This window comes from Arvicola amphibius, chromosome 4 (genome assembly GCF_903992535.2).
Source record: "Arvicola amphibius chromosome 4, mArvAmp1.2, whole genome shotgun sequence".
Lineage (NCBI taxonomy): Eukaryota > Metazoa > Chordata > Mammalia > Rodentia > Cricetidae > Arvicola > Arvicola amphibius.
Genome location: NC_052050.1, coordinates 87,779,519 through 88,067,876, shown reverse-complemented (window position 1 = coordinate 88,067,876; position 288,358 = coordinate 87,779,519). Strand labels below are relative to the sequence as shown.

The 288,358-nt window shown below is 46.7% G+C and overlaps 5 protein-coding genes, 1 long non-coding RNA gene and 1 pseudogene across 9 annotated transcripts; all 7 read right to left on the bottom strand.

The window, feature by feature from the left end:
- Positions 1-17,269: 17,269 nt before the first annotated feature.
- On the bottom strand, positions 17,270-29,666 carry Bnip1 (BCL2 interacting protein 1). The gene is made up of 6 exons (XM_038328979.1): positions 29,434-29,666; positions 27,008-27,100; positions 23,125-23,216; positions 20,128-20,229; positions 18,944-19,062; positions 17,270-18,021 (listed from the first exon to the last, which is right to left on the bottom strand). Exons 1-6 carry the CDS (start codon positions 29,515-29,517, stop codon positions 17,825-17,827), a joined length of 687 nt encoding a protein of 228 aa, XP_038184907.1. The 5' UTR covers positions 29,518-29,666; the 3' UTR covers positions 17,270-17,824.
- A 4,379-nt stretch (positions 29,667-34,045) lies between these two features.
- On the bottom strand, positions 34,046-98,246 carry Crebrf (CREB3 regulatory factor). Of its 3 annotated transcripts, none has more exons than XM_038326819.1 (9): positions 98,132-98,246; positions 74,065-74,259; positions 71,700-71,825; positions 68,293-69,388; positions 53,806-54,003; positions 51,648-51,837; positions 49,691-49,764; positions 48,578-48,700; positions 34,046-39,392 (listed from the first exon to the last, which is right to left on the bottom strand). In XM_038326819.1, exons 2-9 carry the CDS (start codon positions 74,071-74,073, stop codon positions 39,277-39,279), a joined length of 1,932 nt encoding a protein of 643 aa, XP_038182747.1. In that variant the 5' UTR covers positions 74,074-74,259; positions 98,132-98,246; the 3' UTR covers positions 34,046-39,276. The 3 variants fall into 3 exon arrangements, with proteins under 3 accessions (XP_038182747.1, XP_038182748.1, XP_038182749.1); XM_038326820.1 differs by having other exon boundaries at positions 74,065-74,311; positions 98,132-98,225; XM_038326821.1 differs by lacking the exons at positions 74,065-74,259; positions 98,132-98,246 and having other exon boundaries at positions 68,293-69,457; positions 71,700-71,827.
- Positions 98,247-115,252: 17,006 nt separating this feature from the next.
- Atp6v0e1 (ATPase H+ transporting V0 subunit e1) lies at positions 115,253-139,627 on the bottom strand. The gene is made up of 4 exons (XM_038327289.1): positions 139,450-139,627; positions 132,580-132,627; positions 119,793-119,920; positions 115,253-115,709 (listed from the first exon to the last, which is right to left on the bottom strand). Exons 1-3 carry the CDS (start codon positions 139,551-139,553, stop codon positions 119,827-119,829), a joined length of 246 nt encoding a protein of 81 aa, XP_038183217.1. The 5' UTR covers positions 139,554-139,627; the 3' UTR covers positions 115,253-115,709; positions 119,793-119,826.
- A 4,246-nt stretch (positions 139,628-143,873) lies between these two features.
- LOC119812949 lies at positions 143,874-148,942 on the bottom strand. The gene is made up of 3 exons (XR_005285135.1): positions 148,682-148,942; positions 147,014-147,155; positions 143,874-143,976 (listed from the first exon to the last, which is right to left on the bottom strand). It is a non-coding gene; the product is annotated as an uncharacterized LOC119812949 (long non-coding RNA).
- Positions 148,943-154,784: 5,842 nt separating this feature from the next.
- Ergic1 (endoplasmic reticulum-golgi intermediate compartment 1) lies at positions 154,785-259,060 on the bottom strand. 2 transcript variants are annotated; one of them, XM_038324961.2, is made up of 10 exons: positions 258,915-259,060; positions 206,738-206,799; positions 200,951-201,023; positions 190,112-190,206; positions 185,452-185,576; positions 179,802-179,906; positions 177,659-177,719; positions 174,756-174,856; positions 171,155-171,277; positions 154,785-156,679 (listed from the first exon to the last, which is right to left on the bottom strand). In XM_038324961.2, the coding sequence occupies exons 1-10, from the start codon at positions 258,932-258,934 to the stop codon at positions 156,572-156,574; spliced, it is 873 nt and encodes a 290-aa protein (XP_038180889.1). In that variant the 5' UTR covers positions 258,935-259,060; the 3' UTR covers positions 154,785-156,571. The 2 variants fall into 2 exon arrangements, with proteins under 2 accessions (XP_038180889.1, XP_038180888.2); XM_038324960.2 differs by lacking the exon at positions 258,915-259,060 and adding an exon at positions 234,881-235,005.
- On the bottom strand, positions 247,106-247,224 carry LOC119813885 (annotated as a pseudogene).
- Positions 259,061-264,803: 5,743 nt separating the features above from the next.
- LOC119811522 (60S ribosomal protein L37a-like) lies at positions 264,804-271,721 on the bottom strand. Its single transcript, XM_042054897.1, is given in 2 exon segments — positions 264,804-265,081; positions 271,553-271,721. Coding segments are annotated over 2 exon segments (447 nt in total).
- Positions 271,722-288,358: the final 16,637 nt, after the last annotated feature.

The following is a 288,358-nucleotide window of genomic DNA, read 5'->3' as shown; positions in this document are numbered from 1 at the left end:
TCACAATGGATGCTCACCACATGAAGAGGACACACGCCTGCTCCACACAGATGCACACGGCACACTCACTGCATGCCTCACACACGCCATGCTCCACACAGATGCACACGGCACACTCACTGCATGCCTCACACACGCCATGCTCCACACAGATGCACACGGCACACTCACTGCATGCCTCACACACGCCGTGCTCCACACAGATGCACACGGAACACTCACTGCATGCCTCACACATGCCTGCTCCACACAGATGCACACGGCACACTCACTGCATGCCTCACAGGCACCATGGATCTTAACTCATGCTCTGCATGTATGGTAGACACTCACCATGTGCTCTACACATCAGAGACTTTTGTTCTGCCATAAAGAAAAAGAATGGACCTGCAACCACCCAGGCCTGGAACCAGGGTTAAGTGTTGGCCCACCCCAGCATCCACCACATCTGTGATTTGCTGGGACACAGGTGAGGAGGGGGTCGGTCCTGGGGACCCATGGCTACAGGATCTCCATGACAGCAATGGGATGTTCAGGAAGAGTCCCAGGGAGGGCCCAGTGTCAACAGTGCAGCAGAGACCAGGGGTCTTGAACTAAACCCGTGATTCTTCGCATGTAAAGATGTTATGGATAAAGGGGTTACTGTGTGACTCACTGTGTCACACTGTAACTTCTATGACGAGATTTCCCCTTTCTTCCTCCTTTCCCCCCTTTTTTAGTCTTAAATTTTATTTTGATTTATTGGGGGGTCTCAGGGGCAGAGGGCAGATGCGAGGGGATAAAAGATGGGTGGAATTGGGATGCATGATGTGAAAGACACAAAGACTAAATAAAAAAGTTTTAAAAAGAATGTTGACTTAGGCCACATCATGGGCAAGTCTTGAAGGCCTTTTGCTTACTGAAATAAGGCCGGCCACCTAGAATACTCTTAGTTCATGCCTGATCCCAGCATTTGGGAGGTGGATGCAGGAGGATCTGGTTTTCAAGGCCAGCCTTGGTGCATAGGACCATCTCAAAGTCCTGTGTCTAACTGAATTTCAGGACAGCAGGAGGGTCATCAACCAGCCCTCATCTCTTGCTGATGGAAGGTTTGGGGGTGCTGACATGTGAGGGGTCAAAGTGGACCCAACAGCAGCAGGGAAGAAAAATAGTGTTTTGGGTGTGCCCCACGAATTTGCACGGAACTTACAGAGAGGGTCATCCCAGCACTGAACGGGTGGCCCGACAACAGGCCAGACACAGACATCTCAGATGCCTGCTTATATGTCACCCATTTCTGGCGTGCTTGGCCTTTCGATCATAAGGGACCCTGTGGGCAGGCGCAGGTACGCGGAAGCAGAGACATGCTGAGCACCAGAACATTCTGCAGTGAAGGGAACTCCTGATCCCTGGACAGCCTTTGAAGTTCGCAAAGCAACTTGACTGGGTACCAGAAGATGAGAAGATTGTCGTGATCAAAAGGGGGGAACAAAGGGATTGTGCACTGGACCACACATCCAGGCGGCGGGTGTGGGGGAGAGCATGCATTGGACCACACACCTGAGTATCACCCCCACAGATCCCCAGAACAGTCTGCCAAGCTCTCCCATCAGTCAGACCAGGCCTGGTCCAGAATGGACCCCGCATACATCACCTTGTCCCTAACAACCACTTGTTACCTTGGAGTAGGATCCTGGCCAATCAGGTCCCCACCCTTCAGCATCTCATTCTTAGATGGATAGAAAGACTTCTTGGGCAAGGCTGCATGTGACTTGGTGAGTGAAAACCACCATGCTAGTCTCCAGCATCACAGGCAACCCGGAATAAATAACACATCAATAGTTGAACGGGACTCACCCAGTTTATGGCTCTAACACTTGGCTTTGAACTAGGCAGCGGGGCAGCTTCCTGGGTCTGAAACAGTTCTTTTAAGTAGGGAGGTGTGGGTTAGCTGGGGACCCTGCTCATGAACTCATTTCTGGATAGAAGGGCCCCTGGGCACCTCCCCCAAACTCAACCAAGTACAACCCAGCAGGAGCCAGTCCACTCCATGTAGCTGTTGTCTGCATCCTGGCCTAAGCTTCACCTTAGATGTGAGCTGTGTGCTCACATCTGTTGGTCAGTACCACAGTCAGTCCATGACACCCCACCACTGGGACACCAGCCCTTCCTCTTCCCTTGTGGTAGTTTGGATGGAATTGGCCTCCAAAATCTCACAGGGAGTGGCACTATTGGGAGGTGTGGCTTTGTTGGAGGAAGTGTGTCGCCTTGGGAGTGGGCTTTGAGGTTTCCTTTGTTCAAGAGATGCCCAGTGTCTCAGTTCACTTCCTGTTGCCTTTGGATCGAGATGCAGGACTCTCAGCTCCTTCTCCAGCACCATGTCTGCCTGCATGCCACTATGTCCCGCCATGATGGTAATCGACTGAACCTCTGAAACTGTAAGCCAGCCCAATTAAATGTTTTCCTTTATAAGAGTTGCCATGGTCATGGTGCTCTTCACAGCAAAAGAAACCCTAAGACACCCCTCTAGCCCTATTTTGAAAACATAGTTCCCATGATGGTCTCATTCAAATTGTCATGGCTTCAGGTCACTAGAGCCAAGGCTACACACTTTGGCATGCACCTGTGCATGTGGCCTGTCTGGGTGCTCATGTAACACTGCCCACAGTCTTCCTGGAATACAGGAAGTAGACCATTGCTAATACCAGTGACACTCAGCTCAGGGAGGTGGCTCTGCCAGCCAGACTGGCTCCCCTTCTTCCACCGTGTTGCTTCTCATAGCCTAGCATGCCAGGGACACACTGTGCCATCGCGGATGCTGCAGGCTAGCGGGTAGGCCTGGGCTCTGAGCTCTACTAGGAGCCTTTGTGTTTCCTGTGTACAAAAGCTTGCTGAATATAAAATCAGATTTGGGGCCAGCGAGATGGTTCAGCGGGTAGGGAAACTTGCCTACAGGCCTGATGAGTTTGAATCCCAGATCCCTTAAGGTGGTAGTTTAGAACTGACTCCCAAGAGCAGTCCTTTGACCTCCACACACAAGTCCAGGATTTGAGAACTGAAAACCTAGGACACCAGGCCAAGGAAGGTGACCTTGTAAACACAAGCCGAGGATGACACACAACGAGGACTAGAGGAGCCGAGCAGTGGCTTGACTGGGGTACCCACCCTCGAAGTCGCCGCAGTCACTGCCATCCCCTAGTGTTTGCTTAGGTAGTTTGGATCCTAAGTGTTCCACAGCACAGCACGGTGTTGTTGGGAGGTGCTGGGGGGTCTTTAAGAGGTGACACCTAGTAGGAAGCTTCCTGTCACCAGAGTTTCTCTGCCTCTTGGTCACTTTCCAGCGTGCACTCAGTAGTTTTGCTCTGCCACGTGCTACCGCCACCATGCAATGCTCTGCCTTGCCCATAGCAACAGCATCAGCGACCACAGTCTGCAGGTCTACATTGCTGGCTGAAGCAAGGCCTGGGTTGCCCCACGTGTGGCAGTCACAGAACTGACCCAGTTCCCAACAATCGGCTGCTGCTTCTGTGGTCCTGCTGAGAACAGAAAAATTTCTGACGGTCGTGTCCCATGAGGCTGGGGAAATTATGTAACCACCTGATGCTGTGGGACAATAATCTTTTATCCTGTCACTTGTGTTATTTTTAATAAAATGCTGATTGGCCAGTAGCCAGGCAGGAAGTATAGGTAGGGCAACCAAGCAGGAAGTAGAGGTGGGGCAATGAGAACAGGAGAATTCTGGGAAAAGGATTCTGCAGTCTGCAGTCGTGACCCAGATGCAGAGGATGGATGATGTGACTGCCTCACCAAAAAAGGTACCAAGCCACGTGGCTAACACAGACAAGAATTATGGGCTAATATAAGTTATAAGAGTTAATAAGAAGGCTGAGATACTAGGCCAATCAGTTTATAATTAATGTAGACCTCTGTGTGATTTCTTTGGGACTTAATGACTGCGGGAACTGGGCAGGACAGAAAACTCAACCAACAATTTGATTTCTTTCTTATTATTACTGATTAAATTTATTCATTTATTTTACATCCTGACCAAAGTTTATCCTCCCTCCTCTCCTTCCTCCTCCTCCCCCCACCTCCAAGGAATATATTTTTTTGGTGAGAACAATATACCCAATCGGCTTTCTTCATTCACATGGTTGTCTTTGTACCCAGGCCTGGAGATGTCTGGCACTCCATTAGAGTAAAGTACAGTCTCGGCGGCACGACACAGCCATGTGATGCAGTGGTCAGGACGAAGGCAGCGTGCTACAGCAACAACGGTCACAGAGCAGAATCTGCGGTTCCCGCATCAAGCTTGTATTTTTCTCTTATTGTTTGTTTTTGTGGTGTTAGGAATGAAACCCAAGGTCACGTGCTTGCACGGGAAGTGCTCTACCACTGAGCTACACCATCAGCCCTGGAGTTTGCTATGACTTATGGCCTGGTGGGAATCAGGGCCTTCACATTTTGCTCTGAAATCCATTGTCAGTGTGCAGCAGCGGAATCACGGTCTGAGATGCTCCAGCATCACCACATTCCAGCCGGTAGGGCGGTGAAAACAGGTGCTCTGTTCCTTTAAGAACACAACCCCAAATTCTCATTCGTGTTCTGTCATCTGAATGTGGTCACTACATTGTAACTAGTTAGCTGCAAAAAGACACCCCCAAAATGTAAGCTTAGTCCGATAGCCATGTCCGGGCCTGCACTCATCTACTTTTTGTTACTATAACAAAACACCCGTGGCTGGTTACTTTTGAAAGATTTATTTGATCTCATTTTAGAGGCTGAAAGTCCAAACAGCATAGTGCAAGTCCTGGTGAGGAGGCCTCTGCCGTGGATGTGTCACCTCACGGTGGGAGTCACGAGGGTTGCTGTGAACTGCTGCTCTCTATAGTGACCAGCTCCTGCACATACGAACTCATAGCAACTGTGGTCACCTGCATAGCATCAAGTCCGGGTGGCAGCAACTCTACCTGATGGGTCATTTTGCCACCCTCCTCCTCAACTTCCATGGGCATAAAACACATCACCGGTTGTGGTAGTGTGAATGTAACTGGCCCCCATAAGCTCATAGGGAGTGACACTATTAGGAGGTGTGGCCTCGTTGAAGTAGGTGTGGCCTTGTTGGAGGAAGTATGTCACTGTGGGGGTGGGCCTTGTGGTCTCCTATGCTCAAGCTCTGCCCAGTTCAGACCACTTCCTGTTGCCTGCTGGATTAAGATTTAGTGCCTTTTCCGCTCCCAGCTCCTTCTCCAGCACCATGTCTGTCTGCATGCCACCATGACCTGCTGTGATAATGGATTAGACCTCTGAAAATGTAAGCTACCCAATTAAATGTTTTCCTTTATAAGAGTTCTACATCTTGATCTGCAGGCAACAGGAAGCAACTCTATACCACTCTGAGCATAGCTGGAGCACAGGAGAACTTAAAGTCTGCCCCCCTCCAACAGTGGCACACTTTCTCCAGCCAGGCCACTCCTATGGCAGGTGCATTTTCTTTCAGACCACCACAGAGATGGCAGAGTGATTGCTGCCCATGCCGGGCAGCCCTCATCCCTGCTTCTTAGATGTGTGATCTTGATCAAGGCCCTTTACGAGTAAGCTCCCCACCCCCTCCACAGGACTGCTAGTGGTCACCCGGGGCCCAGAAGCATGTCCATAGTGGCTGTTCAAGTTCTGGAAAACCACAAAATGGGTCCGGATTACAGCTGATCAGAACGATGAGGTCAAAGACAAAACCACTGCTTCTGGCCATCAATTGGCAGTGTGATCAATTCTTACAGCGAGATCTGCCTTCCTGTTCACTCTTCTGTCGATGTCCCTGGGTACCTTGGCCACCTTTAATACACCAGAAACGAAAGGTGGAGTGGACCTGTGTGGGCTGGAAGGAGTGGGTGGCAGTCCCAGGTCTGTCATATGACTGCCACACGCTGGAAGGGGGCTGGGGCCTCACTGTGGCTTTTATGTTCTATATTTACCACTACTGGTCCATCTGATCCCTGTCCAGCGCCTGACTGGCTCCCGGGGCATGGTTATCACAGGGCTGGATGCCTTATCTCCCAGCGAGGCTCAGGCGGCATTCTGCTTTCACTTTGGGACCTCCACAAATCAGACTTCAAATGCTTTCGACGTGACAGCCTATACCCGGCAGTCTTCCTGGACCTCGGACTTCTCACCTTGGTCTCAGCCCCTCCACAGTGGTCTGCTAATGTTAGTCTCTGCTTCTCCACTGTGGTCTCCTCACCTTGGTCTCAGCCTCTCCACAGTGGTCTCCTAATGTTGGTCTCAGCCCCTCCACTGTGGCCCCCTCACCTTGGTCTCAGCTCCCCCACAGTGGTCTCCTCATCTTGGTCTCTCCCACTCCTCTGTGGCCCCCTCACCTTGGTATCAGCCCCTCCACAGGGGTCTCCTCATCTTGGTCTCTGTCCCTCCACAGTGTCTCAGAGGGGGTTTCCCACTCAAGACACTCTCAGTCCATTCCCTGACTCTCTGAACTTTCCCCCCAAAGTGATCAAATACGGTCAAAAGGTGTTATTATAGTCCCATGATGAGCCATTCTTCTGAAAGCTCATACCTCTCCTGAGAGCCACTGCAGACCCTCCCCAAGTTGAAGGATGCCCCCTTGTCCTCTGCAGACCCTCCCCAAGCTGATGGGTACCCTCTGATCTTCTGCAGATCCTCCCCAAGCTGGAGGATGTCCCCTGGTCCACTAAAGACCTTTCTCAAACTGAAAGATGCACCCTTGTTTAATGCAGACATTTCCCAAGCTGAAGGATGCTCCCTGGCCCTCTGCAGACTACTCCACCATCTGCCATCCCTCCTAGAATGCTGCTCACCAGGTGCCTCTTGTTTGTGCAAGGTGACAAAACTCACCAGGACAAGCAGTAAGCCCTCTTAACCACTGAGCAGTCGTTCCACCCCTTGAAAAGCCATTCTACCTAAGAATGACTGTAGACTCATAGGCGTTTGTGTGTCCTTTACCTGGATTCCCTCAACGGTATTACATATAGTCATTGTCGTAGTTACTGTTCCGTTGCTACTGTGAGGAGCCACCATGAGCAAGCAAGGCAACTCCTGTAAAAGAAAGCATTTAATAGGGGGCTGGCTTACAGATTCAGAGGGTTAATCCATGACCACCACGGAAGGAAGCAGGCAGGTGTGGCACTGGAGCAGTAGTTGAGAGTTTTACCACCTGATCTGCAAGCAACAGAGAGAGAGAGAGAGACAGAGAGACAGAGACAGACAGAGAGATGGAGGAGGGGAGAGAGAGACACGGGGAGAGAGAGAGAGAGAAAGAGAGGAAGGCAAGCAGTAGAGAGAGAGAGAGAGACAGAGACAGAGACAGACAGAGAGATGGAGGAGGGGAGAGAGAGACACGGGGAGAGAGAGAGAGAGAAAGAGAGGAAGGCAAGCAGTAGAGAGAGAGAGAGAGAGAGAGAGAGAGAGAAGGAGGGAAGGAGGGAGGGAGGGAGGGAGGGAGAGAGATGGAGGAGGGGAGAGAGAGACACGGAGGGAGAGAGAAAGAGAGAGACAGAGAGATAGAGACAGACAGAGAATGGAGGAGGGGAGAGAGACACAGAGGGAGAGAGAGAGAGAGGAAGGCAAGCAGTAGGGAGAGAGAAAGAGGGGGAGGGAGAGAGAGAGGGAGGGAGGGAGGGAGGGAGAGAGATGGAGGAGGGGAGAGAGAGACATGGAGGGAGAGAGAGAGGAAGCAAGCAGTAGGGAGAGGGGGGGGGAGGGAGGGAGAGAGGGAGGGAGGGAGAGAGGGAGAGAGATGGAGGAGGGGAGAGAGAGACACGGAGGGAGAGAAAGGGAGAGAGAGAGAGAGAGAGAGAGCGAGAGAGAGAGAGAGAGAGAGAGGAAAAGAAAAAGACTGGGCCTGATGTGGGCTTTTGAAACCTCAAAGCCCATCCCTTGAGACCATACCACCTCCAACAAGGTCACACCTCCTAATCCTTCCCAAATATTTCTACTCTCTGGTGACTAAGCATTCAAATATATGAGCCTGTTGGGGCCATTCTCTCACAGTGCCCTCTCCAGCTTTATGCCCCATACCCCCACACATATATACACTCATATAAAAGTTAAAATCTAGGACTTGCATATGAGAGAAAGCATGCAGTATCTGTCTGAGTGGTTTATTTTGTTTAACACATTAACTTCTGGCTCTGTCCACTTTCTTTCTATTTACCTTTCCGTGTGGCTAAATAAAATTCCTTATGTTTTCTTATCTAGTCATCTCACTGGACATAATGGTTAGTTCCCTATACTGGCTGATGTGAACACTGTAGAAATTAACAAGCCATCTCTGTGTCAGGATTTAACATCCTTTGGGTGCATATCCAGAAGTATAGCAGGATGATATGGCTGTTCTTTTATTTATTTTTATGCTCATGCATGTGTGTCTGTGTGAATGTATACCACATGTCAGGTGCCAAGGGAAGCCAAAGTAGGGGGCCAGATCCATTGGAGCTGGGGTTCAGGCTGTTGTGAGCCACTTAATACAGATGCTAGGAATTAGGTTGAGGCCTCTGCAAAAGCAGCAAGTGCTTCGAATCACCCAGCAATCTCTCCAGTTCCAGGTCATTCCATTTTTAGTATTTATTTATTTATTTATTTTAGTTCTTTGAGACAGGGTTTCTCTGTGTAGTAACTCCCTCTGTAGACCAGACCTTGAACTCTGAGATCCGCCTGCCTCTGCCTGGGACCTGCTGGAATTAAAGGCGTGCGCTATCACCACCATCAGTATATGTTTAGTTTTTTTTTTTGAGAGACATCCACATTGATTTGTTCCGTGATGTTCACACTCCCCCAGAAATAAGAACTCCTCTTTCTCCGCATCTTCACCAACTTTAGTTTTATTTTTGTTGTCGTTTTTCCTTTCTCTCCTTTTTAAATTTAAATTTTAGGGCTGGAAAGATGGCTCAGTGGTTAAGAGCACTGCCTGCTCTTCCAGAGGTCCTGAGTTCAATTCCCAGCAACCACATGGTGGCTCACAGCCATCTGGAATTAGATCTAGTGCCCTCTTCTGTCATGCAGGCATATATACAGGCAGAACACTGTATACATAATAAGTTAATAAATCTTTAAAAAAATAAAATAAATAAATTTAAATTTTATGTGGTTGGGTGTTGTGTATGGTGTTTATGTATTGACTGCATGTGTCCGGTGCCCATGGAGGCCAGAAAATGGAGTTAGATTTACAGATGTTTGTTTGTGAGTGGCTGTGTGCCGGCAATTGTGCAGGTCTTCTGGAAGAGCAGCCAGTGCCCTTAACTCCTGAGCCATCTATGTCTCCAGCTCTCCTTTGTTTTCTTGATGCCAGCCATTCTGATTTTTATCTGCATTTCTCTGATGGCTAAGGATGTTGGGCACCTTAAAGAACCTTTACTGACCATCTGTGGAAGTTCAAATGTAATTGGCCCCCATAAGCTCATAGAGAGTAACAATATTAGGAGGTGTAACCTTGTTGGAGTAGCCACGGCCTTGCTGGAGGAAGTGTCTCACTGTGAGGGCGGGCTCCTCCTCTTCTCTAGCTTTGTGCAGTGTAGAGTCAGACCACTTCCTGTTGCCTATCAGTCAGGATGTAGGATGCTGATATTGCACCATTATGATAATGGACTAAATATCTGAAAATGTAAGTCACCCAAATTAAATGCTTTCCTTTATAAGAGTTGTTGTGGTCATGGTGTCTCTTCACAGCAACAGAAACCCTAACAAAGACACCATCTATGATTCTCTTTCGAGAATCGTCCATTCAGGTTATTAGATTTTATACTGACTAGATGATTTGGTTTTTTTTTCTGATGTTTAGTTTTTGAAGCTCTGTACATATTCTAGCAATTCACCCCCGTGTAGAGCAGAATCGCCAAAGGCTTTTCTGTGGCTCTGCAGGCTGTCTCTTTGCTCAGGCAATTGTTCCCTTAGCTGCACATAAGTTCTCTGTGCTCTCACCTGCCAGTTCTGGGAGTCAGTTCCCATGCTGCCGGGGTCCTCCAGAAAGTTCCTGCCTGTGTCTTGAAGTTTTGGCATTTGAAGCCTTTATTAATGGCTCTGGTCCATTTTTAATTGTTTTTTGTAGTGGGTGAGAGATACGAACTCAGTCTCTACTGTTTTGGCTATTTGGGGTGTCTTTTGTGTTTCCATATGAATTTTAGGGTTTTTTTTTCTAGCTCTGTGAAAAACGTCCCTGGAATTCTGGTGGGGTTTGTTGATTCAGTAGACCACTTTCAGTAATATAGATAATTTCATAATTTTCTGCCAACCCATGGCTGCTCATTCGTTTTGACTGCCACTTACAATTTCTAAGTGGAACAAAGATATCCCTTTGAACTCACTAGAGTCCTGAGACCCTGTAGGGCACTTCCTACCTTCTAATGTATTTGTCTGTCTAAAAAGTCATCGAGCCTGTTGGTCCTAAAAAGCAAGTGTGACTGTCCTCTTCTGCCTTCAGGACCCAGCAGTGTCCCCCAGCTGCACATCCGTCAAGAGCAGGATGGAATGAGAGGAGTCCCGTAGGAGCCCAGTGGGTCAGCAATCACACTTGGTCTCTAACCAACCCACCACAGCGGCAATGCTGATGACTACAGACTGTGTGCTTAGCCACGACAGACATGGCTGACACCTTTAAGTACTCTTTTGTTTGTTTTTTGGAGACAGGGTTTCTCTGTGTAGCCCTGGATGTCCTGGAACATGCTCTGTAGACCAGGCTGGCCTCAAATTCAGAGATCTGCTTGCTTCTGCCTCCCAAGTGCTGGGATTAAAGTCATGCACCACTGCTCAGCTGAGAAGATATTCTTTTTTTTGGGTGGGGGGGCTTTGTAGATAGGCTGGCCTCAAACTCATAGAGATTCACCTGTCTATGCCTCCCAAGCACTAGGATTAAAGGGGTGTGTCACCAATACCTGAAAGGTTATTCTTGGTTATCAACTTGACTCTATCTGAAATTAATTAAAACCCTAAACAGGAGCATACCTGTGAGAGGTTTTTGCTTAATTTGAAGGGGGAAGATCCACTTCTAATTCAGATCTTTGAGGTGGAATAACACACCTTTAATCCAGATCCTTTGAGGTGGGAAGACTCGCCTCTAATCTGGCCCACGCCTCCTGCTGGAAGTTTATGTAAGGATATGGAAGAAGGAAGTTTCTGCTCTTTGCCTACTAGCTTTCCCCTCAGTGATGTAGTAAGGAAGGCGCTTGTTTGTCCCGGCCGCCCAGACCCGAAATAATCACACAGAAAGCTATATTAATTAAATCACTGCTTGGCCCATTAGCTCTAGCTTCTTATTGGCTAACTCTTACATATAAATTTAACCCATTTTTATTAATCTGTGTATCACTACGAGGCTGTGGCTTACCGGGAAAAGTTCCAGCATCTATCTCCAGTAGGGCTATATGGATTCTCTCTGACTCTGCCATTCTTTCTCTGAGCATTCAGTTCCATCTTCCCTGTCTACCTAAATTCTGCCGTTATAGGTCCAAAGCAGTTTCTTTATTCATAAATAGCAATCATAGCATAAAGAAGGACATCAAATCCCACATCACAGTAGCAAGTCCACTCTTGTTATCTAGGGATACCCTGGCAGCAGGAGAGATCACCGGGGAAGGAGTTATAAATTTTACCCTTCCCCTCCCATACAACAAAAAGGCTGGCATACATTGGGCTGCTCTGCTTGGGCCCCTTCCTACCCTACCCAGGGGTATCAGTCACGGTCTCCAGAGGAACACAAGCAGTAGGTCGAATACATATTCTAAAGGGCCTTTATCAGACTGGATTCTATAATACAGGCTGTGTAGTAATGGCTACTTGCACACTGGAGAGGCTGAGAATTTGGTAGTGGCTCAGTCCACAAGGCTGGGAGCTTTAGCCATGCGTACCTGGTGCTGAAGGCGGGAGGATTCCCAGAGAGTCACTGGTCTTCAGTGCATGTTGGAAACTAATGGAACTGGGTTCTGATGCCAGTGATGGAATGCAGCAGCGGCAGCAACAGGGTAGATGCACTCACCAGCAAGCAGGACAGGGGGTAGGCAAAAGAGCACGGCATTTCTCTGGTATTTCTTCAAATCTGAGCAACCTTTAAAAGGTTCTGCCCACATTGTGCCCCCCACCTCAGTTAATCCTTCCCCAGGAATTTCCCTGACAGACTTACCCAGAGGTGTCTTAGTTGATCTCAGATCCAGTTGACAGCCAAGATTAACCATCACAACTGGTCCTGAGTCCTCTCCAATTCCAGAATCTTCCTCTGTATGTAAGCACACTTTCCCCCAGTTGAGAAAGCAGAATGAAGCCATTTGCTTTTGCTTGGTGGCACAGAGTAACGCGAGCAGCTGGCATGTGAGCGGCTGCTGTGGTTTTTCTGTGGTCCTCCCCGGCTCCCTGAGAAACTATACTGTGCAGAGGTGCTCTAGTCATAGATAAGGAAACCACAGCACAGAGGGTAATGCCTGTGACCCCTGGGGACACAGGTCAGGGAGAGCACACATAGTCTCTCTGACCATGTTACCATGCCCATTTAAAGAGCCAAATGCATAAACATTATGTATGCCCAGCACTCTGGGCCCCTGGATGCCTTGTGTAGCCTGAGCCCACTGCTGGAGGCTGAAGGACAATGGGGTGATAACACCCCCCAGCCCCAGGCTGCAGCCCTTCATCCCTGACAGCACCGCCAGACCGTCTATCTCTTAGATAGCTACAGCTATTTTTATTCTGTCCTTGTTCAAGCACAGCTTGGGCAAAGCTGTGAGGAGAGGCCCAGGGAAGACCACCATTGGCCCAGGGAAGACCACTGTAAACCTAGGAAGAAAAAAAATTATATTGCTGTCTCAAAAAAAAAACACAAAAACAACAAAACTTTAAGCCGGGGGTGATGGTACACAATGCCAGCACTCAGAAGGCAGAGGCAGGTGGATTTCTGAGCTTGAGGTCAGCCTGGTCTAAGGAGTGAGTTCCAGGGTAGTCAGCGCTACACAGAAACCTTGACTCAAAAAATCCCCCCCCAAAATCCTTTAAAAGTATTTTTGTGCCTTCTTCAGTCACCTCTAAATTGAATTCTACTGTAGAATCCCCCTCTGGGTATTTGAGATCTTCTACACCCAGCAACACAATGGATCCAGAATGGCTGAATCAGTAGCAATAGAACAGTCTTGCTTCCTGGTTTGCAATAATGAGGCTTGGAGAAGACGGGGTAGGTCAAGGGAAAAGAGTCAGTGATGAAGGAGTGCATGGCTGTCCTCCATGCTTCCAGGATCTCGGGCCAGGCTGTAAATTAAATTAGAATAGGTTCAGAGGAGAAAAACCACACCGACTTACGTACATGTACGTGGAAGTCCTGAAGAATGAGACGGCCATCGGCATTTCTCCACCACCTGAAGAGGTCAGGGAGTGTGAGGGTGGAAACGAACGGGGATTTTTGGTTGTTTTGCACAGAGTGCCATTCAGGGAGTCAGGTGTCTGGAGCGGCCTTCTGCCACACAGATACAGACTGAGGTCCTTTTCCTTTATCGAGGTGGATGTCTTGTGAAGAGCAGTCTTCAGGTCCTCCCAAGTCAGTGGCTTCTCAGCATAATCAGCTCAAAATATGCAGAAAAGTCAATCTTTATGTTTTTTTAAAAGAATGGTTAGCACACGCCTTTAATCCCAGCACTCAGGAGGCAGAGGTAGGTAGATCTCTGAGTTTAAAGCCGACCTGGTCTACAAGTTCCAGGACAGTTAGCGCTATGTAGAAACACCCCTGTCTCAAACCAAACAAAGAAAAATATTATAAAGATTTATGTGTACGAATGTCTGGTTTGTGTGTATGTCTGTGCCTGAGCCCACAGCGGTCAGAAGAGGACTTCGGACTCCTTGGAACTGGAGTTCCCGATAGCTTGAGGAGTCTGCAAGAGCAACCTTGAGGCTTCAGCCTCCAGGAGTCTGTCTTGAGCAGCACTGGTGTCAGACTCGGATTTTAGGGTGGCATATCCTTAGCCCTAACCAGATCCAGGAAGAAGTGTTAGGGAGGACAGAGCTGGGAAATGGGCTAAATATGGGGCAGGGGGTGGGGGTGTGGACACAGGCACAGGTGCCTGCGGGTTCTGAGCTCCTGCGAAGGCTGCCTTGCCCTAGAACTCAGGGACTGTTGATGCTCTTCCTATAAACTACTAAGGCTGCGGGTCCATGCATCATGGCTTTGAGGCAGTACAGGACAAAACAGAGGCAGCGAGATCTAAGTGGGCATTTAGGGTGTTCAGAAAATGAACAACGAAAGAAGTGAGAGCCGCCAGAGAAGTGGGAAAAAACCGAGACGGTGTGCCATCTGGGGTTTGGTCTGGCTTCCCCAGGCCTGCTGGGCTGCTGGCCCTCTTCTCTCAGATGCATACTTCTTTCCTTTTTTATTCTTTTTAAAACAGACTTTCACCATGGAGCGCTGCCTGGCAGGGCACTCGGCATGTAGACCAGGCTGACCTGCCTCTGCCTCCTGAGCGCCAAGACTAAAAGTGTGTGCCACCACACTCGGGCCTGACCACTGCACACCTGGCCTCTCTCCTCCACCCTAGACACTTAGGCTGAGCCACTTTCCCCTGTACACTCAGTTCTTCCTTGCTATCCTGAGCAGTGTAATTGCTAGAAAAATATGTGTTACGTTGCACCATCCAGGGGATAATGGCAAGTAAAGTCTATATATATAATTTTTCTTTTTTAAATGTGAAATTGATTAAACCTTCAGATGGGGAACCCAAGGATACAGAAAGCCTGCTTTGTTTTCTGACATAATAAATGACATAATTAGTATAGACATCATTTATCATCTGTTCACCCTCGCCACACACAACAGCTCCATAACACATTATGGGTATATAATAGGAGCTCGGCAAATGCCTCTTGAATGAGTATTCACTTGAATATTTCTGCTCTGGATTTTTAACACCATTACCATCTGTCAATCAAAATATAGTATATGGACTTGCCTTATTGTTTAAATATTAAAGGAACTTATGGAACATATCTCAAACTAATCACAGGGAGGTCTTACATATTTAGTTTTTTTCACCCCCCCCCCCCCAGTTTAAAGGAGGGGTATTGGAGTATTCCAGTCTGTGGAAATTATCACTACGCCTACAGGAGTGCAGAGTAAGTGTGGACACTGCCCCCTCCTGGCTGGGTGTAGAAGGCCACTTTCTGCACAGCTAAGCGGGTGAGGTCTAAGACTCAGGCTGCTGATGGGGTTCAAGATACATTTCTGATGACCCCCTAAACAGGTCAAACCAGACTGTCTTCCGGAGGCAAGTAAAAGGCATAAAGTGTAGAAGTGAGGATTTCTAGGGAGTGCGGAGCCCACACGTTTCCACATCGTGAGGATGTTGACAATTAGTGGGAAGAGTAAAGAGCAATGTTCAGGCAAGAAAGCCCTTGATTACATCCATCTGCGGCACTACAGCGGAATCTGAATGGGAGCTGCCCCTCAGTGCTGCGTGCTTAGCTGCATCTGACTATAACTTGCACTAAGTGCCTTTGGAGGCCAAGAATTGTGTGTGTGTGTGTGTGTGAGAGAGGGAGGGAGAGAGAGAGAGAGAGAGAGAGAGAGAGAGAGAGAGAGAGAGAGAGAGAGATTCCTCCAATGCATACCTTATCTATGATTTTGCTTTTCATGACTTTAGCTTTCTACGGCCAACCACAGATGAAAATATAAAATGGAAAATTCCAGAACTGAGCAGTTCATGGGTTTTTAGTTGCACACCATCCTTAATAGAAATCTCACTGCTCTGCTCCACATTGCCTATGATGGAACCAGCAGTCTACCCAGCCTGTGCTCTCTGTATAGGCGACCAAGCCACTACTCCCTTAGGAGCCTTCCCAGTGCTCGTGTGTAGGAGTCGGTACTACTGGGGTGGCAGTTCCCATCACTCTCTGTAACTGACACAAACACCCCTCCATTTACAGTGGACTCAGTACGTCAGTCTAGTGTACACAGCCAGTGGCACATACTCGGTCCCAAGATGATCTGTCCCTCCGCAGCAGCTTTAACGCTGGTACCTGCTGCTCAAATGGGTCTAAACAGATCTGCCTTTCCCTGGCAGCTCCTCGAGAAAGGCTTTCTGCTGCGGCTGTAGGATCCTCAGGGTTCAGAGTCCCCAGCGTTTGTGAGCTGGATGAGGGCACAGTAATGAGGGAGCCACACCCACTACTTTGCCTCTTCTTTCATTCAGACTGGCCCTATGTGGACTACCACTTCCACTGTGTGGGTGTGGAAACTGACAGCAACATAAGGCAGTCTTCTTGGGCCATGTGGTTTACACGTTTGAGCGCCAGTTCCAGGCCCGTGTGCCTCAGATACTCTCTGCCTCCAGGTCCTCCAGGGTTGTGAGCAGTGCAGGAAAAACTTCAAGAACACTGGCATCTGCAGGGCAGGTCTAGCTGGGAACATGTATCTGGCATGGACAGAATTGGGCACAGCTGGGCATCAGCAGTACTAGCTTCTCACTCTGCCACATTTAGTCTGAACCCCAAAGAGAAGGGAGCCAGCAAGCCCCTCAGTCATGATGCCCCAGGCCCTGCCATGCTGGTGGGCTGCTCCAACGGCGGCCGGTGGCTGTTTGTAGTCCCCCATGCTGACATCTCCCTTCTGTTGCTGCTGGAGGGAGCGTGTCAGCTTTACAAGTGTGTGTGCGATGTCTGGCACTGTCGAGGAATCAGCCTGCGGCAGCTGTTCCACACTCCTTTAATTTTCTTCTTTTATTTGTATGTATGCGGGAACACACACACACACACACACACACACACACGCCACAGCTGCACAGCTTCCTGCAGCTGGTTTTCTCCTTCTACCTGTGGGGCCTGTGGATGGAGCGTGAGGACGGAAGCCAGGTCATCAGACTTTTTGGCAAGTGACTCTACCAGTTGCGCTATCTCACTCACCCTCAATAAATAAATAAATAAAGTTAATGCCTCTGCGTATTTGCTTATATGTTTGTAAACACACTATGTGATGCCTGGGGCCTATAAGGAGCATCAGATACCCTGGAATTGGAGTTAGAGGTGGTCATGAATTCCCAAGAGGGTACTGGGAATTCGACACTGGTCTTCTAAAAGAGCAGCAAGTGTTCTTTCTGGCCTCAGCAATTCCTTGTTGAATGAATAATCTAAGCTCATGTCCTAGGAAGCGGGACACGATGAAGTATAGGCATTCCCAGAGAGATACCTTGTAAAGTTAAACTGTATTAAAATGTAAAAAGAAATGTAAAATGTAAAAAGAATTTATCACTTCATTAAATAAATGAGATTTATTCAGGGAACAGCCATGAGCTCTCATCACCTTCCCTCCCACAGGCTCCTCATTCTTCTCTCCACCAAATCTAGCATTTAGGCCTTAGGACGCGGAGGGAGGAGGTGCATCAAATCCCAGAGTTGAGATACTCCCTGTGGCAGCCACCATGCTTGGGAGCTGATTAACGTGGAGTGCCTCGGCCCCAAAGGCTTCCTTTTCCTCTAGTCCATTCGCCCTTTCCAAGCAGCTTCTTTTTTTAAAAAAATATTTATTTATTTATTTATTTATTTATTTATTTATTTATTTATTATGTATACAATATTCTGTCTGTGCGTATGCCTGCAGATGGTTGTGAACCACCATGTGGTTGCTGGAAATTAAACTCAGGACCTTTGGAAGAGCAGGCAATGCTCTTAACCTCTGAGCCATCTCTCCAGCCCTCCAAGCAGCTTCTTGCAGGAAACTGGAAACTGCTGGGCTTCCTCCGCTGGGTGTACTTAGCACAAGGGAAAACCGCAGGGAAGGAGCAGCCCAGTTAGGCGGCCAGTCCTTGAGAGCCCCGACCTGCAACCAGGAGTATAAAGGACCATGGCTGCCAGCCCTCCCTTACAAAAATGGAAAGAGGCGCTTCTTCAAAATATAGAGCACTGTAGCAAGGAACAGGGCCAGGGCAAGGAAGATGAGAAGTTTGTCCGTCAGTTCACGGCGGTTGTATTTTGTGATGAGCTTCCGGCCCAGCTGGATGGTCCCCGACATGGATTTAAACTCTTCATTTGCATCTAGGAGAGTCCGTGAAGAGCTGACTGCAACAGAAGGAAAGGGGCCTGATTCAGACTGTGCCACCCGGACAAAGAGGAGCTCAATATGCCGGCTGGCTGGCTGTCAACAAGGCCAGCCCCTGAGTCAGGTAGTGAGATTTATTTTTATTATTGCTAGTTATGTGCATATCTGTGTGGGTATAGGTGCATGACAGTTGACAGCTGCCTGATGTGGGTGCTGGCTGGGTCCTCTTCAGGAGCAGTGCTTGCTTTCAACCACTGAGCCATCTCTCCAGCCCCTTCTCATTAGCTTTCAGATGTGCTGAGCTATGCTCACGGGTGACGTCTCGACTAGAGGATGAAGCAAGGCGGCTGTGGCAGCCGTGATGAAAGCAGGGTGGTTAGGCTCGAGGATTTACCAGACCTCGCTGTCTGCTTCAGCTGACATGTGAAATCTTACAAAGAGTAAACTCCTTTCCTGTTTTCGACGACTGAAGGGCCCTAGAAGGACAAATTCTCTACAAAGGAGCCAAGGTGGGAAGACAGTTGGCAAGAATGTGCAGGTCTTCAATAGACTTCTCTGTGGCTTCTGGCTGGTACATTTAAAAGAAACTCACAATAATGGTCTTTCCAGTGGTCCTAATTCCCAAACCTGCCTGGCAATACTAAGCCCATGAGCCCATGCTAAAAACCAGATTCCCAGACCTCTTGTGAGCACTGCTGACAGACACCATCTCCAGAGAGGCCGGCCATTTCTGCTTTTCACGTGAGCCTAGCAATGCTTCCTCAGGGAGGAATGATGGCACAGGGCGTGTCTAGCACAGCTGAAGGAGAGGAAGAGTAGCATCCCCACCCCCACCCCAAGACCAGACTGTCTCGTCATGTCCTAAGGCACAGTGAGGTGGGGGAGCCAGAGGGCTGCGCAGAGGTGCCAGGCGTGCGTTCTGGAGCAACGTCTACTCCTTACCTAGAGTCTGCATGGCCTCCTCACTCTGCTGCACCTGCTGCGACATCATCCTGCTGATCCCCATGAGGCTCTCTGTGATGGTGCTGGATGTCTGCGCCAAACTCTCTTTGGTAGTTTTCCTGGAAGTCCAGAGGAAGGAGCAATAGCAACAAAAGTCGAGCTTGTGAAAAGCACCATTTTCAACCTACCACATTAGAACTTTTTCTGTTTGTGCTTTGAAACAGGGTCTCAAAATGTAGCTCAGCTTGGCCCAGAGGGCAGACTGTCACTGCCTCAGTCCACCCCCCACCCGTGAGTACTAGGATTACAGATATGTACCACATGGACAGTTAGCATACATTTCTTCCTTCTTTTTTGGTTTTTCAAGAGAAGGTCTCACTATGAAGCCCTGGTTGTCCTGGAACTGGCTCTGTAGACCAGGCTGGACTTGACTCACAGAGATCCACCTGCCTCTGATTCCCAAGTGCTGGGATTAAAGGCGTGCACCACCACCAAGTGGTTTGCACGTTTCTGAAACATCAGTCAGTGTGGCTAAGGCTGTATCCTGAGGCCACATTCTTGAGCCCTGCTGGGAGGAATGGAAACCGCGCTGCTGTCTGTAAGCCAATTCGCACTATGTACCAAGAGACTCAGAAATGCTCATTCATTCCCAGAGAACTTGCTTAAAGGACAAATACCTGCCTTGACGCATCATATGATACTGAAAAGGTGGAAATGCAAACACACCAACAGGACTGGTTAATAACGGACACTATGCATGTGCAGTTAAAAGAAGATATTAAAAATTGTCAGGTAGGACTGGGAGTTAGCTCAGTGGTAGAGTATTTGCCCTTCATGCATGAGGCCCTAGGTTCAAACCCATTACGACAAACAAACAAACAAAATCCCCAAACCAAAAACCAATTTTATTCAAATTTATTTGGGACTGGGGATATACTTGGCTGGTGCTTGCCTAGTATGCACGAAGCCTTGGCTGGGTCTCCAGAACCGCATAAACTTGGTGTGGAGGTCACACCCGTGAGATCCGAAGTTCAAGGCTATCCTCAGCTACACACAAAGTTTGAGACCAGACTGGGATGTATGAGACCCAGTTCTACATAAAGTACAAATGTTATGAAAACAAAAGCTACCTCACGTGGTGCTTAGATGTTATGTTATCTGAGCCAAGGGACAAAAGAAGATACCTTTGCCTTAAGGAGTCTCCTCCCTGCAGAAGTTCTGCTTTCTCCAGGTTGTCGATGGCAATTTTGCAGGTGAGATTGGCTTTCCGCCATGAGGTCTGGTTGCTGGAAGAAGAAGGGTCACACATGAGGTCCTGGTGGCTCCACCAGGCTGCCCAGCCTAAACAGTGTGACTCAGAGTTCAACCTCACCTCCCTCCACTTCCTCTTCTTGGAAGCCCTGGTAGGCTTGGCACAGGTCTTAACATCTTTCCTCTGAACCTTCAAAAGATGTTTCCAGAACATTCTGCCGCTATCCCTCTCCTGCTAGGCAGCTGGGAGACCAGGGACAAGGTACTCTACTAGCCACAGACCCACAGTGGCTTTACTGCCTGACAAGTATCTGGGTGTTGTCCCCGAGAGCCATGACCTAGCATTCCTCCTTCATCCCTAGTACTGGAATCACCATTTATCCGCCCGAAGCGGCTGTTAGAGGGGGAGCCAACATTCCTCCAAGGCCTGCTAACTCTTGTCTATCTGAACCAGTTGCAGGCACTACATATATCACAGGGCACCCTGGCTGACATGATCTATTCACATTCTTTACTTGGCAAGTGATGGCTCAAAGGTGAGCAGCCCTTGAGATTAGCAATCCACTCTTCACTGACAAAGAGAAAAGGCCAACCACAGCCCTCTGACAACCAAAGCCATGTGCTGGACCTCTCACACAGCCAGTTCAAATCAACTGTGCTAAGCCCTGGACAGAGCCCTTAACTAACAGGGTGGCTTTCTTTAAATTAAAACAAAAATTTAGGGGCTGGTGAGATGGCTCAGTGGTTAAGAGCACTGACTGCTCCTCCAGAGGACCTGGGTTCACTTCCCAGCACCCACATGGCAGCTTGCAGCTGTCTGTAGCTCCAATTCAAGAGAATCTGACATCATTATACTAATGCGCATGAAATAAAGTTAATAAAGTTTTTTTAAAACAAATTTACGTGCATATGATTGGGGTGGAGAGGCATGCCACAGTGCACGTGTGGAGGTCACAGGACAATCTGTGGAGTTGATGTTCTCTCTCTCTCTCTCTCTCTCTCTCTCTCTCTCTCTCTCTCTCTCTCTCTCTCTCTCTCTCTCTGTAAGACAGGGTTTCTCTGTGTAGCCCTGGCTGTCCTGGAACTCACCAGGCTGGCCTAAACTCACAGAGATCCGCCTGCTTCTGCCTCCCAAGTGCTGGGACTACAGGCAATCTTCAGATGGGTTCTCAGATACTGCACACCTACCAGCCCATTCCACACCTGCCATTTCAAACAATCAATTACATCTGCAAACTGTTCACAACGGTGGTCTGCAAGGCCCAGGGGTGCAGAGCTGAGAGCCTGTCTTCAAGGAGCTCACATTTATTAGGGAGGGAAGAAAGCAAGTACTGAACAGAATGACAAACCTGATAACCTGAGAAACGTAACTGCTGCTGAACAGTAATTCTGTGCTTTCTTTCCTCAAACCTTTAACGTCACGCCAGGAACAGTCAAGCTTTAAGACTCCACTAAGCTGACGGTGTTTGGTGCAGCTTACTACAGTGCACACACACACTCCTCGTGAGTTCATGCTTACAATCTGAGAACCCTTGTGGCATAAAAAGCCACTGAAGCCACTGCCGATGTGCCAGGTGCACTTGCACCACTCACTCCCATGTCTTGGTCAGTCTCTCTTGCCCGCTGAGCGTTCACACAGCTGCCGCCGGAGAGGAAACAGCGAGCATACAGCTGTGACAAAGGAAGACCTACGGGAATTCTGATGCAGCAAAGACTATGAGTGGGCTTTGAACACCACGGGGCTGGGAAAAGTGTGTTTGCAGTAACAATGCCCTTTGGGTTATAGCACAAGTCCAACCTGAGGGAGAAACAGTGATTCATGTTCCCAGACATTGTTAAAAAAAGTTATAGTCCCTGACTGAGAGACTAAGAAATGGCACATACAGCTTTATGATCAAAGATCAGCACACAGCTGCAATGTCACTAAAATCTCAATTCTAACATAAATTCACATTTCTGTGCATCATTCATTTCAATAATGCCACACTGGAAGCTATATTTTAGTCTATCTTGAGTAGGTTCACTTTCAGTGAGCTTTCCTAATACCAATTATTCTTGAATAAAATTTAACCTGCATTACAAAAATAATCAAGTTTTTTAAAGTTTAATTTTTATTATTTTAATCATGTGTGTGTGAGCACATAACTGTCTATTGAGGTGAGGGGCATCAGAACCCACTGGAGTTGGAGTTACAGGCAGTTGGAAGCCATCTGACGTGGGTGCTAGGAATTGAACTTGGGTCCTCTAGAAGAACAGTACAAATTTGAAACTGCTGAGCCATCTCCCTAGCCTCCAAAAGTAATTACATTTTTGTTTTCAAATATTCAAAAGGTGGGTTTGGGGTGTAGTTCCACTGTGCATGCACAAAACCCTGACTCTGATTCTCAGCACCACATAAATATGTGGTGAGCCATGCCTGTAGCCCCAGCACCTGGGAAGTAGGAACAGGGGGATCAGACATCCAAGGTCATCCTTAGCTACATATTGAGTTTGAGGACAACTTGTATACAAGAGACCCTGTCTCAAAAAATAAAAGACAGAACCAGGGCCATCAAGATGGCTTGGAGGGCAGAGGTGCGTGTCTGCAGGCCTGACAAATGGCAGGAAAGAATCGACTCCACACACGGCTCCCAAACCTACAGTATTTTAAAATACATGAATATATACAGTGCAGTGTGAGGCCAACTCTGCAAACATATCAACACTGTGAGCACTATACACACACAGCTCCAAATGTCCCTGCAGACTCCACGTATCCCCCTTAGCGCCTCAGACTCTCAGTTTGAGGCTGACTGATCTGGAGAACTTTCAGCCTGTATGTGTAACGATACCACTACACACCATTAAGCAGGGCTTATTAGATAACACATGGACAAGCCTCATGGTCAGCAGGCGAGCCAGCAGAGGTGGTGGTAGGCTACCCCGCCTACCTGAGCATCTGCTTTTTGTGGTTCTCCACCTCCTGAAGTAGAAGCTGCTTCTCCGACTCCTTGTCTTGCTCCCTTGCTGCCTGCTCAAGCTCCTTGGAGGGGAAAACAGCTGTTAGCCAGAGCGCTTCTGTTTCCAAGAGAGACACACAAAAACAACTACATATCTTCTACAACAGACTCTTGAGAGTGGGAGGGAGCATGTCCAAAACAATCAAATATCCTTTTAAACATATAGGCAAATCTTCAAGGAAGAGAAGGAAAACTTGGCAGCTCAAAGGTGAACAGGAAGCAGGGTGCTGGTGTGGTCAACTCTAGAAAAGCTGCCCTAGGTGGAGCAGGGGTTGCCACTCCTACAACCTTGACATTGCCTGAACTAAAGGAAAAAACAGACACAACAAAACAAGAGGCCACTGATCCCAACGCAATACCAGAAGGATACCACACTATTATGTGTTCCCAAACATTGCCCATTTCTGTACCTACTCCAACAGAGTTTTGAGGATTTCAACTTATTTGTGAACATAACACTAATGCCTAAGGCCACCTGAGGCTGAAGCTGAACTGAAACTGTCACAAACCCAGGACCCACAGAAGCTTCCAGCAGCTGTAAAACAGTCTGGGACGTCTACTCATCAGTAGAGCTGGTGGACACTTGTCTGGTTTATTTTATTTTGGTTGGAAGTGAATGGCAGGGGGTACATTATGGACTTTGGGTAGGGGGATTATTTATCTTTCCTGAGTGATTTGAGAACTGCACAGAAGAGAAATTAACATAAACAGTATCCCCAGACTTGTGATAATCCCTGGAGACTGAGAGATACGCCCTTGAGCAGGATGCAGAGGCTCCAGGAAAGGCATGCAGAAGATGCATACACATGATTCAGAATACCAAATACCAAGGAAAGAGTCTGGTGTGGGAAGTCCTTTTGTATATGTATTGCTTTTATTAGTTAATGAATAAAGAAGCTGCTTTTGGCCAATGGCTTAACAGAATATAGCCAGGCTGGAAAAGATATACAGAGAGTAAGCAGAGTCAGGGAGGTGCCACGTAGCCGCCAGTGGAGGAGACAGATGCCAAAACTTTGCTGGTAGGCCACAACCTCGTGGTGATGCACAGCTTAATGGAGATAGTTTAGGATATAAGAGCTAGCTAAAAATACGCATAAGCTTTGGCCAAACAGTACTGCAAATAATATAGTTTCTGTGTGATCATTCTGGGTTTAAGTGGCTGGGAATGAACGAGCAGCCTCCCCCAACAAGAGTCTATCACAAGCAAGGGAGAGTAGACATGACCAACAGCATCAGACCAAGAACTTGAGCTACAGGAGCCATCACACACACTGTAAAGAAGCCTCAAGTCCTAGCTTTAATTTACAAATCACAAGTTCCACTTTCAAGCAAGCCATAGGGCTAAAACATCAACATATTAGTTTATCTAGAGAACAATCTACTCATTCTATATAAATTTGCATGTGCTGGTTTAGAACAAGCATGTGTATCTCTGTATCATTTCAACAGCTCAGAAAGTATTTCTGAAAGTTTATTCTCTTCCCCCCTCATCCTGCTAAAGAAGAAAAAAGAATAACTGACTGTGATTTGAAAAAAGTATAACTGGGCATGGTGGTGCACACCTTTAATCCCAATACTTGAGGCAGAGGCAGCTGGATTTCTGTGAGTTTGAGGCCAGGCTGGTCTTCATAGTGACTTTCAGTACAGCCAGAGCTTCATAGCGAGACACTGTCTCAAGGGGAAAAAATGGGGAGGAGTGCAAATGTGACCAGTAATAAGACATATTTTTTTTTTTGTCTAGAATTCTCATTCCTGACAATGCAGTCACTGCCCAAAGAGTCCTGTGTTCTAGTTTTTGCTACACTGATCTCAGTGAAGAATGGGTGAACAGGAAGAAGGGAGACAGAGAGAAGGAGAGATGCACAATTTCCTTAGAAGAGGCTGCTTGGAAGTTGTCACAGAGAACTGATATCTCCGGAGAGATGAAAGGTACACTGTTATTCTCCAGTTCCAGCTGAAGAAACACACATGCACAGATGGACATTTGCACACAGCCACGCCAATACCACCTGTGTAGGAACTAGCATATTCAGAAGATACAGGCCAGTTCTCCTCTACTCACACGCACCCTTGTTGAAATACACAAGAGGGACACTCACTCAAGTGCTTTTTGTGTTTTCAGGTCTATCCAGAGCATGCAAATACTGTGGAAATGCAGATGAAAGCTAGCATGGGGCTAGTCACTCGCTGGCCTACCACCTTGCTAGATGCCATCTATGCTTAAGGAGAGGCTATAACCAGCAGCAAGGGCATAACAAATATGTAAATGTATTGGTGAGGATAATTACTTAAAATTGGAGGAGATAAACGCCAGGTAAACATGCAGGTACTTAATACAACGGTAGTAGTTAAGAGTTGGAGAGTTGAAGAAAGACATTAAGAAAACAAATTAGCGCTAAGAATCAAAACATGGAAGCGGTTCAAATGAATGCCTGTTGGTAGAGAAATGGTTAGAAGAGAATTACAACTATAGAAGAAGGCTGGGGGGCTGTTTAAGAGAAGGTCGGTCATCCAGACACAGGTAGGCTTGGAGGCTCAATGCTGTGGCATGTCCATTCCCAGAGGGGAAACAATGCAAAAAATATCTGTAATCTTGGGGAAGACAAACTCTGAGAAGACATGAAAGTAATGAATCAGTGCTATTTGAAAGAGGCACATAGAACAGAGGATATTAGCAAGACACATAACAGAGACTAACAGCTGTGGATACACACACGTACGCACACACAAATATAACACACAAGAAGCAGTATTTTTCAAAAGTTCAGATGGAGGAAGCAGTGCTGGAGATGGTGATCACCTAGGTACAGCCACAGTGCTGAAATTCTAAAGTCATCTCCAAAGGCAGAAATCACCTATATTTGAAACTGCCCTGGAAAGCCCTTCAGGAAGGGAACAAGAAGCCCTCTCAAGCTGTCAACCTGCTGACTTCCAGTGACTCTGCAAGAGACTTCTATTTGCTAAGCAACTCAAGAGTTGAAGGATAGCTTTGGGACAAGGTCATTTACCACATGCAGCAAAACCAGGTGGTCCTCAAACTAGGCCCTCTGAATGTAGTTGTGTGGCTTAGGCAGTCTGTGGGACCACTGGCAGTGAGACCAGGATTTATCCCTAGTGTATGAGTTGGCTTTTTGGAGCCTATTCTCTATGGTGGAATACCTTGCTCAGCCTAGATATAGTAGGGGAAGGCCTTGGTCCTGCCTCAAAGTGATGTGCCAGACTTTATTGACTCCCCATGGGAAGCCTTACCCTCTCTAAGGACTGGCTGGGAGGTAGAGTGAGGGAGAGGAGGTGAGGGGAGCGGGAGGAGGGGAAGTAGTGGAAACTGGGATTGGTATGTAAAATGAGCAAAGATTGTTTTTAAAAATATACATAAACAGAAAAAAAAAAAAAACAAAAACCAGGTGGTCCTAGCCCCACCCAGTGATGGGCAGATTCCTAGCAGCCTTCCCGAGGGCGCAGCAGTGGACAGCTCTGCTACTCGCTGGTCCCTTCCCACCCTCTTGTGTTCTGAGACAGCACGTGCACCATAGGGAAAGTTAGGTGTGATGAGCACAAGATGGAAGCTGTGACGCCAGAAACTGTAAGGCAGTGACTGCGAAAATGACAGCATAGAGAACACCCAGGACATGTTGGTGACGGACTCAGGAAGAGAACAAGTGCATAGGCTCTAATCTTCGATAGTCCAGTCACCCTAACGTAATAATGTTTACTACTATCGCCATGTGGCATGGGAGGAACCTGGTCAACTCGAGGTCTGGGCTCTCACCCCACTACCCGCCCTTAGTGAACAGCGGTGTGGGGCCTCACTTACCTGTATCCTGTGTCGTAGCTGTTGAAACTTTTCCTTCACCTTAGTATTCAGTTCAGTGAGCTTGCTTAAGGGTCCAGGACAATCTCGAATATCCTAGAAGACAACGGAGAGATGAGGGGCCTTTCTCCGGGAATGACACACACAGGGGAAAGCTGATTTAGCCCACAGCTAAGGTGGCCTAGCTCCACCTTGTCTTGCTCACTGCTGCTCTCCTCTGCACAGGAGCAAAAACATCACTTTCAGTTTCCTCATCCCTCTTAAGATTAACACTGAACAGAATACATAAAAGCAGGCTGGACATGCAGTTCAGTGGTACAGCATTTGCGTAACATGCTTGAGGCCCTGGGTTCCACCGCCAGCAACACACACACACACACACACACACACACACAAGATGTATTATGTGTGTCGATAAGTAAGTAGCTAGATAAACTCAACCTTGACTTAAAAGTTTAGCAAAGTGCTATCTAGCCACCATGAAAGTCTTAAGCAGCTTACATGTTCAACAAGAGTGGGCATCTAAGAGATACTGTGACTTCAGATCCTTCAACTCTAAAAGTCAAGGGCCGAAATCCCTGGTAACAGGTAACAAAATTAACTTAGTCTGATTTTACAAACCTTCTATCTGTTACAAGTTATATGACATACACAGAGGATTTAACATACTGAGGATTTGCTTCTGGAAAGAAATCCAGAATCGTCAGAGCCAAGATTTAGAGCAGGCTCTAGACTTAGGCTACTGTATTCAAATCCTGCAACGTATTAGTGCAATCTTGAAAGACCAAAAGCCTCCAATTTTTCATCTAACCTACCTCAAAGTCATATTTCTCAGCATAAAACGCTTAGCAGAAGAGCTGGGAGACTATAAGAATGTAATGTATGGGGTTAAGCTTACTCCATAGTAACCACAAAACCCAAAAAAGACCTAGCGAACCAGAGACTATGAAAACATAACTTTTTTTAAAACTTTGGATGTAGTCTGCTTTTTGTTTTTGAGACAGGATCACTCTATGTAACCCAGGTTAGCCTCAAATGCATGTTTTTCCTACCTCTGCTTTCCAAGTGCTGGCACCAACACACTAGCCAATTTGTTTCCTGCATGTATGTGAACTTATCGTTGTGTTCTGAGGACTGAAACCAGGGCCCTGAGCATGGCTAAACTTTAACTCTACACTGAGCTACGCTACCCTGGCCCCTAGTAATTTCATTTGTATAAACCCAATCTTGTTTATTTTTCTAGAACTGGGCCAGACATTTTGCGGTTTACACATCCCAGGAGTGAAGTTGGAGACTTTAAAGTTTGTGTCAAGTTTCTTCACTTACTCTCCAGTTTACTCTACAACCACACTTCCACGCGGCATAGGATAAACAACCACTGTGGTCCGGTGTGCATCTGGCTTGTCAGAGAGCACTACTCCCCCGCCCCTTTTCCACAGGGGCTCATGTATCCCTGCAACCACACCCCATTTATGCAGCACTGGGGATGGAAAGCAGACAAGCTAGGCAAGCATTCACCAGCAGAGCCACACCCCATCCTCTCTTCCTTTGTTGTCACAGATTGTGTTCTGAGTCTCTTGAGGTTTTTGGTTTTGTTTGTTTTCTAAACTCAGGAGCCATTTCTACATTCCCTACTCTTGCCTATGTTAACTTTCTTTTTTTCTTTGTTGTTGATGTGAGGGGTTTTTTTGTTGTTGTTGTTGTTTGTTTGTTTGTTTTCAAGACAGAGCTTCTCTGTAGCTTTGGAGCCTATCCTGGAACTCTAGATCAGGTTGGCCTCGAACAGAGATCCGCTTGTCTCTGCCTCCCGAGTGATGGGATTAAAGCCTTGTGCCACCATCGCCCGGCTCCCATGTAAACTTTCTTGCACTTCTGTCTTTACTTACACCTGCTTCTAGACAAGCACCTCACTTCCCCATCGGCTGAACCGGGTATGGAAGCTCTAAAATGCCTTTCCCAGGCTGGTTTTCCCTCTCCAATCCTAGTATCGGTACCGCCTGCCTTCTGACCCAGGCCTTGGCACTCTCTTTGATTTTTTTCATTCAAAAAAATACCCAGGGTCCAGGTTCCCTGAGCTTCGTTCGGTGACTACCGTGTCAGGTAGCCCTGGGTACCCTCCGGGCTCCTAAAACAGGTAAGTAGGTGTGCGAGGCGGTAGGGGAGGTGGCAGGGCGGGGCTACAGAAGCGACAGGAACAGGCTAGGCCCAACCTTGGCTGTAAAGGCAGGGGGCAGGAGAGGGGCGTGGGGATAGCTGAGAGGCGGGTGAACCAACTGCGTGCACAAGAAAAGCGCTTAAGGTCAGCGATCCCGGAGACCCGACCGAATGGCGCCCAAGGACCGCCTGCCTGGGAAGCTGGGCGGACGAGAAGATTTTGGAAAACGCCAAGGCGGCTAGCGAGAGCCCGGCGGGGGCCTAAGAATCTGTACCTGGATAAGCGCCTTCACTTCCAGGTCGAATTTGACAATCTCCTGGTTACAGATCCGGACGTGGACATCCTGGGGAGCCGCCATGTTGGAAACCTGGCTATGGCGAGCGGCGGCGGCCAAACTTGAGCGCGCTCGCGTAGCGCCGGCCCGCCTTCCGTTCTTCTGAATGTGGCGCCTGGAGACCCGGTACAGAGCCAACAAGCTTGCCAGCCCAGACCTGGGATTTTCCTTGACACGCGGAACACTCACTGCCTCTCTCGTCGGCTCCTACTAAACGGAAAAGTGAAAGTGACTATGAAGAACCATTAGGGTTGGAGGACACAGCTCATTTGGTGATGGGCTTGTCTGGCATACCACATGGCCTTGGGTTCTGACCCCACTACTAGAGAAACAACAAAACATCCGCTCAACAATGGTCACTTTCCATCTTTCAGGCACCAGCTATTTTAGTGACTTTTTGCATAGGAACAAAAAAGTACCGAATAGGATGCCACCGAAGCTGCATTTCTTCTTTAAAATTTAAAACAAAATTTCTCCATTAAGTATGAATTATGGAGTAAGACTCAAAAAAAATTGTAAAGAGGTAGAATTCAATGCAGGTCACTGGGGCACCTCCATCAGTACAAACAAGATCCCAGGGCTTTCTCTTATACAGAACTACATTGCCTTACATGTTTCTATGGCTCTGATGTTGCCCTTTGTGTAGAATTAGATTACAAGTATCGTAGGAATGGTTCTGATTGTGTCGTGTGGTTTTGATAGAAACAATATCAGTGCTACTCATAGAAGGGTAGCGCTTTTTAGAAGTATTATTATTATTATTATTATTATTTGTTAGTAATAATACTTTTCCTTCCCTTTTCCCAGCCCGCAGGGATTCTCCAGGCCCTGTAGCCTTGGGATATGGGGGTTCCCTCTTTTTAAAATGCTTTTCTCAAACTTCATACATAGCCCCTTAGTCTCCACAGTTGCCTACATTCCTAGGGCAGTTTGCACCACTTCCGAAAAGGTGCACCTCACTGCAAGTAACAAAGGCCTGGATTCCAGGCGTGCACATCACCAACCCCGCTCCAGTTTTCTCAGAGGCTAACGTGATCATCAGTAACTTCATTCCTAAGGTTGCCTAGAGGGTGAAATGAGGTAATGAAGCCTTAGGTTATGTGGTATTGAACCCAATGCCTAGTTGCTATTCCTGTATTCCCAAACAACATTCTGGAGTACGGAAGAGCTGGCATTTTCTACTCGGTGCTTCACCTGCATAATCACACTAATTAGTTTGGCAACAGGAAATGGGAAGAGGAGGACAGAACAAATGGAATAGGTGAATATATGTGTTTTATCTTGGCTTTTCAGAGGCAGGGTCTCAGGCCACGCTGGTTTCCGACTGCCTGTGTAGACAAGGACAATCTTGAACTCCTGGTCTTCTTGCCTCAAACTCCCAAGTGCTAGAATTACAGGTGTTCAACATGAAGCTGTCAGACACGCATTTTAACTTCACACAGCTTTCATAATTCTTTTCTCTCTGGGTATGGTGGCAGACGCCTTTATTCCAGCACTCAAGAGGCAGAGGCAGGCAGAACTCTGTGAGTTCAATACTAGCCTGGTCTATATAGTCAGTTCCAGGCTAGCCAGGACTAAACAAAATAGGGAAAAAAAATCTCTTCATAGTGGTTTTATCAGCTTAAGTTGCTCCAGCAAAATAAAAGAAATGCCCATTTCCTTTAGCCCACCAGCATATGGTGAGCTGACATTGGGAATCTTACCATTCAGTGTTTCTTTTTTATTTTTTAGTTTTTCAAAACAAGGTTTCTCTGTAGCGTTGGTGCCTGTCCTGGAACTAGCTCTTGTAGACCAGGCTGGCCTCGAACTCACAGAGATCCGCCTGCCTTTTGTGCACTTTTCTACTGTATTTGTTTCCAGGAGCCCTTTCTGTTATTAGTATCCTCACTGTAAAATTGGCAGAATTCTGACTTTGTCTACGGTACCTTTTTATCTCAAAGATGATTTAAAATTTCAGTTTCACATTGGTGGATCTTTATGACTCCTGAACTTGGGTCTATGTTAAAAAAATCCTTCCCACTCCCCTAGGATTTAAGATTGTACATATTTCCTTCTGGTGCTTATGGGGTTTTGTTTTTGCTTTAAAAAAAACTATCTTTGCCCATTTTGAAGTACATATTGGCTCATAGTGTGAGATGCAGAACCAACTTGACATTTTTTAGATTTCTCGGTGGCTCCAATACTAAAGAAGGGCCCAACTTATTTTACCTTGGTTCTGGATGCCACATTGACCATGCTACTGTTTTCATCTATTTGTGTCTATTTCTAAATTCACTATTCTAATCTCCTTGCCTGTCCATTCATGCACTCAATGGCAGTTTTATAGTCTTCTACAATAGGATTAAAATACTTGATTTATCATCTCCTCACCCCAAAGTTTCAGCTATTTTCTTCTCACAATTTAACATCCCCTTGGTTTATTTTGTTAAGATGGTATCACATTTTTAGCGTGACTCAGCACCAGTAGCTTTCAGCTGACAGGTCCTGTTCTGGAGCCTGGTGTGTATTCTCATTCATTCAAGTTTCTTCTGCGCTTTTCACTGTAAACTCTTCTTTCAATTTTTATATTTCTGTTTTTTATTCTAAGCACCATTTTAGGATTAAAAATGTTTAAAGAAACAGACTGACATTCAAATCACTGTAATGTTCCAAGTAAAGTTCTCCATGCAGGACACTGGAGAACCCCAAAGGCAGTACTGGACCGATTTTTAGCCTTTGGACCCTCACGTATCATCCTTACTGGAAATTCCTACACAACAGGCAGTCTGCAGCAACTAGAGCAGGCAGTTTCCCACGTCTACTCTCCAATAAGACAACCCAACCCTGCCCCCTGGCTAGAGGCTAGCTTGAAGGGGCAGGTACACAGCCTGGGACCCACAGGCCCTCATGATTCTTCCTGTTTCGCTCCTTTCGTTTAGGAACTGCCTTTGCTGGCTGCACTGAGTGGGCTTTGGATCTTTTGGACCTTCTGATTCTAAGCACCTTACTTCCCTCTGATGTGGACATTCTTCTAAATATTGCTCAAGGTCCGGCCTGATTATCTGAGTAGGAATTGTCCTCAGAGTGTATCAAGCAGTCTAGAGTGTGAACTGAACCTCTACTACAATAGGCTGGATGTAGTTCTTCATCTGAGTGCTGCTGCAGAAAGACAAGACCACAAACCTCACTGGGCCTGACAGTAGCAGGCCGGTGTTCTTAACAGGACAACTAGATGGCTTACAGGGTGCTGTCTCCACACCTAAGGACATCTACTACCTTCGAATGCTCTGTCTTTTAGCTGAATTAGGACAACACTTTCTAATTAATTAGGAATTAATTAAAATTTAATGTTTTCTTTTTTAAAGATTTATTTATTATGTAATACAGTGTTCTGTCTGTCTGTATGCTTGCTGGCCAGAAGAGGGCACCAGATCTCACTACAGATAGCTGTGAGCCACCATTTCAATTGCTGGGAATTAAACTCAGGACCTCTGGAAGAGCAGTTAGTGCTCTTAACCTCTGAGTCATCTCTCCAGCCCAATGTTTTTCTTTCAAATGCTTCATTGCACTATAGCTTAAGAATCACCAACTGATATATCCCTAAGGACTGCACTGGCCCTGCTCCCCTGACTCCTCAGAGTTACAAACACTGTGAGAGGTTAAGTCTTGAATAACCATCAGCCCATGAGAAAGCACATCTACTTTGCCTTTTTAAAAAATGGCCTCAGTATCACTCAAATAGAGAGAAAAAGAGTCAAGTTTTATGTGTCTATATGTAGACCAGAGGTCAACTTCAGTTGTCATCCCTTATGTGCTCTCCTGTTTGGGGAATGGGGTCTCTCATTACTTTCCAGGTAGGCCATGCTGGGCTGTGCATCCCTGCTGCAGACACAAGTGCCCACACCACATATTGCTGTTCATCTGAGTGCTGGGGATTGATACTTGCTTGGCACTTTAACCTTTATCTCCCTGGCCCTCATCCTTTCTTTAGCATCCCCCCAGGACGTCATACCTTCAACTGCTCTTATGTTTTCTGCCATCCTGCCCATATGCCACTCCCCTTGGTAGACTGATTTTGTGGCAATCTCTTCAATCCCTCTGTAACCCAGCACCTACCCACACATTCTGGCAGAGTAGATTCTCAACAGACACTTGCTGCAGAAAAGCACCCACTCCTATGTCCCCTTCACCTAGTGCGGTCCCCTTGGCAGAGACCTTAGGTACACAGCTCCCCTAGCCTGAAGACTGTTTTGATACTTTGTTTTCCTTGAAGAAATTTCTTGTCCAAATTATCAAAGGATAAATTAAGTATAAACTATTGTTTACAAACAAAGCAAATGTTTTTATCAAATAATTTTATGGTATAGCTAAATTTCATTGAAATACTAGAAGCCCAGCTTACAATGTCAATAATCCTTAGCACTCTGTACGCCCAAAGAGGCAGTACAGTTGGCTCCCTTGCTCTGTGAAGATGGAGACTTCTTAGGAACAGTTTGTCTTGAGGAATGGATGGCTGCCGTGTTGCAGGCAACAGAAAGGAGAAAAGACAAAATATGAGGCAAACGATTCAAAACCTTTTCTTTTCATATTTTTATTTTAAATTACAATGGGTGCTGCATACACTGATGATTCTGTGTCTGACTACAGTGCTGACAGGTTAGAGGGTGACAGAAAACAAAGCAACCTGTGCATGGCCTTCTCCTGAAAGAAAAACTGCACGACTATTTACCAACGTTGAATCATTTTTAAACAGCTCATGCATGAACAAGATACAATTCTTTCTAGACAAGAGACAAGACTGAATCCAATAAAGTGTCACAGCTCCAGCTGGAGGTGAGGGAATAAACGAAACTACAGAGTATTTATGATCATATCACAGACAGGATCCTAAGCACAACTATTTGAAGAGGCTGCCAAACCACAGGAACAAACACTTTGTATTCTTGTCCTTCTGTGTTGGCAGCTCCGGAGTCACTGAACCACAAATACTATGCTAAAGGATAGACTCTAGGGCAAGAAGACAATAGCAGGCAGTGAAGTACAGTGTCGTAAAACGTGGTGGAAAGGCCGATACAGTACACATGCACAGTTTTGTTATTTAGTTTGAAAAAAACAAAGGGCAAAGGGCAAGACACAGAATCAGTCCCACTCCTGGCACCCGGAACTGAGTCAACTACACCAGATGTTTACATTGTTATGGAAGAGGCAAGCCTTGTTCCCACTTGGCACGCGGAGCTATAAACCTGGGTGCTCTTCACTAGCCACTGAGTCTTCAACTCCAAAATACTATCTGGAAGCAGCAGTGAGGTTGTTACCTTTACCTCCTCCAAAAGTCTCTTCAAAACAAAACAGCAATTTGGCATAGTGCAGTTCCTGGGTGTCCTTTCTATTTCAGTTTACTAAGCACGGGGGACTATGCTTCAACACACAATCCCACTTGCCTATGGAAGTGTGTATGGAACTCTCAGTAGTACATTTGCATCACATTCCCCCAACATGCTTATTCCTTAGAACGAAACCACCATCTCTACAGCTGACATTCAGTGTTACATCCCACTGTTTGAAATGTTAAAAAAAGACAAAAACAAAAACCATGAAGTCATCTTCTCATAATGCCCTCATAAGATGACAAAGATCACGAAAGAATCCACAAGTATTACAGCACTGTGTGAGACTCATTTGTCACAATCCAGGGAAGAACAAGACTGCAGTTCTGTGCAAAGTTGTGCAAGTGGTTGCAGTTCCATGGGAAATGGCATTCCACAAAAGACTCCACTAGAAACATAGTTGAGACCTTTTCCATTAACACTGAAATTCAATGCATTCTCAAAATTCAAGTTTCAAGATTTGGAGAGATGCTAACATTCTGTCACATAATTAATTAGAAAGTAGTTAAACAGAATTTTAGGAAGACTAAAGAAAGGGAACATGAGTTTTGTTAATTCTTGCTGAAGGCAACTTGAATTCATGTCTTAGGAAATTAACTAAATCTTAGCAGCTAAAGTATTATTTAAATGTGTGGAATAAAGAAGAGCACGCCCATTCTCGACATTTTGGTGAGTAAACTAACAGCTTTATTAATGAAGGCAAACATCAGATAATTGTATGAATATTATATAAAAGAAAAATTCATACCAATAGCATTGTATTTCAAAAGTACTGTACTTCTGTTTCATTTAAAGAGACTTGTCATCTGTTGTAAAAAAAAAATGGGTACTCTTCTCCTAAAAAGTTCTGGAAAACAAAACAGTCACATTCAAGCAGATGAAATGAACGCACCTTTCTATAATGCAGACTCTTGCTAAGAAGCAAATGAAGTCAAGCATCAGAGAGACACATGACAACTTCACAAAAGCCAGAGAAGGGATGTGCAGCAAGATTACTCAAAGATCATTCAAAAGTGGTCTCTCATACATGTATAAAATAACTACAAAGAGAGGGAACTATGGAACCACACCCATCTGAAATCCTTCATGATGCTTCTGGAATAGTTCTGATTCTCTTACAAAAAGGACAAGGTTAAGGTTTGGGAAGCAGGAGGGAATGAAGATGTTTCATTTAAGTGTACAAGTAAGGCACAAGATCAAGCCACACCCAAATCTCTCATGAAGGACATGGAAAGGACAAGAACCCATACATGGTACAGCACAGCAAGCAACCACACTGACAGAAAAACTCACACACGACCTTAACAGGAGCAGCCTGGCAGCGTGCTCTCATGTGGGCACAGACTAAAGAATCCAGTGTATCTGAAACCAGGAAGTAGAAGGTTCATTGTTACTTTTTTACTGTAGTAGTACTAGAGTCAGTTTATGGTTGCTTTTGGAACAATGGGTTTATGCGAGGAGAATTCACAATACATTCACTTAAGGGAAGGTTCTGGACTTCATGAGCTATCTGTTTACCATGTATGAACGCAGAAAAACTTTAGACAGTTCTCACTCTAATGATTTCCACCCAAAAATACATGCCACCATTTTAAAAAAACAGAACATATACAACTGTTGGGGTTTTTACGTACTCGTGAGAACTGTCTGTGATACACTAGGTGTAGGTATTTTAACAACAATAAAGGAAGCAGATCATTACTGGCATTAAAAGTACAACCATTTCTAGACGGTTTTAAATGCCACAGAGTCCCCTGGTTAAAATGTAAAGCTGCACAGCTTGCCTATGTCATCTTAAACAGCAAGAGGATTTAACTTGCACTCTACATTTTACTGCCAGGTTTTTATTTAGATCAAGTATCGCTGCAGCGTTCTGACCAGCCCAGGTTTAGCAGCAAATGGCAGGAATCATATAAAATGCAATTTTATAACAAAGTGCTTTTCTAAGATATACATACATATATAAATAGGTACAAAATAAAGTGTCAACATTAAAAAGCTCAACTATTTAAAGGCTTTCAACTATTTAACTTAAGTAGTACATATAAAACACTGAAATGCATGGGTATGGAATCTACTAAACAGATTCAAAGTCTTTTGAAATGCAAGACCAAAAAATCAAATTCTGGTTTGCAGACAAGAAAAGGGTATCAAAAAACCAGAATTCCTAACAGGGCAGCTATAAATGGGGAATTTTATAAACTTTACCAAATGAATCGCTACCATGAAGCGATGTTCACTTGACTACAAAACTGCCATATTCTGGAACACTAACAATTTATCAGATATACACTGCCAAGCCTTCATATACTTCCATTTGTGAACCTATGCTTTCTTTCTCCCAGCTAAGAGTAAACACCCGCATTCTACTAAGCATGAGATGTGAGCTCACTGTCTGCTGGGGTGAGCGCACCAACAAGTACATTTCCACCAAACACATAGGAGCCTTGTCACAGTGTAGCTAACATGTCAAGACAGTTCTTCGTTTATGTTTCAGGATGTCAAAGAGGCAAGTAAGACACATTTTTGGATTGTTACTGTGTTCTAGAATTGAACCTTCATGTGCTGTAGCTTACAAAGAGGGAGGAGGAAGAGAAAGGAAAAGAAACTACTGCAAGGCCCAAGGACAACTAGTTTAGTTCTATCAATGGGTAATGGAGAAACGGGAACTGTCTGAAATTTCAGGTTTTTCTTCTAGATATGCTTGCTTTTACTTTTTAAGCTACCAGTTTTCATAGTTCCAAACACAAGATTTGAGATAAAACCATCAAGAAAGACAGATGGCAGGACCTGTGAAGGTTATAACACTGCCGTGACACAGGAGTTTCTCATCAGAGGGAAAGCCTGAGCACAGTTAAACTGACTAATACAGCCGCTTACAAAAGCAAAGAAGAGCACCTAAAAACTACGTGTTCATGTTCTCAATTCTAGAAACTACAGAAAATAAGTCACATGTAAGTTTGAAGAAAATACCTGTACAAAAATATAAAAATTTATAAATTTTAAGCTTGTGTTGATCTTTGAAAATATTACATGCACAATAATACATCAATTGAAAAAGTGGCAACTAAAGTATTAGATATTTTTAGCTTTTTTCTTTTTTATATATATATATAATACAATAAAAATAATCTTTATTTTGGTTGTTTGGTGGAAGTATACTACAATAAGCTAAATAAACTTTAATTTTCAAAGTCAAAAACTATTTTATCAATAGCTTACTAATACGAAATATATTAAAATTTCCTACAATAAGTGCAGAAATAAAAGACACCTAAATGGCCACCAACTTATCTACTATGGAAGCAAACTAGAGGAACAGCAAAATAATATTTGTATGTATGGATGCTCCTTCTGTAGATAATTGGACCCAAACAGAAATAAAATTCACAGTTGAGTAAGATCCCTAACCCTGACCTTTTAATTTTTTTCTCTTTTTTTCATACATTCATACAGTATCATGTAAGCTGTGCAAAACTTTACTTAGACTGGCAGTCTGCCATACCAGTTGCATTTGTCTTTGGTAGAAAAAATAAAACAATCGCAATAATGTGCAAGTATTTTCTTCCGGTCAAGTACCGAAATAGGAGTTTTCTAGAGCCATCTTTGTTGTTTGTTTTTTGTTTCTTTTTTTTTATACAATACACAGACTCTGTGGCATATATCTACATTTCAACATAGTCCTATATACATTCAAAAAATTTGAAAAAGAGTTGGAACAAAAAGACATTTAAACCCCATAATTTTCTCATCTATATATCTTGTTTTTCCTCATTAGGGTTTTCATCATACAAAATATTACCAGTTTTAGAGTTTCCCCAAAATACAAGGCACAAAGAATATGCTTTTTCTTTCTTGCACAGACAATTTTATATATATATATATATATATATATTTGTATATTTATATATATCATATTGAGCTCTAAAAATAAAACATCTAAACATGGTACACGATGAGTGCTAGGTGCACCACATACAAGTGAGATTAATGGCTGTGAAAAATTAGAACAAAAAAGCAGTCATTCTAAAAACAATCTAAATAGATTTGGAAAAAATGCTTCCTCGGTATTTCTGTGTGGTTCAGAGCATAAACCCGCCTTAATACTTAGCATTATATTAATATATTCACTCCTCCAAAATGCTTTGCTTGAACAGATGTTTACAATCTGTACTTCACATTTACTTAACGTGAGCTTCCTTTCTAATGCCAGCAGCAGGGTCGCTGGTTTATGCTCTGAATATGCAATAATCAAGTATTTTGGATCATGCTTCACTTATGCTACAAGTTCTTAAAACAATGTAACCTAATTATAAATGTTTACATAATGCTAATTGACATGCAAAACAGAATGAAAATTTACAATGGATAACGTGACAAAAACAGACATTTCTGACCAGTGGTCCAATGAGGCTGATTACACTTTTGATGCTGGTATCCTTAGTCCTACAAGGCCTCCAGTGGGGTTGCCTTCAGCAGTCTTCCCTAACACTTGGTTAACAAATTCTGAGGTTTGCCCAGCGACTGGGAGACCTGAAGAGAATAAAAGGTACACTTTAAAATACAAATATGGAGAGGGCATAAAGGGCAGGGAAGAAATCTGAAACACTGATACTGGGCTCCACTTCTTGCTGATGCAGCCCAGAAAACCATCCTACATGGCAGACTATGTCTCCTAAGGAGACCCACACCAAGAGTCATGAAGCATTTTAAAGTGGTAGATGACATGCAGCAATACCCAAAGGAAGCCAAGGCCCAGTGGCAGGCACTGTTTCCTAAGTCTATGAGTTTGCTTCCTGTGTCCTTCAACTGTTTGGACCTCATTGTGTTCTGTTGTGGATACACACAACTACAACTGTAAGTACAAAAGATACGCCTAATAATTTCTAAAATTACTTGTATAATTTAAATTCCTCTTTCTTTACTTAAAAGTGAATGATTAAGAAAAGGTAGAATACTAGAGGTAGAGAAATTAGGAACAGCAAAAGTATGCTGACTTCCTCATCCTATTATTCATCTTAGATAGCCAGAAATATTTAATGCTAATACTTAAACAGGTGTAAGAATTTTTTTAAGTATTAAGGGAAATGAAACTAGGAATGGTGGCACATGATGGTAATCCCAGAACTCGAGTGGTTAAGGCAGGAAGATCATGAGTTTGAGGCTAGCCTGGGCTACAAAGTGAGCCCTTGTCTGACAGTGAAATGGAGGAGGGGTAACCCACACAAGAAAAAGAAAGCAGAGTAGAAATAGAAAACACTTATTTAATCGCTGATTACAATACATACAACAAGTTGTAAAGATATCAATGGCAGCTCAACTATTCAGTCAAGCTCAGGATGACCACTAATAGGATAAACTCATACCATGCTCTTGACTAACAGAATGAGATATGTAAATTCTTGCCAAAAATTTAACTCTTGGGTTCAGTCAGTGAATCGCTTACTGCACAACCATGAGGACCTGAGTTAGATTGCAACCATGTAAAAAGTTGAGTGGGCTTGGTGGCATGTGTTTGTATATCCCAGAGCTGCAGAGTGGAGACAGGGTGATTCCTGTAGTTTGTTAGCCACCCAGCTTAGCCTAATTCGTGAAACCAGACCCCAGTTAGAAAAAAACAAGGTGGATGACTCCTAAGGAAAGATATCTGAGGTTGACCTTTGGCTTCCACACAGGCCCCTACAACATATGCATGTGTACTTGCATATGTATACAACACACACACACACACACACACACACACACACACACACACACACACACACACACACACACACACACACACTTCACTTCACCTTATAAGAAGAAACAGATAAATCCAAATGTTAGGACACTTAAGAGAACCAATTACTTAGAATTTTCATTTAAAAAGAAAAAGATCTGAGAAATTATAGACAAAAGGAGATTAATTAAATCCAATAATATACTCCCAAACAGAACACACACACACGATGTAAAGGGTGTAACTAAGCAGGCAGAGGCATGTAAGCTTGGGGACCATATTGGAGATCACAGCAGTGCTTGCTCATACATCTAGATATACTTCTGGTACTGTGGCTAATAAGTCATACTTGCTGGATGTAGTGGCACACACGTTTAATCTCACCACCTATCAATCAGAGGCCAGCCTGGTCTACATAACAAGTTCCAGGACAATCAGGGATACATGAAAAGAAAGACCTGTCTCAAAACAAACTAAAACAAAACTCCTTGTTTTTTTCTTAAAGAGATACATGCTGAAACAGAAATAAAGAATCATGATACTTACAAGTTAGCTCCAAATATTCCCCCAAATACACATGTATACAGGAGCAGAAATAAAACAAATAGAGTAAAATATCACCTATTGGTAAAATGAGATCAGTAAAATACAGGCACACACTGTACTATTTTTTTGCTACTCTTCTACTGTAGGATTCAAATCCTAAATGCAAATGAAGATCTAGTAGTACTAACTCCTATTCAAAAATCCAACATTTAAAAGCAAAAACAACACAGGAGATGAAACTCAAAACACATTATGAGAGCGTTTCTCAGTTTTATTCAGAATATACACAGACCCACAGGCAAAGAGAAAGACAACATAAAAGGGGGACAGTGACCTGAATAGATGCCTACAAAATATCAAATTGTAGTAATATATTTGGCAGTTAAGAAAATCTCAACAAGTAATAATACTAGCAATAAACCAGAAGATCTAGTAAATCCAAAGTATTTCCTATCTCTGGGGGAATTTTACTTTACTCTATTCTGAGACAAGGTCTTGTGTAGCACAGGCTGCCCTGAACTCTTAGAGTAGCTAAGGATGACCTTGAACTTTCTCATCATCTTGGCTCCACCTTTCTATTTGTGATGCAGCCTCCAGGAGGTAAATACCTTGATGGGGTGGAATTCTGTGATGGTAACAGTTGCTTAGAGGTAACCAATGTTCCTGCAAGTAACCCCTAACTTGCCCTCTCTAAGCCAGATAAACTTATTGGTTACCAAGATGGATGGATGTGTGGGGAATCATTACTTTGTTCTGTTGTTGGTGCCCTTCTAGCATAAACAGATGTTAGTTCACATCTCTCCAGGGAAAATGTACACAATATATAACCAACTGATTTAAGAAATAATGAACAGCACAGCACAACACAGACACACACAGACACCTACATATGTGCACATGAACAAAAAGGAAGCACCTACCATGGGGAGACTACTACTTTTGCTCAAATTTAGTAAATTTAAGGTCATGGAAGAAGAGAATTTTTTTAGGACTATATAAATGATCAAACTGACTCAGAAGGGGTTGCAATGCACAGCTTTCCATAAAAGAGGTACAAGATTTCTAGAAGAAAGTGTTATTAGCAGAACAGCTTCTCCAAGTGTTCTAAGCAAAGGATTAATTAATACAAAGATAATTACAAGTAACAAACAATAACAATTAATACAAGGAAGTAATAACAAAGTAATTATTACAAAGAAACCCCAAATGCATCTAACCTGATAGAGATTCTGGGATGAATTTTCCTTGTGTTTGGCCAGGATGGTCTTGAACACATGAACTCAAGTAATTGTGACTTCCACATTTGTGGTAGCAGAGATTTATTTCCAATTCTCCACATAAAACAACAAGTATCTAGGCATGACGCATACCTGAAATTTAGCCCTCCATGGCTACATAGCAAGATCCTGTCTCAAAAAACAAAATAAAACTCCACAAAAGTCTAGCCTCTGGAAAGCTGAGCTACTCAAGTTGAGAAAAGAGGATCATTTTGGCTCAGGAGTTAGAAGCCACTGGTGGAGATACCTCTGTCAACTTTTTTTTCTCTTTTTGAGAAGAGGTCTCCTTATGAAGATCTAGTTGGTTCAAAATTCCATAGGCTAGTTATTTCTTTAAAACCTTAAGAAATAAGTAAACAAGTAAAAAGGGATCTCCATGAGATCTGGACTCTTCTGCATTCTTAACGTTCAAGAGGGTGTGAACAAACTACCCAGATCTGTAAGACCCACATGGTGTCAGCATCAACAGTTTACATGGGAGACAAACCAAAAGAAACCAATAGACTTGAGAACAAAAATTCTAAAGTAGCTAGCAGGTAATTACATGGAAAGCACGGTAGGTCAACAGGTCAAAGCAGTAAGCATTAAATAAAAGAAAGATGCAAGGAAAAATTTTTAAAAACTGCCAGGTCGCTGATAGTAGCAGGAAGCACTGGTACTACAAGGACTGAAAATGAAACTGACAAGAGATGGAGGAAGTGTGTGAAAGAACAAGGTGGACCAAACAAAACAGCACAAGAAACTGTAGAAAGCAAGCTGCCATGAACTAAGAAGGGAGGCCTCCATGAAGTCAGAAAAGCTAGTCTGAACCAAGTCAAATGGACACTGAAAAGTCTTTGCCTGTACACAATAAAATTTATCCAGTTATAAAGAAAACTGAAATCATGATAACCGTAGAAAAATGAATGTTAAACAAGGTTATTTAGAAAGCCCAAGTCTCATGATCTAATGTCAATCCTAGTTTTTATGTCTCTATGGATGTATGGGAGTGGAGGTGAGTGGAGGTTCAGGTTATGAAATGGAGAGAAGGAAAAGAAGGGTTCAGGATGTGAGGGAGGACAACAGGACACAAATAACATGAAAATGGAAAAGTAGCCATGAACAGCAAATAAAAGGGGAATGGGAAAGAAGAGGGGAGAAGAATCAAGAAGAACAAATTTGTTAGAAAATGCCCGTTCGCACTGCTTTCAAAGGAGGAGAACATGAGGGAATGGGATGCTCAAGAAAGGGGAAGGACAGAGAGGGAGAGCAAGGAAAAAGGTATCTTGACTGAGGGAGCCATCAAAGGGCTAGTGTGAAACATGGCACTAGGGAAATTCCCAAGAACCCACAATGATGGCTCCAGTTAAGACACTAAGCAACAATGGAGAGGACGTCTAAACTGGCCTTGCCCTGTAATCAAATTGATGGCTACCTTAACTATCATCATAGCTCCTTCAACCAGCAACCGATGGAAGCAGATAAATAGAACTATAGCGAAGCACTGGGCCAAGGTACCAGAGACCAGTACAAGAGAGGGAGGAGCAATAATATGAGCAAAGGGGTCATGACAACGATGGTGATAGGCACAGAAACAGCTGACTTGAGCTAGTGAGAGCTCACTGACTCTGGACTGATAGCAGGGAAACCTACAAAGGACCAAACTAGGCCCACTGAATGTGGGGAACAGTTGTGAGGCTTGAGCAGTCTGTGGGGCCACTGTCAGTGGGACCAGGATTTATCTCTAGTGCTTGAACTAGCATCTTGGAGTACATTCTCTTTGGAGGGACACCTTGCTCAGCCTAGATATATGGGGAGAGGGCCTTGGTCTTGCTTCAAATTGAAGTGTCAGACTTGGTTGACTCCCCATAGGAAGCCTTACCCTTTCTAAGGAATGGATGGGGGAGAGGGGTGGAGGAATAAGAGTGGGGTGGGGAGAGGGGAGGTAATGGGAACGGGAATAGCTATGTAAAATGAGAAAAGATTGCATTAAAAAAAATTCTTAATAAAAAATACCCATACACATAAAAATAAAATAGAAAGCAAATTGAAAAAAAAATGGCCTAACAAAACCTAGTATGTTTTTTGTGCTAATTAATTTTTAAATAAATTTTCAGGAAAAAAAAGGTAACAGAATAGTACCAAGAATAAAATGCCATTGTCTCAGGACAGTAGGCACCAAGATTAGTGTATGAGTGCTGGAGAAACGGCTCAGCAGTTAAGTGTACTGACTGCTCTTCTGTAGGACCTCCGATTTAGGTCCTAGGATCACAAGGCAGTTCACCCCATCTGTAACCCCAATTCCAGGGGGCCTCTTCTGAAGGCAACAGGTACACATGTAGTAAACAGATATACATACAGGCAAAATACTCATATATACAAACAAATCTTTTAAAAAGATTAGCATATGAAAGAAAACAACGGCAGAGAAAAAGATTGGAATGCCACCCCCATCACCACTACCCCATGGGCTACATGTGAGAGAAAAACTCATGTCACGCAAATGTGGTACACAGTGGGCACTACATAAGTGACCCATAAAAGGCTACATCTATAAAATCAATAAAACGAAAAAAAGAAAGGCTACATCTATCCTCAAAAGTGACTTAAACTTTTCTTCTGTCCACATCTCTGTTCTGGACCTAAGAACCTACCAAGACTAGAGGGTGCCTAAAATACCATGAAAGAGTTGTTTTAAGAAAAGAGGAAGCAGGGTGGTGGCGGCGCACACCTTTAATCCCAGTACTTGGGAGACAGAGGCAGGCAGATCTCTGTGAGTTTGAGGCCCACTGGTCTACAAAGCGAGTTCTAGAACAGCCAGGGCTATACTGAGAAACCCTGTCTCAAAGAAAGAGAGAAACAGAGAGACAGACAGACAGAGAGACAGAAGAAGAAGAAGAAGAAGAAGAAGAAGAAGAAGAAGAAGAAGAAGAAGAAGAAGAAGAAGAAGAAGAAGAAGAAGTAGTAGTAGTAGTAGTAGTAGTAGAGAGAGAGAGAGAAAGAGAGAGAGAAAGAAAGAAAGATCAGATGATATCTACAAACAATGAAAGGCATACCTAAAGACTGGATCATGAATGTCATAACCTAGCTCACTGTTATTTCAAAATAAACTAAACAAAGTGAAGAAAATGCCATAAGACATGAAAGAGGAAGAAGGCTCAGTGTATATAAAGGCACTTGCCAACAAGACTGATAACCTGAGTTCCATCTATGGAACCTACATGATGTAAGTCCTCTGACCTCCATATTCATGACATAAGAAGGGAGGATTGCCTGAGTTTGAGGTCAGTTTGAACTACATAGAAAGACCATCAAAAAGTGGAAGGGAGATGGTAAGATGGTTCAGTGGGTAGAGGTGTTTGCTGCCAAGCCTGATAACTTGAGTTTTTGCCCTAGGACCCACATGGTAGGAGAGAACCTGATATAGATATAATTTGGATTGATAAGAATCTTGGTTTACTGATACTAATTTAAGGTCAATCTTGTTATATGTATATTTCTGATCTTGATTAAGGTATTGTGATTGTGTAGTTCATTTTAAAAATGTAACGTATAATAAGGAAATATAGGTTGTTAATGAATAATCATCGATAGTAGTCAAGCTTGTAGTCGTGTTAGATTTTCTAGACATATAGAGATATATTTCAGTTAGACAGGCATTCCTAATATCTTTCTAAGACTACAGAATATGGCATTTAAATGTTTTAATAATTTAGGGCTATTTATGACAATGAGACATGTCTGCTTCTGGCAGCACCAATCTACTTCAAGAGGAAGATGGGCATCGAAGAGGCTCCTTATGGAGTTTGTTAGCCATTTGGGCAAGAAACTGTTCTTGCCTGGACTGTTGCATAAGCTGGACACAAAGAACCCGCAGAAAGAGGACTGCTGAATTTGCCTAAAGGTGAGATGATCTTTCGGGGTTCCTGATTCATGAGAGTCTGCAAGACATTCTGCAGGACACAGCAGGTAGTGACTGAACTGCCTTTGAAATTTCCTGCTTCATGGAAATGTCTCCTCGAAACTATGGGCCTGTAGGCTGAAGATGGATGCCCCAACGATACAGAGGAACTTTGGGTGACTGTCCAGGCAGCGAGTTGTCTCTGTCATTTCTAGAGTTTGGAAGTTGCTTACTTCTTGTTTGCTTATGTAATATTATATCCTTCTGGAGTCTTTGATGGAGTTGAAGAATAGATAGATAGTTATAGTTGCTTTCCTTTGTTATGATAAAGATAAAATAGATATAAATATTATAACTGTAATTCTTATTTGATAACTTTTGTTATATGTAATTTTACTATATTAAAGTAAAAGCCTTTCTTTTTTGTTTAAACAGAAAAAGGGGAAATGATGTAGGTGTGTCTTCTATCTGATGATTTCATTGGTTAATTATAAAGAAACTGCTTGGCCTGATAAGTGAGAACATAGGTGGGTGGAGTAGACAGAACAGAATGCTGGGAAGAAGGGAAGTGAGGCAGATGCCTCAAGCAGTCGCCATAGGCAATTGTCATGCCTCTCCTCTCTGAGACAGATGCGATGGAGCCAGCCACCAGATCAGACATGCTGAATCTTTCACCACTCGTGGTGTTACACAGATTATTAGATATGGGTTAGTCAAGATGTGAGTAAGAGGCTGAAACTAATGGGCCAGGCAGTGTTTAAATGAATACAGTTTGTGTGTTGTTATTTCGGGGCATAAGCTAGCCAGGCGGCCAGGATCCGGGTTGCAGGAACGCAGCCCGCCACTCATCACTACAAGAGCCACTCCTCCAAGTTGTCCTCTGACCTGGTAAACAATGAAAATAAAAGGAAAATTCCTTAAGCTAACAAACAAACAAACAAACAAAAGCAACAAGAAAAGGTGAGGCTATGGCTCATGGGTAGTAGTATTGTTGAGTGTATTTGAGACCCTGACTTCCATGACCCCCACACCCCACAACATGAGCACTAAGAGAAAGTGAAAATGAAAAAAAAAAAAAAAAGAAATGAAGAGATAAAAGTGGTTCAAAAAGAAGTAACAAAGAGCAGAGATGAGCATGGCAGATCTGACATACAGGTGCTCAGGTGTCCTCAGGAGAAGCAGAAGCAGCCCAGTAACAGAAAAACCTCAAAGCACACTGAGAGAAACAGGGGAGCAGGAATCTTATGTATCTAAGCAAGGGTAACAAACAACCTACCAAGAAACACTAATTCAGGGATCAGTTCTTTAACAAAAATACTTTATGCCAGAAGAGAGGGAGAAACACCCTCAGGACATTCAAGGACAGAAAATACATGCCAAGCATTTTGTAACAGGTCAAACTGTCAGTCTAGTATAAGGGAACACATACTTAATGGGTATGCAAAGCTTTTAAATAAAAAAACCAAAAAGGTAAAAAGTAATTTTATGATATTAAGTTCTCCCTCAAACTAACACATGAAAACTGGGATGCTTTTAAAGAATACTGGAAGTTCTTTGAAAGAATACATAAAATCAGCTGGGGTGGTGGTGGCACACACCTTTAATCCCAGCACTTGGGAAGCAGAGGCAGGCAGATCTCTGTGAGTTTGAGGCTAACCTGGTCTAAAAGAGCTAGTTCCAGGACAGGCTCCAAAGCTATGGAGAAACCCTGTCTCGAAAAAAAACCAAAAAAAAAAAAAGATGGCTGCCATAAAATCATCCATCTACTTAGGTCAAACAAACTGCCTTACTGCTTTCTGTGTGCAATTTCACAGGCAAACAGTGACTGTCTAGGAAAGTACTTGTTTTTGGACCTATTTCTCATCTGAGACTGTTTTTGATTATACTTAAGATGAACACTAGCCTTTTACTGTGACATGTCTGGGGCTTTCTGGGACAGCAATAAGCTGTGCAGCCCTCATGAGTCACTCTTAGTGCATCTGAGCTCCTGGCCCTGCAGTATCTCATATGTCCTAGTCATTCCTCCCACAAGCCACCAATCAGCCTGGCCTCTCTAGTCCTTTCCACTGTGTACAACCTGGTCAGGGATGAGAATCCAGAGGCACAAGTTTGTTAGGCTCTCATAAAAATAGTAACAGAGATAAATCCCGGGGCCAGGGGTGGTGGTGGTGATGATGAGGCAGGAATGAAGTGGGGAGAGCACTGAGAACATGCGTTTCTTTAAAATGAAAGAACTCGTTGACTCTGGCACCACACAGTGCAAGCGGTTGTTATCTAATAATGTTCTCCTTACCGAGTGTGTCCTTAATGAGGATTTCAAGTTTCTGCCCCATGCTGGGTCCTTTCTCTTCTCTTGGATTCTGAACTCGGTTTACAATGTCTTGTTTGATGGAGTTGATTACAAACAATAAATTGTCTAGAAGACAGAAGCAAACACTTAGAATATGTCACTAACAAGGGGGAGTTTGCTTTTAATTATGTAACAAACTATATTCGATAAAAAGGAAGGGCTATGCACACGGCTCAGGGGTTGAACACTCACCTCACTAGCATGCACAAGCCCAGGTTGGATTTTTAACTATGTAAAAAATAAATAAGAAAGCAACAAAATAACCTAGAATATGAGGTGTGTCAAAAATATGAATTCTGTTGGATATGATCTTTAACTCAATACTCAGAAAACAGAAGCACAAGGATGGATGTCTGTAAGTGTGTGGCTAGCCTGGTCTATAACAGCAAATTCTAGGCTAGCTAAGCCTACAACGTTGAGATACTCAACAATGGCAAAATAAAAAAAAATTAAAAAAGAAGGAAGGAGAGAAAGAAAAGAAAAAGAGGAGTCTTAAGTTCTCATGCAATTCATAAGATCTAAGAAATCCCAGATATCTGTATTTTAATATAGAGGGATTTCAATGTGTAACCAATGTGAACAACACAGACCTACAAAAATCCACACAACTGAAGTGAAGGGAAATAGTAAAAATCAATAGGCCACACTCGCTAACCTAGAAATACAAGCACAACAAGGAAAACTGGACCATGAATTAGCATATGTCAACAGTAGTGTCATCTGTCTAAGGAACCACAAATCTTGTCACTCTTGAAGACAAGAATGAATTGACAGTGGGCATGTGACTTTCTAAATAGATAAATGCAAATGAGGAGAGCCAACCTGGACGGTGATGGCACACACCTTTAATCCCAGCACTTGGGAGGCAGAGGCAGGTGAATCTCTGTGAGTTTCAGGCCAGCCTGGTTTACACAGTGAGTTCCAGGACAACTGTGGCTGTGCTGTCTCAAACCCTCTTCTCTCACAAAAGAACAAAAGAGGAGAGCCAAATAGTATGCTCAAGAAGGAGAATATGCAAACCAAGGAGAAAGAGTGAAGCTAAAGACTGGGGCTTACCATATTCAGTGTTGAGGCCCCACAACTTCACTTTATTAGCTTCATATTGGGCTTTCTTCTTTAGTCTACAAGCTCTGTGAAAGGAAGAGCTACTATCAGTTTATTTTTCATTTTAAGAGCTGTCAAAATATATTTCCACAAATAGAAGATTTTTTTTAAAAAAAGAATGATAGCTATTATTGAACACCTTTCTTTGAAATTGCCTTCTTTTTCTTCTTGTATGTGTGTGCATGCATTAGAGAGTGTGCATGAGTATGTGGGTGTGTGTGTGTACATGCATATTAGAGAGCAAGAGAGTGTATGTGAAGGTGTGCATGCGTGGAGGTCAGAGGACAGTTTTAGAAGTTGGTTCTCTTATTCTACTGTGGGATCTGGGGACCACACCTGCTTCATGAAGTTTGTTCAGCAAGTACTTATACTTGCTGAAGTCACCTCTCTAGCATCAATAAGGCGTTTTTTAAAAATTTATTTTTATTTACATGTATGTCGATATTGAGTAAAAAGCCTTATGGATCCTTGTGGAGCTGGAGTTATAGGCAGTTTTGAGCACCATGTGGGTGCTGGGAACAGAATTTAGGTGTTCCCTGGAAGAGCAAATATTCTTATCCTCTAACCCATTTCTCCAGTCCCTAAATGTTTCTAATAGTAACTCTAAGTCACTTGTTTAATGATATCTATCAAAGAACTGAATTATAAAGCACACATCGCCATTTATCCAAATCAACATTTAAAAATTAAGCACACATTCAAAAACTAGAGCTGTTATGTAGATACTTATTAAAGTGACTTTAACAAAATAAGCAAATAACAACAGACAACACTCCAATTGTTGTACAAGATTTGAAGAAAGTAAAGCCACATCTGTCGTGGTGGATGTAAAACACTTCTCAGTTACTCTGGAAAGCAGCATGGTTGATAGCTTTTTTTTTTACAAAGATAAAGCATACGATATAGACCTGGGCATTTATCCAAAAGGAATGTAACTCATACCCACACAAACACCTGTAAGTCAATGTTTACAGCAGCTTTATTCAAACATGCCAAAAACTGGAAGGAACTCAAAGGTCCTTCACAGCAGGTAAGTAGATAAACTGTGTGATATTCCTATAAAGACTGACTATACAGTAATAAAAGAAATCAGTAGCCCACCATTAGAGACGCCATGGTTGCATCACATTAAGCTAAAGACAGACAGACTCTGACTACTACAGTACATTATCCCTGTGACATTCTGGAAAAGGATAGATCACTATGAGATATTGTTAATTTAAAAAGAAGAGGAAGAGGAAGAGGAGGAAGAAGAAAAATCAACAGGATCTTGAGAGATGGCTCAGCAGTTCAAAGCACTGGCTGTTCTTCTAGAGCTCCCTGCGTTCAATTCCCAGCACCCATCCAGTGTCACACAATCATCTGTGGATCTAACACTCTCTTCGGGCTTCTGTGGACACCAGGCCTGCAAGTGGTATGTGGACAAACATACAGGCAAAACACCCATAAATAAATAGATCAATGAATAAAATAGATCAATGGTTGTGAAAGGCCTAGGGTGAGGAATTTGTTTTTTATCATTTTCTAAGGTGATAAAATGTTAATGTATCTCATCTTGACCATGTTGGTGATTATATAGTTATTATGTTCCTCAAGATCATAATATCATACCTAAATGGATGAATTTTACTTTTAACTATCTTCAATCAACCTCACTTACCAAAAAAGCAAACCTGAGTTTTAAGGCTTTTACGTTATACCATAATACAATGCACTGACTCTGTCTGCCTCATCCCCAATACTTTTACCTAAGAGCATAAATGCCATCTTCACTTAAAGCATCAACAAACCTTGCTATAGTAGCTATTTAGCAAATAATTTCTGAAAGTCACCTGTTCTACAAAATCTCAAGGTCTAATCTTACCTAGAGACTAATCACATGGGTGAGGTGAACATCATTAGAATTTACCTGGAAGCCAGTTTATTTTTTTCCTTCCTTGACCTTGGCCGGGCTGTTAAGGGAAGCTCACTGACTGGAGTCAGGTCACTAATCACCTTATTCAGCTTTCGCAGTTCATTACCAATCTGGAGCAGTTTTTTAGGGTTTGGAGTCAGGTCTTCCACATCAGTTCTCCGTGACTTCTTAACTGCATATTTCCCTACAGGTCATTTGAAGGGAGTTTAAGTTAGATCATTTTAGTGAACAAGGCATGCAATTTCTATAGTCACCACCAGTCACTTTTCATTTTAGATGCCCTGGCACATTTCAGGAGATACAGAATGTTTAACTTCCTAACTTAGATGGGCTAGTCTCTCCCTGTCTAGTCCTGCTGCTAGAGAAATGGAAGTACCCTAGGGATACATCTCAGTGAGTGGCAGAATTACTGACTGGATGCATGAAGCCCTGGACTAAACACTGTATCCGTGCTGCTCTCCTCTAGGTTTGAATCCCAGTATAACAGAGTCCTAACTCTCTACATAGAAGGACTAAGTATCTGACATCTCAGACTGGAAAAGGAGTTCAACAGTACACAAAAATCCAGGTAAGTTTACCTAAACCAAGTCATGATTCTAAGAATAAATTAGGTGTTAGACAAAATAAAGGGAGGGGGTCACCTTGTTTTAAAAGCTCTTCTTCAGCTTCCTCCTTCACTTCCCTCTCTTCTCTCCATCTCTTAAATGCCCAACCCAGTGAACCCCAGGGCCTCACACATACTAGGTAAGCATGACCACTGAGCCAAACCCCAGCCCCAGTTCATTCTGCTCAAGTATTACCGTATGCCCAACAGTTTTCTTAAGACTCATCACAAGCTACCTGGAATTATTGACTGGACTTTATTTTTTCATTTCTGTTTTTTTAAAAGTCTGGATATAAAAATTCACTGGAAGGTAGTATAGATCTGGGACTAGAAAAACAAGGCCCCAGTATCAGAGAGACTGGGGGTCAATTCTTGTCTTCCAAAATGCTCAGCCAGTGAAGTTTGCGGCATGAGTGTGCACTCTTTACTGATCTCATTCATACCGTCTCTCTGTCTTTTTGGCAGACTATCTGGAGCTACTGTGAAAACAATAGAAGAAATTCTGTTTAATCACAGCTTTCTGGATTCATAATTCCAGTCCTGATCTACTGTACTAGGTAGTTTTGTATGTCAACTTGACAGAAGTTAGAGTCATTAGAGAAGCAGCAGCCTCGGCTGAGAAAATGTCTCCATGAGATCCAGCTGTAAGGTGTGTACTTAGTGATCAATGGAGGAGGGCCCAGCCCAGTGTGGGTGGGGTCATCCCTGAGCTGCGGTTCCTGGGTTCTGTAAGAAAGGTTGAGTAAACCATATAGAGCAAGTAGGCAGCACTCCTCCATAGCCTCTGCATCAGCTCCTACCTCCAGAATCCTACCCTGTTTGAGTTCCTGTCCTGATTTCCTTCAGTGATGATTAGCAATGCTAAAATGCAACCCTTTCCTCCACAACTTGCCTTTTGGTCATGGTGTTTCCTCACAGCAATAGAAACCCTAACTAAGATATCTACTGAAACCATTAACTTCTCCTGATTTCTATAAACTCCCCTTCTCCACTTTCCCCTTTTATTTTCTTTCCATCACCTTTTACAGTTCAACCTCCCCATTAAATTAAGTCTGCGGTAGAAGAAAATGAAAGAGAGTGATGAGGAAGTTCTGCTTTCTCCCTAGTGTGCTGCTTGTTTTTAGACAGGTCAAGAAGCAGCAGTCTCTTGGCCATTTCTTGGAGTAAGTGGAGGAACAGGGGACCAGAAATGATGGCTCTCCACCCCGACGGAAGCTTTGTGTAAGAAGGAGCAATTGTGACTAAAAAGCTCTCTTCAATGCCCTCTCTAGCTGGCTGTGAAGGGCTGAAAACCCAAGCACACTAAGCATTACGGTACATTATCTCTGTTTACAGTGACACCAGACAAGTATGGTGGCATATACCTATAGTCCTACAATCTGGAAGAAAGAGGCAGAGGGATTCAAAGCTCAAGGCCACACTGGGTTACAGAATTAAGAGGTCAGACTAGATTACATACCAAGACCCCATCTCAAAGGCTCAAAATAAAAATACCTCCACCCCCCAAAAGTGAGAAATGGGCACTAAATATTTCTGAACCCCTCTTACCAGGATGTAAACCATTTCTCTGGTATATATTACTTGGCAAGGTGTCTCGGTTCCACTCAGATGGCCTCAGAATGCTCTCTTGTTGTGATTGTGTAAGTTGTTCACTGTATTCCCAGAAGTATCTTCTCTTCCCTCTCTTCCGAGAAGTTGCGGAGGAAGCCATCTCCTTTAAGTCCTCTACAGAGTCGTTTTCAAAGCCTTAAAAAAAATGATCCCACAACATCAAGCTCCATACATTCACTAAGTCTCTCAGAACAAATGAAAAGATCCTTCTATTGGTAACTTGAGACATTGTCTTTCATCTGAAGCACAACTAACATGTTAAAAACACTAAATCAAGTTTGTACAGTCCAGTATGTAAATCTCAAACTCATAAACATACAGAAATTAATAAACATTAATATAACATATATTAATAAACTACACAGCTCTCTGACACGTGCTTCCCTTTGGTTTCGGAATTTAGCATGAGATACTGTGATGGAGGAGAGTTATCTGTCTATGTGTTACTTTCATTAGTCAATAAAGAAATTGCCTTGGCCCTTTAATAGGACAGGAAATTAGGTAGGTGGAGTAGACAGAACAGAATTCTGGGAGAGAGAAGGCAGACGCTTCAGGCAGTCGCCATAGTCAGTCACCATGCTTCTCCTCTCCAAGACAGATGCAGGTTAAGATCTCTCCTGGTAAGCGACCACCTCGTGGTGCTACAGATTACTAAATATGGGTTAAAGCAAGATGTGAGAATTAGCCAATAAGAGGCTGAAACTAATGGGCCAGGCAGTGTTTAAAAGAATACAGTTTCTGTGTAATTATTTAAGGGCATAAGCTAGCCAGGCGGCTGGGAACGGGGTGGCGGGAACACAGCCCGCTGCTCCTTCTATAATACTGCAGTATCATCACATGATTAAGAAGATAATTAAATACAACTGTAGGACTCAAAGTGCCTTTATACTAAGAAACTCATAAAAGATGGACCAGGCACCACAACAGAAACATAACTTTGCTGATGTCTGGCTTTTTAAAAACCAAGTATGGTCTACAAGAGCTAGTTCCAGGACAGGCTCTAAGAAAGCTGCAGAGAAACCCTGTCTCGAAAAACCAAAAAAAGAAAAAAGAAAAAAAAAAAAAAAAAAAAAGAAAAAAAAAAAAAAAAACCAAGTATGCTGGATGTCTCTCTAACTCTGTTCAGATGATGCAAAGCTTGGAAGAGAAGCCACCACTGGTGCTACACACTGGCCCTTCCACGGAAGTACTCACACACGTGTATAACTTGAATTGCTGGAAAGTTTAATGCTGTTGTCAAATATGGAAAAAATTATCCCATTTTACCATGTTGGTTTGGGGTTAGAAAGAACTGGTATAGAAGAGTTCAAGAACATTTATTCCATGTGTACAAGAGTACTGCACTGTACTAATTATGTAAGGTCTTATCTACATAAGGTTGGTTAAAGAAACTAATAGTCTATAAGTTAAAAAAAGGAGCCATTATAAAATGGTACTTAAGTACTGCACTGTGATTTCTACATGTCTGCTCACAAAGAGCTGTGCACACGGCTACAGTGCCATCCTAGCTTCATAAGCAGCCCTGATTTTCCTCTACATTTTATTCTACTCCTTTTGAAAAAGTACAAAATGACTAGCAAATAATGTACAGGTCCATTCTAGGTCATTCTTTAGTGGACTTGGTACTTCCTATACACTGAAGGGTTTATTTCCCTTACTAATGAGAAGTTCCTTAAAATACTTAATTCTGAGCTGCTGGGACCAAAATCAGTATAGGATGCCTAGTAACCTAAAATACCTTTAGAGAATGATCATTAATAGATAAACTCCACAAGGCAGTGGAAGTAGGGGGTGGGTACATGCCAAGTAAAATGACCACATTTTCCTTCTGAAACATGACTCTGGAACTATCCCTAGAAAGTGATAACACCTTTTTATTGGGGAAAAACTTTGAACATTAGAATTTTATCAAGGTTTCTTCAGAGTCACAATCAGGAGAGTATGATTCTATTTACATAAAATCTAGAAAAGACGGAAGGAGATCCAGTAGCTCTTGGGGGTTCAGGTGGAGTAAGAGTATGACTATAAGGGAATACAAAGGAATTTAGGGATAATCAAAGCAGTTTCTTTACCGACTGCGGAGGTTGTTACACAAATGACTACATGTATTTGTCAAAACTCATACAAACAAGGTCCTCTTACAGGGCACACTACAAGCAGAGTCGGTTTTATTGTGTGACAATTATACTTCAACAAACAGAATTTTAAAAAGAAATCTGGATTGTAACTCAGTGGTTGGGTACTTGCTTGGCATGTGTAAAGCTGAGGGTCTGTACTAAAAAAAAGATAAATATTTAAAAAAAGATGAATTCAAAGATTAAAAAAGATAAAGTCAAAGAGCAGGATGTCTCTGAGCAATGGTTCAGATAAACCTTGCACTTCATTCCGCATATTTACAGTACATTCCTGTGTGGTTAACAACAATAAATGCAATGTTAGGTTTCCTCCTTTTCCGACCCTCAAAAAGCGTATACCTACACAGAAATAAGGTCCATGCTACTGCTTATGCTGCATGTGCTTCACCTCACCACTAACCAAAGATGTCACAACCATCATACAGTTTCACAGTGCAGAACACACTGTGACAATGAAGCTTAGGTTCTTCTCTTAAAAAAAGAAGTGCATGGGCAAGTGAGATGATCACTTGCTATCCAACTTGAGCCTGACCCCAAGACCCACACGGTGTATAGAGAGAACTGACTGCTACAAATTGTCCTCTGACCTCTACATATTACTGTGGCATCTCCACATACACAATAAACAAATATAATGAAAATTTTTAAAACGGTGCACAAGATAAGTGTGTTGGGTACACAAATAATAGCTCTGACCTATTTATTTGTGCATATATTTTATTTTCAATTAAAGGATTTTACCTGTTGTAGTTTTCAACCCACCTTTAGAAAAGAGGCAAGGGCCACATTGTGCTACCAACAGACGCATTTTTAACTGGCGCTTGCTTCACAGTGGCTACACAAAAAAATTACTGGCTTATAGAGATCTCTCACCCTAAAACAGATGGATAACCAAAAACAATCCTGTCTCCCTACTAGCACCATTCATAACCAGTGTTTTACACATTTAATTTTACTCTAGTCCAAAGCAGAGGAACAGACTTTATTCCACTTCCTCAAGCAATTCCCTTTTCCCTCCATATTTCCATATGTTCCCTTAGACGGCATCTACCTCTGCCATCTAATCTTGCAGGTCGCAAGACACTTTTATTCACTCAATACTTGGGCAATTTATTTGACATTTCTAAGACTCCGGGAGGAAGAGATTGCCTCAGCTGCACAAGTTAACATGATGAGAGGGGCCTGGCATGATTAGCAGACCTGAGATGAGTCAGGTTTTATGACTCAAGGAGCCTTGCTCTGAGTCCACATCTTACTCCCCTGCCTAACTGGTTGAATGATCTAAAAGTCTTGCTAACTTTTAGATCATAGTCACGACAACATTTATTTCTTCATCCCATCTAAACCAAGTATTAGATTTACTTATGTGTTCAATCTTTTCTCAAGGAGCAATTAAGATGACAGCTTTCTGGCCCAGCCTTTGCTAGTAACATGTCCCATAAATTTATCACCACCCCACCACCAACTCACAGAGTGTCTCTAGCCATATGCTTTTCAATATAAAGAGCACGGTGACCAGGTAGAATGCAGAAAGATGACATGCTCACATCACTGATCTAACATTCTGGGCCATTCATTTGTCTCTCAAAATATGCCCTAAGAAAAACATTCCTATAACAGAAGTCTCACTACCACCACCACCCAAAAGAGTCTGTGGCTAAGTTAAGTTTTACAAAACTATGACCCTGTTTCTCTGGCTGGCCAAGCCACACGGCGCATAAGCATATGAAGAGACTTTGACAAAGACTAATGTAGTGGCGCACACCTTTAATCCCAGTACTCAAGCAAGCAGATCGCTGTGGGCTTGAGGACAGTCTGGTCTGCTATACAGAGGCCCTGTCTCAAAAAAGAAAGATAATAAAAGAGAGAGACCCTGAGAGGATCTGGGGAGGCTGCTCCATGGTAGTGTTAGCTACAGCGTACCATGCAGAAGGCCCAAGGTTCCATTCCCAGCACTGCAATGGTAGGGAGGTATTACTAAGAAATTCTAAGAGCAAATAAATCTGTACAACTTTAAATTCCATTAAGGTAAGGATTGTGTTAATCTCCATATAACTAATACCTAAAATACACAATGTCAAACATAAAACAGACACTAAAACATGTTTTGATAAATGATTTTTTTTTTCAACACAAGGTTTCTCTGTAGCTTTAGAGCCTGTCCTGGAACTCATCCTGTCGACCAGGCTGGTCTCGAACTCAGAGATCCGCCTGTCTCTGCCTCCCGAATGCTGGGATTAAAGCTGACAAATGATTTCTTGAGTCCCTTCTCCATCCCCCTTTTTTTTTCTGATCTATCACCACAATGATGTAACTCACTCCTTGCTGATATGATAAAAAGGAAGTTAAGGTTGGAGTGGTGGTGTTCACTTTATCATGGTACTTGGGAAGTGGAGGTGAGAGGATCAGGAGTTCAAAGTCAGTTATATACGAAGTCATAGGCTAGCCTGGACTATAGTAAATCATGTCTAAAAAACAAAACGATGACAACAAAAAGGAAGTTAAAAACGCCGTATTTACAAAATCCAAACCACACAGCTCTAGTTTGTGCAGACTACAGGTACAGTCGACTGTGAAAAATGCTTGGTGAGAATTACAAAATTTTAGGAGAGTGAGTTCTTGTTCTTGCCCATGTAATTTACAGCCCGAACAGTGGTAGCCAGTCTACAGCACAGATTCTATCAGCATTAGGCAGTCCAGAAGAGGGGCTGAAACTCTATTTTTGCTCCTCTCCTGGAACTTTGCAGGCTCATAAACTGCACGACCATTTGCCAAAAAAAAAAAAAAAAAAAAAAAAAACAGCCTCTGGGAGCTACTCATCACAAAAACTTTGAAAACCAATCACCCAACCCCAGACTAGTGCTCTGACAGGAATGTAACTAGCCTTGCTTTATTAAGTGAAAAATGCCTTCCTATTTCTCACCCACAATTTACTTTTTCAACTCTGAAGTTACTGTTCAAATCTTTCCTTCAAGAAAAGAAGTAATTTGCACACCAGAAAAAAATTAAAACCCAAATAACTTCTACAAAATTGTGTTAATTTTATGGTTCAAGTATGTCATTCACTGACATCTAGTGCTATGCCCAAGCACTAACCAAGAGTCACTTCAAGGCAACTGAAAATGAATGTATTTAAATGTCATATTCATCCAGACACTTATCAGGGTTATTACTTAGATTCAAGAAGAGAACACGTCTGCTAAGTGCCAGCTAATGCATAAAGTGACTGCCTACCTGCTTAAGAGGAGCAATCTCACAACCAGGGTTATGCTATGTGACCAGACAAACTACAAAACTTGTATTCTCTGTATCAATCAAAATTCTGAGAAAATGGAAATGATGATGTGAGGATTGAGAATAATTAGTTCATCCATATGATCTCAAAAATTTAAAATGCAAATCTAATTTGGTGAGCATGCCAGCATGGTCTATTAGAATCTCAAGGGAATAAACTGGAAAAAGGTAGAAGACAGCTATCTAAAGCTTCAGATAGTGGCTGCTGCAAATCTGTAACCTAAAAGGGAAGTAACACAGAAGAGGTCATTTCTCATCTTCCAGCTATGGTGGAACCAGTGTTAAGATGCAGCCTTCTATAAAGATCCTGATGGGGAAAGCCATCAACTCTGACGCTGTGGAAACCATAAAGGCCAAAGTCCCACACCTACACATTCAGGGCCAGCTCTACTGTGCTGCCCAGTTGAGGTGTAGGGCTACTCTCCTGTACAGGCTACTGTAGCTGATCAGGAGCAAGGACAGCCCTAATGCATGACCTCAGGGCCAGTTCTCCCATCTCAAGTGGGGGAATTCCCCCCTACACTACTACATGAAAGATTAAGTAATGTGGACAGCTCTCTTGCCTGTCTCAGGCATTGATGGGTGGGAGAAGATATGATTTTTAAAAGGCCCTTGTGGAGTCAAAAGCTTTCCCAGCCGGTGCACTGGCCCACACCTTTAATCCCGGCACTGAGACAGAGGCAGGTGGATCTCTGTGAGTTCAAGGACACCCTGGGTCTATATAGTGAGATTCAGAACAGCCAGAATTTTGTAGTGAGACCTTGTGTCAAGGGAAAAAAAAAAGTTTGCCCACCCAAGACCTTTGGTGAGCCGTACTCTCATAAAACACAGGACAAGAGTTACCAAGACTATATCCTAAAATCCAACAAGCACACTGACTAAAAACGTGAGAAAGTCTGCATCAGAACCAAAGAGTACTCAACAAGAAACGTATATGGAGTCAGAGTTGGCAAAAGCACACAGACATAGGTTCCAAGCAGTCTCAGACACTAGAAGAACCATCCAAAGACAGACCAATGACCTGTGAACCCTATCTGTGAGGGACCACATATCTGAGAGAGCAGGAAGGACCACTGAGAGTTGAGACTGCAACCTGCAATCAGGGCAGACTCCACACCCCACCAAGCTCTCCCCTTTACATTTAATACTTCTTTATTCAATACCCAGTGTCAATAGCAAAGTCAGTTCTGTCCTTCTGTTCTCTTACTCCTATTCCTTCAATTCTCTTCCCATTTTCTCCCCCCCCACCACCAAGTCTATATTCTTTGCCTTTTTATTTTCCATTTGATAGGTTTTCCCAAAGAATATAGGTTAGCCTGATTTGCCTCAATACCCTGATGTAACATGAGGCGGCTAGGCCTGCTTGTTTGGGTTTCTGTCCCAGCCGGTACCCCACAACTGTTTAGCCCCAAAGAAAATCTCACAAAGATCTCTATAAGTTATAAAGCTGATTGGTCCATTAGCTGTAGCCTCTCACTAACTCTCACATCTTGATTAACCCATTTTTCTGATCTATGTTAACCATGTGGCTCAGTACCTTTTTTGCAGTGGTGCAGATCACATCCTGCTGCTTTGGTGATCTGGGCAGGAGTGGGAGGAATCAACTTCCTCCTTCCCAGAATTTTCCTGTTCTCATTACATCATTTTTACTTCCTGTCTGGTTTTCCCACCTTTACCTCCTGCCTGGCCAATCAGCCTTTATTTAAAACATGAATGACAGAATACAGATAATTCTCCTGCACCACCCTGAGACCTGGGAATCTTTTAGATTATTTGATTGCATTTCTTTTTTTTTTCCTTCCTTCTTTTCTTTCTATTTTGTTTTTGTTTTTTAATTTCTGTTTTTTGAGACAAGGTTTCTCTGTATAGCCTTGGCTGTCCTGAAACTCGCTCTGTAGATCAGGCTGGCCTCAAACTCAGAGATCTGCCTGCCTCTGCCTCCAGAGTGCTAGGATTAAAAATGTGTGCCACCACTGCCTGGCCCTGACTGCATTTCTTTTTATTTATTTATACTGTATTTATTAGTGTTCCACATATATACCTGCATGCCAGAAGAGGGCATCAGATCCTATTACAGATGGTTATGAGCCACCATATGGTTGCTGGGAATTAAAACTCAGGACCTCTAGAAGAGCCGCCAGTGCTCTTAACTGCTGAGCCATCTCTCCAGCCCCCTGATTGCATTGCTTTACATCGTTCTTTTTCATTCTGCTTTAGGTAAACTGCCCCACTGTATTTACTTTTTTTATTTTACCTTCTCTATTTACTTTTCATTCTTCTATTTTTTCTTTATCAACCCAATACTAACTACTAACTCTTCTTTTCCCATTCTTACTCATCTGATAGAAACTAACATCTTCATTTGTCATGCTGTCAGTGTTCCCTATCTCCTAAAACAATAAGAGCTTAAGGGAAATTGTTACTTGGCTATTCCTATGAATTCACAGTGGGACTGTATTTTGCTCGTGACTTTTTCTGTAGACAGTATTTTATTTTCAGAAGTGCACCAAACAACAGTATAGCAGAGCAAAATGACATCTCAATCCTATCACAACCTAATCTCTTTCAAATGTTTTAAACACTCCTACTGAAAGAACCAGTGATTTTAAAAAGAAAAAAAAAAACAAAGATAAGCAACAACCTAATCCCTAGGCATATATCCCAATGCAAAAATATGAAAACAAACAAAAAGGGACACATGACCCCCTACAAAATTTACCATTCCCACAGTAATGCCCTCCAATGACATTGAATTAGATAAAATCCCAAAGAATTCCAGAGAACAATTATAAGTATGTTAAAGAGACAAAGAGGATTTAAAAAATTTCTGAATGAATTCTAAAAGAACACAAACTGCTAAGTGAAGAAGTCAACACAGGATTGTTTTTAAGTGATAAAAACATACTAAAGTAATTTATGACCACCAAACTAGCTCTACAGAAGGTATCTGGAGGAATGCTCTGAACTAAAGAGAAAGATAAATCCCATGGAGGGATCAGCCAGTCCTAGAAAGACACATATCGTATTTTCTCTCATTTGGGGTGCCTAGATTTTACACAAATACATAAACTATGTATGTATCTATAACATGAAAATACAAGTGACACTAGGAGAATAAGGGGAACTAAAAAGGAAGGGGAAGACTGGAAGTAAGGGACAGTAGTCAGGCAGTGGTTTTCAACTGATGCTGCCACCCTTTAATAAGTTCCTCATGATATGGAAATCCCAGATCATAAAATTATTTTTGTTGCTACTTCATAACTGTTATTCTGATACTGTTATGAATCATATTATCAATACTGGATATGTAGGACATCAGATATGCTATCCCCAAAGGGGTTACAACTCACAGGTTGAGAACTGCTGAGGTAAGGTATGAAGAGAATATATTCAGTATATATTCTTGTGTGTAGATGTGGGAGAGAGAGGGAGAATATGAATAAGAATATCAAAGAACTACAAACAAGGATTGGGAGTGTATTGCAGTGGTAGACCATTTCTCTAGCATATGTAAGTTCCTAGAGGTTTGTTCCCAGAACCTCAAAACTACATTCAGACAGTCAGACAACAAATTAAGTAGATCCTTACCTATCAACACTCGACAAAATTACAAAGTTAAGTGTGGTATGAAAATGCCTCTAATCCAGAACTTGGGAGAGTGAGACAGGAGGACACAAGTTCAATGCCAGACTGATGTACAAAGTAAACTTTAGGCAAAAAAGACCCTGATGTCCAAGTGAGATGGGAAGGTGGTCTATGACACTGTGGGTGCTAGACTTGGAAGATGAGAAGGTGGTTCATGGACTTGGAGCAGACTTTAAGCAACAAACTATCACTAAAGATAAAGACGAGCTGTGCATATTGATAAAAGGCAATTCATCAAGAAGATATAAAACTTATAAATGTACCCACATCAAAACACCTAACTATAAAAAGCAAATAGTAACATTACTGACAAGAAAAATGCGTGATTTAGTGGTGATGCACTTTAGTACTCCCATCTTTGCTAAGGGATAGATCAAAAAGATCAATAAGGGTACAGCAGACTTGAACAACATTAAAGCAAAATGGACATACACAGAAGCTTCCATCCCACAGCAGTGAACTACACATTCATTTAGAGAATAAAGAGCATTCTATAGGACAAACTGGAGCATTCTACAAGACAAAATGTCATGCTACAAAACTAGTATGAAAAACTTATGAAGAATGAAACATTTCTTTTTTATTTCTGACAATACACACACAAAAAACCAAGACAATAACAAAAACCAAAAGTATTTTAAGAATTTAATGGCAGGTATGATTTTTTTTGTCTGTAATCCCAGAATTCAACTGGCTGTGGCAGGAGAACTGAAAAACCTGTGCTACATAGCAAGTACCAGGCCAGTCAGGACAACACAGCAAGACCTTGCAGAAAGAGGGAAAACAGGAGGAGAGCAGATATGTACTACAGAACAACAGCAAGGACCAACTGAAGATCTTTTTCCTTTTAATTCTTTTTACACAAGTGTAGAGCACTGCATATTTAATGCACAAAAGTTGTTTGGTTTAGGAAGAGTTTAAGTAAAAAGTACCTTAAGTTTAATGTGAAGAAAAATAACAGAGGAAGAAGAGGAGGTGGTACAGAGAAGGAAATAAGAGAAGGTAGAAGAGAGAGGAGGGGGAGGAAGGAGAAAACGAGGAAGAGACTGAAGCAGAAGGAGAAGGCCATAGATCCACCTCAAATAAAAAAACTGATAGAAGAAAACATGGGGGAAGCTTCTTGATATTGATCTGGTTGATGAAGATCTTAGGGGTAAGACTCCACAAGCATAGGTGATGAACTAGAAACAGAGGAATGGGGTTTTAACAAACCAAAGAGCTTGAGAACAACAAAACCAACCAAAACAGTGAAGAGACAGCCTATAAAACAGAGTATGTATTAACAGAATATCCAACAGAGTTACTATCCAAATAAAAACCAAACTTAAAAATAGGATAAAGGACTTAAGTAGGTTATTTCCCCCAAAATATACAAATGATCAGCAAGTATATGAAAACTTTCTCAAGACTACTAATTATCAACAAAAATCAGAGAGGTACTATGCCACACTGGTCACAATGATTCATTTGAAGTTGGACAGCAACTGTTGACAAGGAGATGGGGAAGAGAAAACCCTTGTTTCATTGTCAGTAAAAGTGTAAGCTGGTATAGTCATTTTGGAAGTTCTTCAAAAAAAATTAAAATAACCTAGCATGTCAGCATAAACCTGTATTCCCAGGGCTCAGGAGGCTGTGCGGAAAGAGGACTCCAAGTCAGAGACCAGTCAAGATTATTACATACTTCAGTGCCAATCTAAAGTAGATAGCCAGACTGTAGCTCAAGAAAAGGCAGGCCAGAGCCTGTGGGATGTGGCTCAGTGGTACAGAACTTGCCTAGTACATGCAATGGCCAGGGTTTGATGTCCAGTATAGAAAAACAAAAGAAAAACAACAAGGAAACTTAAGGGCTACAGATATAGCTCAGCGGCAGAGTATAGTTGCCCAGCATAGAATATACAAGGCCTCGAGTTTGAGCACCAGCATCTAAAATAGCTAAATAAAAGTAAAAATACCAAATGATCCAACAACCCTACTTCTCTGAAAGATGGCTGGAGAAATGGCTCAGTTCTCAAGAGCACTTTCTGCTCTTTCTGAAGACCCAAGTTTGATTCCCAGTATCCAGGTCAGGAGGCTCACAACTGCCTGTAACTCCAAGTCCAGGGAATCTGACACCTCTGGCATCTGAAAGCACCTGATGTCAGGTGAACATACCCACATGCAGACACACCCCACATAACTAAAATTTTTTAAATTTATTTTGCGTGTATGAGTATTCTGCCTGCGTGTACACATGCATACCACATGTGTACCTGGTGTTCAAAGAGGTCAGAGGAGGGCACTGGACATCCTAAACTGGAGTTACAAATGGTTATGAGCCACTGCTTGGGTGCTGAGAGCTAAGTCCAGGTCCTCTGCAAGAGCAACAAAAATGCTCCTAATCCTTAAGCCATCTTTCTAGCCTCTCGCAAACATAATTTAAAATAATAAAAATAAATCTCTTTTCTGGTTTGTTTTAAAAGACCATGTGTGTACCTTTAACCTCAGCACTCAGGAGGCAGAAACATGGAGATCTCCTGTGAGGTGAAGGCAAGGCTGGTTTGCACAGAGAGTTCAGATCAGTCAGGGATACATACTAAGATCATGTCTCAAAAAAAAAAAAAAAAAGAGAAAGCTCTTAAAATCTACATGCACTCCTATATTCACCACACTCCCTAACATCCGAGGCGAAGGTAGAGATACAAAACTTTATGTATGCAAATATATACAATATTACTATTTTTTTAAAAAAGATTTATTTATTTTTAATTGATTTATTATGTATATAGTGTTTTGGGCACCAGATCTCATTATAGATGGGTGTGAGCTATCATGTGTTTGCTGGGACTTGAACTCAGGACCTCCAGAACAGCAGTCAGTTCTTTTAACCTCTGAGCCATCTCTCCAGCCCAAGACTGATTGATTGATTGATTGATTGATTGATTCAGTGTTCTGCCTACATGTGTCCCTGAAGGCCAGAAGAGGGCACCAACTCTCATTACAGATGGTTGTGAGCATATGTGGTTGCCAGGAATTGAACTCAGGACCTTTGGAAGAGCAGGCAAAGCTCTTAACCACTGAACCATCTCTCCAGCCCCTATATTACTTATCCTTTAAGGCTTACATTTATGATAAGATGAATTTACTTGTGATGCCAAGTAAAGTAGCACAGGCAGAGAAAGACAACTGCAAAGTCTTCACATGTGGAATCTAAAGTCAAGCATAGAGAAGTAGAGAGCACGTTTGCCAGGTGCTAGAGACCTGTGGCCTGTGAAGTGTTGGTCAAAGAGCAATTTCTGTTTTGCAGAGTAAGTCTAGAGATCTAATTTACAGACAGCATAGAACATGTAATTAATACTATACTGCTGGGCTGGAGAGATGGCTCAGAGGTTAGGAGCACTGGCTGCTCTTCCAGAGGTTCTGAGTTTAATTCCCAGTAACCACATGGTGGCTCACAACCATCTATAATGAGATCTGGTGCCCTCTTACGACATGCAGGCAGAATACTGTATACATAATAAACAAATAAAAGCTGGGCAGTGGTGGCGCACGCCTTTAAAAAAAATACTATACTGCTAACAGAGTAGGTCTCAAAAAAAGAAAATTAAGTCAAGTGGTAGGTGTTAATTAGTATGTGATAACCACAATATAATAAATACATATCCGCCGGGCGGTGGTGGCGCACACCTTTAATCCTAGCACTCAGGAGACAGAGGCAGGCAGATCTCTGTGAATTCAGTCAGTCTGGTCTACATAGTGAGTTCCAGGACAGGTTCCAAAACTACACAGAGAAACCCTGTCTTGAAACACCTTCCCCCCCAAAAATGAAGAAGAAAACCTACCCAAATCAAACAACTTGTGGTATCAAATAAATCTAAGCACCCGAATTTTAAAAAAAAAATTCTAAACAGGGAAAAACTTTCATAAATAAAAGTGCTTTGGAAGGATATAGCTCAGTGGTAGGCTTACCTAGCATGTGTGAAGGCCAAGGTTTAACCCAACACTGCAGCAGCCATACCCACCCACTCGTGCATGCATAGTGCTGCACTAGCTATGACATAGTTACTGTCCATAGTTTCAGAATAATGTCAACATTTAGAGTGCCTGAAATGCCAGCAATCACCATTTTAAACAAAGGGGCTCGTTGATAATTTATGAAGTTTCATTTTTATCTGGTTTTATGCAGAATTGTTAGTATCAAAACTAATTTTGAATAGGGTGGTAGTGGCACATGCCTTTAATCCCAGCACTTGGGAAGCAGAGGCAGGAGGATCTCTGTGAGTTCAAGGCCAGCCTGGTCTATAAGAGCTAGTTCCACGACAGGCTCCGAAGCTACAGAGAAACCCTAAACTAATTTTGAAGCAAGTAACTTTTGCTTAAACTTTACTTCTTTGTGCATTTTTAACTGTGTGTCACTTGGCCATAAGATTTTTATAAATAGTGTCAGACAATAGTAGCTACAGTCCAAACATGTAGATGTTAAGGTGAAGCAGCTCCCCACGGAGTCTGTTTCTTTTTCTCTTTCATTTATATGTACTGTACACTGAATGAAGCATCCTCCTTCATGTTCTTCAAGCTGTATTTTTTCTATTTGTTGTTTTTATTTAATTTTTTATAATTCATTTATTTGTATTTTATGTACATTGGTGTTCTGCCTGCATGTCTATCTGTGTAAGGGTGCTGGATGCCCTGGTACAGGAGTTATAGACAGTTATGAGCTGCCATGTGGGTGCTGGGAATTGAACCCATGTCCAGCTCCCAACCACTAAGCCATCTCTTCAGCTCCTATTGGTTGCTTTTTAGAAGCAGGCTCTCATTATGTAGTCTGACTGACCTGGAACCAACTACATAGACCAGCCTGACCTCAAACTTCTGGTGATCCTCCTGCCCCTATCTCCAAGTGTTGGGGTTATAGGCATGCACCACATCTGGTATAGTATGAATTTTCTTACTAAAATACAGCAGACACAAAGAAAAGGCTTGCCTTCAAACTGTTCACTAAGGTTTTTGCTAGTATGAGTGATAAGAGCTGACATCACTTGGTTCACTATTCTACATGCACCTTAGTCACAGGAGGAGGACAAGCAAAACAGAGCAATGTATTTTAAATCTTCACTTAAGTGTTCAAGAGGGAGGCAAAGTAGGTCACTTAACAAAAAATGATTAAAAGTACTCAAAGAATCAAGACACAAATTATGACACAGGCACAAATGATCGTAAGCATAAATAATGGTTTTAGAACTATGTAACAAAGATACTTTTGATCTAAACAAAGACACAGTTAATCTACCAAATAAACAAATAAACCATCCAAAAAGCCTTCCATCTCAAACAGTAAATAGAAAGGTCAATTTAATAAGCTGCAGAGTTATACCTGGTTCAGAGAATGTGTCGCTAATATCATCGTCTCTGTCATCCTCATAATCCTCTTCCTCCTCCTCCTCCTCCTCCTCCTCTTCATTTTCAGAAAGCTCATGCTCACTGCCAAACCCTTCATCATGGTCTTCATCATCAATATCATCTTCATCATCCTCATCATCTTCAGGACTGCATTTGGTTGGGTATTCTCTCATGTCGTCAGAGACAAAAAGAGAATAATTGTGCTCTTCTTTTTTCTGGGATGACTCTGAAATATAAGTGCTGGCAGAAAGGCTGCCACTCTCTGCTGTGGCAACTGACCCAGGACCACTCTGGGGCAGAGGACTAAGTAATAGCTCCTGGGATTCTCTGAAAGGCAAAGCAGGAGTGCCATGACCCCGATGAGGCTCCATTCCCCTTTTCTCCTGTCTCTTAGCCACAGCTCCACAATAGCAGGTGTTCTCCTTGGTTGCATCTGTGTGTGCCTGGCTCAGCAAAGGCCAGCCCTGTTGTACAGGGTTGATCTTGACCTTTGCTTTTTTTACATAGTCTTTACATTCAACATGAAAATTTACCTTTTCATTACGATACAAGTTGGTCTTCACCATGATCTGTGTGCTTGAAGTAGGTTTACTTGCTTTTTGGACACAGTCTGACAATGGGACCTCAGCCTGAAGTGTCTTTGAAGAACACACAGGGGCAGCTGCTCTACTTGTGATCTTTTTACTAGGGAATGATGGGGGCAAGGGATTTTGTTTGACACTGAAGAGTGAATCGGGATAATAAAGGGAATCAGAAACAGACTGAGAGTCCTCACTATTAAGCTGGGCCAAGGTTGGAGTTTTACTTATGACCTCTTCATCTTGGTAAGGGCTAGAAAAGTCATCAAGACCCAGGTAGTCCACTTCTTTTGTCCCCCAGATGTCACAGCTGGTTAGTTTGGTGTACTTAGTTAAGTCTTCACAGTATGTATCCCACTGTTCCCAGTTTGAGGTTAAAGCATCCTCATTATCCAGGACATCTGTGAAAGACTCCAGATTTTCAATGTCTTTGCAGTCTTCCAAAGAAAGAAAGTTGTCTCTAGGATTCTGTTGATAATTCATCTCTCTATCCTAAGGAAGGTTTAAAATGGGAAATCACATACCATGCTTTAGGAAGAAAATATTCACCTCCATCCATACCTGCAAATATCAAAACAAATACTCTACCTCTGGTCTGTTTTAAGATAAAAGCTACTGACATGATACCTTCCCCTTACATCTATCTAAACACCTTCATTTCACTGGACAAGAAAAAGTGGGAAAATACACTCGTTGAAAAACTAAAGTACTAAAGTATGGGTCCAAACATCAAAGCCTCTTGTGATCTTAGAAGTTCTCTTTAGAAATTAAGTTCAAGTAAGAAGCAAATATTGAAGACCTAATCTTCATTACAGAATACCTCAACTTAAGTAAATATGGAGGCAAAGAGCCCAGAGACTGCCAAAATTTGACTGTAAAATTGTAAAACCTAGGTATTAATTCTTGGCATGGGAAGTTAGATATCCCTCACGCACTGCAAAGATGTGACTTTACAATGTAGCAAAAACATTCATAGAGTGGTAGCACACACCATTAATGCACTCAGAAGGGAGAAACTGGACTGTCTCTGGGAGTTTGGGGCCAGGCTGGTTTACATAGTAAGTTCCAGGCTAGCCAGAGTTAAATGGTAAAACTGTCTCAAAGATAAATAAAATAAAACGTAGTTACATCTACAGTCATGGAAAAAGAAGTTGAGCCCTAATGCACTAACACAAAAGGCTATCCATCATACATTTTTATGTTTAGAAAAGCAAACTCCAGCTAAAAGAAGGCTCAGTGGGTAAAGGCTTGATGCCAAGTCTGACCACCTCAATCAAAGCCCTGGGATCCACGTGATGCAAGGAGAGAACCATCACCTAAACACATACACACAGACTAAACAGATTGGGGGTGGGGAGAGCAAACTAAAGTATACAAGTATATTATCCATTCAAAGTAAAAAATAAATTCAAATGTGTACATATTCATCCTATCTGCTGGCATTAGTTACCTTTGGGGGAAAATCTGAAGAGTGGAGGCTCAGAAAGGGAATGGATTTTCAGTGTTCCAGTTTACTTTGTTCCATTTAATTTATAGTTTGTATTTATTTTATGTTGGGTTGTGTGTGTATGTCTTTATGTGTGAGTAGTTTCACTTAAGTAGTTTATATATACCATACCCCAGTTTTATTAGGCATAAAATTCAACTGTTTTTAATGAATTCACAGATGTGCACTCAAATTCACATTTTTTCAGCATTTTGTGTTGTTTAAATTACATATAATTAAAATTATATTGGGGCTAGAAAAAATGGCACAGCAGTTAAGAGCACTTACTGCTCTTCTAAAGGAACCAAACCAGTTTCCCAGGATGTTGTCTGGAAGCTCACAACCACATTTAACTCTCAGCTCCAGGGGAGATTTGACACCTCTGGCATCTTTGGGCACCTTCACTCATGTGCACTGTTAAAATATAAATTATTTTCCCCCTTTGGGCTAGGCATGGTGGCATAAGACTTTAATCTCAGCACTCATGAGGCCAAAGTATGCAGGTTATCTGTGAGGTTTGAGGCCAGCCAGTCTACATAGAAAGCTCCAGGCCAGCCAAAGCTACAAAGTGAGATCCTGCCTTACAAAAAGAAAAGAAAAGAAAAGAAAAGAAAAGAAAAGAAAAGAAAAGAAAAGAAAAGAAAAGAAAAGAAAAGAAAAGAAAAGGTGGGGTTGCAGAGATGGCTACAGTTAAGAGCACTTGCTGCTCTTGAAAAATACCTCGGTTCCATTCCTAGCATCCACGTGGTGGCTCACAAATGTCCAGTTCCACAGAATCAGACAGCCTCTTCTGACCTCTATGGACACTGAGTACATGTAGTGTGCATAGTACCCCATACACAAAATAAATTATTTTTCCCCATGGGAATTTTGTATCTACCTCAAAAACCTGGAGAAGCTTGGAGCTGCTAATTTGTCTTACCATCTCTACCACACATCTTATGTATGCATCAGTCCTTAGTCTGTGAGCTAAAAAGCCCTTTAACACACAGCTTACTTTCCTCATGAACAACTAGACTTGAGGACAGATAACCTCTTCGCATGCTACTTTAATCAATTTGGGTATCTTTCAGAAATTACTAGACTTAGTCACAAGAATCAGCCTGACTCCTAGTTATATCCTTTTCCTTTTCTTAAAATCTACTCTGTATGGTCCCTGCAATCCTTCTTCCTCAGCCTCTCAGGTAATGGTTTTACCTGTGTGAGCCTCCATATCATGTACATTATTTTCTCTTTTCAGACATTTATAAATAAAAACTCTATGACATCATTTTGATCTCAAATCAATTAAAACTAAAACCAAGAAAAGTTGCTTACCAGCTCATACATGAAATCTGGATCAGAACTGTTGGCTAAGAGATCTGTGCTCATCAAAGTCTGTTCTGAAAAGGTGTGGCTTCGAAAGGCATCCCCAAAAGGCGGGTCCATTCCGCTTACGCTGGGCTACAACAAAACCATTTTCACTTTAGGAGGTTAAAGACAGCTTCAAGTCCAACTTACTACACACGCCTGTCCTTATCCCAGCACATAATTTATTTCAGGAAATAATTCTCTCTCTTCTATAGGGCACACCAAGAGTTTTAACTAGCACTGAGCATGGACCTGTCTGTGAGGAAAACAGCCAAGATGTATAGAAAAAAAGTCAGAACAGCGATTCTTAAAAACAACTCCTAAAAACTGTAGCTGGGTCACTAGAGATGGCATTTGTTTGTTTGTTTGTTTATTTATTTGGCTACTTATTTAAGTATTATAAACATTTCTTAAAATCCTTCTCTAACAAGACTGTTCTAATTTCTCGGGCTGAAGCAGTAGTAAGTCAGATTTAACTATATTCCTGAATTCAATATCTTACTTTCCCAAAAAAAGATAATCCTGGACATCTTTTTATAATTTTAATTTGAGGGGTGGGAAAAGATGTGGAGGTCAGAGGACAAGTTGCAGAAGTCAGTTCTCTCTTTTCATCATGTGGGATAGGATACTGAACTCAAGCCAATCAGGCTCTGTGGCAAGAGCCTTTAACCCACTGAGCCATCTTGCCAGCCCAATTTAGGTATCTTCAGTCCAACCAATATGAACAACACAATAGCCTCCTAAGTCTCCAAGACACAGCTAGAAAAGTGGGCTTGATTTTCAGATTTCTCTCTTCTTTTTACATTTCATCACCTATCCAAACCACCTCAGCTGTACACCCTGGCGCAAATAAAAGCCACATTCTGAAATGTAACTCCAATAAAGATTGAGGCCAGGTGGGGGTGACGCACGCCTTTAATCCCAGCACTCGGGAGTCAGAGGCAAGCAGATCTCTGTGAGTTTGAGGCCAGCCTGATCTACAGAGCATCTCAGCTCCAAGACAGGCTCCAAAGCTACAGAGAAACCTTGTCTCGAAAAACCAAAAAATAAAGAAAAGAAAAAAGAACAGTAAAGAAAAAGAAAAGAAAGGAAGAAGAAAGCAAGAAACACTACAAACATTGCTCTTACTCTCCCACAAGGTGGTGCAGCAAAGAGTTCTATAAGGCATTAGTGGTCTATGCACCTATGTTCTCCTCCTACACTGCTCATCTACCCTAACCTGCCTTCTCACTGCTCTCCTAGCTACTCCCACATCAGCTGCTTTGTTTTGTTATAGTTTCCCCAGACCTTCTAAAACTCTGGGGTCATTCTTCCTAGAAAAATTTTGTTAAGAACAAGTTTTAGAGTCCTAATTCAAGTAGTCAATAAACAGCAAACCATACCTTGTTTATTTAGACAAAAACTCTTAAAAAGGGACATGTGGTCCTTTTGTCACAGATTTTGGGATGGACACCAGCCTCTGGTCTTTTAAGTGTCAGTTACCAAGTCCTCTTCCTTATACTGTGCTGCAAAGTCACTAAACCATCCTAACAATTAGTTTATCCCTGTGCTCAGGGGACAGTCCTACACAGTCCCTCCTAGGTGTCCCTAACTGTTCATTATTTCTAGATTTCTTTCCAGCACTCACTCTGGGAGTGGGGGTGAAAATTAACCATGAGAAAGGAAAGGGGGAAAGTATGAATAAGAAGAATGGGGACAAATAAGCTTCCAGTTCTTATTTCAGTGATGCACCAAACCCAAAGAAACCAATTAAAAGGAGTTGTCTCAGCTTGGTGTGGTACTGTATGTCTATAATTTAGGCAGTTTCAAGGCCAAAGCAGTAAGACTGCTATATTGAAGCCAGTTTCACCTACACAGCAAGACCAGGTCAAGAAAGAGAGAGAGAATGAGAAGAATATGAATATGAATGAGAACATATACCACTCTTAGACATGTTTACAGAACATATAGATTTGTGTGCTTCCATGTGTAAAACAGAATCACCATTTCTGAACTGTAAAAGGAAAGGAAGAGTTGGGAAGCAAAATACCAGAATCAAAAACAGGATTTGGGTGGCAGATTAAATTTCTGGGTAATTCATTCTGTCCTCATAAACAGAGATGTAGTAACTAACCTACTTACTCACCATGCTCCTTGTGTCAAGCTCATTGAAATAGTCAAGGCTACAGCAAATGAGGAACAAGAGAGCATGTACTCACATCTAGGTGAGGGCAGAAATAAGCTGTTTTTGAAGCTAGTGTGTCAAGCTGTGTTAAGATGCAGAAAGGGCAACACTGTGCCCTTTCTACCAGCACAGAGAATCAAACTGTATACTCCTCCACATATGGTTTACCTGAGGCATTTCCAAGCCCAGATCCTGTGAGTCCAATTCCAAACTTCTTCTTTGTCTTGTTTGTAAATTCCTTTCCAGCTTTACTTTTAATTCCAAGATCAAAGATGATTCTCACAATAAACAGCACGTTTTCCCAGAATGCCTTCAGTTCAATTGCTTGGGACACCACTTTTTTAAAAAAATAATTTTGTAGTTCTGTCAAGTAACAGAAAGTAATTTCACTGAGCTCCATTGAAAACAAGTTGACCTTTCAAAAGAACATTAATAAAGAACACTGTGCTTTAAATAAGTCTTATAGTTGAATTTTCAAGAATTTTTTTCATTTTTTAGTATCTACTATTCTGAAGTATACCCTTTAACATTGTTTATTTCTAAAATAAGGTTGGTCAATAATCAATTAGCAGCTGAAAGCAATGACATACACCTATAATCCCAGCACTCTGGAGATGAGAAAAAAAGATCACAAGGTTGGGCTACCCTGAGCTACAGAAGGTTTTAAGCCAGTCCAGGCTGCTCAGAAAGACTCCGTATCAAGTAAGCAAGCAAGTAAGTAAATAAATCTGTAACAGTCTTTAAAAACACTTTGATATATCCTTATCCTTTCTGTGATTTGAAAACTATTTTAGAGTCAAGCTCTCATTCCCTCCATCATCTTGTGAAAACCCATCATAACATTTACTATATACGGACTATGAAAGTGAACTCCAGTTTCATCTCTTGTAACTCTACACCTGTCATACAAACAGGAAGAGAATTTAACATACCTTCTACATTAAACATAACATCTGTAAGTTCATGAACATTATCCTTTGATTTATACATAAAAGCTGTCCTTTAAAAGTTACTATTTTAGGATACAAGGCGCTCTCTAGTTACTGCCTAGCCCAGTATGGCCCCCAAAGAAAGAAGAAAATTGCTCCATTTTTAATGGCCTTCATGTGGTAAACGGGACAAGAACTACCTTGCACAGTATTTCCAAGGGGTGGGCTAAGCTGACTGCAATCACCGGGCATGAGATCTTTAAGAAGTGGAGGCTTTCTTCCCTTGTTTATGAAAACCTTAATGGAGAGAAACTGAAAAGCTACACCCAACTGCATCCTTTCTGGAAAGCGATTCTCAGAGTATGATCCCAGAACCATCAACATCCATCCGGATGCATTAGAAATGAAGAATCACAGGCCTTTCTAATGTTGTGACCATTAATACAGTTCCTCATGTTGTGGTGACCCCTTTCATAAAATTATTTTTGTTGATACTTCATAGCTATAAAGTATCTTACCAGCAGAACATAAACTGAAGGTGTGGCACTCAGCAGTGCACTTTAATAGATCCTCCTGATCTCCCTAGGGGCTAAGAACCAGTGACCTGCTCTTGCTTTCATTCAGTCCAGATACAATGTCACTTCTTAAAAAAAGAAAGAAAGAAAGAAAGAAAGAAAGAAAGAAAAGAAAAGCCATCACTCCTTAAATTGAACTGTCTTCTTAGGTTCTCACATTCAGGAGATTAGAGGACAAGAGAGGAACACTGTTCAAGACTGACTGCTTGAACAAATGAGAGAAGAGACTAATTGTTCTACTTAATTAGGCTAATGAACTAATGTCATTTGTATTTGCTGGATGTCTGTTGGCATCCAGCAACAGACTTCCACAGCTGGTTCTCAAATCTACTTATACTGGTCCAGCTGAGAAAACACTGGCAAATGTAGTAGGCCCAGGAACAGAGTCCACAATGCTTTTCAGTCCAGTCAACAGTCTAAGACAGCAGTTTTCAATCTGTGGGCTGCGACTCCTTTGGCCTTTGACAAATCTCTATCTCCATAAATACTGACATTACGATTCATAAGAGTAGCAAAATTATAGCTATGAAGTATCAACAAAAATAATTTTATGAAAGGGGTCACCACAACATGAGGAACTGTATTAATGGTCACAACATTAGAAAGGTTGAGAACTGCTGGTCTAAGGAGATAAAATATTATGCAGAACCCTGACAGACAAGCTTTTTTTTTTTTTTTTTTGCTCAGGTAACCTGATGGGGCCCTGCAAGTATATAGCTTACTACTACTCTCCCTCTGATTACTGTGGGAAGAAAGTCATGTCATCTTTTCTAGACCTATTATTTAGTTCCAAGAAGGCAATTTCTTCATGTTACACCTCTCAACTAAATTGACTAGCAATATCCTGGCAATCTACATAACCTGACTATGGGGCTGTTACTTACTAAAATCTGAAACTTACCATTACAAGCACCAAGGTTTGAAACCGTGGGAAGAATGAAGTCCTAGTCAACATATACTTATTGGTGTCTACTAATGATGCTACCCTAATAGCCTGATCTAGCAGAGAAGCCAAAAAAGGGCAGACTTTGTTAGTCACAGTTTTCACTTGGATATTACACAGCACTGGGTGATAATAACAATTTTAGGACTCAGTTTTGTCATCTCTAAAAAGGGGGAAAAGGAAAGGAGAAGGGAAGGGGAAAGGAAGGAAAAGGAAGGAAAACACGTAATTGGTATGATGTCATGTTAGTAATGCCAGCTACCCAGAAAGCCCAAAGCAGAGGGTAGTAAATTCGAGGCCAGCTTGGGAAGCATACATAGCAAGAGACTCTAGCTCAGAGAAAGGGAGGGAGGGAAAGAAAGAGGGAGGAAGAAAAGACAATAGATTATATGACACGAAAGCAGAAGGGGGGATTATTTAGAAAATGAATAGAACACTGGGAGAAATGGATAAGAATGAAGTATAATTACACATATATACAAAAGTGGTTTAATAAAACACATTACTTTGTAAGCAAAGGCTGATCAGATAGTTTAGTTGGCAAAGGCACTTGCTTCTCAAGCCTGAGTTTCATCCACAGATTAAGTGGAAGGAGAGAAGTAACTTCAAAAAGTTGTCCTCCCAACATCCACATGTACTCGTTGGAGCATGTATGTGAGAGTGCAAACACACACACACAGAGTGAGAGAAAGAAATTTTTTTAAAAATTGAAAGCCAAGGATAGGGCATGGTGCACAAAGTTTTAATACCAGCTCTTAGGAGATAGAAGCAGGCAGATCTCTTTGAGTTCAGCCAGCCTGTCTACATAGAAAGTTCCAGGTCTGCCAAGGCTACACAATGAAACCTTGCCTTAAAATAAAATTTTATCTTATCTCTTACATCTGCAGTACAGGCTATTTTTCCTTAATTATGTAACAAGAGTGGAAGATACAGGTATCTTCTCTAAGAATTACCATCACATAGCATCTCCCATGAGACATTACTCTAAAACTGTATCATCTAATCCTTTTCCAGATAAAAGGCAAACAAGGAAGTGGTTGCAGTTTCCCAGTCACTCCTCCTTTTGCTCACAGCATTGGCTTTCCAGTTCTCAGGGAAGTTATGTGCATTTTTCAGGGGAGACAAAACTGGACCATCAGCATATCTGTCAAAAGAGGTTCTGGACCTGGGTTTTTAAAAAAAATTTTCAGCAACCTTTTCTAGGTATCATAATCAATTCTGCACTGGAGCCCAGCTCTGTTGAGACAGGGAGGTGGGGTCAGTAAATGTTGAGCAGCAATGGTACCTGAAGAAAAGATAGTTCCAATCTCTTTTACAGCCCTGCCAGGTCCAGCTCTCGGGTCTTTGGTTCTCTAGACACAGGCTAAGGCTTACTATGCACGTCAGATAGGGCAACAGCTAAAGTAAGATAGTACACACAGTCAAAAGACAGCTTACAGAAGTTCATCCCTAGCTCCATGCAAACAATTCATCATAAATGACTTCAAAAACAAAACCCAAGAGTTGGCTGGTGAGCTCCAGGCCCCTCTGCCCCTGAAAGTTTTGGCTAATCCCTAGTCACATCAAGAAACACAGGAAGCCTCTTTATAGACTAATTGAAATGTGGTGGCTCATGCCAATAATCTCAGCACTTGGGTAACTGAGGCAAGGGGACCATTGCTCAAATTCCAGGCTAATCTGGACTACATAACAAGTCAGTGTCAGTCTGTCTCCCAGCATAAAAAAGGAAAGAATCATACACATAAACTCTCTCTCTCTCTCTCTCTCTCTCTCTCTCTCTCTCTCTCTCTCTCTCTCATTCTCTCTCTCTCTCTCTCTCTCTCTCTCTCTCTCTCTCTCTCTCTCTCTCTCTCTCTCATGAGTAAGCAGATCTACACATGACAGAATCCCTTTTTACTACAGTAGTTTAGGCCACTCACTCCTTTTAGTAACTCGAAAATAGCTCCCCTCAGTAGTAAACTGCCTTCTGAGTCATCCAACATCACCAGAACAATGTTTAAAATTGTTGACACACCCAATTGTATAGCTATTATCTAAAAAATGGAAAACAACAAGTGTTGAAAAGGACAGAAATAATCAGAACCCTCATGAACTGCTAGTAGAGATGTAAAATGGTACAGATGGTAAGGGAGAGTCTGGTAGTTTCTCAGTAAGTTAAAGGATTATCACACGATCCAGAAAACTCTATTCTTGACTTAAACAGCAAACACCCACATTCATAGCAGCATTAAACATAATATCCAAGAGGTAAAAACAATTGAAATAGCCATCCATGTATACACAACAGAACAAGGACGAATGCAATTCTAACAGACATTACAACAAACCTTTAAAACACTATATTAAGTAAATTAAGTCTGATATAAAAGGACAGTTATAGTTTCACTTACATCAAGTGCCTAGAACAGAAAATTCATAAAGACAGGAAGAAGAGCAGAGGGACTGAAGCTGTGATTTAAAGGACAGAGTTTCTGTTTGAGATAGTTAAATGTTCGGAAACAGTGGTGATGACTACACAACAAGTTAAAATACATACTTAAAAATGGTAAACTGGTACCAAGAATGTTGGGTTATGCCTGTAGCCCCAGCACTCATGAGGCTGAGGCAGAAAGACTGCCACAAGTTTGAAGTGAGCCTTGACTACACAGCAAGTAACACACCAGCCAGAATCACACAGTGAGAACGCGTAACAAACATGAAACGCTTTTATGTGTATTTTACATTTTTAAATTATTGCTTTTTAATAAAAATTTTATTGTAAAGAACTTGCAAATAAAAGGTACCACACAGCAAGTCAGGCAGTGGTAGTGCACATCTTTAATCCCAGCTCTCAAGAGGCAGAAGCAGGTGGTTCTCTATGAGTTCAAGGCCAGCTTGGTCTACAAGAACTAATTTCAGGACAGGCACCAACGCTACACAGAAAAACCCTGCCTTGGGCTGGAGAGATAGCTCAGAGGTTAAGAGCACTGGCTGCTCTTCCAAAGGTCCTGTGTTCAATTCCCGGCAACCACATGGTGGCTCACAACCATCTGTAATGGGGTCTGGTGCCCTCTTCTGGACTGCAGAATAGACATAGACACATACACATAGACAGAATATTGTATACAGAATAAATATTTAAAAAAAGAAAAAGAAAAAGCCTGCCTTGAAAAACCAAAAAAATAGAAAATAAAAAATAAAAAGATATCACATAGCAAGATTAGACAGATTCAAAGTCTATCCATTCAGTGAACTAAAGTTATTTAGAGTATAGCCACACCGAAGCTATGAGGTTCACTTTGGATTTACATTTTCACAATCCATTATATTTTTACGCGCTTACCCATCACACAGAAACAAAAAAAAAAACTTCATGACAAAGCTAAAACTAGGAAATTAGTTTTATATCTTTTTTCCTAACTCATGTTCCATTACTTAAATTCCATTCTTTCTCACCACCTCATTACATATTTGTCCTTTCTTGATCTCCTTTCTACATGTTTTATTACACCCATATGTACATAATGTGTATATGCACACACATGCATATTATAGGAACTACATGAGAAACATGTGGATTCCTTCTGATAGTGTGTGGTCTTGATTAATATTATACATAGTAATCCACTTTCTCCATTTTTCACTATCCATCTACCTGTTGATGGTGTAGTGATTTGAATAGGTATGGCCACCACAGACTCATGTTTTGAAGGCTTGACCTACAGGGAGTTGGCACTATTAGGAGATGCGGCCTTGTTGGAGTAGGAGTGGCCTTGTTGGAAGAAGTCTGTCACTAAGGAGGTGGGCTTTGAGATCTCACATATGCTCAAGCCACGCCCAGTATGACAGTTCACTTCACGCTGCCTGTGGATCTATATGTAGACCTCTCAGCTACCTCTCCAGCACCATATGTCTGCCTGCATGCTGTCTTGCTTCTTCCCACCCTGACATAATGGACTAAATCTCTGAAACTGCAAGCCTGCTCAAAATAAATGTTTTTCTTTATTAAGAGATGCCATGGTCTCTTCACAGCAATAGAAACACTAAGACAGATTGACAACTAGGTTGCTTCCAATTCCTTGCTATAGTGAATAAAGCAATAAACACGGGGTTACAAATTTCCAAGTTATTTTAGGCAAGAAATATCAATGCATTATATACTATTATGTAATCCATAGGACATTGTTAATTTGTTCTGTCCTAATCTTTACTAGTCTGTACTCCAGATTTTTTTAAATGTCTTTAAACTATAGAGACAAACTATTCTAAAATATGGAGACTGACACTGGGCACATTGGCTCACATCTGCTATAGCAGCTTTCAGTAGGCAGAGGTAAGAAGATCTCTGAATCTGAGGCCAGCATGGTCGACACAGCAAGTTCTGAAGCAGCCAAGGTATGGATAGAGATTCATAAAAACAAACAAAAAAAAACAGGTGGAACTGTCCCAAAAACTAATTTAAATAATGGGTTTCTCCAGAAGCTTAGAGGAAGAAAGAAAGCAAACAAAGGAAGGATGGACAGGAGACAGATGTGAGGAAAGGAGAGAGAAGACAGGGGAGGGGAGGAAGATAGGAGACACTAACGCTAAACTACTGATTTAGTCACATATAAAGCTTACACAGTGGGTGCACCCAAGGAGACCTCTCTTGTTTGGCAAGAAAGGCAGCTTACCAACCACCTAAGAACCTTAGCCAACCAGAACCCATCTGTCACACATGGTTCACTTCACTCACTCTCTTCAAAAGTTCTTTCCCCTTTGAAAACCACTCTACTCTGGTCAAAATAATCCTTTCAACATTAATCAAGTCACTACTTGCTAGTACAGCAAAGCTAAGAGGTCCTAAGACCTTCACACCATTGAGGAAGCAAAAGCTTCTGCAAGAATGCACTGGGGGAAGTCCCCTCACAATGCAGTCCTGCTCTTGTATAAGAACTTCAGGAAAATCACACTTTATACTTCAATAGCATACTTTAGATTTAAAAATTTACAGGTATATAAATTCCAAAATATACTATTACAGTTTGAGCCAAGGAACCCCCCGCTCCGACCCAACACACTGGGCTTCTCTGTGTAACAGCTCTGGCTGTCCTGAAACTATTTTCTGTAGACCAGGCTGGCCTTGAACTCACAGAGCTCTCTGCCTGCCACTACCTTCAAGTGCTGGGATTAAAGACATGCACCGCCCAGCAAAAATTATTAGTGTAAGACTCTTATTATTTCTCAAGTCTTGAGGTCCCACTGCTAACAGCTCTTAAAGATGGAAGACAGACATGAAAAGATGAGACTAAGAAGACAGATTAGATTTTGTTCTTAAAGATCAAGGGAGTGAATTGGAGAGCTGAGGTGATTATGAACAAATGCAGTATATACATGTATTAAATTCTCAAAGAATAAATATTATTAAATATAAAGATCAAAAGGTCATTTGAGTGGCCCAAACAGCACTGAGCCAGTGATCCTTCTGCACTCCTACCCTGAAAAACCCCTTTATTGAACAGCCAATTCAAGTCTTCTATTAGCTTCACAAGAGTTTTAAAAATATAAGGGCTGAGCCGGGCGATGGTGGCGCACGCCTTTAATCCCAGCACTCGGGAGGCAGAGGCAGGTGGATCTCTGTGAGTTCGAGACCAGCCTGGTCTACAGAGCTAGTTCCAGGACAGGCTCCAAAGCCACAGAGAAACCCTGTCTCGAAAAACCAAAAAAAAAATAAATAAATAAAATAAAAATATAAGGGCTGAATGAGGTTTGCAACCAAAAAATAAATAAAAAGAATGAAAGTCACATTCTGCTGATATTCCTGAAGACCTGGGAGTATCTAAATCTCAAAACTGCTCTCTCAGGGCTGGAGAGATGGATCACTGGTTAAGGGCACTTGTTATTGCACAGGTTCAATTCTCATCATGGTAGCACACAGTCATCTGTAACTCCAGTTCCAGGGGATCTAAAGCCCTCATCTGACATCTGTGCATATATACTGTGCACCAACATACATGTAGTCAAAACACTCACACACATAAGATAGTATTTTTAAAAAAAGTGATCTTTCTCCTTGAACTGAGGTCTTGAAGACACAAGATTTCTCATACATTTGTTCAATTTCTTTGGAAGACTGGGTGGGGGGGAGTCCTTTTAACCAGTAGAGAAGATATCAACACACCTTTCTGGAATAATCTGTTAGAAGGAAGAGCTACTTTTTTGAATATTTGAAATTTTTATTTAGTCATTTTAACAAAAAGGAATTTTTAAACATACACCCTGCTATTACACTATGGCAAAACAGTCTACAGTATAAAAAAGTCCAGATGATCCCTTAACTAAACCCCAATTGTCTTAGTCAGGGCTACTATTGTTGTAATAAAACCCCATGATCAAAGCAACTTGAGAAGGAAAGTACTTATTTGGCTGATACATCCACATCACTATTCAGCATGAAAGAAGTCATCAGAAAAGGAACTCAAGCAGGGTAGGAACCTAGAGGCAGGACCTGATGCAGAGGCCATGGAGGAGCACTGCATACTGGCCTGCTCAACCTGCTTTCTTTCTCAACCAGCCCAATGGGTTGAGCCGGAAGGGCTACTTCTTATTTCTCAAAACCACTGACTAGAAGACATTAGGGGTATTCTGTAGCCTGGGCTTAATGCATTTCAATTGTTCCAGAGCATAGGACCACTGAAAAAATCTTGACAGAAGCAGAGACTGCCTTTCCAACCCAGAGACTTTTAGTGATCACTATGGACAAAATATTCAGCTTATATTTGTGCTGTTTACAGATTCAAAGCACAAGACAGAATCTGGAGAAGTAACAGGAGTCAGCATTTTGGTAAAATTATTCTGGTCAAAGTACATCATTGTCTCATGTTGTCTATTTTACACTAATTAAAAAAAACACTTCAGCAAGAGTAAGAGATCTGCCTAAGGTCATTAACTAATGATGCCTCTCAACAAACCTACCACCACAGACATTCTTCTCTCAATCCTAAATTTCCCTCAGCTTCCAAATATGCATGCATGTGCCCTATCATCTTCAGCTAGGGTATCTGTGCTAATACCCCACCACCTCATAGACACTATGCCAGCAACTCCATCCAAGTGCTCCTGCTCCAAATTAGAACCATCTCTCTCTGACAGTCAGATGTGGAGGATTCAATTCTTCCTTAACCATTTCACTAATTTATGCTGCACATTTTTATTAATAAAGATATACTGAACACTTACCTAACAATGCACACAAATACATCTAAGTTTAACCTTTATTGGCTCTCACTATCCTGAATCATTCCAACATTTGCCTATAACAATTCTCCTCTCTCTAGGTCTTAGGCTTCACTTTTTTTTCCTTTTTCCTCCCCTCCCCCAGTTATTTTAAGACACAGTTTCATTGTGTAGTCCTGACTGGCCTGGAACTCACTATGTTCATCAGGCTAGACAACTCAGAGATCCTCCTGCCTCTGGCCACTGTACCCAGCCCTATTTTCCTAAAGAAAATCAGGCTGCCCTCCAACTCAACCCTTTGGTCTGTGCCAGCTGAATGTAGAATCACAGGTATATGCTACCACACCTGGCATGAGGCCGTTTTGAAGTTATTCTCTCCCTTGCCTGCCAGATCTTAGTACTGTACTCCTAAGTCTGTAATGTCTAAAATATTCAAGATAACAAGTGAAACCATCTTCCCAACCCTATGTTCCACTTTAAATAAGCATGACTATTAGACTGACCTTACCAGCTCCCTGGCACCCTTCAGATGTTTACAATCCGACCTCACCCCCTGAAGTCTCTCCAACAGCGACCTGGCTTGTGTATGTTTGTTCACATCTTTCTTCTTCCTTGCTTTCACTAACAGTGACATCTCTGACTAACCATCATATCCCTATTTCATTATAGTTCCAAAACTAATGCCTTTTGTGAGACAGAAATTGGGCAGCTTGGCTTACAATGAATGAAAAATCTCCGAAGACCACAGATCCTTGGGGACAATGAGTCAGAAGTAAAGCACTCTTCATACACAATGAGGTCATTAGAAAGAAGTCTGACATTCAATACTTACTTATTGAGCTCAGCACTCCACGTGTGCCAAGTATCTTACAATAGCTTCCTAATTTGTCTTAAAAACACTAATATCAGATAATAAAAATATCAAAAGTTGAATTCTTTATTTCCCAGAAAACTCTGTATGAGAGGCCTACAATAATTGTTTAGGGAGAAGAGGATGAAGGAATATAATTTAAAACATAAATAAAGTAGGCAAAGGTCCACAGCTTTAATCCTAGCATTCAGGAGGCAGAGGCAGATGGGTCTTTGTGAATTAAAGGTCAGCCTGGTCTACAGAGTAAGTTCCAGGACAGTCAGGACTACACAGTGAAACCCTGTCTCAGGAGAAAAAAAAAGGAACAAACCAACTCAGTCCAGGCTTTGAACTGACATAAAATTCATTTATTCAAATTGTTTAACAGAATCCATCTCCCTCAACAGATGATTTTCTCAATTGTTCCACAGAAATCTATAAAACACAAGAGGAGGATTAAGAGCAGCAGCTTGAAAACCCACACTGGTGCAAGCTTCAATAAATACAGAGTATACACCAAGACCAGGAAATTCCTGAAGGTAGCCTCCCAACTCTAGCACCCCTGTCTTCAGGACTCTAGCTGCTCTTCAAAACTTACTATGCCCTTCTTTTTGGATTTCACCCCTTTTCAATAATGAAACTGGCTGTATCATAAGCATGACACTAAGGCGCAGGCTTACAGCATGTTATAAACACAGGGCTAGAGAAACTACTGAGAGAAATTTGCAGTTGCCTCTTTTCAAGTCAAACACAAAAGCTAAGTGTCACTTTAGTTTGTCCAGAAAGACTTTTACAAAATTTTATGAGATTTTAGATTAAATACTCTGCTTAAGATGGACACAATGGCTTAAACTTGCCATTCCAGCACCAGGGAGAGGCAGAGGTATTAGCATGATGATTTGAAGCCATCTTAGATGACCACTGAGTTTCACAGTCTGGGCTACATTAAGACCTTGTCTCAGAAACTAACACTAGGAGCTGGAGAAATGGCTCAACAAAACAGGCTGGGCCTCTTCCAGAGGCCTGGAGTTTGGGTTCCAGAACCCACTTTGAGTGGCTCAAAACTGCCTATAACTTCAGCTCAAGGGGATCCAAGAACCTTTTTTGTCCTCCATCAAAACCCATACACATGTGGCATACACAGGTAAAAATAAAACTTCAGAAAAAAAAAAAAACTGGCCTAGTGAGATTGCTCCGTGGTCATTTGTTCTTATAGAGGACCTGAGTTTGGTTCCTAGAACCATATCAGAAACCTTATAACCACTTCTAACTCCTGCTCCAGAGGTTCCTATCCCCTCTTCTGGCCTCTGTGGGCACATGGCACATGTATGATACAGATCCTTTCTCTCTCTCTCTCCCTCTCCCCTCTCCCTCCCTCCCTCCCTCCCTCCCTCCCTCCCTCCCTCCCTCCTTCCCTCTCTTTCTCTCTCTGTTTGTTTTCAAAACTGGGTTTCTCTGTATCTCTGAAGCCTGTCATGGAACTAGCTCTTGTAGACCAGGCTGGCCCTGAATTCACAGAGATCCGCCTGCCTCTGCCTCTGCCTCCCGAGTGCTGGGATTAAAGGCCTAGTGATGCATCACCACTGCCCAGCTACATTTTTTTCATCTTTACATGGCTTTATTTTAACCTCTATTTTTTTGTTTTGTTTTGAGACAGGGTTTCTCTGTAGCTTTAGAGCCTGTCCTGGAACTAGCTCTTGTAGACCAGGCTGGTCTCAAACTCACAGAGATCCACCTGCCTCTGCCTCCCAAATGCTGGGATTAAAGGCGTGCGCCACCGCCGCTCGGCTTAACCTTTATTTCTTTTATTTTTACTTTTAATTTTTGGCTTTTTGAGACAGGTTCTCTGTGTATTTTTGGCTGTCCTGGAACTCCCTCTGTAGACCAGGCTGTCCTTGAACTCACAGAGATCTGCCCCAGCTACATTTTTAGATCTTTAAACAATAGCAACAATAAAATCTAGAAGCAGTGGCTCAAGCCTATATTCCAAAGCTCAAGAGGCTGAGACAGCAACAGTTCAAAGTTGAAGGCTGATCTTACATAGTACTTACTCACTTTTTAGTTTTTTTTTAAACATAATCTCACTATTACATAGCCTAGTCTGGCCTCAAACTAATGACCCTTCTGCTTGCGATTATAGACAAGCACCACCATGTCAGGAAAAGGTTCTATTTCTTCAGTAAATATTGGGAATATCTTTCCAGACACTTAATTGCCTTTTTATGTAAGGATTGCTCTCTCATTGCAGGGATATTTGTGATCCTGTGACTAAAGTGTATAGCCAGAACACAAAATAGACAATCAATAAATGTCTATTTCCTCAGGTTCCTTCTTTGATATTCAATCAAATTTCTGGGATTCTGCTGTTATAAAGGTAAAAACCTAAACCGAAGACAGAATCTAATTCCCAAACTTCTCACAAAAATTCAGCTTCCTGGAATTAAAGTTAGTAAGGGATACTCAAGAGTTGAGACTAGAGGCACAGACCTACAATCCCATCTTCTAGGGCAGAGGTTCTAAACCTATGGGTCATGAGCCCTTTGGAGGTCTTAAGGGCCCTTTTGCAGGGGCTGAATAGCAGACAGTCTGTATATCAGATATTTTCATTATGATTCATAACAATAGCAGAACTACAGTTATGAAGTAGCAGTGAAATAATTTTATGGTTGTGAGTCATCACAACATGAGAAAATGTATTAAAGGGTTGAAGCATTAGGAAGATTGAGAAACACTATTCTAGGGAATAGGTAGAGGAAAATTTCAAGTTCAAGACACAGTTCAGGCACTCAAACCAGATCTCTCTCAAGAAGTTTAAAAAGGAGGATTGGGGTATATCTCAGTAGTAGAGCACTTACTAGCATGTAGAAGACACAAAGTGCAATCCCAGTTCTCAAAAATAAAATACTTTTACTCAGGCCATTCAAGGTTATTTAACACCCTTGTCTGTTTTCTGAGGGCCACTGAATTATGCTGGTAAATCAGCAAAACGATCTTAGAACTCACAAAACAGTTCACGAACCTGCCAGCTAATCATCTCTGTAACATGAAAGAATTAGCAGACAGATTAGCAGGGAAAAGAGCCTCTTCACTGCTCTTATTACTCCAACAATTGCACATGTGGCCTAACTTTTTTTTTAATAGTTATACTGCCTTCACCACAGATTCTTGGCAACTCACATCTTCTTAATATAGATTCTAATAAACGGAAAGTTTGATCTATACCATACTTATCTCCAAAGGTGTTCAAATAAACTAAACAAGTGAAACACACTATTCCAACCGTCAACAAAACATAGCAATCTGAATAGAATCAGCAGTTATCCAAGGAGAAAAAGCACAGAATAACCAGAACCTGGTGTCAACAGTCCTTCAGGCAGGTACTCAATACTCTTAATAGCTCTACAACCAGAAGGCTAAAATCTCTTTTTAGTAATTTGCTAGTTCTAACCTTGAAGATCTGTGATCAGCATGATAGCTCAGCAGGTAAAGGCATCTATCACCAAACCTGACCACCAGACTTAAACCCCTAGAACCCACATTTTGTCCTCTTACCTCTAGACATGCCACTATGAGCTCATGCAAATAAAATAAATAAAATGTTAATTTGGGGATCTGGACAATAAGCAAGTTATATGCTCAGCTATTTAAAAAGGGGAGGGAAGAACAACCTAACTAATACATTCTACCAGAAGAAAGTACATTTCAAAGCAGAAGACTGGGCTGAGAATGTAGCTCAGTGGGAATGTAGCTCTGCTGGCAGACTGAGTACTAGTAGAGCATACACAAAACCCAAATAAACCAGATATGGCAGTGCATGCCTGCAATCCCAACACAGGAAGGAGGAGTTCCAAAATCAGCCTCAACTACACAGTAAGTTCAAGGACAGCCTAAGATATGTGAGAGATTGTCTGGAAAAGAAGCAAAACTGAAAGCGAAGACTCAAAATGTCAGATGCCATAGTTTTGGATTTTTTTTAACATTTTAAAATTTAATTGGTGGGGGAAGGGAAAGGCAGGGAGGGGAGCAGAGAAAAATGTAGAGCTCAATGAAAATCAATTTTAAAAAGTGAGTAAACCTGTGAGGGTGCCAAAAAATTTAATTGGCAGCACTTAATTTGAAAATTTTAATCACATTTCTAATTCCTATTATCATTCTCTTGCAGGGGGGGGGGGCAGACCTAACCACACTGGGTACATACACCCAAGAGGATAACTACTGAACCCTGGTGAGACTTCCTCTAAACTATGCTCCCTAGTTTGCTCTACTCTCTCCCAGACCATTCATACATAGGCATCTAAGCTGACAGATGCTCCAACTATTGATCTTACACACAGTTAATTTATGAAGGTAGCCAACTTTAGAAATTTTCTCACAATAGTTTTTTGCAGGGATGTCAAGTAAAAGGTGGCTAATATTAGAAAAGTTATTTAAAAGACTAGCACGTGGCAGTGGCGCATGTCTTTAATCAATCCCTGCACTTGGGAAGTAGAGGCTGGTGGATCTCTGTGAGTTTGAGGACAGCCTGGTCTACAAATCAAGTTCCAGGATAGCCAGGGCTACACAGAGAAACCCTGTTTCGAAAAACTAAAAAGACTAGTACAAAAATGTTTTCACCCACGCTGGAGAGATAGATGGCTCACTGGTTAAGAGCACTGACTGCTCTTCTAGAGGACCTGGGTTCAATTCCCAGCACCCACATGGCCGCTCACAACTGTCTATAATTCCAGTTCCAGGGAACCCAACACCCATGGCAAAACACCAATGCACACAAAATAAGTAAGTTAAAAAATATTTTCACCCACCATTCACAATGGCCTAAAACCTGGATCAACTTAACCACCAAAACCTGGTGAGCAGAAAAATCACTGGTATGGCCACAGGATAACTTAGGAGGACCAAACTGACACACAGGGAGGGCCTCTCAAATGCATGAGCAGCCAAAGTCTGTAGTGCATGACTTCATTTATATGACATTCCATTGCTGACCATAACCATAATATGACAAAGCAATTTCATGCCTGGGGTCTGGGGCCTGTGGTGAGGAAGGAGGGCTAACCTCAAAGGAGGCACTGTACAATGACAGGAATATTACAGATTTAATCACAGCAGTGGCTAGATAGTAGCATTTATTAAAACTCAAAATTCTGTTAACTTTTTTCCCCCATTTCCATTTTTTGGGGGGGAATGGGAAGTATTGAATCTGAATGAAATTTCATTTATGTGACCTTCTTTAATACTGATTTAAAAGAGGTATCTATCTGGGCATAGTAGCCCATGCCTGTAACCTCAGCACTCAAAGAGACTTAAGCACACGGATTACCACGAGTTAAAGGCCAGCTTGGGCTACAGAGTGTTTCTCACCAGCCTGGGCCACATTATGAGACCCTGTGTCAAAAAGCAAAATAAGGTGGATGTGGTGGCAAACTTTTTTAGTCCCAGTACTCAGAAGACAGGTGGATCTCTGGGAGTTCTAGGCCAGTCTGATTTACATAGTGAACGCAAAGCTAGCTAAGACCCTGTCTCAAAAATAAAAAAGTTAAAAAACAAAACAAAACAAACAAAAAAATGAAGGCTGGATAGACAGCTCACTTGCCACCAGGCTTGATGATCTGAGTTTAATTACTGCAGACCCACATGGCAGGAAAAGAGAACTGACTCCTAAGACTTTCCTCCATAAACACGCCATTGCATATATGCACACAGGTACACATTCATAAATAAATGCAAGAGAAATAAAAGTAAATTTAGAAAGGGTAAAAAATATAAGTGCAACAGAAAAAATGAAAAAGCAAAATAAAATGAAAGGGTAAAAGTAAAACCTAAAAGTAGAAGAAATGAGGATAAGGGTTAAAAATCACAGGTATTTGGGTACCTATAAATAAGAAAGAAGCAAAAGGTGGGTGGGTCAGATACTAGCCAGAGACTAAAAGAAAAACTAAAAACTAGGGAAGAAACTAAATGTGCTGGAACATGCCTAAAATCCTAGCACCTGAGAGGCTGATGGACAAATGGCACAAGTTTGTGGCCCTTCTGAGGTCACTGTCTCAAAAAAAAAAATCACGTACACACACACACACACACACACACACACACACACACACACCCTCCCTCCCAAAAGAAAGCATTGTGAAAAGAGAACAACTAATCAAGGTTAGAGTGTGTCGGGGTGAGATGACAGAGAAAAGAGAGAGACAAACCAAGAACTTAACTATTCAGAGCAGACCTCAAGAAAATTAGAGGACTCCATGAAAGCAAAAGTTCTTTACTCCTAAATCTCCCATATCTGCTCCCATGCCACAGCCCCAGTGTCTACACATCTTGTATACTTTCTCAATGAGACCAGAATGCTTCCCTTATCATTCCTTAGAACTTAGGTCAGTCCCACCCACCATTTCTGTGAAGAATCTCCAACTTCAACAGAGTTAAACGCTAAGTTCTAAAATGCTGCTTTAACACTGGCTGCAGCAGTCACCGTCTCCCCTACTCTATGGGCAACTTGTTTCCAAGAGTAAGAGCAAAAACTTCACTGAAAATAAGTCTAAAAACCTGTTAAATGGGCCTGGCAATGTATTCCCAGCACTTGGGAGGCAAAAGTAGGTACATCTCTGTGAGTTAAGGGCCAGCTTGGTCTACAGAATGAGTTCCAGGACAGCCATGGCTACACAATGAAAACCTGACTCGAAAAGCCAAAAACCAACCACCCAAACAAACAAAAAAACCCTCTAAAAGTTGGGTTCAAAAAATGGCTCAGTGGATAAAGTGTCTGCTGCATAAGCACAAAGACCTGAGTTCATATCCCTAGTGCTCATGTAAAAGCAGGTGTGGGTGCTGTATCTGTAACCGCAGCCCTGCGACTATGTCTGGCTGGGGGAAACAGTAGTTTCCTGGAATTCACTAGCCAGCCAGTTAGCCAGCTCTAGGTTCAGTGATAAGTTCTGTCTTAAAGTAGTCTACTTTGTGAAATCCCTACAATCATACACACTCTTGGGAATTCTTTCTTTCCTTTCCTTAATAAATCTGTTCACTCTACTACCAAAAAAAAAAAAAAAAAAAAAAAAAGGAAAGTGAGAGGGTACTCAGTTACTCTGAGGTCAATCCCTGAAACCCATGTAAACTTCACAAATTTGTCACTCCAGAATACACATAGCCACCCACAAACATCATGCACGTCAAGGGCATAAATCATGTGAGAGTGACTGAGGAAGACACTTCATCAACATCTGACTCCACAACCACCTACACATACACTACAAATACACACACACCACACAAAATAGCAGCATTGTAAAAGTCCACCTAATTTTTTTTGTTTGTTTTGTTTCGTTTTTCAAAACAGGGTATCTCTGTGTAGCTTGCAGTACGACCTGAAACTCACTCTGTGGACCAGGCTGGCCTTGAACTCACAGAGATCCGTCAGCCTCTGCCTCCCGAGCGCTGGGATTAAAGGCATGTGTCACCACCACCTGGGTGACATTTATAATTTCTTATAACATTTGTGTGTGTGAATGCACAAATAAGTCAGAGAATCTTGTAGGAATCTATTCTCTTCCCACCAGTAAACTGAACTCAGGTTATCAAGTTTGGTGGTAAGCACCTTTACCCACTAAGCCAGCTCCTCATTGCCCCCCATTTGACAACATTGATAGACAGCTAGAAGCCTTGCTGTTTTAAGGTATTGAGTCTCTGTCAAAAAGATTAATTATTTTTATGTGTACGAGTGTTTTGCCTGGATGCATGCCTGTACCCACATGCAGGAAGTGGCTGCAGCAGTCAGAAGAGAGTATAGGAATCTGCTGGAACTGGAGTTACAGATACTTGTGAGCTGCCATATGGGTGCTGGGAACTATACAGAGTTCCTCAGCAAGCACAACCAGTGCTCTTAGCCACTGAGCCACCTCTCCAGCCCCTCTATATGAATCTTATGAAAAGAAGTACATCCACCCTCTAATTCTTCCCTATCATCATAAGAACTTCTAAAAAATATTTATTCTTGTAGTGTTTCAAAGTCCTCAGTGAATGGCAAAGTCTGTGATAGAGAAGGTTGCAGGTTCATTAGGAAGAGCAAGCAGCAGCAAATGAGGTTTATTTAGAGCAGCACCTCAGACCCCCAGACACAATATTATACTCAAGGCACATGGAAACACCCAAGAAACCCAAGGGTAAAATCAGCAAGCTTGACGGATGTGGTGGTGCATACCCACCACTCAGGCAGGTAAAACTCTTTGAGTTCAAGGCCAGCGTGGTCTACAGAATGAGTTCTAGGACAGCGAGGAGAGAAAGAGAAAGAGAGAGACAGAGACATACAGAGAGAGATACCCTGTCTAGAAAAAGATAAAGAAATAGCAAGTTTAGCCAAGCATCCTGACACACACCTTTAGTCAGGAGGCGGGGACAGGTGGAGCTTTTTGAGTTCAAGGCCAGGCACCATTACATAATTAGATCCTATTTTAAGAAAGAAAAGATAGCCAGGCAGTGGTGGCGCACGCCTTTAATCCCAGCACTCGGGAGGCAGAGGCAGGTCTACAAGAGCTAGTTCCAGGACAGGCTCTAAAGCTGCAGAGAAACCCTGTCTCGAAAAACCAAAAAAAAAAGAAGAAGAAAGAAAAGATAATTAAGTGAAAATACAATCCTGAAACAAAAGGTATCAAAGCACTGTTGGTGTTAAAAGGACAAAATAATTGGACATTGGTGTCTCATGTCTGTAATCACAGCACCTGAGAGGTGGAGGCAGGAATATCAGGAATTCGAGGCCAGTTTTAGCTACACAGAGAGTGCAAGCCTAGCCTGAGACTGTCTCAAAAGAGAGACATGGGAAGAAGATAACTAGAATTAGTAAATCAATAGCAGTTTAGAGAACGGCTTACAGATTTTGGAGGGAAAGGTCAGAATCTGTTAAAAAGCAGACACGATGTGGCTAGTGACGGAACAGAGGAGTACTACAGTCAGGAAGTAACATGGAAGTCCTTTGCATCTCTCCTAGTCTACTTTGTCTCACAAGTACGAATCAGAGTAGCCAGCAAGAATGATTTTACAGGCCAAACAAGATGGCTCAGTGAATAAAGGCACTTACCACCAAACATGAAAACCTTTGAAAGGACACACAGTGAATAGAAAGGAAAGACTCCTGAAAGCTGGTATCTCATCTTCATGTGCATGCTGTAGCACACTTGTGCCTGTACACACAAATGCAATACAAATTTTTGGAAAAAAGAATTTTTGTATTTCTCTCCCCCACAAAAGGGACCTTGTTATAAAAATTATTACAAACGAGATGTGGTATGGTGGTGCATTCCTTTAATCCCAACAATTAGGAGACAGAAGAAAGCAGATCTCTGTGAGTTCAAGGCCAGCCTAGTCTACATAGTATGTTCCAAGACAGCCAGAGTTATATAGAGACCCTGTCTCAACCCCCACTTTCCCCCACAAAAATCCCAATTATGACAAACCAATAAAATACAAGGCTCTTGCCAGCATGGTAGTAAATGCTTATAATTTCCTATTGGGAAAGGAAGGTGGGAGAATTAGGAACTCAAGGTCATATTTCTGGCCATGTAATGAGTTTGAGGTCAGCCTGGCCAACAAGAGACCCTATCTCAACAAACAAACAAAAATCATACAACAACAACAAAACAAGTTGTAGCCCAGGCGGGGCAACATAGTGGCGTTCAAGACCAGCTTGGCTAAATACCAAGGCGTAAGTCTCAAAAAGAAAGAAAGGAAAAAAACAGTACCTTTAAAACAAACAGAACTAAACCAATAGCTACTTAAAACAGTTTCAAAACATCTACAGGGCTGTAAAATTCTAAAATAGGATGATGCCCTGTGTTCCTATAGTGAAACTTTTTCAAGGCAGGAGATACTAACATTAGACTATTGAGCCAATACTATCTGAAGTGTTTATTTACATCTCCTGCAATTCCTTACCACCTGAGCATTTCAAGCTCAGCCAGTGTCTTCAAACAGAGGTTATCAATGGCCATGGGCTACCAGTAGGCACAGCTTGCTCTTATAAACAAAGTTTCATTGGAATATAGCTAAAATGCATTCTCTATTGTGTCTTCTTATCAATCATCACCATGCAGAGCTGAACAATCATTATAGAAATTAGTAAATATTTACTATTTAATTCTATGTAATAAGAAGTTCAGTTACTCCTGTCCTGGGATAATTAGAACCAACAACTAGGCACTGTGGCATATCCCTATGATTCCAGGAATGCAGGAGGCTGAGGCAGGAAGACCAAGGCATTCAAAGCCAATCTGGGCAACATGGAAAGAGCATACCTCACAGGACCAAACAGTGTGACAAATTTTGAGCAGGAATGTTTCCCTTGGAATGAGACATTACTGAATGTCAAGTGAGACCTTTCCCCAAACAGCCAGGTACAAACCTAACTGAAAATAAAACTACTAATGAATCTCAAAATACCATTGTTAATCTTGACTAAAAATTACATTTTAAAAGCTAACAATGAACTTTATTTACTGTTTTAAAAGCCACTACTCTGCCAAGTGTGGTGGCTCGCACCTTTAATCCCAGCACTCAGGAGGAAGAGACACTTAGTGCTCTGTGAGCGCAAGACCATCCTGATTTACACACAGTGAGTTCCAGGACAGTCAGGGCTTCATAACAGAGCGACCCTGTCTTAAAAATAAACAAAGAAACAGAAATGAAAGTCACTACACCAACTCAATAAAGATACAATGTCTCTGGACTCCCACTATCCCTTGTTCTAGTCCCCAATATCACCACCAGGGTCTTTTATCAATTATCCTTTTGCTCTGGAACTCAGACCAACCAAATTGGTTATTTTCTTCATAAAAGTTGGTTTTCACTTTGTTATAAAACATTCAGAATAACAAGATAAATGGAGAACCCAAAATTGGTATTCTTACTATACTAAAAACTCCAGAGCTAGGCACAAGGTACTTGTCTGTAGTCCCAGAATGAAGAAATACTTGATGCCCTGGAGTTCAAAACTAACTGGGCCACAAAGTGAAAAACCTTGTCTCAACAATGATTCTTTAAACCCCAACGCTTACTAATTTACTTACTTACAATCTATTTATCTATCTATTTATTTATTTAGTATACAATATTCTGTGTGTATGCCTGCAGGCCAGAAGAGGGCACCAGACCCCATTACAGATGGTTGTGAGCCACCATGTGGTTGCTGGGAATTGAACTCAGGACCTTTGGAAGACCAGGCAATGCTCTTTAACCTCTGAGCCATCTCTCCAGCCCCTTACTTACAATTTCTTAAACCCCAAAGTATACTAAGCATATAAAAGATTTTAATCAAAATAAGTTCTGGTGTAAATATTTGTCATTCTTAAGAAATTACTACATAAGCAATGAAAACTGTCTTGAATACAAGTATTCTAGGTATCAGTGAAACAATTAGTTATATCCTTTTATAACTGATCATGGCGCCGGGCGGCGGTGGCGCACGCCTTTAATCCCAGCACTCGGGAGGCAGAGGCAGGCGGATCTCTGTGAGTTCGAGACCAGCCTGGTCTACAAGAGCTAGTTCCAGGACAGGCTCCAAAGCTACAGAGAAACCCTGTCTCGAAAAACCAAAAAAAAAAAAAAAAAAAAAACTGATCATGGCATTATGGCAGACTGGAACTTAGCAATACAATATTAAGTCATAGAATATAGGGCTAATATTTCATCTACTAGAAAAATTATACTTAGTGGGGCAGTGGTGGCACATGACTTAATCCCAACACTTGGGAGATAGAGACAGGCAAATCTCTGAGTTTGAGGCAGCCTGGTCTACAGAGTGAGTTCCAGGACAGCCAGGGCTACATAAAGAAACCCTGTTTCCAAAAAAAAAAAAAAAAAACCTAAAATAAATAAATAAATAAATAGGCTCAATTTTTAAAATATATCAAATAATCTAGGGTTATATTTTTACAGTGTTTTAACAAAACCGAGGGTCAGTCACATAAAACTAATACTAAAGTTGATGAATAATTTATTTCCCATTTGTTAAGATTTTTCTTCAGCTCAACTCTTGAAGAGCATCCCAGGATAATATATCTGCAGTGTGTTCCTACTCCTAATTGCTCAAAGACGCATCAGTAGTCTGATACCTTTGACAATACAAATGTGGTCGCAGGTTGTAAGCTCACGTTAATAGAAACTTAAATAAGCATTTAACAAGGTTAGCATGGCACCAAACAATCCCAACACAAGTAAGTGATTTTCTAATTCCATAAGCACACCATTTTCTCCTTGTGCATCTCTCAGTTACTTTAGATAACACTGAAATGCTATTTTAAAGTACAATGAAGTGGCAGTCGTTTATTTTACCATAGATCACGAGAATTACAAAAACCAAAAACCTCTTCTTTTTAAAAATTTAGACTTTGATCCTCTTTCTCACCTGCTGATACTGGAAAGACAAAAGTCCTAAAGATCTTTCAAACCTAAATATTTTTCTCGCGGATCAGTTTTATCATGAAGTTGATGTATGTCAGCTTCCAATGTATTTGAGCAAGAAAGGAGACGCACAGGGGCCTGATCTTTGGAAGGCGTCCACATGAAAAAAAAAAAAAAAAATGGAAACCCCGCCCAGCCCTCAACTTTCTCTGCTTTTCCAGTCCCCGGTTTTCTCTTTGCAAAACCCAGAGATGCCGAAGTTCCTCTGATTGACTTGCCTCTACCCGAGGCCTGGTAGAGAAACAGACCGCTAGTTACCCAAATACCTCCTTAAGGTAGTCATAAGACTCAAGCCTGCTCAGAAACAGCAGAAAGGTTTGCTTTCTTGGGTTAAAGGAGGGCGATTACAGGGTTTGGCGGCAGGATTTGTCAAGCAGCGGAGGGCCGAGCAAGAGAGAGAAGCCAGAGACTAAGCTCCACCAAGCCCCAGGAACCGCCCCCTGGGAGGCTAGACTGCCCTCGGTACTTCCCGGCCACCTCCACTCGGGAGCAGCAGAGCCGGGTCGGGCTCCTCCGGGCGGTTTCCGGGTCCGCTGGCACTCCAGCCGAAACCAGGCCCGCCCCCGGCCCGGCTCCCTGCCCTTAGCCCCGTCTCCGCCCCGCCCGCTCTCCCCCCCCATCCCCGTCCCCTCCCATCTAATATGGCCGCCCCGCCCGCCCCACCCCCAGCACAGCCTAACGAACTGGGGGCCCGCGGCACCGCCCCCCTGCGCCCATTGGATGCAGGGCCCCAGCTCGCCTCCTCCATTGGACAGCACCGGCCGCCACTCGCCTGCGAGGGCTCCGCCTCCGGGATATTCAAGCTGCTTAGAGAGGACATATAAACAAATCCCGAGAGGGAGGCCCCCGTCGCCCGCCGCCCCCGGGGAGGAGCGGGGGGAGGAAGCCGTGGCCCTAGGACGCCCCTGCCCGGAGTTCGCCAGGCCCGCGCCTGTCCCCAGCCCTCCGAGCGCCAGCCTTGCCGGCCTCCCTCACACGCCCCTCTCCTTCCCTCCCTCCCGGCCCCTCCCACCCGCTCGCCGCTCTGACAGGCCGGCTGCCGGCAGCCGCGGCCCCCCGCTCCCGGGCGCGCAAAGGGCCGGGCCCCGGAGGGGACGGACCCCCGTCCGCGCGCCCGCCTTTTATGTAACCGTCGGCCGGGGCAGCAGCCTGGCCCGGCTCGCACCGACGGCCCCGTCCCGCGCGCCCTCGGCCCGGCGGCCCCCGCCCCGCTCGGCCGGAGCCGGACACCCGCGCCCCACGCTCATAGCTCTCCGCCGCCGCATCCCGCCCGCCCGTGCGGACGCTCGGCGCTCACCTGAGGCTGAGGGTGGCTCAGGCGCTGAGTTCGGCCGCGCTGCCGCAGCCACGGCCCCTCTCCATGCTGCCTCGGGTTTGTTTTGTTTATGTCCTTCCTGACGGGTTCCCGGAAATCGCGTGACTCGCCCCCCTCACGTGGGCCGCGGCGAGGAGGAGGAGGGAGGCGGGGGCCCGCCGCCCCGGGCCAATCGCGAGGCGTCCTGAAGCCCGGCCAATCGGGGGCTCAGTCTGGCCGGCGCCCTGTCACGTGACTCCAGAGGGGCGGGTTGCCGGGGAAAACCAGGAAGAGAGGGCGGAGCGGGGGCTCCGAGACTGCTGCTGAGCGTGGGCGTGGGCCGTCGGGAATGGCGAGCTGCAAGCTTGCGTGCGCGTATGATGTTCTTTTCAGAGGCTTCCATATTCAGCCTGTAGGCTCAGAACTAAGATGAGGCCCGAATGCTCACTTTACAGCTAAATGAACCACAGTGGACTAAAGGAATAAGTTAGTAGGTGGCTGCATAGATCTTGTTTCGTAAATGACATCCCGTTTCCCCGATAGAATTGGCCTTATTCTTCGAGTAATATTTATTAAGTCTGGATCCCAAGACCCTGGATCAGCTGCGTGCACCTTTGAGATAGGACCTGTATTCAGCTGAACAAACTGTTACTCGATGCTCTCCAGACAAGCCTATCTCACTAGCGATCCTGTAATTTGCTTACGACTCTTAATCCTGTTGACAGTTTACTGGATGTGTATTACGTGGTAGATTCATTATCTCAATAGTTCTCCCAACAGGCATGCAATAAGAGAACCATTTTTCAAAAGGAAAAAAAAAAAACCTCAGAGGAATCGTTTGAGGAAATAACCTACCTAGTTATTACAGCTGTTTCCAGAATTCTCTTTATACTCAGGATCCTCCTTTCTTAGTCTTCTGAGTGTGGGGTTACAGGTCTGCACAGCGCGCGCGCACGCACACACACACACACACACACACACACACACACACGAACACAGAAAACGTATTTTCTTAAACAGGAAAGATTAAAGGTCAGAGAAACTTCATAAGATTCCCTCCTAATATCAGTACCCACCCCTGAAAATGTGGCTTCAAAGCTGGAGATAGTGGTTGACCCTGGTCATTCCAGCACTCAGGAGGCAGAGGCAGGAGGATGTGACGTTTATACTTAGCTATCCTGAGTTGCATGACAGTTTGACAGTCAAGTCTTCATGAGACCAGGTTTCAACCCACCCTTACACCTCCCCCTCAAAAGAACCCCCCACCCACGGAGGCATGCCCAGGTACGTTGTAGAGTATCAGTGTCACAGTCATGTACTGGGATGGGATGTGGTGACATGCATCTGTGACACCAGTACTGGCAAGCCTGGGGCAGGTGGATCTTCAAAGCAAGCCCGAGCTATATTGTAATGGACTCCCTGATTCAAAAGCAAACAGCCATGGATTTGGGAATAAAAACGATTTGCCTAGATCATGATCCTGAAGAAGGCGGAGTGGGACTAGCAATGTCATTCGTCCTCTGCCCCCATGCCAGACACACAGCCGGTCACTATGCTACTGACTTAGGAACAACTTGGATCCGAACCCTTGTTTCACCACCTCTGGACCAGTACAAATGATAGAAGTTTGATGAAGCTGAATTCTACCTTTGTAAAACTGGAATTGGTGTGAGAACTGAGTGAAATAATTGGCATAGGGTTGGTAAAATGCCTCAGTGGGTAAAGCACTTGTCACAAATGTGAGGACCTGAATTTGAATGCCCAAAACCTATGTAAAATCTGGCTGTGTATCAGGAACATCTGTAATCCCATCACTCTTGCAGGGAGATGGGAGTCTGAGATAGGAGAATCTCCAGAGACTCACAGGCCAGCCAGTGATAATGAGACCCTATCTCAAACAGGGTAGAAAGCAAGAGTGAACATCAAGGCTGGACACCATGACACGTGTGCATGCCCACATTCACACACATGAGTGTAAGCATGCATGCACATATACTGTATACACACATGCATATATAAAATAAAAAGATTGTTTAAAAAATAAGTCATATAAAGCACCTACCAGAATGCCTGGCATATAGCTAGTACACAATGCACAGTAGTATTATTAGACTGTTTTAAGAGCATCACTTAGAAGGCCAGCTGTAAACTAAATAGCAAGTAAGGATAACTCTAGACAACTCAGCAATTTAACAGCCACTAGACCAGGCCAACCTTAAACTCATGGCACTCCTGCCTCTGCCTCCTGAATACATGTTTTACAAGCATGAACCACCATATTAGGCTAAAACAAATTTTGGACACCAGATTAATAGGTAACTGTAGATGCATAGGAAAAAAGTAAAACAGTATGTCTCTCTCCCAGAATGCCAAGCACACAGTAGGACCCCAATACCCAATGATGCAATGAGTATTTACTACACGGGACCTTAGCAAATTATAATTATCTTGGTAAGTCTGACCATAGCTCTTTTGAACTTCCCCCATTAGGTGGAATGGGAAATTGAAAATCCAATAGAAAAACATTGGCTTCAGAAGTTGGAGCCACATCCCTGGGCTTGTTTATGTGACGTTCATGCTTTAAATCTCCAGAAGTTTGGAAGCTTTCCAGCAGATGGCTTGCCCTTCTGTTTTTACACTACCTTTCAGACATAGGCATTTGCATATCTATCAGGCAGCAGGTTCATATCCTATCACAAGGCTCTGCCATCAGTGGCACCTGCTGGTCAGTAAGACTTGTGCCTTTGTGTTTTCTGTTGTCTAGGAAGGCACAGAGTTCTGTGCAGTGGAGACTTTCCATCAAGGTTTGTTACTGACTATGTCCTGCTCTGAGCTGAATGAAATCACAGGCTCCTGATTGATCTGTGTTTCTTTGGGCTTTATGCAGCCAGATTCTACCACAAAGTTGGCAGGCAGATTCAGGGATAGTGTTGACTTTAGGGTTGGAAGGCTTGTATTCTAGCCACAATGTGGTGGCCAGCTGGCATTATCACTTTCAAAGTGTGAACAGTGCTTGCTCCCCAGAAAAATGTATGTAGTAGAACAGCTTGAATCATAAAAACAAGACTTTGCACAAAGATGAGACAACGGTACAGAAAACAAAACAAAACAAAACAAAAAAAACCCAAAAGATACATAGGATGCCAGTAGCAATCAAAAAGATCCAGGCATAGTGGCATGGACCTCCGTTCCAGTAGGTCAGTCTGGGCTACACAGTGAGTATGTACCTTGTCTCAAGAAACAAAAGTGCAAAACTGTTCCTGGTGACTATCAAGTTGTTCGGGCTCTGTGGAGACTTCCCTATAGCCCCCTCACTTTAAACCTTAATGTGCAGGAAGCTGAAGCGAGCGAGTTGCTTGACTCCAAGGCTTTGAGGCCAGCCTGGGTAACACGGAGTGTCCCTCTTTCAAAAATAAAATGATTTGGGGAATGGAGGTGCATGCCTTTAACCCCAGCACACAGGAGGCAGAGGCAGGTGGATCTCTGTGAGTTCAAGGCCAGCCAGGACTACACAGTGAGATACTGTCTCAAAAACAAACAAACTCTGGCCAAGACCCTAATTTAAGCTACGATACCCAAGGTGACCAGGGTTCCAGATTGTTCCCCACAAGAAATTTGGACAGGGCTGGAGAGATGGCTCAGCAGTTAAGAGCACTGACTGCTCTTCCAGAGGACCCGGGTTCAATTCCCAGCACCCACATGGCAGCTCACAACTGTCTGAAAATGCAGTTCCACGAGATCTGACACCTTCACACCAATGAACATAAAGTTAAATAAATCATTAAAATATTTATAAAAAAAAAAGAAATTTGGACAGAGCGGATCATGCTTTAAGATCCTGTTTGCTATAACAGAGCACCTAGCTATGCACAGCCATGCTGGCAAGTGCAACCGAAATTCAAATGACAAGAAAAACAGAGAAGTTGTCAAAAGCCTTGCCTTTTCTTACTATTTCTGTTTGTTTGGAGACAGGGTCTTATGTGGTTAAGTCTAGCCTTGAACTCCTGATCCTCCTGCTTTTGCATCCCAAGTGCTGGGATTATAGATGGGCACCCCCACACCCAGTGCTACATTGCCCCATGACCTGAAGTTTGCACTCTGTGTGAATCCTCCTTAGAGCAGACTGGGTCCTGCTTGCTGATTCCGCACACATCTTAGGTGTCAACCTTTTGGGAATAAGTGCTTTTTCTCTGGACAGCTCTAGGCTGTGGGATACAGTCTGGAGTCGCAGCTTCAAAAGTGAGAATAATTAACTCAAAGCTGGAAGATCTCCAGGAAAAGCTGTGTCCCTCTGACACTAGGCACTGACTTTTTCCTGAGAAGATGACAGTATTGCTGAGTAGTCTAAAAGAGACCCATTGATGCTGGTGACTGGATCGCATCCCTCATTTATCTCATCTAAAAAGCATTCTTTGGAGGGAGATGTTATTCCCTCCGTCATACAGGGCAGTGTCCTTATGTGATAGCTCTAAGCCTCAGTTTCTTATTTATCCCTGAAAGCACTAAGTTCAGCCCCCAAATACCCCATTACTTATCTATCCTGATTTCCCAGCCTATCCCATACTCAGCACCAGGCCTGCCAAGGTAGAGGGCGGACTTTTAGACCTGATGAGCAGATTGAAACCCCATCCCGTCTTCCCAGGTTCAAGACCCCTTCCTCCTCTGTGCAGTCCACTTTCCCCCACTCCTCCCCTTTCCTCAGCTACCCATTTAAGCACAGTAAATACTTAACTGCCTTGGATTATTCATGCCATGTGTATCAGTGTTATTTCTTCAGTGAACTAACTGGGCATACATACACTCTTGCATGCCACCAAGCCTATCTTGATTCAGCACGAGTTGCACATCCCAGCCTGTCTTTACTGACAGAAGAGGGAGAGGAAAGAAATCGATATTTGGAAAGTCCTGAGTGTATACACGAGACAACGTCCTCGTCCTGCAGGACCTCAGAACCTGGTGCGGAGAATGAGCGAACTCATGAGCCAGGACCCCCGTGCTGGTGCGAAGAGCAGGACACAGACCTCAGCGCCCCTCTGTGTTAGCTTACTTGGACAAACTACTAACCCATCTGACACTTCATTCCTCTTCTCACCTGCCTCACAGGTTAGTCTGAAGGGCCCAGTGGAGGACTTCAGTGCATGCGCAGGTCCCCATCTCTCCCTGCCTAGGAGGAATGTGACTCGGGAAGCTGTTAGAAGAAAGGCAGTAGAAAAGAAAAATGTCTCCTGGTGGGGAGGCGGCAGCAAGCAGCTGGGATTGTTCTCTTATCTTCCAGGGCAGCATTCTCGACAAAACTGTTTCATCTCTCTTGCTGACTGAACACTTCTGGGACAATGCATTGAGTCTTTAATTTTGTTTTATCAGGACCGAGCTGAACATACACTGGTCGGATCAGTGGCTGTAAGTGATAGCAAACCAGGAGGCCAGGGAGCGAGAACAATCTAGCATTTGTTGAAGAATGACTCCCTACACGCAGGTATAATAAGACATTCTGTTGGCGAGGCCAGAGTGGGAGGATGAAAGCCGAAAGCGGGAGGGACAGATGATGAGACGCAGGAACCCAGACCCAAAGCCACAATGGCTTGTTGAACTAGGAGAGGAGGTGTGTTCCAAAACAACCCCAAACTGGTATAACACTGCAAGGCTGGCTTCTCAAGGGCAGGAAGTAAACAATTCAGAAGGTTTCTAAGGGAAAGAAGTGAGATGGAGCTAGGAGAGGGGAGGGTGGAGCCAGGGTCCTCTGCAACCAGAGGTTTGATTTAATGCAAATTTACAAAGTCACAAATTTCCCTGAGCTATGGAAAAACTCAGGACATGCCCATCCGCTTGTTTTTTAGGTTTCAGTTTTCATTTTGTTTCCACAAAGCCTAGGCTCATGGCGGTGTGATTAATGGGTCTGGCATTCCACAACTGCAGCAGCAGGTCACAAAGCTCGATTAGCAGACTCAGTAACAGACCCAGATTTTGTCAAGAGAGGCAATGCGAGGAGGAAGGGCCAAGGTCCCTTCTCAGTGCTTAGCCAGCCCCCTAGGGTATCTCTCTAGGTCCCTAAAGGGTAGCCCGCCTTTCTGAACAGATCCGAAATGCACGAAATGCACCTGCTAGTGCCGCAACTAGCACCTGTTTGCCAGAGGGCGTCCCCTCTTCCCAGCCTGGCTAAGGAGGAAGCCACGGCTGGGAAAGTAGTACTGATGGGACTGAAGTGGGAATAAGAGCAAGTATACAGTGGCTAACCCTCCTCTAAACAAAGGCAGTAGGGACAGGGTTTAGGCTCCTGCAAACACCACAGGAGAAGGGAGGGTCCAGCGGTGGGTTTCTCCTCTTCTGAGGTCAGTAGCTAAAAGATTGGGAATACTAGGAAGGAAGCAAAATGCTCTGCTCCAATCCAGTGAGCCTAGCAACATATACAACAGGCCTGGCACATGGCAACACTGCCTAAATGTTAGCTACTAATACTGTAATTATTATTTTGAGGTACAAAGACTTGAACCCCATCCCAGGGCTCTGCCATGCTGGGCAAATCCCCCAGATCCTTTCTAGTTTTAATTTGGAACAGGGGCTCACTAAGTCGCACAAGCCAGCCTCAAACTTGTATTCTTTCTGCCACAGCCTTCTGAGAAGCTTGGAGTAAGGCGTGTTATTATTATTATTACAACTGGTTATTATTACTAATAAAAATGGTTTTGGCCGGGCGGTGGTGGCTCACGCCTTTAATCCCAGCACTTGGGAGGCAGAGGCAGGCGGATCTCTGAGTTCGAGGCCAGCCTGGTCTACAAGAGCGAGTTCCAGGACAGGCTCTAGAAACTACAGGGAAACCCTGTCTCGAAAAACCAAAAAAATAAAAATAAAAAAAAAATTTAAAAAATGGTTTTGAACATTTCTGGGGGAACTAAAGAAAGCCATAGACATAGGGATTTGTGGATCTCAGATCGGAACCTTGAATATGAGTTCCAGGCCAGCCTGGTCTACAGAGTGAATGCCAGTGCAGCCAGGGCTACAGAGAGAAACCCTGTCTTGAAAAACAACAAAACAAAGCAAGCAAACAAACAAGAGAATCCTTGCTCAAAACTGATCAAGAGATTGCAACTGTCCCAGCTGATGCACACCTGTGGTCTTGATACTAGAGGTGCTGGGGTAGGAGGAGTACCAGTTCAAGGCCAGGCAGAGGAGGGAGGGTGGGGAGTACAGCTCAGTGGCTAAGCAGCTGCCTCACAAAACACATGCACAAAGTTCCAGTTCCCTACTCAGCACCATAAAAACGAAAGAAAAAAAAAGGAATCATCACAAGTTTCAACACAGGGAAGAGCACTGGAGAGTCTTTGTAACTTTAGACATTTGTGGCATTGTGTTATATAAACTAAATTCCCAAAGATTGGAATTCACTAAAAAAAAAAAAAAAGAAAAGAAAAAAGAAATCATCTCCCTTGGGATTCTTTTTTCCCATACTAACTCTAAGTAAACGAGCATCACTAAATACCTCCTTCATCAAGATTGAGGGGATCAAATCCCTGAACAGGTAGCTGTGGTGGCTTACTCCTGGAATCCAGGCAGGATTTCTAAGTGTTCAAGGCCAGAGTTCTACACCTCGTGTTCTAGGACAGCTGGGGCTAGACCTCGTCTCAAAACAACCAAACCAAACAAACAAGTGTATTGACAGAGATAAGCAAAGATTGCTTGAGAATCCAGAGGGACCAAGTACCAGGGCTCTACAGAGCTAAGCTGAGAGGAGGGAGGTGTTCCCGCCCAGGAAGGCGATGCTTTTGCCGACTCTAAGGGCACATGCAGGTTCCATCCTGATTTTGCCTTTCAGGATTGACTGCAGACAGGTCAACACTGCCTTGTACTTGGATGTGCAGGTTCAGGGTGGCTGTGGCTACACTGTGGGATTTCATAGACATTCACCGGGGTCTGTGGAAACAACTTGCAGCATAGCTGACTGGGGGGGGGGATGCAGGGCACCCCTTTACTTGCCTGAGGTCATGGAAAAGTCACAAAAAGAAAAAAAACTGCTTTGAGGCCCATAATTGGTCTCAAGGTCAAGAAGGGAGCAGAGGGCATGGGATGTCCGGGTTAACAGGAAACCCACTCAGAAGCTATCTAGAATAAGAACCTGCCCATCCCAGGCTGGGTTTCCTAACAGTGCCCAGCCTTTGCAGAGATCTATTGGCTTTTCCCACCCACACTCCTGCCCTACAACCTTCTCTGGCACTGGGCTATATGCCAAGGCCTCATGCTAAGTTCCGTAGCTCTACCACTGAGTCACACCACTCAGCCCTGTTGGCTTGTTTTAATTTTTGAGACAGGGTGTCGCTGTGTAGCCCATGCTGGCCTAGAACTCCCTCCTCCTAGACCCTCCTCCTTAACCCTCCTTTAGTAGCTGGGATTACAGGCATGTGCTACTATGTTCAGCCCCTGAAACAGGCTTCCAAAAGGAGGTATTGCCTATGTTTAGGTTCAGAGAGTCTGTCTGAGCCAGGGGAAGCTGTAAGCACCAAGTCTTTGAGAGAAGGAGGAGTTTGACCCTGGAAGAATGACAAGGACACACAATGGCAACTCCGGACCCTACGATCAGGCTCTCCTGGGTTTTGATTTATTTCTGTTTCAACTATTATGTGTGTGTCTATATGTAGGTGTGTGAACATGAGTGTGGGGGTCCACGGAGACCAGAATAGGGCATTGGATCCTGTGAAGCTGGAGCCGCAGGTAGTTATAAGCCGCCTGAGGTGGGCGTCAGGAACTAAGCGCAAGCTTTCTGCAAGAGCACATAGTGCTCTTAACTATCAAGCCATCTCTCCAGCCCTTTCCTCAGCTGCTGCTGCACCGAAGCCCAAGCACTGGCAAAGGGAACTGCTGTATTGCTACCACCCAGACAAACAACAAGGAGCAACGGCAACCACAAAACCAGCTCTGAAAGAGGCCAAGAGCCCAGAAATGAGAGCAGACACAGCATGTGGGGCAAGTTGCGCAGGAGCTGGTTGGAAGCCTTGTGTTTATTTATGGTTTAAATGTTCCCTAAAACTTTTTTTGTATCACTACTAGTATTCATTTCAATTGGAGGGTATTAAGAAGGTAGGGACTCAATTGCAGTGTTGAGATGCCTTTGGGAAGTGATGGGGATTCAAACGTGTAGGGTGCAGCGTCTAGACTGAGTCTCCTAGGAGTTTTGTGGGAAGGATATGTCTTAGCTCTTGTCACAGGATGCACTCTGCTGCTTTTGTTATCAACAGATGCAAGTCCTACACATTCAACCTCCTAGGAGTGTAAGCTAAATTAACCCCCTTTCTTTATAAAGTAGCCTGCCTTGGGTATTTCATTACAGCCCCCCCAAATGGACTAATATACTTTCTATAACTTATATGAACTAGTGGCAGCAAGGCCTCTGATTGAGAACTCGATGTGCCATTGACTTGTTTTTCTAGCTACACTAAGAGTCTGTTCTATTTACTGCATAGGATAATGTATATAAAATTTCTGGTAAGGTGGAGGGGAGGGTGGTCCTCTCAGATGGCTCTTCCTTACAGACTCCTTCCTTGGCCTTCCTCTTGGGGCTCGGTGCCTGAAAGTGAGGGCCTCTAGAACAGTGCCTTTCCCTACACAGTTGTGAATACCGGGACCCCAGCTGTCCATGTCAGCTGCTTACATTCTCATCTCCAGCCAGTCCTCCCTGCCCTCCAGACACCTGGGATCTGTCAGCAGGAATGATGCAGCGCTGAACTTGACTGTGCAAGGGATCCAGATCACTGTGTCCTGCCCTCCATCGAAATGGTGTGGGTTCTACACCAGGTGGTTCCTAGCACCTCCTGTGTTTTCCATCCCTGCAGCCCTGCATCCAAGCCATCACCACAGTTGATCTGCCAGCCATGACCAAGGTAGCAGCTTCTTAGCTCCCATTTCTTTCAGTTTACCACAGCCTTAATGTTTGCCTCTTCTGGGCCCTGCAACTTCTTCCCCAGTCTGCCTGGAGGCCTTCAAGCTTCCTCCTTCTGTGAGTTCACCACTAAAGGCCATTTTTTTTCCTTCAAAATACTTTCCCTGAACATTAGTTTAGTGGTTTTGGTGCCCTTACTTAGTAAATGCATTTTTGTGAAATTGGGTGTGAATACGTAAAGTAAAAAGCTTTAAAATTTTCAATTATGTGTACATGTATGTGTCTGATATGTATGGGTGCCAGCAGAGGTCAGAAGTGGGTGTCAGATCTCCCGCAGTTAGGAGTTACAGGCAGTTTTGAGCCACCCAATGTGGGTGCTGGGAACTGAACTTGGGTCCTCTGGAAGAGCAGGAAATACTCGTAACTGCTGCGCTATCTCTAGCCACTTCCCATTCCCAACACCTTCCCCCAAAAAAATCTTAAAAAAAAAAAAAAGACTGATGGGGAACAAACTAAGTCTAAGCTTGCTAGGCAAGCTCTCTATCACTGAAATGCCCCTCCAGCCCTAAAAACAATGCTTTATTATTTGTCTTTCTTACAGCAAAGCACAGGGGCAGTATCTTGTTTACAAGACACAGTTTGCAAGCAAGCTCCTTCTGTACAAACAGGTGCTGGAACTACTTGTTGAAAAGCACTGGGGGTGGGCTGGAGAGATGGCTCAGAGGTTAACAGCACTGGCTGCTCTTCCAGAGGTCCTGAGTTCAATTCCCAGCAACCACATGGTGGCTCATAATCATCTGATGCCCTCTTTTGGCATACAGGTTACATGCAGGTAGAACACTGTGTACATAATAAATAAATCTTAAAAAAAGAAAAGCAAAGCACTGGGGGCTTAGAGTTATTCTCAGCTTCGTAAGTCATACCTCCTCAAACACCTTTTACAAAAGTCTACCCTGCTTGTTCCATTTTGGGGTGGTAGCCCATGGTAGTGGCGTTCTTGGATCAGTGTGAAGACACTTTGAAAACCATGCCAAAATCCTGATGATAGTCTCTAAAGAGACTCTTGTTTGGAAGGAAGAACACTGGGGCTGTCTTTAGCCCGTGTGTGACCCCGGCACATTCATGGCCGTCCACTTCCACTTTCTACGTGGGCAGAATCCACATCAATGCTCCCCTTTCGTCGTCCCACATGGCCACTGTGAGCACCTACACAAAAGGAAGCCAGAGAGAGGCCTCACACCCTGAAGGGGCTGAACTGCCCAGCCAATGCTGTTCACACGTTCTCTGTGAATCGACTGCTTTCTCCTGACTCAGAATAGTTGCTGTGTCTCTGTAAACCTGATCCTGAATGCTTTGGGGTGGAAGATGGGGGACGGGATGTGCTTATACAGCTTGAAGGAAGTGCTAACTTCTGACAACAGTCCGTAAGAAACACAACCCCCTCCCCAAACATGAGAGTAATGCTCTGTGACAACCTGAAAACTATACGAAACCATGAAAGAAATGATCGCAGCAATACTGGGGACAACTTCCTATCACGCAGTTTTCTGTGGTCAGACACTGACGATATGGAAAGGCTGTCTTTTAATATTCTGTTATCTTTAGTTGGTAAAGTAATTGTCATTGTTTCTTTTTATTAAGTTGTTACATTTGTGTTTGTTGAGACAGGGTTTTGCTATGTAGTACAGGCTGGTCTGGAATTCACTCTGCATCCCAGAATGGTCCCAAATTTGAGACCCTCATATTTCCAAAGGGCTTACAGGCATGTATTATATTTCCATATATATATATATATATGTATGTATATATATGTATGTATATATATATAATTTTTTTAGGGGCTGCAATGATGACTTAGTGGTTAAGAGCATTACTGCACTTCCAGGAGACTTGGGCTTGGTTCCTAGCACCCACATGGTAATTCGCAACCATCTGCAACTCCAGTTCCAGGGGATCTGATGCCATCTTCTGGCCACTGAGGGCATTGCACAAACACGGTACCCAGAAATACATGGAAGCAAAACATCCATACATATAATTTTTTAAAAAGTTTTAAAAAGTTAAAAATAAAACTTATTTTTATGTATATTTGTCCATATGTCTACACACCACAGGTATGCAGGTGCCTGAAAGGTCAAAAGAGGGTATCAGATCTCCTTACTGGGTTATGAGCAGTGAACTGACTGATGTGGGTTCTGAGAATGAACTTGTGTCCTCTGGAAGAGCAAGAAGCACTTTTAATCTCCAAGTCACCTCTCTAGTTCCCCACACAAGCCTTTTAATAGATTACATCTTTGCTGGAGAATGTGCTGAAAAAGTAAAAAAAAAAAAAAAAATGAAAATCACTTGAAGTCATTTAAAGGTACAGCGGTTTTGATGAGAAAGGCTCTGTAGGCTTGTGTCTGAATACTTGGTTCCAGTTTGTAGAGCTGTTTGGGAAGGGAGTAGAGAGAGGTTGGCCTTGCTGGAGGCAGTGTGCCGTGTCACGGCTAGGCTTTGAAACTTTCAAAGCTTATCACCATCCCAAGGAGCCACTTCCTTTCTGTTTGTGGGTAAGATGTAAGCTCTCAGCTGCTGCTCTGGCAACATGCCCACCTGCCCACTACACGCTCCCTGCGGTGATGGTGATGGACTCTGGACTGTGGGTTCCCAGTACACGGGTCCTTCCATAAGTTGGCTTGGTCATGGTGTCATGAACGCAATAGGAAAGTAACTAATACTAATGCTAGCTTTGTTGTTTTTTCCTTTCCAATCTCTTCCAGAGATGCGGTTCTAAACAGAACTGATCTTCTGGTCTTAAATGTAATGGTGGGAGTGACAGCTTCTGTTTATCTATCCTCTTGCTTCATCTGTAAGAACTGTGTACCACCACACATCCCGGATAAGCCTTTGGTCTCGGACAGCAATGCTGTTTCCAGCTGGGCCAAGATATAAATACTCTTTATGTAGTATTTTGTGTTTTTTTAAGCCAGGCGGTTTAAAATTACGGGTTTTCTACAACTTTATCCACTGAAGCAGAAAGCTCTAGAAGGGATGCAGCATGGGAAATAACACGTACTCGCTGCTTACGTTTTCGTTTACACTGTAAATACATCTGTTCTCCAAACAGTGTGGGGTATAATCACTCCAAAGTGTTTAGATCTAACAAAGCATTGACTTTTATTTTATGTGCATGAATGTTTGCCTTACATGCACGTCTGTGTACCGTGTGGTACCTGGTGCCTGCAGAGTGACAAGAGGACATCAGACCCCTAGAGCTGGAGTTACAGGTGGCTGTGAGGCACCAAGTGGGTGTGAGGCACCAAGTGGGTGCTGGGAATCAAACTTGGGTGCTCTGCAGAGCAGCGAATGCTCTTAACCACTGAGCTGTTTCTCCAGCCCACTGCTGATGCTCATGCTTTGGAAGATAAAATCCAGCAATTCATTGACTCAGCAATAATTTCAAAGCTAGGTGTGGTAGTCATGCAGGTAATCTCAGCACTCACAGGGCTAAGACTGAAGAAATCCATCAAGTTAGAGGCCAACCTGGGGCTACATAGGAAGAGCCTATCTCAAGGGGTGGGTTAATTTCTAAATTCCAAATTTGCTTTGCTATGACCAAAATGCCTTCCTTTGCTAAAAGCCTAGAGAGACACATAAAAGAGTTATGTTTGAAGCCACATTAAAAAAATATAAAATATCAAGTTGGCCAGTGACAAAGCTACAAAAAAGGGCTGGGGGCAGGTGTAGTGTGGGGATAAATACTTGCTAAGCATGTGCAAGGCCCTGGGGTCCATCCATAGCAACTGGTGGGCTCTTCCAGAGTATACTAGAACTACTTCCTCCCTGGGGTGATATGTAGTAGAGTATGCAAGGCAGGAAGGGTGAGATCCAACCACTCCTGCTATGATTACAGGGCTCAGGCCCGGCACAGGTGCCTTTTATTGATTTTTCTGGAACCCTCTGAGTCAAATGACCTATCAAAAGTGAAACCCAGGTAGGAAGAACAAAACCAAAACAGTCAGCTGTCCCTCTGGGTCTTATTTTAATAGGAAACGCTGCCAGCATGCCCAGAGGGTTTGGTCATTTACTGGGCAAATGTTCTGTGTGTATTGTTCTAATTTACCAATCAGCCTCCCCAGCACTTGGTCACAGCTTTGTGTAACAGAAAAAGGCAGGTAGAAGCTGGCTGTGTTGGCTCACACCTGTAATCCCACCTCTCAGAACACCGAAGCCTTTCTCAGATACCGAGTTCAATGTCAGCTCAATCTCAAAACAGCAACAGCAAACAGCAACAGCGTGAGGTGAGCAGAGGGCATCCCGGGCACCACTAAACAGACAGCAAAATTCAAGTTTCTGTCTTGAATAACAGGGGCTCAAGATTAAACTGATCTCCTCAGCAAACAGAACTCAGCAAGCTTCCCCTCGATCTGAACCTATTTCATTATCCCTTTATCGCCAAGCCACTGACACAGCTAAGTGATGGCGCAGGACCTTTACAGGCTTGCAAGCACTCTGTCTGAACAGTCTGCCATCTCAGGCTCTGCCAGGAGGAATTCCTTCTCCTCCAGGTATCTCAGTGCTCTGTTTCGCACAGGTGCTATGCGGCCTCAGTGGGGGTAGGTCACAGGAGGGCTGAGAGACGACAAAGCTGTAGGTCCAGGCCCCTCCAGTCCCCTGGCTGGCCCGGCAGAGCCCTGGAGCCTCCCCCAAGCACATCTGTCCTTCTCAGTGTTGTCGCACGAGTAACACACCAACCATCCTTACTGCAGGAAATGACCCCACCCAACTGAAAACAAGATCACAAGCAAATCAGCAGTATGATTCAGGCCACTTCCTGATGGGTAATTTGATTAGAACAAGGGAGAAGCATAAAAGTGGATCAGTAAAAACAATCCACAGACACCAGTCAGCCCGGCTTGTGAGTGCCTTCAACAAACGTTACCATTGAGCTACCATTAAGCCACCAACACTGATGAAAAGCACCTCAAAGCTGCCCTCCGCATTCACTGCATGGCATGCCACAGCTAATGTTTTCCTCCACCCGACCAAGTGCAGCTACCCTGACAGGGTTAAATGTGATGCAGCTTGAATCCCCACCCCCATCCCCCCAATCCCCCCATCCCGCAGCAATGACACTGAAGCCGACTCAGTGGTGACACAGGAGGCCCTGTCTTTTGCAGTAATCGATTAAGCAGAAACTTCAGTCTGCTGGGGGGGGGGGTGGTGGTGGTTAGAAACCAGTGGGAAACAGGTTTCTGGTGATTATCAGTGACAGTAGGCTGCAAGGCTTTGCAGGGAACCCCTGGGCATGGCTGCAGCAGAGGAACACTTCTCAACACTTAGAGCTGGAAGACTGCGGGATCCTGCATGCCGGCTATAACCACCAGCGTGGCCTTCTTAGACGACACAGTCATTAAAGGTCACACAAGTTGCTCTGGAGGAAGGCAGTGTGGTTATCTGTAATGGCAGATTCATTTCCTAACGAGATATCCAGGGCCAGTCTGAGTGAGGCAGGACGGCTAGGGATAACATGCTTTTGGGTGGAAATTCTAAAGCATAGATCCTGGAGCTGGAGAGATGGCTCAGCAGTGAAGAGCACTTGGCTGCTCTTCTAGAGGACCCTGGTTTGGTTCCCAGCATCCATATGGCTGCTCATAACTATCTGTAACTCCAGTCAAATGCCCTCTTCTGACCGCCAAGGGAACTAGGCACACATGGTGTAGACATACATGGAGACAAATCACTCATATGCATTACCATGGTAACCAGCTTCAAATCTTTAGTATTTTATAGAGTCCATGAAATTAACTAAAGAGGTTCTTTGGGGGCCACTGAGGTGACTCAGTAGGTAAAGGGGTATGGGCTGCTAAGCCTGACAACCTGAGTTCAATCCCCACGACTGACGCAGTAGAAAGAGAGAAAGCAACTTTTGCTAGTGACCTCCACATGCATACCCAGGCAGATACAGCCACTCCCCCCACCCCCCACCCCCAAAAACCAAATTTAGTCTTGGCTGGGAATATAAAGTGTGGAGGTACCTAATTCTAAAACGATCCCGTCTAGGGGTGGGGACAGGACAAGAGCATGGTTAAAGGGAACCCAGGGCACATGCTAGGCCATCTACACTGAGCTACACTCCCAGCTAAACTTTTAGAATAACTTTTAAGTTATTCTAACTGGTGAGAGGCAAAAGGATCATAAATTCAAGGTCAGCCTGAAAACTTCAACTTTGAAAGAAAGACAGTAGGAGAGATGCTTCAATGCGAAACTCTCCGTGGTCTTAAGGACAGAAGCGAACAGTCCAGACAGCCCGGGACGACTAGAAAAGCGCAAACTGCAAAACAGGAAATAGCTCTTGGCTGGCTGTCAGAGAACCGTGAACTGCCGAAAACTCAATCTATTTTAATTTTGAGTTTCTTTCTTAAAACTCACAGAATCTGGGTAAGACCCTAGTTCAATCCAGTGCCGCAAAACAGCCCCTAATTTAGCAATTAGATGTCCGCTACTAAAACAACCCCTGGCTCAAGCCTTAATCACCCGAGATCTCTTTTGTCCTATTTCTGGGAATGTGATAGTGCTACCCACGGCCACATTTACTGTCTTGTCCATGTGACTGGACATTGTCCTCAACTTGCATACCATCAATAATCTTTTTTTTTTTTTTTTTTTGGTTGTTCGAGACAGGGTTTCTCTGTGGCTTTGGAGCCTGTCCTGGAACTAGCTCTTGTAGACCAGGCTGGTCTCGAACTCACAGAGATCCGCCTGCCTCTGCCTCCCGAGTGCTGGGATTAAAGGCGTGCGCCACCACCGCCCGGCCATCAATAATCTTTTTAATTTTAAAAAGAGACACAGTCTTGCTGTGTTGCCTGGGCTGGCTGCCAAGTCCTGATCTCACGTGACCCTCTTATCTCAGCTCGAGGAGCAGGAACCAAGCAGTCTGTACCTGCGTCTCACCGCCACTTCCAAAGGTCAACATGACATTATGTAACAGCTCCATGCATAGGGACCACCTCTCTTCACACAGCCTGTGAGTTCTTGAGCATGCAAGGACCCCGGTTCCAGTATTTTCGCTTCCTCCAATACCTTGCCTGCAGTAAGCTCTCAAATGGTTACTGAATGATCAAGAAAAGTACTTACCAGTCTTCAGGCGTCTCACACTACAAGGCCCGGATTATATATCCAACCTAAGGCCAGACAACAACCTCATTTTTAAAAGGCATTATCTAGAGACAGAAGAGCTTAGAAAATCAAGCTTTTTAAACACCGGAGCCAGGTTTCCATAGAAAGAAGAAAAATAATTTATTCCAAAGATGTAGAAGTAAGAAATTCATCCTGAAAATAGAGCTTGGTGTACATCTGCTGGGGTAGAGCTTCTCTTGAGTGGCACGCCTGACTGCCCCACTGAGTCTTATTTGTCTTGCGGCAATATTGAACACATCGCTGACTCTCATGTTGTGAGCTGGCAGGAGCCATATTCAAAGCCACAGGCTCCAAGACAAGAGTAACAGATTTCTCAGAATAGCATCTTTTCTCTCAGCGGAGTGCAGACACATCTCAGAGTCAGCTAAGTAGGCACATAATTCATCAGAGTGTAAAAAAGGCGAAGGAAAAAACACTGTCTTGCAGAGGAAGGTCTTCAAGTGTAAGGCAGGTAACACCCAAGCAGGCTACTGGAGAAGATGGTCTGGGTGTGGAGGTGATTTTGCATCTAGAAGGCATTCTCTCTGTGACCTGCAAAACAAAACAGCTCTAGTAACTTAAGATCTTCTAACATCTAGCTCCTTCACCCTTCTTCAAAAGGGTGGAAAGGTTGCTGGAGAGATGCCTTGGCAGTTAAGAGCACTGGCTGCTCTTCCAGAGGACATGGGTTCAATTTCCAGCAAACACAGGGTGGCTTACAACCATGTGTAACTCCAGTCCTAGGGGACCTGATGCCCTCTTCTGGCCATCAAGGGCATTACACACACAAGCAGGCAAAATGCACACACATAAAATTAAAAAATAGGGGAACTAAAAGTAACCAGGCCTGCAACCCCGGCTGCCTAAGCAATTTAGTGAGGTCCTTTCTCAAAATAAAAAGTGAGCAGAGTGTGGTGGCTCACACCCTTAATCCCAGCACTCAGGAGGCAGAGGCAGGTGGATCTCTGTGAGTTGGAGGCCAGCCTGGTCTACAGAGTGAGTTCCAGGTGAACCAGAATACACAGTGAGACCCTGTCTCAACAACAACAAAAAGTAAAAAGAAATATTAGGGATTTAGTCAGTGTCAAAAAAAATTAAGCAAAGTCAGGCATGGTGCACATAATGCTAGCACCCAGGAGGCTAGTGGAGGGTAGTGAGTGTGAGTCCAGTCTGGGCAATGCAGTGAGACTGCCCTGTCTCCTCCCCTAGCACGGTTAACCAGTCAGTACTTCAACCAAACCTCAGGTGAAGCCCAGGCTTACTCATCACACAGGTTTGGGCAGCTTCTAGAGAGGTCCAATTTCCAGGGGCATCACTATCATGTAACTACACAAACAGCAACGTCACTTACCGAAAGCAGGAAGCAAGAAGCTGGCTAACACAGGAGCTGGAGCTTAGCGAGCTCCTGTGCTTTTCGCTTCCCCTTTCAGAGCAGGCAGCTGGTTGCCAATAAGGGCACTCTCCGTTCTGCCTTTGTTGGCCCACTGACTAGCAAGCTTCTTATCTTACCCTCAGCACTCTAGGCTGCCTGTCAGGCTGTTCCTCATTCTGACACCAGGCACAGGTGACAACGACAACACCACCCATGTAAAGATGGCAAATGTTTAGTGTCAGTGTCTCCACACACTGGGCTGCTCGGTAGTAGGAGGGTGTTCTTACAGTAGGCAGCTCTGGGACTACACAGATGGCTCAGCAGCTGAGAGTGCCTGCTGCCAGGCTGGAGAGCTGGCAAGGCCAGGCTCACAACCAGAAAAACAAGAGTGCCCAGAGTTCAGTTCCTGACAACTCCATTAGGAGGCTCCCCAACTGCCTCTGGAGCCCTGTTAAGACCCACTGCAGGATACTGCAAGCAACATGCATTCAACTCAGCATTTGATTAGAGGCAGATATGGAACCGTGGCTCCCTGACAGAGGGCAGACTGGGCACGCCCTGGACTCCGTCCAATCCCCAACACAGAAAAACGAAAGAGGAAGTGGGATAACCCAAGGACTGTTTTTGCAGTGCACCAGGAGAGCAGCACCAGGTCAAGGTGGCCACTGCCAGAATAAGACTGTCCCTTGCGGTCTCCAGTCACTTCCTGAGCCTGCCTGGCCTGGCAGAACAGCTGCTCTGCAGAGGCTGTCCTGAGAGTGCTGACATTTCTGCGCAAGTCTTCTATGGAGATCACACCGAGAGACCTCCTCACCCTTTGGACTTTTTTTTTTTTTTTTTTAAAAAAAAAACAGACTTATTGTCCTTTATTTTTGTTGTTGCTGTTATTTTTCAAGACAGGATTTCTTTCTGTAGCCCTGGCTGTCCTGGAACTCACAGAGATCCTCCTGACTCTGCCTCCCGAGTGGGCCTTCACTTTAACAAGCACACACAACTGAGAGCTACTTTTCATTCAGCCCCAATGGCAACTGTTGAACTCCAGCTACGCGCAGCACTACAAGGCATAGCACCGTGGTGGATGAGTCTACCAGGAAGCAGAGTCTTCCCCACGATGTGTAAATGACTAGCAGCTGAAGTCACTGCAGAATCCACAGCCCTGTTCTGTAAAACAAATGAATCACTAAGATATGATGGGATAGATATGTGTGGGGGGGGGGGGGGGGGGGGGACTGAGAAAGTAGCTTAAAAATTCCAAGGTCAGAATGAAGAAACCCATTCAAAAAAGGGTATGTGAATGAATGTGTCTGTCTTTTGTTTCTAAATCTTTTCTAAAAGTGTAGATAAATTTTCAAACTAATTCTTTATTATAATAGGCAAAGGTAGTCTTATTCAACCACAAAAAAGCTAAATGTCTCGAAAAACCAAAAAAAAGAAAAAAAAAAAGAAAAAAAAAGAAAAAAAAGAAAAAAAAAAGCTAAGTCAGTCGAAGGGACAGGTATTTAACTATTCAAGGCAATGTACCAAATGAGTGGCTAAAAATTAGAAAGTTAAATGCATCTAGAAATGAAAGAGCTCACTCAGACACAGTGGCCAGGGATAGGCTGTGGTAGTAAACACCTTTAATCTCAGCACTTGGGAGGCAGAGGCAGGAGGATCTCTGTGAGTTCAATGCCAGCCAAGTCCACAGATTGAGTTCTAGGATAGCCAGGTTTCTTTATGTAGAGAAACCCTGTATGGGAGAAAAGAAAGAGAAAAAGAGCTAAGTATGAGGTAAGAACAGGAAAACAGCAGGCTTGGAACCACCAGGTCAGGAGCAGAGGATCGGAAGAAAGGAGGCACAGGAGGTCCCAGGGCAGCTTGGGGCCATGGTGGAGAGCTGCCCGGAGCCTGAAGACCAATGCTCTTATTTTTCACTTTACTGCTTCTGTACTCAAGGGATCTTTGACAAAAGCTACAGACTTACTCCTCACAGTACATCTCAAGGGGAGAACACTGCTGCTTTCACAGAGGACCTAAGTTCAGCTCCCAGCACCCACATGGCAGCTCACGAGTGCCTGTAACACCAGTTCCAGGGGATCTGATGCCCTCTTCTGGCCTCAGGCACTACACAGATGTGATGCAGATACACACACACACACACACACACACACACACACACACACACACCACAAGCAGGTGGAGAATACGGCTCAGCTCTGTTCTGAACACTTGACACTTTCATTTAATGAAGTAACAGAGAAAGGATCAAATCAAATGACAAGTGCCCTGCCACTCAGTCATTAAATTTTTGCACCCTGCCACTTGGATTCTCAGAATTAAATAAAAGCTACAGTTTTGAAGCCAGCTTTCTCTTTGTTCTGTGCTGTCTGAGATAAGGTCTCACTCTGTATGTAGCCTAGGCTGGTCTGGAACTTGCTATATAGACCAGGCTGGCTTTGAACTTATTATCCTCCTGCCTCTGAAATAAGTGCTGGGATTATGGGCATGTACTACCATTCCCAACCTTTGGAAGGTGCTTATTTCCCTATCTCCAAAGAATTCTAAGACATTTTAAAATATTTTAGATACTTCTTCCAGTTGCTGAGTGTTACAAGGTTAAGAAACTCACTTTCTTTTTTCTTTTCCTTTTTTTTTTTTTTTTTTTTTTTTTTTTGGTTTGGTTTTTTTTTGAGACAGGGTTTCTCCTCTGTGGCTTTGGGGCCTGCCCTGGAATTAGACCAGGCTGGCCTTGGACTCACAAAGATCCACTGATCCACCTGCCTCTGCCTCCTCAGTACTGAGATTAAGGTGTGGGCCACCACCACCTGACAGAATATTCACTTTCAATCTGTGTCAGAAGCCTGTGTGCAAGTTTAATGTCATGAAGGACACACACCCCAAGAAAGAGAGATAGGGGAACAGATCAGAGAAAATGTGTAGGACTTGGTTTTCTCTTCCGGCAGTTGGGTCCCAGGATTTGAACTCAAGTCTTCAGGCTTGGCAGCAAGTGCTTTTACCCACTGTGCCAATTCACCACCCTAAATTATGTTTTAAAAAGGCAGGGTAATCATGGACTTTGAAAGAATCTTATGGGTAAATCCCTAAAATACACGCCAAGAGAATAGTTTGTTCTACTCATGCCCCTGTTCTTCAGATAATACTTTCAAACTACAGTCTGTTTTTCAGTTGTCTTCAAGTGGCCATGAAGTTCTAAGGAAAAAGTCATAGCAAGCACTCTAGCGGATGGCTGACATGTTCACGTGAAAGGGCAAGGGCATAGTCACCTCAGTGCCTTGCACTGTGGAGCTGTCTTCATCCTCAAGGCCAGTGGTACTTCAGATACCAGATGGTTTCATTTTTCAACTGTGGTCCAAAGAGAGGGTTGAGCTGGGCCAGAATTGCAATCAGCCAACTAAAATTCGGTGGGGAGGAACAAGAGCAAAAGTGGTGAAATTGGCTAGAACATAACCATTTTCATACACGATGGAAAGCAATTTAGTGTACTCCATTCTGACCCAGCCTTCACTGCACACTGCTCCTGGGAGATAGCTGACCAGGGAACAAATCCCAGGTTGCACTGGGTCTGCATCTGAGACGATCCACAAAGCAGGGAGGCTGAGTCGCTGCCATTCTCTGATGACATCATCACTGTGCTAAGTACCTGGGCTTTCCCCAATCATGACATCCTTACCGCCAAGGCTGGTCACCTCCTCACCGTTTGTCACACCTCAGCTTCCTTTTATCTTCCTAGCGTGCAGACGCTAAGGCACTATTTAAGAGGTACAGCTAAGATCCAATTTCAGCCCTCCAGGTTCCTAATCAATGGCCAAGCATTTCATGGACCCCACCACACAGAACCAAATGGGCATTTACTGCAGCACTCTAATCACAGCTGTGTCTCTGTTGTACACAAATTACAGAGGACATACCAACAGAAACTAAAGCACCATGGTTAGTTTTAAATTTTTCACGTTGTTCACAGAGTTCCGATGAGGTATTTCATGGGACCAACGAAATTTGAGAATCACTGAGTATGGATGAAAGCAAAAAATAAAAAGAAAAGCAGCCTGCAGGTGTCTGGCTAGTTAACCATTCTGTTTTTCTTACTGAACAAATATTTAATGAGCAGTTTCTAAGTCCCAGGCATCAGGGACACAGAAAAGATGACATGTCCCTCTCCAGAGATCTTATGTAATATCGGACGGTGACTGCTGCACAGAGAAGAGAAGCAGAGGCAGTGGGGCTGCAGGTGTGGCCAGGAGTGAGGACCTGACTTTCCAAACTCCACTTTAAAGAAGGGGCTTCATCTTAAACCATAAAATGAGCTGGGGGTGGGCAGATCTCATTTCTCCAGAAATGTGCTGTGGTAGCACAAATTTGAACACATACCCTAAAAATGGCCAATTAAGATGGGCGGCGGTGGCGCATGCCTTTAATCCCAGTACTCGGGAGGCAGAGGCAGGCAGATCTTTGTGAGTTCGAGACCAGCCTGGTCTACGAGAGCTAGTTCCAGGACAGGCTCCAAAGCTACAGAGAAACCCTGTCTCGAAAAATTTAAAAAAAAAAAAAGGCCAATTAAGAAGATAGGGAGCAGGGCCATAAAATTTAACGAGGTCCAGATGTTCTTGGGATGCATCCTGTCCTTGAAGATACCTTGTCAGTTATTAATGGCTCTTGGTTAGGTTTTTGCTCCCAAAAACTGACCAATGGCTTCAGAAACTATCTTATTCTATGTACTCTTTACCCAATCCCAAGACGACAGGACATGAACTGCCCTGACTACAGTGTTTCCCCTTTAAAAGATCTTCCCTCCCAGGGCTCCCTGTCACACTTTCTGCAGCCACCTTGCTGGGGTGCTGGAGAGGTGTTGGTCCAAACTTGAGTAATTTGCATCGGAAATCCGGCTCTGTGGATTCATTTGGGGACCAGAAACTTGGGCATAGCACAGGAAAGGAGGAAAGGTCTGAACAGACCAGAATGATGACGAATTTATGCTGTCTTTACTTCCTATTCTGGACTCGGGAGTCCGTTGGACCGTGGCTTTGGTGGGTGGGTGGGGGGATAAATGTGGGAGTGTGAGCACTGATAAAAGGAAGGGTGAGTTTTGGGGGCATCCCCCATGCTATCGACCCCCTCGCACATACATTAGGGTGCTGCTTTCTGGGAAAAAGGAGACAGCCAGCCATTGTGGCCTCTTTCTAAACTCCCCTCAAGGACAAGGGCCAGCCAAACCCAAGGAGGGCCATTATCAATTGGGTCTCTCCTCCTTTGGCTGCCATTTTTTGGAACCCTTCCAATCACAAGACCAAACGGCCGGTTCTGACTGGCAATGCAGAGAAGCACAGTGCAGCACAGGGAGCTGGTGCCCACAGACACACGGCGTCTGCCTTCTCAGCCCACAAAAGGTTGCTTTGTGCCGAGAAATGGGATCCAGGGGGAAACCAGGCCAGAACAGATCCTTAGGCTGACTCACTTTACAAACAAAGTTAACTCAGATGAGACACTGCCTGATCACCCTTAGAACTAGGGGATTAAACATAAACACAACACCAAGTCTTCTTACACACACACACACACACACACACACACACACACACACACGCACACACACAGAGTGGAGGTGTGGACAACACAGACAGATACTGCACTGCAGAAGAGCTCTGAGACCAGAGAGTCATGGAAAATTCCACACGAGTCCAGGGTTTCCCCAAGGCCAGCAGGAGATACAAACTGCCCTCAAGGAACAGTCCTGTGCTTCATAAGAGACTGACCTCACTGACAACACTTAGAAACAACAAATTAAAAAGATACACTAACCCCCACACTGTCCCCACAGCCTTTCCTCCCCACAAGTGTATAGTAAGCAATAAAGACATCATCCAGGGGCTGGACACATGGTTAAGTGGTTAAGGGCTCTTAGGGGTTAAACGCAGCTCTTGCGGAGGACCCAGGCTTTGTTCCCAGCATCCACACAGGGCTCACCACTGCCTGTAACTTCGAATACAGATATGATGGCCTTCTTCTGGGCTCTGCAACACACACACACACACACACACACACACACACGCACGCACGCATGCACGCACGCACGCACGCACGCACACATACACACGCACACACGCGCGCGCACACACATGCACACACACCAGCACTTAAGAAGTGTGGAGGGGCCTTTCCAGCTGCATAGCCATCTTGGAGCTTTTCTGAAAATCCTTGGGCAGGGCAGAAAGGGAAGATTAGAGCGCTGTGGTAAGGGAAAGGCTAGTTGGAATCTCTCACCAGTAGACAGTTAACAAAAGGTGCAGTGAAGACTGCCTACAGAAAGGCAATACTCCTTTTTTTACAGCGATATTTTAAATAAGAACATTAAGATAGAAATGAACTATGCTTAAGGCCAAAGCATATTTGACCTTTGCTTTTAATCTTATCCGTTTCTTAGCTGTAATCTGTGACTTCCTGTGGCTCTCAGCAACAAGATTTTTAGGTTTGTTGTTAGTCAAAACAAATGTCTTAACTTCCCGGTGCCGAGAGCCACTTCTACCCTTGTGACCTACAGCTTAAGGGCCAACCTATGGTCTCACTTACTCCAAGAATCCTTTAAAAATGGTGCCTCAAAATCTATCAATATCACATAATCACATAGATAGTTACTGTTAAGACGCTATCATGAGATAGGGTCTCATGTAACCCAGGCTGGCCTTAAACTCCTTTATGTAGCCAGAGCTGACTCACACCTCTCAGGTGCTGGAACCACAGGTGTTCTGCACTATCACATCCACCAGACACTGCTGCTCCCCCAAAACCCTACACCCATGAGCACCATCCCTTGCCTAGAGGTCTCTCTCAATGCCCTTGCTGAGAGCTATGTCAAAGCCTGTTTCTTGATGAACACCGCTGTTTCTTCACATGGATTCATTCCAAAGTTTCTCTGTGTAGCTTTTATTGTCCTAGAACTCACTCTGTAGTTCAGGTTGGTCTGGAATTCAACGAAATCCTCCTGCCTCTGTTTCCTGAGTGCTGGAAATTAAAAGTATGCGCCCTGGGATTAGGATCTGCCGAGTGATCCTAAAATTCTCGACAGGAGCCTGGCTAGGAATGACACGTGGTGGGAGGTCTCTGAAGGAACTCTTCGGCACCTGTAGCAGGTGGTGTGTAGCGATGTCTGTCTCCTGCACATGTTGTCACCATGCAGCTCTCATGCAGTTAAGGAGCCTGAGGTGGAGGCAAGTTAAGTGATTCATGGGTGTTCACAATACTAAGCAGGCAGATGAAGGCAGCAGGTGACCAGCAACCAGGCCAACCTAATGCTGCTCTGTGAACTGCTAGCCTTTGCGGTGCTTTAGGTGAGGGCGGGAGTTTAGCTAGGTCTAAATTGTGAATTATGGAAGTAAGAATCCACAGCCTTTGGTGCCTGCCCATGGAAAAGACTAAGTATCAGACCCTGCAAGAATGAATAGACCGCTTTGCTCTCTCAGATCAGTCTTTGGAAGTGTCTAGATTTACATACCCTCCCCATCCTGCATTTTTTGAGGGGGTGGGTCTCATTATGTTACCCAGGCTGGTTTCAAAGTCGTAGACTCAAGGAATCCTCCTGAGTAAAAACTAAGACACCACAGACCATCCATTCAGCTTGTAGTGATGAGATAATTTGGTTCGTTTTGTTTTTCAAACAGTTTGAAAGATAGACAGAGCCCAGGGCCTTGAACATGGTAAACAAGCACTCAAATACTGAGCCCCAGCCCCAGCCCTCGACACTATTGCCAATGTTTCAAATCAAGAAAGAAAAAAGTCAATCTCAATGCCCATCCCAACACACACACACACACACACACACACACACACACACACCGTTAGGAAAATGACTTGAGAAATAGAACAGGCTATTTCATTTGAAATTTTAGCGGAATTTTTCCTCTAGCCAGCTGAATGAACTCAGCGCCTGTCCTTCTGACTACCCACAGACCTAAAATTTCCCTTTAGCTGATAAACACACAGCGCATTGGAAGGAAGAAGCCTGCTGTGACCCTGATGGAAGCGAGTGGAGGAAGGGCCTGCGCTCTGGCGGATCCCTGACTTGTTGTGTAACCAGAAGGAACGGACTGTACCCTTCTGCTTGCCCAAACTGTTCCACATGGCTCCACGGCCCAAAGGCCTAATAACCATCAGCTGAGCGGCTTCTGTAGGACAGGGGTGATACAGCAGCAGTGAGGGGAGCTGTAGAACTGGGGTGCACACAGGGCAAACTCAAGTTCCTCTTTTGGGGGGGGTTACTGGATTGCAAGTAGACTCTGCAGATGCTAGGCAAGCATCATTGAGGTACATTCCCAGTCTGCTATCACTATTATTATTGTTGTTGTTTATTATTTTGAAATAAGGTCTTGCTAAATTATCCAGGTTACTCTCGAATTCACTGTGTAGCCCAGCTGTCTAAAGGTGCCACAGCTAGTCCACAATCACTCTCAGGGGTCACTGCCATGTTGGGCTCTAAGGATGCCAAGTTGCTGGCTGAAAGGCTGAGCTACCAGGGATGGCAAAGGACTGTGCTTTCATGGGCAGGGCAGTGGCCCCCAGTCCAACTGAAAGGGCTCTCTAAGCACAAACTACATTGCTCTGCCTTGAAGCAGTACCCAGCTCTCAAATCCTGCTCAGTGGTTTTATTCACACGTAGAAGGAAGGACAGAAACAAGGGTGTGGCCTGGTTCCTGGTGAAGCACGTGATGGACTTCCTTGTTGGAATGGGGAAGTCCAGCCAGGGATGGCTCCTCTGTCCATAGTCGTCCTAGCGCAGGCCATGACAGGAGTGACCTCTGCCGGCATATGCCTTATGCGACAGCAAAAACATACGCAAGTGCCTTGCCGGGCTCCTTTCGTGACTACATACAAACCTTTCTCAACCCAATGACACAAACACTTCAGAAGTCAGGGACACAACATCGAAGCTACTAGAAAATAAGGAGACTTGGTACCAAAGTTGGATTTTAACCCTAAGCATCCCAAATGCTGGTGGAATGTTCTAGGTGAGTGACTTTCCAACCAAAGTGTGGTTCCATTTGTAAATACTTGCCTCAGAGTGTCAGGAATTAAAGAGATAATGGGGGACCTTGTAGCAGCTGGTAAGCAGAAGTTCAAAATAACCCCATGCTCCTTGCCTTCCTTTGTCTGTGAGACAGCTAAAAATGTAGGCAAGCCACAGAAGGAAGGAGGCACAAGAGATTTCCTCTGGAGTTTTTCAGAGTATGTGGCACTGGGCCATTACCACCACTACCCCTGCTCACACCCACCACTCCAGGGTTCTAAGGCATCACCCGTGTCTGCCAGATCTTCTCTAACACACACCCCCTACAGTTAATGTGACAGACGCTCCTGTAGACTGCATCACACCATAGAGCAGGCTCAATGAAAGGGAGATGTATGTTCCTGAGTAGAGCTGAGGTAGTCAAGGACATCTGAAAAGGAACAGGCCTGCCTGTCAAAGACATGAACAGGCAACCACCTCGGTTAGAAACTCACTGTCAGTGTGCGTCAAGGATACGCTATGCTATTCCCGTACGCCCCTTAAAATGAGCTCCACTTTTTGCTTTCTCAGAAGACAGAGCTGAGGGGACACTGTAGGTCACTGAGCAGGTGTGAGAACACTGTGAGAAGCTCCAAGGGGCTCTCTGGTCTAGAAGTCCTTGGCCTGGCAGTAGCATGGAACCACAGTCCCTGTGGAATATGTGCTCCAGACACCAGCAGCACAGGGGCTGCCCTCCTACTGCCACACAGACCATGGCTTCCTGATTGCCCTACAGCTTTAAATCAACTCAGGCCTGGCATGACCAATGAACATTGCTCCTCTCTCACAGGGTGAGCCATCCCTTCCTCAGGGACATCTGAATCCCATCTAAGGTTCTTCTTTCTTGGCTATTCTCCCTACTTCAAAGCTGTTTCCCCTGGTGCTGGGGGTGGAACCCATAGCTCCTGGCATGCAAGGCCATGCTCTATCACTTTGGCCAATTCTAACTACTAAAGGGATCAACAGGGGGACAGAAAGATGGTTCAGGTGAAGGTGCTTGCTGCCAAGCTTGACAATCTGAGTTTGATCCACAGGACCAGAGACAACTCCAACAAGTTGTCAGATTGCCCCCTGACTCCATGCATTAGATAGATAGATAGATAGATAGATAGATAGATAGATAGATAGATAGATAGATAGATAGGCAGACAGACGGATGGATGGATGGATGTGGGAGAGCCCTAAAGGGTGAAAAGAATTCCACACAAAGGAGATGTTGCTGCTGGCCGAATGGAATGTGAGTGACCTCTATAGAGGGACAGGGTGGTGGCTAACTAACAGCCAGTGAGGAAATAGGGACTTCAGTCTTATTACCACAAAGAACTAAATTTTGGCCCAGCCTGAGGACTTGGCAGAAGACACTAAGCTCCAGATGAGAAGACGCAAACATGTTTTTTATTAACTGGCTGCCAACCTTACCACTGTGGCCCCTTTTACCACAGGAATACGCCCTAATTTTTGCCAATTTTAAACTCGAAATTTCTTCCCTTTCTTCCCCTAGGACTTCAAGACGAATCATTTTCTAAATTAGGTCTTTCAAACCAAAGTACCTACCGAGCCCTTTGTATGTGCAAGGGACTGAAAATGAGGCCTCACAATACCACTGGGCACAATCCCTGTCCCATAATCCTCTTATCTGCTATACTACAGTAGAGAAACTCTAATATATGTCTCCATGAAGCAGGTAATGATAACATGCTAGGCCAGGCACTGTGGCTCTCTCCTCGCCTATATATAGACATCATAAATGCACCTCTGAGAGAAATTAAGCAATTCTCAGATGGAAAATTAAATGATGGCAATTATCCAGGGAGGGGAGTGAGGTGGCTGTAAGCGCTCTCCACAGCTGGGAGTAGACAGACAGACACCAAACCAGACGAGTCTGGACTTTCACCTGCAGACTTCCGGGATGAGAAACACCAAAGTCGGGTTCTCCCAGAGCAGACAATCTGAAAAACCACAGATATCATTCAAGAAAGCTGGGACCCCTACAGCTTTTATTTTGAGTCCTGAACTAATGAGACAGAGGGACTGGTGAGGTGGCCACGGGCAGAGAGGCTTGCTGCCAAGCCTGATGAGTTGATTGCCCATGACTCATAAGGTCGAAGGAAAAGAACTAACCCCCGAAGACTGTCTTCTGACCTCCACACACCTGCCCCATCCCAAATCAATACGTTTAACACGTATTAAGAAAGAGTGGTGGGGGTGTGTGGGTGGTCACTGAGAGACTGTTTAGCAGTTAAAAGACTTTTCTGCTCTCCCAAAGGACTCTAATTCAGTTCCCAGCAACCATACTGGGTGGCTCACAACCTCCCATAACTCCAGCTCCAGTAAACTCATTGGGCTCAGGGGATCCAATGCTCTTTGCTGTTCTCCACAGGCAATGCCCTCAATACACAAATATATATATACACAATTAATTTCTTTTTGAGACAGGGTTTCTCTGTAGCGTTGGAGCCTGTCCTGGAACTAGCTCTTGTAGACCAGGCTGGCCTCGAACTCACAGAGATCCACCTGCCTCTGCCTCCTGAGTGCTGGTATTAAAGGCGTGCACCACCACCGCCTGGCCCACAATTAAATTTTTTTAAATTAAAAAAGTGGAGTTAATATGGTCTTAAGAAAAATTAAAAATCACTAACATTCAGTTGATTTAAAAAAAAAGACATGACAGGAAAAGAATAAAGAACAAAAATCTGATGAGATAATCAAAACAATAAAATAGCCTAAAGTTATCATGTTAGTAATTATATTAAGTTTATATATTTAAAAGACAAAGACTGCTGGTTACAGAGAGCCACATGCCTGCAATGCTAATACTTGGGAGGCTGAAGCTGTTAGTTCAAGGCAGCCTGAACTATGCAGGCAGACTTGTCTCAACAAACCCAAACTAAATTAAACTAAAAGGCAAAACTCTCAGCGCTGACTAGGTCTGCAGAGAGCTTCAGGCCAGTCAGGCTACATAATGAGACCCTGTCTCTAAAGGAAAAGGAAAAAGGCAGGTGAGGGGGGACACAACAACTCCATGACAGATGAGACAGTCAGGAAAGAAACTCGTACACCTATAGCAAAACTATTTCGAATAAAAAAGCTGAAACTATTGAACGAGGCAAAGAAGTTCTGAAAACTTTGTAAAGCACAGGGTGGAGGCGCACGCCTGTAACCCCAGCACTCAGAAGGCAGGGGCAGGAGGAGCAGGAGCTCACAGCCAGCCTGCGCTACCCACTGAGACCCTCTCAAAACAGGCGCAGCAAGGAAAAGGCCCAAGTGCTGGGAGTGGAGCTGAGCAGTGGAGGGGAAGGCTCTGGACTGAGTCCCTAGCGCTAAATGAGAAGAGAAAAATGAAGCCTGGGCAGCAGTGGCCGCCTGTCTTCATGGGAAAACATGGCCAGCCCTGACCTCAGTGCCAGCAGCCTAGGACAGCAACAGTGCCTAAACGTGCCCACCCATGACACTGCCCAGAACTGTGGAGAATGCAGATCCAAGGCTGCCCAGCAGGCCTAGAGTTCAATGAGTCTCCTACCTTTGCTTATGCCAATTTTTCCAGAAATCCAAACCTCCCAGGCTCATCCATTACAACCCAAACCCCATTCCCTGGTATTTTCCACTGCTTCCAGGTGATGCTGGCTCCTCCCCATTCCTCCAAGCTCTCTCAAGCAGAAAGCAGACTCTTGGGCAATGAGGGCAGAGGCATTTTTCCTTCCTCTGCTATTGTCAGACAGTTCCCCTCTATCTGCAAAGGGACTTCTCTGGGGAGCATGCAGCTGGTTTTTTACCTATCAATCTTTCAGCTTTCCCAGTCCAACCTCCTGTCACCAGGGCTGCTCGAGGGAGCCCTTCTCTGCCACATTTCCATCTAAACGGTAATCCCACCTCACCTACGTAGGTCTTGTTCCAAGACATCCAGTAGACCTTGGATGGCAGATACCCAATGCTAACCACACAGCTTCCTATGCATACACATCTATGGGAACAGTGAAGTCGTACGTCAGGTACACAAAGACATCAGCAGGACAGAACACATCACAACGAAAGTTATGTGATCTCTCTCACAAGAATCAAGGCAAATACCAATATTTGTGAACTGCAGTTGATCTTGAGTGACTGGCAAGGCAGAAATGTCCTGGACAGAAAAATATTTGTCTATCAGAGCCCTTGGTTTTCACCCAAGGATGGATGCCAATGGGCATGCCAACACGGCACTTCCTCAAGAGCATGCCCACCAATTACAAAGTGCAGTGCTTATGTGGCTCATTACCCACACACCCTATAAGATAAACAAGACAATCAGGGGAGTAAAATGTAATAGGCTACTTGGTTAAAGGAGTCAATTTTAGAGCATGGTAGCCATATTGTGATTAGATCTGAAATGGTCATTATCTCTAAGACACAGGATGAACTAAATTTGCCTCAAAATAATCCAAGGGAGAGGAGAGCATGAGGGGTGAGAGAAGCTCGTCTATGAGGTGGCAATTTTTAAAGATGGGAAAATAAGAGAGAGAATATAGAAGGTTTAGAAAGTCAAAATTAGGCTGGGCATGGCTTTTGATCACAGTGCTTGGAAGGTAGAGGCAGGTGAGCCTCTGTGAGTCGAGGCTAGCCTGTTCTACAAGCCAGACAGGGAGAACCTATCTCAAATAAACTTGACGGTGACACATGAACTGCTCTTTGCTCCTCAGCCACCGAAAGATATCATTCCACTTGGTCCTTGTCACTCTGCCACCACAGAGACTAAGTCCTCAGCGGAGACAGGCTCTTCTTCTACTCTCTAGTCAAAACACACAGAAAGTCAAAGAAGTGAGTTTCAGCCAATTCCATCACCAAGCTCAGTGCTGGTGATCACTCAGCACCTGTGAGACCAACTGAGCGCCTCACTTAGATATAGGCAGAAAGCTAAGCATCTCGGAGAAAACTCCTAAATTTACACAAACGTATTAAACCTTAGTCACTCCACACTCACGAGTGCCAAGGCATGAGGTCCTGGCCTTTTATCTCAGGATGGACTGGAATTGCTGTTTCTTGCTCATGCGGCACTAAACAATACTGTGGCCAGCACCGTTTTCACCATTGCCCCTCACACAGCAGCTGAGACTTGGGGAACGAGACAGTGCTCTGTGAGAAGAGAACGACTGGCTCCACACTCCGGCTGGACGTGGTGGCTCAGGCCTGGAACCAGCGTTTGGGAACACCCTAGTGTCACCTCTGTTGCTATGTGACAAGAAGCACATAGGAGAAAGGGTTCCACGTTAACGCACAATTCCAGGCTGAAGTCTATCACAGCAGGAAGTCATGGCATTGAGAACTGAAGGCAGCTGGAATGGCCCAACGGTCAGGAGCAGAACAAGCGACTGTGTGCTTCCTATTCGGCTCACCTTCTCCACTCCATCTAGTGCAGAGCCCAAGCCCAAGCTCTGTGTATGCAGCCCGCATTCAGGGTGGGTCTCCCTACCTTAACGAACCCAACATGTTCCACATGTCCCACAGGCGTGCCCATTGGCCAACCCAATCCAAACTATTCCTCATTGAGGCTCTAGATTATGTCAAGTTAACAGAATAGCGAGGCCAAGGCAGGAGGATTGCTGTGAATGCGAGGACAGCCTGGGTTACATAGTAAACTCCAGACTACCTAGGCAAGAAAGCAAGCCAGCCCGGGACTCCCTAAGGGGTAATTTTCTGGTATGTGCCCTGTTTCAGCTGTTTGATAGCAAAGAAATCGGACGCCCTTCATGCACTTTGTGGTGGTTATTTGCTCTCAGAATTGACTGAAACTCAGTTTTGGTGTTTCCCTTTGTAATCTGGTTTGTTCCATGTTATTCAGGAAAGGGGAGAGAACAGTGTGGACAACTTTCGGCAGCATCTTTAAAACAGTTCAACGCTGTTCTGCCATTTCTGCATTCGCAATGACTGAGGAACAGCAGTCCAGATGGGTTGAGGGGAAAAGTTAGCCTACATATGCCAAGTCAGCTTCCCTTCAATAGTTTATACAGTCCATTCAAACAGATGCAAACTGTTATACTCTGATATAGTTTATGATTTTTACAAAAACAATCCTTATTCTACCTGATTATAGTTCCAGTTTCACTTCATCAGATAAACAAAAGTCTTTAGAAGGAATGATTGGCAATGCCCATACCTTTAATCCCAGCAGTTGGTGGGCAGAGGCAGCTGGATCTCTGTGAGTTTGAGGCCAGCCTGGTTTATAAGAGCTAGTTCCAGAACAGCAAGGACTATACAGAGAAACCCTGTCTTGAAAAGTCACAACAACAAAAAGAAAACAAACATAAAAAGAGAACTTGCGGGGGCTGGAGAGATGGCTCAGTGGTTAAGAGCACTGGCTGCTCTTCCAGAGGTCCTGAGTTCAATTCCCAGCAACCACATGGAGGCTCATAACCATCTATAATGAGATCTGGCGCCCTCCTCTGGCATATGGGCATACACGAAGGCAGAATGTTGTATACATAATAAATAAATAAATCTTAAAGAAGAAAGAGAGAGAGAGAACTTGCTGCTTTTCTATAGGACCCAGGTTCAATTCCCAGCACCCACGCAGTGGCTTAAAGACCAGATCCTCCTGGTCCTGAGGATCTGAAGCCCTTTTCTGGGCCTTTGTGGGCACTGGGCTCATAGGGTGCACAGACACAAGCAGGCAAAGCACCCACGTGTGTAAAATAAATGACAATAATAAGAGATAACTTTAATTTAAAAAAGACATTACACTCAAGTGAAATACGTAAGTGAAATGAGTAGATTTAAATACATATGTCACAATAGTAAGATATAAAGCAGTAATTATAAGTTCCAGATAATTAAATTACATTTGTAGTCCCATCTGCCAGCTCTTACCTAACACACTGAGCACTTAAAATGTGAAATTCTGAGCATATTCAATCTGAGGACACTATTTGTAGATATTAAGCAAATACAAGTGCCAATGACCCATAATGTGTCAATTAACACATTATAAATACCAAGAATAAATGTTTTTAAGACAAATTGTGGTTAAGAGACAAGATACTTACAAGAGATAGCAGCAAACTGAACAGGTCACCAACATGGTGATAATAACTCTAAAAAAAGAAGGAAAAAGCCATTATTAGACATCAGTGAACATGCAGACTTTGCAGAACGGTTTAATCCCAGCACTTCCCTTCCCACTATCCTGGACTGCAGGAGTGCGCGCCAAGACAATGGACCTGCACTCATCCAACATCCAACATACTGCAGCATGCACTGAGTAGAAGTTTAAGTACAAAATCAAACATCTGTCTTTAAAGGAACGTACTGGTGCCACAGTTTGTTCGAAACTGAGACATCTCTACTGACAGTTCTTTTTGACAGAACTACTGTATTTGACAGTGCTCCTGGCAATGAATTAGCCCTGCAAACCTATGCTTACTACCAGGACCTCTCCCCATCTGCTTATTTATGAAAAGTTAAAGCTGGGTCTCCAACCAGCAGAATTTCAGCATTTCTAAAACAGAACTCATGTGTAGCACATCTTGCTCTTACAGAGAACCTGAGTTCAGTCCCCAGTGCTCACGACTGCCCTTAACTACAGCTCCAGGGGCTCTGATGCCTCTGGCTTCTATGGGTACCCACAAACATGTGCGCACACACACAAAATTTAAAAATAAAACAAATCTTTAAAAATATTAATTTAAAAACACTAACACTAGAATTCATTATCCTCTCTCTAAGCACTCCTGTCGTTCTGAATCTTAGTCCCCAAGGCTTGGGAGTGGCTCAGTGGTACAGCAAGAATGAGGGATGCTGTGGGCTCAATCCACACACAGTACTCATCAGCACTGCCATTTCCCCTAATCTACTTTTAACTCTGTCATCTGCTCACACTTCCTCTGCATGCCCACCCACCCATGCTGTGGATTTGTCCTTTAAATCATCTCCCCTCTTTAAAAAAAAAGATTTATTTATTTATTCTGTATACAGTGTTCTACCTGCATGCATGCCTACACACTAGAAGAGAGCACCAGATCTCATTACAGATGGTGTGAGCCACTATGTAGTTGCTGGGAACTGAACTCAGGCCCTCTGAAAGAGCAGCCTGTGGTCTTACACAACTCTGAGCCATCTCTCCAGCCCTTCGGTGGGTTTCTTTTATTCCATTTACTTGTCAGTAACAAAATCCATTGGTTTGGTTTGGCTAACTTATTTCTGGCAGATTCAGAACTTTCAGGAATCTGGCAGATTCAGAACTTTCCACTGCACTCTTTAGTGAAGCCCGTTTCCCACAGGGTGATTGCCACACCCCCAAAACAAACAGGACAAATGCCAGAAGGCCAGCTTATCTTTGCTATGCTTTTAGAAGTTCTGTGCATACATTTCCTGTGGATAATACATTCCTTCATTCCAAATTCTACCTGAGTGCCCAGGGTGTATCAGGTTCTAGAGAAGTCGCAAGCAATGAATAAAGTTGATTTAAGATGTCTATGCTGGTAGCTGGAGAGACAGCTCAGAGGTTAAGAGTACTAGTTGCTCTTCCAGGACCTAGATTTGGTTCCTGGCACTTATATAGTAGTTAACTGTCTATAACTCCAGTTCTAAGAGAACTGATGCCCTCTTCTGGCATTTCTGGGAACTACATGCATGTGTTGCAAAGACAGAACATCCACACACATGCAATAAAAGAAATAAATGTTTTTAAAAAGGTCTATCCTGCCTTTCCCTGAGAATTTTTCAGGCTGGAGGAGAGCAGACAACACATAAGTTGAACAACAGATAGACAATAATCTATCATTAGTATATTGTGGATCAGCAAGTGCTGACCTGAGAAAATAAAGCAGGGACGGAAGACGGATGTGCAGGGGTGAGAAGGCCTGGGCGAGTGACGAGCATGACTGCGGATTTGGGCGAGTGAGGGTTCCCAGCGGTGGGACAGTAAACTCGGGCATGAGCTGAGTGGGGACGTGGAGGTTCAGGGGAAGGTCAGGGTGGCCGAAACAGATCAGCAAGGCCAGTTTGGGAGGCAGGAGAGGTTTATCTCAGAGCCTGTGCGAGGCCTCTGCCTAAAACGTTATCAGATGGGATCCGAAGGAAACTGACAAAATCTGGCATGACTTCTCCCATGATCTCTCGTCTGGGTTGAACCAGGCTGGGGAAAGAGAGGCAGAGTGAAAAGGCAGACTGAGCAGGAGTGTGTGCACGGTGCCGGGAGCTTCAGAGGAGTGGAGAAGGCTTGGAGCAGTGTGGGTAGCAAGTGTTGGTCAGATCTGAGTGTGGGATGGCAGAGTTCATGCGAGTGCAAATGCTCACGGAGGCAGAGTTTGGACCTCCTGAAGATGGCACTGTAGGTGGTTAGGTACTGCCTGGGTGAGTCCTGGGAACCAAACTCTGGTCCTCTCCAAGACAGCAAAAGCTCTTAGCTGCTGAGCCATCTCCCCAGCACCTCTAAACACATTTTAAAGACAAAAAGGTGACAGTTGTACAATAAAGGGAGGGCCTACAGAGCCACGTGTAATCTAAGCCCTTCATCCAACTGGCTATGGTAGTGCACACCTGTAATTCTAGCACTTGTAAGGCCAAGGCAGGAGGATGGCAAGTTTGAAGTCAACCTAGGCTACATAAAGATGGCCAGACAGAAGGCCAGCCTTCCAACTTCCAACTCTTCAACCCTTTACTCCTGAAGGCAGGCAGGTGCCTTCACCGCCACCCCACTCTACCCCCACCACACGTAGATGAATGTCAGCTCCAAGTTTCTGCTCATCTTGTCCTTTCCTTGAGCCTTAGACTTAGAATTTCTTCTGTCTTCTCTCTTCCCCCAAAGACAGCTCAGAGAATGGAAGCAGCTGAGAAGCCTCTGTACTACATACCTAACATTAACTGCCACAGAATGCTCCCCTTCAAACAGCTGTTCTGCAGGAGCTGCATGCAATCATGCATGCCTGGAGTCATAAACTTATTTATTTGCAAATGTCTTGGCAGAACTTTACACATCTATATATACACATTCATATGCATTCATAAAGCAAACATGTATAAATCCATTGTGGTATACGGCTTCGGCATGTAGCCTTTTGTTTGTTTGTTTGTTTTTGTTTTGTTTTTCGAGACAGGGTTTCTCTGTGCTGCTTTGGAGTCTGTCCTGGAACTAGCTCTGTAGACCAGGCTGGCCTCGAACTCACAGAGACCCACCTGCCTCTGTGTCCCGAGTGCTGGGATTAAAGGTGTGCACCACCACTGCCCAGCCAGATCTCTGTGAGTTGGAGGCCAGCCTGGTCTACAGAGCTAGTTCCAAGACAGGCTCCAAAGCAACACAGAGAAACCCTGTCTCGAAAAACAAACAAAAAAAACCCTTTATTTTTAAATTTTGTGTGTGTGTGTGTGCACGTGTCCACAGACAGCAGAAGCCCAAGTTGGATTCCCTAGAGCTGGAGTTACAGTTTTGTTTTGTTTTTTGCTTGGTTTTTTGTTTTTCTTTTGTTTTGTTTTAGTTTTTTGAGACAGGGTTTCTCTGTGTAGTCCTATCTGTCCTGAAACTAGCACTATAAACCAGGCTGGCCTCAAATTCATAGAGACCCGCCTGCCTCTGCCTCCTGAGTGCTGGGATTAAAGGCGTGCACCAGCACCACTGGGCTTTCCTAATAGTTTTGAGCCACCTCACATGGGGGCTGGAAATTGAACTCAGGTCCTCTGGAAGAGCACTAAATGCTCTTAACATGTCATGGTGTACAGGGAGAAATCAGACCAATTTGTGGGGTTGTCAGCTATGGCAGCAAATACCTTTACCCACTGAGGCCACGAGCCAGACCTTGATATGTGACCTGCTATATTCTGCATGCTCCAGTGTGTTGATGAAACAAACTGGAGTGGACATAACCCATGATGCACTACCCCTGTGCGCTCTTCCACATCTGGAGTGGACATAACCCCTGGTGGACTACCCCTGTGCACTCCTCCACATCTGGAGTGGACATAACCCCTGGTGCACTACCCCTGTGCACTCCTCCATATCTGGAGTAGACATAACCCCTGGTGCACTACCCCTGTGCGCTCCTCCACATCTGGAGTGGACATAACCCCTGGTGCACTACCCCTGTGCGCTCCTCCACATCTGGAGTGGACATAACCCCTGGTGCACTACCCCTGTGCACTCCTCCACATCTGGCAAGGAGAACACTGAGAAAAGCTTGCTGCTTCTGGAGAATCTGTGGTTTCCTACGGAGAAAAGAGGGAGATCACGAAGGACAGGCATGATCAGGACAGGTAACAGCAGGCACAGACAGGATTTTGTTCTGATCATATCCCACTGCAGGAAAAATTCAAAGAACAAGGGGCTGGCTCCCTGCTACCCACACTTTCCAAGGGGCCTTGTCCCTCCAGCCACCTTCCTGCTGTCTCATCAGGTCCTGATAACCTCCTGACCACACCATTTTCAGAGGTGCAAGGGTCTCTCAGGGAAAGCATCTAACACAGACGTCCTCTTTGCTTCACACTCCTCTCTTACACATCTTATTTCCTTAATCAAAGTCTCCCTAATCCATCAAATCAGAAATGCCTTTCTGTGTTAAACATTCAGCATGGTGGTGGCTGGGGATGCACTCAGTGGTAAAGTGCTCACCTAGAAGATGGGAGGCTCTGGGTTCACTCCCCAGCAACCCTCCCTCTTCCCCAGCAGCACACACACAGGAAAAAAAAATCATCAGAGTCCATGAACCAGGCCAGTTCTAGGATAAAAACTTCAAAAGGTATTTTGATTTGCAAATTTTTCTGGGGGTAAAAGGTATATAGAAAGTCATATACCAAGGGTTGGCTGGTGGTCTCAGTGCCACGTCTGAAAACCCCACAGATTATTCTTCGATTTCTCTCTGCGCAACACAGTATGTGCAGTTATTTTTTTTTTCAGTCAAAAAAAAAAAATAGGAAAGTGGGAAAGCTAACTAAATCTTCCAAGGTCACAGAGCTCAATTACCCTGGAACAGTGTTTCTCAAAATGTAAAGATCTAAGTCCTAGGAGACACCATTTCAAGACCTGCTCAATCCTGCCAAGAGCAGGAAACACAGGGCTGCAGATCAAACAGAGCCTGACTATACACACAGGGGTTTCATTACTCTACATAACAGGGTGGCACCTGATCCTAAGGGTGGGGACAGTTTTAAGAAAGGCGGGGTTCCAATTCCAAATGTTAGTAAGGGGATGAGAGCCAGAAGTGGTGGGATGAAACAGGGTTGGTATAAAAACAGCAGAGGTATTTGTTGTCCTTAGCTCCAGGAGGAAAAAAAAAAAAAAAAGGTCGAACTGAACTCAGTTAATACAAGTTACTACTTTAATAACTCCAGAATTCTAATACCACATTGACTGCTATAAACTGAGGATGGTCCTGTGGAACTGTTAGTGAGAGGTGGTGCTTGTTCTTACAGATGATGGAAACTGACTACCATTTCCCTTTCAAAAGTGGTTTATTTGGGGGCTGGAAAGATGGCTTTTTGTTAAAAGTCCTGGCTCTTCTAGAATCCTGGGTTGGAATCTCAGCACCCACATGGAAGTTCGTAACCCTCCAATTTCAAGGGATCCAAAGTCCTATGTGGGCACTGCATGCACATGGTGTCATTACATACCTGCAGGCAAACATCTATACACATAAAATAATAAATAAATCTTTAAAAGTGGTTGGTTTTTTTTTTTAGGCTAATGGAAAGAACTGTATTTTTTTTTTTTTTTTTTTTCGAGACAGGGTTTCTCTGTGGCTTTGGAGCCTGTCCTGGAACTAGCTCTTGTAGACCAGGCTGGTCTCGAACTCACAGAGATCCGCCTGCCTCTGCCTCCCGAGTGCTGGGATTAAAGGCGTGCGCCACCACCGCCCGGCAAGAACTGTATTTTTTTATTTTATTTTATTTTTTTTTTTTTGGTTTTTTCGATACAGGGTTTCTCTGTAGCTTTGGAGCCTGTCCTGGAAAAAAGTCAGTATTTTCCAGACTGTAATAGAGGTCAATGACACAAAGCACAGTAAAATTTCTTTAATCAAGACATCCCACTCAATCCACATTGTCTGCTCTGGGATGTGCTGTGGAGCTAAGTACCTTGCAGCCACCACTTAGTGTCTGACCCATTAAAGCAAAGGGCGTTTCCGACAGACTAAGGCTTCATTTTAAGAGTCACCTCCATATGATCTTGAGTTGAAATGGAAAAAAAAATGACTGAAATTCAAAGGGGAACTAGAAAGAGGGTGTCCCCATGCTACTCTGAAGAGGTATGTTTTATACTATAATACAGAAGTTTATTTCCAAACAAAGAAAGCGATATTTTTAACAAAACCTTGGGTGGGGGGAATGCAAATCTATCTTGGCCAACCACCGTTTACAAGCAAGGGCAGGAGGCGCTCTGGTAGGTATGACGCAGAGGTTTCTAAACAATACCTTCGGCTCTGGGTGATTTAACCTCGGTTAGGTCAGGCTCACCCGCTGCGGGGTTGGGCCCACTAGAAGCAAAGGCTGACTGGGCTCAACATAATCTAGCAAGCTTGTCAGAGTCCGCAGCTGCGACTGCATCGGGCGGGGACAGGGAGGGCCATTTCTGTTCTCCCAGACCCCTTTCTTTCAAGTTTGGGCAAAAGGCCTCCAGGGCGTGACAGGCAGGACCAAGGCGGCGAGACTGGCTCGGGAGGCACCCAAACTTCTCCGCAGCAGACGTGTACGCCCTCGGCCCAACAAGACAAAAAGCATTCCCTAAAAATCACTTCCGGGAGGGGCTGCCAGAGGTGACCTCACGTTCCGGCCAGGGACACTGACAGGCTCCCAAAGAGCGCATGCGGTCTTCCTCTCCGTGGTCCACCCCGCCTCATCCTCCCGCTGTGGTCCTCCACGCGCGATCCTTCCCTCCGTGATCCTCCCGCCGCGCTCCTCCGCTCCCACCGCCTCGGGCCTGAAGTACTTACCCCCGGTTAGGACCCTTGGGGATAAACCAGGGCACGAGGATGCCCACAAAGCCCCAGAAAACGCTCATCACGATCAGAGGCACAGTGAGGCCGTAGTACGCCATGCTTGTACCCCAGCAGACGAACCAGCCGGCTGCCTCACTCTAGCCTCACCCGGAAGTGTCAACAGCGGCTCACGTGACCTGCGCACGAACGTCCCGCCCCCTGCGCTCAGCGTGACTCGCCCGTCAGACTCCGCCCCTTGGACCGGAGCCCCGCCCTCACCTGTCCTGTCTCAAGGCTGCAGATTCTTGGAGCTTGTCAGAGGTGGGGTGGCAGTCACCAGGGCATCAGCAAGGTTTTCTGGCAAGAATTTAGATCCATTTCGGCGGTGCGTTATTTACAATTTTATCTATATTTTAAGCGCAGACGTAAAGAGCTTAACAATAGTAGGTTAAGCCCGTGTGGCAGGCTGACTGTAAGCTGCATTCTTCTACAGTCCATGAATTACTCGGAATTGTCATCCCTGCTGCAGGTGAAGAATTTGACCAGTTACATAGTAAGTGAGAAGGGCCAGAATTCAACCTCTGACGATGACTTTTCAAGACCCAGGCTCTTGACTGTTGTCGCTACCATATACCTTGTACAGTATGCCAGGGTCTGAGTTACAGAAGTACATGAGATAGCCCTCTGAGATATCACATCCTGGGAAGGAGGTAAACCTGCATATAGGCCTCAGGACAGACTGACAGCTGAGGATAACCATGCCCTACTTTGCATTCCTGCCTGTTGTCACAACAAATTCAAGAAGAGTAGGAATGCACACTTTTAATCCCAGCACTTGGGAGGCAGAGGCAGGCAGATCTCAGTGAGTTTGAGGCCAGCCTGATCTACAGAGAGAGTTCCAGGAAAGGCACCAAAGCTACACAGAGAAACCCTGTCTAAAAAAACAAAACAAAGTCCAGCGGTGGTGGCACACACCTTTAATCCCAGCACTTGGGAGGCAGAGGCAGGCAGATCTCTGTGTGTTTGAGGCCAGCCTGGTCTACAAGAGCTAGTTCCAGGACAGGCTCCAAAACCAGAGAGAAACCCTGTCTCAAAAAAAAAAAAATACAAAAAAAGAAGAAAAGTAGGAATTAGCTAGAAACATTAAAGTTGTGCTTGCTAGCACTGTGAGCTCATCATACTATGCACTTTGTCAGGCACAGAGGAGGGAAACAATTCTTGGAGGGTTGTTTTGTTTTGTTTTCATTGGGTCAGGGTCTCATTATGCGAAACAGACTGGCCTCCAGCTCAAAATCCTCCTGCCTCTGCTTCCCAAATGCTGGGATTATGGGTGAACTTTATGTTTTGCTGAGGTTGATATTGAAGAATCTCTCAGACTGAATAAGATGCAGAGGAGATCTGTCAGCTGACTCTAGTGTGTTGGGCTATGGACCAGGTTCCTGGAAATAGCCACCATCCCCTTGTTTCTTCATTAAGTAGAATAGATTCCTGAATCAACTGGAACCTTCAACAGCTGTACCAGCTTTTCAATTGATGTTAAGACTTTACCTGTCTAGCATACTTGGCAGATACAACTAGTTGGCCTTCTTAGAAACAGAATGATTTATTCTTTGAGAATTTCACACTAGGTATTTTTCTTCTTTGGTTAAGGAGGAAGCATTTATTTTGAATCATTTGGTATTCTTTGTGCTTACACTGCTTTCATGCATAACTTGGCTCAGCAGAAATGATGTTTTAAGTCCCAGGCGAAGCACCGCCAATGCCCATTGCCTGCCTACTGTTAGCACATCTGTGTCTGTCTACGACTTTGTTCAAATCTTTCAGGGTGTGCAGTCTATTCCCGAAGAGAGCTATGAATGTGGCTCAACACAGAATCATAAGCATATTTAAGACCTTATGAAATTTTTGTTGTGTTTTTTTGGGGGGGTGTTACTAATTGTGTGTCTCAGATGTGAACTTTGCAGATGACAATGTCACATTGCAATGTCATAAGTTTGGACATGCCTACAAGTTGCTTCTGGAGAACAGGCACTGTTCAGCTGCTTGTTGTTTCTAGGAGGTGTTCACTAAACTACTGTGCATGCTAGACACGGACTGGGCTTACTGAACCACTGTGCAGCTGAACTGAATAGGCCAGGCAGGGTGAGCGCACCAGAAAGGGGAGAAAGCAGCTTTTTCCTGGCTCCCTCATATACCTTAAAATCTGCTATGATGCACGTAGCATCCAGTTTATCCTAAGACCATTTTGAAGCAATTGTTTACATTGTTGTTCAAACGATCTCTAGGTCTCACACTAGAGCCCAGGATAGACTCGACCAGTGACCCCCCTTGCCGTGGCCTCTCCAGTGGTAGATTACAGGCTCTCTAGATGTTTCTCCTATCTGCTAAACAAGTCTCCCCTCAGCCCTCCCACCAGCCTGACAATCACCGTCCTACTTCCTGCCTCAGCGTGTTTGGCATAGTATCTTCAAGGCCTCTCTCTCTCTCTCTCTCTCTCTCTCTCTCTCTCTCTCTCTCTCTCTCTCTCTCTCTCTCTCTCTCTCTCTCTGTGTGTGTGTGTGTGTGTGTGTGTATGTGTGTGTGAGAGAGAGAGAGAGAGAGAGAGAGAGAGAGAGAGGAGAGAGAGAGAGAGAGAGCGGTTTAACTATATAGGCTAGGCTGTCTTAGAACTGGCTATGTAACACAGAGTGTTCTCCAACTTGTGTCTCTCCCGACTCCAGCTCCTGAATGCTGGGATTACAAACAGTTTTATTTTTAAGGCTAAAATTGCATTGAATGAACATTGTTAGAGCAGTCTGCTTGACTAGGCCGTGGTGGCTCATGCCTTTAATCCCAGTACTCTGGAGGCAGAGGCAGGTGGATCTCGTGAGTTCAAGGCCAGCCTGGTCTACAAAGTGAGTTCCAGGACAGCCAGTTTCAAAACAAAACAAAGATTTAGTGTATGTATATGTGTGCTTTGCCTATGTTTATGTCTGTGCAACACATGTGTGCCTGATGCCCACAGAAATCAGAAGAGGATATTGGATACCCTGGAACTAGGGTTATGGATGGCTGTGAGCTGCTATGGGGGTGCTGGTAACCAAACCTGGGTCCTCTGCAAGAGGAACAAATGCTCTCAACCACGGAACCATATCTTAGCCCCTTCCTTATGTGATGGGTATTTTAGCCATATTTTAGGTAACCAAACCTAATAAAATGGGGAGGGGGGATCAGGCTTACAAAACATGTCCAAAAGGCAACATAGGAGATAAGCCACAAAAGCACAAAACCAAAGTGCAAATGCCCCTTGTCTACTTTAGCCCCCAAAGGTGGGCCACACTGGGGCCTGAAGGGGGCACTAGTCTCCAGTCACTTCAAGATCACATATTTTGGGTTTCTTTTTTTGTTTGTTTGTTTTGGGACAGGGTTTCTCTGTGTGGCTTTGGCTGCCCTGGAACTCACGGCCAAGCTGGCCTCGAACTCACAGATATCCACCTGCCTCTGCCTCTAGAGTACCTGGGATTAAAGGCTTGGGCCACCACCACCAAGCTTGTTGTCTTTTTTAAAATAATTTTTAAAGACTTTTTAAAACGTATGTGTATGTATATGTACCAATGTGAGAGTTATGTATACCTCTGCAGTGGCCAGAGATCTTCATAACCAGTATGGGGGCAGGGTCCTCTGCAAGAGCCTTAACTTGAACGCTTAAGAGCCTTGAGTTCTTAACTGCTGAACTAATTCTCCACCACCCTTCTACTTTCTTTTTTTAACAATGAAGCCCAGGAGTCCTGCCTGTATCTTGCTCCTGCATCCCTTGGCAGGAACTGTAGATTGTGGCTCTCCCCCCTCACTCCTGTGTTTCTTAGCACATGCGGTGACATACAGCCAAAGACCATACATCACACTAATAAGTTAGCCCAAGTGTCTCCCAGGAAGCTTGTGGTGGTTTGAATAAGAATGGCTTTCATAGGCTTATATATTTGGATGCTTAGTTACCAGGGACTGGCATTATTTGGAAGGATTAGGAGATGTGGCCTTGTTGGAGTAGGTGTATCACTGGAGGTGGGCTTTGAGGTTTCAGAAGCCCAAGCTGGGCCCAGTGTCCCTCTCTCTTCCTGCTGCCTGTGGATCCGATCTAGAACTCCCAGCTACCTCTCCAGCACCATGCCTGTCTGCATCCTGCCAGGCTTCCCGCCATGATAATGATACTAAACTTCTGACACTGTAAGCAAGCCCCAATTAAATGCTTTCATTTATAAGAGTTACCATGGTCGCCCTGTGGTGGTGGTGGTGTATGCCTTTAATCCCAGCACTTGGAAGGCAGAGGCAGGCAGATCTCTGAGTTCAAGGCCAGCTTGGTCTATAGAGTGAGTTCCAGGACAGCTAGAGCTACAAAAATAAATAAATAAATAAATAAATAAATAGTTGCCATGGTGACTCTTCACAGCAGTACTCACTGAGACAAAGTCATGGTGCCTGTTGACCTTCTGATACCCAATCGGAGTCAACTGCAGATGCATGTCCATAGAGGATCTAAATCCCATTCTGGCTTCCATGTGTCACCTGGCCAGAAAACCATTTGGCCAGGTTAGGGTGGGGGATATATAACAGGCTGGGTTCCGTGTGTGTGTGTGTGTGTGTGTGTGTGTGTGTGTGTGTAAATCAGTGATGGAGGAGCAGAGCCTCGTGTTACTCCAGCCACCATGCCCTCAGCAGCCACAGCTGCAAACACTACTGCTTTCTAAGCTTGCAGGCTGTGTGATGGTTCACACCGGTTGTCAGCCTGCCTGATCTGGAATTAACTAAAAGACAGTTGGACACACCAGAGAGGGATTTTTCTGGATCAGATCATTTGAAGAGGGAAGACCCAGCATAAAAGAGGGTGTCAGTCCAGATATGAGCTCTAAGGCTTGTGGACTGAGCAGCTACTGGGGTCTTTGCTTCTCCAGTGAAGACAGCTGCTGATGGATGACCTAGGCCATACTGTGTAAGCAGTCTAATAAATGCCCCTTTTGTCTATATTTATTTTATAGGTGCTGTTCCTCTAGGGAACTCTTGCATATCTGTAAACTTAGTTTAGAATGACATCTAACTTTTATTGAACTTTTGGACTCCTAAAGCTGATCAAGAATGAAGACAAAATTCAATAGAAAATACCAACAGCATGAGGCTGGAGAGACGGCTCGGCAGTTAAGAGCACTGGCTGCTCTTCTAGAGGATTCAATTTGATTCTCAGCATGCACACAAGTGGCTCACGACCCTTTTGGGTTTTGTGATGCCCTCTTCTGTTCTTCTCAGGCACTACATGCACACAGTGCGCAGATATATATGCAAGCAAAACACTTATACTAACATAAAGATAAATCTCAAAATACCGAAAATAACAAAAACCACAAACACAGAACTTCCTAGTTAAGTTGTTCATTATCCTCACTTGACGTCACTCAGCAGGTTACACCTCTGACGTGGTGGGCGACCACGCTGTATGCTGGGTATATATGCTACAGACACAACCAAATTTGTGTGGATTTAAGAATTACCCAAGTTAGCCGGGCAGCAGTGGCACATGCCTTTAGACCCAGTACTTGGGAGGTGCATCTCAGTGAGTTCGAGACCAGCCTGGTCTACAAAGCAAGTTCCAGGACAGTCAGGACTGTTAACACAAAAAAACCCTGTCTCAGCCAAAGGGGAACAAAAAGGGAGAGGGGATCGGGAAAACAACAGTCAGGAAGCCTGAGGACCCTCTATCAGGCCCGGTGTGCAGGTGAACAGCATTGTGAACCCAGTGGTTCTGAGGGTGCCAGTTGGTATCCTGATGCCAACCAGACAACTCCCTGCCTCAGAAACCAGAGCCCCACCCTTCCCCCTCCACTGGCACAGAGCAAGGCCTAGTTATCACTGTTGCTGGGTTGCTCCACATATAAATGTCTGAGACCAACAGATAGGTGGATTTCGTTATAAAATGTGCAAATGCCACCTGATATTAGGAAATGGTTCCAATTTTTATTCATAAATTATCAAAACTACAAAAGGAGATTGACAGAGGGACAGGTCAGTAGAGAGCAGGTGGGCGATGAAGCAGACAATGAAACACATCAGACGCTCTGTCAAGTTTCAAACACGCCGCACAAGAGCAGGCCTCTGCAGTTGGCTCTGGCTGCGTGAGAGCTCATCTCACTCCTGTGTCCTCCTGAGCTCCCTACATTGGACTTTCTCTTTCCCAACTTGACCAGACGTGGCTTTGCATAGAAGATTTGTTTCCTGTCTATCTGGTTCCAGCCTGGTGATAAGTACCTCTTAGGAGACAGAGTTTTAAGCCAAAGAAGTTTATAAGCTCCACGACCCCAACGGTGGAGCCTCCCTTGGGTTCCTCCCGCCAGCCAACCTCAAGAACTCAGATTCCCTGAGGTTCTCATGAGACCATTTACACAGCTCAGTGATGTGTTGATTATGGATGGACATTTTTCTTATGTGTCTGACTGACAAGGTACACTGCTTAGGAAACATCTGGATTCTCACTAGCTACTGGAACCCTGCCTTACTGGGGTGGATGTCCATGCAGACAGTTGTGCCCTTAGCCTCCTCATGCTGTACCTGCTTGATGTGGCTGACATACTGATTTCTGTACACTTGGACTACCTTGCTGATCTGCTGACCTTTGTAGTGTCCTCAAACCTCCTAGGACAGCACAACACATGGAGGAAGCTGTCAGGAACACATGGGCTAAACATACAAACTTCTGAATGGAAATAGACGTGGCAGTCAGAGCTGGCTACTTTTGTGCTAGGTACCTGTCTTATGGTTGGCTGTGCAGAAATTCTTCACCTTTATTTATTTACTTTAGGAAGAAGGGGACTCTTCCTCAGCCAGGGATAGTCATTACAGAAGTAGTTTTGAGACTGAAAAAATACAGGACAAGCAAGATGGCTCATCAAGTAAAGACCACTACCACCAGACCTGAGGACCTAAGTTCAATCACTGGGAGCCACACAGTAGAAGAACTCCCCCAAGTTGTCCTCTGACCTCCATATGTGCCCTGTGGCATATATGTGTTCATATACATGGTACAAATAAACAACTGTTATTTATTTATTTATTTATTTATTTAATAGGAGAATATAATCACTTTTCAAGTGTCGAGGCAGAAGCCAGGGTTTTGCACATTAGGCCAAGTTCTACCACTGAGCCACATTCTAGCTTTCAACATCTAAACAGAAAATGTTGTTAAGGAAAATTCATAGCTGGGCGGTGGTGGCACATGCCTTTAATCCCAGCATTCAGGAGGCAGAGGCAGGAGGATCTTTGAGTACGAGGTCAGCTGGATCTACACAGAGAGATTTCCAGGACAGCCACGGCTACATGAAGAAAGCCTGTCTTGGGGGATGGGGTAGAAAATTTCCAAAGACTATCATGCAACGATTTGAAATCCCACAATTGTAAAACCGTATCATGGGCCTGGGGATGCAAGAGCACTTGCCTAGTATGTATAAGGCCCTGGGTTCAAACCCTAGCACCGCAAACACAAAATTAACCTGTGGCTGGGAGCAGAGTCAGTGGTGGAGAATATGCGTAGTATGCACATGCCTGGCACTGCACTTACCTAGTACAGGAGCACGTGCCTGGCACTGTGTACGTCTAGTACAGGAGCACGTGCCTGTGTTCTCAGGCCGGCATTCAGGAAGATCAGAGGTTCAAGGTCATCCTCAGCTCACTATTTAGCTTGAGTTTCAGTTTCTTCATATCTAAAAGAAAACACAATTCACACCTCATATACACTTTTTAAAACTCCTTTACCACACCTTTCATATTCATCTGCTTAATAAATGATTTTCCTAGTCAACAAGTATTGACTGAGTCCTGCTAGGAGTCTGGTTCTGTACTGAGACCTGGTGACAAACATGACACTCTCTGGCACATGGACCTTACATGGGATGGGCAATAAGCAGTTAACAAGTAAATATGCAAATGTAGTCACTGATCAGAAAAGGAGACACCAGAAGTGACTGATACAAATGGCTTGGATGACAACAGGGCAGTTTGTGTTGGCATTACAGGGAGATGACCCTACTCCGTGCGGGTCATTAAGGAAAATGTAAAGACTCATGACATCCTGCGAGACATGTCACCTAATGACATATAGAAGCTGAGAGGAAAATCAGATTTTAGAAGCAGAGAAGGTGTTAAGACAAAGACTGCTCTAGAGGCCTGAGCTTGCGTCTCAGTAGCAGAGCGCTAGCCTAGCAGGCTTGAGCCCCAGGTTTGCTCCCTATCACCACAATTAACAAACTCAACTAAACAGTGACATCCTGTCACAAATGAATTTCAAAAAGTGGGGAGCTGCTATCACAGAACATACATTTAAAGCTTGGAGAGACTACTAAACAAGGAGGAATGTTAGGCCAGACCCAGGCCTTGATGAACTCTAGGAGTTCGGTAGGGATCCGAGAGGGGAAAACGACCAGAAAAGGAGTCTGAGAAGCTGCAGGCAACTGCAAGCATGAACTACGGTGGTGGCACCTATAATAAATACAGCCACTGGATTTAGCCACAGAGGGATCTCAGCTCATAGTAGATTTTACAAGGCAGCAGGGACAGGGATGAGACTGGAGGGTGTTCACAAGTGACCGGGAAAACCGTGTAGGCACCTTTTCTTTTCTTTTTCATTTGAGAGAAGTCTTACTATGTAGTCCAGGCTTCCTCAGTCCTGTTCACAGCTAATGACCAGATCAATGACTGCCTGCTAAGTGCATAGTCCTCTTCCAGCCACCAACCCAACCTCTGCCTATTTCACCCCCCACCCCCACAGCCCTGTCGTAGCCTATGCTCCTGGGAACACATGGTCTTTGATAGTTCTGCACCCGATTTGCTGCTACCAACTCATTTCTGTCGCATCTAGTATGGCTGCAGGGCCAATTCTCTCAGATCCATCCCTGTCTACCAATTCTGCTAAACTCAAGTGATACTCCAGCATTTTGTCCTTCAAAGACCGGCTCAATGGGCCATCGTGAGCTATATACTTGGCAAACTAAAGGCCGGTGGGCTAAATTGAGAAAGCAGATGTTTGTAGTTTTGATATATTATTTTATCACTATTACCGGGAAACTGAATGCTTTGAAGCAGCACAGGCATGGTAGTGGCTCTGGTCTAGCAAGCCCGCTGTCGCCTTGCTGAGGTCTTGGGGTATGTGACTACTCCGGGATTTCACGCTAAGGGGGTTACTGAACCATATATCCCTGGGTAACTACAACCCGAGGACTTCTGGATGTACCTGGACCTCGTCGTCCTTGCGGATGGGAACGGAGCGGACGTTGTACTTCCGCCGCAGTTCTTTGGACAGCCGGGAAGACATGGTCTTTCCGAGCATGTGAGAGGGGACACTGAAATGGTTTTTGAGACTTTGCTGAGGTCCGAGGTCACCACGGGGTGGACCTTCCCTGTGATCGCCTATAAAAAGCACCGCAGGAGGTAGGGAAGAGCCAGGTCTCCAGCCAAAAAGGAGTCCTGTGAAAACCACCACCACTCGCGCACCAGTTCCGGCTCCGGTGCAGAGCGCGCAGGGTCGGATATGACGTTTCCCCGTGGCGCAATCGCAGAAGAGATGCGAGTCTCCGCTTTCTGCCGCAGGAAAGCGGGACAGCGCCCCCGACGGCTACAGTCGAGTCTCGGCGCTGGTCTCTTCCCGTAGTGGAGTGGGCGGGGAGGCCCGCTGGAACCCCTTAGTCTTAGGGCTTGAGAGGAGGTACTGCTTTGTAAGGCCTGCAATAGAAGCCCGTGGGTGCTTTTCAGGCTTCAGTTTCCGGTTTGATATTGGGGACCCAATCCAGGCTTTTGGGACATTTTCTAACCTGGTCTGGTGTCTCATTCCTGTCACTGCAGTCCTGGAGTGGAGGAACCCAGGGGATCGAAAGTTCAAAGCTGACTAGACTATGTAATACCCTCTCTCAAAAGCCAAACAAATAGCTAGGACCTATTCTGTCGGGTAGTTAGGCGACTCGGAGGCTGCTGAGGATGGACTTTCCCTTCAGATCAGCTCGGCCTCCCACCTCTTGTTTTCTTTATAACACACCAACTTTAAGAAAGGGAAGCACCACAAATTGTCCCTCCTTAAGGTTTAAAATACCAGAGGAAAGAGAGGAGGCTTGTAACCCGCTAAAATGCCGACCTTGCTTGTCGTGACACCTGGGGCATTATCCCCTGAAGACAGACAGACAGACAGACACACAGACACACACACACACACACACACACACACACACCACAAGCTGTTTTCAGACCTCCACTGTCCAGCCTGCGTGCATTCTCGGTCCCTTTCTTGGACTCTCCTAGCGACTCCTGGGAGCAGCCTGCCTTGTTGGTTTCTCTAAAATTCCCATGAGATGGTTCACAAAACTTAATTCTGAGTCCAGTTTTTAAAAATTATTTTTGTCAGTAAGACTAAAACCCATTCCCTATTTCCTAAAAGCACTTCGGTCACTGAGCTGTATGCAGTCCCATTTCCTTGCTGCTGTCCGTTTATCTTCTCACCATTCCCAAACACTTCACCCCCCACCGCCATTGCCTCAACAGAGTGGTCTGGAGAAGGCACGTGGGCGGGTACTGCTCAGTTGTTCCCAGCCTCCTGGTTACAGAACCTCCATCCTTGGACATTCAAGTCCATCCCATCACAATGCTTGCATATCACTATAACCCATGCATGTTCTGCATACTTAACGATGTTTAGATATAACATCTAGTACAATGTAGAGGCTATATGAATTCCTATACTGTATTGCTTAGGGAATGAAAAGAAAATCTGCACATGTTCAATATAGAGAAACAATTAGTTTTTTATCTAAATATTTTCCACCTGTCTCTGGGTTCAATGTGTGTGAAATCTGTCCATGTGGCAGACTGATTGTACATTGTCCAAATTCCTCGAACACCATGACATACCATTCAAAAGTCATATGACTGGTTTCTTCAGGATTACTAAGCTCAAAATGCAAAAATTTGGGCCCTACTACAATTCTATAAAGACACATGGTGGGGGCTGGAGAGATGGCTCAGCTGTAAAGAGCACTGGCTGCTCTTCTAGAGGTCCTGAGTTCAATTCCAAGCAATTCAATTTGAGCCACATGGTGGCTCACAACGATCTATAATAGGATCCGATGCTCTCTTCTGGCATGCAGGTGTCCACATAGAGCACTTATACATAAAAAATATAAATAAATTTTAAAAATTTAAAAAGTCGCATGGTGGGCCAGGCAGTGGTGCTGAACACCTTTAATTCCAATACTCAGGAGACAGAATCAAGCAGAAGCCAAATACGAGGTCAGACAGATCTACAAAGGGAGTTCCAGGACAGCCAGGGCTACACAGAGAAACCCTGCCTCAAAAACCAAAACCAAAACAAAACAAAAGAAATACACAAAAATCACCACATGGTGGAAGGCCAGAGATATATCTGGATTAATTTAAATTAAAATAAAATTTAATTTATTGGTGCTGGGGGCTGAATCCAGTAACTCAATGCATTAAACACACACTCTACCACTGACTTACATTTTCCTGTTCCTCAAATCTAAACTTTTAAAAAGCATTCTTTCAATGTTTGGTTTTTTTTTTTATATATATACACACCCCTCTGGTTGTTTGTTTAGCCCTTGGATCATAAAGTCATACCTGGTTCCAACTGTGTCCTTCTTGCTGGATCTGGGAACTGCCTGCTTTATAGTCTTGATTTCCTGATCTGTAGAATGGGAATGCTCTTAGTAGGTTGTCGTGAGAATTAAATGAGTTTCCTAAAGTGTTCAGAACAGTCCCTGGTACAAACCAGGTATCAGTCTTCCTGATACCTGGAAGAAGAACAGGTGTGTGGGGCTCACGCAGGGTAATCCAAAAGACAGACTTTGCTTTTGTTGCAGTCTTCACATTAGACGTTTTATGCTGGGACTAGCGCTCTAATACTGAGGTATATATCCTCAGTGCTCAGAGCCCTATAATTAATCTCAGTGATGGAAATGGTTAGCTTTCTGTGTGAATGGAAACGTGTGTTGCACCACACTGGCGAGAGTGTGAAGTGTGCTCTCTTTAGTTTTGTTTTGGTTTTTTTTTTTTTTTAACTGCTTGACAGAGCTTTGGGAAAAATGCAGCTCACCATCCTGAGAGTCCGCGGCTGCCCCCGCCCACCTTCGAGTCCCAGACCGGGTCCCACCCCGGCCTAAGGAAGGAGCTTTGCTTTGCGGGTAGGAAGATTGCTGGTAGCGCGGTCGCCACCTGCAGGTTTTTCCGATTAAGACACGCTGCACATCCTCTGGGCGTGAAGTCTTGGTCCTGGCGATGCCATATGCTGTGAAGAAGGCACCTGCCTTGTGAAGGCTCCTCCCTGAGCATTGTAGCGGCGAGGATGGAGGAAAAAGGCTTCCAACTCCCGCTGTTTTCATGTTAAAAGCCCGAAGTGCTTATTCTGTGGGAAGTATTATTCATTCAGCATCTCTAGCCCTCCCATTCATCCATTCACGGTCCATCTGCTGAACACCTACTTTGTCCCAGATGCTGGCTATGAGGCTGTAATGTTCACTTAACAGATGGGGGTACTAAGATGCAGAAAGAATGTCGTGCCCAATGTCGAAACACCACCTTCAGCTGGTCCTTCCTGTGCGCATTCCTAGCTTATTAGAGTTGGTAATAGGGAAGTCCAACGCTGGTATTACTGGAGCTCCGACTAGTACAGTTCTGTTTTGGACTTTATTTTATTGGATTATTGGACATTTTTGGAGGAAGCCTATATTTGAGCAATGTATGCTACCGCAGTTAAAGCCATAGAGACCACAGTGACTTCACTGCCATCCACTGTCAGTGTGTCTAGGTTGCAAAGGTTTGGGGAAAGGGTCATCAGTGAACTCAAATGAGTACGTGATTAAAGGTGTGTGCCACCATGCCCAGTGTCTGCCAGTCACTTTCATTGGAAACACAGGGGCAGGTGCCAGCATGGCTGTGCCCAGGAAGGGTCTTCATAGGAGTCATTGTGGAAGTTAGTTCACTCATTCACTGGCGGGCTCTCCTGCTGCTCAGTCAAGTCAGTCCCTACACACTTCCTCAAGTGTTCACCCACTCATTGATCTATTGGGCCCCTACACGAAACCATGTGCAGAGTGTGAGGGGAGATGTGGAAAGCATTTTAACTCCCCTACTCTCCGTCCCTCACAGGTTCATCTAAAGCAGCGATTCTCAACCTGTGAGTCGTGGCCCCTTTGGCATTTCTCTCTCAAAAGCATTTATGATTCATAGCAGTATCAAAATTGCAGTTAAGAAGTAGCAATGAAAATAGTTTCATGGTTGGAGGTCACCACAATATGAGGAACGGTATTACAGGGTTGCAGCTTTAGGAAAGTCGAGAACCATTTTTGTTTTGTTTTTGTTTGTTTCATTTTTTTTCCCAGATAGGGTTTCTCTGTGGCTTTGGAGCCTGTCCTGGAACTAGCTCTTGTAGACCAGGCTGGCCTCGAACTCAGAGATCCACCTGTCTCTGCCTCCTGAGTGCTGGGATTAAAGGCGTGCACCACCACAGCCCAAGAGAACCACTGGGGGGGGAGAGACAAAAAAAGTACACACACACACACACACACACACACACACACAAAGGTTCTCTTGTTCTGACCCTCCTCCCCCCACTTCCAGTTTTTCCTTTTGACGTGGCTCTGATGATCTTGGGGCTGAGGCAGAACCCTGTGTTTTTTCAGAACCCTGCACTCAAGCAGCACTCAAGCAGGTCTGAGTTAGAATTCCAACTGTACCCCCTGCTAGCTGTGTGACCAGGATGCAATTATGCCTGCCTCTTCCTGGCATGCTGAGAATGCCCAAACCTCCCAATGATGGGTTAGAATAAAATGCATGACCTCATCAGCCAAGAACTGGCAGGAAACAGCTGTGGGGAGGAAAAGGGTCTTCAGAGAATGTTCTTTTACATATGTCCCCTCCCACATTTGTCCACTCCCATATCTGTCCTCAGATAGTGAACCTTCTAGAAGCACACACCTGGTTTCTTTGACTGTTGTTTTGGTGCTGGGGGAGTAAGCCTGGGGCCTCTAATACTGAGCTCCACCTCCAGTTCCAACAGCAGTTTTAAAATTATGTAAATTTCATTTATTATTGTGTACGTGTGGGGGGTGTACTGTGGAGGGGTCATGTGCCATGGCATGCATATGGAGGCCAGAGGACACCCTTTGTGAAGACCACTCTCTCCTTCCACCTTTACATAGTTTCTGGGATTGAACTCAGGTCACCAGGTACTCACTGAGCCACCTTGCTGGCTCTTAAAATATTTTCTTAAATTACATTTACTTGTGTGTGTGTCTACATTCACACATGATGTTCCGTGACATATGTGGGAGCTAATTCTCCTTCCATCCTGTTGGTCACTGGGTTTCGCTCCTTTACCCGCTGGGCTATCTTCCTACCCCTAAAGGTTTTTCTTAAAAAGCGATTCGAAACTCTAATGGCCTGTCATTGCTTCTAGCAAAAACAAAACAAACAAAACAAAAAATAAAATAAAACCTAACTGCCCCTTCTTATCTTGTGCCTCATTGCTGCTACATTTCGCTTTCTCCCAGGCTTCCTGTGATGTGGCATCCATTTCTCAAGCACTTGAATTTTTCCCCCTTGAGATGCGCCTCCACCACCGCCTCCTAGGCACCTTTGCGCCCACCCAGGGACGCGAGCCTATGATTCAGCTCTCTATGGGTGTGCTCTACATCCCGCATCCACACTTGGTTGGAGATCATCAAAAAGGAGAAACCATAAAAATAGCAACTTATTGTTCAATGTTGCACATCAACTTCACACACATCTGTCAATCTATTAACCCTGTAATCAGGAGTCCATGGAGAGAGAGACAGTCCACTCAATTCTCTGCTTTCCAGACACATGGCACCCCCAGGTGGATCTCCCAAAATTCTGGTAACGCCAGTCAGTGCTTAAGGAAAAACAGAAAATGACTCATTTTTAATAGACACATTAGCAAAACTAGGGTCCTTATGGGGGAGTGGACAGACGATCTGCATGACCTGTGGCCTTCAGTGACATCAGAATCCCCTCTTCCCAGGATGATCCCTGATCCAGCATTTCCTTCTTCTTTTTATTTTTGCCTTTCGAGACAGTGTTTTTCTGTGTAGCCCTGGCTATCCTGGAACTCGCTCTGTAGACCAGGCTGGCCTCGAACTCACAGAGATCCACCTGCCTCTGTCTCCCAAGTGCTGGGATTAAAAGTGTGAACCACCACTGCCTATCTCTCTTTAGCATTTTCAACCTCGGTCCTGTAGAATTAGATTTCACTCCCAGTCCCACCCTGGCCTCTAGGCCACTCAGTCACAACCAAACCAGAGTCACAGCAATTATTTCTGAAAAGCAGCTTTTTAATAATCTATTTGAACCCAGTGAGTGGGAAAGAATCGAAACGTACATCCTTTGAGAATACCTTTACAAGAATAACAAGCCAGAGGCGCCTCTTCCACGGGAAACCGACATCCCTGTGCCCTCACAAATGTGGGATTTCAACTCATATGCATGCCACGTATTTCCCACCCTGTCCACCCACCCTACCCCACCCTTCACAGGTGACAGATTTACACACCAAAGGGTACTGTTTTCTGTAACTGGGGAACAGAATGTTTAAAAAAAGAAAAGAAATCCATCCAAGTGGCCAGATACCAGAAATAAATCAGGGCCGGTTACATACACAACATTCAACTTACACAAAAACAGAAGTTTTGCTAATTGGAATTCAGAGGCAAAAATCACAAAGAGCAGAGAATCCAGCTACCCATAAGAGATTACTTAAGAAAAACAAAACAAAAAATAAAAAAAAAACTTCCTACTGGAGACTCCCCTTCATTACAAAAGTATGCAAGCAGTCTCATAAAAATGAAGCCCAGGCATGCGGCTCTCTCTCTGGACACGAGAGCATAGCTAAAATTCTCAGCATGGAATTCATGCCTGGACCACTGCCCCTCCCTTTAGGACAAAAAGGGAAGGATGGGGGGGAGGGAGGGCGGAAGCAGGGAAGGAATCCACCTCAGGGGTGACATTAGAGCCCCCCTGGGGTTGGGAATGAGTTGATGTGTGCTCAGCTAATTGGGGATCTCAATGGCAAGTGGGTCCCAAATGCTGGACACCCTCGGGAGCCTACAAGGTAGAGGTGCAAAGAGAAGAAGCTGGTCTGCTTCGTTCCCCCAGCTAAGGCCTTGGGACCAAAGGTGGATGTCATGACGAGCTCGGGGTGGTTTTCTGGGAAGGGGGCTTCTGGATTAAACAGAAGTGCACAGACTGTGCATTATGTGTTCCTCTAAGGATAACCCTCCCAGTCACATGGCCCTAACCCTTGGCACTGCAGAATGTAACAGTGGATGTCGAGGGAACTTCTCAGTGGGAACCAGCCCCTTCACCAAGAAATGCTATTGCCACATAGCACAGCGGCTGAGGCACATTGGTGGGGGATTCAGAAGAGCAAAGAGAGGAAGGGGCACCTGTAAGCTGCCTCAGAACTGGTGGGCAAATCTGAGTCTCCACCATTCTGCCAAACAACTGGGCATCCGCTTCCTAGAACGAGGCAGGGATGGAGCACGGGAGAAGACCTGGGCTCTAGGTTGGGCAAGAAGCACTGGGGCAGAAGCAAGTTACAGCTACAGTGCCGTATCTCAAGGCTTGCCTGCCAAGTACCATTCCATGTTGAAAGTGCCAGGCAGCTAGTTGTACCTTTGGGCAGCCTGGTCTCAAGGCTGAGAGCTCAGGTTGGCTGCTGGGGGACAAATCGAGTTGTGTATCCAAATGGTGGGGGCTTAAAGATTGTCAAAGCCTGGCTGGGAGCTGCTCTGTGGGGACTCAGGGCTATTCCCTACCAGAGAAAAGACCACAGCCTTCCCACGAGGGGTCACCAGCATCCTTGGGTACCTTCCCATGCCTCACTCTGATCTTGGGGCTCTGTAGGGAAAGGAACACCACGACTCCAGGCAGTGTTAATTTATCTAAAATATGGGGAAAGAGGTAGCTGTGGAACCTTGTGCCACCCAGTACCACCCCCCTCCTCCCACACACACTGTGCCAAAGAAGGCAGAAGGAGATAGGGCTTTGGAAACAGGCTAGCGGGGTCCCCTGGTCCTCAGTCACTGGGCTGGGCAGGATGTCAGTGAATTTTGCCTAGCTGGATCTTCTTCCATGCTTCTGAGGCTGTGAAGATGCAGGAGTCCAGAATGCCAGCGACAGTGAAGGTCCCACCAATGATGGCACAGATCTGTGAGAGGGGAGAAAAGGGAGTGTGTCAGAGATCAGTGCCGAAGAGGCATCAGACTGCCCTGCCCATGCACCACAAGAGGGTGAGCTCACTCATGAAGAGACAGTGCCCTTGATGCCCATTTTGTTTGCCATATTGTCACCAGCGGTGTTCAGGGCTCAAAGAAAACACTATCACCCGTGCCAGCTCCTGTAGTTCCCAGATGAACTCTCTGAATGAGAAAGGGGTTTATTAACCCATTTCACAGATGAGGAAAGTGAGCTTTGGCTGGGTCACCTCCAAAAGCTCACCAAATAAGCAGCTGTGATTTGAACTCAGGTCTGTCTGGACCGTAGTGTTAACCTACTCCAGGTTTCTCAACTACTTAGACTCCTATTTTCAGGTAAATGATGGAGGATTAGAATGTTGATAATTCTGACCCAAGGTCATATAATATGCAGGTCACCTGGGACTGCAGCCTGGGTTTCACAGATCCACACTGTCTGCCTGTGACTGAATAGGTCCAACGGCGGGTAAGCTTAGGACTGGAAACACTCCTACTTTCTTGGAGCTGGCATTCCTCCTGCAGACAGGAAGTGAGCAAACAGACTCCAAACAGCAAGATCACAGCTGCAGAAAGGACCACCAAAGAAGCTTCTATGGCATTCCTGACATTTGAGTCCAGACAGTTCTTCATCATAGCAGGTTGTCCCGAGCACTGACGGGTGCCCTCAGAGGTCTGGAATCATTTGGCTGATGACACAGTAAATGGCTGAACTGGGGTCCAAAATGTTAGAGCTTGTGCTATTTATTTATTTACTTATTTTTGTTTTGAGACAGGGAACTCATGTAGCCCAGGCCAACTTTGAACTCATATAGCCAAGGATGACCTTGAACTTCTGATTCTCCTGTCTCTGCCTCCCAAGTGCTGGGATTAGAGGCATGTGCCACACCACCACAGGACTGAGTCTTGGCTCTTAACTTGACAGCTTCCTGCTTCTTCAACAAGAAATGCCCCCAGTTAAATGGACAGCGTACAACCTTGGATTTGAGTTGTGGTGCAAAAGTTCTTGTGCCCACAGAATACCAGGGAACCAGAGATGTGAAATGCACAGAGCCCTCTTCTCAATGGAGGAGGCAAATCACCTGCTTTCCTCTCACAAGGCTGCGAGTGGATATTGGTAATGACCTGGTAATCTTTTTGCTATCAGTGGCTGCAGACCTCACCCAAACCCCCAGAATGCTTTTTCCCAGACTCTCCATCCCTAGGCTGTTGCACCCGGAATGGAAATAATTGTTGCCTGAAAATCTTTCTCCCAACTGCATTGTTTTAAATATGGTGACAATAAACCAACCGCCTGGCATCATACTCCCCGAAGTCAGTCTGCACTGGGTTTTCACTCTCATCTCTTTGTGAGTTCGCTTCCCTGCATGACGCCTGCAGGGTCCCCCTCAGATTTGGATGGATTTAGGGTTGGCCAGTGTCACTGGGGTGCAAAGGCATGTCCACAACCACCTTTTCTCACCTCTTCTCAGGTGACTTTGATCTGCTACAGGTGTGATGGCTACTCTTGGTTGTCAATTTGACTGCATCTGGAATTAATTTAAAGGCCAACCAGCTGGGTATACCTCTGAGGGATTTTGTTTTCTTAACTAAATCATTTAGAGTGAGAAGACTCAATTTTGATCTGGACCTTTTTTGAGGTGGGAAGATCACCTTTAACCTAGGCCACACCTTCTCCTGGAAGTCTAAACAAAGGACAAGGAAGAAGGAAATGCTCTCTGCCTGCTTGCTCTCACTCTTGCTGGCAAGTCCACTCGTTCACTGGCATTGACATCTGTTTCTCTAGGATTCTGGCATCTACCGAAGACCAGCTAAGACATCCAGCTCTGTGGACTGAACAACTGCTGGACCCTTGGACTTTCTGAAGTGGCAGCCATGGTTGGCCCAGCTCAGTGATTCTCAACCTTCCTAATGCTGCAACCCTTTCTTTGTGTTGTGGTGACTGCCAACCATAAAATTATTTATTTATTTATTTATTTATTTATTTATTTATTTATTTATTTATTTATTTATTTTGGTTTTTCGAGACAGGGTTTCTCTGCCCTGGAACTAGCTCTTGTAGACCAGGCTGGCCTCGAACTCACAGAGATCTGCCTGCCTCTGCCTCCCGAGTGCTGGGATTAAAGGCGTGCGCCACCACTGCCTGGCCATAAAATTATTTTGTTGCTACTTCATATCTGTAGTTTTGCTACTGTTATAAATAGTAATGTAAATATATGATATCCAGGATATCTTCTGATATGTAATCCCCAAAGGGGTTGTGACTCACAGGTTGAGAATCACTGCCCTAGCTGCTGGACCATAGACCGTAGGCCATTCTAATAGATAAATTAGATATAGATGTCATATTTGTTATAAATATATATATATTCATTTTATTAGTTTTGTTCCTCTAGAGAACCCTAATAGGCTAATGTAAGTGGGCTTAACCATGGTACTGGGTAGGTCAACTGCATTAAATCTGTATTTTTAAAGATCATGAAAAGGTCAGAGGACAACCTTGGGCGTCGGTTCTCTTGTTTGACACAGAATCTGGGCCCAAGAGCTTCCAGTGGTTCTCCTGGCTCTGCTTCCCATTTCAGTACAGGAGCACTAAGATCACAGATGTGTGAACTGAGCCCAGCTTTGCATGGGTTCCGGGATTCGAACTCAAGGCCTCTCATTTGCAAGACAATCACTTTATCTCGTTGGTCATATCTGAAGCCCAGAAATACACACACACACATACACACACACACACACACACACATTGGAGACAGGGTCTCTCTACATAGTCCTGAATGTCCTAGAACTATGTGGACCAGACTGGCCTCAAACTCACAGAAATTCCCCTGTTTCTGTTTCCCAAGTGTTGAGATTAAAGGCATGAGCCACCATGCCCAGTCCCCTAAGTATATTTTTGATTTTACTATTTTCAACTTATGATGGGACTATGGAAGTCAACCCCAACATACATGGAGGAGCATCTGTACTAACAAGCTGTCAAAACTTGCAACTTAACCTAACTTATGCTTTACATATACACACACATATACATATATATTAAATTTATTTAGTTATATATATATATATATTTTTTTTTTTTTGAGACATGGTTTTTCTGCATAGCCCTGGCTGTCCTGAAACTCAGTATGTAGACTAAGCTGGCTTCAGAATCACAGAGATCTGCCTGCTTCTGCCACCCAAGTTCTGGGATTAAAGGTACATACACTTTTTTTTTTTTTAAATGTCGATTCCTATTCTTACACGTATTGCACAGCTCTGGATTCCTATCTGTGAACAGACGTCTACCGACATGCAACTGCCACAGGACTCTGGGTGGCAGTGGTGCACTCAGGGATCATTTGGTGCTGAGGGGTAGGAAGCCAGGAGACAGTGGCGGTGAGAAGAGGGCATGCCACACTGGCGTTTCTCTTTCATGTGGTGCTTTCCTGCGATGAGCTAAGCAGAGGCGTGCAAGGTCTAAGACAGAGCAGGTCTGTGTGGATGCTTCTAAGTAGAGCAGCTGGCATTCCAGCAATAACAGCCCGAGAAACCCGAGCAGCCCCCCCAGGGAGCGGAGAGGATGGGGCCCCAGCTCTGAGGATTATGATGAAGAGTTCTAAACAGGCCAGGCCTCGCCCCACCAGTCAGCGCATGACGCAGGGGCACTTTTCAGGGAAGATGACGGCAGGGGACCTGGTTTATTTCGGTAGAGTGGATCAGATGACGGCAGATTTTATACCACAAAATGCTTTTAGAGCTTGGAGCGGAGGGTAGGAAAATGTGACTTAAGCGCAATGGAGCAGAAAGAGAAAAAATAGCCCCTCCGTCTGCCTTCGTCCGCACATGCCGTGGAGCCTGAACTCCTATGACTCACACACACCTGGCACCCGGCTGAGGTCTCTTTGCATTGGGCTGGCCCTGGGGTAGAGGGAGCCGACAACATGCACGGAGGCCCACGAGAAGCAGCCGCCTCTGGGGAAACTGAGGGAGCACGCAAGCTAAGCAACAGGCCCGATCACAGTGTCAGTCACCGTCAGCCTGAAGGCTAAGGGGGCTGCAGTGAGCTTCCATGGGGATCTATTGACGTCACTCAGCCCACATGTACATTATGTCTACTGAAGAAGGGAATTCTGATACATTTTGGGGGCTTCCTCAGGGCTGAGGAGATTCTAATGGTCCACCCTTGCTTTCACTTCAGTGGTCCCTCATCCTCAGGAGATACATCCTAAGATCCCAGAGGTACCTGTAACCAGATAGTATCAAACTTAATACCTAATGTACACTTAAAAAAAAAAAAACCAAACCAAACAGTACCTACTAATTTTTTAGCTTACAAATTAGGCACAATGAAAGACTAATGATGATAAAAATAAAAATGCCACATTTAGTAATATTATTTAAAATCTATGAACCACTTGTTTCTGAAAAAATGCCTTTCAGTATTTCCACACTGTGGCTGACTAGGAAAAGCCACAGGACACCGTAGTAGCCCCACCCACCGCCATCCTCGGTACCCACTCGAATGAGGTGGACTAGGGGTAGGAGGCGCGAAGCACGGAGGTCCTGGAGTTGACATACAAAGGGACATGGCAGCCACCAGCACCAGGGTGATACCATACTGGGACTCACCGGGGAAATTATGGTCATCCCTTGTCCTGAAAAGGTCAGGGTTCTTACCTGGGAAATGAAGCCACCAGCTGTGGGAGGGTGTGATGGCCCTTAAAGGTGAGTTCCTTAATGGTGAGGGTGGCAGGAGCATAGGTTTCACCACTGATACGTCTTGAGAAATATGGGGATCAATAAATGGACCAGCTGTGAGATGCAGCTAGAGGTGATGCAGGAGGGATGTTAAGAATGGCCTGGACAGAGGGCGTGGCACTGGACACTCGGCGCCACCCTGACCTGCAGGGCGGGGCCCAAGGTCAATGGAGAGGAATAAATGTGTAGACAAAGCAGACGGCACCACAGACACTGAGCTCCCAGCCTGTTGCTGGCCATCTCTCTGGGGGTGCAAAGGTGCGGAGGGGGGCATGTGCTTCCTCACTGCACGTGACCAGGGCAGGCAGGGGGTGAGGACTGGGGAATCTATGGGGGCCTTCCCTGCTCGGAGAGCAGAGAGAACCCATCCCTCTGGGGCTTGAGCAGTGGCTGCCATATGTCTTTCCGGGTCTCGGTTTCTCCATCTATAAAATCAGAAAAGCAGCCCCACCTTACTGACAGCCATTCTGGAGAGACCCTGGAGTTCAGTGAGTGTTCAGTAAACCACACCTAACCTCATCTCTCAGTACCCAACTTTGTTGCTAAATGTGTAATCTCTATACTTGAGAGACTCATTTTAATCAGAAAAAAATAAGTAAAATACTACCAATTAGTTATTATATTTATTATTTATTTTGGTTTTTTGAGACAGGGTTTCTCTATAGCTTTGGAGCCTGTCCTGGAACTAGCTCTTGTAGCCCAGGCTGGCCTTGAACTCACAGAGATCCAGCTGCCTCTGCCTCCCAAATGCTGAGATTAAAGGCATGTACCATCACTGCTTGGCTAATTATTATTATTATTTGGTTTTTTGAGACAGGGTTTCTCTGTGTAGCTTTGGAGCCAGTCTTGGAACTCGGTCTGTAGACCAGACTGGCCTCAAACTCACAGAGATCCGGCTGCCTCCCAAGTGCTGGGATTAAAGGCATGCGCCACCACTGCCCAGTTATTTATTTATTTTTATTTTATGTGCATTGTGTTTCTGTCTGCATGTATGTCTATATGAAGGTATCAGATCCCCTGGGACTGGAGTTACAGACAGTTGCGAGCTGCAATATGGGTGCTAGGAATGAACCCTGGTCCTCTGGAAGAGCAGCAAGTGCTCTTAATCACTGAGCCATCTCTCCAGCACCCCAATTATTTCTTAGAGGTTTTCTGTCTCAATTCCTTCTCTTCCTGGTGCTTTCATGAAGACAAGTCAATCATGGAAGAACAGGACGGCAAGATTCCCTAAAGACTTGGCAACTGCCCAAGACCCATGGCCATGGGGCTTGGTAGTCAGCGTGAGCCTTACCAGAGGGGGCTGCTGCCCAGGAGGGCATAGCTTAGGGGTGTGTCTGGGAGTATTCATGAGGAAGAGTCTCCCTCTGGGCCAGGCTCCTTAGATCAGATCCCTTTCACTTCCCTAGTCAGGGAGCCCCTGATGTCTGGTCTTCGTCAACCCTATCATTTGCTCTCTTGTCTTCATGGCCAAGGGAGAGAAGGCAGAAGTCATTGGTACAGAGCAGGCGCTCAAAACACATTTGCTAAATAAGTAGACAGCAAGGGGATGCCAAGAATGAACAAGGAGTAGCTGAATGGGGTTGAGAGTGAGCAAAGGAACGACAGGCTCCCCATTCTGCTCTTAGCAGGTCTCTGGGAGCTGGTGCAAAGGTGGGTGCAAAGGTGGGGTGAAGGTGAAGGCTTGTGAAGCAGGGTCAGGCAACAGCCTCACCCATCCCATGCGGCTCCTTTAATCTCTAAGCCTGGGTGGTGCAGCCTGGGGCCGCGAGGTACTCAGCCTGAGGACACCCTGGTCTTGGGAGTCTATAGAACCAGGCTCCTAGTGTCTATGCCTCAGTTTCTATGCTTTTAAAACCAGGAAGACCATTTCTCAAGACTAGTGTATCATAGAATGACCATCTGAGGCATGCACACACCCCAATGCCGCTGACCTTGGCCCTTGTCTCCCCCAGGCCTCAGGACAGAGGAACACCTGGGGTGAGGGAGCCTCCCTGTGGAGGGGTGGTCAGGGAGGAGAGCCGCTGAGTCAGGAAGGGACACTATGGCTAGTGCCTGCCTCCCTACCCTGGTCAGCAGCCCCAGTCCCAGGAACAAGAGCAGGACAACTGACTCACCTAGGCCCCAGGGTGCCCAAGAGAAGCAAATAATGGCATCCTCTTCTCTGACCCAGCCCCTTCCTTCCCAGACCCTACAGCTTCCCAACCTTCTGTGGAGACCAGAATGAAGCCAGCTTACTTGAACATTTCATTTTGCAATTAATTTTTAAATTGCATCTACTTACAAACACAGGGCTACGGTGCCCACACAGAGATCCAAAGACAACTTGCAGGAGTCAGTTCTGTCTACCACATGGGACCAAACTCAGGTCATCAGCCTCATGGTAGGGGCCTTTACACAGTGAGCTACCATTTTGTCAAACCTAGGTTGTTTTCTTCTTCTTAGCAGCACTTGGGCCTCGAGCGTGCCAGGTAAGTGTCCTGTCCTGGAGTTCACGCCCTAGCATAACTTTAAAAGATGTATTTCTTTATGTCTTAACTCTGGCTTTTAGTTCCTTATGCTAGGGAAGGCCTGGGCTAGACAGCTGAATTCTTGTTCCACCGGGACTAACATCTTCCTGCCCCTCCTGGGCCTATGTTTACTGCTTAGTGGCTTTCTGTGACAAAGCCTGCATCCCTGCCACTCCGCAGAGGGAAGGAAAGGAAGTGCTGGGGCAAACATTCCTGGATGGAAGCCAGCTCTGTGATTTTGGCCAGGAAGGCCAGTTTAATTCTCTGGGCCTCAGTTTCTCTCACCTACGCCTGGGGTGGCTATGAGACCTCTGTGACCACAAATGCCAGGAACTGCTCATCCTTCCTCATCCAGGCAGTGCGGTTTCAAAGCTTGTGGAAAAGGCACAGTCAGAGGAAATAAATAATGAACAAAGTCTCATCATATGCTGCCGGAGGCAGACAGGCTGGAGCCGCAGATGAGAACACCCAAGTCGCAGAGGCAAGGGCCCAGAGGGGTGGGGGCAGCATCAGGAACTGAAGCTAATGATTGGGCTCTGGAGGGCTTGGGATGGGAGGAAGGAAGAGACAGTGACCTCCACTTTGCATGTCATGTCTTCTGGACCCCTTACCCTCAGGCCGTAAAAGTCTGAGGGAAAGCTGAAACCTCTCATTTCTGCCCTACCCTAAAGCTCTTCCTTGGTTGAGTACCTATGTCCTGCCCTGGGACCATGTTCTCTTCTGTCTTCCCATTCAGTTCTTGTAATTGTGCCACAGAAGAGAAGGCTTGTCCAAGGTCACACAGCAACCAAGAAAGGAAGCATCACCAATTCAGGTGTGGGAGGCTGCAGGTGTTTCTCCTATTGGTCTACCTTGGCCCCACCTCTCAAAGCATCTCCTCTTGCTTTCTCAGTTCTCCTACAGAGATCTGCACAGCAAATATCCTGAGATCAGGACATTCGAAAGCCCTGCTTGCAGAGGTTGGGAAGTGAGAAACTACACATCATAGGGACTAAACCTCCTTGGACCATGATGCCCAGTGTCTTTCCTCCTCTATCCCTCCACCCATGTTAGAGACATGAGTACGAGAAGTTCTGCCTCATCCGGGCTCTTCCCCTCTATCTGCCCTTATACGCAGCTCAGTTGCTCCAGATGTATAGGATCCCAGGGCTTTTGTACACTCCAGCCCTCAGCCCTGAATCACAGGCTCTGGGCTTTGTTCTAGTCTGCATATCACAGTGGTGGTGGCAGAGGGGAGCAAGGTGGGCACAAACCTGTAGTTCTTGGTTCAGGGGAGAGAAGCAGGCAGAGGAGGGCAAGACATCCACAGGGTCTGTGAAGGCTGCCCCCTGCCCAAGTGGCAAAGTGGTCCTTTCTTAACCCACATTACCTTAGAGGAGGGTAAAACTCTGTGTGTGTGTGTGTGTGTGTGTGCGCGCACACACGCATGTGCATGTGATATACATGTCTATAAATGCCAGAGGTCAACTCCAGGTGCCATTCACCTTGGTCTTGGAGACAGGGTCTCTCCCTGGTCTGGAACTTGCCAAGCATGCTAAGCTGGCTGCCCAGTGAGCCTGGAGGAGCCAGCTGTTTGTACCAGCTACGGTATTACAAGTGCACAGTGCTATGCCCCAGCTTTGACACATGGATCCTAGGATGGAACACAGGTCTTCATGCTTGTGGATAAAACACTTTCCAACTAAACTAAAGCCTCAGACAAAAATCAACCAACCAAATAATGCCTCCCCTCAAACCACAGTGTTAGGGATCAAACACCCAGCTTCTAGCATGCTAAGCATGTGGCTCTACCACTGACCTATGCCCCCGTTCCTGTAGGTCTGAAGGTTGTCTCTAATCAACTTCCTCACATCTGCTACAAAAGGCAGCTGGAAACCAAACAGGTCTGGGCAGGGGAACTTGGAAACTGTTAGCCATGCAGCCTCAGGGAGACACTGTGTGTGTGCGTGCTTGCATGGTGGTAATGCCAGTTTATTTTCTACTGTGGTGTCTCAGTGCCAAGGTAAAAGTGACCGTCAAACAACGTTAGCGTCCTAGACCAAGGACTTTATGACTTCTGGGACCTCTGTTGTTGGAGCATGCATGAGAGCCCTTGTTTGGGAAGGAGATGTTGCAAAGGGGACAAGGCATGGGGGTTGAGTCCCAGCTTCGTCATTCACTAGCTGTATGATCTTGGAAGAGTTTCCTTACCTCTCCAAGCCTTTGTTGAATTCCTATCTAAAACAGAAACAGGAGAATCTCTACTGAGGTTCCTGGAAGGGTTAAGGGAGTAATTACCAAACTGCCTGTAGTAGGTGCTGAGTAAAGGCAGCTGCCATCACTTCTTGCAGCAGCTGTCCTTTACACACCTGTGGACACCCGAGTCCAGGCAAGGCACCGTGCTGGACGCTGGGCCACCATGGTAGATGAGTCATGACACCTGGAGGCTATAGCTGGCCCTGACAACTGTGGAGTGCAATCTAAAGCATGGAACGTTATTTTCCTGGTAAGGAAAGTGTGGGGGAGGACAACGGAAAGAACATGGGGGGCGTGGGACTTACTCCAGCCAAACGCCCTCATCCCGAGTCCCCTAAGTGTCTTTTCGGTTGAAAGGGCTGCATGATCATGTTCAATGGGAGCATACCACCAGCCTTTGGTCATGCCAAACCCAATCTGGCACTTAATAGCTTCTGGGTATTCCCGCTCTCAAAATAAACCATACAAAGAAAGAGATCTGACACCTCAAGTTATTCAATTTGTTACCACAGCCCCCTTAAAACTCAAAAGATGGGCTTTAGCAAAACGCAGGGAGCAGATATGGAGGGGTAGGGGAGATCCAGGCATGTGCACACAGCCAAATGCAATGCTTATTCTTCTGGCAGAAGAATGCACTGGTAGAGCAGGAGGGGTAGGTTTGATGTGGTTTTGTGAGGACCCAGAGAGAGGTGCCTTAGGCAGCCTGGTACTGGATACTACCAGGCATGTTCCCTGAAGACCTGACCCTGAGGAGAGCCCACAATCAGCCAGGTACCAGGTATGTGAAAAAGCTTCATTTGTTAGCTCTGCCCCTCGCTCCAGCCCAGCCACAGTTGTTCTCCTCTGAAGCCGTCACATGACAACATCTCAGCCTAAGCCTTTCTCCAACGGCCCCCTCTGAGGAGCTATTTCCAGAGGACATCCACTTGGAGCGTGGCGCTTCACACACAAGTGTTTGACTTTAAAAGGAGGGGATGAACAGCCCATGGCAGGTGCCTCCACTCGGCCCCAGCCCCACCCACCCTCTGCAGGCTCCAGGGGTCTTTGTGCAGCGTGTCTGAGGTCTAGCCTCACCCTCACATCTGCTGCCCCGTGACAAAGGGCTTTGAAGCTCCATAATGACGCCATCTGCCGGGAGCCAGCTGGCTCATGAGCTGATCTTACAGTTGCCATGGCAACCAAGATGGTAGCCTTGGGCATGCGGCAAACAAACCAAGCTAATGTCACGAGGTTCCATGGAGCAGTGTGGTTAGCAAGTCGGGGAGGATCTATGGGGTCTTACTTCAGGAGAGGTGGGCCTGGCAGAGACAAACTGGGGGCCAAAGGGAGAAGAATAAAGGGAGGGGTCACACTGGGTGAAGAAGGCCGTTCCTGTGGCCTTGTGGAACCTTCAGTTCTTGGAAAGTCAATGGTTCATCTTGACCTAGCAGGGAGTTCATCCCAAGGAGAGAGCTGGTTGGCCATCAAAAGACTGCTGGACTGGTGTCTCTACACACACAAGGCTCTTCTCAAGGCAACCTTCTCTCCTTCATGTCCAGGCCTTGCTGAACAGGTACGAGGGCCTCCTCTCTGCCACTGTGGAACCCGGGAGCAAGGTTCTCGTGACACAGCAGTGTTGGACATGAGTGTTCCACACCACCGGGAAGCTCCTGGAAGGCCAGGCTCCCTCAGGCCTGGCACGACAAATTCTAGCAAACCATAGGCAAATAACCAAAGCCGTTTCATCTCTCAGCCACTTGCCAAGGGATTTTTGATGCTCAGAGGTTCAGCTGCTTCCCAGGAACAAATGGGAACTGGGGGATGGGGCCCATGGAGGGGCCTTCTCAGCCTAGCAGTGCGGTGTGTCAGCGGTAGTACAGCCCCCAGGGCCTCTGAGGAGTAGGCCACACCTGCCTGGAAGCATGGAGGACATCTGCTCCTATCTAAGTGTCTGGCTTATTCACGGGTTGCGGTGGAAACAGACTGGGACATGCCAACACCCACATGGACTTAGCATGTGCTCGCCTGGGGGGAATCTTGGGTAAAGGCGTTTTGTTCGCAAATCCCTTGATGTGGAGTTGAAAAGTTTTATAAATCTCCTCCTATGTGTGGGTCCGTAGTTTGATCTCTTCTCCATCTTTGTGGTGAGTGGCAGGCTTTGACTATCACTGGGCAGGTAGGATAGGTCTTACCATTTGAGTCTCTCTTTTTTTTTCTTCAAGTCCAAGTGAAAGGAGCAGGATTTGCCGGTCTGCTCAGGGAAGAGTGGTTCTTAGCCCTCTCCTGGCTCCTTTGGCCACTTGCTGGCATGGAGGTCTTTCTATACAGAGGCTGACGACCATTCCTCCTAACATGGGTGGCAAGCCCTTTCCAGCCTGTGTGTGGTGTTTGAGCTCTATGCAGGCACTATATGTTCAACAGAAGCTTTGGCTTCCTACGTGCTCAGAAGATGGCAAATGGCTGTTCTGATGCTTACCCAAGCCCTAGGCTTATGACACACATTGTATCCACCTGTAGAGTTTCCCCTTCCAGGATGCTCTCCGAGCCTCAGAGGCCCAGGAGGTAGCAAGAACAAAGATCATTATTCTTATGTCACCGGTTAGAAGCAATGGCCATGTCACAGACACCTCCCTGACCACGTACGTGCCTTGCAGCACACATTCGTCCCTCTCCCAGTAACTAGCCTTGATTTTCGTCTTGATGAATGCCATCCCTGACAATCTTTTTTTTTTTTTTTTTTGTTTTTATTTTTTTGTTTTTTTGTTTTTTCGAGACAGGGTTTCTCTGTAGCTTTGGAGCCTGTCCTGGAACTAGCTCTTGTAGACTAGGCTGGTCTCGAACTCACAGAGATCCGCCTGCCTCTGCCTCCCGAGTGCTGGGATTAAAGGCATGCGCCACCACCGCCCGGCTCCCTGACAATCTTTGATTCCAGAGAGGGCAAGAGACCTAGCTCAGGGCAAGCAGAGAATTCCTTCCTCCAAGTCAGAAGAACAGAAAAACATCATGGGACCTCTCAGCTGAGACAAGGAGAGCACTGTCCTTTCTAGGGTTTGGCATGGAATTACTGAGAAATAGAGAGCTTCTATGGGTAAATTCAGTCCGCGAACAAAGCCAGGCAGGACAGAGAGAGATGAAAAGACCGAAAAGGATGGAGAGGGACACTTCTCACCAAGTGTGTCACTGGAGATAGCCAGGCCTGATGCGATGCACCACCCAGTCAGCTGCACAGATCCTGTCTGTTCTGTAAGTCCTGACTAACACAGCAGGAAATGAACCAGCCAGGATTCACACCCCAGATCTCAAACTATCATTCAAAGTATGAAGTTGGGCCAAGTGGCAGTTGGAAGCTCATGTGGAGGTTTCCTGAGCCCAGGAGGATTCCTACAAGTTCCAGGCCAGCCTGGGCGACACAGTAATGTAGTGGAGGGGCTGCGGGCCGGCTTCCCGCCGCCCTGCTTTCGGCCTCCTGACTAGCTTATGCCCCAAAATAATTACACAGAAACTGTATTCTTTTAAATACTGCCTGGCCCATTATTTTCTGCCTCTTACTCACATCTTGATTAACCCATATCTAATAATCTGTGTAGCACCACAAAGTGGTGCCTTACCGGGAAGTTTCTAGCGTACATCCATCTTGGGCTGGAGCTTCATTGCGTCTGGCCTCTCTCTCTGAGGAGAGGCACGACAGTCTGCCTCACTTAGGAGAGGCGTGGCAATTTACTGATCCTTCTACCTCACTTCCTCTTCCTGTTTTGTCTACTCCACCCACCTAAGGGGCGGTCTATCAAATGGGCCAGGCAGTTTCTTTATTAATTATCCAATGAAATCATCAGATAGATAGAAGACACACCTACATCACAGTAAGACTCTTAACTCACCCCGCGCAAGGCCTTCTGATAGTACATACATCGTTAGGCCTCAGTAGCCAAATCTGACAGGTAGAGAGAGCAGTCCTGTCTGTCACCTCTGCTGACCCTGGCTTACCCCAGGGCGCTGGAGTTTCTTGGGTGGAGCAGGCGCTGTGACCCGCCTGCTCCATACAAGGGTGGTGAGTTGAAGGCCAGGAAACTGTTCACACGACAGAAACAATCAGTGTAAAACTAAACTGATATCCTAATGCTGTCCAGAGCAGAAGAGAAGGTGGAGAGAAAGAAAAACAAAAGAAGACAAGTAAGCAGGAAGAAAGGACATGCTGGAGCCAGGACGGCCATACTGTGAAAGAAGACGTGATGAGAAGTTAGGCACACCATCGAGGCATGCCTTTAATGATGGCGCACACCTTTAGTCCCAGTACTCAAGACAGAGGCAGAGGCAGGCAGATCACTGTGAGTTTGAGGCCAGCCTGGTCTATAGAGTTTGCTTCGGGACAGCCAGGACTGCAAACCCAATAAAACAAAACCCAACAAAAAATAACAACAAAAACAAATGCTGGAAATAATTTCCATGAAACAACACCAAAAAAAGAGAAAATCACCAAGACCCTGGAGGCTGTAGAGATTTCCCTTAGGACATCTTAGGCTGAGTTCTGAAAACACTGCTTCATCAGACAGCGATCTCATGAAGTAACTACGGGGGACATATTATAAACAAGTAAACAGGAATGGGGACTGGGCTGGGACCAGGCAGTGTGGTCCAGAGTGCCCCCCCCCCCCATGTTTCCTGCTCAGATGTGGCGGCACTGTGGGGTTACAGTGAGTATAACGGTTTAAATACACCCCGCCCCCTCAGAGCCATACGATTTGTTCATCAGATGTGCTAGGTGGTGTCTCCCAGCACATATCAGCCAGGAGAAATGCCAGTAGTTCCAGCGTGCTTCTGGGGACACTTTCCCCAGTCTGGTAGTCAAAACCACCTGAGTTCAACTGGGGCCTAGCAGGCCCTGTCTGGTTCCAGCAAGAACAGGTGTGGGCTGCCCAGACAGGGAGCCCACAGCAGGAGCACGGCTGGCCCCGCCCCCGAGCGACTTACTGTGGTGATGAACCTGTAGAGCGGTTGCCTCCTTTCTGTGTACTTGACCGTGATGGGGCTGAGGTCATAGCGGAACCAGATGGCGGGGATAATGCGGCCCGTGTGGCTGTAGGCAACATACTCCTATAGGAGAGAAGAGGAGGGTGATGGGAGAATTACAAGCAGAGCCAGCCTCAGGTGGGTGGGGGTGGGGACCGCATGAGGGTGTCCAGGCAGCTTCCTCTCATTCCTTCTCCTAAGGCCTCAGGACAGGCAGCACAGTGAGGCATTCTGGATCCCTTCAGCTGTAGGAAATGGACCAAGTTAACCTAGAAATGGCACCAGAACTGAGCGCACATCTGAAGGGTAAGACCGGGAAAGCTTTGGGCCCAGTCTGAGCATCTTCTCCTTGGGTTACCTGGTCACATAAAATCTAGTCATTTATTCTGTTGAGTATCTTGGCTGTTCTGGGATTCCTGGGGTGATGAAGCCCCTCCCCTAGCGGCATCAAGGCCGCCAGGCTTGGGGAGACAGACGTCACTGTACTACTAACTTCCAACCGTGTTTGTGTGTGTGTGTGGGGGGGGGGGGACCTCAAGTGCTCAGGGGGCCATAAATGAACTGTCAGTTCTCCCAAGGTGAATCTGGAAGGCTCACCGAGGGGACATTCTAGTGATGGAGGCAGGTAGCTGGGGGGGGGGGGTGTCTTGTTCCTAAGTACTTGATACATGATAGTGCTCACCCCAATCATGATTATAGTCAATTGAGCTAAACACCCGTCATTTACTTAGGGGTTGGGTAGCCCTGCAACAGCAAACAGGAAACCCACCCACTGGGCTGGGGCAAGGATTTCCCCCTACTCCAAGGGCTTAAGTTACATTGGCAGTGCTGTTTCTGGAGAGGCCCAAGCCACACCTGATGGCTCAGAAGACATCCCGCTTGATGCGTGCATGCAAAGGGTACAAAGGCCACGTGGGCTTGAGCTTACAAAGCGGGGCCAGCACAGAGAACTGGAAAGTGAAGTGGTCAGCTCGCCATGGCATCTAAGAAAACACAGCAATGACTAAATGGCCACCACAGAGCGAAAGTGACAGGCTATCTTTGGACCAGTCTCACCCCCTCCTGAAGGGCTTGATTATTCCCATCGCAGCCTTGGGATCCAAGAGTTGAAGATCCACAGGATCTCTTGTCTGGGCCCTTGAGGGCATGAGTTCTGAGCACGCCTCTCTTGTTCATAACAAATGGAGATGGATGATGGTTACCCCAAGCCCCACCTGTGTCCCCTGAGCTGGTCTTGAGCAGCTGGGCTGATGATCCCATGGACCCCACTGTGTCCTAACCTCCCCCTGGACAGCCACTTCCATTCATAGGACAGGCTGGGGCCAAAGCAACGGAGAATGCGAGCTGTTCCAGCCATCGGCCCCTTGAGGGCAGCAGCTCGGGGGCAGAGAAAACTCTGCCTTCCCAGGGGCGAGCTGAGAGAGCAGGGCGATTGTCTGGGTTGCAGCTCAGAGCTGAGGGGTGAGAAACGGAATGAAAAATAGCAGCAGTTGGCACCAATGACCCAAGTCGCCTTTGCAGGCAGAGTTCTGAAAATACTGCCTCATCTGACAGCGATCTTGTGAAGTAACTACTGGGGACATATTATAAACAAGTAAACAGGAATGACTGGGCTGGGACGGGGCAGTGTGGTCCAGAGCCCCGCCCCCCATGCTCCCTGCTCAGATGGGGCAGCAACTGGGGGGTTACAGTGAGTATAACGATTTAAACACTCCCCACCCCCTCAGAGCCGTACGATTTGTTTGTTGCCATGCTGGGGGCTGAACCCAGAGCCTGTGCATGCTGAGCACGTACACCACTGCTCTTCCACATCTGAGTTTACATCAGCCTTCTTTTGTAGTTCAGTGGATAAGCATAGTAGTTCAACCCACAGGTACACAGTGGTGGGAACTGGAGGTGAGGCCTTTGGAAGGTGATTGAGTTAGATGAGGCCACAGGGGTGGGGTGTCAATGGCATCATTAGTGCCTCTGTGAGAAGAGGAAGATGCTCTCTCCTAAACTAGTGTGCCTGTGTCTCTCCGTGCCCTGCCCACTACTGTGTGATGATACAGCAAAAGCTGGGGACAATAGCTTTGACTTTTCTTCTCCGGTTCCATGAGATAAATCCACTTCTATTCTTTATATTATTACCTAGTCTTCGGGTTTGGTTACATCGCCAGGGAAGAGAGTAGGCTAGACGCCATCTGTGACATCATGAACGAAAGAAAAAAGCCTCCCCAGAGAGAGCTATGGATCAGAGCAAACCAGAGCAAAGGGACAAGCTTCCCAAGCGGGTGAGCCTGGACAGCCCCATGACAGACAGACAGACTGGACCGATGGAGTGGATGAGCAGGCAGGCCTCTGGAGCCCCAGAGAACCTTGTCCTAATCTCAATGTGGCAGCTATACAACTTTGTGACTACCTCTCAGTTGCTTGGTGATCAAATCTGTAAAATGGGGACAACAGCTCCCATTATCAGGCATGGTGACTGAAAATGGTGACGGAAGCAAGGAGGTGGCGGCACAACTTTAATCCAAGCACTCGGGAAATAGAGGCAGGCAGATCTCTGTGAGTTCAAAGCCAGCCTCGTCTACTGACTGAGTTCTAGGACAGCCAGGGCTACACAGAGAAACCCTGTCTTGGAAAGAAAGAAAAAGAGAGAGAGAGAGAGAGAGAGAGAGAGAGAGAGAGAGAGAGAGAGAGAGAGAGAGAGAGAGAGAGAGAGAGAGAGAGAGAGAGAGAGAGGAAGGAGGAGGAGGAAGAAGAGGAAGAGGAGGAGGAGGAAGAGGAGGAGGAGGAGGAGGAGGAGGAGGAGGAGGAGGAGGAGGAGGAGGAGGAGGAGAGAAAACACACACAAAGAAATTGGTGATGGAGGCTGGGAGCTGGGGGATGTCTAGTTCCTAAGTACTTGATACATGATAGTGCTCACCCCAATCATGATTATAGTCAATTGAGCTAAACATCTGTCATTTACTTAGAGGTTGGGTAGCCTTGCAACAGCGGGAACAGGAGAGTACTGGTGGCAAACAGGAAACCCATCCATTGGGCTGGGGCAGGGATTTCCCCCTACTCCAAGTGCTTAAGTTACACTGGCAGTACTGTTTCTGGAGAGGCACAACCCACTAACTGTAGGGTCATCTCATTTCCTTGACTCTGATGTCCCTCTGCTTCCCATAAGATCTGTCTGTCTCCTATAGTGTTAGGGTCCTGGAACATCACAGCCACCTAGATATGGTTCCCTGGCTGAGCCAGAGCATCTGCCATGTGCTGATCAACAGGCACCTGCAAAAACCAGGACCAGAAAATGCCAGACTTGGGACATGGAGGGACAGTCCTCTGCCTGCTGTTTCAAACACATCACTTCTTATCGCCTTGTTAGAGTTTCTCCCCTGGACACTGAGGCCACCACAAAGGCAAGGACTAAGTATTTCATCTTTACCTAGACTAGAGAATGAGCCTGGTAGGACTATCTATCCCCCAACCCCACAAGACTCCTTTCAGCAGAACGCACGGGGGCATTGCCTCTTCTTTCAGCCAGCAGAGGGCGCAATTGCAATGCTCAGTCCATTTACAGCCCACTAACCTTGTTGGCCACTGTGTACTGGTAGGAGTAACGTTGCTTGCCGCTCTTGTCCTCATATACTGTGGGCACAATCTTCAAGATGTAGTCATGGGAGGCCAGGGCTGCAGGGAGTACAAAACAAGATGAAACGGGCTGGGCACTGCCAGGCAGGTGGTCCCGCATGCCATCCTAAGCTCAAATCCTGCTGGCGTTGCAGAGAGCTCTTCCCTCTTCTCTGGAATGCCACGGCCTGAGCATTTAATTCCATTTGCTGGGAATCTTTGCATCTGCATTACATAACATATAATATTCAGAAATGGGGCAACCATTAAAGAAGGGTGCTGAGAAGGCATTATCTCCAAGAGCCAAGCCGTGAATCAGCATGGGGCCACGGGACACGTTCTCTTTAACGTGTGACCACACAGAATTATCTAGAAAGAGCTCCAGGAAACGGAGTAGCTTCAAATATCCCTTTACCTAGACTAGAGAGAGACCAGCAGGACAGCACTCCTCACCACTCCCAACCCCCACGAAACTCTCCAGGGGGAAAGGTGGGGTTCGAGAAAGACCCCATTTCATTATGGGCACTGTCTGCTTGCTTTTGTTCTGAAAATAAATTGGGCTCTGGGTTTCAGAAAGAAAAACAAAAAGAATCCTCCAGAAAGAACTATGTAAGAACTGATCAATCCCTGATGATGGGGGATGGGCTCAGTACACATGCATTGGCTGTAGTCCCAGCATTGCAAAAATAAAAAAAAATCTGATCAGTTTCTCGTTTCTTTATCAATAAACATCTGACCATCCAGCCCTGCAATATTTCAACATAACCCTTCACCCAGCTCCCTCCTCTCCTCTAGCCTGGATTGGGGGGATGCTGAGGATAGACCCTTTTAACCAGCTTCTCCTCTCCTCCAGCCTGGATTGGGGAGATGCTGAGGACAGACCTGAGCCTGATATCCCTGCCCCCGAAATCCTGCACAGAGCCTGGTACTGAGTGGACAGCGGTAAATCTTGCTGAATGAATGAATGGACAGAAGGATGACTGGACAAAGGCATGAATGGAGAATGGATCAATCAGCTGCTGATAAGCATGAGGTAACTGGAACCAGAGCTGCCTCCCCGGGCATGAGGTAACCGGAACAAGAGCTGCCACAGCCTTCCCGGGCAAGGACTGAGCCCTGCAGACCTTGGGACGCCAATAGAGGCCCAATGTCTCTCCTTCTTATTCCTTCTAGAATGTTGGGCTGGGAACCACGGAGCTAAAATTACATGGAAACTGAGTCTCCTGGGCTCTAATGCTGGTCCCACTCCCCACAAGTCAGTCCTATCTTCAGATTCATGTGTAAGGGTGGTGGGCATGGAGAACCTTCCAGAGCTGACAAGCTCACTCCCTGTCTCCTCCTGACCCTGACATCTCCCCAGGAAAGGGCAGCACTTCTGGAATCAAGTTGATACCCCAGAAAAGTTGGAGGAAAGTTCTCTAGCCTTTAAGCTCTTTTTCAATGCCTGCAATGGCTCTCAGGGTTGTGAGCTAGGGAACCTGGTGTCAAAGGCAGACCTTAGTTCACACCCTCAGAGATGCTCATGTGATGGGCTCAGTATCTATAATTAAACCAGGAGGCCAAAGACCACCTTGAAGTACATGTCTCAAATTTCAAATTTCCATTACCCAGGAATAAAGCCTGAAGGAATGAATGCCTTAGCAAAATACACAACTGAAATATTTTGTTAATTATATAAAACAAAGGCAGTCTCTCACACACACGCACATACACACACGCGCACACACAAATGAAAACTACCCTTATGTCTACTGTATACAGAAGACCAGTTCACAGTCCCACTGAAGTATAACATGCCAGATGTCATGGAATCACACTGGGGCTTTGCCTCAAGGACCAGGTATCACGAACATCTTTCCAAGTCAACAACACAGAATGGAAGCCGATGGAGACTGTTTGTTTCACCCGTTCACCTCCTGGTCTCTAGAACTTGGTACTGTGCCTGAGCAACATGCATCTGATGTCTGACTGCCAAACAGTCGTGAGGCATCATGGCCAGCAGCTGCCACATTCCAGGATGCAGGTCCCTATCACACACTAGGAGTAATACTAATATGGTTCTTTAAAAAAATATTTATTTACTTATTTACTTATTTACTTACTTATTTATTTATTTATTTAGTACACAGTTAGCCAGAAGAGGGCACCAGACCTCATTACAGATGGTTGTGAGCCACCATGTAGTTGCTGGGAATTGAACTCAGGACCTTTGGAAGAGCAGGCAATGCTCTTAACCGCTGAGCCATCTCTCTAGCCCCCTAATATGGTTCTTCAAAGTGACCCAGGGGACATTACTTTTCTTAGCTTACTGTGTGTGTGCATGCACACAGGTACACATGGGCATGTATAAAAATGGACACATATGTATGTATGTGTGTGCACTCTGTGGCCCTGAGTTGGGATACAGTGCTCTCTAAAACTCTGGAAGAAGCCAATGGTTGATAGGAGGGGTTTGATCAGGAGATGAAGAAGGGAATGGGAGGGGAGGAGCCAGCTTGTTTCCCTATTGGCCCCCTCTGGAGCTGGTTCCCTTAGAGTAGATTCTGGTTCTGCTATCACTCTATGGGAGCCAGGTGACTACCTCCACTCAGGACAATGGCAAAGCAGTGATTAACAACAGTGACAGCAGCTGGTGTCAGAGCTTGGGGATATTCCAGGGCCGCAATCTTCCTTCCCTAGGGACAGGCTACCCTCTTCCCTCTTCCCTCCCGTAAGACAGGGCAGCTGTGGGAAAGGAACGGTTCGAGGATATGACTTTGGATTGCAGCAAGCACCTGACTAGCCCTCCTGCCCCTCTGGCTACTGTGTTCCCGCTGTGAGAGGGCTCCTGGGGAGAGGGTTGCTCTATGCTGGGATACTTACGGTTGGAGGTGAGTCTGTCTGCTCCACCAAGAGCATTGAAAGCTCCATGAACATTCTGGACCTGCAGAGAAGCAGGGAGAGTGAGAGACAGTCCCTAAAGACTGCCACCTCCAAGCCTCAGCTTGTCGGTGGGGATTGGCCAGGGACCATCTGGTCACGAAGGACAGTGTAGGCAGGGACTGGCTCATACAAAGGTCTGGGGAGCAAGAGACAGTGCAGGCCACATAATCTGCTTGCCACTTTAAACACCTATTCTGTCCTGGCCACTTTGTGTCAACTCATTTATTGTCACTTAAAAATAGACCTCTTAGCCCACTCTACAGACTAGCAAAGCAAGGCTTGGAGCAGCTCCCCAACTTGTCAAACAGCTGAGCTGGCAATTGAGCCAAAATGAACTCAGTCTATGTCCCTAAGAATCTGCAGAGGAAACCCAGATAAAGGGTCATTTTGTGTCATACTCCTTCCATGACCCTCCCAGCCCTCTGAAAGGTCCCGAGAAGAACCAGTTTAGGGGTGCAGAGTTGTGGTCTCCCACTGTCAGCTGTAGGGGACATACAAGAGTTACGAAGAGACACCCCCACACGTCCACATGGGTATGTATAACAATGGACAATTAATCAGTAATCAGTAATCAGATTGTCCCCAGGCAGGGGCTGCTGGAGAAGTGGGGTAAGACCCACATTCCCCTTCTCCTTCAAGGATGACACCAGGCCTACTGCAGAACAAGTGTGCCCGGTATGTGGAGCGCGCCACTGGGTCCAGTGAATGAGGGCCGAGCAAGCAGGTCCTGTAAAGGTCTAAGCCTGGAGACTGGGCCTGACAGGCCTGTGGGACCCCAGGAAAGAGGGAAGGGAGGGAGAGCAGGGCAGTAGGAGGATCAGCTCCTGCAGAGAATGCTTTGGGAGCAGAAGGCGGGTGACATGACCCTCAGGCTGACCCCACGAGGCTGATGCTTGCTGACAGTCAGCAGAAATACACTCTCTGCACATGGTCAGGGCAGGGTAGGGCAGCAGTACGTCCATCTGCTGCCTCGGGACCCCAAATGTGAAGACTTGGTTCCTGAACCCCGAGGATGGAGGTGTTGTGGGGTGCCCTCCAGCCTGGAAGAGTCACACCAGCAGGGACCACCTTCGGCCTGATCAACATGTGCAAGACTTGGCACACAGTTAGGTGGCTGACAGATGTTTCTGAGTGAACAGAAGACACAGATTGGCTCTAATTCCTGTAGAGCAGAGGGTAGCTGGGGTCCTTTGGTTATGTGCCCACATGCAGCCCCAATCTGCCCTCTTGCCTTCTCCCCTGCCTTAGCCTGGGTCCCTGTCGTCTTTGCCCAGGTTTATCCCTTCCCTTGCCTCCTTGCCTACAGTCTTGCTTCATGGATCCTTCTTTCTCATAAAGGATGTATGTTTGGTGTGGCAGTGGCCTCAAACCATCAGCAAACCCTTCACCAACCTAGCATAGGCCTTCCCCACACAAACCCAGTTCCCTGGTCCCCTCCTTCAGACAGATTCCTTTGGGCTTTTAGCCAGCTGAGAGGAGTCATCTTGGGTGACACAGGCCTTTGGCATCTCATGTCTATATGTATCATTCTGGGGTCACATGCTGATTAATTTTTCTGAAAAGTCCACTTGAGAGTTTGTTCATATAAAAACAAAGGGCTGGGTATGGCATAGACTGGCCCTTCAAACAGAGGGCAGCGTGTCTGATGCTCCCTTACTTGGGCCTCGTGTCAATGAACATCATGGGCCTTGGTCATGTCTGCATGTAACAAGAAGGACGTCTTCTCCATACTACCATGTTGGCAGGATGCTTTTGATTTCAGAGACTCCAGAGCTGTGAATAAACTTCTGTTCATTAAAGAGAATAAACTTCTGTTCAATAAACACCGCCCAGTCTGGGCTGCTCAGTGATAACAACAGAAAATGGAATGGGACAGCTATGAGGGGAGTGAGCTGAACCCTGGAGTCCACCTCCCTCCTAGTCCCAGTTCTGAGTCTGAGCATCTCGGTCTGCTGTGTGGTTGGTGGCACCCCAGAAGACAGGACAAAGAGGAGCCGAGTGAACAGAACCTTGTGTAGGTGACCCTTAGGGAGGAACCCCAGTACACTAGCTCACAGCCATATCACCCTGCCCCCCTGCTCACCTGTAGTGTATCCCCAAAGGAAAGTTTGTGGATGATATGTGTCATGTCCGGGTTCTGTGGCTGGGCTGTGGCACTGTGCGTGGACACGTGGAAGTTGCCAGGGACCTAGAGGGAGAAAGGCGGGTTTCATGTATCTGGGTGGCTGTCCAAGGGGATTGGCTGCGAAGGCCAACGATCTCCATGGACTGGGACACAGGAGTAGGACATTGGGACTGGGACTCTGACTTGTAGCATTTCCAACTGTGTGACCTTGAAGAAGACTGATACACTCATAGAAGCTACCGGAAGAGGCATCAGGGACAACCCAGGACAAGAGTCCGTGTGAGGTATCCAGGTGGGTGATCAGCAGAGCTGGGACTCAAAATGACAGCAGTGCCCACCCACCTCTGTGGATTCAAGGTTTGCTAGCTCAGCAGTTGGTGGGGGTGTACTCGGAACCAGCAAGTGACTTCCTCGAACTCTTAACCAAGCTCACGTCTACTTAGGTCGACTTCATCACCACAGACAGGGAATCCCTAGAGACTGATTTCAGTGGTCTAGACAGCCTTCCTCTTCCTTACCCAAGATCCCCTCAGAGGATCTCAGAGTAGCTTCTATCTTGGTTCCCAGTGTCTGCTCACCCTTGCCTCTCCCTACACTGACCCTTCCTCGGGGCAGTGAGAGAAAGTTTGTTAAATCTTACCTTTGATCTTGCTGCACCTCAGCCCTAAACCCACCCGGGCTTCTAACAGTGAGCCTGCTCTTTAAGGTGGTTTGTTACACGAGAGTTCATGTGCTGGGGATGTGGCCCCACGGCGGTCATGAGCATCGAGGCAGGACCTCTATGATGTGGGGCCCAGTTGGAGTGGTGATCCTTAGGCTGCTAAGGGACACTGAGCTCAGAAGGCTTCTCGTGGCACCTACGTTGGTCCTCTCTCGGGCTTCCTGTCCTACCACAGCATCCTTCCTTTAGGATCCTTCCTGTCACGTGTCCATCACTGTGGCATCCACTGAGAGGACTTCATCACAGGTCAACTGATGGGCTCCTGAGCTTTCATCCTCTAGGGCTGAATAAACATTTCTTTATCCATTATTGCCTCAGTAGTTCACTACGGCAATGCACAAACTGAGTGACCCAGTTGAGCCCAGGTGCTCCAGGGACGTATCTGGTCACACACTCAGGCCTACCTCTATGGCTCATCAGTACCACTTTCTCCTCTGCTCACCACCCCTCAGCCACCTCCCGATGGCACTGGGAACAGTGTCCTGTACAGCCCACCCTGGGGCCTTTGCATCTGCCACTTCTTCCCGGAATGCTTGTCTACTAAGCTGCCCCACCTCCCTTAGCCCAGTGCTCAGGCTGAGGAGAGCCCCCAGCTCTGTTTTGGTTATATGTTCAGGGAGGGCTTTCCAGGGGGAAGGACTCCCTTGTGCAGAGGCCCTAAAGCCTGCATTTCTCACAGCAGAGACAGCAGGAGCAAGCAGCAGGTACGCCTGATAGGAAATCCTTGAACAGAACAGGGTCAGAGAGGGCAGCTGCAGGCAGAGAAGGCAGGGGATATCAGGCCATTTAGCTAAAATCCCAACTGCCACACTGAAGACCCAGGGTCTTTCTTAGTCCAGCTGCCAGGGCGTGAGAAACATGGCTATTTCCTGGCATGTGACTGCCTGCCAGGGAGCTTTTGTTAGTGTCCTGTTTCAGGCACTGGGCTGAGGACCTTCCACCATGACAGCCTGTCTTCAGCTGTAGCCGAAACTCATAGATCTTATGAGCCATGGCTGAAGTGGGCAGCCCGGGGAGCCGGGGGGTGGCCCAGGAATGGCAGCTCAGGAAGGTCTCTAGAACGAGCAGAGCATGAGAGTGGCCTCCCTCAAAGGCATAGGAGAAGCAGCTCTCCACCCATGGCACTTGGGCTCTTGGCAATTGTCACTCTGTGCCTCAGTTTCCCTATCAGAAAGTAGGACGATGACCACAGAGGTTTTGCGAACGACAGAAGTGCACGGGCACGTGGGATGAATATGCTTCAGGACTCACAGCCTTGGGGCCCTGGAAGGGTGAGCAACAGGGTGAGGAAAAGCCGCTGCTCCTGAGGACAATGTCACGCTTCCTTTCACAGCGTTAAGTAATACCTGGGTTTATTTCCATCACAAAACCTGCACAGGGCAAGGGCAAAGCTCAGGAGAGATGTGGCTAGGTGTCTACGTCAGGAAGAGCACCTTCCCTCATATACACGAGGCCTTGGGATCCATTCCAGCACCAGGAAATGAAAAAGCCCTTTTACGTGATATCATCAGAACTCCTGAGACTGACAGTGTCCCGTCAGATTCTCTGGGCAGTGGGCCAGGCCAGGCGAGGCCCAGACAGACAGCCTCGGGTTTGGGGTCTCTGCCCCCAGGGTTAAGAGAGTGGAGAACTCTGGCTCCTGGGTATCTGCCACCCGCTGCCAGCCCTTCCAGGCTGTGACTCAGTAACCCGCTCCACTCCACACCAAATCCATCACAGGGGTCTGAGTCACACAAGCACACACTGAGCCGAAGAAACAGAAAACGACGCTTTTAGAACCTGTGACTTGGGCACCTGCGTCACTGTCTCAGATGGATTTTAAAAATATATAGCTGGAGTCCTCCCCCCCCCCCCGCCCTTCCCGGGGCAGCCATGATTAGCAGAGCTATCGGGCAGGCTCGCCTGAGTTGATGGGGGCTGCCAGGGCACCTGCAGGTGAACTCTGGCATCTGACTGTTGGTGGACTTGCTGATGGGTAGATAAAGAGGCCATGTCTACAGAGGGTCTATAAAGGGGACAAGTCTCTGTCTAACAATGGGAGACCAGGGAGGGACAGCGACTCTGCTTGTCCTCACGGCAGGCTGTCACACTAGCCATCTTTTATTTATTTTATTTTTTTGGGGGGGGGGTAAGGGGAGGTTTTGAGATAGTTTCTCTGCGTAGCCCTGGTTGGCCGGAAACTCGTTATGTAGATCAGGCTGGCCTCAAACTCAGAGATCCCCTTGCCTCTGCCTCCTGAATGCTGGTGGCACTGCCTGGCTTATACTGACTGTCTTAATCACAGCTCCAGAGAACAAGACCCCAGAAAGGGAGAGTGGGCAGGGTCATGAGAGCCTACATTCAACAAAGGGCTGGGTGGACAGTGGTCTAGGCTGTGCCCGAAGAACATGGCCACTCTGGACATAGCATGTATAATACAGATGTTAAAAGCAGTAGCCACAGGCAGGGCTCAGGGCCCAGTGGCCAGAGTGCCTGGGCTCAGACCTAGCTGCGGTCCCTCAAGTGCTACTTGACTCCTAGGCTTTAGTTAAGGGCCAGGTAAGAATCAATTGGACAGTGGCCACAGTACAAAGGCTGGTTAGTGCTTTCACAGATGCCCTGGCCAACACATTCTCTTTCTCTGGCTCAGAGAGGCCCAGTTTCTCGCATGTCTGCTGTTCATAAAAGTGTGTACAAACACACTTACACTAAAGTGATGTCTGGTGTAGGAGGGTCTTCTGTCTATGTGTTACTTTCATTGGTCAAATAAAGAGACTGCCTTGGCCTTTGATAGGACAGCAGCTTAGACAGGTGGAGTAGACAGAATGCTGGGAAAAAGAAGCAGAGTCAGGCAGACGCCATTGAGACAGCCGCCAGGTCAGTCACGCTGAATCTTTCCCGCTAAGCCACGACATCGTGGTGATACACAGATTACTAGAATGGGTTAAACGAGTATGTAAGAGTTAGCCAATAAGAGGCTAGATATAATGGGCCAGGCAGTGTTTAAATGAATACAGTTTCTGTGTTATTATTTCCGGGGCTAAGCTAGCAGTGTGGGAGCCGGGTGGGATGAAAAGCAGACCTGCTCGCCTCATCACTACAGATGTCAACCATAGGCTGACAAGGGCAGGGCAACAGCCTACTGATGGGTTACAAGGTAGGGGAGGAAACGACGCCTGTGCCCGACCAGTCATATCGTGAAACATTTATACATCTGATTTGGTCATGTGAGGTAGATAATAACCCTGCTCCCTTAAGAAGAGGGAACCAGAGTTTGATACACTAAAACACCCACATTCCTTAGCCAGGACACCAGTCAGGCTTTTTTTAAACAAAGGTGGTTGGTCTGATTTGAGAGGCAAATTCTGATCTACTCGGAGCCAGCTGGGATCCATGACGCAGCTCACGCAAGGAAGCAGAGGATGTGTCTGCCAAGAGGTAGGTAGTGTGACATCGGAGTTGTCAGGAGTGTGCATGGTCAAATGCAGGTGACCACATGTCACAACTGGGAAGTGAGTACATGTGCACATAAGCCTGGGAATCTTCAACATCCCACAGCCCCACCACAGGGGGATCACCCATTCCCCAACGCAGCCCCTGCTTCATTGACTAGATATCAAAGTGATGTGGTTTTTGTCAAGGAGTTTCCTGAGTGTCGGCTGCTGTCATTCTCAGAGTGGCAGTGTGTGTACAGGACCTTGAAGTTCTTTACAGCTGTATAGAATGTGAATGGCAGCAGCTTTGGGTAACAAAGACACGGGTATAACTAACACTGCCTTGGTTTTTTGGATTGTATTAACAGTAGTAGGAAATGCTAAATTAGCTTAGTAAAAAGAGAGATGGGACTTAATCGACAGTCTTTGGGATGTCTGCAGATAAATCTGTACTCTTTCAGGTTTCTGTGGACCCTGGGTTTATAACAAGGCTTTACACTCTACTCTCTTCTTGGAGGCCTTATGGTCCTTAGAGCTTGGTGGCAGGAGTCCTGGGATTCAGGAGGTTGGATGTAGAACCTACAGTTCTGCCTCCCTCATACTCCCAAGGCAATGCTGTTGGGGGTGCCCGCTCAGTGTCCCCAACCTAAACCTATGACTTCCCACATCACAGTTCATTGCTGATGCTGACTCCCACAGGAAGGCCTGTTGCCCAAAACTCTCTCTTTCAACCCCAGAAACATGTCTCCAAATTCCGGCTTAACATTTCCCTAGAGATACTCGCGGGGAATCAACCATATCAGAATTGAGGAACAGAGTCCCAGCCCCTCCCACAGAACCCCTTTCCCAAGCTTTCTCAGCTGCGAAATAGCTGTGGAAGAGGGAACTTAGCAGGGTCTTTGGGGCGATGGGTGCTCTTTCTGTGCTACCCCCAGGTCACAGCTTCAGCTCTTGGCTTCCCCCATCCCCAGGTAGCCCACACCAAGGGAACTATCTACTGGGCTGACCGGCAGGTGTCGGGCAGTGGTGGACATGTCCTGGCTGTCTATCACCACCTGCCCTGGCACCTCATCTGTTATGTCTCCAATATAATTTGCACGTTACAAACCTGGAATGAACGAACGGTGGGTGTTTACTCATTTACCCAACGTGAGCTTTGTGACACGGGTGATGAAGCCACTGTGACATCACTGCCATCACAGTTGTACCCTCAGGTGGCATGTGGGCCACTGCTTGCTGGAGAGGAGCACGAACTGGGACTTGAAGGCAGGTCTTCTCGCCTCCCTCCATTTCCTCCACTCCAGCAAGGTGCAGCCCTTTCACCATCGGGGACCTGAAATCCCAGGGAGTCCAAAGCCTACCCAGTCCTAGAGAGATTATCAGGCAGTCGTGTGCTGATTCTCAGCTTGCTAGGGGTTCTGTTGGGGTCTAGTGGGTAGGGAGCAGGAAGAGGACCCAGGCGCTGTCTCCATACCTTGTTGATGCTGAACTGGCCCTCGAAGCGGCAGCCTGCTCCATTGTTCAGCGGGATCTTCATGGAGTTGTCGATGTGGCCCACTTCATGCCTGCCCATCTCATCTTGGATGTCAAGCCCGACCACTGTGGGGGCCAAAGAGAGCAGTCACCCACCCCCACATAGAGCGGGGACCAGCCTATTTCTGCAGAAGCCCCGGTTAGCCTCCATGAACACAACGCCCAGGTAACCCAAGGCTACACAGAAAGGCAGCCAGCAGAGGAGAAAGTGGCTGTTTGGCTCAGAGGGAGCAGCATCCAAACAGCCCCCACTCCAAGTCACAGCGTCCCTACCTCTGCCTGAAGCTAGCGATGAGGGAGGAAGAGCTAGGAGGAAGCAGGGCTAGAACAGCCAAGGATGCAGGGTTCTGGGTGACTGGGCTACATGCAAGGCCAAAGGAATGCTGTGGGGTAAGAGGCACCACAGGGGTCTGCCACTCGGTCCGCCCCCTGGATCCTTACTGGGTCCTTACTGTGACATGACTCAGGAGCTCTTTAACCTCAATGCCTCAGTTTATCTCTGTGAAGTATGAGGTGATAAAAAAATGAACTTTCAACTGGGCAGTGGTGGCACAAGCCTTTAATTCCAACACTTGGGAGACAGAGACAGGTGGAACTCTGGGAGGTCAAGGTCAGCCTGGTCTACAGAGCGAGTTCCAGGATAGGCTCCAAAGCTACAGAGAAACCCTGTCTCGAGAAAACCCAAAAACAAAAAAAAATAATAAAATGACCTTTCCGTGGAAGGGTATGTGGACCAGAGTTAACAGGCATGGCAGACACTCAGCACAGGGTCCGAGTGGCAGCTGGGGTTTTCTCTCTCTCTCTCCTCTCCCTCTCCCTCTCTCTTTCATGCCTTCCTTTACTCAGTGTCTATAGCTACCAAGTCCCAGCACCAGAGTGACATCATGGGAAGAGTCAGCTATACCCTCCAGGTATATGAGGTTCTTTAGTCTACCCATGGGAGGTCTGTGACCCCCCAATGGCAGTCTTGACTCCAGCATGGCTCTGTAGCCTCACTGTGGCTCAGCTTTGCACTCTAACAATGAGCAGGCTTCTCTACTGTGGTCCCTGACACGGTCCCAGTGTGCATAGGGAGAGAGGCTTTTGTCCACCTTGGGAATGTAGCGAGCTTCCTGGCAGGCACACCAAAGGAAAAGAGAAAGAATAGATCTCTTAAAGTAAGCTATTTTAAAGGCAACCAGGCCTAGAGAGAAAATGGGAACAGCTGCGTTCCTCAGTGGGCGTAGGGGAAGTATTGCCAGCCAGTGTGGAAGGGCACGTGACATGGCCATCAGAGATGATGCCACTGGTCTGTAATGGAGAAAGCTAAAGAAACGCAAGCAATCCCTGCCTGACTCAACAGTTCCACTTGAAGCCAGCTTGCAGAGACACTCGTGCTCAGACATGTGCACGAGGCCACTCTGGCCAGTCTTGGTGGAAACTGTGACAATTAGAAGCCACCGAAGTGCCTGTGAAAATGATGGTGGCTGATGGGTCAGGTCTGCTCTGTGATGCAAAGCAGCAGGTAGAGAAGGCACTGCCTGGGTCCCCGGAAGGCAGGCTACCTAAGCTTCCTGTGACTCAGTTATCACAGGCTTACTCTGGAGACCGGGAGACTCACGACAGCACCTGCGAGGTGCTGGGCACGCTGCTAAAGAGTTTTATGTAAGAATGCAAGACCTGAGGATTCCTGTGTGGAAGATGATGTTACAACTGTCCAGCCAATGTCAGGGGAAACTGAGGCACAAAGAGCTCACAACTGAGAAGCTACAGAGCTTGCATGGGAGTCAGGGCGCCTTGCTCTGAGCCTGTCCCCAGGCAATTGGCCAGAACTAATAGTATAAGAATCTTAAGAAAAGCAGCTCTCTCTCTCTCTCTCTCTCTCTCTCTCTCTCTCTCTCTCTCCCTCTCTCTCTCTCTCTCTCTCTCTCTCTCTCTCTCTGTGTGTGTGTGTGTGTGTGTGTGTGTGTGTGTGTGAATTTCACAAAAGTCTTACAACATCTAGGGTTCTAGCTATTCGAGAAGAAAACAGAAAATAAACAGGATACAATACCCTGGTACCGAGGTCTTGGGATGCTTAAATTCCCCCTGTAAAATGGAGGGGTGTTTGCATTCCTGGTCTCGCATCCTCTGGGTTACTCACACAGCCCAGTGCAATGTGAACGCCATGTAAGTAGCTGCCATCCTTTGGACCAGTTCTTCTCAAAGGCCCATATGATGGAGGCGTGGACTTTAGCCTCTGGTGCTTCAGAAAGTGGTAAACCTTTAAGAGTAGGACCTAGTGGGGTGTCCTTACTGTTACTAGGCTGTACCCCCGAAGGGGACAGTGAAATCACTGCCCTTTGCCCTTTCTTGTTTGCTTCTTTGACTTGAGGGGAACGGATCTACCCACTACATGTTCTCAACACACATATGACAATGCTCCAGCCAATCACAGACTGACACATGCAACACCCGGTCCCTGCACGCCTTTCTCTTCATGCGCTGTGCTCTCTGGCATTTTACAATATGATACAGTGACTTCCTGTGTCACACTGTTTAGGAAATAACAATGAGGAAAAAAGTCTGTACGTTTTAGGGCAGATGCAATGTATTTCTTCTCTGAAAGCTTTCGTCCTGTGGCTGTTGAATCTATGGGTGCGAAACTGCACACACAGAGTGACCGTGTTCATAGACACACGCACTAAGAGGGAAAAGAGTCCTCCACTGTCACCACAGGCTGCTTAGGGGACAATGACATACTTGGGACAGCAAAAGAAACACTGAATGGGTACTTTCGGATTTCTAAAAATGTAGCTATATTTCCCTCTGTGCCAAAATTCTACCTTATGCTAAGTAAGCGCTCTACCACTAAGCTACAGTTCTGTATTTTGAAGGTGGGCCTGTATTAGCTGCATAATGAACAGTAGTGTCATTGCCACGACACATTTACAGTGCTGGGAATGGAACCTGGGGCCCTCACGTGCCAGGCAAGTGCTCTTAAGCCCCTCTGCCCCAGACAAAGAACATTGTTTTTGAAAGCAGGGATATGAGAGGATACCTGTAGTATGACCTCAGCCATGTTTGAAATGCACAGAAGGAAAGCCAGCGGGACAGAATGATGTCAGAATGTCCACAGAGCCTGTCATCGGGTGGTGGAATTATGGGTGATTTTGTGTATAACAAAGTCTTTTTGTGTGTGTGAGCGGTACCAGAACCCAGGGTCCCAAATACGCTGGGCAAACCACTGAGCTACACCCCTCCCTGAAAGTCTTTGAAAGGAAAGCCATTGTGCTGGGCTCTGGCGGGTTAAGTCATAGCCCTGCAGAGCCGGCAGGACTCATGGGGAGCAGATCACAAAGACTGGCACGGGCAGCAGCCAGGGACGCCTGTCCTGTCCGAAGTCACACTGTCTGGATCTGGGACTGAGCCTAGAGTCACATCCCCTTGCTCTGCCGGTCTAGTCCTGTGCCCTGACTAAGAATTTCCTTGCTTCACAGATACAGCCAGCCCCTAAAGGAGAGGCTGCCAGATAAATTATTTTTCTGAGAGAAGAAAAAAAAAAATAAAAACATAAAAATAAATAAAAGTGACCTATTTCAACAGGTCCCCTGGCCCTGGGCCCAGTGTGGGCTCAAAGCTGTGATGTCAGTCTCACCAAAAGCAGGGACAGAGCTGAATGTCTCCCTGTCTTCGTCTGGGTCCACCCAATGTTCTGTCCTTGTGGGCTATGCTCCTGAGCCATGTCCTGTGATCGGAAGGGAGGGGTGGGAGGAGGCTGAGAAGGCTACATCAGGCTATGGACCTGGTGGGGCTGAGGGATGGCTAGACCCATCACCGTGGAGAAGACAGCGCACCACCAGTATGGCTAGATACCATCTCACGGGAACCTCTCGTGCTCAAGGGAAACTGAGATGATCACAGCCAGGCTTCGTCTGGTAAAGGAGATGGGGTCTACCTCCAAACCAGGCTTTCATTGTGTTGTGTTTTATAGAAATGACTTCGTCTTGATTAAAACAGCAAACAGAAGAGACCTGAAGTTAAGAGGGGAGATGCCAGGAAACCCTCGGTGACGGTGTCCCACCGGCGTCTGCAGCCGTGAGCTGTACAGCCTGGGGCTTGGGGTCAACTGGCATCTCACCTCAACTGCTCAGGAGGCCGTGTAACTCCCACAGGAACCATCCTGTGGCCATCAGCCACCGGTAGGGATAACAACAGCCCTGGTCCACGGCTAACAGATGAGGCATCTATGGTTGCATGCAGGATGCCAGCCTCAGACCGCACCTCAGCTGCACACACATCTGACCTCATCCCCTTGGCTGGTCTGGTCCCATCCCTTTCTCCCTTATGGCTTCCTCCTCTCCATAAGCCACATAAGATCCTTAGGCTTAACAAACTAGAGAGACCGCCCCACCCTGCTGCTCTACAGAGGTGCATGAGATATCTTTGGTTCCAGGAAACCTCCAGGAACGTAATTATATTCAGCTCAAAAAAAAAAAAAATTAAAAAAGTGGGGGCTGTCATAGTCCACGTGTGAGTTGCAGCTGGCGGCATGCACTTAGGGCGCCCCAGATGGCTCACCGTGTCAGCATACAGATCACCTGGGTGGCTAGCTGAAACAGAAGGCTATTTGTAATACTCACATTCACAATGCAAATTGGGTAAACTGATGTTGAGACTGACGTCAATTTTGCCTCCGCTGTCCTTGTCTGGGTCATCGACGTAGAGCTCATTCACCCTGAGGGATAGACAAGTACAGAAGCCCAGACTGAGACAGAAACACTAATCCTGCCCATAGGGGCTGGACAGCCAGGAGCCACCTCACTTGGTGGCCAGTACTCAATGGTCCAGATACCCATGTGGGTACAACAGCATGCACGTGTCCAGGCCCCAGGAGGCAAGGCTCCAGGTTCAAATCCACCCTCCAGCACAGCTTTACCAGGAAGAAGGAGGGGTCTGGTAAGAACATCTACCTCTGTCCAGATTCAAGTTCAGATCCCGGCTCCAGCACTTCTTACAAGCCCCTCTAGAAACCCATCTGTCAAGTGGGGACAACACTGCTCCTTCCCGATGGGGTGGCTGAACCACAAAGTGAGAAACAGAGTCTCACGATGGCTCAGGGACTGGCACTAATGGTACACAGTGCCTACTGCCTGCTCTTGGGGGGCAGTCATGCTCTGGAGGGGGGCGCTGTCATCAAGTGTCACGAAGCCAGAGGCTTGGGCAAAGCTCACCATATCCCTTACACAGCGCTTCCTCTCCTCTCCACCTCTTCCACCCTCAGACAGGACCCCCGTGGTTTCATCTGGCCCGGCTGGCTAACCTAGTTGTTCCCATCTCAAGATCCTTCATGCGACCACAACTGTCATGTTCACTGTGGCATTGTAGGACGGCACAGCCATAGGCTGCAGGGGCGAGCAATGAGACTACTCCATTGCCAGAGTTACAGGGCGGGTGGCCCCTGACAGCCGCACCATCTTGAGGCTAGCGACAGTAGCAACGCACATGCATTCAACAGTTTGGGAGACATCTGCTGCCTGTCGGGTTCTAGAAATGGCGTGAAGACATATAGTCTCTGTGTTCATCAGGCTCACCGGAAGAACTAGGCCTCGCTTACCTCCTAGATAAGTGCCACAAGGAGACCTGCAGGTCTCTAAGAGGAGGAGGAGGCATGGTCTCAGCAGGGGGAAGGAGGCCCCACAGCCTGTGCTAAGGCCTGAAGCAGAGGGGGACTGGGCTGACAGATGGACCGAAAGAGGGTCGCGGCACATGCAGTGTGAGAGCCCAGGTGTGGTGACAGGACACAGCTCAGGCAGCTAACTTGACACTGAGCACAGCCACATGGTCAAGCTTGTGCCTCGGCAGGTTCGAGGCCTGGAAGAGCCACCATGTACCAAGGAGACCAGAGAGTAGGCCACTGTGGTCCAGAAACCCTGGTTGCTGGGAGCAGGCAGGGCATGCTGATGGACACACCTGGGGGATGGGCCAAGGGAGGCTCGTAAATGGATGGTTCCAGTTTCTCCTTTCCTCCTTGAGTGCGCAGCAGAAGCAGTAAGGAGGGAGATAGGTTGTGTCTAGAGGCCAGCTGCCCAGATAACTCCCTATGGGAAGGGGTAACCCCATCTTTAGGCCCAGCCTCAAAGACTGCTCAACTGAGCAGTGCGGGAGAAGGTGGGTGGGCTGCGCTACAGTCATGGGTGGGGACCAGGGATGCGGTCAATAGATAGAAGTCACAGATGATAGGAGTCCTGCTGTTCTCCTGTGCAAGCTTCGTGACTGCAGTAACAACACATTGAGGGTTTGGTTTTGTTTTTTTGAGACAGGGTTCCTCTGTGTAGCCCTGGCTGCCCACCTTGCCCCTCTAGTGCTTGGATTAAAGGTGTGCACCACCACCTCCGGGCAAGAGAACATTTTGAAATGTTCTCTCACAAAAGCATAAATGTTAGCAGGCAGTGGTGGCACACGTCTTTAATCCCAGCATTTGGGAGGGAGGCAGAGGCAGGTGGATCTCAGTGAGTTCGAGGCCAGTCTGGTCTATAGAGTGAGTTCCAGGACAGCCAACACTACTACACAGAAACCCTGCCTCGAAAAATAAAAAAACAAAACAACAACAACAAAAGCATAAATGATTAAGGTAATGGGAGTACTAACTAGATGAACTGACCATTTGGCAATTTATCAAAATGTCACCTCATAGCCCATTTTGGCAATTAAAATAGGGATGAAGAGGTAGCTCAGTGGTTAACAGCACGTAGGGTCCCAGGGACCCAAGTTTGGTTCCCAGCAACCATGTTAGGCAGCTCACAATGCCTGATCACAATGCCAGCTCACAAGAGGGAGCTAATGCCCTCTTCTGACCTCTATAAGCACCTGCACTCACATGCACATACCCATATGCATGCATGTACGTGCACACACACACACACACACATACACACTTTAAAATGATAAATTTTTTTTTTAAAAAAAAGCCATAAAACAAGCATTTGAAATAACCCACAGTTAGATCCCTTGGGTCAGGTTGTACTAGAAGAGGACTCCCAGGTAGCCCTGTGAATGGCTGGCTATCTTGTTAGGGAAGAACAGACCAGGTCCAGCACGTGAATTTTGTTTTTACTAAGACCTCATCCAATGTGATACAGCCAGTGCTTAAGTAACAAGAACTGTGGCTCAGGGACACAGTCACGGTCACTGAACACCCAGCTCATTTTGCTGGGCAGAAGGGAAGAGGGGTACCCCTAATCAAGGAAGCCAAATCGCATTCATGCCATCCTCTCTGCTCCCTGCAAAGTCCTCATTCCCACATTAAAACCAGGGAACTAGGGCTCAGAGGAGGCGCCGTTCAGCCCAAGAGCACACAGCAGAATGACCGAGTTGGAATCTCAGCCGAAGTCTGCCTCATGCCCAAGCCCCAAGTTTTCCAGGGCTACCCAGCTTCCTCTTCTCCTCAGTCTCTAGGGTCAAGGACAGGGCACGGGATGTGGATAGCGACTCGGAGGCTTATCCAGGTAGCACTCAGGGTTCTGGCAAGGATTGTGCAGAACCAGTGGGCAAGGAGTGAAGAGGCCAAGTGAGATTCAGTCAGAGGAGGATCCATTTCTGCCCACTTTGTTCCTTCCCGACTCTTCAGCACCTGCTTCTACCTTGGCCTTCATTCCAAAGGACTAGCAATCAGTCTAGCAAGAACACTACTGTGCGATTAACTGTACAGCGGCCAGGGCATGGGCGTCCCTTCTCAGCGAGGCACCTCCAGGAGTACTCGCCTTTCCCACCTGGTAAGACCTAGACCTCTGTGCATTGCTGAGGGATTATGGGGTGAGGTCATTCCCTGGCAATCCTGGGAGATGACCTCAGTAGAGTGAGGCAAATCCCAGGTGTTGCTCAGGTGATCTCATTGCCTCTGGGGAGGCTTCTCCCAGACAGGGATCCTGGTCTCCTAGCCAGGAGAACTGGAGTGGTCAGCTGCCAGGGCTGAAGGGCCACACAGGGGCTGAGGTACCTGAGGGGAGGATAAATGCATGGCCTGTGGCAATCTGGGCTGGTGGTTATGTAAGGCTGGAGCCGGCCCGCTTCCCCTAACTGTAGTATGTATATGGTTCAGTGGCTTGTACCGCCTACTGATGAGGTCAGCAAGGCTGCCTTCTGTGTCCAAGGCAAATGTTCCAGGCCGGCTAGTTTCCTGCCACCCCAGGTGCAGCCTCACCCACAGCTGCCCGTGCAGGGCTGCCAAGGCTGCCAGGCTCTACAAATCAGCTCGCCTCAAAGAGAAGAAACGTTCTGTGGGTACACTACGGTTTAGGGACTCTGTCTGGCCCAACACCCCACAACCAGCTCAGGACATGAGAAGGCCTGTGGGCTAGCCTCGGGCCTCGGTAATTTTAGGAAGTGGAGGGACCCAGGCTTCACTTCTCTAAAGCTCAATTTCCCCATCACAGTCAATGGACAAGTCGCAGGTGAAGTTTAAAATAAGGAACTTAATCTATGACAACAGAAATCTGAAGAATGGTGTTGGGGGGGTGCAGGTGCAAAGGAACCTTCTAGATGGCAGAAATCTATCATGGCTCAACTAAGACGATGCCTATGAGGGTGAGATTCCCTGATGCCACTTTTGGATTTGTGCTATAAAGTCACACATGGTTCAATAAGAGGAAACCAACGAGGGAAGGAGGTGGAAGAGAGGAAGAGAAGGAGAAAGGAAACGAGCAAGAATTTGCAGCAGCTCTCAGGGCTACTGGAGGACAGGCTGAAGCTTCAGGCATGGGGGTGGGGTGGGGAGGGGAACAAGTACGTGTCTCATTTTCTCCCCAGGGCTGACCACAGGCTCTGCTTGGCAGAGAAAACACAATGTCAAGGAGTGCCCAAGCTGTCAAGATTGACCTCCTGGCTGCAGTACCTCCTGGTTGACTGACCTTGGACAATGAACTTGTCTTCCACAGCCTCAGTTTCCCTAGAAATAAAATGGGGCTTTCACAACAATTGATCTTCCATTTCTATGGGGTTTCTATCTTTGGGTTCAACCAGTTGAAGAACCCCCTCACTGACAAAAAAGCCCCCTCAGAAACAGAAACTATATGAGTCTATATGGGACACACACGACTTCCTTCCTTGCTCCTTAAGTAATATGGAGATACAACCATATGCACAGCATGCACTGTGGGGTAACATAAATCATCTTGGGGGGATCTAAAGTAAACGAGGAGGACATGACATGAGAATCCCACACTCTCTGCGGTCCCAGCAGGCCTCAATGATTCTGATACATCAATAATGGGGCTGCTACGGTGGCCAATGAGAACAAGAGGAGTGCTGAGCACATTCTTACTACGGACCGGATGCGCAGTCTCTAGCTGTTATCTTTATCATGAATATCAACATTTCATGAGCTGAAATAACGGGGACACTGATCATCTTAATTGTAAAGTGTGGGGGTGAAGGCCGAATGCACAAAGCATGTAAGAAGGGTAGCACAGCCCTGCCTAATGTACTCTGCCACACAAAAAGCCGGAAGATGCTCCAGCACTGAGCCCCACCGGGGACAACACCGGTGGCATCTCCTGTAACACAGCAAGTCAGTACTGGACAGGATTACCGTGTCTTCAGTAAGGAGCACAAATGGCTGGCTGAGATCGCACAGCCTGCAGGAGGCAGAGGAGGATGCTACCAAGGGACTCAGTGTCCTGCGTTTGTCACTGGGTTACACTGTCTGGAGAGGATGGAGTCCCTGGAAAGCAGGGCATTCCTCCCAGAAGGCTAGTGATACAGGTGCCACTGCCTTTTCTGATAACCTTCAGATGGGCCACCTTAGGGCCTCAGGGCCTATGGGATATGGGGGTCCTTGAGTCTTCTAGTCAAGAATTTTCCCTTTCTTTCTTTCCTTCCTTTTTTTCTTTCTTTCTTTCTTTCTTTCTTTCTTTCTTTCTCTCTCTCTCTCTCTCTCTCTCTCTCTTTCCTTCCTTCCTTCCTTCCTTCTTTTTCTTTCTTTCTTTCTTTCTATCTTTTGAGACAGGGTTTCTCTGTAGTTTTGTATAGCAAGCAAAGGCTTTCTGCTCTACAAACCTCTCTCTATTACCCACCCCCTCATATTGGAGTAAGCAATAGTGTCTGAACTCCCCCACCAGAATGAGGACTTCTGAGCGAGTTCTGTGGAGTGAAACAAACATGGGGGGGGTGCACAGGAGAGTGTGGGTGTAGGTTCTCAGGAGTCCCAGGAAGGGGAAGGGTGTGTGCTGGTGCAGGAGTGGGGGCACATTCCAGGTGGGGGACACCAGCCGGAGCAGCACTGTATGGCCTGAGCGCATGGGGAGGAGGTGGGTGAGAATTCGCCTTGTAGGGCGTGAGGATGAAAGGGTTGGGAGGTATTGGGGAGATGGGGGATGTAGGTGGAATGCAGGCGAAGGCCTTGAGAGTCTAGGCTGAGGCGCAAGTCTGATGACATCCATGGAAACAATTTTATTTGCTTTTAGAAGAGCACTTGAATAGTTGGGATTCCTGCCCAAGGTTGCTGGCCTCTGTGTCTAACAATCTGATCAAATGGAAACTTCCATGCAGTGGGGAGGCCGCAGTAAGAGGTAGGGAGCGAGCAGAAGGGGGAGCGGGGTAGGTTGACCAGGAAGCCTCAGAACCTTGGCTTTTAAATCCCGATTTCTGTAGTGCAGACGAAATGACTGCCTACCAGAAGGATGCCCTCCCCAGCTAGCTGCCCAGCAGCCTCCTTCTCTTCCTCTTGGGAATCATCCTACTCAGCCTGCCGCTCACAGTCTCTCTCCCCAAACCCACTTTTCAGGGGTGATCTTTCCAAACAATGGATCTGTCACTCTGTGCCCAGGAGCCTTCAAGTCTCCCATTGCTAAGGACGAGGCCTGGATGCTCTACAATGTGACATCTTAATTCCACCAGTCCTGGCCACAATCAAGACTCAGTTCAGGGGTGGTGGGCAGGAGGGAGCCACCCACTCTTCCCCATGGCTAAGCTTCTAGTCTCCTCAATGTTGGCCTGGTATAGGAGCATGTTAGAACCCCGTTCAAGGTAACCTCCAAGCTCCTACTTCCTGAGTGGTCTTTTCCAGCTTGCTACCTAAATCTACAGAGAGCCTTGAGTCTTCTAGGCAAGAGGTTTCCCTCCCTCCCTTCCTTCCTTCCTTCCTTCCTTCCTTCTTTCTTTCTTTCTTTCTTTCGTTCTTTTTATCTTTTGAGACAGGGTTTCTCTGTAGCTTTTATAGCAAGCAAGCCTCAAACTCACAGAGATCTCTGCCTCCCAAGTGCTGGGATTAAAGGCATGCACCATCACTGTCTGGCTTAGTCAACAGGTTTTCAATTTAATATTAATTTATTATCGTTATTGTGGTTGTGTATGATGTGGGGGGGGCACACACATGGAGGTCAGGGGACAAGTCTGTTGAGTGGAGTAGGAACCCAACTCGGGTTGTGATATTTGCATAAGCACGTCCTTCTGCCCACTGACGCATCTGGCCATAACCTTCAATAATTCTGACCAAAACGCTGTAGCTTTCATATACTTGAGGCTCTAAAACATAGCGTGCAGAGATGGGTGGGATTATGGGGTGGGGTGCCCAGGCTGTGGATGTCTACAGGACTTAGATTCTGCATCCCCTGCCCCCACCCCCTTTTACTAACCTTTTGGATTTTTAGCCTTTTGGTGCCTTAGTTTCCCTCAGAAACTTCAAGGGGTCTTGTGACAAATTTTAAGGCAATCATTGTAACATGCTAACCTGGGCATATGAGCCTAGCATTTGGCCACTTATAATACCTAGAAAGTACCATAAGGTATATTATGTTAAAAACAACGAGTGGAGGGGCTGAGCAGCTATACTTTATTACCATAAACTTACCTACCAGGTGGGTAACTATTAAAGTCTTTAGGAACTTGGCAGTCATGGACTGGAACATTCCACAGCCACTTTCTGAGAGGCGGATACACCCCTGGATAGACTGAACCTCTGAATATCCCATGGGACACCTGTTTTCATTCTGGTCAACAGCCTGGCCCAAGCCCAAGTCGGAAGCCAAGCACCCACACAGTCCTGCCTCCCTGTCACGCAGCAGGGGCAGAATGAGCATCTCACGCCAAAGAGCATCTCACGCCACTTAGAACCACAGGCCAGGGCTGCAGTGCTGACCCAGTTGGTGGTGACCTCATTTCCACAGAGGGATCTGCTGACCCACTGTGGTCACAAAGCCACCAGACAGGACCAGTGGACACCCTAAAAGAGAATGAATTCGCCTTCAGTTTTTCCCCAACTATGCTTCCTGGGCCAGACTGCTTCTGTAAAGAAGGAGCCCAGTGTGAACAACACAGTCATTTCTAGGTTGCTGTGTTAAGTCTTAGGCCTCTGGACCCCTGACATGTTGGTACCACAGTGAGGAAGGTCAGAGAGGGAGGTAGCAGGGAGAAGCCAGTGGGCCAGGTTCAAGCCTTTGCAGCCCTCTTCCTTCCTCTTGGGACCACAGCATCCAGGAGGCAGGAAGAGGAAGTCCCTGAGCAAGGGAGGGGATGGTGTGGGGAACACACTGTGCTCTGCCACTGACAGCCCTGCCCTAGGTAAACAGTAGACAAAGTCCACTGTCAGGGCTTGCTTGAGCAGTCCAGCCTGCTACTCAGCTTTCACAGACTTAAGCTCTGACATTAAAAGCCACTTGTGTGTGGCCATATTTCAGCAGCACAGGCACGCCTTTTCTGGGCTGAGCTAACTGAAGCTTCCTCAGGTGTTACAGGGCACACCAACACACCAAGAGGCAGGGTCTGGCTGATGGGAAAGTCCATAGGCCCCGGGCTAAGTACCCTTTAGCCAGGCCATCTTGCTTGGTCTTCAGAAAACACCAGGTCCAGTCCATCTATCTGCCCTACCCCGCTACGCCCCTCACTAACTAGCTCCACCCTGCACCATTCTTTCCTCAGAGCCCTTCCCACAATTCACTTACGTTAAGCAATGCTTTGCAGCATTTATATTGTATGATATATTCAAGTAACATGAAGACAATTTAAAGTCAGCAGGAGGGCTGGGCATGGTGGCGTGTAATTGTGATCCCAGAACTCAGGAGGACTCTCTGGGCTACACAGTAAGACCTTGTAAGACCCTCCTCTTAGGAAACAAAACAAAACAAATCAAAAACAAAAGCAAGGGGCTGGAGAGATGGCTCCCTCGTTAAGAGAACTGGCTGGTCTAGCAGAGGACCCAGGTTCAGTTCCCAGCATCCCATGGTGGCCCACAGCCCTCTGTCCCCCACTTCCATGAGATCTGATGCCCTCTTCTAGCCCCTGAGGGCACCATGCACAGATGCACATGCAGACAAACACTCACACACACAAAATAAAAATAAATCTTTTTTTTTTTTTTTTTTTTTTTTTTTAAGACAGGGTTTCTCTGCAGCTTTAGAGCCTGTCCTGGAGCTAGCTCTTGTAGACCAGGCTGGTCTTGAACTCAGAGAGATCCGCCTGCCTCTGCCTCCCGAGTGCTGGGATTAAAGGCGTGCGCCACCACCGCCCAGCTAAAAATAAATCTTAAAAAAAAGAAAAAAATATACACATGAGGATTACAGGTAGTTTTATGCAAATGAATGCAGATTTTATGTAAATTGTGCAGAAGAGACTGAAAGGTTGGGCTTCTGTGGTGAGGGTCCCAGAGGCACACATCCAGGACACCAAAGGAACAACTACAGTCTAGTTGTTCTGCTTTGTCCCCAGCCAGCAGGCATGGACACTCAGTAGCCCACAGTCAAAGCAGAAATACTGCTAACTAAGCAATTCCAGGGCTGTGGTTCGACCCACCCTGACCTCTATGCGACTGCTTGCTCACTTTGCTACAGTTAGGCCAGCTGCTCCATTCTTCACAGACACCAAGCCATTCCTGCCTCAGGGCCTGAGCACTGCTGTCAATAACACTGGAGCCACCTGCCTGCGCACTGCACCTCGCTGCTGTCACAGGTGCACGGCTAGACACGACACTGCAGCCACCTGCCTGAGCATTGCACCTCGCTGCTGTCACAGGTGCACTGCTAGATACAACACTGCAGCCACCTGCCTGAGCACTCGCCTTGCTGCTTTCACAGGTGCACTGCTGTCCCCAACACTGAAGCTACCTGCCTGCGCACTGCACCTCACTGCTGTCACAGGTGCACAGCTGTCCACAACACTGGAGCCACCTGCCTGAGCACTGCACCTCACCGCTGTCACAGGTGCACGGCTAGACACAACACTGGAGCCACCTGCCTGCACACTGCACCTCGCTGCTGTCACAGGTGCACGGCTAGACACGACACTGCAGCCACCTGCCTGCGCACTGCGCCTCACTGCTGTCACAGGTGCACTGCTGTCACCTACTCAGAACACAGCTGCCTATATAGTGGCCTCCATCCCAGAGAAGAGCACAGCCTCAGAGGCTAACAGATGCCCGCCTGGCACACTGCTAATGTTTCTGGGTCTACTGTCCTCTCTGCTCCCATCAAAGTAAAATTTGAATTTGATATGTTCTCACACATTTGACTCAGAGAGGATCAGTAACCTTCCCAGAGTCACACAGCAAAGCCGTATCCTGCTTCTGTGCCTTCTAATGTCTTATCTGGTGCTCTTTCCCCAGGCCCAAGAAGCTCCCCAGGTTAAAAACAGGGTCAGAGTGACAGGGAGGCAGATGTTCTCACACAGGGGGCAGGTGGAAAGCTGCCTCCAGACGTGAGCTAAGAAAAGCTGGGGTCAGCTTCTCAGGGCTCAGGAGTCACCTAACTCTGCCACTGCGGGCAAGCACCTCTATAACTCACAGCCTCAGTTTCTCTCCTAAGACAGGGGCCGTTTGGGAACAAAGACAGCAACAGCCAGCTGAAGCCATGACATCTGTTTTTAGATTCCTATTGTCTGTGGCTGAGAAGGAAGCAAAGGAAACCAAGACATTCCCTGAGTAGAAAAAGAAAATTCCAAGGCTGGGCAGGAGAAGGGGGTGCCAGGGCCCAGCCCCAAGACAATTCCGCAAACCGTAAACACAGTGACGAAGAGGCTGGGGAGCCAGAGGCCGGGGCCCAAGGCAGGAGCTGCCAGGCTGTGGGGGACAGCTAACTCTGGAATCAGGGATGGACGACTGTGGTGCCAGCTGCCAGGAAGCCCATGCTTGCTGCCCTGAGTGTGGGCCTGAGAACTGAGCGGGGCACCTCACCCTCTGTGAGGAAGCTCCCTTGGGCCTCTGAGCACTTCCAGCTACAACATCAAAGGACTCTTGGAAAACCCACTGGATAAGTCGGGGCCAGCAATGATTAATGTGTGTGTGACTGCTCGGTCCATGGACCTGGGGACCCCGGGACCAAAGGAAGGAAAAGGGCTCTGACAAAGTGAAATTTTGTTCCAATTTCAAAACCCTTTTATGATGTCACATACTTGGAAATAGAAGCAAGCCAGCTGCAAGGCTTCCATCCCTTCCCAAACTCCCTCTCCTCATCTGGACCCCAGAAAGCCAGTTGCCCCAAGGAAAAATCACTTACACTTCTGTCGTGATGAATCCCGTGAGTTCTGACAGGAAGAGGAAGAGGATGAAGAGGCAGCAGCAAATGGAGACTGTGGGAAAAGAAACATGGAGTCAGCGTTAGGGGTGCAGGATGCTCCGGATAGGCGGCTGGCCCTCCCTGCCCCTCTGCTATCCTGGAGGAAAGTTAGAGGCCCCAGCATACACGCAGGGTAGGGTACCTTCCCAGAGACGGTCAACGCCCCTGCTCACTGATGACCTCAGTGTGTCCTCCCTTTTACTCATGACGTCACTGTGTACCCCCTTTCACTGTGTCTCCCGTTTAACTTTTACTCATGGACTCAGTGTGAGCCCCCAGAAAGGCACCATTGGCCTGATTTTGTGGTAAGGGTGAGCCTCTTCACACAGGCAACAGGCCCTGCTCGAGTCTTCAAGACCTCTTTGATGCGGAGGTTGGCCTGGAGGAGGACCGTGTGCTGGATGGAGGACCACAAAGTGTTCCATCTGGCTTGAGTGCCATGCACATTACAATTGCAAGTCCACAATGAACATCGGGAGATACCATGTGACCATCTAGATTTCTGGCTTCTGTGAAACACGCAGCTCCTGTCCCACACTGGGTCTGAGACCAGAGTTCTCTCCCACATCGGTGAACCAAAAACTGAGGCACACTCTGCCACTGGTCTGTCCCTCTGTCTACAGTCAGTGCCCACCCTGGGATTTTTTTCAACATTACAATAGGGTGAGAGCAGAATCACTGAGCAGAAGCCGTACGGTAGTTTGGGCTCTTTCCAGGTTAGTGATATGCACAGCCCTGTCCTGATGCTGGCTGGTGGAAGTGGGTCATGACTCCTGGTCAACTTGCAGTCACCAGAGGGACAGCTCACACACCAAAGAAGCTGCCAGGCTGAGAGGAGTTCTGCCACAGACTGGAATTGACCATTTCTATTTGCACTATTTTGAACTTATTTGAACAGGATTGCTGGGACACAAGCCCGTATGTAACAGTAGAGAAGCGTCTCCATCCACGTCCATCTGTCTGCCACCTACCTAACTTCCTATCTGTCCAGGAAAGACAAGCATTATTGAGCTTGCTACACGCCCATGGTGATGCATTAACAAACCACGACACCATGACACCATGGCACCAGCCTAATGGGGGCTCTGCTGTAAAAATGCAGGCTGAGCGAGAAGGGACTTGGGACCCCCTATCCTCTATGGTCAAGGCACCTAGAAAGATTCCTGAGAATCTGGGCTGTAAGGGAAAGAAGGAACATCCCCAAACTGCCTGATCAGTCTAGCTACATGGAGATAGGGACCGGAATACTCATAACTTCTGCCCCACTTTGAAGGAGCTGTATAGACACAGCATTTAAAGGCTTTACTTTGGGGCAAAATAGAGAATATGTGCATATGATCAACAAGAAAAAGTTCCAAGTGGGCAGTAAGCACATGAAAATATTAATATACATAAAGATCACATAATAAATTACAGGATAAATTATACATAGTATGTAGTACACGCACACACATGCACACGCGCGCGCACACACACACACACACACACACGTTGGCAGGCCTGGTGGTCCACATCTACAAGCCCAGCATTTAGGAGAAGAACTCAGGTGAGAAGTACTGCCCCGATTTCAAGACTAGCCCAGACTTCACAGCAAGTTCCAGGCTAGCCAGGACAGTCATAAACACAACCAAAAGCATATATCCACATACATATATGCAGATATACATACTCTGAACCCCCATTCACTCTACATCGATAGCAGTAAACAGACACCCTTCTCAGCCATGCCTCACACACTCAGCAAGCTGTAAACGGGCCTCAGCTAAGACAGCGGCCTTGTTTTGTCCTGTTCGTGGCATGGAGATTAAGCTCAAATAGCCTTTCTGGCTGTGGAATAAACACCTTCGGGGTAGCTCAGCTACTGACCCACGTCCTGGCTCCTGGTCTCTCAGCCCTACAATGGAGGTTACTGCTCCTTGAGGGAGAATCTGCCAGCAGGTGGAGCATCCTGCAGCTGGACCCTTGCGCCTTTCTGTCCAGTGCCACCCAGGAGCCCACATTTTGCCCACCCCAGCCCCAGGGGATGCTGCAGTAGATGACACAAGGGGGTTTTCTGAGGGTCACTGCTGACTTTTCTAGCTGCCCTCCCCACTCCATGCCTGCAGATACACCCCGAAGTCCTAATTATACACATTGTGGTGGCGGGGGAAGGAGACTGAGAAGGCCTTTCTCTGAGACCTGTGTGCTTACTCTAGGCTTGGCCCAAAGCCTGGCTAACCTAGCAGGTAGACTGGATAGCTCAGCTGAATCCAAGGGCCTGTCCTACACGTCCTTTACTGTGTAAGTGCACTTGACTCCTGTCTCAGACTGGGGAACCGGAGGTGAGGTCTTGGTACCGCCGTAGCCTCAGTGCCTAGCCCAGTGTGGGCTCAGAGAAGGCACAGTGAGAAACCGTGAAAGCAGGTAGCAAGTATTCCAACCAAGGCCTTCAGACCTCAGAGGCTGGATGGAGGCTTTCAACCCATGTTTGGGCAAGGCTTGGAGGCTCTCTGACTCCAGACTTCTAAAACTGACTCAGGCCCTGGGCAGTTGGAATGTAACCCCAGGAGATGCTTGCTAGTAGGAAGCTGGGTGCTGCCAAGTTGAAGGGGGCAAGACCTGAGACCTTACAGCCTGCAAGAAAGTCGAGGAGTCTGTCCAAGGTCACACAGCCGGGTAAGGGAGAAGGCGAAATCCAAAGGCTGACGTTCAAGCCCCAGAATTTCACTGTCTCCTTCAGCTATAAATAGCGGTCATCCCACAGCGTAACACAATGGCGCATGCCTGAGCTGGCTTGCCTGCCTCAGCCGCGCGAGCCTCAAGGACGAAGACCAAAGCCCATTCATCAGCACTGTCCCAGCATTTGGCACAGGGCCTGGCCCTAGGTCCAGCTTAATAAATATTTGTGCGCTAAATGGTAGCTAAGGGCTGGCTTCCCATGTCTCAGACCTTCCCCTTGTGTGATGAAATGCTCATCAGACCGTGTTCCTGAGGGCTTCCAGGCAGAACTTCTAAACAGTTGAAAATGTACATCCCCTTGACTCAGGGCTCCTTCACCCTGGAGAACTACCTCACAGCGATGGCCACAGAGGAGACAAAGACAATAGGCCACGGGTCAGCAGGCAGTGACACGGGAGCCAGCTGGATAGAAGGCAGAGCTGTTGATGGAGTTGGGAAGGGTGTGTCCAGTGTTCAGCAACAGAGATTGGGGGGGGGGGGAGATAGTTTGCACAGCTGTCCCTAGTGTGCAGGACAGCGGTGCAGGTACATCCTGGGCTTTTAAGAGTACACATACCCGATTGCTCAACAGGTTAGATAAGGCAAGGCTGGAGAGGCTGGGCTGTGCATGGTGGCAGGAAGGGGGCAGGAGGCAGGGAGGGGGCAGGAGCCTCGTTTCTCACAGTCTGAGCAAGTCTTTTTCCTCCCAGGGGAAGCACCCAGCTGCTTGGCTTCTTGGGTCACACACTCATAGGTGAGTAGTGGGCTGCCAGGAGTCACTCCTCCACTGAATGAGGGCTCATGGGCCCCACCCACTTGCCCAGGGACACAAGGATGCTAAATAGATGAAGTCGGCGCTTGCTGACAGGAAAGCCTGCGAACCCTAGGCAGTGCTCTCTTCTCCACACCTGGAGAAGGTTCATGCTACTTTAAAGAAGCCAGGCAGAGGGAGGGCTGAGAGCTAGCTGGAGTGGTGGGGATCTCCAAGGCCACCAGTCTACCCAAGAGTGGACTCCAGGCTGATCACCTGACCTCTGTTCACACCACAAGACTGAGGCAGCTGTGAGATTCTCTGTCCCATACCAAGCATGTGCGGGGGGGGGGGGGTACCCAAGACCTAATCCTGACTGTCCCTTCTGTAAACAGTGATATTCTGGATGAGTCACTTCCCCCTTTCTGAGCATCGGAGACGGAGACATGAAGCCAAAGTGTTCCTTCCCACTTACTCAACGGTGACTTTGGTTTGCTCTGAGCACTATTTTATAGGGACGTTTTCTGTGGAACCGTAATGGATGTAAAGCCAGGACCGTGCTCACACAGCTTCTCCCGGCCGCCCCTGTTCACACCTGACAAAACCATAGCACTGTGTCACACTGTGTCAGCGAGGAGGAATTCGTGCTGTTGCTATGCTCCTATCCTCACCACAGCCTTCCCAGGAAGGCTGCTTCTGTTCCAGGAACAGATCCTGGGTCCTACCAAGCACTGACTCCTCTTGAGTCCTTCTCTTCCCTCAGCTCTTCAAGGCCTTGCCCCTCGGGCAGTGTGCTCCAGCAATGCTTTGTCAGACAGCAGGTTGTAACGTAACCAGGAAAACCCCCCAGTGGCAAGGTGCCTCTGCAATCACGGTTATGCCAAACTCCCTCAAAGGCTGAGCTGTCATCTCCAGGTTTCCCTGCAGGAAAGCTACCACCTTACATTTCTATTCTCGGCAGTAAGCTGCTAAGTCTAACCCACACTCGAGGAGCAGAGGGAAGGAGTATTCACGGGGGTCACCAGAATTCTTTAGGGAGTTTGTCTCCCCTCTCCGTTCCTTTATCACAGGCCCAAAGGCCTTTCCTCTAATTCCTCGGGTTCCAAACCAACAGCGTCACTGTTTGCCTTTTGCTCCAGGTTTGGTCCTTGGGTCCTCTCGTCCTGCTGACACAACTACCAGGCTCAGATTCGACGTTCCCTGCCTGGTGTTGCAAATGGCCACTGTCTGACATGCCCTGGCTCCTTTGATTTGAACCAAGTCAGCGAGTTTGTGAATTCTTTTAGTGACTAAAATAATTAACAATTTAAATAATTTGAAAGGTAAAGCAGGCCTTTCTCCCACCTCCAATCTGTTTGCTTGGATTTTTTTTTTCCTTCAGTTCTTATTTTTTAAAATTTTTATTTAAGGGCTGGAGAGATGGCTCAGTGGTTAAGAGCACTGCCTGCTCTTCTAAAGGTCCTGAGTTCAATTCCCAGCAACCACATGGTGGCTCACAACCATCTGTAATGAGGTCTGGTGCTGTCTTCTGGCCTGCAGGCATATACGTTGACAGACTATTGTATACATAATACATTTAAAAAATTTTATTTAATTTACTACTATTGTTTGATGATGATGATGAAGACAACGATGATGTGCCTCTCTCTCTCTCCTTCCCCGTGGGTTCTGAGGCTCTAACTCAGGCCAGCAGGCTTGTATAGCAATGCTTTCACCTGCTGAGCTGTCTCACTGGCCCTACACTTAGATTTTAGGATCGCTGGCATTCTGAGAACGGGGCCCAGGTCTGAACAGGCGATTCACGTTTCACGTGTGCTTCTCCATACAGCACATCTTCAGGGCCATCACACAGACCCATCACATGGGGCCGGGGGTGGACTTTCCACTTAGAGTGCACGTCACGGCTCAGAGTTCTGGATTTAGACACACAGTCTTAGATGTAGGAGACATAGCTTAGTGTAGAGTATCAATCTCTAGCACTGTAAGAAGGAAAAAAAAAAACCTTTTGGATTTTTGAGGTTGGGGATCCTTAACCTGCATTGATATTTTTCTGCATCCTTCTAGACACAGCTGATGGTTCGACCTTGTGGGGTTGTACAGCAAGGATAGAGACGCTACGTAGAAAGAGTTGTAAAGGGCCCGTGGGATGCTGGGCACGCCTTCTATCCCACCGGACTTCCTTCTGTCCTCCTTGTTCCAGAGTTCTGCACAGGGCAGAAGCAAGGCTATCTCGGGAGCAGGCAGAGAGCTGGGTACCGGTGGGAAGGGCAGCTACTCACTGATGGCACCAGTGTACGTCGGCTGCGTGAGGTCCTTGGGCACCTTCCTGTAGATGTCAAACCTGTGGAGAAGAAACAGGAATTAGACAGGTGTAGCATACAGGCCTAGAGGCCGAGGTTGGGGGTGCTGGTGGCATGCGACCTGGGTCAGTAAACACAGCTCTTACCAAAGAGCCCCTTCCACCCTCCTCTGCGAGGCCTCACAAGAGTCCTGCTAACTTAGGGTCTCCACTGCTGGGATGAAACACCATGAGGCCAAAAAGCAAGCTGGGGCAGGAAAGGGTTTTTTCTGCTTACTGTTCCACATTCCTGTTCACCGTCAAAGGAAGTTAAGACAGGAACTCAAACAGGAGAGGAACCTGAATGCAAAGGCCATGGAGGTGGGGAGGGGGCTGCTTACTGGCTTGCTCCTCATGGCTTGCTCAGCCTGATTTCTTATAGAACCCAGGAATGGTACCACTCATGATGGGTTGGGCCCTCCCGCATCAATCAATTAAGAGAACGCCCTGCAGGCTTGCCTGTAGCCGTATCTGATGGAGCATTTTCTCTACTCTCAGATGACTAGCTTGTGTCAGGCTGACATGAATCTAGCCAGCAAGCCAGCATACCTACGCATCCCTCCACTGTATCCCATCGTCGTGTCTGTATGACACGACCCAAGCTCATGATGAACAATTCTACCTACTCATACATTTATACTCATGCACATTTCTGGGTGAGTCTTGACTCTGTCAGAATGTACCGTATTCCTGAGGACAAAGGGCCTTGTTAGGTCTTGTCCCCTAGCATGGTCTGGCAGGTAGTAAGCACTGGCCTAGTAACTGAACCAAACATCTGTGTCTAGGGGATCAGCGGAAGGCTCTGTGTCTTTGGAATTACACTACACACTGCTTTCTTATTCTGTGCCACCTTTTCATTCCTCCCTCTTCTTCCTCCTCCACCTCCCCATCCTGGTCCACTGTCCCTATCTTCCCTGCAGCTCCTCCCTACAGGATGAGACAGGGTCAGCTGGAGGGAAGGCTGGCTCTGCCTCTGGTTTCCTCCCTAGTTTTTCTTTCCTAAGCACACCACCAGGGCCAGGGAAGTCCTGGGATGTGATGGGGAAATGTGGACCCTTGGAATCAAATGGACACAGATTTAATCCTCATCATCTTGCCCTTGGTTAGGACTCTGGAATGGGATTTCTCTGGTTTCAATTCTGGTAAATGCTCTTTCTTACAGTGTAACTACTTCCCAAGGCCTCAGTTTCCTCAGCTACCAACACAGGGCGACTCCTGCTAAGCCCTGCAAGGTGAATGAGAAGTAAAGAAACCCCTCTGTGATGGATTTGGTGCAGCGTCTCCATGGGGACTTCCACACACCCGGCTTCCTTTCTTTCCCTTGGCCAGGGACAGCAGGCATGGAGAGTCTCTTAACAGAGCTTTGTCAACAGGGTCCTCGGTCCACACACCCTCAAGCTAGAAGGCAGAGCTTGACCCCAGGGAAGGGCCAGTGTACAACAACCCCCATTCCTCTTTGGTGATTGGGAAACCAAATACACTTGCTAAGCCTTTGAGTCAAGGCTGGTGCCAACTCTGCTAATTACACATGAGCCACCGTCCTCTATGGCCTCAAGGGATTAGAAACTTCAGAGGGATGCTAGGCTAAAGGCCGCCACTTTCTCTTCTGTCGTCTCTGTGCTCAGCTGTTAGGGGTGGGGCGTGACCAAGCAGCTGGGAGGTCTGCACACTCAACCACCTCACTCCTCAGTGACACACCTTTTACCTAAACGTGCGCTCAGTCATTACCCAACACTTACATTATCTTGGGCATGCCACTTAACTTCTCCGGACCTTCCCGACTTTGTAAATGCAGGAAGGTCGATGACTGACTGCATATAAAGCTCTTAGAACCATGCCTGGCATTCTGCACGTGCTTAGAGTTTGCTGGTCCTCTAATTAACCCTCACTTGACCCATCAGGTCCCTATGACACTCTGAGCCCTCTTAGTCAGTCTGACCTGTAACATACAGCTTGCCATCAGAAAGAAAGAAAAGTGGACAGGAAAATTCATGAAGCAGCAGTTCTAACATGGGGATCACATACCAGAAACCCTGAATATCAGATATTCATATTACAATTCATAACAGTAGCAAAATTATAGTTATGAAGTAGCAATGAAATAATTTTATGGTTGGGGGTCACCACAACATGAGGAACTGTATTAAAGGGTCGCAGCATTAGGAAGGCTGAGAAACACTGTCACAGAGTTCAGGTGGGTCCGCTAGAGACACGAGGGCATGAAGAAGGGCCCTTAAGTCCCAGCGTGGCTTTCTAGAGGACGTGATGTCTGCACAGAGAAGACAGTCACAGGGCATGAAGACAGCAAAGACCAAGAACAGGACACAAGCAGGGTTACTGGGATGCTGTGTTTTATTTTGGGGAGCAATGGGGTGAAAGTGAGAAGAGGCAGAGAAGTTCCATGAGAAGCTCCCAGTGTCCGGCCATGGCCAAGGCCCCCAGGTGGGGTGCTGTTGTATGAGCCAATCAGAGGACTCACAGGGAGGCAGCAGACTGGGGAGGAAGAAACCCAGTTGGGTGTAGGTGCTCTTGACTCACAATGGATCCAATACAATCTTTCCACCTGGTGATGGTGTGAGAGTGACATGTAATTATTAGGGACCCTTTACTTTTGGTCATTCGCTCGGCAAGCAAGAAGTGGTGGAGGAGGATGGGGCATCAGAGTCTGGGCAAGAAGCGGGGTGAATGGAGCTGGAGGGAGACTGGCAGGGCCCGGGAGCCTCAGCATTAGGGTGAGAAGTGCAAGTGCAGACGGCTGACTGGAACCAGAGGCAAGAGTGTGAAGTTACCACCTCAGTGTGTACAGCCACATGGAAACGGACACATGTATGTGTCCACGCCACATGTATACATAAACCTTCCCGAGCTCTTTTCATAGGCAGGGCCCACAAGGCACAAGGACATGGCCAACAACCAAAACCCTTTTTACAAAGGAATCAGAAAGGGCTGATGTTTTAGCTGGGTGGAGCAAGCAAGATAAGGCAGGAGCACCTTCCTAGGTCAGCACTGTGGAACGCTGCCCTCTGAGTGAACGTGGCCCTCGCTCTCCTGAAATCACATCAGCTGTGATGACCCGAGGAGATCCTCGATAGATGATCTCATTCATGCACTATCATGGAGGGAAGGGTGGGATCACCAGGCGGTAGGATCACCAGGCTCTGAGCTGCTCTGGGTTAAAGGGGCATGCACCAGTCACCTGGGCCCACCTCAGTGATTAAGGATACTGGGAGACGGGAAGCCACAGGTAAGTTTAGGTAACCTCTCACCCATGTTTCCACACTCCTATAAGTAACCCCAATGAATCCTATTGGTTCTCCAAGATAAGCTTAGAAGGGGCTGCTTATTTGGTCTGTTGTCAGTGCCCTGTTTGGGGTCAACAGATGCTTGTGTCTCCCAGGAAAAGTTAATGCAATAGTAGGAACTTCCTCTAACAAACTGGGGCGGGGGGCAGTGTTAAAGAGACATAAGGTGTAAAGGGGCCCCCACTGGCCAGAGGAAAAACAATGTGAGACTCAAAATGATAGTCAGAGGTCAGCCTTGAGGAAGCAAGAAGTCAAGAATCCATGTGGATTCTGAGGAAGAAATGAGTAAGGCAGAAGTAGGAGAGGAACCAGATACCGGTGTTGCTTCAAAGCACCTCCCCATTAAACACTAATTAGAAAGTGGGGGAAAGGAGGATCAACAGGGAGGAACTTGGCAGACAGCATGTTGAGCAAAGAACGTTAAAGCCATCAGGAGGGAGACGAAATCCTGATGTGCTCTGCACTGCATCACCTCAGCGGGCATCTTGTCCACCTGGACATCTCAATCTGATCCTGAGGAAGCCACTGCAGAAACGACAGCTTCCCGGCACGTGTCCCAAGTGGGAGGTTATGAGGGACAAGCAACATGGGGACAGTCACAAATGAGAGGAGAAGTGTGGGGCATAATGACGAACTTAGTGTGGGACCACATTAGATTTCTTTTGCTGGACAAAGAGTCACTTGGGTAAGCTCCGCAGTGTTGCTGGTAACACCATATAATAATGCTATTGGTCCTGTTTGGACAGTGGCATTACGGTTACATCTGACAGCTTTCCATGGCTGTGGTAACGTACCAGAGAAAATCAGCTTCAGGGAAGGAAGGTTTGTGTTGGCTCAGGGCTCCAGGTCTTAGTCTGTCTGGTTGGTTCGGCTGCTTAGGCCCTAGGGTGCACTAGAACATCTCAGTGTGGGAAGCAGGTGGCAGTGGAAGATGTTTGCCTCGTGGTTATTGGACAGATGATGCACGGATGGATGGATGGATGGATAGACAGACAGAAGCACAATCCTAATTACTCTTATTAAGTAAAAACCTGGAGTCAGATATTAGGGTGAAAGCTGAAAGCTCAGCGAAGCAGAGCAGCAGCCAATAGAAAGACTTCTTACCTCTATGACTCTTCAGGCCAAATGGGGCAGGGATCCTGTCTCTACCTCCCTAGTGCTGGGATTAAAGATGTGCACCACAACCAACCTGGTTCTGTTTCTCTTTTGAACTTGTTCAATCCCATGTAGTCCAGGATTGCAGTGGCATTTCCAATGTATTTTAATAAATAAAGACTGCCTGAAGATCTGAGAGTAACACAGTCCCACTGGTCAGCCTTACAGACCAGATTATAACACACACCTTTAATCCCAGTAGCCACACTAGTTGCCATAGAAACCAGGTGGTGCATTCCTTTAATGACAGTGGTGTACGCCTTGATCCCAGCCCTAGGCGAGATAGCTCTCAGATGCAGTATCCTGAGATTCCAGGAGGTAGGATTGCCATTTCAGACTGAGGTCGAGGTAATAGCCAGTGGCTGGCTATTTTGCTTTTCGGATCTTTAGGTTGAACCCCAATTTCTAACCCTGAGCTTTTATTAACCGTGTATCCCAGGATGGCCTTGAACTCTTGATCTTCCTACTTCATCCTCCCAAACACTAGGATTTAAGGTATACGCCACCTCTGCCTGGCCTCTATGGTTAACTAGTGGCTAGCTCCACCCTCTGATCTCCAGGTAAGCATTATTTGTCAGAAACAAACAAAATATCACACAACAGATAGATAGATACATAGATAGATAGATAGATAGATAGATAGATAGATAGATAGACAGACAGACAGACAGATATATAGAATGAATACAAGGGACCAGGGACAAGATTCCCTTCCAGGACACACCCCAGTGACTTACTTCCTCCAGCTCATTCCCAGCTCTTAAAATATTCATTTCATTCCAACAGTCTCTTGAGCTATGAACCCACTAGTGGGTGAGTCCACAGATGACACTGGAGCCCTCATATCCAATCTCCTCTAACACTGCTGTCCTGTGGACCAAGCCTTGAAGCAAAGGGTCTCTGGGGACATTATAGATCCAACTAGGACATGATGTAAGATGTTGACCTTTGGGGACACTTAAGTAAGGGGCACATGAGACCTCTGTGCTATTTTTTGCAATTTGGGGGTAAGTACAAAATTATTTCAAAATGAATAAAGATATTTTTAAAATTCAAACGGAAAAAAGTAAAAGGAAGCCACCAATTAAAATTCCACTTGGTCTGTTTTGGGAAGAAGCTGGGTCCCTGCAGGCACCTGAATTAGAGGTGTGTTTTAGCATACGCTTGCTGCGTGTTGGGTGGCAAGCTGCACTTATGGCTTGTTGGGGCAGCACCAGGGACAAGGAGGTATCGAATTAAACTGTAACAGGGAGGTGTGACCTGGACCAAGGCACAGGCGACAAAGCTCTATAGAGAGTGATACCAAACGGCCACTTCCAGTCCAGGCTGGGCCCTTTGACATACATATTTAGCGTTGTCATAGTAACCCTGGCAGGCACTGGAGTCCTGGGGAGATCTGAGGCTTAGGTGGACGGAACCCACTCAACATCACTGAGCTCCGGGCAGCAGTACTGATCCTGGTGCTTTGTCCCCAAGCCATCGTCTTTCCACCCCCCCCACACTAGTGGGAAGTGAGCTAATGCTCCCTCACTTAGACCGAGGTCCCAAGGCTTTGTTCATTTCCTTTTCCAAGGATGCTGCCTGGCAGGCGAGAGGAAATCTCAGAAATCCCTCATTCATTCAGCAAACATGTACTAAACATGTAAACACGTACTGTATCCGGCAATGTTTTAGAAGGTAGGGGAAAGTAACTGCCAAAGTAAATATGATCCCTGCCCTCAAAAAGCTGCCAGCCTCATAAAGCTTTGGGCTCCTCAGCAGAGGTCACCTGAACACAACATGTGATGAAGATCTATTCCCACGCAATAGACAAGCTGGAGAGGGGCAATGGGGAAGAGGGAGAACAGAAAAAGAACCTGGTTTCAGAGGTGACCACAAGACAAGTGAGTCAGGAGTGACTGTCCCTGGGAAACTGGGCCACCAGGAGGCTAGTGAGAGGCCCAGGCATGTGACAGACGAGGAAGTGAGCTGTGCATCCTCTCTGGCTTGAATTAGTCAGGCCCTCGAGAGGTGATGCGATCAGTCTTGACCACTCTGCCTCAGAGGATGTGGAGGAAAGGGTGAAGAGCAAGGGAGGGAAATGGGATGCTTGCTGCAGCCTAGGTGCTAAGGTTACCTGTGTGCTCATTTGTCCCAGGACCAACCTGAGGTAGGTCTTGTCTCATTTCACACATGGAGATGAGAGAGGCTCATGGTTTGGCTAAATTCACACACAAAGTACCTCGGCAGGGATCTGCATGAGGCCTTTCACATTCTCACCAATTCTTCTTGACCCAGGAGAACACATGTCACTCTAGGGGAAACCCTTAGGAAGAAGGTTCATGACGTCACTGCTCAGTCTCACACATAGATAAATGAAGGGTGCGCTCATTGTGAACCTCTATGGAAATCAAATGCTTCTTCCCTGCCTTTCCCTTGGCATGGGAGTTTGTTAGTCTTTGCCTTGCAGCTAATGAGGAGATCAACACAAGAATGAGGCCCAGAACTGGGCAGGCTGGAGTACACCTTTGACCCAGTACGGGGGGTGGGAGGGGGGAGGCAGAAGCAGGTGGATCTCTGAGTTCAAGGTCAGCCTGGTCTACAGAGCAAATTCCAGGACTGCCAGGGCTACAGGGTGAGGTCCTGTTTTAAAATAAAAAAGTAAACAGATAAACAAACAAACAAGGCTCATGAGCAGGGATATTGCTCTGTTTGACACACTGCTTGTCTATCATGAATAAAGTCCTTGGTTTGCCCCCTAACACCATATAAACTTGGTGTGTGGTGCCTACCCAGGAGCTGGAGGATCCAAAGTTCAAGGTCATGCTCAGCTACACAGCAAGTTTGAGGTCAACAAGGGCTTCGTGAGATGCTTTTCTTCAAAAGAATGAGGCCTAGAGCTGCCTTAAGAGCCCAAAGGAAAGTAGACGCTTGTATACTCCGCACTTGGGAGGCGAAGGCAGGAGGATCAAAAATTCCAGAGCAACTTGGGCTACAGAGTGAAACCCTGTCTCAAAGAAGAAAACAGTGTGGTCTGGGTAAAGTGCCTGCTGCACAAACAGGAGGACCCAAGTTCAATCCCAGCATCCACATAGAAGCCGAGTGTGGCAGTGCACACCTGTAAGCCCAGCACTGAGGGAGAGAGGCAGATAGATGATCCTGGGGCTCGCTGGCCAGGTGAGCCAATATAGAGTCCCAGGTTCAATGAGAGATCTTGTCTCATAAAATGAGTGTGGACTGTGGAGACGGTTCAGCAGCTAAAGTGCTCACCACACAACCAAAAGGACCAGAGTTCAGATCCCCAGAACCCACATAAATATTGCCAGGCTTGTGGTCCACCTGACGTCCTAGCCGTTAAATTTGGAGACCCAGCTTCAAAGGAAGAGGACAGGAGAATGATGGAGGGAGATGCCCAACATCGACCTTGGTCCTCTACATGCATACATATGTACACTCTCCCCCACACATGAACATGCATGCACACCACCACACAAACACATGGAAAGAAGAAAAAAGGCAGGGGTAGGGGGTGAAGTGATTGAGGAAGCATCTACTGCCAACCTCTGGCCACTGCAGACACGCACAAAAGTGAACACACATATATTAAAAAAATCCACACAAGACAAAAACAAACTAACCAAACAACAAAATAAACCAAAACCCAAAATAAATCAATAAGCCCCTAAAACACGACTGGCAGGTGGAACGGACAGTGGTGGCGTTGGGTGACATGTGCATGTTCTATTTGGATGGAGATTTGAGGACTTTTTTTTTATGAGACAAAATAAGCTGAATTTAAAGAAAGAGAACAACACAGACGGAAAGAAGCCTAGCCTGGTGCAGACGCCAAGGAGCAAGAAACAGAGTGGGCAGGCCAGACCTTGACCATCTGCTCAGCACTCATCATTGCGAGCGCTAGGAGTGTCCCTGCAGCTACCCTACGTCACCTACTCAACTTAGGAGGGAAACTAGGGGCCCGGAGCAGAGTAACTCACCCAATTTAAGTATTTAAAACAGAGCCTGGCATAGCAGTATACACCTGTAATACTAGTTACTCAGGATGCTGAGGCAGGGGATGGCTTGGCTCAACAAAGGGCCAATTAAAAATGTGTAGGTGTGGATCTGTGATATTAGTTACTTTTCCTATTGCTGGGAGAAGAGCAGCAGAAGGTTTTTATTTTGGTTCACAGTTCAAGGGCACACAGTCTGTTACATAAGGAAGGCGGGGCAGCAAAGCATGAAGCAGAGAAGGGGAGGGAACGCTGGTGCTCAGCTCGCTTCCTCCTTCTCCTTCAGTCCAGGATCTCAGGACTTTGGGATTGTGCCATCTGCCCACAGTCAGGGTGAGTCTTCCCTGCCCAGCTAAACTTTCTGGAAACATCTTCACTGACACACCCAGATGTACATTTTCATGGTGATGCTAAACCCCATCAAACTGACAATGATTGGTCATCACACCTTGGCAGCTTTTGTATCCTATAAAAGATGTCTGCCAGGGATTCTCAGGCAGGAATAACAGTGTCTCCCAGAGATGTGGGACACAGAGACAGTTGGGTCACTGCTGTTAGGGTTAGGGTGGTATTGGTACCTAGTGGGTGGAGCCCGGGGATGCTTCCGACCTCCTAGCTGCACACACAGCTCCAGGAGGGGAAATGATTACACCCTGTGTCCACAGGCCTGCAGTTGAGAAAGTCTCGTGAACTAGGACATTACAGAAGGGGGCTCATTTCCCCAACCATTCTGAGTTCTCAAGAGGCCACAGAGGCTGCTCTGCTTCTGCTAATGAAATCATAGCCATGCCCTAAAGACCCCACAGACACCAGGATTCGGGAATTAAGCATTCTTTCTCAATAATTCTGGTCTTTTCATTCTGTGTCAAAAAAAGCAAAGTTTATGTGGAAAAACTAGACAAAGTAACCTATAGAAAGAGGTCAACCTGCCTGGGCCAACCTTATGCCCTGCTAAGCATGCCACCATTCCACAGTGCACTGCGCAATCCCCTTTCCCCCTCCCCCCATGCTAAGAAGATAACAGCCCATGGGAACATACGTCAACATCAGCATGGGGAATCAGTGGGAAACAGGATTTACTTCACAGAAATCCAGGCTGCAATCCACCTCCAGCCTACAGAGAGAGGGGGCTGCAGCCCGACCCAAAATAAACACATGCCTTCTCTGCTCCCAGGCAAAGGAAGCACCACTGGGAGAGTGGTCTGACTTCATCGGTGACTTCCTTCCACAGCAGAATGCCTCAGCTGTGCTATTTTAACTGCACGCTAGGCCTCACTTCTCCCTGCCCTGCAGCTGAATCTCCACAGCTCTGTGCTTCACTGGATGTGGGCAGCACCAGGGCAGAGGCTGTGAAATTAGACGCCATTTAGGAGCAAGGCATTGGTGGTGGGTCATTTGCCCCAAAAATTGTGTGAACACACTTAGCTGGACCTTTGGCCTGGTCAGCCTTGCCCACTGGCCTGACAAAGCCCTTGGAGGGAGGCCAGGGAGTGATGTAGAATGTGCACACTCGTCTCTTTTTGGCCATTCTTTCACCTCAGAGCATCAGCAGGGCAGGGGTGGGTGAACACGATGTGCACAGGGATGCTGGGCACAGGTAAGTGGGTATACCTTGGCCTGGTGGGGGCAAAGGGAGAGTGAGCCTTGGAACCACTGTGGCTTCCACCCTATAGAAATCCCAAATGGTCAGTCTACAGGCTACTATGCACTTCTACCACCATCTGCTGTGGAGGGAACGAAAGCTTGTCTGTCTCCAGCCCAGGCCAATGAGCTGACACCTTCTGTGATGAGGGCTCACTATGCTCCAGGCCCTGCCCCCTATGATGAGAGCTCACTGTGCTTCAGGCCCCACCCCCTGTGCTGAGGGCTCACTGTGCTCCAGGCCCCGCCCCCTGTGATGAGGGCTCACTGTGCTCCAGGCCCCACCCCCTGTGCTGAGGGCTCACTGTGCTCCAGGCCCTGGACCCTATGATGAGGGCTCACTGTGCTCCAGCCCCCCACCCCCCATGCTGAGGGCTCACTGTGCTCCAGGCCCCTCCCCCCGTGATGAGGGCTCACTGTGCTCCAGGCCCCGCCCCCTGTGCTGAGGGCTCACTGTGCTCCAGGCCCCGCCCCCTGTGCTGAGGGCTCACTGTGCTCCAGGCCCCGCCCCCCGTGATGAGGGCTCACTGTGCTCCAGGCCCCACCCCTGTGCTGAGGGCTCACTGTGCTCCAGGCCCCACCCCTGTGCTGAGGGCTCACTGTGCTCCAGGCCCCGCCCCCTGTGCTGAGGGCTCACCGTGCTCCAGGCCTTACACTGTGCTCTTTATCTCACCACTTTCCTAACCCTGTGTAGCAGGTCATGTGTCTCCCTGTTTCCACCAGGACCCTGATTCAGAGCAAGAATTCGAACTCAGTTTTCTGAAGGACATCTGCTTTCTACCCAGCTTCTTCACAGCTGCCTGGAGGAGGGGATGGGTTGAGGGTGGAGGACAAAGGCTGGTGTGATGGCCGACACAGACTGCTGTGTGATGAAGACACTAATACAGATAAGGCTTTCTCCCTATAGCTCAGCCGTTGAGCTATCACCACGAGACGGATGCCTGGTACCCACACTGCGCCCTCTAGCCTATGCATGGCCTCCGGCTTTCGCAGCCTCCACTTCTGCCCCAGCATCCCACGTGTGACCTCCCAGTGCCAGAACACCCTTTTGACCACAGAGTCCTGGCCTTTCCTCTCCTCCATCCCACAAACACCAAGTGTGGCTGAGGAGGAGGAGGTATGGCTGCGGCAGTCAAGCACCTCCCTCAGCCCCCACCCTGCTATGGTGGGCCAGGTTGGCTTTGTCCCTGACTCTTCCCTGGGTCTTGCAAGGCCTGGCCCATTAATGACACCCGGGATTTTTCAGATAAAAACGTGAAATAGCATCAGTGCAAGGCTGCTCACCACATTGTCAGTTACAATAGCAAGTATCAGGAGCCAGGTTCGAATCCGCAAATCCCAGGCAAAGGAGGTGGACAGCGCATGGGCTAGAGGGCACCCGTAAAGTGGGTCAGTGTTAGAAAGGTCACTTCCTCCCAACTTCCTCTGGGTCCAGCTCGTTTCCCAACCCAGACCACCACTAGCGTGTTTGCAGACACGGAGAGTCTGGTTCTAAGACTCACACCAACATGAAAAGGTCATACAACAGTCAAAGTCCCAGCTCTGAAAAAGAAAAAAAAAATTGGTGTCTTCCTAAAACAAAAAAACAAAAGACCTCAGCCACAAAGATACGCTTATTTTCTTCTAGGTTTATAGCTAGTCCTGCCGTGGCCACACTGTCTGAGACGCACTGCCTTGGTATGCGCACTGCGAGTTGACCATATTGTACCCGACAGTACCACATCCCGTGTGATATGAATAGCGTCCTGCTTTGTGGATATTCTGTACATACTTTGGTGTCTGTGGACATCTCGGTTGTTTTCCTCTTTTAGTTCCTAAAATAAACCTCCCTGCATGCTCACACACCCAGCCCTGTGTAGGAGTAAGCAAATCTTCGTGATCTGAGATCAGGTGGAATTTTTTCTAGATGAGACTCTATAAAGTACACTCCATGAAAGAAAGAGTTGATGAATCAGGCTTCATCAACGCTAAAAACGTCTGTTCTCCGAAGAAGAGATGTGCTTAAAAAGAACACAGAAAGGCCATGAGGTGGAAAACATACACACACACATGTCAATCATGTGTCTGATAAGAGTTGAGTCCAGGCTAAAGAAGTCTCAAAATGCAGTAAGTGAAAGCGTTGCACTATGGACACCAGGCAAAGGATTTGATTAGATACTTCCTCAAAGACTTACTGATGTCAAAAACCACCTGAAGGAGCCGGGCGGCGGTGGCGCACGCCTTTAATCCCAGCACTCGGGAGGCAGAGGCAGGCGGATCTCTGTGAGTTCGAGGCCAGCCTGGTCTACAAGAGCTAGTTCCAGGACAGGCTCCAAAGCTACAGAGAAACCCTGTCTCGAAAAAACAAAAAAAAAAAAAACAAAAAACAAAAAAAAACCACCTGAAGGGATGCTAGCGTCAAAGTTACTGGGGAGGAATCGAAATGGAAGCACAGTGAGCTGCCACTATATCTATCTGGAAAGCTGGAACTATGTTTCAACCAAGCAGCAGGATCTCTCCTGCACTGTCGCCGAGAACACAAAATTGTGTGGCCACCTGGGAAGAATTCAGCAAGTTCTTTAAAAGCTAAACATCTACTGTCTCCATCTACTTCCTGTCACCATAAAGGCGTACTGGGTAATTTATGAAAAGAGGTATATTAGAGCGCACAGTCCTATCCACGATTGCAGGGTTACCCTGGCCACTTCTGATTGGCTGTGTGCTAGGTCACACCACGGTGGAAACAGGGCAAGAAGAAGTGTCCAGGAAGGAGGCGTATGCGAGAGGGATAGACGGAAAGGTGCCAGATTCTTTTATGATCCCGTGCTCCCTTGGTCACTAGTACAGTCCCTTAGACCTTGACTCGTTCCCATGAAACCAGCCTGAGCCTTAGACCACAAGGAGTCACAGAAGGACTGACCTACTCTGCAGAAGTGGGACACTCACTGATTCCACGGACCTAGCCACTCGCCAGTCCCTCTGATGCCTGCACCCTGAGGCGCTGACCCTCGCAAGCCGCAGTGCAGTTAATCTGTCTTCAAACAACAGCACACACTCACTGTATGACCCGGACATGCCACCCCAGGCATATGCCAAGGAGACATGAAGAACTACACATACTCAGTGTGTCCATGGACATGGGAGTAAGCAGTATCCACGAAGTGGGACACTGCTGATGGGTGCTCATGGCAGATTCTCAGAAAGCATGCTAGATAAAGGCAACAAGGTTCAGACAGTGTGACTTCATCCACAGTAGAGTCTAGAAAGTGCAAATCATTCTAGAGCCCCAGCAGATGGCAGGTAGGAATGAAGGAAACTCCAGGGAGTGACGGACACATTGATCATCTGATTGTGATGATGTCATGGTTGTGCACATATCAAACTGTACAAGGGTGACACTTAACTCTGTGTCATGTATGGGCTAATAAATCTGATAACAGTCATGACTGTAACATATCAGATAGTGTAATAAAATCCAGGCCTTCCAAACAGCATCCCAAAACCACAGTCCCTGCTGACCATCTTTCGACATGCTAGGCCACCAGTTTATCATTCTGAAAACTGGGGAGTAGGGAGAATGCTTTTCTGGAATCTCTTTCTAACAATATCTATGTCTAGGTCACCAGACCGTTGATGAGGGCAAAGCCCTGTCTTACAGAAGGATTTCCAACAGTTAGTGCAGATAGATCAGGATCAGAAGGTTCACCCTGTGTGAGCTCCATCCAGGGGATGACCGTGGAGGATGGGAACCTTAGACAGCCAGGCCAGGCTGCTGTGCCCAGCTCAGCTACCACTGTGCAGCTTGGGCATACCAGTGCAAACACACAACACTACCAGAAACATTTCCTGCCAAGAAAACCGACCTTGGACGCACTCCAGGCTCCCGAGCTCACCAATGACAGACGACTCAGAAAGCCACATGTGCAGGTGACCAGTGCCCTTCTTTCTTGGTCTCTTGCCACATTATTATTATTATTATTATTATTATTATTATTATTATTAATTTTGAGACACAGTCTCTCACTGAACCTAGAGCTTATCTACTTGGCTACCATCCTGGCCCGTGAGACCAGGGATCCTCTTATGGTTGCCCCGACCCCCACATGCTGCTACACCCAGTTTTTATATAAATGCTGGTGATCCAAACTCAGTCTCAAGCTTGCACGACAGGCACTTTAGCCTGGGTCACCTCTCCAGTCCCCTAGTCATTGGCAGTTGGCTAGGCATTCCTGGCTCTAAATGACCCATCCTCATTCTCATCCTCTCATCTTAGATGACACCCAGGGCTGAGGCAGCTTTCTGGGGACCACAAGGGGACCATTTCGCTAATAGCAGAGACAGAGAAGTAAGCATCCTTGGGCTGTTGGACCAAAACCCGCAGTGGCCTACACCTCCAATCTTCATGCTACGTTAGAAAAACAAAACATATTCAGCCACGTCCACTTGGGTTTTCTGTTCCTTCAGCCAAGAGCATCCCTTCTAGATAAAATACAAAAGATGCAGAAACAAGAAGTCTTAATTTCTTACTCTGCATCAGCGGAAGAACTTGGGCACACGTTCCCTCCTCAGCAGTCTCCCCCTTTCCTAAGTGTATCTATGAGAAATTTAATTTATAGAAAGTGGGCACAGGAAGACGTCGGCAACAACAAACAATGATGATAATGTTACACTATAATAAATTTGCCAATGTTACTACTCATGTGTTTTAGCGCCATTATTAAGAAAATAAAACTTCACTCAAAAAAACCCTGTGATACTGTGACAGAAGACCTGAGGACCAGCATGGTCACGTGACTAATGGGCGGGTCAGCTACACAAGGTGGATGCTGTGGACAAAGGGATATTCATATCCTGGGGTGATAAACCTCATTATGTTATTTAAGGCATGTTTAAGACATATGCACCATGACTAGAATTTTCCACTCAGTTATGAACAACGACCTTTTGTAAACAAAGTTTCCTATATCTGGAATGTTCATTTGCTCAGCAGCGTGGCTTACTCCTTCAATGACGCCTGCATCCAAGTGTCGCCTTCTGGGGATCCTGTAGCTCTCCGTCATTCCTCTGTGCTCTCTTCTTCACTCTCTGCCTGCAGTTATGTGCAAACTTGTTCTTATGCACACCCTAACTCCACCACTGGGCTACACTGTGAGAACCAAAGGCTCCAGTACCCCACCCCCACCCCTGCACAGAGGAGGCCCAACAGACACTTGCAAGGTGGGTGGAGGGATGGCACTCCTCCAGGTAGAGTCCATACATACTCCCTCAGAACCCTCCAGGAAATATCATATTCTCAGATTCCTGGCTTGACTGTAGAATGAGCCACTCATGGTGGACTGGGGCAGGCTCTGCGTCCCTAAGAAGTGTAGTCCGGGAGAGGCCCAGGCACCTTAGAACTTCCAGCATGTTCCTGTTCCTGATGTCAAGTATCTCTCGTAAGACCTTGGTACCCACCTGAGTCACCCTGAGCCAACAGAAGGACGAGAAAGGGGTCTGGGATAGACTGAGTCCTACACCTCCTGGACCAGGAGATACCTGACCATGGCTGACTCCTGCCTGCCACCCAGGGAACCCCATCAACAAATGCAAACTGAGGTCCCGAGAAGTAGAACCAGTAGCCTAGGTTCACAGAATCAGAAAAAGTTGGGATTCGAGCCTGGTGAGGATCCAAAGGGAGCAGCTGATGACTTTTCTAGACCATGCCCAAACTCCACGTTCACCCCTAGGGACCTTCGCTGCCCGGGCTCAGCACTGCCCTGTGCTAACTGAAGGCTGTGGGCATTTAGTGGGTGAGTGAAGGAGAAAAGGCACCCCAGAACTGCAATGCTGTGCTGCCTGGGGACCCTAGAAGCACTTAGCTGGCAAGGGGCCTTCACCCCCACGTGTCTCCCCAGCCCTGCAACAGCCGGATCAGCTCAGACCCTTGAAGCAGAAAGGCACTTGGGGCTTGGCCTGGATTCAGGCTTCCTGATAGTGAACAGGAGCTCCCAAAGTGTTCCCAACTCCCTGAAACAGGATGCTCTGCCTGGCCCCACACCCTCCGGGCAGATGCTATAAATGGAATTGTATTCTTAGGGGGCAGAACATGCACGGGAGCTTTAAAGTGACCCATCGTGGGGTAAAAATACAAGCAGCATTTAGATGTTGAGTGGCGAGAGCTATTCCTGGAATGGCCTCTCATGTTCGTGGCTTCCCGCCAGGGGCAGCCCTCCAGCGGGCTCAAAAGCAATAAACAGGGCGGTAGGTTGTGTGTGTGTGTGGGGGGGGGGGTCAGTGCTTCTCACTCAGGAGGGCACAGGGGAGGGTAGCATGCAGAGACAGCTGTGGAAAGCACCCTTGAGTGGAGTCTAAACGTCCTCCGGGCCTGTCTTTAGGCTCAGTGTTGCTGAGAGTTGAGAACACCTTTGGACAACATCCTGTGACCTTGGACAGTAAGTCAAGGTGAGGTTCTAGCTAGGACTGGGGTAAAAGGACCAGATGACGGTTTTAACCAGAAGGTGAATGACATTTACTGAGCCTGGGTCCTAACTCATATTGCCTCGTCTGATCTTCAAAACTGGATGGGAATTCAAGGCACGACAATTAGATTTATCACTATTTTCACTATTAAAAATTAATTATTTTTTTGAGACACAGTTTATCTGTGTAGCCCTGACTGTTCTGGAACTCACTCTTATAGACCAGGCTGCCTCCTGAATGCTGGGACTAAAGGTGTGAGCCACCAGCACCGCCCGGCTTTATCCCTATTTTGATAACAAAACAAAATGAAGGCTCAGAGAAACCCAGAGAAGGAGCGACTCAGACAGAGACCCTGATTCTAGAAAGACAAGCAGAAATAGGTTTGGAGAAAAGGGTGGGAGGAGCCATGGGCACCAGGCGGTTCCTGCAAAGGCTTAGGGTTGCCAAAGCTCAAGGTCACATAATGAGCAGGTGTCAAGGTGGGACTTCCATCCGGTAGTCTTCAACGCTGAGATGGTAGAGGGGCTTGGCAGGCAACTGTGAACTTGGGAAGTTGAAATCTGCCCATCACATTGCAGTGAGGACAATTCTCATAGTCCTCTGTGTGTGTGTGGGGGGGGGGGGGGAAACACAGGGAAAGAATAAAGTGGGCTGCAGCAGGCCTGGCTACAGGTTAAGGAAGACTGTTCTGGCTACAGGTCATGGAGGACTGTTGTTTCCTACGAGGATGCCTGGAGCTGTTGGTTTCCTGTAACAAATGAAATGAAGCGAGCCAGGCTCTGTCTCAGGAGGCCTGATTGGCCAGCCTGGGCTCTCTCTGCCCCCTCTCCGCCCCATGATCCTGCCAATGCTTCTGTCTCTGAAAGGCCCACTGTGTCCCAGCTGTCCTCTCTGGACCTTTCTACACGCTCCGTTCCCTCTGCACATCCTCTGCTTCCCCTCCCCATCTACCAGGGCTACCATTCTTCCACATTATTGAGTAGCTGCTAAGGACCAGGCGCTGGGCTAGGTTGCTGGGATTACGGCAATGTCACATCCCAACCTTCCTGCCTTGGCTTCATCTGTGCTCCGGAGGGAAAGAACCATCAATGAACACGTGCCGGCACTGGTCAGGAATGGGGTCTGCTTTATGGAGGGCGTGAGGGGAGCGGAGCCTGATAAAGAGTAATAGGACAATGAGCCAAGCAATAGAAACCTGAATTAAATGAGACAACAGCCAAGGGAATATCTGAGGAGAGCATTCCAGGCAGCAAGGACAGCAGGTGCAAAGGCCAGGCGGCCAGTGAACACCTTGAAGGTTCCTGGAATGCGGGTGAGGCGAATTCAGGTGGAGTGGGAGGAGCAGACTGATATCCAAGATAATTCTTCAAAGCTCAGCTCACATACCACCCTCCCTCTCTGCTGAAGCCAGCAGAACCGCCCAGCCCTTCTGATGTCTTGGGCCTATCATCACTTTTGCCATGCAGTCATTAGACCCATGTGTTGCACTTAGGAATGACAGCACAGTCCGTGCTGTCTCAGCTACACTAGCTGTATCTTGTCCTCAGAGCTATGGCGTCTCTGAAGACAGGGATCTTCAGTGCTTGCCCCCGCGGTCTTGAGGTGGGAAAATCATCTTGGAGCAACCAAAGGCCAACTGAGTCACGGGCACCTGGGACTGTACAGCAAGCCAGAGTGTTGGAGCTATGCGATGTGTCCCCTAAGAGAGTCAAGCAGTTTCCTGCCCCACTGATAATGGGAGTCACAGATGGCGTGGATGTGAAGTTGGGAACTACAGTACTTACCTCCACAGTTCCCAGTACACCTGGCTTGGCTCCAAGGAAAAGCACACGGGAAAACAGAAGCCTAGTGCCAATTCCCCAGAGAAGCATTTATAGGTGGGAGAAATATTCCTTCTAGAAACATCAAGCCAATCAGACCTCATGTGTCTCCAAAGCAGAGAATTCAGAATACGGCTCAGCATGTTCTGGAAATAAAGGGAACGGGCCAGGCAGGCCCTGCAATGGCTGGAGGGGCCCCAGAAAGAACTGGTTCATGGTTAAAACAAAGGACCTTTGATCACCAGATCTGGGAAACCCAAAAATCTGGAGGTCTTATGTGAAATTATCAATATGAAAAAGGTTGCCAACTACTGTTTTAAAATAATAAAAAGATATGCCAAGCAAATATCCATGCATCAGATTTGGCCCAAGGACAAGCACTCAACTTGTGAACTCAGTCTTTACTCTCCACAAAGAAGTACATCTGTACCAGAACAGAGAGCAAGAGGGTGGGGGCTTGAGCGACAGCTGCAGAGCTCAGTGGGGACTTTAAGACCAAGGACTGCCCTCTGGCCCAGAGATTATTGCTAGGTCTACAAATATAGAGGCCCTGCTGCTGGGGCTGAGCCCTGCCCCAGAGTGAGCATGCTGAGATGCATTAGTAATGTCTGCCAAGGGCACAAGCATGGGAATGTGATTCACACCTTCCAAATATTCACCGAGACTGATTCAATACAAGCACTCCTACATACATTTGTTGGTTTATTTAATTTCGTTTTTGAGGAAGGGTTCACTAATCTAGTAGACCCTGAACTCTCAATTCTCCTGCCTGAGCTTCCCTAGTGCTGGGATTATAGCTGAGCACCTACACGCTCTACCCAGACCCCTTTGAAAGGGACGGAACAGATGTCTAGAAAGTTGCCCCAAATACCAAAGTCACAAAAACTAGAGTGCCATTGGAGGCTCTTCCAGGGACATCCAGATGTCCCTCATTCCCCAGACTCATCTCAAAGAGGAGCCATCTCTAAGTCAATAACCCAAGTAAGAAAATTTAATTTTTGTAGAGATTCATTTTGCCCATGACTTCTTAGAGACAACATCTTCTTTAAACAGGGACGAGCGTCTGAGTCTTGATGAAGCCTTTGGCTCCTGCCGCTTACACACACAAGCTGCCCCCGACTGAGGAGCTGGCCAAGCGGCAGAGCACCGAGGGTGCCTGGGCCCACCGAGTGCTCATGGCCCACCTCTGGCTCAGCCTGCCCCTCCCGTGGATGACTCATGCCTGAGACTTCAACATGCTGGCTGCCCAAGCCCCAGTTTAACTTGGCTCTTGAGCAAAATGTACTTTTCCAAAAGACATTGATTCAACTCAGCTTGTATTGTGCAATGCCCTGGCAGAACGAAGGTCAGCCTCTCCCCTGCCCACGAGGCCAGCACACGCTGTCCTGGGGAGTGGGGCCCACAGAGCACCGTATCCTCTCCCTCCCCCACCCCTCATTGAGGATCACTCACTCCTTCCCCTGGCATAGCCCTGTCACCTATGCCAGCCATCACCTGAAGTACCCAATGCCCGCCTCCCTCCAGCCCCGACACAACAACATTTGCTGAACTGGGTTTCAAATGACAACATAAAGCAGGCCTGGAAGGAGGGCTGGCCGAGAAGAGCCTCAGCTTATCCCACGGGGGAAGCTGCATCCTCTGCAGAGCCATGGAGCCTATGCTGTGGCTGCAGAGAGATCAGGCTGCTCGCAGCCCAAGAACCAACATGCACATCATGGACTTGTTTTTTTACAGCCATTTTGGAGGGGGCAGTGGTGGGGATCAAACCCCGGGCCTCGCCTACACTAGACCAACGTTCTTCGACTATTATACATCAAGTCCTAAAACAGGACCACACTTTAGAGCAGTTTAGGTTCACAGCAAAACTGAGTGGCAGGTAGGAAGTCATGCACTTGTTGCCATGCATGCATAGACTCCCTAGCAGCATCCTCAGCCAGAGGTCATCTGCTACAGTCAGTGAGCCAGCCCAGCACAGGTCACCCAAAGGCCATGGTTTATATCAGGGGTCTCTCTTGCATTCCCTGTTTGTACAGATGGGTAGTGACTCTGCCCCAGGAGGTTGTTCATGCGGCCCTGTAGCCTTTGTAGACTGGTTTCTCCCACCCAGTGACATGTACTGAAGGACCCTCCATGTCTTCTCCTTGCTCATTGCTTCTCAGGGCCGAATAACGCTCCATCGTCTGGACATGGCCATAGGCCTGATTTTCGAATCCCGATGGACCTCCAGGTCCAGCGCTCTAAGGTCCATGCCTTAGCTGGGTGACTTAGAGACACTTCTCTTTGAACCTCTGGGGACCTTCACCTGTAAGATGGGCATGGAAGACCCCGAGTCATGGGAGAGGATGAAATGTGGAAATGTGCATACAAATTCACAGCCCAGAGTAAGCATGGGGTAGCTGTGAGCTCATGACATCCTCGCTGTGCTGGGACTGTGGCTTCAGCAGGAGGCTCGCACATGCCTTCCTCTTCCAGAGAGCAGCATCAGGGGAAAGGGAGGCAGCCTCGGCTTTAAGTTCAAGTTCTGACTCTGCTTAGGCAACTAGCTACATCTGTCTGGACCTCAGTTTACAATCCCCCCACCCCGCCAACTAAGGATGGCATGTCTCTCTTGTTGAGTGATCTTAAGAACAAAGTGAGCTTACTAACTGGTCCCCTGAATCTGTGGCACTCAGTAAACACTACAGAAGGTGGGGTCCTCAATGGATAGGGACCCCTGGCGTTCCCTGCAAACTGTAGAGCTGAGTGCAGACTGGAGAAGAGGATCTAAGTACACGAGAGGATAGGGAAGAAAGCCCAGCCCTGCTGTCCACTTGCCTGTTAAGGAACCCGTCTTTGGGTCAGGATGAAAAAACAGGACTAAAAGTGTGTTTTGAAAGCAGAGGGATGGGGGAGGGGTGAATGGCTTGAAATGGGGACACCAACACCACAGCAGATAGCCAAGGCCAGCCAGCGATTCCAGCACTACCAAGTACCTTGATGGTGCCCCACAGACCCGTGGGGCTGACAGGCTGACCAGGCCTCCTGAGTGCTCTCATTAGACATCCTAGGCCTTGCTCAACCTAGGTATCCCATTGAGGAGGACCATCACCCTTTGTACTTGGTGTTTGGTGACATCTCTTTGCTAACCACACAGCACCAATGACCTTGGGAGGAATGAACTATCAGGACCCAGTTTCCTCAATAAGGAAGGTAACTGTCACCCACAGTGGCATTGCCAGGAAACCCCTGTGCACAGCTGAGGCTTAGGAAACCCCCCCAGGCTTACACCCTCCATGTTAGCACCCCACAGCCTGCGGTCAAAGCCAGCCTGTTCCCTCCCAGACTTTCCTTCTCAGCTTTGTTCCTCAACAGCACAGAGCCGAGGTTCTAGATCCCAGGAAGACTTAGCACTTTGTTAACTGGAGACAACCAAGCAAGCAGGTGAGCCTGTCCACATGTGTACACACACTCACTCAGGACCTGTTAAGGACCCGTGTTAGCCATGGAGGGCCCCAAACATACCCAGAGTGGCTCTGCAGAGGGCAGTTTCAGAGTTGGAACTGGCAGAGGAATGTGGGCATGGAGCTACTTTTTGGGGAAAAAAATGGGTATATATTATTCTCTGGGTGATTTTGTGTCCAGTATATTTTATGAAATTTTTTAAAGTTGGGACAGCACAAAGAATGTCAGCTACTGTGACAACAACAAAGAATAAACTCCTGAGACCACCACTTGGGTATCAACCACACATCTGGACCACCACTTGGGTATCAACCACACATCTGGCAGGTAAAAGACATCCAAAACCTAGACACTCGGAAAGTGTCTAAGTGTGACGCATAGGACACAAGACACTAACACAGGAGACTCAGGAGATGGGCTTGAGAACCTGGGAGAGTGGGATCTTACCCGTGACCATGGTACCCACAGCTAGCTGTACGCATGTGCATTTTTGGTGAGTCATACCTCGTGGCAGAATTTCTGTTGGCCTGGTGCTAGAGGGCTAGCAACAAGCCCTAACCCCTGATGGGTCTTAGCTCCTGGCCTCATCCACCTTTTGTTTAGCAATTGATCTTTTGCTCCTCTTGTTGCCCTCTGTCTGAGTGTCCCAAGGATACAAAGCCTATGCAAAACTTGTTTAGAAGGAAGCCCAGAAAACTGCGGTACCTTCTCAATTGGGTGTTTGCACTTGGCACTGTCCTTCTGGAAGCTTCATTCGGGTTATTGAGCATATGGAAATGAACTGGCATAATTGTAAAACTGAAGAAAAAAATAAAAATGCCCTGGGTGAAGAGAAAGCGAGGCTGGAGACCCCTGCAGCCACCAAAGGCTAAGTTCATTCTTAAGGTGTCTCAGAGTTTTCTTTCAACGGACCAGCGTGAATCCACACCTGGGCTGTGACAATACCTTAATTTAAGAATCATTTAGAAAGAAAAAGATAATCATCAGCCAGTCCTGGGACATTTGCCCTGGCTTAGGGTCATGTTAGAGACCAGGTAGGATTTTTCTCCACTACCCTGCTGCTAGGTCCTCCCACTCACACAAATGCTGACCTCCGCCTATAGTATTGGCCGGAACAAGGAGCCATAGCAGGTGCACAGGGGAAGTCCCTCAACACCCAAGAACACGGGCAGAAGTCAACACAACCCAGTTTCTGAAATCTGACCAGCTGCTTCGTGAGCTAGGCAAAGTGATGTTCCTCTCTGAGACCTGGTGGCCTGATATACAAATAAGGCTAGGATTACATGAGACAAAGTGTGCACTGTGCACAGCACACAGTAGGTAGTTTTTTAAAAATGGACCTGTTAATGTGGTGCTAACTTTAGCCCTCTGAAAGGATGCTTTCCCAAACACAGATTCTGGGGATTAGTGGGCCAGAAATCAAGTTGGTGGATTAAAACCAGCATGGAAAAAACAAACAGGAAAAGGAAAAGAAGCCTTCTTACCATCAGAAATGCTCTGCCATGCTGAGGTTTTAAAGGTATGATGCTGCTTTGTTTATTTTGATTCTTTAAGGTTGTCACACTATGTGGCCTAGGCTATCCTCAAACTTGTGATCACCCTATTGTAGCCTCCCAAGTCCTGGGATTACAGGCACGGTGACAGATGGCATCAGTTCAATATGCCAGAATCCAGTTCTCAGAGCTGAACAGGAACAACCCCACACTGGAAAAGAATCACACTTCCTAGAAGGATGCAATCTAACTTTTGGCTTTTTAAGAAATGCGATGAAATTGTGGAAGAGAAGGACAGCGGCCTAGAGGAAGTGGCTGCAGATGGGCTCTCCAAGAACTAGTGACACTGAATTCCCAGAAGAGGCAGGCCAGGCCACATGGGGACCACAGTCCCCAGCTTGATGGTGAAGACCGTCATGCGTAAGAGCCCTTGCCTTCCTGTCCCTCAGGAAGCAGCAGGTGGCTCTGGCGACTGCCTGTGCCTAATGTGGTATTATGTAGGAGACTAGAAAGGGCAGCAAATATTTCCCACTTCTCTCTCAAGTGTCCCGATAAATTTAAAAGAAAATGTCATCTGGAGTCAGCAGGTCTTTGAGCATCTGATGATCTCACTTTGCTGGGGAGGGGACCAGGACATGCTGGGCAAGAGCCCCATCACCAGCCCCACTTTTGTATTTTGACCGGGTATCATCGTGTGCATGTGTGTGCATGCAGAGGTCAGAGGAAGGTATCGGGGGTCTCTTTATTTTATTGCCTTGAGACAGGGTCTCTCACTAAAGCTACAGATAGGCTGGTGGTCAGTGAGCCCCAGAGATCCTCCTGTTTCTGAGCCCAACCCCAAATTCTGGGGTTATAGGCTCAGTCACACCCAGCTTTTCATGCAGGTGCCAAGGATTTGAACTCAGATCCTTACACCCATGTAGAAAGTGTTCTTATCTACTAGGCTATTCTCCTAGCTCCCGAACAAGCATCTTCAAGATATATTCCTGCGTTCCTTTGCTTGAGTCCCAGACTTCACACAGCAGACAAGCAGTCTACCACAGAGTTCCCTGCAACCCCAATAATCCTCACTTTTTAGTAAAACCACAAGCAGGCTTCCACACAGAACCTTCCTTTAGAGATTCTCACTGCCCAGTTACGGATGCCCAGGATTCACTGGTGATGGCTGTTTTCCATTTGTGGGGATGAGATCAATGTTTGCCTTTGAAAAATCCATCCATTTGAGCTTTAAAAATGAGTCCAGGTAAGTAAAATATGCTGTGTGCACAGGGCGGTGGATGTGTGACAGACACAGCCAACACTGTGACGATGCCAAGGGTGGCTGCTATGTGGGGAGCGTTGGAAGGGATCGGAGGACAAACCCCTTCTTCTAGCCTGGAGTTAGTGGTGCCAGCGAGGAGCATACTCTCCCTTTCTGTACGGGTGACCAGACCCCCATCAGATAGTCTAAAGAGACACGTGTCCCACTCTTTGGCTGAACTGGTTACTAAGTCAATGGAACCTGTGGAATTGGAATTTCCCTTGGAATCTCATGCTGGGAGAAGGAAAAGGCTGAATGAGGCCTAGTACCAGCCAGAAAGGCAGTCCAGAGTCCTGACTGTCAACTACCTAGCTGGAGACTGCAGTCTAGAGAAAGAAGGGTGGGCACACACCTAGATGGGACTCCGGCCTTCCATTTGAACCTAGACCTCCTATCAAATAGCCTAGGGAGTCACTTATTGGTCTCTCTTCCCAATGTGGCCACATGGGGACTACTGAGTGGTGGCCAAGTGGTTGTCAGTTGCTTCCAGGTCCCAGGCTCTGACCCGAGCTCAGATAACGAGGCCAGCTAACTTGCTGGGGGAGAATTCTTCATGGAACAAGTTTACAGTTGGAAAGAGTCTACCTTCCCATCGTCACCCTACACCAAGCCTTTCTCCAAATGTGTGCGCCCGTCCCAGGTATCTGTGGAGGACTAGCTTTAGGATTTCCTCAGAAACTCCAGGGATGCTCAAAGGTGTCGCATGGAATGCGCAAGGCCTGCAGAACACACGCATCCTTCCGTGTCCTCGAGTCATTTCTCACTGACTTACCCAAGGAAACACAAGGCTGGTGAGTGTACAAAACAGCATTGCTTGGGTGACAAGAACAATGTACACACTAAAGACCAATGTGATTCTGTACACACTAAAGACCAATGTAATTTTTCTAAATATTTCCTGTAGTTGCCTGAATCTGTGAGTATGGAGTCTGAGGGTTCAGAAGGCCTAATGCAAGCAAGCACTCTATCATGGAGTCAGATGACTAGCCCTCTTAATCTATCTCTCTGTCTGTCTATCTATCTATCTATCTATCTATCTATCTATCTATCTATCTATCTACCATCTATCTATCATCTATCTATCTATCTATCTATCATCTATCTGTCTATCTATCTATCTATCTATCTATCTATCTATCATCTATCTGTCTATCTATCTATCTATCTATCTATCATCTATCTGTCTGTCTGTCTATCATCTATCTATCTATCTACCTACCTATCTATCTACCTATCTATCTATCTATCATCTATCTATCTATCTATCTATCTATCTATAATCTATCTGTCTGTCTATCTATCATCTATCTGTCTGTCTATCTATCTATCTATCTATCTATCTATCTATCTATCTATCTATCATCTATCTATCATCTATCTGTCTGTCTGTCTATCATCTATCTATCTACCTACCTACCTATCATCTATCTATCTATCTATCTATCTATCTATCATCTATTTATCTATCATCTATCTATCTCTCTGTCTGTCTGTCTATCTATCTATCTATCTATCTATCTCTCTGTCTGTCTATCTATCTACCTATCATCTATCTATCTCTCTGTCTATCTATCTATCTCTCTGTCTATCCATCTATCTCTCTGTCTATCTATCTATCTATCTCTCTCTCTCTCTATCTATCTATCATCTGTCTGTCTGTCTGTCTGTCTATCTATCTATCTATTTTTGAGACAAGATCTCACTAAAGAGCACAGGGCGGGTCTAAACTTACTCTATAGCCCACACAGGCCTTGAACTTGTGATCCTACTGCCTCCAAATGGCTGGGATGACACTAGGTCCCTCCCATTTTTCTCTTCTGCTCTTCTCCCTTCCCCCCCTTGCGTGCTCAGCGTAACCTTTACACTTTAGACTATTTCTATCTCCAGAGGATAAACATGACCACAGCTTCCTGGGTGAGAGGCTAGCATCTTATGTAACTTAAATTCTCAAACCTAAGCAGCTAACACTGGAATGATCCATCAGCTCGGCTGCCAACTTTCCATGGGTTTCCTAACTTTCCCACTCTATTTTGTTGGCATGTGTATCTGTGCACCACTTGTGTGTCTGGTGCCCGAGGAAACCAAAAAAGGGTGTCAGAGCCCCTGGGACTGGAGTTATAGGTGATTGTTAGCTGCCATGTGGGTGCTGGGAATAGACCCTGGCCTTCTAGAAAAGCAGCTAGTTTTTGCTTTTGGTTTTGCTGGTATCACAATGCATTCAGGTTTTAGGCCCCTCTAATCTGTGACAGGTCCTCAACTTTTCTGAGGCAGAAAAGAAAGACAGAATTACAGAGACATGAGAAGGAAAAAGTGTCTCTCACACTCTGGAGTCTCGCTGAAGCCTCTAAGGAGCTGAGAAGCCAGAAATGATAGATGATAGATATGTAGTAGATGGATGGATGGATGGATGGATGGATGGATGGATGGATGGATGGATGGATGGATGGATGGTAGGCCTAATAAGTGATAGATTGATTGCAAATACGATAGACAGATCAAATATAAATACGTTGTTAAAATGGCAATGAACCAGGCATAGGGACTGAGGTGTATGCCCTTGGGTAGGGCCTCATTCCCTCCCAGACATCTTCGGTGACTCTCATAAACAAGACTACAATGTTGTTTATGGTGAAGTCCTCCTACCTGCCTGTGACCCACCATATCAAGTGTGACCCTGTCAGGTGCCCTCGGGAACCACCCAGAGATCTCAATCAGGTTCTTAGAAACCCTTTGAAAGCAATATCTTTTAAACCCATCAAAATCTTATACCTGTCCACTATAAAGACCAAGATGGGCATGTGGCTCTCAGAGAAGCCTACACCCAGACTCTCCAGTGTCTTGCTTTCTCCCCAAAAACCTCTCTTCAAAAGCTTACATTAAAATCTCACTTTATAAACCCCAACTCTGTTTCCTGTTGGTTCACCTAGAAATTATTCTTCATAATAGAGCTAGGCATCATGAGTTTTCCCGAGCCAAGGGGGGGTCTCTGAAGACAGCCCCTCAGACTGTTGTAGTCAATAGTGTGGAGCCGTGTCTCTGTTCCTTCCACTGAGGATGTCTCCCTGTTTTACTGTTGAAGGGTACTTGGTTAGTTTCTGGAATGTTCTCAGACTGGGTTTGTTGGAGCTGTCAGGTGCATGTCTGTCTCAGTTCTCTTTTGTGGTCCTAACAGAACTAGGTAACTTCTGAAAAGAGGTTTACCTGACCCGTGGTTCTGAAGCCTGGGGCATTTGAAGAGCGTGGCCATGTGCTGTCTCAGCTTAAAGGCAGAAGGAAAGGGGGACTCTAAAAGTGACTCCCATTCTGCCTGCTGAAGATGTAGTGGAGAACATATATGCAGACGCTCTGGGTTCTAGTCCCAGCTCTGTACAAACAAGCAACTGCCTTGAGAAATCTTCATCAAGTGACCCCTCAGAGGCAGCCAGAAGCATCAGGAATCAGCTGAATCTACAACATGAGGCAAATGAAAACAGCCACCCCTCCCCTGCCAGCTGCTGGTCCCTACCAAAGGAACACCTTAGAGCCCCCACTGTTTGAAAGCCCGGCGGCACACAGCAGGAGCTCCATGCATTCCTCAAATGATCCAAGAAACCAAGCGACAGATTCAGGGGACATGTCTGAACAGTGGGTAGATGGCATGTCAGGTCTCTGTGCAAGAGGCTCCAGTGCCAGGCCACGACTCCAGCAAACCCTCCAGCCTGAGTCTAGAGGAAAACAGATAGGGAGGGTGAGTCTAATTTTGCCCTGGAATGTGGCCTTTTCAGTCAGCTGGAGAGGGTGATAAGGAAGTGGCCGTGGGAACCGTGGGAATGGGGGAAGCAGACCCCATTCATACAGAGCAGGAGGCGCTAGCTCCGGTGGAATGTGCAGGGTGTGGGGCGCCAGGAAGCAGAATTCCTGAATGACTGGCTAGGGCTGGGCCTCAGGACCGCAGGCCCCTAGGGAACCTGTGTGGCCAAAGGCAGTGTCTCATCAAAACAGGAAAATCATAGAGGAAAAATGCACATGTAAGCGGACTGGTATTTACAGGGAAGGGCCCCCGCTGTGACTCTGGCAGGGGGATGGAGGGGATGCAGGGCACAGAGGGGAACTTAGGGTCTGCCTCGGTGCCCACCACAACCAGATTCTCTGGTGTGGTATGTGATGAGCACACACGACAGCCGTGACGATGCAGAGGCACGTAGGCCATGCCCTGCCCCCAGCCCCTGGATCCTAGGAAGCTGGAAGGGGAAGTATGGACCACAGAAGGGCTCCCTGGGTATGCTTCCGGGCCGCCTACAAATTTCTCTCTGGATGGCTGCCATCTGAAGGGCGTCAGGCACACAAAGGTGCCCCCGGTCAGGGCTTTGGCCCCAAGTACCCGGCCTGCAGAAGCTCCTACTCTTGGATAGTGGGAATTATTGCTCCCAAGTTCACAGCGTGCTGAAAAGGCTAAGATAAACTTTAACCAGTGCACACACAGCCGGCCCAGCGTGGTCAGCCACTCCTGCTTATGGGCTGGGTTGGCACTGTAACACACCATGACCTAGGACTACTCGGCTGAGATGCCTCCAGCCCTCTCTATCCAGTCCCTGCATCTGCAACTTTTCAGGGTCCTGTTCTGCCCAGGCGATGGGACAAGACACTTCTGGTCTCTTCCCCTATTCTGGTCCTGGAGAGGGGCACACATCAGTTCGTGTGTGCTGTCCTGTCTTGCCCTCATACAATGCTTGGGGCAAGGGACATCGCTGTGTGTCCATTGTTACAGAAGAGAAACCAATTCCATAGTGATGAGGAACCTACCCAACTTCGCACAGTCAGGAAGGGGTAGAGGCCAGGCTGTGACCATTCCCTGCTACGCATGAGTCTGGCCAAGAATTCAAGACTCATGGGGTGGGGGTCTCTGGCCAGAGTCTCTACAAGGAAGTGAGGGAGACAGGGAGGCATCTTCTGAAAGGGCTGGAAAGGAAAATACTGCTGCTTCTACTGACCATGGATGCTGCAGCAACCTGAACCGCTCCAGAACGTGAATGAGGACCAACCAACTAAATCCACTGCCAAGCCCTTGTCCAGCATCAAGCCTCTTAATCTCTGCTCCAGGAAACAGGCACTGGCCTCCATCCCTTACACAACGAGCAAACCAAAGGCCTGACGGGTTCCGTTGCTCTCCAACACAAGAGTCAACAGTGTGTGAATGAACACACGCCAACGTGTCCCTAAAGTCGACTGCCTTGGGGCCCCCAACACGACTTTTCAAATAAAGTTTAAACTTCCCAGCTGAGGCACTTCTGCTGTATAGGCTCTGTGGCCCTTGGCGACACTCACCTAGAGCTGTCTGCAAGCCTGGTACTCTTCTAGAATTTCCTATCTACAGCACTTCACTCTCCCCTCGGCCCCGAGGAAGAAGGCTTTTCCCATGGGTAAGTGGGTGTAGTGAGCTAGAATTCGGCCTCAGATCTCTGCCCTGTCTCCATGAGGAACAGTCATCCCAGAAGGGCAAACACACCCTCTGCCATATTTTGGAACTGTGCTCACCCATGCCACCAGATCTTCAGCTCCTTTCTTCCACACCTATGGGGGTCTCTATGCACTTGCTCCTTTCTGCCTTCCTCGGGATGACATCTGTTCTAGAACCTTCGATGGCTCCCACGGTCTGATACGGCCTGTGCAGGTCCCCCTCACCTGTCCCTTACATTTCTCACTGTCACTCCACCTTCTCCCGATGCTCACTGGGTACAGACACTACAACGCCATCTCTTCTCCCTTCCCCTTCTAATTCCCACTCATTTAGGTATCCCCCACTCTAAGAAGCCCCCACCTCACTACCCCCTCTCATACATCCACCACGTGCTTCTCTTCCCATTAAACACACGTGTGCACCAGCCTTGACTCCCCTTCACCTTCCCAGCTGGGCTCTGCTTCTGGTGAGGCGGGCTCTAGGCTACCTGCCTGGGCCCAGCTGAATGCTCAGCATGTCCCAGCTTCTCCAGCCTCGCTGCCACCCTTGTCACACTCTCAAGCCCAGCCCCTCGTGGCAGTGGCACGCCATCTGCCCTGGGACACAGGGATCGCTAGGCCAGGCCTCCTGTGGCTGGCGTACTTAGGCACACTCCTGCCAAGATGCCACGCACTGAGTCACCGGTCCATTGTCTTTTCATTAATTGGCTGGCTGTGAGTTACAATTTAATAAGTAACATTTGATGAATTGAAGGTCAAGGTTTTCAAAACATCTCTCGATGTGGAAAATGTGAATCAAAGAGAGATCTTGGCAGACAGACTGGCTGCTTCCAGAGCCAACTGCTGTCCAGCTGATGGGTTGGCGTTGTAGCTGAGCCTGTGCAGGCACCCGCCCCGAGAAGCCACTGCTCATAGAAAGCTGGTCCTGGCTATGTGACACACGGAGGGCCCACTCCTTCCCAGGCCGGGGATCTGCTTACCTACTGAAATGACCCATTCGTAACTATATTTGCCTCCCTACCAGCCCGGAACACCTGCTCCAGACCAAAACAGGTCTGTTAAGGTCTCAGAACAAAGATTGTGGGAGAACCTTCTACAATCCTGAACAAAGTTGAAGCCAAACATCCCTAGAGTTCTCTGGGCATTCTTGTTAGAAAACTTTTGGCCCAGTTGGAAAGCAAGCCTCACGAGGGTGAGCACTATAACCTTGGAGATCAGCTTAACATCCAATCCTCTGCCCGGTTGGGGGCATGTAGTGCTCAGGAGGCAGGTGTCACTGTGTGAATGAGCAAACAGGCCAGCAAGGATTGGCTAGGGCTGAGGTTGACTTAGTAGATTGACTTTACAATGAATTTTTAGCCCAGCCAAGTCACCTGTGCAGAAGTGTAGGGAATGGGGGAGAAGAATGGGGGATGCAGCCACCCCAGAACCAGGACAGTCAGAGGCAAGTGGGTGTACTCCTCCTACCCCTATTGCCCTCTGTTCCCACTCACGATGTGCTCTAGTGATCTGGGAAACCGCACTTTAAGGGAGGTGGTGGGTGACATAGTGACCTGTAACACTCACAGCAGTCAGCCCCATAGTGGCCTTGTCTGTTATAGGAATGCCCCAGGAAACTTGCAAAGGGTTCATTTCAGGAGCCCTGGTGGCTGAGTGCCCACTGGTCAAGTGACTCCTCAGAAGTGTCCTTATGGGGCACGGAGCAAGTCTGATCCCAGGGCCTGCAATGATCATTTAAAGGAGGCAGGAAAACACTAGAAGCCACGCTCCTGGGCTTTGGTGACTGTTTCTTAAACTGCTTTTTAGGTAAGTCCCACATGGTCTCATAGCAACGATCAGTGGCTGCATGCTTCTAACACACCAGACACACATGAGCCTGGTACGGAATTGCCACCCTGAGAGGTGAGTCAGGAAGTTAAAGACAGAGAAGGAAAGGAATAAGCCCCAGCAGACAGCAGGGCTGGGGGTCCACACTCTGGGGGATCCAGAGTTCATGCTTGTTGCTCTCTTTGGCTGCTTAAAACCCAGACACCTGGTAGAGTGCAGTGCCACCCCTCCATGTGGGGCCTGGAGCCCAGGGGGTGCTATTACAAAGGGGGGTGGGGATTGTTGTTGTTGAGACAGTGTCTAGTGAAGTCCAGGCTGGCCTGGACCCTGCTATGTAACCTAGGATGACCTTGAACTCTAACCCTCCCCAATGCTGTGATTACAGCCCTTCCCCACCATGTCCAGCTACTGGTTCCGGCTCTTCTGAGACAGCTTCTTATTCTCTAGCCCAGGCTAATGCGGAACTCATTATGCGAGACACGGCTTAGCAGATACCTTTGGTTCTCCTCTGATCTCCGGAACCCTGGAAGTACAGGGGGACATCCAAAGCCAGCCCACACAGCAAGGGGGCTGAGCCATGACTCGACGCTGCTCTCTGAAGCAAGAGGAGACCCCCGAGGCCAATCAAGTTACCGTAACAGCTGGCAGTGTGGCACACTGCACATTACATGATTTCCGTGCAATTCATATCTGAGTGACAGCAACTGGACACGCCTGGTGGAAGAGGACATGAAACCCAGGCTCCATGTCCTACCCTGGGAAGCCTCAAAGAGGCACAGATGGGCACAAGTACACAGTCCCACACACGTATGTACACACGTATGTGCACACAGGTATTTTTTCTAGGACATTTGGTGGCTCCCCCTAGAGGTCCCCTCTCTCAGAATGAACCATGTACCTCTCTTCTCTAGGACATTATCACAAGGTAGTGGCAAAATTCCAAAAGGACAGCTGCACCCTGTTACCCACAACCAGAGCATCATATAGAAGCCTGTATGCAGGTCCAGACACAGAAATGACTGGGTGAACCCATAGTGACCCAGAACCCTATGCTGACTGTTAGCCACATCAAGGCTGAGTGACTCCCATGTCTTATCAACACTCCACTGTCCCCAGGAGGAAGGCACCATCCTCAGTTAGGCCAAGACAGGGCTGGCACACTCACTCCACAGCTCTGCCACAGTCTTCCAGGTCTTCAGTGCCCCCAGCACTTCCCTAGACCCCAAGGGCCTAAGGATCAAGACAGAATGGCTCCTGACACTGAAGTCACTGGAGCCTGGACCATCTGCCCCAAGGCCACAGGCTCCTTCCATAGAGAGACACACACCTCGACCCCGGCCCAGCTCCCACTGTCCCTTTGATCGTCCATGCTAGACACTACGTCACCTCTTTGATTTAATATCAGCCGACAAATACCCAGGCCCGCAGGCTAATCATCTGCCTAAGGCCGCCAGGGCCGACCACACCTACGTTCCGAAACATCAGAAGCCATCTCCTCTCGCTCCCCTGTTCTGCATCTTTTTCTTTCCCACTGCTGCATTTCCAAGCACAGACCTCAAAGGAGACGCACAGAAAAAAAAATCAACTCCCAAACCCCAGGTTCACATTCCTAGCCATCAAATGGTGACAATAACCAGTTGCTTCGGCCACTCTTTTTCAGCTAGTTCAGCTACCAGGAGGTCACCCGGTCACACTAGGCTCCTCTTGGAGTTTCAGATACTTTCACTGGGCACCCTTTTGGTCTCTAGCTGAGTTTATGGCTCTGTGGATGGGCTCTCCCAGCATGCCTGAGGGCCTAGATTCAGTTCTTAGCGCTGAAGCAGAGCGGGTACTAGGTACTGGGTAAACCTGTGAAGTCATAGCAGCTGACACGCAGAGCACTTACCATGTATCGGGCCCACACATTAATGACCTATGATGTGCATTTGACAAATGAGAAAAATGGGGCGCAGCGAGCTTTAGAACCTTGACTTGGGTCACAGAGCAAAACACTTTTGCCCAGAGAGTCTGCCTCGGGCATCCAGGCTCCTCACGACACCATCAATTATGATACCATCCATTTGGTTTCATCCAATGACAGTTCTGACATTCCAGAGACGCTTGCAGCAACTGAGTCCCTGAATTAACCACAGGCCTTACTGTCTCAGTCCTGGACCACCCCTAGCCACTATGTTTTAGAATTTCCCTACTTCCAGAATGTTAGAGCTTTGCCCGGCTCACCTCAGCCTGTGTCTACTCCCCCTAGATTCTGTCACCTCCATAAACCAGCCCATTAGGAAGCAAGGGAGCTTGGCTCTAAGACTTTACTAGCTGTGTGGCTCTGGGCCAGGCTCCCGACCTCTCTGATCCTCTGTTTCCTTCTGTTACAAGGAAGCCCACTTCTCAGGCTGGGGTGAGGGTGGGAAGTGAGGGGTCCTCTCTTTCCTGACCTCCCTTACCCAGATTCTGGGAACACACTGAGCATTTCAAGGGGAGCCTGTAGACTGGCAGTAGAGTGTGGGCCTGAGTAACTCCAACTTCCCCATTCCTTAGGAGAAAGCCAGGAACATTTGGGCACAGCCACATGGTACCAGATCAATCCCAGAGGAGTGAGGTCCCCACTCACAGTGGGGGCCTCAGGGTTCAGGGCTCTATTATGGGGGTTGTCAGCTTGTCTTCCATCTTCCCTTCCCTTCTACACCAACAGGGCTAGCAGGTACAGAGTCCAGACCCAGCGCCAGGCCCTCCGTGAGTGGGAGGACGTGGCTGTGTTCTCAGACTATGCCGGCCATCAGGTGTTAACTGGACAGTAGCAGCGCAGTGACCCACAGAGCCTGGTGAGGTAAGGGAGAGCAAGGCACAAGCAGGGAAGGAGCAGCAGGCAACCCAAAGGAGCCCAGGGACGTGCTGGGAGAGCTCTTTTCTAGGGAACAGGCCTAGTTAGCTGCGTCACTGTTAGCTCTCTCTTAGCACCATCTGCTCCTTCCTTTCTTCAGGACTTGCGTGGAAAACGCCCACTCACACTGTGGCTCCACCCATGCTCCTGGCAGCTAGAATAGCCAGAGGGGTGGCAGCTATCCTAGCTCCTCAGAAGCCCCAATGAAGCACAGAGGGAGGGAAGGAGGGAGGGAGGGAGGGAGAGAGGGAGGAAGGGACACAGTGGGAATCCCAATGCCTCCGGCAGACCAGCAGTATTGTTGGCAGAGTCAGGCATGTGCGTTTTTGACAGACAAGGCTGGTGATGTTCTAACTTGGGGTAGAAAGACCCCAGAGGAGGGGAGCTGGGAGCCGGGGAGGAGGCTAGACTCCTGCCCCAAGAACCAAGCACTCCAGTTGTATCTGAGTTATCAGACTGACAGTGGAAGAGCCATGGGGCCTGGGTTCAGGTAACCTAGTTTTACTCAATAAAGGTCTCAGAGCTCCACTTTGCAGTACAGTGCAGCACAAGTATCATCATCCTATTCTAAGTTCCAGCCCTTGGCTCTAATTTATGAATTAAGCTATCACATATGTATAGGAAAGCAGTGGGGAAGGGGGAGGTTGGCACTATGCCAGCTCAGTTGTGCAGCGGGGATCATCTTGGTATATGGATCCAGTGGCTGAGGACACTGAAACCTTTTAAACAGAGCAGATTCAGCAGGCACATGAACACTGCCGCAGCTGGGCTCGTGTGTACACAGTTTATTCTGCTTCTTGGCTTTTATGATGTACGAAGTCAACTTTCATCGGTATAAGTGTTAATTTCTTTTTGGGAGGGGAGTGAAAGACAGGCTTTCTCTGTGTACTCCTGACTTTCCTGGGACTCGTCCTATAGACCAGGCTGGCCTTGAACTCAGAGATCCCCTCCTCTGCCACCTGAGTGCGAGGCTTAAAGGTGTGGGCCACCGCCACTCGGTGAAAGTGTTTGAACTATTTCAAACACTGACAGACTTAAAGAAATATTGCTAGTAACACATTTGTTCAGGAATATGCCCCAAATGACCAAGATGGCAGGAGAAGGGAGAGGCAGACAACGCTAGCTGGAGCCACAGGGGCAGAGATGACAGCGTCTTTTCTAGGTGCATGGCCAGACCACACCTCCCTACCTGCTCTACACAAGCATGAGAGCAGGCTGGACAGCGGCACATCCCAGCCTGCTCCAAAAGCTGCTTCCTACAAACCCTGGATGAAGGGAACCTGGTCTCTGAGTGTCCACAGAAGCGGAGCATCTACTCCACTGGGACTTCACACGAGGGGAAAATAAGCTTGTATGTTATGAGGACACCAAGTTTCTTAGGTCCTTTCTCAAAGAAGCTGGTGGACGAATACAAAGGCGGCATCCCTGAGGTCTCGCCCTTCCCCCTATCTCCAGCAGCTTGGTGTGTGGGAGCTTCCTCTGCAATGGACAGAATATGAGCACCCGAGGGAGCCAGGCCCCGTGCTGAGGGCATTACAGAGTGCTCACTTGACCCTCACGGCAGTCCAGGAGCGGGCATGAGGTATCATTAGGGCTATCTTTCAATGGTGTCAGAGAGCAGAGAGAGGTGCAGTGGCACCGTGATCTGAAGTAGACAGCGAGCCCTATAATGCCCCATGCCCTGCTCAGCACCCAGGGGCCACCACCTTATTATGTGTAAGGCTCTAGGCCAGGTCCCGCTAAGGACAGTGCAAGCCTGATTCTGCCACAGCTTTGGAACCTCACTAGTGTGGAAGTGACAAGGTGGATGTGGCACATGTCACAGAGCTGAGGAGATGGGAGGGCCACAGTTGTCAAGGCTGTAGAGTGTTAAGGAAGGAACACTGCCCCCCCCAGAAGAATGGGGGAGTGGGCTTCCTGGAGGAGGAGGTACTTGAGGTGGGGAGATGATGTCCTACTTGGAGCTTAGCATTACCTCCTAATCCTCAGGAATAAACTCAGACAATCCCACTACCGTGTCTACAGTAAGGACCTGCAAGAATCCAGGGCAAAAAAGATATGGAAATCAATAAGAATAAATAAACAAACAAATTAACCTTCCCCCAATGGAGAAAAAGCCCACAAGAGACAGACAACTTCACAGCTGAAGTCTACGGCCTCTGCAAAAACAATCAGTGCTAATACTTGAACTCTTCCAGAAAGGAGGGCTGGGAGGAGCCCTTCCTAACACCTTTCATGAGGCTGATGTCACCCTAATACCTAAGCCAATGGGACCACAGGAAAGCAGGACGAATGCCGATGACAAACATCCTTAAGAAAGTCTCAGCCATTTTTTTTATTAAAGATTTCCATCTCCTTCCCTCCTCCTTCCCCTTCCCTCCCCTCCCTTCTACCCATACCCCCTCTCCACCCCTCTCCAAGACAAAGAGCCATCAGGGTTCCCAATGAGGAAAAAAAAATAATTTAAACAGAAAAGGGGAAATAGTGGGGAAGTCCTTCTGTATATGTTGCTTTTTTTTTTTTTTTTTTTTTTTTGCTTTTCGAGACAGGGTTTCTCTGTGGCTTTGGAGCCTGTCCTGGAACTAGCTCTTGTAGACCAGGCTGGTCTCGAACTCACAGAGATCCGCCTGCCTCTGCCTCCCGAGTGCTGGGATTAAAGGCGTGCGCCACCACCGCCCGGCTATGTGTTGCTTTTATTGGTTAATAAAGAAGCTACTTTTGGCAAAAAAAAAAAAAAAAAAAAAAAGAGAGAAAAGAAAAAAAAAAGAAAGTCTCAGCCAGCAGAAACTGCAAGTGAGAACTGATGGACAGGAGGAAGGGGCTTCACACCTGGCCCGGGAGGCTGGTCTGGCTCTGGCAGCTGATGGGAGGCATCACACCAACAGAGAGGTGAACCACACAATCCTGATCCAGAATAAGCTCAGGACAGCATCCACCCTTGAAGGCACTCTGAGAATTCAGGTGTGGAAAGGGAAAGGTCTTCAACATGAAAGTCATCTATGAAAACTCCACGGCTGATATAATCCATGTGGAAGGACAGCTTTCCTGTAAGACCAGGCAGAAGGCCGGGTGCTGCTCCACTGCCTTCACTTAGAACCAGCAGAAGCATCAGGCAAGAAATAGAAATAAAAGGCGTTCACATCTGAAAGTAAAGCCACCACTAACCATAGATGGCATGATAGCATTAAAAACAAAACAAGAAACAAAAACAAAACAAACAAAAACAAAAACCCCGAGGCCACACAAGAATCAGAAGAAAGTCTAAGATTTGTAAAGAGCCACAAAGCACTCCAAACAGCTAGAACAATGTTGGAGACATCATACTTCGTGATATAAAATGATATCAAGCTGGGTGGTGGTAGTGCATGCCTTTAATCTCAGCACTTGGGAGTCAGAGCCAGGCACATCTCTGTGAGTTTGAGACCAGCTTGGTCTACAGAGCAAGTTCCAGGACAGCCAGGGATACACAGAGAAACCCTGTCTCAAAAAACCAATAAATAAGTAAGTAAGTAAGTAAGTAAGTAAGTAAGTAAAATGATACCACAAAGCCATAGTAATAAGATCCGTATGATACTAACATAAAACCAACACACGGACCTGTGGGGTAGAAGTCCAATCACATGTGGTCATCTCATTTTGATAAGGGCATCAAGAGGACACAACGGATAAAGAGTCTCTTTAACAAATGGTTCCAGGAAACCTACACTTTTATATGTAAAAGAATAAAATCATTAAGTTCATCTTATTCCAGATGTAAAATCACCTCAATGTGGATTAAAGAAAAACAAATCATAAGACCTAAATGTAAACCCAGAAGCCATAAAACTCCTGGAAGAAATCACTGGCTTGAAATATGATTTACTGAATAGCAAACCAGAAGATCGGGCTACAAGTAAATAAGACAATAATAAAGAAGACATAAATACATAAATAAGACTAGAGCAAACTAAGAGCATTGTGGTGGTTTGAAAGAAAACGGCCCCCAAGGGGAGTGGCACTATTAGGAAGCACGGCCTTGTTGGAGTAGGTGTGGCCTTGTTGGAGTAGGTGTGGCCTTGTTGGAGTAGGTGTGGCCTTGTTGGAGTAGGTGTGGCCTTGTTGCAGTAGGTGTGGCCTTGTTGGAGTAGGTGTGGCCTGTTGGAAGAAGTGTTACTGTGGGGGCGGGCTTTAAGGTCTCACATATGCTCAAAACATAGCCAGTGTCTCACACCATTTCCCATTGCCTCTGCAAGCTGTAGAACTTTTTTTTAAAAAGATTTATTTATTTATTATGTATACAACATTCTGCCTCAATGTATGCCCCCACGCCGGAGGAGGGCGCCAGATCTCAGTACAGATGGTTGTGAAAGCTGTAGAACTTTGAACTACCTCTCCAGCACCGTGTCTGCCTGCACGCCATCACAACCCGCATGATGATAATGGACTAAACCTCTGAACTGTAAGTGAGCCACCATAATTAAATGAGCAAGGCGGGCAAGCATATAACAAAAAGGTGCTTGGCATCAATTAACTGTCAAGGAGATGCAAATCAAAATACTCTGGTACCATCTCAGGCTGCTGTTGAATCCAAAAGGTAACAAGTGTAGGGGAGAGCGTGGAAGAAAGACAATGCTTGCACACAGCTGGTGGGGGGGGGGGGATATAGACTGGTGGAGCCATCGTCAAAAATAGGGATCAAACACAGAACAACCATAGACCCAGAAATCTCTCCTCTAGATGTAAACCCCAAAGAAACAAGAGCCCTAAGGGCTACCTGCACCCCCAATGCAGCCTAGTCATTACAGCCAGAACTTGGGGCAGCTGCCACCTGATGGAGAGATGTAGAAAATGTGGCTCTTGGGCCTAATGGAATATTATTCAGCCTTAAGAAGAGGAGATTCCCACCTCATGCCTGAATGGACCTGGAGGACATTCTGCTATGTGGACTGGGGAGGGGAGGAGAACCTGGTATACAGAGAGAAGAGTGGTTACCAGAGTCAGGGTTGGGCGGGAGGTAGGAAAGTGAAAGTCAGCCAATCAAAGCAGAGAATGCCATACGCACACTTGGGAAAGGCCAGATAAATACCCCACGTCTATAACAATAGCACATTGTATGCAGGGTTTTGCTACACAAGGTCATAGCTATTCTTTGTTGTGGCTATGAATTAGAATGGAGGCAACTTGCTTCCAAAGAGGTGAAGGAAGCTGGGTCCTCATACCGTGATGCTACAAGGTGGTGGCCCCTTTAAGAGCTGAGAAAGTACAGGTAGGGATACAGACAGGGGTGCAGATGAGGATGTTGTATATTTTGATCACATTCTAACACCCCCGAGATTGTCAGTAAAATTTGTTTGAAACAGAGGGCAAAGGTATCTACTAGCTGACCAAAATTAACAGTAGAGGTTTTGGAGGACTGAGGATAGATACACCGGAAGTAGTAGGGAGGGCTTAGAGATGGTCTGGGCCCCTTCTGGATCAAAAAACAAGAGAGAGAGGAGGTCACTGGTTGCTTCTTTGCTGTTTGCCTGATCACTCAGATTCTGACCCCGATATCTGACTCCCGAGTTTTTATTGATAAAGAATAATTAATTAAATAAACACTTTATTTGGCAAAGCCTATAGCACCCAGTATTCCCAGGAGGTCTCCCATCCAAGTACTAACCAGGCCTGACCCTGCTTAGCTTCTGAGATCAGATGAGAGTGGGTGCATCCAGGGTGGTATTTATATTTAAACTTTCATCTGGAGCCCAACATGGGGTGCCAAAATGTACTAGGTTCTTTCTTTTGGGCCACCAACCAGCTCCCAAATTATGACACAGAGACTTCTTAATGGTTTTGAATGCTCGGCCTAGCTTAAGCACATTCCTGGCTAGCTCTTTTAACTTAAAATATCCTGTTTCTCTTTATCTAGCTTTTGCCTCAGAAGTTTCTAACCTTTTCTTACTTTCTTACTATCTCTATGTCTGGCTGGCTGAAGGATGCCTGGCTTCTGGCTCCAGGCATGTCCCTCAGTCTCTCCTCTTCCTCTTGCTATTATTTCTCTCTCAAGCCTAGATTTCTCCTATTTACTCTCTCTGCCTGGCAGCCCCACCTATCCTTTCCCTTTCCTGCCTGGCTATTGGCCACTTAGCTTTTTACTAGACCAATCAGGTGCCTTAAGCAAATATGAAACAAATGCAACATATCTTTTCATAATTAAACAAATGCAGCATAAACAAAAGTAACATACTTTTATATAGCTAAAGTAATATTCTGGAGCATAAACAAATGTAAGTCATTTTTGCCTAGTTAAAATAATATTCCACAACACGGGGTATGGACAGGGCTACAGACAGAGGTACAGATAGGGCTACAGACATGCAGCCATCAGAAGAGCTGAATGTGAATATTGTGAGAGCCCACTCAGTCCCCACAACAGAGGTGGTTATAAAAGAGCCATTCCCATCACCCTAGTCTTCCATCTTACCATGTGACCTCTTCCCAATTGCACACATCCCAATAGCACACATCCCTGATGGAAGAGAGTTATCTGTCTATGTTACTTTCATTGGTTAATTAATAAAGAAAACTGCCTTGGCCCTTTAAGAGACAGAAAATTAGGTAGGTGGAGTAGACAGAACAGAATTCTGGGAAAGAATGGGGAGACGCTTCAGGCAGTCGCCATAGTAAGTCGCAATGATTCTCCTCTCTGAGATGGACGCAGGTTAAGACCTCTCCTGGTAAGCGATCCACCTTGTGGTGCTACACGGATTACTAAATATGGGTTAAAGAAAGATGTGAAAATTAACCAATAAGAGGCTACAGATAATGGGCCAGACAGTGTTTAAAAGAATACAGTTTCCGTGTAATTATTTCGGGTGTAAAGCTAGCCGGCGGCCGGGTGGCGGGACTCAGCCCCGGTGCTCCTTTCTACACATACCAATTGCACACATCCATGACACTGTGAGCCAATAGGTAATACAGAGAACCCTCACAGAGTCAGCCCAATGACATCTGTATTTCAGTCTCCAAAAGCAAGCAAACTAAACCTCCTCTTCCTTCAAAGTGACCCAGATTCAGGTATTTTACTATGACTAAAGAGAATAGACTAATACAATCTGTATGGGAGATGATGAACATGCTAATGTGTCCCATTATGCAACTGTTTTACTGTAGGTATATGGATGTAAAAATCTCATAACATCATGCCATATGCCTTAAATATATACAAGAAAACATTAAAAAAAAAAAAAACTCTGGGACAAGTCTCATGCCCCTTAAAAACACTTGCCAGTGCTAAGTGAGAGATCTAACTTCAGATTATTTTATTTTGAGGCAGGGTCTTACTCTATAGACCATGCTGATCTCATACTTGGGGCAATCCTCCTGACTCAGCCTTCCAGATGCTAAGATCACAGGTCCAGAGTCACCACTCCTAGGTTCCCAGGTTTCTCCCGGCTTGGTTCCTAGACCCCTCTATTGCCCCCCAAAGCCCTGATAACACCTCCCACTCTGCAGGTTAGTGATAAAAGGAAGTGTAGCCCTGACCGAGCCTGCACCTCACAAGCCCCCCTCACCTGAGACATCACGTCAGCACAGCTAGAAAGCCAAGCAGTCGCCCACTGGCTGGGGCCTCTGCTATGTGATGATGTGAACAAGAAATTCTAGCTGTTACTGGTGCTCCACTTCCCAACAGAGTGTCAGCTACCAGCAAGGGAGGGGGCCAGGGAAGAGGTGAAAGGTCAGAATCATCACCATGTCACAGTGTCCTGAAAGGGTGACCAAAAGGGCCTGCCCACTCCTGTTGCTTCCCCAGCCCCATGTTCCAGTCTCTGGGTGAGAAAGGTCAGATAGGCCCCTGAGGGAGACATCCTGCAGGGCCCTGGAGAGCCCTTAAGACAGCCACGGTCATGACAGCCATACAAGACCTGTGCAAAGGCCCCAGCCAGCAGAGACTAGAGTTACAGCATAAGAACACATGGGCGCCTGCCCGGGGGGGGGGGGGGGGTTGAACGCTGAGGGAACCAGTTTGGCTCTAGCAAGCACATGCCAGCGTCAGTTCCTGAGCTGGGATGACGCTATGTGGCAACGGGCAGAGTGCACAGCGGGACAATGGGCAGCTCTGCCTTATCTACAACTTCTCGAAAACCTAAAGTTACTTTAACATTGAAAGTTCACTTAGCTTTTTAAAATGAGAAGTAAGAATGTCAAAACTAAAACCAAAACCAAGGGGTCAGGGACAGGGGCTTGTCTGCACCCCAGCTCCCAGAACACCTGGCACACAGCAGGCCCGAGTGACCAGTGAACAAACCCCCACACCTGAGTGTTCCAGCCTCTGGAAGGCACTCTGCAGGTCCACACAGGAAGTCCTGCACCCTCTCTACTGCTCCTCAGCACAGGCTCAATGGTAACTTCCTGCCCAAAGATGCCCACAGTGACAGGAAACTCAGGCTTCGCCACTGGCCTACCACTGCCCCCCCACTGCCCCCCCACTGAGCTTCCATGGCAACAAACCATAAACACAACTAAGTAGATAACAACCAACATCGGGGTTTCTGTGGGCTGCCCTTAAGAAAATAAAGTGATAATCTCGCACCCTCCAGAATATGATGCTGTTGAGAAAGCCAGCCCTTACGTCATAGATATGCATGAAAATCTCAGCTGTGTCACCTGCCACTGTGGCATCATCATCAAGTGCTGTCCTTTCTCAAGCCAGCAGGGATACAGCTCCTCCCCAGCTGTGAACCAAGGAGATCCACGGCAAGCCTTTGGCTTAGCCCTAGATGCAAGCTGCCTACTAAGGTACACTTGGTGCCAGAGCAACACAGCCCCAGGGAGGGCTGAGGGTGATGCCCGGGGGCCGCTGGTATTTGCAGTGGAGGAAGGGTACAATCCTCAGGAGAGAGCTGGCCAACTCTGGCCATGCCCTCCAATGTGGCTCAGGGAAAAGTTCAAGTGCTAGCACAAGTCCTTAGCCTGGCCAGCCCAGGGGAACAGAACTCTGACTTGTCCCTCTGGCCACAGGCCAAGGGTCCCAGGGGCTCTGCTCCAAGTCCTGTCCATCCAGTGAGCACACGCTGGTCACACTGGCCAGCCAGGGTGTGTGACACAGGACTGTGCATTGTTTTGTTTGGCTCATCATGATGGCTAACAGAAACAAAACCGGAGTCCATTGCCAATCATTTGTGTACAATTTTAAGCTTTTCGTCATCTCTTAAAAGACAAGGGGATCTGGAGGCCACAGAGACACACCGAGGCCACTTTTCTTGCCGGACACCACTCCCTCCAGCTAGCCACAATCAGCTCTCTGGATATCTCAGTGTAACGGGTGCTTCCTCTCAGGACTTTACTGATGGCTACTGAAAAGGGCAGCCTAGATTCACCTGTCCCAGGAGTTCTCAAGTGGGCACCACCGGCCCTGCAGAGCCAGGACCCGTCCTCCCCGTGGTCACACACCATGTGCCCCACCATTGTGGTTCACCAGTTCCAATAACAATACAGGGGTTAAATAAATAGCTGCTGGGCCGGTGCCCCTCGAAATCCCTGCAATGAAGGAAAACCCCAATCTACAAATAAGGCAAACTAAAACATGTACCTTGTTCAGGGTCCCCAACAGTGAGAAGAGACAGCGACCATGAGAGGTTCGCCACATGGGGAGGGCTTGTCCTGGGGCAGCTCAGGGCAGCTGGTGCTCAGTTAGCCTCTAGGGCATTTGCAATGGAGAAGAGCATCCTGGTCCAAACTATGTGTCACACTCCTGGAAGATTTGGATACACTGTCTACCATGAATGGACTCTGGGACCCAGCAAAGCATCAGAGCGGGCCAAGCAACACCAAGACTCCAAAAGCTCTCAGGGGACATTCTGACTAACTCCTGCTAACTAGTGGTTTCTGGTGGGAAGGTGCGGGGAGACAAGTCCTTGCCAGGATTTATGAAAATCAATAAGCTCAAGGTGTCTGAGATGAAGGATGTCCTTGTAGTGAGGTGCCAGCCTCTAGAATTCCAGTCTTGCACGCGCAACTCAGTGGCTGTGTGCCTGGCCAGTTACTTCCCGGCTCTGGGTCCCGAATTCCTATTCTAAAATGGAATCAGCAGAGGAAGTAGTTCCTGGAGAGAAAAAGGAACCTAGATGCCTAGATGGGAGAAAATATTCTCAAACCAAAGATCTGACGGGGGCGAAGGCAGGGAGGAAATAATAGCCAAAACATACAGAAATTCCTTCCACTCAACAGCTAAAGCATATGCCACCCCAAGTCAAAGGTCCAGGTAGACAGACATCACAAGGCAAACAAGTGGCTGATGGGTGTGAAAAGGCACCCCACACGACCAGTCACCAGGGACACAGCCACCAGAAGTCTCACCCGCACATCTCTTTGCATGACATTATCCAAAAACAAAAGACACTAAGTGCTGGTGAGGGCATGGGGACTGGGATTCAGGAAGTTGCTGAGACTATAAAATGGTATTACTGCTATCGGAACCACCTACCCAGAAACCCCATTACTTGGCCTTTATCGCTCTCCACAAATTGAATTCAGAATCTCAGAGATGTGTGCGCAGCCCTGTTCGCTGAGGATTAAGCGCAACAGCCAAGCTGTGGGAACAACCTCAACATCCATCCAAAGATGAGCGGATAGAAAGGTGTCTGAGTACATGGCACAATACTACACAGCCTTTGAAAGGAGGACGCCTGTCATGTGTGATGTTGCAGATGAACGTAGAGGACAACGTTAAGTGACAAAAGTCAGCCACGGGACAAATACAGAAGGGCTCCTCTCTAAGAACTCTCAAAAATAGGCAAGCTCAGAGAAAGCAGAGAGTGGTAGCTGCCGGGGACTAGGGAAGGGATGGAGAAAGAGATGTTCAATGGTCAGTTTCAGTTACTCAAGATGAATACCGGCCTGCTGCAGACACGGAGCCCACAGCTAATGATGCTGTACTGTGAAGTCGAGTTTCTTAGGAGTATTCTTTCCTGCGCTTCGAAACTCAAATGAATACCAATGACAATAAAGTGACAGCCTGGGAGTCTGCGAGGGTGCTGGAGCCTGCTCTGTATCCAGCTGGTGGTCATGACTTCATAAGCAGGCCTCAAATTTCATTATAAGGACACACACAAAAAAGTCAATTTTATTGTGTGGTGAGTAAAAATAAATAAAACACAGGCAATAAAGTACTACCGGCTGCATCTATCTCACCGGACCGGCACGGCTGTCAGTGATGTGCCTGGATCAGGGCCAAAGAAACATCAGCATTACATCCTCTCCCTGCCCCCAAAACAGTCAAGACCCAGCCTCAAATGGGAGCAAGATGGGAGGCTGCAGGAGCTGATGGGATGCCAGCATTAGGCAGCAGACACAGCTGCCAGGTGTGGTAGCCAGCTGCAGCTGGTTTCAATTTTCACTTCTCAGGGCTGATGCTGGACTCCTCTGGTCCCCTCTGACCACTTGTCTGTTCTCTGAGAGCTGGATATTAAGGTCCTTTGTGCATTGTTGAAATCGGGTTATGTGGCATTCCAAATATAAACACATTATTATGCACACATACACATCAGGCCTGCTGAGTTCACTTAATTATTAAGTTTAGCCACTGCCAGGTCTCTCATCTTGGACAGGGTTCCCACTATTTGGATGAATAGCATAGCACACTGGGTCCATTGCAGGCAGTCCTTGCTTCCTGTCCAGCCGTGCTTCAGGCAGGTTCCTGGAGGGTGGCTGGTGTTCCTGGACAGGGAGGTTGTGCCACCAGAAGGCACCTGGTGCTAAGGGCTCCCTGAGACACCATTTTTGAGACCCAGAATTTCTGGTGGCCCATCTCCATGGCTGTGATACTGAGGTTCTGTGGGTGAGGTGCTTTTTGTAGATCCTCTTCCATGACCCTGCTCTCTCCTGCTTTCCCCAGGGGCCATGAATTTTTTAGAACAGATACACAGGCGTGCCAGAGGGCTGCCTCTCCTGTACTTTTCCCTACATATATAACCAATGCAATTAGGTTAATAGACCTACAAGCTCAAGTCGACAACAGATGATTAGGCTAATTACCCCTTCCTTAAAGGATCAATTAGGGTTGTGCTGCCCAAACTGTATTCTGAGAAGCGGTGCCAGGCACTCAACAACGGGCTCCTTAGACTACGTGTCTGGCACAAACTAGGCTGAACCATGACCCTGCTTCCTTCCACACAGGATTTCACGGAGGCTTTCAAATGGTGGCCAAGTGTTAGAGGGACAACACAGGCTGGAAGAACTGTGGGGTCCGGTCAGTGGCGTGGGGGCGGGGGAGGGCTGTCTGTAGACCTCAACATAGCGCTAATCACCAAAGGACTTGTCAAAGCACAGGCTCAAAGTCAGGTTGCGCACGGAGAGCCTGTGTACCTCACCCCAAGCTTCCCGTGAAGCTGTTGGTCTTTGGAGAGCAAAGATCATAACAGAAAGGACAGGTGACACACATCTGCAAACAACTACTTGAGGAGCTGAGGCAGGAGGATCTCAAATTCCAGGTCAGTATGGACAACTTAACAGGTCAAAATAAAAGGGGAGGCAGAATGGCTCAGTGGAAGAACATCAGCTAGCCCTGTGTTTCATGTCCAGCGGGGCAGTGGGAGCGGGGGAGGGGAGACATACTCTGAGACTGACTCTCTTTATTGGCCACTGTAGAAACAGAAAAACAGACTATTTAGTTTATGTAGTAGGACCAGAACTCTCCTCCCCAGTGTTGCCTGCCAGGGCTCCACCAATCCCTGCTCCCCTGAGGGCTCTAGTCCACTTACCGCGGCTCTTCCAACTTTGAGCAATCCTTCTTAGCTCATGTTCGCACAGACCCACAGCTGGCTCTGTTCTGATTTCAAGCAATGCCCATGGTTAACCAGGGTCCTGGCTCACTGATTCAGAGGTACAGGGCAAGCCTTAGCCAGAACGCCTTCCTCACCAATGGCCTGGGTGGAGAGACTTTTCCAGGCGAGCATGTGAACATAGCTACTGACCCAACACTTCCAGATGTCAACAGTGTGGGGACTTTAGCAAAAATTGATTTTAGACAATTCTGGAATTGGGTGTTGGAAAGAGTGTGAGAGGAAAAGGGGACGATATGAGTGTCTCAAGATGGGCACTGCTGGGTCGGGGTTAGAGAGGAGGAAGGAGATGCACCCAATTAGAGGAGGATTTGCTTCTCTCTGAATTCAGGGACCAGAAAAGAACACACTTCCAGCCCACAGGACACAGGAGCTCCAGACACACACAGTAGTGTGGGGTCAGCTTCTGCAATCACCGCATTCTGGACCTCGGTTCTCGGCGGGCTCACTGTGATGGGATGACTGGGAACGTCTTCAGGGCCTGCCTTGCCTATGTGTGTTGGGCAGGTTGTTCACTGAGTCAAGCCCATGGGACTCCAACAGTGGGGTCGACAGTGCTCGGCACTAGCACACACTCAACAAACTCGAACGCCTGGCCTTTTGCAGGTCCTTCTACCTCTAGTCTGAATTTCCATTATAAACGTGCTGGGAAGTATGTGTTCCTGTTAGTCTCTAGTTCTTTCTGGGATGTGGGGGAAGACATGGAGGCATTCTTAATGCTTCCTAGGTTGGTAGTTTACTCTGTCCTCAGAGCATCAGGGGTGGCTGGGCTTAGCCTGTTAGGGAGTAAGGGACTTCGGTTTTCTGCAGGGCCCGCTGGGGAAGCCATGTTGGGTACCGAGGAAACCAGGCTTGATTCTGAGATCAATGCCACTTATTTGGAGGCTGAAAGTCTCAAGCCAACTTCAAGAGGGCCATGCTGGGGGTGTGATTCAGTAGTAGAACACTTGCCTAGCACATGCAAGGCCCTAGGGTCCATTCCCAGCACTGCAAACAAGAAAGAGGGTGGGAGGGGGGAAGCAAAGAAAACCTTTGCAAGGTCCACTCAAGACTGCCCTAAGGGAGACCTTTGGAAAGCCAGAGAAAGCTGTGACGGAGGCCAAACCAAGTCACCATAGGCAAATGACTTGCGCTGTCACACGGGGTCACAAGTTCAGATCCTAAAACTCCCTGTCCTTTCTCAATAGAGCTGAACTTTTGTTTGGAACCGGACCCCACAAAATCAGAATCCGATATCTGGGCTCTGCACTGCAAGACATCTCTCTTGTCCCACAAGCAGCCCCCCAAGTGAGGCAGCACACACGTCCACCCCTCCTGAAGTGAGCGCATAGATAACCATGGGATGGGAGCAGCACCCTAAGATCATGGAATTTCAACCTGGCCACTGTGCGAGAGCTGCCCATGGCATCCCTTCCCTGAAAGACGAGCTCTGGAGAGGCAAGCAGCAAGTGCCTCTCGCCAGCCGGAACTAGCGACAACACCCACGGACCTAGGTCACAAAGCCAGTTCTGTAAGTTCAATGATCAGTATCAGTAAAACGGCTTAACAGGAGCAAAGCAAACACAGTAATCATTTAAGGCCCACAGTTCCTCCCCACTGCTTTCAGCCTCCTCCCTTAACCCCTAAAACTCACAAAAGGGCCCATTCAAGGATGAAGACAGAGGGCCTTGGGATAGAGTTCAGTGGTGGAGAGCTCGCTTAGCATGCACGAGGCCCTGGATTCCACCCTAAGCACCAAAGACAGGAAACAAGGATGCAGAACGGTCCACCAGCAGCTGGCATCCACGACCTCACTACTACCTACTGCACTCTAGACAAATTGAGGTGGGTGGTGCACAGGGGCACCTCCAGCCGGGCACCATTCTAGGCGCTGCAGACACCATCATGTGTAAACTGGACATACACCCTTGCCCTTAGGAGATCGGATCCTGCTGAAAGCGGGGAGAATATGCATACTAATTCACTAATTACAGAGTGCTGGGAGAGAACGGGTGCTGCAAGGCAAGGGCACGATCATGATGGTAGGCAGAGGCCAGAACTTCCTGGTGCGTGCTGTGCCCTACACACCCACACTCATGTGTGCATGCTGAGCATACCCATTTCGTGGGCAGGAAAACACACCCGAGCTAAGGCACTGGTTTCCCCTTGGTTTTGAACTGGCGAGTGAAAGCTGTATTCTAACCACTCCATGCCCCCTCTGGGTTCTCTGCAACGAAAAGATCTGACCAGGTGGTGGGCCTCCAAGATTCCCCTCGTGTCCCAGAGCTAAGTCTTCAGTGCTATCAGTCCAAACTCCAGTTCCAGCTTTATCTGTATACATGCGAAACGCTTCTGCCAGAGGAGCCCCCCTGTGCTTTAAAAGGAAGATTCACTTAATCCCAGCACCAAGGAGGCAGAGATGGGAGGATCTCTGTGAGTTCAAGGCCAGTCTGGTCTACAAGTGCTAGCTCCAAGACAGCTAGGGCTGTTACACAGAGAAACCCTGTCTTAAAAGGGGATGGATGTCAAGTTGCTTGTACAGTGGATGCTCCTGGAGCCTATTACAAACACACACACACACACACACACACTCACTCTTTCTCTCTTCTCTGGGAGTGCTACAAAGGCTGTGCCATGTGTCACCCATCTCTCAATGGTAGGACAAGTGGCAGGGGGCTAAACATAGGGATGACACTCAGCAAACGGATGCTGGCCCTAGTGGTGGAGAGGTCTGTAGAATGGGGAGCCTTCCCTCAGAGCGAGTCCTAGAGCACTATTGTGTCCAAATGTGAAGAGGGCACATTTGCTGGGCACACAGCTTGCCCTGCATGAGGCGCGCATACCGTGGGCAACCCAAGCAAGCAAGAACTTTAAATCCACTTTGGTTGGGACTCCATGACAATGGTGGCATGTCCAGAAATCCCCAGGGCAGTAGAAGGTCAGAGTTGGGCTGTGTACTCTTTAAACATCAATGCTTTAATGTTACCTGGCTGGAGATAGGCAAAATAGCCAAGGCAAAAGCAAAAGCTAGCTGGCTCCAGGTTTTTTGTTAGTTTGTTTTTCAATCTCACCTTTCCCCAAACTTCCAACTGGAACCCAGGTCTGCCCTTCTAGCACACAGGCAAGGAGAGAAAGTTGAAAAGAATCAAGAGACAAGAGCAGGGGTTTCTTCACCAAACTCAAAATCCCTAGAACTTAATGAACTATGTGGGGACAGAGAAGGATTGGGAACCTTTATAGTCAGCTCTAGAAGGGAGGTTTGGGGGACCTGGATGTGTCCCGTCCCGTGCCCTTCTTTCTGCAGGGACACACTATGGTATTGAGACTGCTCCTGAGTGCTGGAACCCAAAGCTGACGTGTCTGGAAGCGTTTGTCTGAGCCCAGGTAACCCCAGGGCTGCCCTCAAAGGAGCAGGAAGCTGGTTTGCCAGATGGAACCAGTGCCCAAGATGGGCTAAAATCCACGTCAGCTAGTCAAGCATTCTGAGGTCAATGTCCTCTCAAGACCTAGATCCCAGGTTGTCCATGTACTATAGTGTGACAGCAAGCTTGGGCATTTTCTAGGTTGACAGTCCATTCTGTTCTGGCTTCCTTCATGCACACCAGTAAGAAGGGAGGGGGGATACTGTGACAGATGGAGGAATGACCGTTCTCTAGCTCTGGAGAACACTCATTCATTCGTGGATGTCCTATTTCTGAGTTCCAGCCTGTTGACTGGGTCAGGGGTGCCACATAATCCCAGTCCTTCCAGGTGGGGACCTTATTTTTAGTACCAATTTGCAAGAGGTGAAACCGATATTTTGAGCGTACCCGGACACCTGCTGCGGCCAGCCAGCTGAGCAGCGAGGGGCTGCACTCTAAGCCTTTGCTTCCAACGTCTACAACATACGAAGCAGCTGGGTGGAAGAGCAAGAGCCAGAATCCCGCCCGCCAAAGCATCCTACCAGCCTGGGGCATCTCGGTGCTTCTTATCTCGAGGGAATGTCTGGTGGGGAGGCCCTTCCCAGGCAGTCTTCCAAGAGGCCTGGCCCTGTACAATAGCATTCCAGGAGGCAGAGGACCCTACAAAGGCACACACTGTAGGGCCTGCAGAATGCCTGGCCCTTCTGCAGGGCCCCAGGACCCCAGTCGCCTCCTCTTCGCACACTGTTCCCAGGCAGGGCTTGGGGGACAGTTTTCCGTATCTGGAGGGCAGGGTATTCTGGGGCTTTGAAGAACCAAGCCACTCCAGCTGCTGCCAGAAGGATGGGGCTGCAGCCCTGAGATCCCACGGTGCAAGACCAGGCGCCCTGCCCCAACTGTCACCCTGGGTGGGGTCCATTAGGGAGGGCTGGGGAGAGACCCTGAGGATGAAGTTGCTTTTATTTGGGAGTTGGGAGATCTGGGTCCCAGGTTAGGGGAGGGAAATGCAAGCTGGAGACACCGCGCGCTGCTCAAAGAGAGTATGTGGGCTTGCCCGAGCTGCACGGGTGGGGGGGGGGGGGGGGGGCGATAGAGCTCCAAACCCAGGAGAAGGCCGCGGTCTCCCAGGCCTGCCGAGGCGTGCACCGGGGTCGCGTTTGCACGCAACGGGAATCGTCGCCGACTGCAGAGAGGGCCTGGGGACTGTGCTTCACTCACCTCCTGAAGTCAAAGGGCATCGTGCCGCCAAGCCGGTGGGAGCGTTGCAGGCCAGGCGGGCCGCAGCGCCGCGTGGGTCCGAGCCCGCTGCCAACGCCTCCTTGGCTGCCCCGCCCCCGCCAGCCGGCCCGACACTCGCCACTCGCCTCCCGCCGCCGGGAAGTGACGCTCCGCGCAGCTCATTGGGCGCCGCCGCCTCCCCCGGCCGCCCCTTCCGCCGCCCGGTTAAAGGGGCCCAAGGACCGGCGAGATGGGGAGGGATGGGAGTGGGATGGGGCCTAAATCCAATTCTCCCGTACTCCTGTTTTGGTTCCTTTTGGCCTCAGATCTTCTTTCCTAGTCTTTGTGGGGCCTCAGGGCAAATCCCTCTGCCTCTAGCAGTGGTTTTTGTGTTTGTAAAACAAAGCCATTGCATTGTGAAGATCAGAGAGAACGCTGTAAGTTAGGGTCCTTGCGGGGCGCTAGCTGTGAGCGAGGGCTTAAAATTGAGGGGTGCACAAAACACTCCTGGGAAAGTCCACTGGGCATGCTTTGCCTGATCTGCCACTACCCTTCTCTCCATCTGCATATACCCTGGTCTTTCTAGGTATCAAAGGAACGTTGGGATCCTGATTTAGCGAACAGCCTGGCATCTAGTGAGAGCTTCTCCACCTGTTAGAATTGGGTTTAACTCTCTGCTTTCATCATCTTCCATTTGGGGTTTGTGCCAACCAGTATTTGAGCATCTACCCACCCGAAGTCAAGTCTGTGCAGGGTTATCCAGAGGCTCTGGGGTTGCACCGTTAGAAATGGCAGAGAACAGCTCCCTCAGCTTGCATGGCCAGAGGAGAAGGGAGCCTAACTCCAAGCCTGTTGTGATTGGCTGATCTTAGTTGTCAACTTGACATACCTGGGAAGAGGGAATCTCAGTTGAAGAATTGCCTCCATCACCTCCGCCTGTGGGCATGTCTGTGATGTTTTCATGGTTCCTAATTGATGTAGGGAGGCCCAACCCTTTATGGGTGGCACCATTCCTAGACAGGTAAGCCTTGGATAAAAAAGCTAGCTGAATGTGAGCCGGGAGCACGAGGCAACAGCCTTTTTTCCAGGTCCCTGCTTCAGTTTCTGCTTCGTGGTTCCTGTCTTGAGTTTCTGCCCTGCCTTCCCTTAGGGAAGGACTGGGGTATGGTCGTGTGTGCCAAATAAACCCTTTGCTCCCAAGTTGCTTTGTTTGGAGAACAAAGCAAACTACAACACTGATGTAGGTGAAATCTGACCTCTGAACTTCCCTGGGTTCTGTTGCTGATGCCCATCTTCAAAGTTGTGGTGACCTAAGACAACAGCAACTCAGGGAGGAAAGCGGGGCCCAAGTTAAAAAAGCAGGACCTGTGGGCAGTCTCCTGATGTAAAATTGGATGGAAACAGCTGCTTAATTTCCTGAAGGATTAATGGGCAGTAAAAGCCAAGGTTGGAAATGCAGGAGCCATGGTTCTGCCAGTTCCTTCTTCTGACAATCCATATTCCACTCCCAATCATTCATTCACTCCACAAGCACCCTGTGTGCTTATGGGAAATAAGACGATCTCAGCCTGGCCCAGAACCTGGGAGCAGCACAAAGAATCAAGGGGCCTTCAGCAACCCCTGGGTGCAGATAACCCCCAAGACAGAAGTTGTCTGTTGTATGCATTGATCTCATGTCTTCTCTTTTCAGAAGGTGGTCCAGAGACTAGCTACTTGGGCATTTCAGGGACCTTCCTCCTCCTTAGCCCAGACCTCCTAAAGCATCTCAGATGTGCACTTTGGCATGTCCAAGGACAACAAATGCCCAGGGGAGTAAATAAAGATAGGATTGACTTGTGTTGATATTTTCTACCCAGAGAGAAAGCTCTCAGCTTTTGATGGATACAAGGAAACTTGCAAGTTACAGCTTCCCTTGCAGCTATGTGACTGGGTTATTGAAATGTGTGGTGGTGGTGGTGGGGATATGGCTTTAAGAAGAGTGGGTGCAGCTGAGCTGTAGTGACACACACCTTTAATCCCAGCACTCTGGAGGGAGAGGTAGGTGGATCTCTGAGTTTGAGGCCAGTCTGACTTACAGAGCAAGTTTCAGGTCAGCCAGGACTGTTGCACAGAAAAACCTATCTTGAAAAAGAAAAGGAAGGAAGGAAGGAAGGAAGAAAGGAATAATTGGTGCATGCTCTGTGTTCCTCTGTGTCCCTTTATCCAGCTGGCTGCCTAGAATGTTGGACCATGAAATAGAAACTACACAGAACAAAGCATTAAGACAGAAAGAGCCCAGTTCTTATCACTCAGTAATTCCATGGTATTCTACAAGATAGAAATAAGCGTCCGTCTTATTGGATCTACTATTTTGGGTTGCTGAACACTTACAATGGAAGTTAATGGCAATACTGCTGCCCTGCCTAAATCACTTAACTGTTCAAATACTACACAGAGAGGAGGCCAGTCCACTATTGTCTAACACCCCATGAATTTCCTTGGGAGAACTTGGCACAACTCATGATTGGATTAACTAGCTAGTACACACACCCCAAATTGAGTGGAAGCTTCCTGAAGGAGCTTGGATGGCCACCACTCTGTCCCATCACCCAGCCAGTGTTTCCATGTGTGTAGAGAGGCACATGTCTAGGGCAGAATAGTCACAGGGTCTTCCCATAGGACAGAGAGGATGGAAGTGGAGTGACCATGTCACCAATAACCTCTGTGGAGACTGTTGAATTTTGGAAGCAAAGTGGGTTGCCATACCCATGTGTTAATCCACCCAGGAGACAGTGAGAGGTGGATCAAAGGAAGTAAATCAGACCTGTGTCACAATATGTGGGAATGCTCTGGACCTCTTTCAACATGGCAGCAACTAGTAACAGTTGAGTTTGGGAACTATGGATCTTGTGGTATCCTGTGGAGGTCAGCCTCTAATAGTCTTCATCCGGCAACAGCCCCGGGCCCTTAGACAACAGTTGCCTTCCACAGTGAATAGGTCTGGCTTATGTAACTCGACAGGATATTGCAGAAGGTGTGACTCCTGAGGCTAGACTCCAAGAGGCATCACGACTTCGTCAAGATTCTCTTGAATCACTTCTCTGGGGGAAGCCCCGGTGCCAGTCCCTAAGGAGGCTCAGGCATCATTCCCTTAGAGCAGTCCACACTGCAGCCCTGAGGCCTCCTGCCACAGCCAGGTGAGGAAGCCCTCCAGGAAGCCTGCTTAGCCCAGGTTGTGCCTCAAAGCTTCAGCCTAGCCCACACTTGAGCTCCAGCTCCAGGGATGACCCTGAGCCAGAATTTCCCAATTAAACTGCTCCTAAATCCTGACCCTGGAAACTTTATGATATCAAGTATTTAAGCAATCAAGAAACACACACTGGCATTCTCTTTCCTCTGTCTCACCCCCCAGCTAGACCGAGGAGGCCACTTTTGGAGTCAGAGAAGTCTCTAGGTGGCTGACCTGGAGGCATTTCTTAAATGGTTACGGACAGGCCTGAAACCAGGGGTAATAAGTTCTTCCCTGTGGCAGATAGCCTGAGGCTTCCCTAGTGAAGGAGACTCCAGGTGCTGAGATTCTGGGTCATCCACTCCCCCAGAGCATGGCTGGATTTACTAACCTGTGCCAAATGAACAGAGCATCGCATAATGATGTCGGTTCTGAAATTATGTTACAAAAAACAGGGACTTCTGTCTCAGAAAGTAACATCGCATAATAATGTCGGTTCTGAAATTATGTTACAAAAAATAGCAACTTCCGTCTTAGAAAGTAACTCATGATCTCCCAGAAGGGAGCTGCCCCTTTGTGAGGCTGCCCTCCAGGGACATCATGTGATGGCTTACAAAGGAATCAACAACAACCACCTACATGTGACTGGACTGGGTGTCAACTCCAACTGTATCTTGGGATGATAGCTTGAATGGGCCTCTGAGATACCCTGAGCAGAGGCAACCCAGTTGATCCCTATTGGGTTCCCACAGGACAGCCAAAGAATTTTAAGTTCCCAATTTGTCCTGATCTGAGACACAGCAGCAGGTAGCAAGTTTGCTGTTCTCGGGGCCTTCTGCGAGAATGAAGGAGCATGGGAATGCCTGGTGTGTAGTAGGTGCTCATTAGGTGATTGCTGAACAATCAGTCCATACAAAAGAATGTCCTTAAGGGAGAAGTTTCCCTGACCCTGCATGCTCACTCTCTTCTACCCATCACTGCCAGAAACATCATTGCTCGTTCTTTTAGGCAGGGAATATTTGGGTTGGCTTTGTTTTCTGTAATGAGACACTAGTTCATGTTCCATATGAGCGGCTGGTTCAACCTGATCTGGATGAAGAGAGATTAAAATACAATAGCCCTTTGTCAAACTCAGCAAGGACTTAAAGGAATTAGATCTCAGGAAAAAAGGTCTCTGGAAATGTGACTATTTTTTTCTCACTTCATTTAAGTCCTCTGGCCAGTCTAAGGTGCTTGCTCCTTCCTTGTGCGGTTATTCACTGGCGCCTCTTCATGGGGTGCGTTCTGCATGTAGAGATGAACATGGCATAGTTCTGATTTTAACTGGGGAGGAGGTTATCAAAAGTGTGGGGCAATAACCGGGGATAAGGTACCGGTGTCAGTTACAATCTTGTGGGGAAGGTCTGAGGGCTGGGAGTCCCAGGGTAGAAGGACCCTAAAGCCAAGTCAGAGGGGTGAGGTTGGAGCTGAAGATAATACAAACCATCTCAAATGGATGTGAACTGTCTGTGTTAGGAGAGAGGAAGGGAAGGCAATGGGATAGGAGAAATAAGAGAGAAGGGGAGGGGAGAGGAGGGGAGGGGAGGGAAGGGGAGGGGAGGGGAGGGGGGGGCGGGGGAGGGGAAGAGAGGAAAGGAACTTGTGTGCTTGGGGTGGAGCAAACCTCATCTTGCGCACACACCAAATCAGAGGGAACAGAGTGGTAGTGACTCTCTAAGGGAAGACCCAGGGATGTTGCTAGAGAAGATGGAGCGGATATTGGAAGGCTAAAACTTCTGATGTCTTGGACAAGGAGTTAGGGAAGACTTCTAGGAAGAGGAGGCATGTGAGTCAAGACAGGAAGAGCAAAAAGGAATTAGTCATGGGAAGAGCCACTGCTGTGTAACAAATAACCCCAAACTTAGAACCCCCTCCATGTTTCAGTACCTAAGGTATCTGGGTTCCCCCACATGGACCTCTGTAGAATACTGCTCATGGCATGGTGAAGGGCAAGGGGAGACTGGGATTAATCTGCTTTGTTTTATTTTGTTTTGTTTTTGAGACAGTGTTTCTCTGTATAACAGCCCTGGCCATCCTGGAACTTACTCTATAGACCAGTCTGGCCTCGAACTCACAGAGATCCCCCTGCCTCTGCCTCCTGAGTGCTGGAACTAAAGGTGTGCACCACCACTGCCCGACTGGGATTGATTTTTCTTCTAAGGCAGTTTCTGCTATGAGTTGACTCTGGCGTGTCCCCACAGGCTCGTGATTTGAACCCTTGTTCCCCAGCCTGTGGTGCTGTGTTGAGGAGCTGGGGGTTGGCCAGTAAAAGCAGGCCTTTAGGGGCTTTTGAAGGCAATTCCCACCACTGGTCTGATGCCAAGCTCTCTGCTTGCTGCACTGACAGCATAAGCTGAGCTGTTTCTGCCATTCTCTCTCCCACCATGGAGGCCTTTCACCCTCTGAAACTGTCAATCGAAAGAAGCCCTCCCTCCTGAAGTTTTGTTCGGGTATTAGGTGGCCACAATGACGGGCAGAATCTATATACTGGGTAAGAAGCTGGAGAGTGGCAGGCAGGCTGACATCAATCGGTAGCGCTAACTAGGTGGGAACTAGACAGTAGAGGATGCAGAGAGCCATGATGAAATATTTTGTCATGGAGATCACCCCATTTATGGCAAGTCTCAAACGTCCTATTTCTACTATTCCTTCAGTTCCTTTGGTCTTCTGGTGGCAGACTTCACTGTGACTGCGGAAATGGTGTTGTAGGTCCAGGTCCCCACCAACTACTGCTTTCATGCAGACCCACAGTGCCAGATGCCGATGGCTTGATTCTTCATCTTGGTCTTGCCACAGAGGGAGCAGGTGTATTTGGCGTGCTGATTGATTCCAGTTTTCTTCACTGTTTCCCAGTGGGAGGGACCATAGTGGGATCCATATATCCCCACAAGCCCTGCCTTCTTGGTATTTAACCATGTTGCTGAAATCAAAACCCAAGCCCGAAGAATGCTGTGATACATTAAAAAAAAACTTTTTATAGGTAGTTAGAGGCCTGGAAGCATGTTAAATCAGGATGGCTTGCTATATTTGTCTTTAGAATTTGAGACGCCCAAACACAGAGCATTCTTCTTCCTACCTGTGTTCTGACTTCACATTAGGGGGCTGCACACAATAGTGAGTGGTACCAGGGCCAAGAGAAAGAAGTATGTTGCAGACCACAAAACCAGAAAGGTGGAGCCATCTAAACCCTCTGATAACAGACATGGAGCTGGAGAGTTTGAATTTAGCTCTGCTGTGTTTTAATCTTGCTTTGGCCCAGTATTTCCTCACTATATCCCATCCCTCCTTTTCAGAATAGTAATGTATATTCCATCACTATATGTTGGAAGTATGTGATTTGCTTTGAAACAGTGTTGAAGCTGAAAGACTTTGGGGACTTGAAGTTGGACTAACTGAATTTTGTCCTATGATATTTCCATGTGCTTCTAGGGACCAGGAAGTAGAAGGTGGTACTCCGAGCAAAAATAGCCCCTATATGTTCATGTTTGAATGCTTGGTCCTCAGTTGGTGGAACTATTTGGGAAGGATTAGGAGGTGTGCCTTTCCTGGAGGAGGTGTGCCACTGGGGTTAGGTTTCGAAACTTCAAAAGGCTTGAGACAATCCCACTGCCTCTCTTTCTGCCTCCTGCTTGTGTATCAAGATGTGAACTCTCCAACCTGGTGTGGTGGGTCATGCCTTTATCTCAGTACTAGAGATACAGAGCAAGTGGACCTCTGAGTTGAAGGCCAACTTGATCTACATATTGAGTCCAGCCCAGGCAAGACTATATAGAGAGACTCTGTCACAAACAAACAAATCAAAGCCGGGTAGTGGTGGCGCACGCCTTTAATCACAGCACTTGAGAGGCAGAAGCAGGAGGATCACTGTGAGTTCGAGGTCAGCCTGGTCTACAAAAGCTAGTTCCAGGACAGGCTCCAAAGCTAGAGAGAAACCCTGTCTTGAAAAACAAACAAACAAAAAACAAAATAAAAAATATATTTCTGCTCCTGCCACCATGCCTTTGCTCCACTGTCATGGACCTTCACCCTCTGAAACCATAGCCCAATTAAACACTTCCTTTTATAAGCTGCCTTGGTCAGGGTGTTTTGCCAGAGCAATTGAAAAGGAACTAAGACACAACCCCTAACTCAGCAGTCAGAATCCACACTTCAGCCCTGATGGGAGTTAAGGGGAAGTCTGGGAATACTAAAGGGAAATTCCCATCATGCAAAGCAAACGGGTAGGGAGAGCACACCCCTCTCTGGCATCTTACAATGCCTGCCTGGTGGTTAGTGTGGAGATGGGGCTGCAGACAGAAGCCAAACAGGTTTCTTAGTCTCTAAGCAGAAGAGGCATGGGGTCAAGTCTGTAGGAGAGGGGCAACAGGCTGGAAGCAGTCATGTGGGTTCTTATAAAGCTCCTTTTAGAGTTTCAGAGTTTGGGCTCAGATATAAAGGATTATAGAAGGCAGGCAGGCAACTTCCCAGGTTTCCCAAGTTTGTTACAGGTTAGGTCTCCCCATCTTAACAGACAGCAACTCCATAATATTGCAGCTGTTCATTGTCCTTGCCCTACTGAACCTGTGGGTTGGCGTTGTGTGTGTGTGTGTGTGTGTGTGTGTGTGTGTGTGTGTGTAGATGCACACACACTTGCTTGCATATGCATGTGGAGGCCAGAGAACAGCTTTGGGGTTTCATTCGTCAAGGGCAATTTTCTTTGTTTAAAATAAGGTCTCTCCCTGGATTAGACCTCACCACGTAGCTAGACAGCAGGCCAGGGTTCTTGGGCTCAGACTCAGGTCTGTGAGCTTGCAAAGCAAGCACTGTGCCGACTGAGCCATCTTCCCAGCCCGAGTTACCCATTCTCATCGTTGTGTTTTTCAGTTCTGGAATTCGCTTTGGTTCTTTCTCAACTATTCTGTGTTCAATGCTGGCTGTGTATGGCTTCCAGGAAGTTCTGCCTCTCCACTTTCCCCGTGTATTGGGGGGGGGGGTGGCTTTCGCAAAGCCCCCACCTTTGATATTGCATTGGTTAAAGTCAGACTGTGGGTAGCACTTACGGGAGACTGAAAAGAGAAGGACAGTGAAGTTTGAGCATGCAATCCCAAATTCTCCACTGAGTGCTCATCCAGCCTGGCTAGGTCTGTCCCTCAGTGGCTATCTCTGCTCTCAAGAGGTGACACTCTGTGTCCATTCAACATCTCCTCCCTCTGCGCCTCCAAGCCTAGGGAAAGAAGAACATGCCAGTACTGCTAACCTCATGGCTCCAGTTCTTGGTGTCCCAGGAGGGTACTATACTTTTCTCCACACCGTCAAAGTACCCTTTGGTGACACTCCTCCCTAAGCCTCAGTGTGTCCTCAATTGTTGGCCAGGATGCTGTGTTACTTCTATAGGATTTTCAGTCATAGAGCTTTATCTTTTAGACCACAAGAATAATGCCATTACGGCCAGTGTCTGAGAATACTGAGGTGTACTTGTTATCACCCATGGGATTGTTGTTTGGTTAGTTGGCTGGTTTATAGAGATAGGCTATCGCTATGTGGTCCTTGGCTGATCTGGGAACTTGCTATGTAGACCAGGTTTGCCTTGAACGTGTAGAGATCGGCCTCTATTCATAAGGCCTTAACATCTCATGAATCTAGTAGTCTTTGATTATGTGTTCAGATTTTTGTTTAAAAAAAATGTATAAAAGAACTTCAGGCCTGGGGCGGGGTTTTTATTGTCTTTCCCAGACACTTGGGGCAAACAGGGATCACCTTCTTCAAGTTTAGAACTTGCAGTTCTTAAGGGAGGCAGGTGAGGAGGCTTCACACAGGCTCCAACTGTGTTTTTCTCCTCCGAAGGTGCCTCCCTTCAGGGCCACGGCCACGTTAGGAGGAGATCCGGCAGTGTCACCAAACCATGTCAGACCTGGACACTGATATTTGTGTCTTAGGTCTTCAAAATTAATCTAGAACCCGAGTCCCTCTAGTTACACCACACAGCCACTAACTGATCCAAGTCACGGCTGTCATCTCTCACCTAAATCCAGCATCGAGTGCAGACAGATTCCTGCCCTTGTTCTTGCTGAAGCATCCCAGCCTTGCAACCAGAGTCAAGTTCCACGTGAATCAGGCCCACCCCCCTCTCCCTGCAGAACTCCAAAGCTCCTCATCTCACTCAGTAAAGAGACCAGACCTTCTCACGGCCACAGCTACTGGATCGACTCTATTTCACTCTTGAGCTACTCCCTGATTCCTTTGGCTACAGTGGATGTTTGGCAGGCCTCAAACACAGAAGACATGCCCCTGCCTCAGAGCTTTTGTGATGCTGCCCTTATCTTGCACTCTCCATGTCTCTGAAACAGATTTTTAAAAGGATGGTATGGGGCCTGGAGAGATGGCTCAATGGCTGTGAGCATCTGTCCTTTCAAAGGACCTGAGTTCATTTCCCAGCCCCACGCTGGATAGCTCACAACCACCTGGAACTCCAGATCCAGGGGAGCCAATGCCTCTGACCTTTGCAGGTATCTGGATGCATGTGTGTGTATGCACACACACACACACACACACACACACACACAATTAAAAGATAAATCTTTTTTAAATACATAGTGTGTAAATACTTGAGCCAGAAGTGTGGTAACTTCTTTGTTAAATGGCCGCAAGTGAGCGTGCTACACTTCTCTGTGCACAGGTTTGCTTACAGCATTGCCACCTCAAACTCACGAGGAGCGTGTTACACTTCCATGTTGACTCTGCTGTACCTGTAGGAGGCTGTCAGCTTCGTTATCATCTTCAGGGGTCACTGTCTTTCACACTGCTGTCTTCTGAAATATCAGGAGGGAGGCAATGGCTACACAGTGTTGGGCATGAGTCAGGTCAACTCTTCCCTGTAGGGGGTGGAAGTTACACACAGGACCGGGGACTAGAAGAGGCAGGTGGCTCCAGAAATGGAATTGGAGGTTCTGCTAGCTTTCCACCACGGTAGTAAATACCCAAGATGATCAACTTTTACAGGGAAAACACTGATTTGGGGGTCACAGTTCTGGGAGTTTTCAGGATGCCGTGACTAGTTGGTCCTGTTCTTTTCACACCTGCATCCAAATATCAATCACCTCTTGACGTAGAGGCCTGGAATGTAGCAAGAGCTCTTATCTCAAGGCAGGAAGCAAAGCACAGGGAGAGGGCAGGGGCCAGTTGTTACCTTCGATGACACACCCCCAATGACCTAAAGGCCTCCCACTAGGCTCCACCTACAATACAAGCCTTTTACCCACAGGTCTTTGGGAGACATTTAAGAGTCAAAACTTGGTAGGGGTTTGGATGTGAACTCATAGGTTTTAATATGTGTGCAGGTAGATAAATGGATGGATGGATGGATGGATGGATGGATGGATGATAGACAAGAGGTGTATATGTGTCTGTCACCCAGCTCTGTCTCCTGTCTGAGAAGGGTTAGAAGAACCATACACTATCTTAGCAGCAGGCTCCACTCCTTTGCACACAGGGCTCCTGGGATGGGGGAAGTACCAGGTGAGTCTGGGGTAAAGACACAATCAAGGTCTGATGAGGGCTTGTCAAAAGGACACAAGAATCAGAAGGAAGGCACTCCCAGTAGCCACACCTGGGACAATTTCAACACTAAGATCAATAGTGATTGTGATAGATGACTGGCATGGGAGAAAATGAAGACCTGCTGGTTTATACTGCTCAAAGTAAAGATAGAGGTGACCCAATGGGAAAGGAAGGCTTCTTCCTCACAGTGGGGTACCAGTGGAGGAGCCGGAAGAAAAGGGTAGAATTACAGCCCCACTCGTCTTGGCTGCATAAGTAATCAGGTGACACTCAAGGACAAAGGCAGTGGTTTGTGTACTTGTTGAAACAGGCATTCTATGGTCTCCCCAAGAGACATGAAGATTTAGGGAACCTTCTCCAACCCAAGGCCTCCAAAGGGCAATATGCCATCTAAACTGTCAATTCTTCATGCCTGGAGCCTGGAAGGTGCCACGCGTATCTGGAAAATGCCAGCCATATATAATATAATATAATATAATATAATATAATATAATATAATATATGCTCATATAATATCAGTTAGCCCACCTCAGTTATATGAGGAGGGGAGATACAAGTGTCTTCCTGCCTCAGCAGCGAGCTCCGTATCACACATGTGTGCATTTATATGTACGGGAGTGCGTATGACTGCCAGTTTTCCAATTTGTCATATATTCCCCTCAGCAACATAGGGACCTCCTTGGTCCCCCACCCCTGAGAGATGAAGTTCTTAAATTACAATGCATGTGGGAAAATTCTGGGTGCTTCTGTTTGCTTTCTGAGCCCTGCCTCTTGCCTCTCATATAGTCCTTACGGGGTCTCCGAACCCAGGTCAATTTTCCTTGCAAGGCAAAGCTCAGCCTTGGCTCTTGCTTGAGACCCTCTCTGACGACACATTAAAGCAGTGGTTCTCGGCCTTCCAAAAGCTGCAACCCGTTAATACAGTTCCTTATGTCATGTTTACCCCAACTATATAGCTATTTTCATTGCTACTTCATAACTGTAAATTTGCTGCTGTCATGAATCATAATGTAAATATCTGTGTTTTCCAGTGGTGTTCGGCGACCCCTGTGAAAGGGTCAATTGACCCCAAATGGGTCATGAATCACAGATTGAAAACCAATGTATCAAGGGTTCATTGGCCACTGATTGTGTTGTCTCTGGGTTATGTGCTTTGGATTATGCTGAACCTGCCTTTCAATCCCATCTCTACCCCTTGCCCTGTTCTCAAAGTGTGTGACCCAGAGTAGGTAGTAAGTCACTCTAGCCTAAACTGTACATTATTAACCTGGCGTCGGTGGTGCCTCTGTATAATGTTAAATGGTCTGATGTCTGGAGTCTAACTCACAGGATGCACTCAAGGAAATGGCCCTGGTCCTCTGCCTGTCACTCCCAGGAGACTGTTGGTGGCAGCATCCAGGCTACACAGAGGGGGCGCTGGTTGCAAGCGCACAGCGACCCTCTGGTCTGTGAGGCGCAGGCATTCCCGCTACAATTCTCAGGGTTCTGAAGCTCTTATTCTGGCAAGGTCCCACCCAGGGAGCGCTAACCTCACCTGCAGCGTCAGATGGCTCACGTAGGCTGTGTGACTCAGCACCAGCTGCTCACCTTCAAGTCATTCTGCTGTGACCTGGAGCTCACCTGGCCCTTCCTCCATCTTCGTTAGTAGTGTGGCTAGGTGGGGGAGGGGCAGGTTCTTCCTTGCATCCTCCTCAGGTTCAGATGACCACCCTTCATTCCCCCCCCGCCCCCGCCCCTGCTTCTCCTGCTCCTTAGCTAGCTAGATAAGGGGAGTGTGGTTTCCTGTGTCCTAAGTGTGTGTGTGTGTGTGTGTGTGTGTGTGTGTGTGTCACTGTGTGGGTAGCGTTGCACTGGCCGTGCTGATGTTCAGAGACAGATGGCTCTGCCCTCTCTGGCTGATGACTCTTGTACTTCCTTGGGGTGGGCTGTGATGTCATGCTGAGCTCCAGGAAACAGGAAAGCAAGGGAGGCTGGGTGACTCTGAAGCCAGTCACCACACTGCCTGCCTCTGCAAGTTTCTTCATTTTTAAATCGAAGCTCTAGGTGGGTGGAAAGCCTTGGTCCTCCCTCTACCCTCACTACTTCCTTTCCTTCTAGGAAGCCAACAAGCTCTTGCCATCCATGTGGAAACACTGTATACGCGAAGCCAACAAGCTCTTGCCTTCCATGTGGAAACACTGTATACACGAAGCCAACAAGCTCTTGCCTTCCATTTGGAAACACTCTCTAGGCTGCATCAAGCCGGCTTGACAAAGAGGCAGTTGAAGAGGCCTTATGAAGAAGTGGCTCATACCACTCCCAAGTACTGACGGACACAAAATAGGGCCAGAGGCAGAAGGGAAAGTGTCCAAATCAGAGTACAGAATCCTGGGATGGGTCTAGTCTTAGGGCCTCCTCAGGTCACCTTGGTTGGGGTTGCCCTGTCCCTATTCTGGGGCTTCAGTGTGACTCTCCTCCTTGTGACTCTCAGGAGACTATGAGGCTCAGGGTGGGCTTTGCGCTCACTGCTTTGCATCTGCATCTGGCTGGATCTGGATCCCCATCCTGTCTCCAGGTGTCGCAACCTGGCTGAGTGACCATGAACAAAGCCGCTCCTGGCCCTGTACTCCATCCACAGCCCACATTTTTCCCTTTACAAACAGTTACATTTTTAGCAGAGCCTTGATGCAGCTTCCGACTCAAGTTAAATCCAAGAAATCTGGCCCCCAGCCTCAGGAAGTGTTTCAGCGTAGCATAGACAGGATGTAGACATCAACTGTATCCTGCCTACCCCACAAGAGTAACGCCCCTCATTGTTCCCTGCTGGAGTGGAGGGGCTCGGCGTGCTTCCGGATCCGCCTCTCAGAATCACACAGTAATCAGGTGCCCTCAGCCTCAGTTCAGCAGCTCAGAAAAGAACATCTGCTTTGGGAAAGTTTAGGTCTGATTTCAGCAGGTATTTGTTTAAAGGAATGCTACTTGTTTAAAAGTACCCTATTTGGAAAGGTATTCAAAGCTGGGAGTGGTGGCGCAAGCCTTTCATCCCAGCACTTGGGAGGCAGAGGCAGGTGGATCTCTGTGAGTTCGAGGGCAGCCTGGTCTACAAGAGCTAGTTCCAGGACAGCTAGGGCTGTTACACAGAGGAAACCTTGTCTCAGAAAACAAAACAAAAAACAAACAAAGAAAGAAAAGAAAAGGTAATCAAGCAAGAAAAAAGGGCCCACAAAAGAGAGTGCGGTCCCCTGCATCAGTACTGCCCCGGGATAGGATAGGGCGGGGCACAGCCTTGGGAAGAGGGTTCTACTGTGAGAGCCCTTCAGTCAACTTCTGAGCCTGTCAAAGAAGGGCTTTTACAAATATTTATCGAAAGACTACAATGGGTCAGAAATACCTCTGGCCCAGACTCGGGTTGGAATTAGGGTGAACTAGGAAACAGGGCTGCATGGACTCAGGAGTTTACTGTGTGAGCAAGCAGAGGGAGCAAGCTCTGACCCAACACCTCCTTACTGTCAAGGGATTTTTGTCAACTTATTTTCAAATCAATTTTTGTTTTGAGACAGGGTTTCTCTGTCTAACAGTCTTGGCTGTTCTGGAACTCGCTCTGTAGACCAGGTTGGCTTCAAACTCACAGAGATCCGCCTGCCTCTGCCTCCCGAGTGCTGGGATTAAAAGTGTGCGCCACCACCTCCAGCTCTCCCAATTAACTTTTAATACAGAAGTCCTAGAGGAATCTGTCTAAAATGAAAACTTGACAGATAAAGCTGAATTTTCTTGGTCCCTCTGACCTTTGCTTGGAATATCAATTTTACTTTTCATTCGATGTGAATTCTTATATATCTTTTCTTCATATTCCACACATGTGTGCATTGTTTAAATTGTTATAATTAATAGTACAGAGACATGTTACTCAGCCACTTGTTTTGAGTCGATGATTCATGTGGGGGACTCTTTTAGGTCAGTTAGAGATTTAGTCATCTCTCACATCAGCCCGCCCTGCAGATGACCTGTCAATCAGCTGCTCGGAGTACACATGGGACTTTCTGCAACAGGTGAGCCATGCAGGTAAGTGATGCAGGCAGGGTTTGGGCTTGCAGTTTGGGCTGTGTGTGCCCACCATGGCTTGGGTCTAGAGTGTCCCTCAAGGCCTATGTATGAAAGGCTTGGATTTTACCATGGTGTAATTGAGAGGTAGTTAACTTTTAAAAGGTGAGTCCTTCTGGCAGGAGGTTAGGTCATTGGGGATGTGTCCCTTTGAAGGAGATATTAGGATCTCTGTTGCTTCCTGTCTGCCTTTTTGCTTCCTGGCCACCATGAGATGAACAGGTCTCTTCTACATGATGTGTTCTGTCACCAACGATGGAAAGCAAGTAGGCCAATCAGCCATGAACTGAACCCAGGATCTCAAGCAAACCTTTCTACTCGATAAGTTGTTTCTCTGTAGTACTTTGTCATAGTGAGGAAAGCTGACACAATGCCCTTTCCCGGTCTGCCTGGACTTGGTCCAGGAGAATCTGTTTGGCCTCTGGGATCACTAAAAGGCAAATCACTCTACTCATAGTAGAAGGGACCCACTGTGCCTCCCTTCTTAAAACGCTTCCATGGTTTCTCAGTGCCTAAATAATATAGTGAGTCCTTCTTCCGGGTAGAAAGGAATCCTTGAGATATGGCTTCTGTTAGTTTTCACAGCCATGGTCAGGTTTCATAGTTGTAATTCTTATGATTCTCCTCATGCCAAGCTCACACAGCCCCCTGTGCCTGGAAGGCTGGCTCCCAGTCTCAACTCACTTAACCTCAGTACTTCCTTCTGATTGGCCTGCCTGCTATACAAGGCAGGGCTGGACAGCTCTCTGTGGTCCACAAACACGTGTTTGTGAGACTCACCAACCACCTCAACAGAATGAATGATTGGAGATGCTGTCTTGGTGGGGCATTCCCCGCCCCCCAGGCCCCTGCTACTGGGAGTCAGACTGGGGGCACGAGAAAACGGTGCTGGCATGAGAAACCCGGGGGGCAGTCATGGGGCCTGGATGCACGGAGGCTATTGAAGCACATTTCTCAAGCCATATCCTGGCCCAATGTGTTTCCCTTTCCTTCTCCTCCATCTGGTTCTGCAGGCTGGTGAAGGGGGACTTGTGCCAAGGCTGTGGTCTGCAGGTCTCACAAGAGCTGGCTGAGTCCTGCGGCTACACCTTGTTATTTCAAAAGGGCAGTGGTGCTGGAACCTTCTACCCACTCCTGAAACTGGCAGGGATTTTCTGGGGGACTAGGGAGTTGGCTAAAGGAATAGCCACCCCCTCAAGATAATGGTTAGACTGTATTACCTCCAAGTAGCTCTTTGCCTAAAGTCTTTTGTTCCTGGCAGAGCTGGGGGGAAGCCCAATGCTCTACCATTTCCTCCCACTTCTCTTTTCTCTGAACAAACCAGAGGGAAAAGCTCTCTTTATTTCTTACCCCTTTCTGTAATATAACTGAAAGTCACTTTCCTATACAAGGACTGCAGAGTGTTTTATAGAGACGGAAAGTAAATAGGAAAGTCTCACTACCAAGATATCACATGGAGTTTTCCCCATCTGTCTTCTATATTAAGCATTTTAAAGATTTCACAATATTACACATTTCTCAATGTTTATGTATATGTAATACACATATAATATAATGTAATATGCCTATAAAATATAAACATCCACATATCCATTGCTAGTGTTTCAGAAGTTCCTCTGCCTTTCTCAGAAGACATGTCTCCTTCCCAACCCAAAGAGAACCACTACCTTGAATTTGGAGAGACCTATCCTTACGCTTCGTTTTAGAAGTTTAAATCTGTCTGTCTAGTCCCCAAATGTCATGCTTTTGACTCTTCTGTAATTGGAGGGTAACATTTTGCAAGCTTCCCTTTTCATTGCTCATGGGTGCTACTGTTTAATGAACAGCACAGTGTATGTGTGTAGGGTTTCCCAAGTCATCTCTTCTACTAATGTATATGTGGACATTTTCTAGGGTTTTCTTTTTTAACTTTAAAACATTTTATTGTGCTCAATGGTAAATATTTTATTGTAAAGAACATGTAAAAACATACATAGCCTTCCCTTTACTATTTTGGGAGGTTTTGAAATAGTCATATTCAAAGTAGAGTTCGGGGGCATTAAAGAGTACACATTCCTATTGTGTAGCCATCACCCCATCATCCACTTTGTGCTGGTTAGCATTTTTGTCAGCTCAACACACTTGGGAAGAGTGAACCTCAACTGAGAAAATGCCTCCATAAAATTGGCCTTTAGGTACATCTATGGGGGCACTTTCTTGATTAATGATTGATGTGGGAGGGTCCAGCCCACTGTGGGCGGTACCATCCCTAGGCAGTGGTCTGATGTATAAGAGAGCAGGCTGAACAAACCAGGGAGAGCAAACCAGTAAGCAGCACTCCTCGGTGGCCTCTACTTGAGTCCCTGCCTTGACTTCTCTTCTTTATGTCTGTGAGCTGAAAGATAAAATCAACTCTTTCTCCCACATTGTTTTTGGTCATGGTTCTTATCACAGCAGCAGGAAGCAAGCTAGGACTCATCCCCAGGACTTTCTATCTTCCCAGACTTAAGCTGTGCCAGTTCAACAGTAACTCCCAGGTCTTCGAGCTGGTTTAGTGGTATAAAGGGCAACCTAATGGTCTGAGTTCCCTCCCTGGGACCCACATGGTGAAAAGAGAACCCCCAAGTTGTCCTGTGACCTCCACAGGCACCTGTCCTGCAAAAACAAAGAAATAAAATACAAACAATAACTCTCCATTCTTCTCACCCCCAATGCCAACCACCATTTTGCTTTCTGCTCCTGCGGATCTGACTACCCTTGGGACCTCAACTAAACACAACCGTGGTGCATGCCCTTCTGTGTTATTTAATTTATCATACTGCCATCAAGTTTCATACAAGTTGTCTGCTTGTAGAGATTTCTTTCCTTTTAATGATTGAGTAGTATCTACCCCATCATGTGTATTTTATTAAAGTTAGTATTAAATATTTCCAGATGTTCATTGCTAAAACAGAGATAAACAATTGACATTTAAAAATATTTTTAATTTTTTGAAATTAAAATATAATTGTGTGTTTTACCCATAATTACATAGTTAACCCCTTCTCTTTCCTCCCTCCAACACTTCCCATGCACCCATCTTTTGCTCTCTCTCAAATTCATGGCCCTTATTTATTTAATTGTTACATATATAAATATATATCCAAGCATATACATAACCTATTCAGTCCATATATCATGACTTGTATGTATATGCTTTAGGTGTTGGCCATTTGGAATCGGATAACCAGTCTGGGGGTCCTCCCACTGTTTCTCCCACTCTCGGCTCTCCTTAGTTGTCTGTAGTTTCTATTCTAGGGTTGAGGACTCACGACCTTTCCCCTTTCCTGAGAGCATATCTACCAGTGTTGTCCTCATTCAGGCCATGTTTAGGCAGTCACATTGATGGGACTCCATGGCTGTAGCTTCCCTGACATTTCTAGGTGGAAGAATCTCACAGCTGACTTTCCTGTTCCTCTGGCTCTGACGAACCTTCCTGCCCTAGTCGGCCACAGTTGATACTTTGTATTAACCTCACGGTTTAAGACTGTGCGGTACTGCTTAGAAGGAGGTTTGTGTTAGAACTCGGGATTTCAGAGTCAGGAGCAAACAGGAATAAAGCAGATCTATCCCAGGGTGTATGTAAAGCTGCCCTAAAGCAACACTGAAGGAGGAGCTGACAAACAGAGGAGCTGACAAACACATCAGTGGAGAAGGCAAGCCCAGCTCGCCAAGCAGCTCAGCCCCCTCTAGAGTGTTTCAGCTCCTGACTAGAAACTTCAGCTCTCTGTTGCTGCCCAGAGTCAGGAGACAGAGCCCAGGGAAACTGAAAATTTCCAAAATGGAAAACATGGTTTCTACTGACCGCTCACTCCTTTCACGCCATTAAATAATTGAAAAAGCAGCCAAGTCCAACTATCATGGACAGGGACCACCTGAACACACCCTCTTTGGGTTATCATCCTTGAATAAACTCTTAGAAAAGTGTTTCTCAACCTGTGGGTCGCGACCCACTTAGGGTCACATATCAGCTATCCTACATATCATATATTTATATTATGATTCATAATGGTAGAAAATTTACAGTTATGAAATAGCAACAAAATAGTTTTTATAGCGGGGGGGGGGCATTCACCATAACATGAGGAACTGTGTTAAAGGGTCACAACATTAGGAAGGTTGAGAACCACTGCCTTAGGTGTTTCACTTTCTGATGAGTGTCAGTTACAGCATAGTAGACATCCATTCAAATCTCCACTTTTAACTCTTTCACGTACAGACCGTAGTGGAATTGCCAGGCCACTTTTTTAATTTTGACTTCTTGAAGAATCACCTCACTGTTGTCCAGAGAAGCTGAACTAGGTTACACTCTTGGCAATGATGCCCAAGAACTCCAGTTTCTCCATATGGTCACCAACACTTGGTATTTTCTGTTTTGTTCCCCCTCTTTAATAGTCAACCTCATAACAAATGGCTGTGGCCATTCTTGCTCCCTAATGTACTTATACCCTAATATACCTCTGTACAGCTGCGGAAATGTTCCAGTGACTGTAATTAGCAATGAAATTACCAGGATGTGAGAGACGTGTGGAATCTTCACAGAGGCCATGCCACCTACACTGCCTTCAGGAGCAGATGGCCCTGGCATTTGCCACTGCCAGATTTTTTTTTGTCTGCTGTGTGTGGTTCTAGCGGTTGGCCTTTGGTTCTGTTCTGTTTATCTGTTTGCTAATCGCTATGCCAATTTGATGCTTGCTGAGCTAAGAGGCCTCGTGTGTGCCTCATCGGAGGACTCTCCATCGGGCCACATTCCCAGCCCAGACTTTCAGTTTTCACGGGCTTGTGGCCGGGTGTGACATGATGGGTCACTGTGGTTTTGTTTTGCATTTCTCCAAGACTGAATGTCTTGTCACATGCCCTGTGGTCATGCTTGTTTCATCTTATGGAAAATACCTTTGGATTTCTTTGACTGTTTCTTTTGGACTGTCTGCTTTAATTTTAAGCTATTCCAAGCCCTAATTATTTATTGATTATACATGGCAAAACATCTTCTACATTTTTCCTTTTCAGTTAGTCCCTCGGATGCATTTTTACAGGCAGAAATTATTTCAGTGTGGTCAAATGTGTGTGCCTTTTCCTGTGTGACCGCTCTGTTTTAAGGCACTTGTCTCTACCTGAGATGATAAGGATATTCTATATTTTTTTACAAGAATTTCAAGCCTTTTCTTTAATGTAAGACTTGGAACTACCTGGAATTTTGTGTGTGTGTGTGCATGTGTGTGTATATGAGTGTGCCTGTATGATGTGCATGCATATATGTATATGCATGCATGTGTATAGGTGTGTTTAAGTATACATGTAAGGGTGCATATGCATGCACGCTGTGCACATGTGTGTATATGAATGTGCCTGTATGATGTGCATGCATATATGTATATGCATGCATGTGTATAGGTGTGTTTAAGTATACATGTAAGGGTGCATATGCACGCACGCTTGTGTGTGTGCATGCAAGTGTGCATGCATGCGTGTGTATGTGTGTGAAATTGGGTAGCTTTTGTTAAGGAATCACAGTGTACATCCTTTATCAGAAATCAGATTTTCTAACATATGTGGTCCATTACAGGGTCTTCTGTTCTAGTCATCATTTGTTAATTCCTGTGCCGATTTCATGTTGCCTTCATTGTGATTGCCATAATAAAATCAGAATTTGATGGACCACTTCTCCACCTAGAATTCTGAGTTAAGGGCATCTTAGTCTTTCTCGACTCTTTGCTGTCCATCTAAATTGAACATTCAGCTTATTGAATTATATGAAAAGCTCTATTGGGCTTTTGATGGGGAAAGACTAAATAATTTGTATAAATTGTCCTTTTTTGACATGCATCTCTATGTATTATACTTAGATTTTCTTCAATATCACCTAATTTTATCATTATAATTTTCCTTAAACGGCTGTCTTATTTTGGGATATTGTATATCTGTGGTGGTTTTTGTAAATAGTATCTTTAAAATATTTATTGATTGATTGATTGATTGAGAGATTACGTGTTTGTGTGTCTTTGTATAAAACGCGGGTGCCTGTGGAGGCCAAAAGATGGTATGAGTCACTGGCCCTGCAGGTACAGATGGTTGTGAGTTACCACTTGTGAGTCTGAGTGCTGGGAACCAAACCTGGGTCCTCTGTAAGGTGAGCAAGAGCTCCTAAGAGCGGAGTCACTGCTCTAGCCCCTTGGAAATAGTACCTTATACTTTGTATGGGTCTGCTAAGAATACACTGTAGTTTGGCCGTGCCTGATGCGTCTCTTCCGTACAGGACACTGTTTACCAAGAGTTCTGTAGGACTCTCAGGGAAGATTATTTGTCCTGGGTTGGTGGACATTTCACGCTCTGCATCTTGTTTTGATTTAGCCTCTTAGGTGTCTGGTTCCCCCGTGTGCTTCAGGTTTGGGCTCTGAGACACTTACAATCTGTACTCTCCATCCCCTCCACACTTGCCCCCTCTCCGTGCCTCCATGAGATCTGTAAAGGGGAGGCCGTACTGATTAGCTGCTCCATGGGGCATCAGAGCAAATGGCTAGCATGGAGCCTGGCGCTGAAGGAGCGCAATCAAGATCAGCTCCTAGGAGTCCTCAACAAAACCCCTTTCTTTTCCTCTATTTTGCCAGGCATCGATTTATTCTAGTTGAAGTTCGTGTTTGAAAAAGGAGATTTGTGCTTTCGGTTTCTTTCTCTCCTCCTCACATTATCCCTCCTCCTGCCCTTGCCAGGATTAAAAAGTGCCCAGAGCTGGGTGGTGGGCTTAGGAGAGAGGGGAGTGAGGACTCTCCATCCCACACAAGCCGCCTCCGGGTAGCCTCTGGTCTCACCCTGTGTTTCCACTTGAAGTTACAGTCTGAGGTCAGAGTTTTCACTTTTGCTCCCTGGTCTCCTAGCCTCCTTCCCGTCCCCATCTTGTCTCTTGAACAAGAAGTTCTCCCCCTCAGTTCTATCTGGTGACAGAGATGACAGAGATCCTTCTTCGACTCCCAGGTGCCTGAAGGATGAAGTCCAAATTTGCTAGTCTGCTTTTCCAGGCCCAGCATGAACTGGCCCGGCTAATTACTATCACTGCCTTGACTCCCACTCCGTGGGTGACACGTCAGTAATTTGCAGCTCAAAATTGCTGAGTGAGAGCCATACTTTTGACAGTAAGGCCCCTAGGGCTCAGGGAAGTAAATGACTCATCAGCGGAACCCCCCTCCAGCCAGGAAACACAGTGCTTTATCCTCCACCACCTTGCCCGCCTCCACCAAGGAATAAAACCTGATTCAGCTTAACGTGAAGCAGCTGTGGAGAACGTAGACCCACTGATTCCATTCCGCAGCAGCAAACCAGAGGGAAATAGGACAGGGAAAGGTCAAAGGTTAAGGGAGCAGCCCGAGGGGGAGAAAGTGTGGCTTGCTGGCTCTTTTCACCTAAGGCTGAACTCCTGGGAGTAGGAGCTGATGATGTGGCTCACAGGAGGGGCAGGGTGGGGCACGCAGTGAGGTAAGCAGAGAGGATGATGGGATGACGTAGCCTCCTAGCTGGATGGAGGAAGTGATTACAACCAGGAAATAAGCTCTGAGAACTGTTACTAAGTGCATCTTAAACTATTTGGACTGCTATAGGAGAAACTGGAAGCAGCCAGATTGATACTATAAAGGATTTACTTATTTGCTTATGAAATAGTGAGTTACACAAAGTAGAATTTAGCCAAAGGAGCTGCCTCTAATATGACTGAGAAATTTTTTTTCTCATTTTTTTATTCAAGATTTCCATCTCCTCCCCTTCTCCTCCCCCTTCCCTCCCCTCCCTTCCACCCATACCCCCACTCCACCCCTCTCCAAAGACAAAGAGCCATCAGGGTTCCCTTCACTATGTTTAGTCCAAGGTCCTCCCAGCTCCCCCTAAGTCCAGGAAGGTGAGCAACCAAACTGAAAAGGCTCACAGTGAGCCTGTCCATGCTGTAGAGTTCATGTTCATTGCCATTGTCCTTGGTTTCTCATGACTGAGAAATTTTATGAGAAAGTTTATGCTAATGTTTGTTCACGGAGATTGACATCCAACTGGTCGGCGTGCTCATAACCAAAGGAGACAGCCCTGACTTAGAATCAGTTATTAGGCCCGTCCCCATATCAAAGAACATGCCTCTGAGGAGCAGCTCAAGGGGAAAGTACCTGGTCCCTATCATCATTAAGTTCTAATCTGTCACTAAGTCCCCTGTCCTCTTATAGTGGTGGGTTCTCAGCCTGTGTATTGCTATGACCCTTAAATAGAGTTCTTCATCTTGTGGAAAACTAAAATTATTTTTGTTGCTACTTCGTAACTATAGTTTCGCTACTGTTATGAATCGTAATGTAAATATCTGTGTTTTCTGATGGACTTAGGTGACTTCCCCCCACCCACCCAGAGGGGTCACGACCCACAGGTTGAAAGCCATTGTCTCATGCGGAGAAGCTGGGTTGGCAAGATCAACCTGGTGAGCAACCAACCATTCAGAAGGAACGACACCGATATGCTTGAGAAATAATTCTGGCTGTGTATTTGTTGTGTAAATCTCCCATCTGCCCGAGTGGCCAGACTTGCAGTCTCCTGTCTCTGTTTAAACTGTTCAGTGTGACTGGGGCCAGGAAGGATGGCAGTGTATGTGGAGGGTATGGAAAAGGTTTGCTTTGATAACAACTTTGGGAGTCCCAGGGTGGGCCTGCTGCCTTTGGCCCTGTGGCAACGCAACACATTGTGGCTGAAGAGCGTGATGGAACATAGTTGCTCACCTCACGGCAGTGGGAAACCAAAGCAGGGGAAGGAAATGGCCGAGGCCCCAGCATCACCTGCAAGAGCATACATACCCTCCATGACCAGAAGGCCTCTCACAATGTCCTACCTCTGAAGGTTCTGCCCCATTCAAATAATGCCACTCTGGGAGACTAGCGGAGGTCCTGACCCGAACCCTAGCAAGTAGGTATCACACTCTCTGGATGTGAAGAAAGCCTGGGGTGGGTGTGGGGAGTTGGTGCTGTAGTCTGGTTCACTCTTTGGGGGTCAAATGTTCAAACTCTTAACTGTAGTCACAGGATGGGGGCTGGAGGGCTGTGCGGGAGGAAAGGAAGATTAACAAAATACCAAGGGTGTTAAACGGAGTTCCCAGAAGACTTTAAAAGCCCAGTGTGTGTCACACCTGCCTCTGGTTCTACAGGAACCTCCCAGTAAAATCCACCTCACTGAGACTTCTGTGTCATGCCCTATGGCAGGCTCAGTCACTGCGGTCTTTGTATATCTCACCATGAAGAAAATTACAAATCAGCACCATAGATTCAGTCAGACTTCAGAGCTGGGTTTGTGATTTGGGAGGTTAACACAGCAAGACTAACTTCAGTTCTGAAGGAGGGCAGAGGAGGGGATGGTATGACCTTTCCCTCCCTCCCCGCTCACCTTCTCCCTCCTCTGTCCCCCCCCCCCCCCCCGTCCTTTTCTGTCTCTTCAGGCCAAGCATCTTCTTCCTCTTTGGGGCAGATGGACCTTGCTGCTCTGCAGCTGCATTTTCAGACTCACTGCCATCCTAGGGACAGTGCGTCAGCCCGTGGCCATCCAGGGCATCCCTGGGACTCACTGCCATCCTAGGGACAGTGTGTCAGTCCGTGGCTGTCCACAGCATTCCTGGGACTTTTCCTTGCTGCTTAAAGTCTGTTAGCCAGAAACCTGGAACAAAGTCTGGCTGTGAGGGATCTAAAGGGATAGGGAGGAGAAATAAGAGGGGGAAACAAAAACATTGGTGTTTTTTCTTGAATAATGGAGACTTACACACACACACACACACACACACACACACACACACACACACACTATGATTAAAAAAAAAGAAGAGTGTAGGAAAGGGATCAGCAAAGAGCCAGGGCATTAGGGCAAATATGAGCAGATACTGATGTTTGTGAAAGTATCGTATGTTGTATGTCAACTAAAAAAAATCGTTACAAAAAAGCATTCTTGTTGATGGGGCTGGAGAGCTGGCTCAGAGGTTAAGAGCATGCACCTACACAGAGCTTGAGTTTGCTTCCCAGCATCCACAACAGGCAGCTCACAACTGTCTGGGACCTGCATCTTCAGGAGATGAGTAGCCCTCTCCCTCAGGCACCCCACACACACAGATGCTAATACAGATACACACATAATAAAAAGAAATTTTAAAAAATCACTAGTTACTCAATATTAATAATAAATAATCCTTAGTTGCTGATGTATGTATTCTTAACTTCCTCTTCTCGTAAGGACAGTGGTCAGGTTGGGTTAGGGTCCTGCTCAGTGGCCTTTCCGAGCCCATTACGGTCCCATACTTGAGGGATGGCAATGCAGAGCTCCAACAAAAAGAACTGGCGTAAGAACGGCAGTCATCCCTATCCCTGATGCTGGCTTTTCCTTCTACTCTTTTGTGGTCACCAGGATAGCTCGTCTCCCTCCAGCAATGTACAGCAAGTATTTAGTGACCAGCCTTGGGGTGTAGGATGATGGTGGGGTCGAGAGGGCTTGATAGTGTTTGCCAACGTCTGTGGTGTAAATATACCACCATAGCAGGTCTTAATCTGCCAACCTGACACAAAGCAGATAAACATTCTGAAAAATATAACAAACTATTATTCAGAGCAGGGTCCCCTGGCTCCGGCTCTTCCCACCAGGATGCAGCCGCACTGCTTGACTTTCCCCTCCGCACAATGTCACCAGTGTCTAGCCATCCTCGTGACCAACATATGGTTTGACAGTTATCTGCTAGACAGAGTGACTTCTCTAACCCCTGCTTAGGAGGCTTTTGTGAATTGGCCATTTTGTTGCCCTGGTGATTATGACGGCCTTTTTGTTTGTGGCCCTCCTTATCCACCAGACCCTGATGATGTCCAGGTCTCCCAACAGTCATTTGTTCTGTCATTGTCTCAACCCAGACAGCCCCAGCCCTGGGTGATTTCTGCTGCCAGGCCGACTCAGCCAGAAGCATGAACACCTGCATCTTTGTAATTTTCAAGGTTATGTTCCCTCTGGGCTCCCAGCACCTCTTCTCAGAAAGCTGCTTCTTCCTCTGCTCATGGGACACACATCATGTCCTGCAGGACCGACAGGAGAAGACAATTCTGGGGTAGAAAGGATACTCACCTACACTACAACGTATGCAAAGGCTGCTCTTGCCTAGAAAGAGTCAAATTCTCTCCTCGTGAGAGAATGGAGAAGCCGATGAGCAAAGGCATGCCTGTCTCCCAGTAAGGATGAGTAAGGAATGTTGGGAAAGGGCTCTGCTAGAGGCTCCAGGCGGGAGACCTCTCAAGTTGGGGGAGGGTGTTTAGGGGGCGGGGACTGGCCTTATCGGAAGATGACAGCCCCTCATTCCTTACTTGCTAGGTCACTCAGCTCCCAGAGCTGGGTGAGGTGTCACCATATGAACCCTACCTTGACTCATGTCTCTTAAGAGGTCATAACCTGAAGGAGGAGAGGGAAGCCTTTCGGGACACTATGTCTGTGAAAGGGGGTAGCAGCAGGCAGGCTGTGATGGATGGGTGATGTAAGCTGGTGTGGGCTCAGAGCACAGGCTGAACTCGGCAGCATACAGGAATCACTCAGTTAAAGCGGGAAGACCATACGAATGTGGATTGTCTTTCTCCTGTCCTTCCTCTGTTTCTCAGTGTCCCCAGCACTGAGCAACACCGCCTGACATACAGGCACTCCATGGTGCTGGCGGCACTAGGGAGACGATGACATAGCCTTCTTCTGGTAACAACTCAGGGAAGACAGCTTCGTCCCAACCCCAGCTTCTACTTTTTGGTGCCGCAATCCACTTCTTCCCCCTCCAGCTGCCCCTTAGAGTTCTGACAGGCATTGAACACACAGAGCCTGTGACTCAGGACAGTCTCTACTTCTCTAAACCCTTGGTGGAATCCCCAAGGCAACTCAGGGTGAGATGACATCTTGGGGTACAGCTGGGGCCACGTTCCCCTTAGACGAGCACGGGTCAGCAGGCTGGACCTCAACGTTCTGTGCGGAGAAAGGGAACAGAACGTTCAAACCTTGGGAGAGGGACCCACTCATGCCTCACGAAACAGGAAGTGAGCTCAGAGCAGGAGCCAGGCCACAGTCTCTTTCTGTTTGATGCTCAGCTCTACCCTTCTCCTGACCTTGAACTTATCTTCATCCTGGGAGGCCACTCACAGATGGGGCAAGAGGAGAAAACTTATGGACAATCAAGGAAATCACCTGTCAAAGACGTACGAGAGGGCCAGATTGAGCTATTACTTGGTGCCTGGGGGAAGGAATGCATTTCCGTTACCTCACAGAGGCAGCACTTGTCCCCCAGCCTCACAGGTCCTCCCCTCAAACCTACCTCTAGTGTGTCCTCCCCAACTTGTCTGAGACAAGACAACAGAGCCGATCTTGGGTGGCAGTGCCTCTCTGAGCCCTGGTTCCCTGCAAAACCCGGGGCTGCTATCTGTCTACATCCAGACCTGGGGGAGGGGAGGCCACCTTCACACGCAGCACACAGAAGTGACCCTGTAGGGGAGAGCTTCTCCCTTTCTATTTTTGAGACTTTGTGTGCCCGTGCTCACCTGTTTTTCCTGATATCATGTTTTCTGTCTTTTCTGAGAACAGGGCTTGTCATGTTGTAGATTATGTGTAAGCGGGGATATAGTGACATACTGCCTTCTGGCAGGACACCAAATGAGATGTTCAGTTAATCGACTCTAGAAATGCTAGTCACCCCAAGAAGAAGTCATTAGAGGAGCAAATGGGACCTGACACTGGCTGAGAGCATAGTGACGAAGTGGGTACCACTATATTGTGGATGACAGGTAAAATCACGGAGAGATGAGGTGACATGTCCAAGATCACACAGCAAGCAAGTGGCAGAGTTGGGGTACAGCCCCTTCTCCTTGTTCTAGCATCTGGACAGGAGGAATGTCACCACAGTTTGAGTGTGGGAAGAATTAGGAGAGGTTTTCCCAAACGGACAGGAAGACTACATGAGACCCAGACCCTGGGAGAACCCTTTGTCTGCTTCCCAGATGTGCTAAGTCGTGGCAGATGTTGGCTGGCTTGCACAGCTGCCCTGGGTGCTCCAACACATCTAACTACTTTCCCTTGAGGTCATCCTGCCTTTTAAGGAACAATGTTCTGTTTGTTTCTTCTACCATAGATTCTGCCTAAACACTTCCTTGTCGCTCCCCAGCCCAAGGTTTGGGTAATCGTAACCCTGCAGGGCTGTGCAACACCACCAAGGCTCCAGAAACCCACAACTTCTCAATAATGCTGAATAGAGCGAAATTTCCCAGTAACCACCTCCCCCGCCTGACTAATACTCTAGCTTGGCAGAGCAACGTCCTCTTTTTGAGGAACCCAGTCATTTGGATTCTTTATTTGTTGTACTGGAATGGCCTTCTGAATCATTCCATTTTTGCTTTTGAATTGATTCACTTTTTGCATTTCCTTGTATAGAAACTCAGCCTCCTTCAGGGCTTAGCCCCATCGCCAGCTTCCCCACGGGTCATCTACGCCCACAGCACCCTGGCGCCTGAACCATTCCCCTAATGTTTAATATGTGGTCATCAGAGGAAAAATGATACAAATTCCATGCAGGCACTGAGTCAGCCCACTTTGCTTCCATCAGGACTCTAGGAAGACAGTCGTATGATGTCCATTTTATAGACTGTGGAACTGAGCCTAGCTGCGGTCACACAAAGGAAAAGGCGAGGGTCAGAAGCTGAGCCTACCTCCAGGCTCCACAGCCAGAACCTGGAAGAACCTGGTTCGTGGGCGTTCTAGCTGTGAGGTGGCTTTGTGGCATTGGTTGAACACCAAAGGCTGTAATTCCCACTCTGTCACCTCCGGCGCTGTATCTGGAAGAAGCTTCAGTCCTGCAAACACTGACTCAATGGGCCTTTCTCGCATTTCCTACAGCTCTTGGGTCTCCCCAGCTTTGTTTCCTGTTCTCTCACCCTCTGCACACTGAATGGAGCCATCCCTGGTATGGCCTGGAGGACTGATGGGCACATGTCCTAGTGGGAAATCGATACGGGACATTCTCAGATTCAGCTCAGACATTCCCTGTTGCTCCAGATGAGCACAGCCACAGAAGACTCCTCATGACGTTTTCTGGGCTCCAGCGGCAGGACCTTCAGACAAAGGGCTACGTACACATGTCGTGGGTATCCATGGGGACAGGTGTGCACTCAAGCCTCATTCTGGAGCAGCTTAGCAAGCATCGAGCTCTACTCTCCTTTCAGCTCCTCTGGGAGGCAAGCTCCTGAGTTCCCCAAGGGCAGGATGGTCGGAGTCTCTGGGGAAACAGAGGTGGGGAGAGGGTAGTGGCCCCCAGAGCAAGGAAGTCTGGCCATGGATGAGGCTGGCTCATCCATGGAGTGGGATGAGGACAGGCCTTGGAGCAGACCGACAGCAGAATTAGGTGAGATAAAAAGGTCTGAGGAAGGGGACAGGAAACCAGCTGTGGGTGGCACGTGGAGACGCTGCTGTGGCCACACCTCCCTTTAGCTTTGGCTCTGACTTCTGCTTTTTTGTGTGTTTTGTTTTGTTTTGGAAACAGTCTCTCACTCTATGTAGCTCAGGCTGG

Coding starts and splice junctions, on each gene's coding strand:
- Atp6v0e1 (XM_038327289.1), bottom strand. CDS start 139,553: ATGGCGTACTACGGCCTCACTGTGCCTCTGATCGTGATGAGCGTTTTC. Junction 132,628..139,449: donor CCCAAGGGTCCTAACCGGGG/GTAAGTACTTCA, acceptor TTCTTTTTTTAG/AGTTATTATCACCATGTTGG. Junction 119,921..132,579: donor TCAGTTTGCTGCTATCTCTT/GTAAGTATCTTG, acceptor ACCGAATTTTAG/TTGGCTGATTGCAATTCTGG.
- Ergic1 (XM_038324960.2), bottom strand. CDS start 234,990: ATGTCCCCTGAATCTGTCGCTTGGTTTCTTGGATCATTTGAGGAATGC. Junction 185,577..190,111: donor ACCCAATTTGCATTGTGAAT/GTGAGTATTACA, acceptor TGGCCCCCACAG/TGGTCGGGCTTGACATCCAA. Junction 171,278..174,755: donor AGTACACAGTGGCCAACAAG/GTTAGTGGGCTG, acceptor TCTCTCCTATAG/GAGTATGTTGCCTACAGCCA.
- Crebrf (XM_038326819.1), bottom strand. Junction 49,765..51,647: donor AAAAATAAACTGGCTTCCAG/GTAAATTCTAAT, acceptor TTCCTTTCACAG/AGCTTGTAGACTAAAGAAGA. Junction 39,393..48,577: donor CCTCATTAAGGACACACTCG/GTAAGGAGAACA, acceptor TATTCTCTTCAG/GTCTCCCAGTCGCTGGGCAA.
- Bnip1 (XM_038328979.1), bottom strand. CDS start 29,517: ATGGCGGCTCCCCAGGATGTCCACGTCCGGATCTGTAACCAGGAGATT. Junction 19,063..20,127: donor GGAGACTCCTTAAGGCAAAG/GTATCTTCTTTT, acceptor CTGGACTTCCAG/GAAAACTACCAAAGAGAGTT. Junction 18,022..18,943: donor GGAGGCCATGCAGACTCTAG/GTAAGGAGTAGA, acceptor CTTCTGTTGCAG/TCAGCTCTTCACGGACTCTC.